Below are 276,963 nucleotides of genomic sequence, written 5' to 3' on the forward strand. Positions count from 1 at the left end.
CCAATAGTCTAAGAACGAAGGTAAGTATTCGTCGATGTTGAAAAAGTGGCGCGCTTAACTGATACAGGAATACACCAGCGATGATAATCTCAAAGGGCGCTGTATCAAAGATGATTAGAACTCGTCGAAAGGGACCGTTTGATGAAGCATACCGCCATATATGAAGTACAAGGCTGAAATTGTCATAGAAATCTATGAACAACATGAGATTGTGGTTTGCATCGAATAATGGTGGCCTACCCTATTGGCGTCCCCAGCCATAAGGTTGACTATTTTTCCAACATCAGCTCCGGCTTTGGGGTCATCAGCTTTAGCTGCTTTTTCCTTTTCTTCTTTCTTCTTCGCTTTTGATTTGCCTTCGAGGGCGCATCAGCATTATGACGAAAATCGTGTTGTAATTTATAGGAGACACACGTTTGGACTCTTTGGTCTCGACACCATTTGATGGGGATTCCTTAACTTCCTCCTCTTTTTTGTCTTTGTTGACGACGCCTGAGAAATCTTTGCGTTTCAATGCCTTGTCGTATATCGCCGCCATCAGCTCGGAGCGAATCCGCGTTGCTGCCCGTCGGCCAAACCATAGGTGCTGAACGTCAGCTTGTGCCTATAGAAATATCATGCCGGTGTCAACAAAGTTGATGGTGATTGGCCAAACCTTCAAAATGGAACATGTGAACGCGAGGAACGCATATATGTATGCTCGCGTGCGGCTTTCCGGCGTTGGCTCTTCCAAGTCAATTAAATCTAGGATCCGCCTTAAGATAAGTTAGAATTTTATTGGAGAATGCTAGACATGGCACATACTTTAGGAAAAAAGGACCTGCATAGTTAAACAACACGCTGACAAAAGTTAAGGAGAAATCCAAGCTAGATAGTCGTATGTGTGAGAATCTAACAATGCGAGCATATGCTCAACCAACTGACATGAGATCAAGGGAGTTGGCCGCCCATAGGCGACGGAGCAGGGTGGAACGTTTGATGGAGCTGAACTTGACAAAAATAGGCCTCGATTGCATTGTGGGACTCATATCCCATACGTCCTTTTCTTCAAGCGTAGTATTTGTTCCCTATTGTTCAGATGAGCTCCGAGTCAATAGAGAGAATATGGAATCAACGTACCCGTTTAACCAAGGGGTAAACCCACTTGAAAGTAATCCATCCCCACAGGTTAGTGTAGTCCTCCGGCGAGACAGAATGCCCCTATGGAAAGTTAGAGAAAGACACGCCTGCCACATATAAACCACGTACAATTTCCTTAGGATCAACGCGGTTGCTCGGGAGTGCCAAAGGTATTGTGACAACTACAGACAATAGGAGTATGAGGGAAAGTAAATTGGTGAGCATACCAAGCAGGGCAAGATTAGATGGAGGCGGGGCCCCTAAGACACGGTTATCGAATAAAGCTCCGCCAAATTGAAGGATTGAGGTGAATAGCAGGATTAAATACAATGTGAACATGTCGGCGGGGCCGGTCGCTGGCGGAATAACGATGGGTCGGACGACGGTGTACATCCAAGCAAAAGCTACAAGGAATGAAGCCACTCCTGCCCATATATCCGTTGTATCATTGTATATGAGGAATGAGCCATGTGCGACCCAGCAGAAACACTGCACGATTCCTACGAATACAAATACCACAGTGCGCCAAAGGGGGGCGATATGGGACACTTCCAACACAATCTCCGTGTCGTCTCCATCAAAACCTTTCTCTCCGGTGATATCAATGGCCTCCGCTTCATGTAACGTCAGGTAAGTCTTGAATGGCGCGCCTAGAAATCGTAGTATCCGTCGGGCAGGTTGTGGTAGGGGTATAGTCGATAAGCACAAAGCGAAAACGAAGACTGCTGGAAGAAATGCGCTCCATGATAGTCGTACGCATTGACTGCTAAAGTCTAATGGGCCATGGTCCTCACAAAGGCCCATATCGCGTCGAAAACCCAAAGATATAGCTGTGGTAGACGGTTGCGAAGGATGCAATCGAATTGGGTTAGGTTAGCTTGGCAACTTACTTAGTGAAAAGATAAAACTATTAATTAATTAATTAATTAATTACATAAGTATATAGCAGTATTGTTGAATCGGAGATCAAAACTGGAATGAACAGTTACACGAATGGAACACAACCTTCAAAAGTTGTTCAAAAGCTCAACCACGGAACCTAAAGTTCTTGATCTTAAACTGCTGCTCGTTATTTCTTCGTTGAAATTAGACTCTTATCTAAACATATCTACGCGAAACGTGAGTAATGAGTATGTAAGTAGTAAAATTTCAAGCCAATTTGCTGCTGATGCTCTTGAAGTTCCAGATTGAAATGGATTGTTCACACAAGTCACTTGCTCACAAATACCAACGTTGAATGCAACTAATTTCTGGTCACTGCCTCCTGTGGGTGTACCACAGCACCCCCTGCAACTTCGCCAGTGATCAACGGGAACCAGGAAGTCCAGTTATGGGATGGCATGTATTCCGGAAATTCACGTCGAGCTTTCTCAAAATCCACAACAAAATCTTCCTTGGCCTGGTTTCTAGAGCTCCACCAGCTCCCTGTTCCTCTCTGCTTCGCCAGGACATCCAGTTCCATCATCACAATGCCCTCGTATTGAACAACGGCTGCGATACAAAAGTGGGGAGGAATTCCCGTCATAGCGCTCGCGTTTTCTTCCACGCTCCATTCGGCTGAATCTTGACTGTGTCCACGGATGGACCCAGTGATGGTCATGGCATGTGCGAGTTGTTTCCTCACTTGCCACTCGGCGTTGACCTCTGGGCCCGTGTTAAATCCACCCACGCTGAACTGAGCTGGGATACTGAAACTATACTTCCTGTGGTGGCTTTCTTCGTTTTTTGCGCCTATGGCATATTTGGGCGCGACGTCAATCATCTTGGATGGATGTACTCCGCGGACAGATTTCAGTTTCCACTTGATCCGCAGAGCGTTGAATCGGCGGGAAGGAGATGGATGGCACTGGAACTGAAGAATCACCAAGCACCTGTGTGGCTCCAAAACCTGCACAGTCGATAACGATGCTGATAGATACGACGTCGATGACAACTCCTCGCTTATAATGACCGTTGGGGACCTGATTGGTTTTGGTCGATGCAACCCAGGCAAGAACCTCCAATGGTCCGAACTGTGCGTTTCCGTGGTCTCCGTCGCCTTGTCTTGCTGTTGCACAGCGTAACCTGGAGGCGGTCCCGGAGGCGGAGCGTATTGTGGTCCTCCAAATGTCGCAGGCTTGGACTCGTCAAACAAACCGGGATATCGATCTTGAACAATGCTAATCTGAGAGGTATTCAATTTTACTCCTTCTAAACGTCGTGCCGCTCACCTCGTTGACATACGCCGCATACCGACTCCTATGCTCCTTCCATTTCTGCTCGAGAGACGTCAGCTGAAGGTTAGTAAATGCCTGCATGAGCATCTTCTCCCTCCGTAATTGTGAACTCGTTTCCATCGCCATTTCGTTCCACCAGGCAGCAAACTTTGTTAATATAATGCTGAACTGCTCCAAGTCCTGTACGCCCTTGGAAAGCAGTGTTTGCATCTCGGTAATACCGCAATCCCTTGTGGAATCTTTTTCGGCCTTTATCTTATTCAGAAGCTGCCGTTCTCATGAGATCAGAAAGGCCGCCTTTCAGACAAATATTGTACTTGCCTCTTCCACCGTCGTACGAACGTGAATAAAACCCAACTTTGCCTCTACTGCCTTGTCGTATCCTTGCTGTGTCAAGTCCTTCACTCCTTTCAAAAACGCAATTCGGTCTTCGGGAGTTGAATGCGGAATGAATTTAATAAGCGCTAAAGCATCATCGCAGATCGTGAATCCAACATGAGCAGCATCGACACTGGAACGAATGGCTTTGGAATAAATGATGGCTTGGTTTTGCACATCTTTTACAATACCAAGTTGTGAGCTAAAGAAATAACATGTAATGTTGAGGTAACGATAGGTAATGAACCATGCTTACGGTTCCTTCATCTCGCACCATGGCATTATGATCTCTAAAGCCTTCTCCGTGCTTCGAGCTAGCGCCACGGTGTCGAAAAACTTGGCCGAATCGAGGAATGCGATGGCGGGGTCAGTCGAGTCTGTGCTCATCGTCGTAACGCTCGTTGTATGCTAGGAACGTTTGGGAGACAATTTGAGATCATATAAGAATCAAATGTTCAAATTCAAACGCCTCGCCTTCAGCATGAGGAATCCTCATGACGTTGGACATATCCATCTTATCTCAAGTCTTAATATATTCTCCAATCGATGGTAGATCAATATAAACCTATCGAGCCGTGGAGGAAAAGAAGTAAGCTATCAATAAAGAGTGCACGTAACTACAGAACTAAGGGTTCGATTTTCAAATGATAAATAAAATGTACGACTAGCTGACTATTTCGAATGAGAGAAAAACCGACAAATCTTCTTCCACCACGAATACAGGCCCTCATCGCTACGATTAGCCTTATCTGCACCAGCCGGATACGAGCGTCTGTCGTTCAACGGGAGTTTGCCGCCGTCAGCACGGGCCTGAGGGTATGTGTTCCTTCGCCTGGTCTTTCCGTTCGTCTGCACAATAGCTGGATCGATAGTCATAGCGTCTGCAGACTGTGCTATAGAGCTGCTGGCCTGCAAAAGGGCAGCCTGGTATTTGATCCAGATCTCGACCGTTGCCTTCGTTTCATCCCCAGGTGACGGAAAGTTACTTTGCCGATTCACGATCAGGGTAAGGAACGCGGCATGGTTCTCCCAGAACGCAAGAATGTCCCATAGAGAAGATCTCACATCCTCCAGTGCAGAGAATAGCGTCGTCACCGTGAGTTCCGGGTGCGCATCCTTCGGGGTTTGCTGTTGTTGTGAGTCGAGTGTCGATGATCGAGATTGACCTTTGTAAAGTTAGGAATAAGAAACACGACATTAAACGCACACACACAAAACGCAGGCCACTTACCACTTTTCTTGTTCTTCTCGGTCAGTTGGTCTTTCAAATCTTTCTCCTGAGTCCGAAAGCTCTGCAAATCTCTATCGTAAACTCTATTGACCTCTTGCAGATCTCGGAGAACACTCTTTCCTGACAGTTGACATCTTTTCGCAGAGATATGACGGTCATTTGGAGCACGTTGACATGAGGAAGTGAAGTCTACTGCGTGACGGTATCCACTCTGTAGAACCTGTCGAAGGCTCTCGCATTCAGTTCTAAACAGGTGTTTAGCCTCTTTGAATCGCTCGATCGTCCCTTTGTGTAGACCTTTGCGGGCTATAAGAGCCTTGTGGACATCGTAGAATGCTCCCATGACCTTTTGCACATTCTCCGCCAGCGAGGAAACAGGTCTTTCCAAACCTTGCAGCCTCTGCCCGAAAACGAGTCAAGGTAAGTCTTGTGGGTGTAAGAAAATAACGTACCACAATGGGTGGAGGGTCCTTGTTGACTACGACGAGAGCGGTCCCGATGGGTGGGCCCTGGCGTACGTTGAGAGTGGCCATTTTTTGTGAGTTCGTCTAGAGAGATGTGGTAAGATGCCTGAAATTTAGGACCTGAAAAACGACTATACTCACGTATTATGTAGTCCTCCGCCGACGTCTGGGCTGTAGACAGCGAGTTGAAGAAGGGGGAAAGAATGATCGCCTTGCACAGTCGCTGCGAGTAGGCATGCTGCAGGCAGGGAAACACGAGGATGATATATATAAAATTTATAGTGTTAATGGTCCTAATTCAACGTCATCGACACAAAGATAGCGTTTGGTACAAATCGTTTTCGAAATAGTGAAATCAGTAGAAACCATATTGGCTTATTGAGGAAGAAACAGCACTCTGAATCAGCCATAAGTTGTGATGAGAGCATTAAGAAGTCCCTGTTACTAGTCGCAGGTTGAAGCCCTTCGGCTCAAATGTAGTCCTTGAAACGACGTTTTCAACAACCGCTGCTCGTGTCACCTGGCCGAAAGAGGCCGTATCAGGTGTTAGGAATCATTTGCCAGTAGCCGCATGGTAAACCATGCCTTATATGAGTCTGGCAAGGCGGTAGTAACTCTGGCCGGGTGCTCTGTTAGAGCCAATAGTCTCAGCCGAAGATCATTCATGAGCAATATTGTTTGAAATGGATACTCACGTTGAAACTTGCAATCGCACTCCAAACCCCAGATACTACGCCACTGTGTCAAAGCCTCGTCTCAAACGTCCTTAGAGCCTAGTGCAATCGATAGGATCCCCATAGTCAACCCATTAAACCAGAAATCCAGCATGACGTCTTGAACTCAGAGATTCGGTAGCGTTGAACCGGCCATGCAAAAGCCAAAAGGTTTTGATCTCATACACCTTGCTGCCATTGAATCGAGTATGATTGCGGAGTGATGATGACGATAGAGCAAGCCGATGATGAGGGAGTAATAATATACGATCAGCTAGTCATCACAGCTCAGCGACGTAGATGAGGTTTAGATTGTGATACTCACAAGCACAGAAAGATATAACACCTATTTTGTTCGGCCGTCACCCCTACAATTTCAACGACGCCTGCGTGTTTGTACCCACACAACCGTTAACCACCATTCAAACGAGTTTCGTCAATGCCGACAATGAATAGATTCGTCGCTGGGAAGGGAACCTAGGGTTTGAATGCGACAACGCGGAGCTAAGTACTTGTGTCAGAGGGCGTCATTAAAGCACAGGGCGTGTGGCAACGCACAAATCGATGAGCATATGCCATATGGTCTCGCAGCTGCCTGAAGGCTGGCAGCGTCGTTAAAGACGACATGAGCGAGATTGTTGATGTTGTGGGGAACAAATGCGGCTCTTCACAGCACATGGTGGGCACTCTAGACGATCATGGCGGCCCCGATCTGGCATTGCTAGGGTGGATGGGGACCTAGTTGATGAACATCAAGCAGGACTGCTGCTGAAACAGATAGCCTGCTCACCATGGGAAGAATTACTCTCGACTTTTCGCATTGAGCATCCAATGGCCGCCCGTTCAAGAACCCTATCTCCTCGTCGCTGTCTGCGTTCCCATCAACCCCCCGGTCAGCGTTGAGCATGGGACCTCAACCCAGCCATCGGATATCCGAACATCGTGGGCCGTCGTCTCGGCAGACAAGGTAGTCGCAGTTGAACTGTTTAGACGTCGTATAAATAAGTCTGGAGGTGGATAACGCCCTTGGTGGCTACTCGCGTCAGGTGGCCATGGTGGATGCCGGCAAAGCTCGACGTGATGGGTGTTCGTGCGTGCGACACTGCCTCGAGCAACATAAAAAAGTATTGTCGGACATGTCAAACTGCAACGCAGCCCACTGCAGCGCCCGCTCAGCAAGCTTGAAAGGCAGATGAGTATCTGCAATAACAGAAGTGTTTTCGAGTTCAATGACCCGTGCATTCGTGCATCGTGGTCTGCATTACTCCCTTTCGGACTTGTCGGCCTGTTGTGTCTATCCAAACTTCCCAAACCACGACCAGTACAACGACTTTGTCGTTTTTTGCAATCACCTTTGCACAACTTCCTCACTCTTCGTGAAGCTGAAGCTCTTGACAACAAATCTGCAATAGGACGCGCCTTTGAGAATGACAATATCGAAGAGCTACCAAAATCCCACGTTCGTCGACACCATGTCGCGTTCGCCTTCATCGGTGCCGCAGAAGGACTCTGCTGGATAGTCAGTGGGTCTTTCCAACTTTACGATTCGCACAACAACGTAGACGGCATCCTTTGCTACGCTCTCGCGTTTTCATGGATCTATACCGCCATTCGCCCTTTGGTACCATCAACATCCAAGTCTGCCCCCTACGACGTCGTTGTCATCTACCTGCTTTTCTTCGTTGGTGCTATTGTAGATATCGGAGGGATTATCTACGATTACGCTGTCTTGCTTTCCCCTCTACCTTCGCAACTCTCCTTACTGTTGCGAAGTGTCAACCTTCTTGCGATCGTGTCTTCGTTGATCATCATCTTCAATATACCATCGGAATTACCCAGCGCGAAGGTCGATCCACAAGAAATTGTGAGTAAAAACATCAACCATCATCCTACGTCGCTGATTGATATAAGGGCCACACTCTAACCACGGAGGATTATGCTACCTTGTGGCAGTGGGTGTCCTTCTCCTGGATTTACCCTCTTATCCGATCAGTGAGTCCGATCCATTTATCTTTCCCTTGCTGGCTCACACGCACACTATAGGGTCGATATGCTACCCTCCATGAAAAGGACGTTTGGAATATCAGTCCAACCATGCAATCGCGCCCCCTGTTCGCAAAATTCAGTGCTTTGCGGTTTGTGTATACGTTATTAATGCTGTGTCGTGGCTTATGAAAACAAATTGATAGGCAAACGAGTTTATTTCGTCGCATATGGGCCGCGAATTCGCTGGATATCATGTATGGAACCGTGACTAAAATAATGGTTTTTGCTGATATTTGACCGTAGAATTGACCTTACTCTGACCATTGTGAGCGTGGTACTGCAATACACCGGCCCATATTTTTTGAAGTATGTGTCAACTTCAAGCCACGCGAAATACTTAGTTGGCTGATATTGTCCGTTTGGTCTTGTAGAAAAATCCTCGATACAATTGACGTTGAAGTAATTACCCCTGAAAAAAAGGTGGAGGCTTACACATATGGCTTTTTGGCATTCTTTTGCACTATACTGAAGGTTTGGGAATCACCATTACCTTGGTTGACAAATCAAATTGACATGCAATATGAATCAGACTCAATCCGACCTTCAACATCTCTGGTTCGCTCGTCGAGCATCAACCAGGATACGTTCGGAACTCATGACATCCATATATGCGAAAGCATTGAAAAGAAAGGATTTCTCCGCTATCGTCGACCAATCAAAGGTGACAGATTCCATGTCGCAAGCTCCTCCGACCTCCGGGCGTAAAGGTACGCCCATCTTATATTAAAAAAGTCGACATTCGGTCTAACTGTCTGAGAAGGAAAAGCGGGTAGCAAAGGAAAGTCCGACACTTCTGATGATCCCAAGCCAGGCGCCAGTACGGGTAAAATTGTTAATCTTATGTCCAGTGACTCTAACAGAGTAAGTCTTTTCTTTTCTAATGGCGGACATTTTATCCACTCCACCTCAGATATCAAGAATGGTCACAATCATATTCAACCTTTACGGAGGTATGTTGCACAAATCTTACGTTCTGAGAATAAAACTACCCCTGTCTTTCTGCAGCTCCTTTCGAGATCATCATTGCATGCACATTTCTCTACCAGTCAGTATGACGTTCTCAAGAGCAAAATCCTCGTCCCTAATATTTTTTTCAGACTTCTCGGCATTAGTGCATTCGCCGGTTTCTTGGTCCTGGTAGTAGGCTGGCCCCTGAACAATTTCCTCGCCCGTCGAAATGTCCGAATCAATAAAGGTATCATGAGTGCCCAAGATAAACGTATGGGTGTGCTAAACGAGTTGATCAGGGCCGTAAGTCCTCTAAACTTTGGTGTACACTAACACGCCTTCAATGCTCTTTGTTAGATCAAATTCATTAAACTTTTTGCGTGGGAGGAACGATGGATTGCGAGAGCAATGGAAGCAAGAGAATTGGAACTGAAGTGGATCAGAAAAGGTGAATAACATCTCAAGCGCATAGTAGCATTAGTTTAAAGGCCTTACCCATTTCAGCCCGGATCAACCAGATACTGTTCCATTTACTTACCAACAGTGCCCCGATACTGGTGTCTATCATATCGTTTTTTGCCTATGTGATGAGCGGTAACGAGTTGACTATAAGCACAGCGTTCACGGTAAGTTTCGACAAATTTCCTGTCACAAGTTTACTCATTCAGTCGAAAATTCGCCTCCAACAGGCGATTGCTTTGTTCAGCATGGTCAGGTATGGGACTCTAATATTTAGTTATTTTCTTTGGCACTGATCGTATGATGAATTTTTGGTAGAGCCCCTCTCAAAGTGCTTCCCACTTACTTGGTCCAGATTCTTCAGGTTCCTCATAGTCATCGTTCTTTGAGGAATAAAATACTAATCTCTAAGCAACTCAGGCCCAGGTTGCACTGGAACGGATTTCTGTCTACCTCGATGAAGAAGAAGTCACCGAACAGGTGTCAACGCTGAAGAGAAATTCTCAACCATCTAATGCAATCGTCGATGAAGGCTTGGGACTCAGCAACGCTACCCTGCGGTGGAACGAAGTGACTGTCGTTGAAAAGAAGGATAAAGCTAGGACTTCTTCAATAAGTCACCCTCCTGCTACTACAAGTGTTCCAGAGATCGCGGTTGTGGCAAACGAGGGAAGTTCATCTGACAGCACTACGTTGGAAAGTAACGAAGTACATAAGTTTGAGCTGAGCGACATATCTGTCAAGTTCCCGGAAGGCAAATTGACCGTCGTGACTGGACCAACTGCCTCGGGGAAAACTGCTCTTCTTGCAAGTGTCCTTTGTATGATTCAACGTTACGTGTACGCTAACATTCTTTTGGCTTAGATGGCGATATTAGGCGAAATGACCTTGGTTTCGGGAAGAATCCTGTTGTCTAAAGATCCAAATCGTGTCGACGAGAATGGCCTCATGTATTGCATCTCATACGCTGCTCAACTGCCGTGGTTGCTCCATAGATCTATCAAAGAGAACATTATTTTCGGGTATCCATTCGACGAGGAGAGATATAATGCGGTTGTCGAGTGCTGTGCTCTCCTTCCCGACCTCCAAATGCTAGAAGATGGGGATGCCACCGAAATTGGTGCCCGGTACGCCTTTGATTTACAATGAATAATGTCCTTCTTAACCACTTTACCGCATTTCTTCGGGTTGAAACAGTGGCGTCAACCTATCAGGAGGGCAAAAAGCAAGAGTCGCTCTCGCGCGAGCAGTCTATGCCCGGACAAAATTCGTACTTCTAGATGACCCCCTGAGCGCAGTAGATAGCCACACGGCCAGATTTCTCTTCGATCGACTACTCTGTGGTCCTCTGTTGGCAAACAGGACAGTCGTATGTATTTCCGCCCATTCCGAATTCTTCATTTACATATCGATATGTCTTAGGTTCTCGTGACACATCATGTAAACCTGGTACTTCCAGCCGCTCATTATCTTGTACGTATGCTGGACGGTCGTATTGACACTCAAGGTGGGGTTCACGAGTTGAGGGAGCAAGGTGTACTCAGCGATATTGTTGTTGAATCTTCAATCCGAGTGCATGAGGAGGTCAAAGTTGAGGTCGAGCAACCTGAAGCTAAGGCCGCTCTCGAAGACCAACTGGAGCCCAAGATAGAGGTCAAGAAACCTCGAAAATTGGTATCGGATGAATTTAGGGAGACAGGTGGTGTAAAGTGGTCCATCTACAACACCTACCTGAAGGCGTCGTATGTCCTAACGTTCCATCGCTTTCAGCAAATCTTAATCCTTTTTTTCAGTTCGTATCGAATCTGGTTTATCTTGGCTGTCATAGTATTTGTTAACCAATTTTTGGGCATCGCTGAGAAATTATGGATCAGGGTATGTTGAACTAATTCAACAATCTCTTTAGCTCGTAGCTGATCGACTACCTCTAGACATGGGGAGAAGCATATAGAAATGAGACCAGTAGTACACCGTATGGTGTACAATATCCGACTATTTTAACTATCAATTTGAATGCGGCCAACGACCAGACCAACTTCGGAATCCAGCAATTTGGACAGGCGGTAGGTCTTGACTCAAGAACCCCCGGTCCTTTTGGTATCGTTTGGCCTAGTGCCATGGAACATCCACTTTTGTACATTGGAATATACGCTGCCATCGGGATGATAACTACTTTGGTCAGTGTACTGTCCGTCACAGCACAATACACAGGCGCGCTGCGCGCCTCTCGCATTTTGTTCAAGTGTGTGATGTCCTGTCCATTTTTCTCTCTTTCCTTCTTATCAATGTCATAATAGGAGGCTCCTCGTGGCCATTGTTCACGCAACTTTCAGATTTCACGATATCACACCCCAGGGTAAGTGATATTTTATTTTTTATGTCATTCAAATAACATTTCGTTTCCCCTAAGGTCGCATTCTGAATCGTTTTGGAAAGGTTAGTTACAACCCACAGTAAGTGCGTGTTATGTAATAAATACTGACGGGCGAGAAGGATATGGACACCATCGATTCTTCCCTCGCTGGGACCCTCCAGGCCGTCAATTCAGCATTGGCGGGATTTCTTGTAGCCATTCTTACTGTTGCGTACGTCCACAACTAAAATATTGACATGGCGGTGTAGTAACTTTAATTTTCAAACAGCGTGGTTTTACCATACTTTTGCATACCGGCATTCTTCATTGGATTAATTTACCGCGAACTTGCTTTAGGGTATTTGAACACAGGCAGGGATCTCCGACGAATGGAGGCCACGACAAGATCACCGATTTACTCCCATTTTGGGGAAATGTTGGAGGGAATTGTGACAGTCAGAGCTTTTTGCGCTGAGAGACGCTTCCTTGATGGCCTCTATGTTAAGATCGACACTACTACAAAGGCAGCGTACTATTTTCCTTCTGTGTCTCCACGTTGAGCTTATTCTTTTATTTGGCTAGATGTGGTATATGTTCTGGATGACTAATCGCTGGTTACTGGTCAACTTTGATACCCTTGGGGCATTGATCGTTCTCCTAACCACATTGTTCTCCATCTCGATCCTCAAGAACGACGCCGGGCTGGCAGCCCTATGTATCACCAGCGCCATGGCATTTACGTTGTCAGGTATCTAGATATATTACACCTATGATGAAGTGTATCTAACGGTATGGGACCTACAGTCTATTGGACATGTAGATACTGGACAAGTACGCGGTTGATAGTTATGACGGCTTTACAATGCTAATGGAGTATGTTAGCACTGGAGCTGGACCTTAAGTATGTCAATTTTTGATCTGGAACAACATATTTGTACTCAATTTGCGAAGCTCTGTCGAGAGACTAATTGAGTAGTAAGCCTAGCTTATTCTCCTTGCTTAATATGATCAGAACTAACTAGACCACAGTCTCGATGTCCCGCAGGAACCTCCAGCGATTATAGAAACAAAAAGGGCTCCTGCATATTGGCCGTCGAGCTCCAGCAACACTGACCTACTTGTTGTAGAGAACTTAGAAGTCAAATATGCACCAGAGCTTCCCTCTGTGATTAATGATGTATCCTTCTCGTTGAAAGCCGGTGAACGTATTGGCTTGCTTGGGAGAACCGGTACGTTTTCAACAATCTTGATGTGTGTTCTGGTCTCACACTTGAATCAGGTAGTGGAAAGTCGACTTTGGCTACCAGCCTTATGAGATTTGTATGTTATGATGTACCTCTGGTCGTTCTTTGTTTGGTAATAACTACTATACTATACGAAGGTTGAACCTACTAATGGCAGGATTACAATCGACGGAATTGACATTTCGACTATTGGTGTCTACGATCTACGTTCCAAAATTGTCAGTGTAAACGCATTTAGTCCTTTTGTCTAAACCTGACTTGGTACTAGACCTTCATCCCACAAGTAGAGAATATACATTTTATTGATGGACAATATACTGACTGATTTATAGGACGCGACACTTTTCTCAGGGACCTTGAGAGAAAACCTTGATCCATTTGGTGCGTCGTGTGTGATGTGTGAGATCATCATGTCCTGACGCTCATATCTACTGCTAGGTGACCATAGTGACGGGGAATGTACAGAGGCACTGCGTCGTGTGCGCATGTTTGCCGACGACACACCTCCAACTCAAAGTATCAGACCGTCTCGTACCCCCTCCAGGGCATCTTCAATGCACAGCGAACACTTCTCCACCGCGACTACTAACATCGACAGCAAACCGAGCATCTCTCTTGACGCTCAGGTGTCGGCGGGAGGAACTAATTTCTCTCAGGGTCAAAGACAGCTAATTGCAATGGCCCGGGCACTTATTCGTCGAAGCCCAATCATCATCTTCGATGAGGCAACGAGCAGTATAGATTTTGAGACAGATTCGATCATACAAGCTACGATCAGAGAAGAGTTTTCGGGATCCCTTCTTCTCACAGGTATGGGCGCCTTCATACTCAGAGCAATGCGTCTAAGAGAACATTTGCTTTTCAGTTGCTCATCGCCTTCGGACAATCATAGATTACGACAGACTCATCATATTAGATAAGGGAAAGGTAGAGAAGCATGTAGCTTTCTAATCTTAATTGGACTGATGTCATGCTACCTTTCAGATCGTCGAATTCGACACTCCTTGGAATTTGATACAAAAGGAAGATGGCGTATTCAGAAGCATGTGCATGAAAACTGGTACTTTCTCTGAGCTAGAAGATGCTGCCAAGGCTGCCTCGCTAACTCAATCACTCCAAACTTGATTGTAACGTTTCGCGAATGTTCGAGGAAAATAGATGTTCTATACAGGTAACTTTATAGTCCTTCGAGTACAGCTACAGATATAAAGTGTGTGTGTGTGAGGTGTAGCTTCGTCAAAATGGTCAATCAATGTTGCTCAGACATGGACGGTATACTTTGATCTAGCCCGAAGTCTGCCACCGTACTTGTAGAAGATGAATAATCCGGGAATTAATGCAATTGAAAGTCCAGCTAACAGGGAGCACCCGCCCCCAATGGTGAGCTTGCGGTAAAGAACGGTCCCAAAGAGCCTGAGATATCGGATTAGTCAGGTTCAAGCAAGTATACAAATGACACAAACTGGAAACAACCGGCTACTGTGGATCGAAAGAGACTATTTCCAGCGAGTATAGATGCTGCGTATATTGGGTATGACGAAGGCAGGTAGACGAGAACGCTCTGGAATAGCAAGAACAAGCTGTTCAACAACTAAGGTTAGATCATTGGGTTGACTAATTGGCAAAGAGGCCTACCCTGGGATATACAAAGCTGCGCCTATAGTTGGGACAATCCAGTGCACATCCGGCCGGGAAGACCATCCTATTTGAAAAAGGTAAGTCTGGGATTTGTGTAGGACAAGATAAGATCAACTTTCCAAATATAAGGAGAGACGCTGGAACAAATCCAGAGGCAACAAGAGCCACTGCAAGGCGTGACTCTGGGACAATATATCCGGTTTTCCTGAATATGGGCTCAACATGGTAGTAGTTCCAACACACATAGACGGAACTGGCAAGGATACAGGTAACCAACAAACCCGTAAACGGAAGACCGGAGAGGCCGAGATTGAAGTGATAGATGTCGCCGTAGACCAGTGGGAAGGCTTCAAACCACACTATAAAAAGAGAGAGTCGTTAAGCAGCACATATAACTTGGTGGGAGTCATACTTACAGTAGAAGATAGCGTAGGTTAATCCGAGGTAAACATTGGCGTACAGGACAGCGGGCTCGATCATGAGCTGGAACGGGCGTAAGAGCGATTCGAACAACACTTCAGAAGGCTTTAGTTTCGATTGCTTGATCTCGCTCTTGCTGAACAGGTTGGGGTTTCCGGTCAGTTTTCGTAGGCGTTGGGCGCGCTTTAAGAGGATGGTCTCGGCGTTGGTCTCAGGCAGCCAGAATAGGAGGACAATGAAAGCAAACACGCCAATATAGAATAGTTCCCAGAGCGGCCATGTCCAGTTTCTGTTCTGTGCTGCAAATCCGCCGATTATAGGGCCGAGAATAGCTGAAGTGGAATGAACAATGCGATACCAGAAAATTAAAAGAGGAAGATTCCTTACGTCCACATGAAGCAGTAACACTCCAAACGATGAGTGCGTAAGGTAATTTGATAATTGGGAACCTAAAAAGACAGAGTAAAGTAAATTCCTCGATTTTATTAACAATTCCCTGACGAAACGTACATGTCCTGAATGGAAGCCCCGCCAGTTGCAAGGGCAGGTGAACCAAAGAATCCGGTGAAGAACCGCATTGCGAGTAGAGTTTGGATGTTTGGGGCATATATTATGGGAAGCTGCAGGAGTACAAAGATCAAGAGAGTTGCCATATACACGGGAGTCCTTCCAATTGAAGGAATTTCCGACAATGGACTGAATATTAGAGGACCAACACCATATCCAATAATATATAGCGATAGACCAAGTGTTGCGATCGTTCTTGACACGTTGAACTTTTCTATGATCCCGGGTATTGAGGGTGTACTAAGATTGACTCAGAAAAACCATACCCTCAAGCAACTAATTACTCACTAGATTGCAGAACCTATATAAACTCCGAATGTAAGAAGAGATACCAGCCCAAGGACGAATATGCGTTTTCCCAAGCTCCAATTTCTAAAACAAAGTCTATGAGCCTGGTCCTGGTCGAGATGAGGGTAGACGTACTGTGGATTTTCTTGATCATGTTCGTCATACCAATTTACAATCGTCTCTGACACTGTTTCATGAACGGGTTTCATGTTGAGGTCGACCTGTGCCTTTTCAATGGATGACAACGACTTGCGGTATGAGTTAATTGACGAATGAAATGCATTCGCAGACGTGCGATTGGATATCGTCTCTTCCAAATCATTTCTTGCCAACGTAGGCTGGAAGGATACCGATTCACTGGTTTCGTGTACTTTGGAATCGGGGGGTGAAGAAGCTGCCCTTGCGAGCTGAAGATTAGCAGGTAATTGCCATCCAAGCCGTTGTTCAGGGAAAGGAAGGAATCGACCATCCGAAATTGTGTTGATAAAAAGTCCAACGATTGAGTTTCTCAAGGTGTCTGTCATCGCTTATTAAGAAGAAAGGGTGGGGAATTCTGTGTTTTCCAATGCCCAGCTTCAGGTGCAATCGTCTTTTATACCTCTGTCATGTACCTTGCTCTCGTTCAGAATGGCTTATAAATTCATAGAGATAAACTAATTGACTAGTGGGGTGGATGAGGTAAATCTGAGGAGTATCCAACGCTGTCTACAACGCAGGCGCTTGCACATGCCACCCAAATTCTCACATCGTGCCCTGATTTGGAAGGGATTCCCAAAGCCAGGCTGTAGCAAAAATAGACTCATCCAGTTATACGGAAGCATAACCGATCCCTGTCACTGGAGCTCGTCCGTCATTGTAAATTAAAATGAAAGAAATATATTTTCTTCTTTGTGATTCAATTTTTTGTTAATGCCGCTCAGATGAGCATGGTCTACAAAGAACTCCAGGATAATTTTTCGTCTGAAAAAAAAATCAACAAAACTCCCTAGAATAATACACACACAACGAATTCCCAATCCACTTCATGGGCGCTAGCAGTGGTATCGTTCAAGGGTGTGCTAAAAATGGATTTCTGTTATCCGACGGATACTCAGCCGGTGCGCTATTAATAGATTCCCCAGAATGCTGCCGAACAGTTGACGCGTTCCACGGCCAGAATTTTTGAAAGGGAGAGAAAAAGAACAAAGCTTCTTTTACTGTCAGCCTAGGACACTAACTATTACTAGTATTGCAGAACTCATAATTTCTGCTTGACCTGCCGGACATTAACCGATATTTGAACAGCGAGGCCTATCACCGCCGTTGAACAACTAATAGGTCACAGCATGATGTCCTACAGTTTCTGAGTGATTGATTTTCAACTCCAGCATCACAAGCCTAATGGCTGTTCAGAACTTTAGAAGTTGGATAAACATCCTAGGTTCAGTGAAGACTTCCTTTATGGATTTCGAGTTTGTGTGGTGAAAGAAATATACGTGTTCATTTGATTTGTTTGATCTGCTTGACCTTCAGGCTGAATATTATAGTGTGTCCGCCACAAATATTATTATAAGATATTTGACATTTGCTCTACATAAAAATTGCTACCGCTACAGTATTGATTATCATGAAAATGAAAGGCGTGAGGTATAGCTTCATAATGTCATAAATTACCAGTTATCTATGATATATTCTATGTTGCTCAGAGATCAGAGGTGTACTTCGATCTAGCCCGAAGTTTACCACCGTATTTGTAGAGAATAAAAAGTCCGGGAATCAATGCAATGGAAAGACCGGCCAGTAGGGAGCACCCGCCGCCAATGGTGAGCCTGTGATAGAGAGGCGTACCGAAGAGACTGTGATGGTGGTTGTGTCAGATTAAAAAAACATGGGTTATCGGAGAACGGATACGTACGGGAAGCAGCCAGCTACTGTCGACCGGAAGAGATCATTTCCCGCGAGAATTGAAGCAGCGTATTTTGGGTATGATGAAGGGAGATAGACAAGAATGCTCTGGAAGAGGAGAAATAGTCTGTTTGACGAGCAGTTTAGATCGCATGTGTGATGAGTAAAAATTGTAAAAACATACCCTGGGAGGTACAGAGCGGCACCGATGGTAGGGACAATCCAGTGAACATCTGCACGAGAAGACCATCCTATTCAATGGGGAGTAAGTCCAGCAATTTAGTTGATGCACTCAAATCAACTTACCAAAGATGAGGAGAGAGGCTGGGATGAATCCAGACGCAACAAGAGCCACAGCAAGGCGTGACTCGGGGACGATGTACCCGGTTCGTTTGAATTCGGGTTCGACGCGATAATAGTTCCAGCACACATAAGCAAAGCTCGTGAAGAAACACGTAACCAAGAGACCCATGAACGGAAGACCAGAGAGGCCGAGGTTGAAGTGATAGATGTCGTTGTACACAAGCGGGAACGCTTCGAACCACACTGTAGGAGACAGAATTAGCCAGCATTCATAAGAAAAGGAGAGCCTTACGTACGATAGAAGATGGCGTAGGCCAATCCGAGGTAAACATTGGCGTACAGGACCGCGGGCTCAATCATGAGCTGGAAAGGACGTAAGAGTGCCTCAAACAATACATCGGAAGGCTTCATTTGCGACTGCTTAATTTCGCTTTCACTGAACAGGTTGGGGTTACCAGTCAACTTTCGTAGGCGGCGGGCGCGCTTCAAGAGAATGGTCTCGGCATTGGTCTCGGGGAGCCAGAGCATGAGGACAATGAAAGCAAACACGCCAATATAAAATAGCTCCCAAAGTGGCCATGTCCAGTTTCTGTTCTGCGCTGCGAATCCACCGATTGTGGGTCCGAGAACGGCTAAGGGAAATGAAATAAGATTCTAGCCAAGGACCACAAGGAAAGAATGCACGTACGTCCACACAAAGCGCCAACACTCCAAGCGATGAGAGCGTAAGGTAACTTGACAATCGGGAACCTAGAAAGAAATAATAAGTTCCTTGAATTATGTCCAACTGTCAGAGGAAGCGTACATGTCTTGGATAGAAGCTCCTCCTGTCGCAAGAGCTGGTGAGCCAAAGAATCCAGCAAAAAATCTCATCGCGAGCAGAGTCTGGATATTAGGGGCGTAGATCGTTGGAAGCTGAAGGACCACGAATATCAAGAGCGTCGCCATATACACAGGTGTCCTGCCAATAGAGGGAACTTCCGACAGTGGACTGAATATCAGAGGGCCGACACCGTATCCAATCACATATAACGATAGACCAAGTGTGGCTGTCGTTTTTGACACATTGAACTTTTCAATCACCCCTGGTATTGAGGGTGTGCTACAGAAGATATCAAAAAAAAAAAGTCATTTCTCCAGAGCGCAGCCACTTACTAGATAGCAGAACCTATGTATACACTAAATGTAAGGAGAGACACCAGCCCAAGGACAAATATCCGTTTCCTCAGACTCCAGTTCCTAAAAATAAATCGATGAACCTGGTTCCAACATGAGTTGTCATAATCATGTTGACTTACTGTGGGTTCTCCTGGTCATGCTCATCATACCAGTCCACAATCGTCCCCGATACAGGTTCTTGAATGGTGTCTTCTCTAAGCATGTCGACTCTCACATCAACCTGGCCCTTCTCAACGAACGACAACGACTTTTGCTCTGACTCGGATGACTGGAATGCATTGGTGGACGTGCGAGTAGAGTCCGTCACATCATTCAAATGATCCTTTGACGGTGAAGCTATGGAATCCCGCTTCTCAGAGACGATGGTATCGGACGACGAAGAAATCGCTTTCGAGAGCTGGAGGTTTGCTGGTAGTTGCCATCCCGGCCGTTGTTCTGGGAAAGGGAGGAATCGACCACCGGAAGCAGCGTTGATAAAAAGCCCTACAGTCGAATCTCGGAAGGTGTCAATCATCGCGTTTCGAATGGAGAGGTGGGGGAACTGGAGTGGAGGGGGGGATTTTTGAAATTTTGCAATGTGCACCCTCCAGGTGCACTGGACTTATATACCATGCTCATTAACCTCGTCCTCCTTGAAGATTGCTTATAAACATAGATACGAAACGATAGCCTCCAGTTGTGAGTCAGGTTAAGCTGAGAATTGCCCAATGCTGCCCCATCGCAGGCGCTTGCAAATCACTGGATCGGTCATACCACGATTTCTAAGCATCGAGGCTTGGCTTTGAAGGTTTGAAGCTTGGCTTGGTAAGGATTTCAAAACCCACGGTGTGCTAAAAATGGAATCAGGAGCTGCACCTGCGCACCTACCGGATCGATATATTCGATACGTGAATAGAGCCAAAGTAGAGCTGTGAGTATGAGGGTAGAAAGGCTAACTGAGTACGAGGGTTGAAGCTGAGTGTGAGGGTAGAAAGGCTAACTTTCGACTCACTTAGTGAGGGCTGGTATGCGAGGGTTCGTTAGCATAAAGTTTAAGTTATAACGTTGAACGTTGAGTATTCGCAGAGCCGTTGACACGAGTATAGTATCACAGTTTCAAGTTGCAACGCTTTGTTTCAACCCTTGTTGAAATGGAAAAGAAAAGGAGAGAGGGTTCAGGCAGTGGCATCATTGATGGCCGCGTGCATCCACGCCATGCATGGTGCCTGACGAGATTAATTGCGGACCCGATCGTTCAGATCACACATAGCGCATTACGTCAAGCTAGGCGCCTGTGCGTCGTCCTTTTTTGAGAAGCGTTGGGTTAACGTAGACAACTGCTGGGTGACGACAATCGATATATTTATGCCCTTATAATCAATAGAACAACGACAATGGTGAATATGATTTGAACCAATGTAACTACAGAGTTGGTGAAAGATTGGTACACAAACAACTGCAGTATGAAGAGTGGAAAGTCAGAGTTACGGTTCCTTCCCATCCTTCGCAACAAATTTGGGTTATGTATGAAAAAAATCAAAGGTTGAGATTGATCGGGGTGCAGCCAAGGGCAACAACGCCATCTACGAATTGGCTAAGTATTCGTCGCAAAACAAATAGTGAGGCAACTTACTGAACGAGTTGTTGGTGCAGCAAACGGGTTGAGCAGTGCTATTTAAGAGCAAATAAGCATATACTGAAAAACCCGGAGCAAACTTTGTGCTTACCAGGAGTCACCTCCAGCGCCGATGACGGTGATGGGGGTGCAGTTGACGCCGACGAGGGCGGTGACGTCTTGAACGACGATGCCCAAAAGGCCAAGGAGCTTGGAGATCGCTCCGTCGCTTGCGGTTCCGGTGCTGTTGCAGCACTGAAGGCTACCAGTGTCGCACTGGTTGGAGGGGGAACCTGTGGCAGCAGCAAGGGTAGCACCGAGTGCGAGGGTGGCGAGAACTTTGAATTGCATGTTTGAAGAGCTGGTTTACTGAACTGTTTGAGCCTGTTCGAGTGAAGAATATGAGATGAACATACCTAGCTTTTATACGCGTTCACGAATCTTTGCGCGTTGTGGTTGATTTTCTTGTTTTGTCAGAAGTTATGTTTTCGCAGCAGAAAGAACAAAAACTAGACAATACTTCCCATGTCAAGGTGGAGTTTTATGATTCTTGGTGGAGCATCAGTTTATCACTCCATACACAGTAGCTATTGAACTTGGGAGTGCTCATGCGCTGAAATGACAGGTCTGAGAAAACGTGGTCAACAATCAATACATGCATCGTCATAGGTTATCCAGAATAAGTTCGGAAGAATTACAATCGGACAGCCTGTCCACACATCAAAGTTTTTGACGTCGATTAGAGGTGTCCCGAGGCAGGTAAATGAACAACAGTAGTGAAGTGTTCTGATTATGAACTGATTCAATAAACGCCAATATAATGCCCGTTGGAGCGCCTAAATGTATGAGCAGGACGTGGAAGTCACATCTAAGGATATTCAACTTGATCAAGAGCGCTTGAGAGGCCAAGCGGGAGACGGGCAGTCTCACAGAACAAGACACAAAGATATAGTACAGGACAGGTCCAGGAGTATCATTATGGGCAAGAACAGGGAAGGGCCGCAGCATTGACAAAAATACCCTAAATCCAATACATGACGATGACGCAGATTGTTTTGAGAAACGTCTAACATATGTCAAAAGCCATGCAGACATCACCAAAATATGCCGTCCTCATTGCATTTCGGAGGAAGTAAACTATGGAAAGCCGGAAGAGCGAGGTGCCCAGACACAAACCAAACATCGTCCGGCAGAGATGCCGAGTGATCGCTAGGCAACTCACAATCCCGCTATGGCTGAACGACTTCCGACACCCTGCACCGAGTGCACTATACAAATATCTATATTCCATTGCATACTGTAGGTGTTACCTGCCCTGGTAGGTAATCTGGATACACATAATTATTACATGTAATCTAGTACACAATAGCAAACACAATTTTACTGGCATGGCAGGCAATTGCTGCGAAGCCGCCGTTTGAAGTTATTTTTCGCACTATTATTTACTAGTTATGGCCTGTAAGAAAGGGTTTTTGCATCAGTTACAAGTTTTTCTTGCCCCCGCTATGACGTAAGTAACAATATTGACACCGAGAGTAACAGCGGTTCCGTAGCCTTCATTTATATTGTAGAAATAAGGTGTTCAAAAGAAATAGACAAAGAAAGAGATAACAGGGTTAATTGAGAAATACATGAAGGTAGAGTATAAGTCAGTTTCAAGAAATAGGAAAATAGAGTAAAGAAAATGAGCTAAAGGACTGGGTGTGTCGGGTGGATGGAACAAAGGTGAAGTCCACAGAAAAGTAAATTAAAGATAAGATAAAAGGAAGATAATCGGCGGTGTGGGAAACAGTCAGTTTTCTACAGGCTCACATCAAGGCTCACATCTTCAGCTCAAGGTCTCAACGACGTCGAGCTTAGACCACTCACTGTGCTCTCAGCCTTAGCTGCTACTTGAAACCTTCATACCCTGGCAGTTGCCAGGTGTATGGTATATATCTACGGAGGCAACTGCCAGGTGCCACATTTGATGTGTTCACCTGTGCGGCACGCGGTTAGCCAGGGGTATGGACAATACGACCAAACAAAACGTCAACAACAGCGAGCGGGGCCCCCGCGGGCGCGAAAAATGCGTTGCTCGTCGTCCGGGCGGCCGATTTTGGCGGGAAAAAATTCGTCGGGACCGCCTCGACGAGCAGATTGCGTCGGCGTTGTTTGCGCGCGGGTACGGGCACTGGGCGGGATGGATTGGGCGGGTCGACTTTGGATGACGCCCAGCATTAATTCTGCGCGCCTTCCGTTTTAGGTACAGGGGTTGTCACGGATGTATTAGTTACACGCGTGCAAATTCATGGGCCGATCCAGGCCAATCCTTCATTGATGGGAATGATGATCAAAATGATCATCATGCCGCGTCGCGCGCGTCGCGCACCGATACCGCAGGACGCAGCCTGCACGCCCCCGCGCCTTCAAAACCAGGGGTTGCTCGTCGTCTGGTCGGCGAATTATGGCGGGAAAAAATGCGTCGGGATCGCCGCGACGAGCAGATTATGATGCCCTCCTTTGCGCCCTGGTACGGGCAGGGGGCGGGATGGATTGGGCGGGTCGAATCTGGATGACGTTCGCATTAATTTTGCGCATCTTCCGGATTAAATCGACGGATCATAGATGGCTGCACTATAATTAGATAAACGCGTGGCGTACACGGGTCCGTATGGCTGCACTATAATTAGATAAACGCGTGGCGTACACGGGTCCGTTCTCCGTTCATCCGATCAATACTGATGGGAATGATGCGTGAAAGCGCTTCCGCATGCTGCCCCGCCGCCTTCAATGTGGAGGGCTGATTGGTTTCTGGAGGGCCATGTTATGTCATGGAATACATGTTGAAGTCTCCTCGACGAGAGGTCCCAGAGTACTGGTATGGAATAGGCATGGAAAGGCATGGAACAGATTCAGTGCATAATTTAGAATTGATACACGGATTCCATAGCGGTCCATGAAGAATCTAATAGTTTACACACGCCGAATAATACATTTCATGTGTTTTTGATCACGCACATTGTATTTTGCGTCATTAAGCACCCGGTGCGTCATTCTGATCGAAAAATAGTGTCATATTTTTAGATAATCGTGTTGATGTTCTGCGTCTCCGAGTTGTATTAAACAATTGGACGTTATATACCATTGAAATCAATCGAATGAAACAAGTGGACCTTAGTAGACCTTAGTCCAGCGTAATGAAACACGAATTTCATTATAATTTCGACAAAATTTCACATTGGCAACAGCAAAAAAAATCTACAACATGAACTACACTGGCGCACTCCCTTCAACTCCTGTGACAATCTCGTTCCCAAAAGCATCAAGGCGCTCGGGCGGAATAATATTTCCCTTGGCATCAATACGACGTCCTTCCTTGTCGACGAGACGTCCAAATTCATCCTCGTAATGCCAGCTGCGAATAAAAAGTATAATTAGTCTGGTTTTAGGGAATATCAACCAATTCTTACGAATGCTTTGTTTTCTTTTTGGGAGGTGGAGCAACACCAGCAGAGGCTGAATCTGCTGTCGCGGCGGGAGCCTTTCGCTTTGGACGGTCCACTTTTGAAACGGTGGGCTTGGCCTTCTTCTTCCCTTTCTTGGCCTTGGTGACACCCTTTGCAGAAGAGGCGGCAGCGGTCAAGCTGCTTGGTGAATCCACGGGTGCGTTCAATGCCGACGAGGGCTGCTCCGAAGGGACTTGTGCAGCAGAGGGAGGTTGTTGTGGAGATGGTGATGGAGGTCTGCTGACAGGAAGTGAGAGAGCAGGTGATGGGCCACGCGAGTATGGCTCATTGTCACGAATGTCGCCCTCATCAGTGTCGGAAACAAGATCCACAGGAAATGGGTTGCCATTGGCGCAATCTACTGCCACCGACTGCGATGGTGCGGATACGAGTTCTTCGGCGACTACAGCTCCGGTACCGGATGCCTCTGAATTTTGATTCCCATCAGCAAGAGCGTGAACTGTCGCGTTTGCTTCGTCAAATTGAAGGTCTGCCATCGGGAGCAATCCTTCCTCCTCTGGAAGCGAACGGGATTGACACTCTTCTTTAGCTGAATATCGTGTAGCAAAAATAGTCAGATGAATAGAATAATAGATATATTTGTACAAACTCACAGTAGCACTTGTGGAGGAAGCTTCCAAAGATAGGAATGATATGTTTCTTGTAGCCTACACGTTCTGCCTGCCCAAAGTTCATTTTAACGTCCCCCGACGTCAACCCTGAATGCAAACTAGACACAGATATAAAAATAACTCGTGAGGAAAGGATTACAAGGAAACAAACAAAGATGAATTGCGTACCTAATAACACTCAAATGACCCCCTCTGGCAGGTTCTGGACCTCCAGCAATGAGCGTGGCTTTCCATCCAGTCGCGGCACATATGGCATCCAAAATGGGCTGAAGGATCTGAGGCAAGCTTTGAATTGATCTACAACGTAACGTGTACTATTAACGACTATGTTCACAAGGTACTGTATCAATACATACCTCTGGCAATCTCTTGGATCAGTTGAAGGGGGAGCACCCGACGATTCTGCTTTGAACTTCTCCATTGCAGCATCGTGCTCCTCTTGAGCTGCTTTCTTCCACTGGGCCTGCTCCTGAATTGAAAGGGCCTGAAACATAGTTCGGGCGATTCTATCACGATCAGCTGCCTTGTTTGCCTTTGCCCTAGTCTCTCCTTGCTCCTTAGCACGCGCGATCTCGTTCTCGTATGCCCTATCTATTGCTTCGCGCTGCGATTTTCGCCACACGTTCACAGGGGCTTTGAGTCGAGGACGTTGAGATTCCTTGGTCGGATTATAAATCCGTTGAAGAAGTCCCGCAAGGAGAGTGACGTTGGAGTTCATCTTGGGTCCATTCTCCCGAGCATACTGGTATGCAAACCATCGTCGTAATTGCTTCAAGATGAGCTTGTAATCAGAAATAATTTTTTATAAATTTAGAAAACCTTACTCCTTTACGGACAATGAGCACAGTCTGCCTTGCCTTGAAAGCGGCCATCTGCATATTATATTCGTCCTCTGAAAGTAAGTCCCGGTCCGGTTCTGCAACATCCTCATCAGGGTCATTGTCATTTACTGCAGCAAGAGCTTCTGGTGTTGGATCTTGGTTGAGAGGCATTTCGACGGGAAAGCGCTTGAAATATCGACGCTGAATGGCCATTAACGTCTCGGCGACGTGACCATTCTTCACAGCATCGGCGTATATTCCTTTTTGTGCGAGCAAGAATTCCTTGCAAGCACCTTTGAATATTCCAGGGTTTGGCATTAGAATAAATTTTTGAGACGTCGACAACGAATGGATTGGAAGTAAAGACTGTGAAAATGAGCCAATTGATACAAGCACGGCAGTAAAACCTCGACAAATCGATGCAAAACCTTTAAATTTTCTACGCAAGAATGCAACGACTGACATTGCTTCAACATCTACATACTCAAAACATGATTTCAACCCACCTCTTTGCTAAATTAGTCAAACTATCTATCAAATGTAGAATATGTTTGACAAATTTCCATATCGTCGTCCACAGGTACTGCTCAAAATTCAAGGTACTGCTCAAAATTCAGAAAAATAAGAGCCGAGTTTGCCAAGTTGAATGCAATCAAGGCGCACCGACAAGGCCGCTAGCAACCACATGTTTCAAATTTCAAAATACAGGAATACCGCATGTTGTTTGGTCTGCTTTTTTATAAAACACCTTGGAACGAGTTGAGAAGAGCCCTTTATGGATCTTCCCCCCCCCTCATTGCCGTCGAAGTCTCCAGAGGCGATGGGCGCCTCTGGAGATCAGCCTCAGCCCGCAAGTGGTTCAACATCCTTGCAGCCCTCGTCTCAGCTTCCTGTGTCGTCTACTTTGCCTGGTCCTTCTTCTTCATCGCAGCCTATCTCCTCCTCTCCACCGTCCAATGACTCTGGTACTGCTTCAAACACGGAGTCTACCCCAACAACGTCGGAAAATGTGTCTGGCACTCAAACTCCCGCGCCAGCGACTATGGTTGCCCCGCCTGTCCTGCCTTTCCGTGGAGTGAATTTTTCCTCCGTTCGTGTCCCTCGTCCCTTGGAGCTGGTATCACCGGCTATGATACTTCTTGTTATCACGGTTGGCCATATTGTCGGTATTTTTGATAGAGAAGAGTACGTTTTTATATTTTGTCTTATTTTACAATATCTAACTGTCCTTACACATAGTCAAATCGACATGGGTATCCTGTTTTTGGTTCCCGGATACGCTATTCGACAGTTTTTTTCATGGGCGGAGGCCATTGCCTATTACACGGAGCGTTTTAACGCAGGCAATGTCCGGATTGTTCAGCCCGTCCGATCAAACTCTGATCACACGGCTTTGTCATTGGCGCCCACTCCCACGGTTTCATCATCAGCGCCTATTCCTCCAGGCCACAATCCACGCACTGCTTCGACTTCATCCTCTTCCCCGCCCACTCTCCCCACAGCACCAACTTCTCGTTGTCATCCGACTTCTTCGAATTCCGCTGGTTCTGCGGCCTCTGCATCGTCACGGTCTACGGCTTCACAGAAGATTCAGGATTCAAACGCTCGATTTGGGACGGAACCAAACCCAATCCCAATTGGGTTTGGTGATGCACTCACTGCACGCGCCATCCGTTTGTCACGACAATACAGGAGCCCCACGCGTGGTTCATCGACTTCGCGAATTAGAGCTCCTGGTACTCTGGGTAGTCCCATTCGGCCTTCCAAGAGGCTCAGGATCATCAAGTCTCGCAAGAATACAGCGGCCACGAAGACTCCGTCTTGGGATGACTCGGATGAAGATGCACAGGTCGTCAAATCTCGGACAAATAAAGGTAAAGCGCCAGTTAGGAACGCCAACAACGACGTATTTTCGTCTAGCAGTGCCGCCGGTACAGGACCCCCCCCGCCATATTCCACTACAATCGCGGCATCCAGTTCGTCGAACCCACCCGCTCTGGATTCCAGCTCCTCCGCTACCGCCTCCGTCACACCTTCTTTGGCAGCACCACCGTCTCCCAACTGGGGCCAAGGCCCTTCGCGTCCAGCAACTCCCTATCCCCCTTACACTTCTGATGATTTCTATGCCGGTCGCTGGTCCTTCACAAGGGAGGATCGCGCTCTTTTTGAGCGCCTTGGAGAAGTTATACGGGATGAATTGGCTACAGCGGCGACTCCTTCGGATTGGCCAACTCTTTCTGATGAAGCACATGAACGTCGTCGAGATCTTCTCCGTGTAATTGGACAGCACCTTGTAGGATTGTATCCAAGATCGCCTCAGCCCACTTCGTCGTCATCGAATGCCCCAAATGTGCTCATCAATGGTATTTGTTACGTTCATACTCATTCATTATTTATTATACTCATTCACATAGGTGCAGGTTCTTCACAGAGTCAGGCAGGGTCTTCACAGAGCCAGGCAGGTTCTTCACAGAGTCAGGCAGGGGATTCCTTACCTGCGGATGTCATGGACACGTCATCGGATGGAAACACCTTGGATGATGGCTTGGAAAGACCGGATGAGCCGTGAGCGTGGGCGGTAGGGTACAAATTATGTCGATTACATGTGTTGTTGTGTATAGCCCCGTACCCAGAAATGATTTTTCGTGCCCTTTTTTCCTTCTTGCATTGCAACGAATTCCCAATTGTCTAAGATAATCAATCACAAGCATGATACACTACCAACTCGTCTAAATCTCCCGTGAAAAATTTAGTGAAACATACCAAAAATGAATGAAAATGGAACCAATACACATGTGGTCTGAAGGCATACTGGGTGGTTTGCTGTTTTACCGACTTACACCGCGTGCTAACAAGAGATACCCCTCTTGGGGTGATATCAGACCGGCCTTCCATGTTTCCGAAGCCATTCCTCCTCCGAAATCTCTTCGGCCATGGCACTCAATCGGATCCATTCAGCTTCCTCGTCGATTTCCTCCTCGCTCTCCTCACCCCTTTGCGCCTTCTCCGCCTTCATCTTACGGCGTCTGTTGCAAGTAGATTAGTAACTTGAGAATATTGTTGTTGTACAAAAAATACCTGTAATAGATCTTTGCTTTCGCATTGAGAATTGTGCGATTTTTTTCCCTATAACGGGCCTGTGCCTCTCTGTGCTTTTGACGGGCGGCTGCAAGCTCATCTTCAGGCAGGCTTTTGCGTCTGTAATAAAAAAAATTTACATGGTTGTTATTAATTGACTGCTAGTTTGCTCACCTACGCGACCTTTCTGCCGACTTGCGCTTTTCAACGTCTCGAAATCTACATTGCTATACTTCAACCTGCTGTCCAACTCTCATTTAGAAAATAATGAAATACGTACGCCTCGTAGTAAGCTTGTCGACGTCTAAGATACAGAGGCCGATTAATGTGTTTGAAAGCTTTGGAGGCAGCACGTCTGGCCATGGCTGTACACTGTGGAGGTTAACAACTAAGTCTGTCTATTTCTGCCGATATCTTAAAATAGAGCACTTCGGCGTCTTTATATTCTACTTTATGCAACGGAGTGGAAAGTGAATCGTTATAAAATATTCAATTGCGACATATTTTCATGTTCAAACATGCTATGTAAGAGTACCATAAATAATGTAAAATCGCAACTCATCTATTTGCAAGCAAAAAAAAAAAAATTTGGTTCAAAGGTGTGCTTCCTGGAAGAAAGGTCGACGTCAAATTACAGACAAACCGTAAAATGGCCCACAGAGATCACCCTTATAGATATTATCAGATAGCCCTTAAATTTAGTATTGGGAGATTTGTTATGAAAATGTGATCACGGTGGTACAATTTTTAACCAGGGGTGATCCCAATTCAGCTCTGAATATCACAAATACCTTCAAAATTGCGTCTCCGAGATCACCAAAGTGTGGTCCGTCACAAATATAATTCAATTTTTATGTACAAACTCCAAGATGCAACAATGACAAAACTAATTTATGATTATTCCTTTATGTTAGAGTCTTACAAGAGTGCTTACTCATCTACACACTGGTATTTCAGCGTGTCAGAGAGCAATGACATCCCAAATTTCCACCTGTTTGCGTTCCTCTCCGCGTCCTCTTCAATCTGAGTTTGCGATAGCGTCGATAAGTATTGTTCCCTAGATTGACAACCATTCTCCACCCATCTGAAAATACCCCCAGCAGTGTATTGTGCGAAAGAATATCGGCGTTCGTTCTTTGAGACGGGCACATTGGAATGTGTTAGCAATGCCGAAGGGATTAAGATGGTGCAACCGGGCGGGAACTCGATGACCAATTTGAGGTCCCAGAGTATCAAATGACCCCCTTTTGTGTAATCATAGTCCCCTAAAGCCGTTATTGCACACATTCCAAACGCGAGATTGGCAAAGTCCTTGTGGGGAAAGCACACTGTACGCGGACCTAAGTTGTAGGATACGGCGCTGAAGATACTCTGAGGAAAGATGCGATGAAGACGCGGGTACGCAAGATGCAGCTTGTCGAGGGTCGATGCGTAGTAGTGATACAGATCATTGAACCACGTATACATAACAGCTTTAACTCTGGTTAGAGAAGATAATGTGCTGCAATAGAAGGCGTACTCACAAGATGCAAAGCCTGCAAATCGTTTAAATGGCTCGAGACTATTGAGCTCTTCGAGTATTTTTGCATTGACTTTGTGATTCTTCAAATTTCCCGGTGCACGTTGGCCCCCTCCATGCGATACACCGGCTCGCAGCGTTGTGAATTTCCCTCGTCTGTGCGTACGCTCTTTAGCAGGAACATGACAACTCGATCGCTTGCTCTCCAGAGCATCCGCTGCCTGTTTTTGAAGCTCGGTCCATGAGTCATCCTTCGGGTGGTTCGCGATGACGCCGATGATATGATTCTGAGAGTCTAAGATCGGAATAGATGCTCTATATTTGATGTTAATCTGTACAAAGTTGAATAATACAAGGGGACGCACGATTGAGCCTTAACCAATGTGAATTTGAACTTGGAGCTTTCCCCAACCAACTCAGCAAGCCTGTAAACCCGACGACTTCCAAGGCCGCGATCCAAAGCAATGTATCCAGTTTGAACCACCGGGATATCGTTGGCGTCGAAATCCACGTATTGCGCTCTTGAGTCCAGTTTGTGTCGCGGATGCTCTCGTGGATTGTGATATGCGCGTTTAGCCTCGGCTCGCTTCCTTTTACGTCTGTTTTTAGCAGCGAGATTACGCTTTACTTTGCAATGGTCAGCAATGTCTTTACTGCCGTCGTGGTGGTCTATTTCCTCAGGGGTTGCGGGGGATTCCCTAAGCATTGCAGGGGTGGAATCAACATCTTCATAGTCTAAGTTATCGTCCTGTGTCGCTTCTTGCAAAATAAACGCGTTTAGAAGGCGTGTAGGAAGGTCAAACAGTGCCTGGAGCACCATCCTTTGTGGAACGCGTCTAAGGGGACAGAATTAGCTTGAAGGCGACATGCGATGGCATTAACACGAAAAAAAGAGAAATTACGAAGATATGAAGCGCGAGAGTCACAGTGTATGTCCAGGCGTGAACGTTCCTGTGTTTCTGCGCACAAAAGAGGATGGGAAGAATAAGGAAGGATATGTGCGAGACACAGTGTATGTCCAGGCGTGAACGTTCCTGTGTCTCACAACAAAGAGGGTATGGCTTGGAATATGAATACAGGGGCATACCTACAGCTTGATCTAAGCGAGTAAGCGAGAGCCGAGCAAAACCAGAAACCAGAAAGCGATTGATTACTGCCAGTGGTAAAGTCGAAATTCTTCCCACGCTTTGATCACGGGGAATGTAAATGGGCCATTGGACAGGGTTGTAAAATAACCTTTTGAACATAAAAACACTATCACTCATGTCAGCTAGATCTAGTCAAAACAAGCGCCATCGCGTGGGATCGTATTACCACGACGTCATACCTTCAGTTGATGGATTCGACCTCATACAGGCCAGCGAGGTTGCTATACGAAATGTCGGCGGTGCAGAACGCGCGACTCGGCGGGTTGATGTTTCTCCTGTGCGTGCGGCTCGGTCCTGGGACCAAATCACCGACTGGTCCCCGCCAGATGATGACGAATATGCGCTGAATCCTAGCGGTGAACATCACGATGCAGAAGTTGAGGCGGATATTGTCACGGAGGATCCACTGCCCAAAAAGAAAAGGAGTGTTGTATCGGTATGTCGTGTCAATCAATTTTGTTTTCTTTGTTTTATTAATAAAAAATTAGAAACGCCCTCACAAAGTTTGGAAGGAACTACACCGTCAGTGCTACTTAGAAGAAATTATTAGATGGGCTGGTCGCGGCGATTTTTGGAGCGCTACCGAGTGCCCGGATTGCAAGATTAGATCCATTCAGCCTCCAAGACCTGCAGAGTATCGGTGCCAGGAATGCTTCACCCCGGACTTGGTGTGTCAAAGTTGTTGTGTGCGGCGGCATAAGCAACACCCTTTTCATCGAATTGAGGTATGTTGAAGTTTTTGGATGGTGGCGGGATTCTAATCCAATTTCAAGAGGTGGACTGGGTCATCCTTCGCCTCAGTTTCCCTTCGATCTCTAGGAGCCAAGGTCCAGTTAAATCATGCGAGCGGCTATTGCAAAAACCCTGTTCAAAGTCACTCCAAAATGCTTATACTTCACATCAATGGCATACACTCTGTCGACGTGCAGTACTGTAACTGTACACGGGCCATTCCGCAACACCTTCAACTACTACGGCGAGGGTTATACCCCGCATCCCAGATTACTATCAAAACATGCGCCACATTCGAGTTGCTATCACTTCTTCACAAGCTTGCCTTGACGACAAAGGCATCCACGTACGACTTTTACAGATGTCTCGAGAAGATGACGTCCAATACGGGCATGAATACCCCTCCGTCTCGTTATCGTGCGCTCTTTCGCATGGTGCTGCAGTGGAGACATCTGCAGATGCTCAAGTGGGCTGGAAGAGGGCATGACCCTTCGGGTGCCGCAGGAACTGCTGATGGAGAACTCGCTATCAAGTGTCCGTCGTGTCCTCATCCCGAAATCAACCTTCCAGACAATTGGGAAAGCGCGCCGGATGATAGAAAGTGTGTTTGTTTTGCAACTGACCTATAACATTACTGACAATTTGAACAGGTTTTTGTATATGCTTATCGTGTGCATGGACGCCAACTTTCGACTTAAAAATCAACTTGTGTCAAACTATTCTCAAGACCCTGGCCTAGGAATTGGAATGGCATATATGCTGCCTAGGCATAGGTACGAACAATACGTGGCCAGTCGCGCCACTGATAAAGACGTAAGTTTGGATATCATTTTTACATTTTACAGCAACTCATGTATAGAATCTTTTAGATCAGCACATGTGTAGGATTTCAGGCATTGGCCAAAGCCAACACAAAGTTCTCCGTTGGTCTTCGATACACGGGCCTTGGAATGACAGTATGCGGGAGATCAGAAATGATCATGACTGTTGGAAATATGCACAAGGGAGAACGGTACGAGTATCTACATATTTGTGCATCTCAATGCTAATTTTATTATAAGATATGCGAACATGGACTACATATTTGCATGGTTTCTCCGCCTAGTTGCCGTGCGCCTTGTATTGGTGAGCTATGACATTGCTTGTCAATGGTTCATCAATCTTCTACGGCGGATGCAATCTGATTGGCCACAACACATTCAACCGCCCGCCAACATCACACTCTTACCGGCAATTCCAAAGTTGCATGAACCAATGCACAACCAGAGCAACCATCAAATGTATTCGCTCAACTTCATTCCTGGCGTTGGGCAAACCGATGGCGAGTGTCCTGAGCGCGTATGGGCGCCTCATAATTCCCTTGCCAACGCCACTAAAACTCAAGGCCCGGGCTCGCGTCAGGACACGCTCGACGACCATTTCGGGTTCTGGAACTGGCAAAAATATACATCTATGGGGACTACATTGCTCCGTAGGTACAGGGATGCAATTGCTCAGCGCAATATCCAGACAGAGGGGCATAAGGGGTTCTCGGAGTCAATAAAAGCGGTGAATTCGGAGCTGCTTGTGCGTTGGGAGAAGATGTGTGTGGACTGGGAAACGGAAGGTTTTCCAAAGACAAAGAAAAATCCATATGAAATGAAGGATACCAGTACGTTCCGATTGCCTCAAATAAATTCACCTGACTAACTTGTTTTTATAGGTATCACGGAGGCTCAAGTCAAAAAAATGCTTGCTGACTCTGAGGCCGCCTTTCTTGCATCAGGAGGGTCAATGCCACATAAAACCACCCCATCGGCATTCATTAGCATGGGTTTAGATCTGGAAGAAACACAGTACGTCTTTCAAGAATTTTAATATCTTATTGTCAAGTCTAACAACAATATCAGACGTCGACTACGCCGCATTGCGAAGAATACAGGTGCTGATCCGACTGTACGACAAGCAGGAAGTCTTACCGAACAAAGAAACGTGTTAATCACACGTATATGCGCGTGGGAGCAGCTACTCCCAATCTACTTGCCTGGGATTATTCAGTACCAAACAGACCACCCTGTTCATGCCGCATCAACTCATGCCGAGGATACTCACTTATGGCTACCATCGTCAATTCCGGAGCCTCATCGAACAAACATTTGCGCGCCTGGGGTGGCCAACATAGAACGGAAGCTTCGAGAAGCACAGCTGACCGACTCGCTAAATGCTATTCGCCAAATCCTGAAAGTCAAAGCACGAATGATTGCATTCAAAAACAAAAACATCCGGGGACAACGAGGAGGCACACGGTCGACCTCGGTTATTGATCGCGTACACGAAAGAGCGAGATTTGCTGCGGCAAAGTATCGTGCCGCACGCGTCGCCCATTTCGATCTTGTTGGCCCAGGAGAGTGGGAAAAAAACTTCCGCATCCTTGAAGATAAAGACATCCGAAGTTACCAAGATGTCGATCAGCTGCGGCCTTGTACTGGTCGGCGGGGTGTTTTGGAGGACCACCAAGTTGCTGCAGGAGAAGAAAACCCACCAGAGCAAGGCGATATGTTTTTATTCAATGAAGATCGCACGATTCGCCAAGGAAGCGGGCAAACACGTCGAACGCTATCGTGGATCTGGACGGTTGTGACCCCCGTCTCGTTAGGTGCGGACCCGGCATCTATAATCACCCCAGGCTCCGAGTTGTGGAATTCATTGAATGAAGATCGCGACGACATTCTCCGAGTGGAGTGGGCAAGGAGCCGGGCCAGGATGCAACGTGCGTCCGAAGAAGTTCTTCTGCTGAAAGAAGAAATGCGGCGGGTACTGGTTTATCTTAGATGGAGGGCTAATTGGTGGAGACAGCGTGAAAACGCTATTTCTACCACGAAGCGAGACATGCTTGAGGGCATCTCAGCTTATGCGCATTCACAGGCAACCTTACAAGATTCTCTAGCTGATCATTTTGCCTCTTTATGGATGTCAGCTTTAAATACAGCTACTACACTACCATCAACAATACCAATCCCAGGATCCACCACAACATCCTCAACCAGCACATCCGCCCCATTGAACAACCCAGGAAGCATGGTCAACGACGATGACGACGATGACGACGGTGACGACGATGATGACACTTTCATTGACGACGAGACTGTGGTTGCGGAGGAAGATGTGGCTGTGTTATCGGAGATGAAAGGTGATAAGGAAATTATATATGTCGAGGAAGCTGAAATGGACGAAATTCAAGAACTGGATTAGAACTATATTTAGTACCAGTTAATATATTCATTTAACATTGTCCTTACGATGCACTAATTAACTACAGTGAACTGCACTTTGATAGCAAAGCTAAGTGCATTGAATAGGAGAGCCAGACTGGGGAGTCGGGAGAGTAAACAGCGGCAGTGAACTGTGCAGCAACAGCCGCTGGCCCAATCCACCCCGCCCACTGCAACCCACTTTTCCTCGCTATTGAATTGATTCCCCATGCGCTATTAATTATTCGACGTGTGAAACGGGTGCCCAACGGCGAGAGGTGCGTAGAGTCGCATGGGCACGCGATGCAGACCGACGATCAATGATCCGTGATCCGTCGACCTAATCCGGAAGGTGCGCAGAACCAATGCGAACGTCATCCAGATTCGACCCGCCCAATCCATCCCGCCCCCTGCCCGTACCAGGGCGCAAAGGAGGGCATCATAATCTGCTCGTCGCGGCGATCCTGACGCATTTTTTCCCGCCATAATTCGCCGACCAGACGACGAGCAACCCCTGGTTTTGAAGGCGCGGGGGCGTGCAGGCTGCGTCCTGCGGTATCGGTGCGCGACGCGCGCGACGCGGCATGATGATCATTTTGATCATCATTCCCATCAATGAAGGATTGGCCTGGATCGGCCCATGAATTTGCACGCGTGTAACTAATACATCCGTGACAACCCCTGTACCTAAAACGGAAGGCGCGCAGAATTAATGCTGGGCGTCATCCAAAGTCGACCCGCCCAATCCATCCCGCCCAGTGCCCGTACCCGCGCGCAAACAACGCCGACGCAATCTGCTCGTCGAGGCGGTCCCGACGAATTTTTTCCCGCCAAAATCGGCCGCCCGGACGACGAGCAACGCATTTTTCGCGCCCGCGGGGGCCCCGCTCGCTGTTGTTGACGTTTTGTTTGGTCGTATTGTCCATACCCCTGGCTAACCGCGTGCCGCACAGGTGAACACATCAAATGTGGCACCTGGCAGTTGCCTCCGTAGATATATACCATACACCTGGCAACTGCCAGGGTATGAAGGTTTCAACGGGCCACTAGAGGTGGTGCTCTATCACCTGCCCTAGATCTCCTCTTTCTCCTCTCCTCTCATGTCCATTTCGTCCGTTGCCCATGAACAACCGTCCCGCCGTGCTGAGCGCATACCAAAGTTTGGTTTGGGTCTGATGGGTGAGTATAAGCACTCTGGATCTTTTTACAAGCAGTTTACCTGTCCTAGTACACTTCCTCTCATGTCATCAATGTGCTAGCCAAGGCCCAAACACCGCGGTCATTTTAGTCATGCAAAATATTGAATTTATTGCCTTTCTTACAGGCCATAACTAAATAATAGATGGCGAAAAATAACGTACCTAAAGTATGTGACGGAATATAGATATTTGTATAGTGCACTCGGTGCAGGGTGTCGGAAGTCGTTCAGCCATAGCGGGATTGTGAGTTGCCTAGCGATCACTCGGCATCTCTGCCGGACGATGTTTGGTTTGTGTCTGGGCACCTCGCTCTTCCGGCTTTCCATACTAAACATCAATGAGCTATAGTTAGGTCAGCCTGGAGTCCTTTTAGACAGGCCTGCCAATTCAAATGAACAAGAAAGGATAAATTATACAGATTCTCACCCAGTGACAGTTCAACCGCACTGAATAAGTGCAGTGCGGCCAAGTTGTGGTTTGATGCAGGAATATACGGTCGGATGGTAGGCAAAGTCGTGACGCAATACCGACTCAGAGACTTTGGTCTATTTCTGAAAAGTCCGCCTAGGAGAAAGTCAATAGGCCGACATCGCTCAAACAGATTCCAGCGAGATAAAGGGGAACGGATGGCAAAAAACAATATGTTTAGAAGACAATGAAAGAAAAATGTCAGAATATTTGTGGTGACACAACTCTTTGAATTTGATTCTTGTTGGAACGTTACCAGCTGTTGGCAAAGATATAGTCATCTGCCCGCTACCCACTTGGTTTTCAGGGGATTTGCGACACCGATTTTTGTAGGTTGAATAGTGAGGGGAAGGAGTCAAAGACGGTGAAGGACGAGAAACGAGAAACGAGGTTCATGCAACACGGTTTAAATAGAATGTATGTACATGTACACAAAAGAGTATACTAGAGAAATAAGAGAAGGTGATCTGAAGTGAGGCCTGACAAAAGGCAGGCACTTCAGTAGAAATTGAACATCATGAGCTGTGAGAAGATTTATGAAGCACTCAACTAGGAAAATCAAGTGCGTACACTCATCGTGGATTTTTTTTTTGGTGGAGCCCGCCAGCTTACTGGTGGCTTAATGAGAGAAGGAGACTTTCACTCCATCCGGTCTGTCACCACGGGATAATGTCTTAGCACACCTATTTCCAGGTAGTGTGGACTAAGGTGACACAAGTATCTGGATCAATCCACACCCACTAAAACCCGGGTTTGCCGAATCCAATCTTCCTGCAGCCCATCTCTGTCCGCAAGAATTTCCCACCAACCAATTCTTTCTTGAGGCTTAAGCGCCCGTATCGGACCTTGTTGGTTGCCAGGGTTTCCAGGCGCAGCCATCTGTTTATGGCCGATGTCTAACCCCGCCTTACATGGGGCGGGTTGGCTTTTTCGAGGGGTCTGGTTTGTCCGTTAATCACCAACATCTAGTCTTCCATATAAAGTGTGCAGTCTCCGTTAGAAGTATCGTAAGAAAGCGGGAGGCGCCTTGGAGGTGTCGCCCCTTGGTGTCCTTGACAGTCACCAGGTTTGCACCCAGGACCAACCCCAGGGTGGGTTGAGGCCAAGGCATGTTTCTCAGCACCTATAGCTCCGAAGCAATGTCCCAGGCGTGTTGTAGGCCCAACGTCTGACATTTGAAGAGTATGTGGGCCATGGTTTCAGGTATTTGACATTCAGCGCACAGGCCCCTTCCCCCCAACGTGGAAATTTGGTCCCAATAGTGGCCAACCTTATACGCGTCGTGCATCGTCTTCCACAGGAGCGCTCGGATACGGTGCGGGAAGACCTTGGTCTTGATCAGGCTACGCCATATGGCCTCGTCACTAAGTAGCCAGACTCATCGTGGAATTATCATCCTAGGCTCTTACCCAGCCGTTTCTGACTAATCACTTTTTCTAGAGTCCACGTCGTGACGGACCCGGCATAAGGCATTATAGATATGCCATCGTTCTCAATAACCAAGGAAGATCTGGCCTTGAGTACTTTGTCATGTGCGGCCATGTCGAGTTCGTGCAGGTTGATGAAAATTAAAATGGATGATTTCAAGTAGCATGGTGAGGGGAACATCTGGAAATGCTTCAGGCAAAGATTCACTAGTAGAAGAACTCCCTGATGAATTGCTAACAAATGCAGGAATCTGGGACACTGGATGAGACTTTGGTGTGGTAGTAGCGGCTGCCGTCTTGGGTGCACGAGGAGTAAGAAGCCTTGAATTGCTTGCTGGTTAGGTTAATACCAAACCCGGCAGATGATGGAGGTGGTGTGTCGCCTGACGATGATAACATGCTTAGTGATGAAAGGCAAGGTGATGGTGATGGTGGAAGAAAAGAGGTGGGAGAAAGACATAAACTCCCTAGGCCGGAAACTAGCTGGTCTTCGACTACTAAAGAATCTGAAAGCTCAGAATCCGATAGCGAGGAGTCGTCGTCACTCACGCTTTCAGGAGGTAGTGGATGAGGCGCGGAAATGAATCGGGGACGTTGGTTCATGGACCAATGATTGACACCTCAAGCACATTCATCCGCTCTGTCGATTGAAGAAAACACCTGGCAATGTGTTTGGTCGACTGCCGCTCACACGGTAATCCTGGCCCAGGGGTGATCCTTGTTGTTACCGAATGAGAGGCAGTCTTTCAAAATAAGCCCTGCTGAACAAGTAGTCGGTCGAGGTTGAGGCGCCCAACAGAATGTCACCATCCGAGTCGAGCTTGGTAGTGGCTAAGACGACGGTACCCAAAGCAGGTTTCCGGGGTCAGGTTGTGCCTCTGGATCAAACAAATAACCAACCCGGTGAATGGAGGTGCCCAGACACAAACCAAATATCGTCCGGCAGGTATGCCGAGTGATCGCTAGGGAACATTCGCCTCATGACAAACAAACCAATACAATCACCAAACAATCACAGCAATCCATCCTTGATGTTCCGACCAAATTTCGGGCGCGCAATAATGTCGTATCTATGACCGCTCGCCAAATTCAAAATGTCATTGAACTGGAGTCCCTTCCTCAATAATCTCAAAGACACTGAACAAAAACTTCATTCGAATATGCTATTGCTCTAAACTCATCCTCGATGTTCGGAATAATTCAACCATCCCAATAGGAATCAAATCGTGATCCACCACCTCCAGACCACCAAAACTATCGATGATGGCGCCTCCATACACGCTAAGAATCCATTTCTCGTACCAATCTATCGAATCCCATTCTGAGTCCCTGGAGTTGTCCCGCATGGCCTCCCTAATCTTTGGCATAAGGGTTATGCGTCTTGGATTAGGAGAGCATAGCATCTCCCTGTACGTCTCACCCCATCTGGATAACCAAGATTCCCTCAAAGACGTATACTCGTCAAATGACATAAATGCGACCTTTGTAGGACCGACCCTTGAGTCCCGCCTTTCTTTGCTAGCCTCGTATTCGCTCCTATCACCCTCAGCTTGTTTTTTGAACAAATCTTCGGGTAACGTGTTGGTCTTTCCGTTTGATGCCAGAGGTCGCCCAAACTTCTCCAAACCTAAGACATCCAGTGCCACGTTACGCAGCCCCAGTCCACCTCTCGCAATGGGGAAATAGAAATACCCATCAGGCATGTCTTTAATGTCAAAGCGGTCTTCAATGGTTTTCTTCAGATATCCAACCGCTCCTCCATCGGTACCCTCGTATTTTGGAAATAGTTCCGTCTGAATACGACCCATGGTTTCGATCAAATCGTTGATGTGCGCATCGGTAAAACAATTTGCAGGAATACCTCCAAAATTTCTCAAGAATGAGGCGACATATTTGTTGTAGGCATTGATCCAACCGAATACGGATTTCGAACCCGCAAGCTGGCGTTTCGTCTCGGCGATATGACGGTTAACATCCTCCTGATCGATAACAAATCGACCAGCATTTGGGTCAAATTTTAGGAAACCCCAGCGGACATCCCCTTCAGGTAGCCTAACGTGGTCATCCGTCAGTGTCCCCACGAAGGTGGAACCAGTTTTCTTCTTGTTGAATTTGAGCCCAGCAAGATCGGCATACGTGTTCATCTCTGCCCACCCGTCAGCCACCTTCTTCGCATCCGAATCCCATATCCAGAGGTCGTCGTGCATTCTGTACAGGTGCAGGCCTCCAGCCCTCTGAGTGACCGCCAAATCCATGACAAAAAGGACTGCCTCTCCAAAAACAACACTCATGGCATACGCAATTGGCGTACCGCGTTTGCGGATGCGAGACTGGGTATCTTCTGGAAATCGCAGCGGCGTGGCTAGGAAAGCACGGAAGAAATTGAGCCAGGGTGTAGGGAAGCCTAAGAACTCGAGCACGGTGAATATTGTGTCGTGCGGCAGAGAAGGTCCAAACCACTCCAAATCTGAACGGACCATACAGTGACTACCGTGCAGAGTTTTGTTCAAGTAGCAATCTGTGGTCATGACATGTAGTAGCTTGCGCTTAACTGTTGCAGGTGAGGCCATGTTTTCGCCTTCTTCATCACCTTCAGGTGCATCCACCAAGTCATCGTAGCTCGATGGGATGCTCACTTCGTCCTGCAACCGATTGAGGAAGAAGTATTGTCTCCGATTATCGTCCCTTGCGCTATTGATGGAAAACGACCCGTCCCCGTCCTGTAGTTGCATAGACCAACGTTTTGAATTCGCAGGTGTTGGTTGACCAGGACGCGCCCAAGCTTTACTGTCAAAGACATCGAATAATCGTATCTTCATCTCGACTTGCCATGCCACTGCTATATGCTGAAGGAACAGTGCGTCGATAATCTCTGGGTCAGTGAAACCCCTGACAAGATTGGTAAATATCAGATTTATGCATTTGCTTTTGGGAGTTACACTTACCGATATTTTCCATGAAGGTGACGGCGAAACTCAACGACCATCGGCTCCTTTGGCCAGCACCAGGAGCCTAGATTGCTCAGCCGCATGTTGAGGACGCTGGCCAACTCCTTCATCACTGTACCATTCCCCTTGAACGCCTTCAGCACGTCTCTATTTTCCTCGTCCATCAATCCAGATGACAACAAGCCTTGAATAGCATAGCCCACATCCGCGGTTGTGATGGGCTTTCTTTGCAGAGCGTATCCAAAATTGGCAAAATTGTTCCTCAACCTCTCCAATGCAGCTGCTCCCTCCGCCGAATCAAATAGCCCTTCCAAGTAATCATGCAATTTGTCGGTGTTGATGGGATAGTCTTCGAAAATGACAGACTCAAGTTTCTCCTTCTCTGCACGCAGATCCGTCCGCCCAACATCCACAAAGCTCATCGCATCCGAGTCAAAGGTCTCCTCTTCCACTCCGGATTGATAGGTCAAAGCAGCAGAGTCTCCGCTAGATATCCACTCATTAAACAGATTCCCAAACAGCTTCGCAGCGTTAAAACGTAGGGTGTTGTGGTGCATGTGTTCCTCGAGCGTTCGTGCCCAGCCTCGTGCAACGTCGAGATTGAAGCTAGGATCCCTCTCTGCCTGGTGGATCCAAAAATCAAGGTCTGAGAGCTGGAGCTTGCCGCCAATACTGTCAAGTCTGCTGACTGCACCGGATCCTGTCCAAGATTCAACGGCTTTGGCAAGAACCTTAACTTGACCAAGAATGTCCCCCTTTTCCGCCAACGCTTTTGAGTCGTCTATGACCTTGATATGCGCCTGGTATGCGAGACGTTGTTTCTCAAGCTCGGCGAGTTTGATGTCCGTTATGAAGCTTATTGTCCTTCCGAAGGATGATTTCCCGATGTTGGATGGTTTGGACATGTTGCGGCTACTGAGTCACGGGTAAGTCCCTCCGGAGGGCTTGTTTTTTTCATTTTGTTATTGTAGGCTGGTCTATTTATCTGAGGTTGCTTTGAAATTCTATGTCCTTCTATGGGATACGAGAACCTCCTTGTCGATGTTTTGAGCGCTCATTGCGTTGTCGAAATGACTCGTTTACTTCGGGCTTCTTGGCCGAACCGTTTTCGCTACGTGGAAGTACCGCATTTGTTACATTTGTGAACATGTGCATCTTTTTCTGACGTACTAACACTAGATTGAGAAAAATGCAGTGCAGAACTGTGCAGAAGGTAAAAGAACAATTTTGTGTCTTCTAAGTAGCAGTGTAGTATGTGCGTACCGCCTACTGAAGTTTCGAGTACGAAAGCTGTCGGTAATTGACTCCGGGTGCACTGGCCACCAACCGACTTGGTTTTTGTTCTTGCATGCGGGCCTCAAAATATGTATGCAAACATCCTGTTAACTTTCCGTATTGAAAGACAGTCAAGTCTCGACAAGGATCTACGAGACGACTTGCGACTGGCTGTCGCTGTCGGGAATGGTGGGAATTTGTACACTCATGTCAAATTTCTACCCGATTAAGGAGGACAACAGGGGGTTTACGGGTTCGCAGCTAACGATCATCATCAGTTGCTTGTCACATCCGTCATGGTGTTCGGGACTCTCGACAGTTAAAACCTTAACGGTGGTCTAGTTCTTGATCGCTGTAGCCTTACCAGCTCAACTTGATCTTGATTGATATAGTCAGAAATCAATTCACAATGGTAGGCTACACCGTCTGCTTCTCTTCACTGACTATTCTGAAATCTTGTACTAGGTTGAATGACAACAGTGAACAATATGTTTATTGACCTACACCAACATCAAGGCCCCTATCGGCGGAAAACGAGAACGAGAACTAAATGAAATTTATTCACGGATTGATGTATGATCCCTGCGTTCTCTGTCAGAAATCCTAAACTTGGCCACCGATGGTATACAAAAGGGGGCATCGTTAGAATGATGGTAGCCTCCTTATCCCTTCTCATGCCCTCTCAGACTCAGCCTCTTTATGCTTTCAATCTTCCGTTTGAAGTATGGCAGCACATCTCGTCGTTTCTTTCTGTGGATGAAGTATGGGTGCTACAAGGTTTGAACCGTATGTTGCGGGGTATTGCACTGGATACGCGATTTCGATGCATCAAAGTGAATCTTTCGCCGCAGCACCCTGCGAGCTACGCGAGGCGCTTTCGATTTTTAGGGTAAGTCTGAATACTGATTGGGATGCCACTATTTATCAATGCTCTTCAGGGAAGATCACATAGCAAAGCGTGTCAAAGAGATCCATTTTCTGCCCCATGTTCCTCAAGATCCCTTTGACGTGAAGGGACCTCGCCATAAAAGTGAGATGAGGACAAGTAGGTCTCAATTCAAGGGAATCTTCGAGGATGTCGTTTCGCCCGAGTCAAATTTCATTGTCACTACCATCGCACGTTTTAAGAAAGCGTCACTTTTGCGCATCGAAGCCAGCTACGACACACGCTTGCGTCCCCCGGTTCTCCAGCTTATACACGGAAGTCTTCGAATTTTGGCCAATACCATTCGTAATCTGACCCTCATGGTTTCTTTCGACATGATGTCTACCATCATTTTGCCAGATCTTGTTCTGACTCGACTGGAAGCTCTTGAAATCGTACCTTTGATACTGGAACGGCCCAATAATCAGAGCGAAATTTTGACCCTTTACTCCAACACATTGAAGGCGACACTATTACCCTTTGTCAATCGCCACCGTCTTACATTGAAATCTTTCAATTTTGTTCCTCAGAAAACCCAAATGCTCTGGATCTCCTCAAAGTCCAAATGCATGGCACATTTCAATATGTCTCTGCTATTCGAGGGCATAAACCATATTCCACACTTGGTATATTTATCTGTCAGTGTCCCCGCTACCACGTCTACCAACGATGCCACCCAGCGATTCTTTGCTCTACACTCTCAATCCCTCCGCCATCTACAGATTTCCATGGCTCACATGTCTGTTCCCAACTACTTGACCTTCCTGGAACGATTCGAAGTCCCCTTACCCCAACTCGAAGTTCTCACTCTTGATTGCGGCTTTCGGTCACGGAGTCTCATTGCTGATCCAGCTCTCCCAAAATTCCTCGGCCAATATGCTTCAAACTTAATCAGCCTCAAACTTTTAAAAAAACAACTGGGGAAGTGCGAGATTTTTTCCCTATTTGAAATACCGCATGGGTCGCCTGTGGTTTACAACAAGCTCCGACGGCTCGAGGTCTGCCTGTACTGCTTGACACCAGAAATCATAGACATGCTGGCGTGCTCATTGCCTGCGCTCGAAGAACTCGATATCGCCGTTCGCATTTTCAAAGGAGAAACCGCGTCAAACAATGGAAGGAACCAGGTACTGTTTGTTTATGATGCCACTCTACAAGCATTCATATCTTTTCATTATTATCTAGTTTTGCGTGGAAATGTGTGCTCGTAATTACAGTGGGTGGACGCTTCAACGACTGTCAGTAAAAAGCGTTGATTCGAAGCCGATATCACTCGCGAATGTTCATTGCATCTTTGCAATGATCGAAGCACTGCCTCACTTAGTATTTATCAACGAGGTCAGCCGAATTTCTTACTACGTGTCGTAGCCTTCCTGTTGCCTCCGCGTGTATATACTTGACACCAAGCATTGTTGTTGTTGATTTTGGTGGAAACTTCAGGATGTGACTGCCGCCCTGCGGCTCGTCACCCAGTTTCTAGAGTCTCTGCTCTGAGTCTCGCGTCTTCAGTGTTAATTCAGACATCTGATCCGTACCTCATAAAAGGGGATAATTTCAATTTGATTTCTTGTGAGGTGTGGGGAATTTTAGGGGTACCGCGTACCGGACAGTGCTGAACACGTGCCGCCTGCGCCGATGATGCATGCCCTCCATCCAGAAGCCCTTGAACCTTGAATATTGAATGCTTTGACAAACACCACGCCATCCTTCCAACCTCCGAACTTCAAGGTTAAGCCCAATGGCAACGTCTTCGTCCACGTCTATCTCAAAAGACACGCCCTTACGGAAGAGGATGCGTGTATTGGAACGGGCACAGTCGCTCACCAGCCTGAACAAGTTGGATGGCAAACCTTTGGACATAAATCTCAAGCACAACGATACTGCGGAAGATGTACCACACATATCCTACACTGATTATGAAACTATATCCAGCTCAAGCGATGACGAAGGCGGGGCTGAAAATCGAGAGGAAGCGTCAAATACAAGCAGAACGGAGCATGCTAAACCCCAGAGGCCCACATTGGACACCAAGGGCGCATACCACTATTCTCGCAATAGGTCAGAGAGATCAGAGAGTAGCCCAATGTCACCGAAATCACGGGCATGGTACGAGTTCGACCTAGCAGTGGTCGTTGCGTTAGTCTCGCCAATTGGGAACTGGCTTACTGGCGGGGACCATGTCAAGAATCTTCTCCTTATAGTTTTACTCATTTTCTATCTGCACCAAGTAATCGAAGGTCCGTTCATCCCTGCGTCAATTATCTCTAGCTAACGGACAGTTCAGTACCATGGAGATTGTACCACAAATGTCGGCCCCATAGACGAGCGGAGCACATCCCACCGTCAGGCGCGCTTGCAGATTCAACGTCGAAAGAGGCACAATACGCCCAACTCGCAGCCTCCGAGCTCCAGAAATTCGAATTTCTTTTCCTCTTCCTCACATTTCTCTCTCCGTTTCTTGGAGCCGCGCTTCTTCGCTATGCAACCGATGCTATACTGGGTCCAGACGCGGTCTCGTGGTTCAGCACCGGCTTATTCGTCCTCGCTACCGGCATGCGACCATGGATACATCTCGTCGAAAGGCTGAACGAACGCACCGATGAGCTGCATGATTTTGTCCATTATCCATCCCCTTCTCATTCTTCTTCTGAAGAACGACAAAAACTTCTCGAAGACCGCGTCGCCCAGTTAGAGAAATCGCTTCTTAAAATGAAGACCAAGGTTAACCATGCCACGGAAGATGTATACGACTACGTTGACGATGCCGTTGACGCTGTTGAGCATGCTATCCGGAAACAGGACCGACGATGGGATAAATTTGAAGGCAAGATTAAAGACGTTGAACGGGTCGTCGTTCAGTTATCTTCAAAAGCTTCGGCGCAGCCAAATCTCTTATCCAAAACGATTTCAATCGATCTGTGCAACATGAAAGCATATACTCGATATTTACTCGCGAAGCTGGTGCCCGACTGGATTATACATCCTCAAAAGATGATATATTCGTCTTACCCTGAGGATCCGACGGCCAACATTATGCTCACCAAGAAAGTGAAAAAGCGCTCAATATCTGGATCATCGTCTCCCTCCCCTTGCGTTACCCCTTTGGAGACCATTGTCGAGGAGAGCGCTGAATATGTCGAAGATCCCGTAGCTCGCAGCTCTCTCCTCGCCAGACCTTCCTATATCACATCGGCACTGATTTATCGCACCGGCTACATAATGACTGCGCCTCTACGCGCTGTTCTAAGGATGATCTTGAGAAAATATTGACCAACCGGGCCACCCCGCTACCTCTCATTGCTACACTGTTCTACCGTATTTATTCCCATCCACTGTACCGCAGCATCGCCATCTTTTTGTACTTGACTTTCCATCCAGTTGTATCATTACGTCTTCCACACTACGTCTTCCACCTAAATTGCCCTACAGACCTACAGCATTGCAAGTTCCTATCGCGCAACTTTCGACAAGTGATTCTTTCTATACTTAAAGATGCACTTTCAGGTCCTCTCAGTCACTACCTAGTTCTCTGCATTCAGGGGTTCAACGGACATTGATGCTGTTTGCCTTGACTGACAGATGATTTTGTAGCTGCGACGTGCGTATGCTTGTGAAATGATTGCTAAATTCCAGCGTGATAACGGTTTCACAAGACCTTCAGAAAACGATTTGGCTCTTTCCTCCACGACTTCGAAAAGAAATTCAAATTTTATTTAGAGTTATGTTCCCGAAGTTTTAGCGAAGGTGTTGTTTGACCACCTTCGCTAAAACCTCGGATTTTTAAACCCGGGCGCTAGGTGATATTTAATTAACTTTCCCCGCATTTTGTGCCAATTGCCTACCCTCCACGGACACTCACTTGCCCCCACATTCTCCTCCATAATGTCTACTTCTGTAAATCAAGACAAGCAGAATCCAAATGATCTCCCTGTGACTGCGATTCCTGCTCCTGATGTCCGCGTTTCTGGCACTCCCGTGCCACCACCACCTAAGAAGACCAATGCGTTCGGCTATCCTATTCCAGCACCTCAGATATTTCACCCTGCGGCGGCGACGGCAACGCACTTTTTTATCAGCGACAAGCAGTGGGACGAGATTTTAAAGCATGGTGAATTTGACGACATTATCGTTGGAAGTGGATTTTGCGCACTGGCGTATGTTACCGAGGCACTGGAAAGGGATCCGTATAGAAAAATTCTAATTCTTGAGCGTGGAGGTCAGAGACTTTGAAATGATTGTAATATGATTATAACTCACACATATCCTAAAGGCTTCTGGCTGGCGGATCACTATCAGGTATTAAGCGAAGTTGCAGTTCACAGGAGCAGTTCTGACACTGAATTTCTCAGAATTTACCACTCCCGTATAGAGTCATTTTGGGCGAGTCGACTGTTTCATTTCCGTGGCAATTATCTTCAAAGACCTATCAATCCAAGCTAAAGTGCACACGGCAAATTCTGTACCTTATTCCAAGATACTGATTTTCTTTGATGTGCTAGGTTGGTGGCCGGCTTCACACCGTTCTTCGGGGGGAGGTCGCCATTCTGGTAAGACTTTGAATCATTTTAAGGGGTTAAAATGGATTCTGAGGTGATATTGGTCAAGGTCTGGATGGTGCCCCGAGCCCACAAGGAATTATATGAGGGGGTGGCCCGAGTCGATGCTCAAGACTACCGAGGAACCCATATTTTGGGAGAAAGCCAGACGTTTGCTCCATGTTACGCGTGCAGACAAGATACAAGACGGCGTCTTTTCCACTCTTCAAACAAAAATTGATCACATACTTCAGAAAAACATATCCCAAATTCTTTCAGCTCAAAGTGCTGAGCCGGCTCCTTTGGCAGTCGGTAGGAGGACACCGACTTCCACGCTCCTGTTCAACAAATTCGCAGTTCAAGGCCCACTTCTCACCCTTCATAATAAGCAAAATCAGCTGGCAAACACCGGCAAGGGTAGCCCACTTCTTATTGCTACAAATGTCACCGTCGAACGCTTCTTCGCCGATGAGGAAAACGACAACGCGGTCAAGGTCCTGAAGACTTCTCGAGGAAATCTATGCTTCCCTGAAGGTAAAACGAACATCATCCTCGCAAACAGCGCTATACCAGCGGCTACGGTCCTCTTGAACTCTTTGGAACCGATGAAGGCTCGAGCAGGTCATCGCTTAAGCGGTCAGATCCTAGGCCAAACCATTGCGCGTTTCCCAATTGATCAAGAACGTTTCCCGGACCTCGGACGCTGCACCAAGGGAGATGCTTGCGACGGCGACTGTGGCTATAACTTGCAGATGACTGCAAACTACATCGCTGGAATGGACGATGCAACACAGCTTCAGTATCACATTCAGGTATCCGCCATCTATTCTCCTCATCCAAAATGGGATATCGTAGACGCTGCGCGGGAGAGCACAGATTATGCTGCATCTGTTACACCAGAGCAGCTAGAAGGTTCCGAAGACCATCTCATTCTTGGTAAGGGTGTGTCTCAAATGTTCAATAATGCTTATTGAGTAACATGCAGTTTGCACGAGCTTGGGCGAATATAACGAACAGAATCCGGAGGCATGGGTGAAATACAACCCGCAGGACAGAAATCCAATTACTAACGTCAAGGTCCAAGCCACGATGGATCCCAAGACGAAATCTCTGCAGAAAGTCATGGATCAAGCAACGTAAGTAATGATCGACTGAAATGCTTACCGTTGGCTTATCTCCTATGTCTCATCTACAGTTTCGACGCAATCGCTGTTATGGCGGGTCCGCAATCTCGAGAGCTTGAGTATTGGCATCACGAAGGTGGATGGAGTAATGTCAAACCCACTCCAGAAGAGGTCTGCATGCCTGGGCTTATTCACGACGCCTCGACGTTGTATATGGGACCTGAGTCGGATCCTCACGCCGCTATTGACCAAAACTACGCGGTCTATGGCTGCAAGAATGTTTATGTAACTGGTGCCGCCATTTTCCCTTCTGCTGGTATGTTACACGGCTCCATGGTGAAGGGTGAGACTGACGCCACTTTAAGGATCGTGGAATCCAACCTATACCATGGTTGCATTTGCCCAAGATCTCGCAAGAAAAATTGTCCCAGTTTCAACGAGGTAGCGGCAGTGACCTGGTAAAACGAGTACATTTCTAATAGTGTACTATCTTCCAAGATTTTTAGGCATCTAAGTTTCAACAAAATATACTCACATTCGCAGTCGCGTCGTGCTCATTTCGAATATCATGATATAGCTCTAACATGGTATATGCGTATTGGAACTCAGTATGGCGCAATTTACTTCCTCACAAGCTTCATAATGTAGGGTCCGAAGAACCTCGATACAATATTCCTTATGTGCCGTGATGTTATTTCGCTCGAAGCCATTGTTTGTATTTATCAACTGATACGCTCGGGATTCCATCAAGTTTAACCACACTATGGTCTCCTATTACGGTACGTTGAATTTAACAGGATAGTCATCGCCCATAGTGAAGGTACTTCTGGAACAGGAATCATTGGTGAGTCTTCTTATTCATATCCTGTCGACTACCCTCTCATCAGCATTCCCTCGACAATCGAAAATGAGTAGACTCGGGACAGACTGCATGATAATCTGCTACAAAATCGTGCTCCTGTGTCTCTGGGACAATGAACTGTATTGACAAAATATGAGGATCAGCCCGCTGAGCACTGCGCGTGTAACTCAGCACATTAGTTGACTTCAACAATGCATCGGCAGAGACACCTGAGGGAGGCATGAGCCGCATGACGAAAAAGTGACAAATCCGCATTTTTACTGGTGCAAGTGCTCCTTATCTTCTAGAGCGTTTTCTAAAGGCTTGCAGAGGCTGAGACGGTCTAAATAAAAGCCACAATTCGTATCATTGCTTTCAAGGATGGCAGCAAAATGGATTACTGATCGTACGTCAAGCTCCGAAAAGCTGATCATTGAATTAGGATTGCCTCAAACAGTTAAGTACTTGACGATTAATGTATCCTGTCCCGGGCAATGAGTTGAAAGGATATCTGGGGTTCAAGACGAGGACCTAGTCCGAGAAACTATAGCTAGTATAACCCGCAACACTAACCAAAAAGGTTCAATAATATCTATGCAGTTGACACACCATATGTACCATACTCCCGAAGATCTGGAACCGAGATTAAAGGAATCAGCATTCATACGAGGGCTCAAGCGCTCAGGAGCTGTTCAATTGTGAATATCAACGACATTTACTTATATATATATAATTGCTATTCTCTTCTGCCTACCTCGACATTATCATCGCGAAACCCAACTATGGTCGAGATCTCGCTGCAAATGCCTAGCCCCACCGCTATTCAGGGACTCTCTAGCCCGACCTTTAAGGCTCCTCCGTTCAGGGAGTCTTTTTTTACAGTTCCAGAGTTATACGATTGGCATTCCGTGCACAGCAAGGACCATCCATATTTCGTATACTTTGACGAAACTACGCAGACAAATATCACAATGCGCTGGTCCGACGCGGTGAGAGCCGTCCACTTCATTGCAAACCATGTAATGCGGACCGTCGGTGAACAAGAACATGGAGCTGCAAAGCCTTTGATTGGATTGTACTCTTCTGCAGGTTAGACGATATAGTCGTACATGACGTGCAGAAGTATTCACTTACCATTTGTGCTCAGATACCTTAACGTATATCCTTTCATTTGTCGGGATACTGCGAGCGGGATACCCAGTCTTTCTCATCTCAAAACGTTTAGCACCAGCTGCACTTGAACATCTGGTTACTAAGAGCGGAGTCAAGCACGTCTTTGTTGCCGAGCACGATAAGATCCTGAGCAATAATATTCAGGATATTCAATCCAAACTTTGCGCCAGAATCGGCGTGTCCCATATTCCATTTTGGCTCGATACGCTCTCTCCAGAATTTGTTGTACAGAAACCTCCAATGGGTCAATACAATCCTGAGGATATATGCCTTGTCCTTCACTCATCCGGTTGGTCCATACGATCTGAATCAGGTATAATGTTTTAGTACTGATGATATATTCGCATGCAAAGGTTCAACGGCTCTACCTCAGTTGAACGTATGGACTCACAAGATGTTACACCCTGCCGTATGGCAATTATGTATGGACTCAGCATCACTAGTCGCATTCTGGTAGCCATTGTATTCTTACTGATTCGGGCATCAGGGTACGGCGAACGAGACGTATGTGGCCAGATTATGTCCACACCGTCTATTCCAACGGCTGGGGCATCAGTTGTGATGGAATCCATTTACCCAGTGAGCAAGATTGAGCAAGAAGTTTTAGTACGCCCCGTCTAATATAGAGATACACAGGCCGCCTCTGGTTTGGTCCTCTCTGGCTTGAAACCGTCTTCCCCTCCAACCTCTATTGACGCTGAAAATGTCTGGAAGAGTATGGTTTCCACACAATCGACATTTGGTTTTGTTTTACAGTCATTTTTGGGAGTGAGCGACATTTTGTTTGATATCTTTGTGACGTTTTACTTGCTCACTACTGTGACAGCTTTGGTCGGAGGACCCTGAGAAGGTGAAAGTGTTGGCTAAATTAGAAGGAGTGGTAAGATACTGTACACCTTTCGGGGAGTGCACGTCACTGAGATCATATCTTTCTAGATGTTTGCTGGGGGACCTCTGGCGCGGGAGGTTGGGGATTTTCTCGCGAGAAATGGCGTAGAGATCTTCTCGATCTTCGGCTCGTGAGTCACGGAGCCCTCGATGGTTTATTCCTATATATTGATACACGGAACATGTAGGTCTGAGGCCGGAATGGTGTGCCGAGCATTCCCTAGTAGGACTCTCTTTGTCATCATGCTGAGAGATGCTAACGTCAATATCTAGGCAAGAAGGGTTTAGACTGGGAGTATTTCGCCTTGAATTACGTCTTAGACCCCGTATTCCGATCCCAGCCTGACGAAAAAATGGTTGAGCTGGTTCTTAAGGTTCGTTAGGTCATACAAGTTCGTTGATGTTCTGATCTATTCGGCTAGAGATGCCAAACACATACACCCACAAAAACAAACACGGAAGTAAATGGCGTTCCTGCGTGTGCGACCGGTGATTTATTGGAACCCCACCCAAAAAATCAAGGTCTCTGGAGATATGTGTGTCGCATTTCGGATCGGGAGACTATAGGACCCGGAGGAGCAAAGGTCCGTCATTCATCTTGATCGTTACAGTCTATTCTCCCTAGAGATCTGATTGAATGTAATCGTTTACTCGCAGGTCAATGTAGTGGCGTTGGGTATGCGCTTAATCTATCTATCAGTGTTAATGAGGAATTTAATGAAAATTCTAACACGGTACTCAAGCCCGGATCTTGATGGCGAACCCCCTCGTCGCTGGCGCTGTCATATTCAGCACATCAGACACATCTAGTACCGGAATCAACTGTGGAACAATTATTGAGCCTGTCGGGACATACACTGACCTCAGTGGCTCGGATGGTATTAACCGATATTTAGAACTTGTTTGGTATGTCTTTCCCCATTGGATAAATGTTGTCACCTCATTCCCTTGTATTTGCATAGGCCCTCCTTCGAAAAGTGCAATAGCATTTCCACAGATGCGGCGAGATTAACGCGCGAGGTAAATGAGAAGAGTTCATTTTGACAATCCGATGGCAACTAATATGGACTTGATCAATATTCACAGAAGATAATCATAACCTCAAGCACGAAACCATTCATATATGGTGAGAAGGGGATGCCTCGTCGAAAGGATGTCCTGTCCATGTACCAGGACGAGATAAGTAGTCTGCAATTTTGAAACTTGTTGGTGGAAGGTGGTCAAACCAACATGTGTATTGTTTAACGCGACCGTCGCAAATGTCAAGTTCTGAATCAATTAGAGAATCTGAAGAATATAAATGACGTTGACAATTGACTGTAAAAATATGAAGGACACTCACCTTGTCTTTCAATCGACTTTGAATTGTTTCCACGTACACGACCCATGGCACATATATGCGCCTGTGTAACAATTGACTGAACACACTTTGATAGTGTTGGCAGTAAGACTGGGTACAATACAAGCGCAAGAAGCTTATCAACCGGCGAAAGCACACCATAGAGATCAAATCGACCAGCTTAATGGTAGCCCTGTACATCTGCATGGGAAAATTAGTGGGGCGTCCCTATGGAAAGTGGGACTGTCAAACCTCGAAAGCCTTTGCCAAAAACACCCCGGGCGGACATGCTGGCCATTTGCTGTATGATACATGTGCACGTTGCGCTCAATGACATATTTTTTCCGCTCTAGCCTCCCGGTCAGTTTTTGTCTGTTTTTGTAACGTGTCTTTATTCAACATTTTGAATGCGCGGACGCAGAACCGAAGACGACATACCCATTTAGGGCGAGTAACTGGGAGTCACTGAGCAGAGGCCGTTGTGAGATGTGAGTGGTATCTGAGATCTTCCAAACTAACTGAGACCTAATACAAGCCTATGGTTCCAGCGATACCAGAAAGATGTGGCTTCAAAGCGTAGATCAAGGAGCGCTGGTGCCTACAGCGCCATATGTTGTCTTTGGTGCCTGCCCTAAGTCCCGTTTACGTCCGCTCGCTCATGTTGACGAATTGAAAGTCCGACCCGGCACGTCACGCTGCTGTTGAGGTTCCCGGTCCCTGACCCGCCGCCGACGTTCCTCCCAATTCCTCCCCTCGTCTCAACGACCAGCAGCAGTTTGCCGGTTTCGTGCTCGCCACCAACCACCCTTTATTTCCACGATACCTCCATCTCTTTCTAGCGGCGGACTAACACGCTGTTGGTTTCGAGCTTAGTTTTCACGAGCTTGGGAGCCTTCAAGCTTCAACTCTCCTGAGTCATTATGCCGTGAGGTTTTGGCGGTGCTTACTTCGCTCGAAGCCATTAGAGATATCAACTGATACATTCGGGACTTCCTCAAGTTTCGAAATTGCCCACCTTTCGTTCATTTCTACGCACGGCACGAATCATTCCATGGGAAAAACAAACCGCATTGCGGTTTGTTAAGCGTTAACAGGATAGTCATTGGTGATTATGAAGGTACTTCTGGAACGGGAATCACTGGTGAGTCTTCTCAATATCCGCTCCGCACTCTAGAGTAATAAGATAGATATAGTTGTATCCTACCGACTACCCTCTTGTCAACGATCCCTCGACTTTATTAACGCCATCCACTCAACGTTCTGGATACCAAACGGAAGTAGATCAACGCTCGACTTTGTGGCGCCCTGTATCAAACACAGTCTCTCTCCTATCCTGCTCGATGCTACGCAACTTCTTCAACCTTGAGCTCCTCGCACAGACACTGAAACAGGTTCAGACATTGTCGGTCAACGTAGCCGTATCGATTTTTATATTCGCCACCTCCTTGAAGGTTCGCAGTTTTCATCTCAACGCCGCAAGTCATATTAATTGACGATTCTTACGATTAAGGTGATTCCAATGCACCTTGAACCTTCCCCTTCTTCATGGTGGCTACAATTTACAATGCATTTGTCTACCTTATTGGGCTTCTCGCTCAGGCCCCCTCTAGCTCCCTCCGTCAGCGCAATGAAAACGGGTTTCAGGCTGCTTTTCTAATACCGGCGCATGTTTCTTGTCATCTAAATGATACCATTAAGTCGGCTTTATCTCTTGGCTCTGGTTCTCATTCTTTCTTAGACCCCTGTCCTTCGAAAGGGATGGATCTACGTCGTTAAGTTTAGATCACGTTGCACCTAGACTTTCCTGTCGGATCGGCATTATATCTTGGAACTCTCATGCGTACATCAACACGTTTATTTTATCTCTCTCGATAAGCCTCCCCTTGCCAGCTTTTCAAGAATTTTTACCTCGACGTCGCGCCAGCACAGCCACACAACACATGATTTCCACATTTGGCTTGGACATACACTCATCCATTTTGGGATATCCTATTTTCCCTTCTTACTTCCACTTTTGCCATTCCCCTTGTGCAGATGTCAAACATGAGTTCACGACTTTTAGAAAAGAAACGCTCCAATATATAAGCTGCCGGTCATGTCGACTCGCCGCCTTTGTTTCTAAAGCGGAATACCATTTATCGCTCATAACGAAGAAGGCGGATTTCGCACCGTGGACTCTCGGGGTACTTGATTCCCTTCAGTGAGTCAGGATAAACGAATTCCTTGTTCTCTGGGTTCTTAATCCAGAAGACCTGTCAAGCCCGAAATGCCCACTTTTTCTGTCTTTTCGTTCTTACGAGGTGGCTCTGCCTTGCCTCCAGCGACTCCATCCTGTCGTCGCCATACCCCGTAGCTGACCTCTGGCCAGGGATACGTAGAAAACTATGGCAGTAGCATTAGTCACTTTGTCGTTTATATGCGCAGGTCTGCTCGCGGTGTTCGTCCCAGTCAAGAGGGTTCGCACAAGTATACCTCATCTCGCAATCATTGTATGGCTCCTTGGGCACAATCTCATTCATGCGATTAACGCAGCCGTGTGGGCTGGAAATGTTGATATACACGTTCCAATATGGTGCGATATAGGTAAGTAATACGTTGGATCTATGCGGAGCACGAACACAGCTAATCAACATCCGGCAGTTACGAAGGTTCTCTTGGGCATCAAGGTCGCATTGCCTGGCGCGTTGGTGTGCATAGCATGTCAACTGGAGCTTTCTTCGTCGCAGAGGACAATCCTGAAGGATAGAAGAGTTTTACGAAACCGTATGATTTTTGAACTATTTCTTTGCTATGTTCTTCCTACATTATATATGCTATTGCGTGAGTGCTTTCTACCCTTTCTTCTCCCTGTTTCTAACTGATGGCTCTACCCTAGACCTCGTCATCCAAGATCGCAGGTTTGATCTTGTCAGAGACTATGGATGCTCAGCCTCTTCCCATCCTTCAACTTTCGCTTTTCTAATAACTTGGCTTCCACCTCTCGTTATATGTAGCATAGCCCTTATCATATCTGGTGAGTTCCGCCTCATTTGTGCAAATGTATGTTTTCTGACCCTAAGTACAGGTGTATCCATTCACAATTCTGGCCGCGTCGTCGGAATGAGTTTATCAAAGCATCTAGAAACGCGCTCGACGATGACTGCCTCGCAATTTAATCGCCAGCTTATCATCTGCATGACCATGGCCGGATCTCTTGTTCTGCTCAACCTATCAACCCTGTTTTCTATACACTCCTTCGAACCATGGACGTCCTGGAGTTCAGTCCACGCTTTCATGACGAAGATTGAAATCATCAAAAATTCATCGGACGTCAAGACGGTTCAGTTTTTGTGGTGGTCGATGTTTGCGATATCTGTTCTCTACATCATTCTGCTGTTTGCCATTGCTGAGGATGGACGTGATCTCTACCGGTGGATTAGGGAGCAGGCCACTCGCAAACGCAAGTTCCCTCGTCGCCTCGAGCTACCTCTCTAGTAAGTCCTACCATTCCATAGCTGTGTTATTATATACTTATACTTCGACAACAAGCCTCAAGAGAAAGCCATCTCTTCCTGCGCCCGAGATGATTTCACGCTCTCCATCTTTGACCAAATCTCATATGCGGCCTCTTACCATCGAACTCAAATCGGGCTGGGAGGATGACCTATTGGATGACAAGAAATCCAAGCGCAGAGGACCTCGAGAAGACGTGAAACCTCCATCGTTTTCCTCGAGGCCATCCGAGGGCGTTTTCCATGACGTGGAAGCTCAAAGTCTTTCAGAAGATAAGCCAAGACCCGATTCCCCTTTAATTTGTGCTAGTCCAACGATGAGTTGTCGTTCGATCTCAGAAGACGACCAAATGTTCATGGAATCGACGATATCGTATCTCAGCTCTCCCACGGCAAAGACGCTCGGTATTCTCCCTCCTCTGCAAATCCCACCTCCCGCGAAAGCCCCTCCCCCACCATTGGCAATAGAGATTCCGCAGAGAGCTGTCACGCCTCCGCCTGCGCTTAAGCCGAAGTCCATTCTCAAGGCATCCCGATGCCCACCTTCCAAACCAGTGCCAACGGACATCGACGAGCCTATCAACTCAGTCTTCGACGCGGCCTGGCCTGTTCCTCCCCTCTCCCCTGTCCCTACGATGGCCTTCTCCACGAAGCGCGCCCCCCGCCCGCGTTCTCGGTCACACTCGCCTGCTTCTGCTGCGCAGGAAGTTGGGTATCCTTTATGTCAAACGCCAACTCCTCCTCACAGAAGAGCCCGTCCCTTTGAAGGTTCGAGCATCTCGTCCGTCGACTCGGAAATCATCCCATCACCCCTATCACCAACTTCAAGGAAGGCAGCGCACAGACAAACAGGAGTATATGGGCTGCGTACAGTCTGGAGCAAGGAACGCCTTGGTCAGGGTTCTCCGGCCTCACAAGCTATCCATATGACTGTTGTAAAGGAGATTGCATAAACTCTGTCATCATACCTTCCCTATATTTCACCGTGCTAGGATACTTAGACTCTTCCCGCTCTGACGACCTCTTATGATGCGAATGGATTCTTCGCCGTTCAACCCCCTTCGCCTCTTCACACTCCCTTACCTTTTAACTTTAAACCCACACCCCCTACTTCCCTCTCCGATGTATTTATCATTCCTGTGTTTGTCGCCTTAGGCTTCGTGTAGCATAGATACCACTTTGTAGCTTAACCTTTGTTCGATAGCATGCATTTATATGCGATTTATGTTCGATTTACCGAGTTCCCGACATAGCTTTCAGAACACTGGGGCAAAGAAGCACGTAAGCGCGAGCACTGATTGGCTGACCTTGCACTCGGGAATAACCGGCGCTCTCGAGCACTGCCACCTTGCGAGTATTGTTCAGATTTTCACCACTTTCCTTCACATTGTTACACACCCTTCATCAAGTCATCAATCACAGGACGGACAGATTGCTATGCTTTACTGCTTCACAGTCTTCACAGATGTTTCTCATGGATGTCTTTCACGGTTGACATTACGCGATGCCCGACAATTTTCACGGGTTTTTGACGACAATACCTATATTCGATTTGGAACTGTCGCTGTTTGCATCTATCGATCATCACTTTCGCAAGCAAACTGCCTGAGACGCTGCCGATTTCCATTGGCATGCATTGCCTTGTGGATGACTTGAGTTTTGTCACTGGATGTCATCAAGTCTGCAGTTATGGGTGATTTTTCACTGTTGAATGTCTATTCTCCATCATGTTCTAATCAATCCATTAGGAAAGTTCCATCTAGGCTATGGTCATCATCTTAGAATAGCTTGCGCACTATGTTAAAAAGCACGACTTCAAGTTGTCATTCTCCATTGCGACAACCTCTATTCGAATGTCTCGATTTCCATACGAATTGTGGCTACTCATCATCTCTTATCTACTCGACCATGAAATATGGAATCTGTGTACTGTGAATAAGAGTATCCGTAACATTGCTATGAGCAGGCTTTACGAAAAAGTTGCCGTATCTATGAAGGATGTAGATGTAAAGAAATATCGTCATCAATTTTTACGGCTCAGGTGCGACTATTGATTCTTCAGTTCATTTCCAGAATAACAAGGATTATGTAGTGAAGACGGCATAGCGCCACACGTACGCTACCTTTCGTTTGATCCCTACGTGCGATCCTACTTCCCTCCAGCAATTCAAACTTCGCGAAGAACTGTGCTTATCAAGAAACTGTTCTCGAACCTCCTGAATAGAGACGATGTTGATATCATTCATGCCATTGATAGATTCATCAATCTCCGGCATATTGAAATCCAATATCAATCTGTTCGGCCAATACCACTTACAAAATGTGGACCCCTTATCCGTGCGAGTCTTTTGTCGCATTCCACTCGCCTACAAACACTTAAATTTTCCTTTCCATTCGAATCTTTGATGACCTTCATACCATCGGATCTGTACCTTCCTCTTCTAACATCATTTTCAGTCACCTTATTTACGCTAACAGGCAACTTATCGGATGTAAACGAACATTTCGCATACACCGCCACCAAAGTATTGGTGCCCTTCATCAATCGACACCGTTTATCACTAAGTATATTGGAGCTAACCCTGGCGCCGCTGCCGCCAACATGGGATATGTATTCATTGAGCTTGGATACAACATTTAACCTCTTCCCACTCCTTATATCTCTCGACCACATCCCTAACCTTCGGTATTTGACGATAGCCCTTTCGTCTTTTACATCAATCGACTCTACTTATCACTTTTTGGAGATGCATTCCTCTACTTTGAGACGGCTGAAGATCGATATGACACATATGGAGCTCACTACAACGCATGGAGTTCTGGATCAATTTAAAGTCCCGTTACCGCTGCTCGAAGAAATTGTAGTCCAATACTACTATGATACGAAGTCCTTGACAACCTCCCCGTACCAAGAACCAACCTTGGGCTTTATTCGACAACATTCCTCGACATTAACCTCCTTGAAATTGTTAAACAGCTTCCACACTGAAGCGCATTTTCACGCGGTCGTAGATCCCAAGGTTTCATATCATAGCCTTCGGCTTTTAAAGATGACGCTAGATGTTCTGACTCCCGGGATGCTTTCCATCTTGTCATCACGCCTTGAGAACCTTTATGAGCTCGACTTGCTGGTACGTCGGCTCAAAAGACGGCATACAAGCCCGGAAGAGATTAACGAAGAATACGAGGCAAGTCGACCATTTTGCCTGTGTCTGCCATTGAGTACTGACCTGATGTGTAGTTCTGCTCCGACATTCGTCATCACATCTATCAGCATTGGAAACTCAGGCATCTAAAATTGGAGGTAAAGAGTGGCGGTCGCCGTACACGAACAAGGTACGGGAATGGGATAGTCGCTGTTGCGGCAAGAATGCCTTTCCTGGAAACATTCAACGATATGCCGTTGGCAGAATATATGCGCGGAGCCAGACAGGCTGTGGATTTGATATTAGACATGGCGGTTGATTGTCAACCTGCATAGTTCAGACGATTCTCACATCGAATAGATATATTAAATTGTTTCTGCAGGTGTTACTTCACTCGTTTATTTTACTGGAGTTGAATGTGTTGCTTGAATAGATTGAAGGTCATACACATGCCTGGAAGAACTTTTCCTTGGCGACTTATTGACAGGTAATATTGTTGCGTATCCTTGACGTCGTTTCTCATTGCTCAATCATAGCCTTGGAGGTTGCAACGTCTAATAATAGGTCCTCTTTATCGATTATCCGTGGCCTGTGTAGTGCACAGTTGCCACACCTGTCAACAAGCCACGCATAGCTATCCTTGTACAGCTGTGCTAGGTCCGTTTGCAACGTCACTCGGACTGGTGCGACGGACGATAAAAAAGACCCCTCTATCCGAAAGTGTTGAAACTTTCTGTCGATCAACGACGCATACATGGGCAATCTTCCATACGAACTATGGCTGCATATCACCTCCTTTCTGAATGAGGAGGAAGTGTGGATGATGCGATCTCTTAACAGAACTGTGCGTGGAATCGTTTTGGACAGGCATTTCCGGAAGGTCTGCGTATCAATGCTAGATGTGTACTCCAGGGAATACCGCAGTCGATTTTCGCGGTTCAGGTGAGTTTCTTCGCCGTGCATTTATTTCGGTTTCAATAACTGATAATATTCAAGCAATAGGAATATATCGACACGTGTGCGCGAGCTACACGTTTGCAGCGTTGTGCCCGTTACCTCGAAAATTGCAAAGCCGGCATCGTCTCGAGAGAAGATACTTTCATTCCTCAGTCAATCACGGCGTAATATTATAAAGAGCGACAGGGACGCGGTTTCTGAAACCCTTCAGACCTTCACGGAACTCAGACACGTGGTGCTGAAATTTGACTTGATTCAAGCGATGGATCTCTCGAAGACCGCGCGCCTTTTGCAGAACTGCTTGCTTCCTTCAACAAATCATCTACATTCTCTCGAAATGTCGTTTCCTATCGAATTGACTGGGAAAAGCTGAGAGACTCTTCACCACAACGGCTACGACAACGCTGGTGCCATTCATTAACCGGCATCGCTTTACTTTGACCACTTTGAACCTATGGCTCTATCCCTTGGCCCCCTCTTTATATACGCTTCGACCAGTAACACCTACAAATTTCAATCTCTCGCCAATGTTTACATCACTAGGACATTTCCCGCACTTGGAAATATTGTCAATCAGCATTTCGGCATCTACAACCTTGGGATATATTTCTCGCCTGCTCAAAATGCACCTCACTACTTTAATACACCTAAGCGTCATCATTGATGATTCAAAAGCGACATCGACTCGAGGACTTTTAGACCAATTCGACGTGCCGATGCCAAAGCTTGAGGACTTTATTCTTCGATGTCAGTACGACACCTCTGCACTTGCATCTTCTTCATACCAGAAATCCACCTTGCAATCTACCCATCAGCAAGTGTCTTCATTGGTCTCCATGAAACTGCGCAACGTCTTGCATAACAGAGAAGACTTTCTCACCATTTTCGATCCAGCTGTGTCTTATCACAAACTTAAATATTTGCACATGTCACTTCAGATTCTTACTCCGGATATGTTGGACATTTTTGCTCTTCACTTGCACAATCTTCACGGGCTTTACGTCCTTGTCAGGTTTCTCAAATGTCGTCACAAAGGAAATTTGATCATCAATGAACAGGAAGAGAACGAAGTGAGTCGATGATGATTCGCCTTTGGCTGATCAAATGATTAACGAAGTTTGATTTTAGTTCTGTACCATGATAAAGCGGCATGACTACAGCAGCTGGAGACTCAAGCATCTGATATTGATAGTGGGAGATGACTCACGGACCAACTATATCTCTAACGGGGCGGCAGCTGTTGCAGAGGTCATGTCTTCTTTGGAAACTTTTAACGGCATGCCATGGGCAAGGTTTGTTCAGTATGCAAGACGAGATGCAGTACCGCAGTATCGCTATACAGTGCCCTGGCTAATATAATAGATAATTCAGCACATTCCGGAATTTTTGTGAATCCTATCCTAGCAATGCATCACCAACATACATCGTCCCATCACAATTTGCACGCTTGGCATGTTCTCTGCTGTCAGTGACATGAGTCCCAGCAGCTGCCGGACTTTGAGCCCATTTGCCTCAATTTTTACACATACTAATTACCTGCCGCGTCAATCTGTGATGCGGTGGAGGGAGGGGTGTGCGCGTGATCCAAAGCTTGATCTAAAAAACGACTCTTTTATTGTTGTATTGTCGACCTGCCAGTGTAACCTTGCTCCAACATTCGTCTTCACAACTAACAGCATTAGAGACTTTCAAAATACTGTATTATCATTGCTGGCAACATTCAACATTATGGACAAACTGTAGATTTCTGTTCTCGAACATGGCCGTTGAATATAGCCTGAAATGATGTAACACTGCATCTGCCAGTTGTGACCGCGTTTATTTGTTTTCCTGGAGATCAACACATCGTTTGACAGATTAGAGGTAGAGCCTGCGACGGCCAGCTAAGTTCGAACATTATTTTAGCAATAACCGTTCCTCGGCACGCTCAAGACTTGTAATATACAAACGAATATCCTTGGTGTCTGTCTGTGCGTGGGTCTGTGTGGGTATCGAGCTACCTTTCCAGTCCTCAAGTCATTGCCTTCAAGTTGATGTTGCAAGTGATCTAAAAATACTAGGCCCCTCTTTATCAATTTGTTCACAGCCTATGTATAGTACGACGGTTGAAGCACCTGTCAAACCTCCATGTACAATTGTACAAGGTATACCTGCAACATCAATCCACGGACTATATCATGGACTGGTGCCACAGCCCATCTATCCGCAACAACGTTGCAATATTCCGCCATCCACACCTACATGGTCAACCTTCCATACGAACTATGGCTCCATGTCAGCTCCTATCTGACTGAGGAGGAAATATGGGAGATACGAAATCTTAACAGGATTCTACGTAGCATTGCTTTTGATAGATGCGGTTTCGAAGTCTCTGTATCGATGCGAGATATATACTCTAGAAAATACCGCCATCGGTTTTCGTGGTTGAGGTGAGTGTTTTTGCCACGTATTCAAATTCGTTCCATGAATTAATTATACTCCACCGAAAGACCAAGAGCGCCATGCGTGTATAAACTAAAGCTTCTCGATATTGCCCCAAAAATCGCAAAAACGGCGTCATCTCGAGACAATGTACTTTCCATCCTCGGTAAATCCTGCCGAAACCTAGTGAAGAGCGACAGGGACGCTGTCTCCAATACCCTTTTGACCTTCACTGAAGTCAGAGATGCGGTGTTGGAATTCGGCTTTTTTCAGGATATATCTTTCAGCAAACTCGTGCGCCTTGTGCAAAACTGCTTACTTCCTTCAGCAAATTGTCTACAGTCGCTCGAGATATCATATCCTATGGATTTCATTGCACAAACTCTATCGCCGACTCTTTTTTTCCCTCAGCTGGAATCGTTTACTGTGACATTTTTCACTGGTTGCAAAGCTGTTCTAGCTGACAGCCTTAGCCTCTTCAATACGACGGTTGCACCAGCACTGTTTCATTCATTAATCGACATCGACTGACGTCGACCAATTTGAACATTTGCTTTCTATTATCCTTAGGCAATACAAATTTCAATGTGTCGCGGCTGTTTTCCTCACTAGAGCACATCCCGAAACTGATCACGCTGTCAATCAGCACTGCAGAACCTACCAATATGGAATGTATCATTCGCTTTTTCAAGATGCATTTTACAACACTCTTAAATCTGACCCTTTTCATGGGTCTTATAAATGTCAAGTCAAGAGAAGGACTTTTTCAGGTTGAATCCTTTCCCAAGCTCGAAGCCTATCAAAGATCCACCCCGGAATGTGAACACCAAAAAGTGTCTTCGTTGGTCTCCATCAGGCTAGACAACTCCGTACACACTGAAGAAGAATTTCTCACCATCTTCAATCCGGCAGCGTCTTATCACAAACTTAAAGACTTGCGGATGTCACTCGAAATTCTTACTCCGGATATATTGGATATTTTTTCTCTTCACCTTCCCAACCTTTACAGCCTTAAGCTCGAAGTTGAATTTCTTAGATCTCGGTTCAAACGATATGTGAAGATCGATGAACAGGAAGAAAACGAGGTGCGCTTATGATAATTTTCTTTTTGCTGATAGAATGATTGACGACGGTTGATTTAGTTTTGCGCAAGCATAAAACAACATGACTACAGCCGCTGGAGTCTCAAGCATATAACGTTGATATTAGAAACTGATTGGGGTGAGTATGTCTCTCACGGGACAGCAGCTGTCGCCGAGGTCATGTCTTCTTTGGAGACCTTTAACAACAAGCCATGGGCAATGTTTGTTTGGCATGCAAGACAAGTTTCAGGCCCGCAGTATAAACGTATCGTAGACTGGATAATGTAATACTTTGGTGCTATACCACTCTCCATTAAAGCAGACATATATCAAATTACTCTGCTACCTAAGGAATAGCGATACAGAACATCCCATAGTTTGAGCACTTTGTTTCCAGCTTGTAGCTATAGCACGCTACCACTTAGTTGAATCTTCACTGGGTCTACATTGCTGGCGCCTCTTATTATACAAATGTCAATAATAGAAAACACCTTCTTACTGCGTAGTAGGTGGGAATATTTTAGACAGACAAAACCTCTGTAGGCAGTCAACATACCTACAGTACAATGATGTGCAATAAACCTCTTTGTTGTCACCAAAATGCAGTGCAATCAACGTTTTAGAACATCTCGCTCATGAGAATTAATTAACCCGGACTGTCTAGCGAGCAATACAGGTTGGGAGGCTTGCGACTTGAATTTGACCACAGTGAGGACAGTCTGCACGGTATAAAGGATGGTCAAAGATCTCAATTTTCTATATAATACTTTTTTGTCTCCGAATCTTCTGCAAAAAAAAAGTGAAAGTAATTTTTAGCTGTAATTGAACTATTTAAATTTCAACTACACCAATCGCCCTACGCAATTTATTCCCACGACCTGAGGGGCGCGTTGGACGCGTTCACACTCGCCGATCACGCTCGAAATCCAAATCCAATTCAAATTGAATAAGCCTGGGCATGCCCAACACCGCATTGTTACAACAGTCCTCTTGCACACATCTTACTGTCTCTATTCGAATATCACTGATACTTGTCGGCTTCTGCCACAAGAAGAGAGTTATCTTATTGTTTTTTTTAAAGAACTTGATGGTGATATGCTTACATAACCGTGGGAACCCCCGATGTGGCGAAAAGACAATAAGGGATGGCTGGACGACATTCAATAAGAACAATAGCTACGGCTGGACAGAGCATTCCCCTCTTTTCTTCGACCTACTATGACTGGATAACGCACATTCGAATTTCAGAGGATGTCCTATGCGAAGAGGCCCATAACTTGACTTAGAAGCGAATCTAGGAGGATGGTCATGGAGCTCTGGGCGTTTTAGAGTTGAAAGGGACGGGTACGGGCATATGGTGCGTTAGATAGGCAACATTTCCTTGTTCTACTCTCAAAGGCTTTCTTGAGACAGGCTTTGGAGGCTTTGCCACTTGACTTGGGTTTCAAGCTAATTCGTTATCTTCCATCGACTGGGCCTCTTCACCATACTATCTACCGCAAATCAATTCATTTCCACCACCTATTTCTCTCAATGTCATTTCATCTGTTATCATAGCATACTTTTGCGATGCGCCTTTTGGATTTGTCCTTGTTCTCATTCCAGAAACCGCAACTTCCCCAGGACTAGAATTCACTTCACGTGATGATATCCACACTAGCTGGACATCCGCATTTGGGCGTTCCTTTGTGATACCCCGCTTCATACACCGTGTTCCTATGATTCGCGCCGCCGAACGACACATTCTCCCACCATCGCGCTCCGTCCGTGCTATTTCGGCCCCCTTGCTTGACATCGTGACGCTATGGAACAAAGCAACGTCCGAAAAGGGATGTCGCTTTTGCTTATGTGAGATGGCTCTTTTGGGTGAAGGGACAAGGTCACATCCATACTGGGACAAGAAAATGTGAAGCTTCGAAGGGACTCTCAGGACAAGGAACAACCCAAACGCGTACAGGGAGGGATGTCGAGAGCAATTGCTCTTATACTGGACGAGGTGTCATTTTTTATCACCGCCTCCAGTTGATCTACCTTCGTGTACTCGAACGTTGTCGTCTCGGGCGCCCCTCCGCACACACTCCCCGACAGCGATACCACCCCATCTGTAGATCAGTATGACTTACCCAAACGGCATCTTTTCCGCCTTCGCCTTTATTGGCTTCCTCATGTGCAGCATTCCCCTCCCATGGCATCTAGAAGGTACACACTCTTCTTCAATCTACTTTCGACGATCACCTTACTTATATCCATCGTTTTATTAGCCTGGAACACAGGAACCTGTCTGTACATGGTGTGGACTGGTCTGTCTTGCCTCAACCAGTTTGTCAACTCCGTCGTATGGAATGACAACGCAATCAATTGGTCTCCAACTTGGTGTGATATCTGTAAGTCCTCGAGGATTTTGTTTATCTTCGCATTGCTTATCACTGTACTGTAGCATCGCGGTTCATCGTCGGCAGCGCCGTCGCCATTCCCGCAGCATCGTTGTGCATCAATCGTCGCTTGTATCACATCTCTTCAGTGAGGTCTGTGACTATCTCTAAGGCTGAGAAACGCCGCGACGTCATGGTCGATCTTTCCATCGGCCTCGGTATCCCTCTGGTAGAGATGATTCTCCGTATGTTGTTTTACCAGTTCTCTATTTATTTGTTTCTAATCGACTCTACAGAATATATCGTTCAGGGTCATCGATTCAATATCTACGAAAACGTTGGTTGCTACCCCTTCACATATAACACTTGGCCTGCCTACGTTCTTGTCTACTGCCCACCCATTGTGATTGGCATCATTTCCGGTATATATGCCATCCTCAGCATCATTCAATTCAACAAAAGCCGATCCCAGTTCAACGACCTTCTCTCTGGCCACAGCAACCTGACCTCCAGCCGATACGTTCGTCTGATGTGTCTCGCCGGTGTCGAAGTTCTTTGCACTGTCCCCATCGGTGTATATGCTCTTTCTCTCAACATCAGAACTGGCATCCAACCATGGATCAGCTGGGCCGACACTCACTACGCCTTCTCTCGCGTCGATCAATTTCCCGCCGTCCTCTGGAGCTCTACCTCGGTCGGCGAGTCCTCGCTCGAGCTCTCCCGCTGGCTTGTCGTCGTCTGTGCTATTGTCTTCTTCGCCTTCTTTGGATTCGCCGACGAGGCTAAGAAGAACTACCGCTCCTACATGCAGTCTGTCGCCAAGCGCGTCGGTATCTCCACCGGCTCATTTGGCAGCAGCAGCGGCGCTTTCAGCTCGACCGGCTCGAAATCGAAAGTCATGGGTTCCAATGGCAAAGTCCGCCCTGTGCTCCCTACTTTTGTCCACCAGGACTTCCTCCGCCGCCACGACTCGATCGACTCATTCACAGACGTCTCATCAGCCTCGCTGCGCGACGTCAGCGGCCACCTCAACGAGAAGGGCGACCCGGAGAAACAGGAGGAGTTCAACCCTACCCTTTCCTATGGCGGCCTCACTCTCTCTGATGTCGGCGGGACACTCAACGACTGCTCCGCACCACCCTACTCTCCCGCCTCCTCCTCTGCATCCTCATTGACTGTGCCTGAGCCCGCACGCACTCGCTCCAATTCCAACGTCTCCACACCGTCTTCGCAGGTGCCCATCCTCTCAGATTCGAAATCAAAATCGAATACACCAGATATCGTCTGAGATGGATTCATGTGCCCTGCTTTATTCGTTCTTTCATACCCCACTGTATCATTATTAGTTAACTCTCAACACCACTGTAGCTATAGCGTCTTATCTTTCTCTCTCTTTTTCTTGGTTATTCTCCTCGCATTGGAAACCCTACTTCATATTTACAGGCTCGTTCGCATTTTAGTAATAGCGAGGTTCTTAGATGTATACTCTTATAGAAGAGTTTTACACCCACAAAATCAAATCACAGTTTAAACATTTATGTTTTGGCGTGAACATCATTAAGCCTTGGAACAATTGGATTAAAATAGACTTGGCCATTGACTGTTCTATTGTTGGTCGTTGAACTTTGTGGGTGACGGAGTTGTTTGGAGAGGCGGTATGGGTGCCATTGTGTCATTGTGCGATAGCCAATTCCTGGAAGTTCAAAGATTCGTCTTTTCCTGTTTGTGTACTGCTTGGTACCGTCTTCCATGTTTGTATCCCGGGTCACACCACACTTTGACCTACATCGCTATTGTAGTAGTGCCACTTTCAGTCCTGATAGCATAATAAGCCAGCTTCGACACACATATTCAGATGGATAAGTACACTATTTTCTTTCCTTGGGTAGGTATTATTGTGTTGTTTCCATGTCCATACGAGGAAATGGAATCCCAACGGAACTTGCAGAGTGGCGAGTCAAGCATGGAAAGGGTCGAGTGCCCACAGCCACTCGATCATTCGCCAGCCTTCCTTCTACACCGACTGAACCTAATTGTCTGGCATATTAATTCGTATCTAAGATATGATCACTATGACAGGAAAACCAAATATGAATGTGCCATTCCATTTTAATTGTTGGATGGTTCGTGAAAGTTCGAGGATGTGCTATCCATAGAGCTGAGTACATTCGAGTCATGGACGGAGGTAATAATGTGTTTCACTCGTACAAGAATTTGCTGACAATTCAACAGAGGAAATTTGAAGTACAATCAATTGTTTAAATTTGTGAGAATATTACAATTTTAATGATACAATTTAAATAATATAACCAGCCTCAGAGCTCAGAATGATGTGTGAGATGAGAGGCAGAAGAAGCATGGGAGAAATCGAGTCGCCCACAAGAACCAATAAGAACGAATGTGGTATAGTGCTTAGGCACGTATTTGAAGAATAATTAAAGATGCAGATGATATCTGAGTTGAAGACTTCGTGATGATTGATAGCTGACCTTTCACGTACAACATAAGCGCCCATGATCGTGTAGTTCCATAGCGTAAATAAACGTACCGAGTTACAGAGATTGTATTTGCGGCTCTATGCGACTGTGCAGAAGCCAGCGAAGCCAATTCGAGTGTCGGCGCTCGTCAACTCCTTCATCGAGTCGTCTGATTTGTTCCCATCCACGGTCGGTATGGTAAACGGTGGGGAGGTATATTCTTTGAATACGTCCATTTCACGGGAGATAAAAAACTGATTTGAGACTAAATTTTAGATTGGTTTACTGGAAGACTTTGCAGGAAATGAGGGGAAATTAAAGCATATGTCGATTGAGATTGTACCGTTGAAATAGCGCATCCCTTTCCCGATGTGGGTTGTGGACAGGCCTATGCGACAGGATAGCAATTCTGGCGCTAATTGTTTCATCGAGCGGTTATTTCGATGACTCGTTAGAGCGGAGTGGCGAGTAAAACTCCGATATGGGAGGTTTACCGTTCCTGGCTGGCTATTTCAGCCATGGGACAAAAAAGAACATACAGGTGTTTGGAATGCAGGGCCAACGTCTGTATGGTTTGCAAGTGCCGCGCTGCTCAAGAGCTGTTCTCCGGAGAGCTGGTTGTTCCGAATGATGACCACACTGGTCATTCAAGTTCAAGGCTTCAAGCCAGCTGGCTATCCTCAGGCAGGCGCCCCAGATCTAGGAGAGCAGAGGAACGGTATTTATCATGCACTTATCTGTCATGATCATAATAATGTTGCTTAAAAATGTCTTATATTACAAAATGTTTACAAGCATATTCAAAGGTCTGGATAATAAGAACGAATGAGGGATCCTAATGACTGGAATTAACGAAAGACGACACGGTATCATGCTGAGGTTGACAGTAGTTAAATTACAGGGTTTTCTTGAATGCTGAAGTAAATAGACATGAAATATTTCATCATGTTCTATTCGATGAATAAATTGTCAGCATCAAATTTTTTCATCCCGACCCGAGGCAGCTCTCACCCTGTGAAAGAGTTCCAGAGTATGACATAGTAATCGACTAGGCGATTACACAAAACCATGTTGGTCCACCTCCACTGGCTTTTATTCGGACCTCGTAGTCTGCAAAAGCCTGCCCCTCTTCCTCATGATTGGTTGAGAATTGGGGGGATATATCAGAGGGTGAAAAGGAGGTGAATGTATCCATGTTGGAGATTTCGTAGATGTTCGTATTTATTTGGATGTAAAGTTGTGGGTATATTGAGTTTGTGAAGTAAAACAACACCACTTTATGAAGTCCATGAGTACAATTACTGCTTTTTAATCTGATTTGCTGAGCTATTATAATTGTCCTGTCGTTGCGCAATCGAACCCGATGCACTGTTTCCAAGCTTGTGTTGGACTATTGTAATGAGTAGTTCATTATATTTGAGGCCATAGTTTTATTATCGTCGCTTTTCCAAAGTAAGAAATGACCACAGCTATCTAATTGAGCAGAGATTCTCAGTAGTAGGCCCGTGCAAGGTCCAAGCGAGATGCACCAGGATTACATATGAGCTTTCCTAACACGGATGAATCCTGGGATTTATTCAAGCTTTAATAACATTCCGACTAGGTAAGTTTAATGCCATAAACAGAACATAATCCGATCGCAAACGGACGCGCCAAGTACGCGCCGCAGGCTATTTGCTTCATCACGTGGTGGGAATTTCAGTTTCCTCACAACTTCACCTTTATCCATTGAACGTTCTTCAACGTCCAACGATCGATCAACGCATGAATCTTTTTCAGCATTTGCAGCTTTAGCTTGGATCAAATTTACCATGATGTTTATGAGCTTTACGAGCGCTCTCGCCTGGTATTATCATCTGTTAAATATAAATATCTACGAATGTCGCCGTCAAATTGATCACTAAGTTGTCTTCAACTCTCGCAACACTGACTATCATTCGCGAGTTACAATTATTCAAGAAAGTGTTGCCCTTATAGAAAAGGTTCCTGGATAATTGGATATCTTCACGCTGGGGTACGACAGAAATAAATGATTCCAGATCAATTTCATAAAGTTGTGTTACAGGTGTTATATACACTACTGTACATAAAATTCTGTGGGTAATGAGGTATCAATGTGTTGGAGATTGCTAATGATATAAGTCTGGTATGATGATAGAAGACGAATGAAAAAGATGAAAGAAACTGAGAGGATGTACGAAATGAGCGAAGTTGAGTGTGTTGGATGAAGGGACGCTAGTTGAATATAAAGCGATGCAGAAAGATAATGCGTTACTGATAGCTTGGTGAGAACAGACGTTTTATAACGCCTGGTAGGCTCGGCATCGCGTGTAAATGAGTGTAGAAGTCGTCCGCGTGAGAAGGGCAGAAGATGATGGATGATATGTTGCGCAGAGAGGAATGGCCGATGTCGTTGGTAAATGAACTTGGGAGAGGACATTTGACTGAGGGCGAATGATGGTGACAGGCGCAATGAGATGTGTGGAAGATAGAGAGTAGCGGTTGAGGGGAGGAAAGGTCGGAATGTGTAGACAGAGGGAGGGAGGGGAGTATGCGAGCTAATGCCAGCAAATAACTGAGTGATAAATACGAGCAAAACCACCGGTTCTAGAAACGATCGGATGGAACATTATGAGCCCATAATCTTAGAGGAAATAAACACTGAAACTCACGAGAGGAAGGGAGGTATCGCAGGCAAAGGCGACCTTGCCTTGGTAGACGACTTAGGCAATGACGCAGAATCCAGCAAAGCCAACACGAGTGTCAGAGTTCACTAGATCTTCCATGCAGTCATCAGGCTCAGCTCTTGCATCTGAGTCTAAGAAGGATGGGCGGGACACCGACGCAGAGTCGTTCTGGTCTTGATGACCGGCGCCGGTCTCAAGAAACTCGAAAGTGAAGTTTGTGAATGAGTCCATTGTAGAGGGTAGTATAAAGGATGTAGCTTGATAACGAAGAGTGTGAGGTATCTCTGGGAGGAGAAGGCAAAGGTAGTTCAGAAGAACGGAGAGGTAAAGTGCAGCGATTCTTCGTTACGGAAATGTCCCCTGAACTTTTACTTTTAACAAGTTGACCGTGGGAGTTCCCATTGATGGATAAATTTGGATAACAATCTTGGAACAATCAGCATTGTAATTAGGTTTGTTCTTCTGACTCGATTATGTTACCAAGATAATACATATCGGTCCACTCCCCGTTTCAGATTTATGGAGGCATACGTTCACCCTTGCAAAGCATTCCTCGGGATTGTAGATTCTGAAGCCGGCTATGTTGGTCCACCAAGGACGGTCGGCTAACGGTCGGTCATCCTATAAAGCACCCGCTCATATATACATTCAATACATTTTTAAGGTTTGGGGTACTGGTACCCCTTTCTGTAGTTCTTTCTTTTTTTCAGACGCATAGCTTCCATTATACAGAATCCCCTGATTTCAATTTTTTTTCAGGAGGTTGAAAAGATTTATATCAGCGAGTTGATATCGGACACAATCGATTGGGAGGATGCACATAAATACGACCAAATACGAAATATTAAGAACATTTTGTAAGTCACAAATGTCACAATGTCAACACGAATGGGGCGCCACGGGGGTGCAATAGCTGTAAAATGGGGGGTCGGTGCACCCCGTGCAAAGGGGGTGCAAATTGAAATGGGGTGTGTAAATAAATGCAAATGAGGCCACACAGTCACATTTGGATTCTGTGGCTGACATTCTGTTTCGGTCGGACTTCTCCATTTGTCAGACAATGGGGCACCAACAACAGAGAGGTTTCCAAAGTCCCAATTCCGAAAAAAAAAAAACACAGAGTCTGCGTTCGGATCCAATTATCTGCCTCTGAAATTTCGACTTGATTCTGGACGCCTGTAGAATGAGTCACAAAACTGAACTGAGTTTCGGATAGCTTCGTCAGCACAGTTTATCCATTTCCGAATGAAATGGAAGAGAACAACAGTTCAGCGCAGCCATTTGAAAGAAGACTTTCTGTAAATTATGTGCCAAGAACTCTGATCGAGCAGGTGGTGCACCGCCATATGTGCCCCTTTCCCGTCGAACATACGATAACGTATACATCGAGTCTGGAAGCAGCTACCTAGCACTGCAGAAGACAGCCTCGTCACCCGACAAAATCGCCTCTTCGACGACTTGGATTGAATTATCGAAAGTTTTAATCACGTAGTACATCATGTAGACTTGAACAAGGTAGATATTTGATTTATTGCACATGTAGCTATACATCTTTCAAGTTTGTAATATACATACAGTCCCTATTCGCGATTGTGAGAGGGAAGAAGATGGATGATGGAGAAAAACGAAAGGAGTGTGATATGAGAACCATAAGGTTCGATACACTGGCGGACAGTCAGGTGCGACTCTACGTGGTGAAGATCGATAGAACTCACAGTTTGAGAACGAGCATAGCGATAGCAATAACTTAGAAGAATGAATGTGGAAGCCGAAGGAACAGAAGAAATCGACAAGGAATATCGGGTAATGAAAGGAAAGTTGAAAGGATGATGGGTAATGCTGGGACGGCGGGATGCGCGAACGAAGGTGAACAGTGAGCCTAGTGCGTGCGTGGATGGTGTCAGAGAGATATTGAGATCAGATAATCGATGTCAGACTTACCTGTCGGCATCCTCCTAGGATACGACGCAGAAACCGCCAAAGGAGTATCCGGCCTGGCGGTCGGAATCGTTGAGGAACGATAAGTCTTCTTCAGAAGAGGCCGTCTCAGAAGACGAAGCTGGGTGATAGGCAGAAGCTCTCTCTTCGCCGGTTGAGGGAGCGAGGAGGGCAAGGAAGTCGGAGAAGGTATCCATTGATTGCTGAGTTGCAGTAGGTAAGGTTGTGTAGGTATGCGGTGAGATGCGCGCAATGGATAGGTCAAAGCCTGTACAACTGTGTGATGAAAGATTTCGCAGAGATGAGGGTTTCTGGTAAGCTGCTGAACACGGGGGTTGGTGCTTGTCTGGTATATATATACAGCGTGCGGACGGGAGCAATAGTTGAGTAGATGGCTTGCCTCCTTGTTCGGACAAAATATTTTCCCACAGAGAATGCACGACAAGTTATTATTAGTAATATATTATTTTCGGTATGCAATTTCCAATGGCTTCTGAACCGGTGTATAAGCCAAGCCATACTCAATGATATTAACCGGTTCTGACTCGACAAGAAGTGTCATAGCTTTTTACCAATAGACTTTTTTTTGCAGACCTGTACGACCTTCAGGTATCGTTCAAAACAGTTGGCACTATGTAGTTGTTGGTTATTCAATCTCCGCTTGATAGTGCATGCGCTTCGTTGGCCAAAGTTGACCATACGGATTACGTAACAAATGACAAAGCTTTGATTCTTCTCCTTGCCACGCTCACTGCTCATTGTGCATTGATTCTCATTGTGCGCATTGTTCCCTCAGTGCTAGACCACAAAGATACGCGTCGGATATACAAAGAGAACCTCTCTCAGGAAAATGTCTCTCTTATTCATTCCGCCACTGCTTGCCCGCCTTCAGAGCCTCCTTCATGGATCCAACTTACCCTCTGTTCCCTATATTCGCTTTCATTGGCTTTATACTCGTCCTCATACCTCTTCCATGGCATATTCGGGCGCTCAATGCGGGGACATGTCTCTTCATGATTTGGACCGCAATAGGTTGCCTTATCCAGTTCATCAACTCTATAGTTTGGCACGGGAATTTTCGCGATTCAGCGCCGTTGTGGTGTGACATATGTACGCCAACTTACTCTCTCCACTCATTATCTATCCTCATCATTCATAATTAGCTACCCGCCTGACCGTCGGAATAGCTGTCGCTATACCTGCTTCATCTCTATGCATTAATCGACGCCTTTACAAAATTGCAACGTGTCGCGCCGCCCACATAACATTCGCTAGTGTAAGTCAGTACTCAGTGCGTCTGGATAAAAAACTAATAGCTTCGACTTTAATCAGAGGAAAAGGGCAATCCTAGTTGATCTGTCGATAGGCTTAGGCATCCCATTTTTACAAATGGCCCTCCGTGCGTAACTTGATAACCATTTTCTGTCGTCATTCTGAATCCATAATGCAGAGTTTATCGTGCAAGGACATCGCTATGACCTCTACGAAGACATCGGTTGCCGCCCAACGACAGTGAACACTCCACCGGCATACCCTCTTTCGTATCTTTGGCCTAATGTGATCAGTCTGATATCCGGTTTCTACTGTAGTGAGTACACACGTCGTACTCGGTCATTTGACAATCGAGTTCTTATGGTTTACTTAGTCCTCACCCTCCGCGCCTTCATGTCTCGACGAGCTCAATTTGGCCAACTGTTATCTTCGAGCTCTTCTCTCACTGTCAGCCATTATTTCCGACTGATGTGCTTGGCAACCACCGAAATATTGTTCACCATTCCACTCTCCTCTTACGGTGTCTACCTCAATGCCGTATCCACGCCTATATATCCCTGGAAAAGCTGGTCCGACACCCATTTCGATTGGTACATTTTGGACATCTATCCAGCTGCCCTTTGGCGTACCAGTCGAATCTTCACAATCACCGTCGAACTAAACCGATGGCTCCTGATTCTTTGTGCCTTTGTTTTCTTCGCCTTCTTTGGATTTGCGGACGAAGCTCTCAAAAATTACCGCAGCGTCTATTCCTCTATAGTAGACCGAGTTTGCCGACCGACTCCTTCAGACTCGAAGGCTAAAAAAAGGTTAATCAGATTCCCTTTCTCAAGCTGGCTTTTATACTAATGCGCCATCTTTTAGTATCCAAAATCTTGTTCTACCCCTCCAACATTCGTCAACTAGTTCCCCAACGTCCATAAAACGCGACTTTGAAATGTCCAGTACTAGGCGAAACTCTTTCCAATCTTCTACTACTACAAATTATACGGAGACCCTGCACGGTTCTCCAGATATTGCCGAAATCAAGTTTGACAAATTCGACATGCCTCTTTTCCCATCCCGTAGTTCTAGGATGACAGTTTAACTTTGCTCCAAGTGTCTTTATTCGTTCTCTCAATTGTACCATCGTTTCTCTGCTGTGAATGTATAAATATATATATGCTATCACTGTCAATTTCGCTTTTTAGTAGTTTGGATGGATTCACTGTGAATCACATGAAGCACACTCTGTGCAGCTTTTCGAATGCTAACTAAAATCTTTCCTTGCCCTCAATTCAAGTTGTCAACTATGTAACAATAATAGTGCATGTGGCGCATAACTTTCAGAGCGAAGTACATTAGATGTGACTTAGAAAGCATCATTCGGACATATAATGGACATATAGTTCATAACGTAGTAGAAATACACAAATAGAAGCGAAGTTATATAATTACTAGTAATGAACGATGGAAAGGATACAAATGTAAAGAACGCAGAATCGAGAAAAAAACCTGGGAGGAGTGAACAGTAACAGTTAAGTTTTGAGCGCAATATGTTGCCAAAAAATGAATACATACAAAATTCATCAAGTTGGAGCTATGACATGGTCATCAACGCTTGCAACACTGGAATATACGTGTGGGGAGCTGTGTAAATTGAGGTAAGCAACAATTGGATATTACGAGCAATGGTCAGTAGACATACGAAGGTGTAGATCGGTTCAGGAAATGACACAGAAATAGTTTGGGCTGCCTGATCGATTGCGTTCAGAGTCGACCAAGGCCTCCACCTCCTCTACAGACCCGGACTCGATGCCCATGTATATGATTGGAGGTGAAGATAGAAGAGTTTCAGGAGAGAGTTCAAAGTTGATGGTCGTGAAGTTATCCATGGTGGTGGGTGGTATCGGTGAAGCAATGTGTTAAAGAGTTTGATTTCAACTGAGGTTTGGGTGATGGGGGTTGATTTCGACAGTCAAGGTCAATGTTATAAGACTTAGTACCGTGGGAGCACAATCATATCGGGACAATGTCATTGTTCGAATCAGTGCCCCATTTGATATACTTATGTGACAAGTGACAATCTTGGATCGCGCAGCTCCAATTTGTCTAGATGTAGAACTACTAGAAAGATCCAAGATCAATTTACTTGTGATTTATATCACCGACCCACGAGGTATATTCCAGACATTTTATTCCTAAGGATTTTTAAAAGTTTTACCACTGGCATGGCGGCAGAAAGTTCTCGGAAGAAATTTTGTATGGGATTTTTTTTACAGTATCATTTTGCGACTAACGACATTGTTGCCGCTGTAAATGCTTGAACTCAGCATTCACCTCAAATAAAGCGGAGTTTCAATTTTTATTTGCATTTGCCATTCACACACCTACGGTTCTCGTGTAGTTCAACTCCGCTTGTTCCCCTTTGTCCCTTCCTACGTCTTTGTTCTGTCCAAGCTGTAAAGTCGGGCGAATTTTACGCGATGAAAGAACTTCCTTTAATCTGGCTTACCTTGCACCCACACCTCTTATCACTTTCTCCGTGGTGAGGCTCTACACACATAATTGAGGTTCACAACTACAACGATGCACACATCGCTTGACCCTACATACCCTCTGTTTTCGATTTTCTCTTTTGTAGGCTTCGTAGTCGCTCTGGTTCCCCTTCCATGGCACCTTCAAGCTTGGAACTCGGGCACATGTGCCTTCATGCTTTGGACCTCTCTCGCTTGCCTGACGGAGTTTATCAACAGTATCATCTGGTCGGGGAACATTGATGATAATTTACCTGTCTGGTGTGACATATGTGCGTACATTCTAGTCTCACATAGATAAATGCGACTTAATTCCTCAATTAGCAACCAAATTCCTTCTTGGGGCTGGTGTCGGAATAACTGCATCCTCGTTATGCATTAGTCGTCGCTTGCACAACATTGCAACTACACAACGTACCACGATCTCACGCGCTGATGTTCGTATTCGAATCTTTTACCCTTTGGCATTCAGTACTTATTCTATGTCTCAGAAACGCCGTGCGATCACTATAGACTTGTTAATAGCTGTCGGAATTCCGGTTGTTGTAATGGCTTTACGTATGTATTTCTTCGTCGAAAACCGAATCTCTGACCCACTTTCGATGCAGATTATATTGTACAACCCCATCGCTATGATATACTGGAGGATATTGGGTGCCAGCCTGCGATTTACAACACCCTTCCAGCCTATTTTCTCGTTTTTATGTGGCCTATTCTTTTGGGGATCATATCCTTTGTCTTTTCAGGTAGGCTTCAGAAACCCCTATTCGCTGTGCCATAACTGAGCTGGCATGCAGCTCTCACTTTGCGCGCTTTCTGGATGCGCCGTCTCCAATTTTCTCAACTGATGACGTCCAATTCATCGCTCAGCGTCAGCCGGTACATTCGGCTCATGATGCTTGCAATCATCGACATGATGCTCACTGTACCTTTGGGTATATTCAGTGTCGTCTTCGGGACGCAGGGTGTAGGCCTTGCCCCTTGGATATCTTGGGAAGATACACATTTCAATTTCTCGCATGTTGTGCAAGTCCCCGCCCAGTTCTGGAGAAGTGACCCTTCTTACCGAATCAGCGTCGAACTTACAAGATGGCTGTTTGTTGGATCCGCTTTTATTTTCTTCGCACTTTTTGGGTTTACGGGCGAGGCCCAAAGGCAGTATAAATGCGCTTTCTGGAAATTGGTGAAGCCTTTTGGTTTATCACCGTCTACGTCGAAAATCTCTCCAGCTATATCCTTACCCAGGTTAGTTTATCAATCGACTCCTCGTCTGCAACTCAAAGCTAATTCTTGTATATTCTTCAGTTGGAAGAAGGCCTCCGATTCCACAGGTAGCGGTGACGTCGAGAAATTCGCCTTCGAAGGAGATCATTCAAAATCTCCCAACAAAAATTTGACAGTTTTCACGATTTCATCATCAAATAATTCTACTCTTTGCGCTGATACCGACAGCAAAACGTGTACTGAGCTGAATCAGACTGGGTCTACCGTTCACGATGTTTACATCTATCCTCCCATATCGTCGTCCTATTCTACTTCTCCTTCCTCGTGTACGTCGACATCGCCTTCTGACCCTCAGTGGCCAATACATCATTAAACGATTCATTATTTATCTTGCACGTACTGTTCAGAACAATGTGTACTCTAGTTGTAAATATAATTAGCATTTTCTGCAAAATCTTCTGAGGTGGATATTTGCGATTGTTGAGAACAACATTCTTCAAATATATTAGTCGGTCTGTCACGATGAAAAATTTAAAACTCTAAAGTATCTTGAAAATATCTTGACGGTTGACAATGACTCCAGTGCGAGGAACATGTACGTATATCCGAGTCCCCCGGCCAGGGGTATTCTGGTACGCAAAGGCTCCACTTTGTTCCTGGAAGAAAGGATGCTTCTTTTCGATCATCGAAATGACTGAGGCATAGCCAGCGAAGAAGGTGTTCTCTGAGGTACGGATGGAGCGCATAGCCGAATGACTGAAACTGAGAGCCTCAGGGTCAGGGGGTCTCTCTCGCTTGCTTGGGGGTCATTTAGATTACTAATGCTATTTACGAATTTAGTAGGCAAACAATAGTAAATATATCAAGCTCCCCAAATACAAATCAATCATTGTGAAAAAATGGATTTCTGCATTTCTTTCGCACGTTTGGAAAATTACAAGGGGCCAAGCCATATATTTGAGTCACGCTGCTGCGCAAATAAAATATTCTATTCCGACTTCTCAGAATACTTGTACGTTATTCTATTTGCTCACATCATCGTTGTGGAGTACCGTTAATGTTTGGGAAATGTTTCTACATTCCAGAAGATTATTTGCAACTCATAGGAGCCGTGAAGATTCTCCGGCAGATTCTCCGCATTCCGCATAAGGGGGTGAAGGACCGGCTGGAGTCTGGACCCAGCCATTGTGGTCGGGTTCCACCGGATTACAGTGCGACCGGCACGGGGATCTAGAAATGGCAAACGTAATCTGCTGACAAGTTGTAAACCTTCTTTTTATTTGGGCTTGGGACATTGAAGAAGAATAATCGATTCTTATTGATGGACCATGTTGGCTAACAATGGACATAGTGTGCTTCTTTAAAAGCAAGCGCCATACCCCAGACTAGCTTTCATATCTTCTTGTGATACCTCCACCATCGCCTCTTTGTTCTTTGTCCTCCCTTGGGCCATAACCTTTTCCCTGCCTCTAAGCACTCACCAAATGGATACATTCACACTCTCCATCGATCTATCATCTTCAGACGACGCCTCTGTTGCGTTTTCTGCAGGCAGCTCGTTCCACAAGGACTCCGTCGATGCCTCTTCAGATTCAACAGTTTTTGCTGACTCCGAGAGACCTGGCGCTGGAATCTTCACCGCTTTCTGCGTCATCGCTTGAGGTAACTACAGGTTCTATATCCCTCCCATTATTATCACTGATCTCTCTGCGCAGACGCATGCTACATCATCTCGCAGACTCTTGCAAGCAAGGAGTCGCGCATTTATATCATCAGTATGCACCGTTCCCTAGTTCGCCTGCTTCCACTAGCCTAACGGTTTGACGATAGTACTCAGCTCCCTCCCTTCCACATAACACACATCAAGCTTACTTGATTTCCCCCTCTCCTTCCACCCCACACATCATATGGGCATCTCTACGCCATCCACCTCATTCCAACCACGTCTTTCATTAACGATTACGAAGCATCAACAACCGTCCTTTGTAGCGATATCTTTTTCTTCCTCTGAAGTTCACTTTCATTTAACGCAAACTCTTTTTCCGAATATTGTTATAAATTTCGATTCATCTCTGTTACTTTTGTAAATATGTATCAAGCAATGAATTCTTGTTTACATCGTCTTATCGAATCTAGACAAAAGTTTTACACAGTTCAAGGAGGTGAAACGAGTCCCGACGGAAGGGAAGGGATTCGTTAATGGTTCCCATAAAACGGTTCGAAATTTGTTCGAGAGCACCGCTGTCATTTACGTTGTGATATCAAAGTCTGAAGTCTGGAAGACTACTACTCTCGGGAATGGACTCTTTGATGCACTGAGCTCGATAATTCGACGATTACCATTGATGATAGCCATCTGAACAAGGTCTCCGGCAGTAGGCGAATATTCCTTCTCCGCTTGTACATATTGCATGACGTCAAGTTGCTTACAATGGAAGGACAATGGGCTGAAGGCAGAGTTGGACTCCTGAAGTGGGGGAGACAATCCATTGTGATGATCAGTACAGATTAGAGGGCTTCTAGGCATCGCAAATTTTCAGGGCTGTCTTACACAGAGAAATTTCTCTGAATTGTTCCTCGGTTTTTCGAGGTTGGTTCTCAAGCATTGTAGTCACGTGATAACAATGCCTTGGAACAATCGATTGAAGCCTTGATGGAGTTTGTCGAATCAACTTGTCCTCGCCTTGCATCACCACGATTGTGCTCATTGTTCAGAGGAAGAAAGCCTCGAATCATGAAAGATATCAATATAATGCCCGAGTCAGCAGAAACGCGACATCTTTTGTCCTCCGCTTCGCTTTCATCCCTTCGTTCCCGTCGTCCGACTCGCTGTCGTCGCAATGCACCATCCTGAACTGCCCGTCTTCGCTTTCATCACTGCCTTCCTCGTCCTCACACCCCTCATCTGGCATTGGCGCTCTGGAAATGTCGCGGTCATCGCCATTTCCCTCTGGCTCTTCGTCGTTGATATTATTTATGGCGTCAACACCATCGTGTGGGCAGGAAATGTGAACGACCCAATGCCTGTGTGGTGCGATATCAGTACGTCTCATTCTCATTTCCTTCTAATTCGGTTATACTAATACTTTACAGCGTCCAAGATTGTTGTGGGCGCTTCTTTCGCTCTTCCCCTGGCCACCGTTTGCATATGCAAACACCTGGAAATGGTCTCGTCGTCCCGAAAGGTCTCCTACGACATTGCAGACCGTAAAAGACGCATGATATTCGAAGGCATCATGTGTTTCGGTATCCCTTTACTCTTCATGGCTCTTCGTTAGTAACCTGGTTTTACAAAGGTTTACTCGACTGCTAACGTTTCGCATTTCCCAGACTATATTGTCCAAGGCCATCGCTACGACGTGTTTGAGGACTTTGGCTGCCAAGCTACGGTCTACATCTCCATCCCAGCCATCTTCATCATCTGGTTCCCGCCTCTACTGTTCTCTGTTATTACGCTCATTTACGCCGCGCTCGCTCTCAACAACTTTATCCGCCGCCGCCTCACATTCGCAGCGCACCTGCAAAACTCGAACTCGGCACTCACAACGAACCGCTACCTCCGCCTCATCGCGATGTCCCTGACAGAGATGGCATGGGGAACCTCCCTCACCGCGTACAACCTCTGGAACAACGTATCGCCTGGACTGCGCCCATGGACGACCTGGGCGGATGTGCACAGCAACTTCTCCCGCGTCGACCCGTTCCCGCTGTCGGAAGTCCCGCCTTGGTTCACCAAAACTATGATGCTCTTCTGGTGGACGATGCCGGCCTCTAGTATCATATTCTTTGTTTTCTTCGGCTTTGGAGAGGAGGCTCTCAAGGAATACAGAAGAATCTGGGGGTGGATCAGGAGGAACGTGTTTAGGAGACCAGAGGTGGAGAAGACAAAGAAACCTTTCGGGATCTTGTCCCCTAATAGGTAACGGTTTTCCAACTCATGCTGCATCGTGTCGGAGCCTGACTTGGACCCTTTGCGCGCGTTGTAGCAGATCCCCTCGCCCATTGCACCTTCTGAAGCTCAGGTCTACATTGTCCACTTCGACTTCGTCGCCCCTTTCCCAGTCATTCAGCTCCCACCCACCGCACAGCGCCTTCTCCCACCTCTCCCAGTCAACCATCACACTTGCGCCGAGCCCGGGGCCCACGTCCTTCACCCACAAATCCAAATTCGAGGAAGCGACCAAGGACACGGAGTACACCCCCGACGCCGCACCGCCCTACTACGCGTCATACCCACCCACGCGCACACATATCGCCGTGCCCATCGATCCACTAAGGGATACACGGTCAATAATGGAGCCGCGCGCGTCGCTGGTGTCCAGTGCCCCAGATGAAACCGACACGTTCACCATCTCCACGTTCTCGTACTACGGCGCGCAGCCCGCCTCCCCTTCGTCGCCGACGTCGACGATTATGGTCCCTTCGTCTCCGGCGGTTGTGCCGCATAGTCTGCCGCCGCCGCCGAGGCGGTTCCCCAGACAGGCGCCGTCGTCGTCGAGTGTGCGGACGGCGGTCTCGAACGCGGCTCCGCGTGAAGAGGCTGATGAGGCGCAGTACGACGCGTCCCCTCGGCCTTCGTCGCTGGTATTGTGCCCTCCGAGTCCTGATGGCCTCGATGAGCGTCAGGAAATAGGTACTTTGGGGGTCCCTGGTGGTTCAATCTTGGTGACTGTCCACCGACAAGCATCGCTTGACCGTGGAGCGTAACTTGTTTACCGGACATCGTGATGTTCGATCCTCTCCTGCCTTCACACTGCTTTCGTTCATATTCCACCGAAACATGATCATGATCATGTCTGCGTGCCTCTTGCGCTGCCCATGTCGTCCCCGGATATCATGTCGAGTAACTATGGCCCACATGATCGCTCATCTCTCATCTCTCACTCTTTCTTCTTCCTCCCTCCCTTCGACCAAACTCAAGCGCTCCACCGCTAACGCTATATATCCCCTTGCCCACGCCTTCCTTCAAATACGCCGACTACGAAAACCAACAACCTCAATTTTCCACGATGACTTTATACTTTCTTTATATCAACTCCGTTCTTCTACCGTGTATTTATATCCAGACCGCCTTTCAGAGTCATCTCATGTATCATCATCACATCTGGTCTTGCCTTTATTAACCCTATACAACGCCCTCGGGCCTCACTCACATCAACGAGTGGCCCTATAAAAATAAACGGACTAGCGAGCCTAGTCACCAAATACCAACGAAAATCCGTTCAACGCTCTTACGTCCCTCTATCTGTGCTGTGTGTCTTTTTTTTTCTTGCTATTTTATCATATTGCTATCGTTACATCTTACTATTATATTGGTTTTCCATCTCTAAAATATCTTTGTAGACTATAGCTTCTAGTTAGGCTGTGTATTTAGGACGCTGTGTCGTCCTACAAAATAAAAACTATTGCGTTCCGAATGACCGAATGTCAACAATATTTTGAGTGTCGCTGAGGCTAATTGGTTTGGGTCCTGGACGCGCCACCACGTCGGTAGATTTGGTACAATGGTAAGTGTTCAAAGCTGACCCTGATGTTGCGAACCCTGCAGTCGTTCTCTGCGTCTTCCGCTGGCACTAACGGGTCAGAGGGCGATATGATGCTGCGCCGAAACTTGTATCTTGTTAACACGATGGTCCGCAGGGTACCCGACAATTTGTTAAAAGTTGCAGCAGCCCTCAAGTTAGCAGATCGTCAAGGAAGTCTTCCATCTCTTCCAGCTGTGTCTTCGGTTTTGCACCCTCCGGTAGCGGCAACGCAGGTGCTTCTTGTAGTTCTGGAGATATTCGTGATTTTAGAATAAAAATCATACATAAATCGGCATGCGATGGACATACCCTGTTTTCGCGTTCGAGCAGAGGTTGCTGCAGGAGCGATAGGCTTGCTGCGTAATTTCTCTGATTTGGCTCTAAATCGATTTTTCAACTCTACAGGGCAAAGAAAAAAAAACGAAATAGAGATCGTCAGCGTTGTATGTTCACGATAATGGCCAATGATAGATATCCAAAGAATACGCACCCCAATTCGCCTCCGCTGCGTTCTTCTCGCGCGTCATCTCATCCAGCTCGTCGTCCCAGACTATTTGCTCCACTTTCCCTTTCTTCGACGGTGCAGCAACAGCCCTTCGTGCGGGGTGAGATGATATATGAGCTAGCGACGTATCAACGTCGTCTTCATCATAGTCTTTCTTCTCCGCGACCTTTAGAATGACACTGGGCTCTTCTGATATCCGCTGTCGTTCGAGGAAGGAAGACAGATCGACCTCCGGTTCCAAAATCGGTTCTCCTACAAAAAAAAAAAAGCAAAACCAATCACACCAATTAGCACATCCCAACGCTAGCGCTCATCACCACCACCCCGACGCACCATCCGAATCCAACTCGACTTCCTCCTCCTTGTACCTATCCGCGTTGGACCCGAGCTGGCGCCGGCTGAACTTGGCCGCCGTCTCCCTCGCGAGCTCCGCAGCCTCTTCCTCCGTCAGATCCGCACCGCCTCCGCCCTCGCCCTCGAGCAAAAGCCGCGTGCCAAATTCCGCGGGACGACCGCCCCCCCGCCCGCGTCCGCGAGCGCGCAGGTATTTGCCGAGCCCACCGCGCGATTTGCCCCGGCCCCGGCCTCGTCCTCTGCTTGAGGGCCCTGTAGGTGCGTCTGTGGGTTCCGACATTTGTGTTCTTGGTAGTTCTGTGTTCTGTCCGCCGATTGGTGGACACCTGGTATATCGGGTTCGGAAAGCCTGAGATCGAGTGTGATCGATGAGATGAGGGCCTGCAGGTATCTCAGTCGCGCAGGGTAGAGAGAAGGTTCACTGGTTATCGAGGCCTTTCGGTCGGAGGAATGTTGCGTTACAAGTGATAAGCGCAATGGTACAGGGAAGAAACAGGGAAGCAAAAATACAATCTGCTGTTAATGAGCATTAGCTTAGTCAGCCTGATCAAGAAATAGGGGGTCGGGGCATGAGATTGAGGATTGAGAGCTGAATCTTCTTGAAAGCTATATATCCAGTAGCCCTGTTCCGTATGATACAGAGTTACCGTGAGATTTCATGGTACCAGAAGATTGTGTCTGGTGAGGCGACCGATGAGTGAACCATGGCGGTGTTTCTATCCAGATAGATTCAGTCAATGGCTACGGGTTATATACAAAAGTCTGTAGGAATAATGAATCACGAAAGTCATTAAACGCAGTAGTAAACTAGCTTGAGGTCGATAGAGGAGCTCATAGTGTATAGCGGAAGTCGGGATGACGGTCGCCGAGGTCTACCCACGCGCGGACACCACCATCAGGTTCACTTTCTGTGGCATAAGGAGCCAGGACCTCCTTCCTAGTACGCTCCTTGTTTTTGTTCTTGTACGCCAGAATAGACGCATTCGCGATAGCCAAGACAATCGTCATTATCATGCTAGATGTATACAGTCAGTACATAGGCACTAGAAAAAGCACGAGAACGACGCACAAAATAAGGTTCATTACAGTTGTTTTATGGAATCGAGGGCCTTCGCTGGTTGGGTATCTCCAGGTACTCAGAATTCCTCCCTATTATACTTTCAGCTTCTGAAGGCAACGACGGAGCTCCTGAACGTACCATGCTGGTGGCCATGAAGCCAACGGCGATACTGGTCGCCCTTGTATAGTATGGTTCTGAGTTGTTGGATATCCAGGCAGCGATGACAGGTACAGTTCCGTATATCCCACTAGCCATGAGATATATGGCTCCATATGCAGCATGCTTGTTGGTGGTTCCTTTTTGACTGTTAGTGTGAGACGTAGAAAGGCTGCAGACCGTACCCACCTAGGTACATAGCGTAACCAGCAATTCCAATAAGACAAACCGAGCATAATGGAATAGCTCGACTCTTCAGGCGATCAGACGTATACGCGACAACGAGCGTCACTGGACTATTGATTAGCTTAACGCAGATATCATGCTAATACCCCGGGCTTACCAACAAAAGCACAAGCAAAAGGACCAACACTCAGAAGCTGAGAGTGGTTCGGGCTGAAGCCCAACTGGTTGATGATGGACGGCGCGAAGAGTGCAAGACCGAAGAGGTTCGTTCCACCCATAAAGAAAGTGATGAACATCAGAATGACATGAGGAGACTTCAACGAGCTCAAAACATGTCTGATGCGGAATTCGTCGAGTGGGTTGACAAACGGTCTATCTTTCTCCAAGCGGCGCATGACAAGGCTTCAAGACAGCGAGGTAAGCTCAATGTGCCATAGGCTTGGCTTAGAAAAAGGCACTTACTCTTTTTGATTATCAGACAGGAATCGCGACTCTCTGGGTGTCGCTGGAACCATAAAGAATCCAAGAACACCCATTAGCACGCTAAAGATACCTTCCTGTCAAATAGGGCACTAGATCAGCAAGATAATCATCTAAGAGTCGGTATCCTCATACCAGGATAAAAATCCATGCCCATGCAGGCTTTCCTCCAAGGCCTTGCATGTTGTCGATGGCGGCTGCAAGAAGCCCAGAGAATGCACTGGAAAGCTACTTTGATAGTTAGTCAGGCCTTTTACAGTAAACAATAACACGGGTGCCCACAGATGCAGCGGAGAAGAAGAATGCAATGCTGTCAAAAGAATACTTTGAACACCCCGAGGAATAATTTTTTTTTGTCAAACTCACCGATACGATAGTTCGGCACGGGTATAGAATCCAGAAAGGTAAAGCACAATGCCAGGGAACATCGGTCCTTCCACAAGCCCCAAAAAGAATCGTGCAACGATGAGATCGTGGAATGACGATACGAAGCCTTGGAAAATAACGATGATGCCCCAAAGAGTTAGAATAACTGGCATCGCAATGTTGGGTCCGATTTTGCGCAATAGAAGGTTAGCTGGTACTTCGGCCATAATGTAGGGCCTGTTTGAAGCATTGAATCATGGTAGTGACATCACGTATGAAGGGAGAAAACGCGTACACGTAAGTGACCGTTACGCAAATTTGGTATTGTCGGTCAGTCATTTTGAGACCTTTTTGAAGACCCGCAACTCTTGCATTTCCTGAAATAATGGCACATGAACATCTGGGTACCTCCAAGGCCCCTAGCAGCACATACCGATATTAGCACGATCCTAAACTGAATTTAGCACATAGTAATTGCCAAAAATAATTGCGACCCACCAGGAATGACAGTAGGTAGAACATGGTCATCATAGGAAGGATAGTCCAATCCAATTTCCTCACTGCGCTTCGGATCTTTGCATGATCGACCTCATTGAAGCTGTCCTTCTCCAAGTCGGATTTGTGAACAGAGGACGAGGCGGGGCTGCTCGGTTTAGGCTCGGTATTCGGGTTGGTGGTCATTGTATACGTCGATGACAGCATGCGCAGAGCAATGACTCTAAGCGATCTGTGTTGCGGGTGGCGCTACCAAGCTCAAAGATCCTTTCTTCGTAAACGAACATGCCTATTAAATAGTAACTCGATTAGATCTGCAGGTGGCAAATCAGTATATTACACTGATTTTCCGCGCGTATTTGAATTGACAGCACCCACATTTAGATCCTAAAAAGACACTCAGCGGATACCCGGTTTGACAATGCTATTTTTTGCGCACCTTCGACCTCGAATTGGAAACGCAGCTCAGCAAGTAACTGCATATGCGCTACATATAGGGCTTCTGACAAGAATGTGTAGCTGCAAGAAAACACACTGTGAGAAGGCCGACCCAGTCGCCGAAGGAAAAAGAACACTGCGCCCTAAAGCAAATTGTACAACAATGATGTAAGCCTTGAGGACAGAGCGTTGAAACGTATCAAATTTTAACAACGTAACTCGCGTCTGAATGTTGTGGGGCTTATGTTCTGGACAAATGGGCTGGTAAGTTGAAAGGGTCGCATATAGCAGTTAAAAATGGTTTAAAGCTGGTACCTTGTTATAAATTTATTCGAACTCCCTAATATAAGCAACGCTTCCTGACAAGTTACATCACACTAGATAGAACGCCTGCCCTGCACCTGACTGCCCATAATCGAGAAGGTAGTTTAATTATGCACCGTTGTAGTACAGAAGTGACATTTGCAGGTAATGATAGTCGATTGTCAGACCATGTAAACGAGTCGAGGAGATATTGAACCATGGCTAATGTGAAGAATATTCCTAGAAAAAGGTACCTGCGAATGATCAAACAGTCAAAATACGTCATTTACCAAACAACAAAATTGCAGCTTACTCGCAACTTGATTGTAAGTATTAGCTTGGGACATCCGGTTACTGTGCCACAACATCGCGTGTTTGAATATCCAAATCGCTTGATCTATCGAGTTGTCTTCTGCATTCATCAGTTCATTGACGCTGATGACTTTATGGGCCAATGCCTTGAGTGTAGCCTACGGCAAGTGATTAATGAATGTTCCCAGAAACCGGATGAACCACGTTACCGAGAATGCATGATTTGCAAATGATAGGGTGGCCTTGGGTTCTTCGATGGAAAGCGATTGACCGAAAGGAAAACATAACACAAAAATGTAGAATGTAGGAGGTTGATGAGGCGACCTGTCTCTGAAAGTGAATGATTTGTATGTTGCTACACGTTGAGCGACATCGCGTTGACTTGAATAGCTTGTCCAGGAAGACGAATTCACCTAGAACCTTGTAGAGCAAAGCTTCAAATCTGTCAGTAAATGTTCAAGTGGTAAGTATAGGGAGTAGCGCCGACGAGGCCGTAAAACTGGTACTCTTGATGGTCGTAATCGCTCTAAAAATGTAATTATCAAAATAGAAATGGGCTTGGCTGCAAATCTCTATTTACAGCGAGAGATAAAGTGGCGTTAGCAGATTGTTACCTGCTATCAACGTTTTCAGAGATGAATGTATGGGAGGAACAGGATAAACATACTTTTTGCTATATTCCCTATCATGCATTTAATTAGAAATATAACAGGAGGCGAGAACCACGCCGGCCATGTGCAGAACGTTGAAAGGAAAGAAAAGAACATACTCTTCCACACAATTGTGCACGGAAAGACGAAATGATTTGAGCTGGCTGACCATAAATGAGGGCTGTGCGTGAATATCATCCTGGGGCCACTCTCCCAACTGCCGCAGAGATATTTCGTGTAAAATGGCATGATATTAGGCGATCCATACATCAATCAGAATAGTAAACTTCAACCTCGACCTGTCTCACATAGTTCGCCCATGCTGCAAACTAAAATAATATTGGTCAGATTCGGCTGAAAACAAAACAAGTTACTTCACCTTTGCCTTCGCGATTACAACAATCCTATCACTGGGCTGCAAACATCGAACGTATCCCATGCCTCTCCCAGCACCAGTCGAATCAATGAACTTCATCTCGTCCTCCTCTGCATAGTCGGGGACCTCATCAGACCACACAATTTGATGTATTGCATCTTCGCGGGAGGCACGTATGTTCCGTTGTAGATGCCAAGTGCTCGAATCTGTTTGACTAGGATTCGCGACCAAAGCAATCTTCATACCGTCTCCAACTGTGTCGTCCATTGCATCCATGAAGTCCCGGACGCGCGTAAGAATCAGACCTTCTTCTGTGCCAGGTTGTTCGCCAACTGAAGTCTTCTCGACTTCACGGATAATGCCCGCTTCAAACCATGTCCAGGACCCGAGATATTTGCCTGCGTAGATAACACTCATTAGCGCTGCAATCTACTAAAGGATGACTTTGTGACGTACTGGGGAAGTTGTTCTCGCTGCAGAACCCTTGGTCGTGACTGATGGTCCTAAACACGACTTTCTTGATTCTCACAAACTTTGTCGTCCCTATCAGCTCGGATAGTTTTGGAGTGACCAAAGAGCACTCGGGACCCCCGGTTTCAAAGACGCATGTCGGAACGTCGTCTGGTGGTCTCACACCAAAGTGGACTTTGGGCCAGTACTGGGCCTCATCGATGATGACGTTGGCCAACTCCACGGGAACCCAGAGCGTAAGGTAACCGCGTACAACGTCGACGTCGTCCGGTGTTGGTGTATAGTGGTGACCTTGCGCGGATTGTCCATCTTCATCCGAATCGGCCAATGTCGACATTAAGCTACCCATCCTATGTGCAACCCCTGGGTTGTGTGTTGATTGTCGGAAAAAGAGATGATATCAATGGGGTATACACTCCAAAGAAGTTGAAATGGAAAATCCCATGTGTTGTTTAAGCTGCAATGCACACTCTCGGATGCATTGAATGTTGGTGATGGTTGTTGGTGTGACTTGTCCATGCTTTGCCTGCCCAAGCTGGGCCGTGATCATGTTGTCGGTGCTTCCGGGATGTGCCGTATGCAAAGTAAAGTGTTCCGACAACCAACAAGTGGCTTTCTTTCCTCGACCATCATCCATACTCCCGCACGCATTCTTCTCAGCGCTTCTGGAAATAACAGAAGTATAAATCTACTCTGGCGACATGGAGCGCGATGACCGTCCCCTGGACCGCGGGAGGTAATCATGCTTCCGTCGGACGCCTGAAGGCCTCCCATCCACTTTCTCCTGGTGTACCTTCTCGGAGACACGACCACTGTGGACTCTCATCAAGGCGTTATCGATTCCCAAAGTCGTGTCAGAAACTGAAATGCCAACTCTGTTTCTCCCCAACGCCTTGTCCTCTACATGTCTCCTCACTTGGTACTCGGTCTTGAGGGATTTTTCACATCGAAGATTGACGCCCTGGCGGTCCTCCATGATTTTACAACGCGAACTTGTCCTCAGTACGGATAAATTCTCTTGAAATCGATGTTCATTCAAGCTTCGTATCTGGAATATGGAAATCCTTCGAATTTGGAAAGGACCTTTATATCTAAAGCGACTCACTAAATCAGATAAGCGTCAAATCGTTGGTCGTGTTCTCTTTCCTCTGAGCACTCGTTGCGGTCGTACTGCCTGCATACATCAGGAACGCAAATAGGGGTCCCTTATATGAAAGTTTTGGGGATCGGTCTCATCGCCGGCTGAACTACGCTACCTTTGAGTTGCGTCCTACGGTCATTCTTTGGAAGATGATCTTGAAGTAAATTTTTGATTGAAAGACTTACTCTCCGACACTCTCATTGTTATGGTTTAAGACCAACAAAACTTCCTTCGCCTATTCGTGGTCAACCAGCTTGAAAACCAATGGTTCAGTTCTATCCAAATGAAACTTCTCTATGTTGGTGGTGACGTCTCGGTTAACCCATCCATTGTCAAGGTTTAAATGCTGTAAACCCGAATCAGCACTCTGGGTGGTTAAATTGCCACTTCAACAGTCGTACCGTGTACGAATGATGGACTGTGAGAGAGAGGGCTATCAACTCCTACCAGTGTCGCAAACTGTCGTTTGTTGCGCAGGTATCCTTGTGCACTGGCCGATATTTCCTCAACTGCGAAATGGAAGCGTCCATTCAATATCAGGTTGGGCAGCCCAATCGTGTGTGGATGTTCTGTCTTTAATGCGAGTCACCATTTCTTGCCATGATCAACACAATCAATACCGACCTTATCTGCTTTCTTCATCGAAGCTCTGCTGTATTCCGGTCTTTGAGATTCCACAAATTCCAAACAAAGCCTAACTAACCCAGCATCGTTACTATCTCTTCAGTAAAGTAGATGAAAAACAAAAAACCCGCACATGTGGCATTTCGAAATGGCTTCCTTGGTGTGGCCAGGGGTTGAGTGGCCTGTGCCATTGTCGTGTTACAACACACCTAGTGACGCGTTTCCTCTTCATTGTTCATCGCAGGCCAGTCCCAAGAGACCCGCAACATCGTGTCGTGTCATTTCATGACGATTTTCTGGTCGCTTCCTTTGGCCTTTTCCCCTGGGATAAGTCGTACGTATCGTGGTCTATCTAGGAGAGATTAGGAATAAGTAGGAATCTCTGTGGAATGCACGAGAAGTTTATTGCTGAAATGAACCGTATCGGTGGCATCTGACGAGAAGAGTAGGGTATGAGGAAATCACACACAGAATACCAACTTCATTTCTTTAAAACATGAGAGGCACCAAGGCGATGTCAACACTCTTATATGGCATATTGATTGAGAGACGTACACAATGATCCCGGAATTGGGAAGTTCAATGGCGCCATAATACAATACAATGATGCAAGAGAAAGCCGACTCGGTGTCTTGATAAAATAATTAAAAGAAAGGACATAGATTCGATGTTGGAGTCCTGATTTAAAAGAACTGTGTCAACAAACAGTTCAATTTTTGTGGTTGGAAAAATTCGGGTACGGGGAATCGAACCCCGAGCTGCCGCGATCTGTATGAGAGGCGGCAATGTTAGCCGTTACACCATACCCGACATAATTTGTCTGCTAAAACATATAATTACATGGTCAAGGACTTGGCAATGAAAGTGGTTAAGTGATCGGAGTCGTGGGAATTGGAAATATTTCATATCGAAGTCCGAGTCAGACTGTCTTTCGTCTCTGTTTTACTCCATTTTCGCCTATAAAATTTCCTCTTTCATTATCGTCCAATGTTTTTCGAACCTCATCCTCTTGAGCGCATGCTTATGCCAGAACATGAGCACTATCAAAATTGAAAACGCTTCATCCCCGTTACCTTTAAAATTTTGAGGAAGACGTCAAACCGGTGTTGAAACGCGAATATGAGTTGAACTCGAACTCAATTGAGCAAGTGAAGGAAGAGTGTAAGTTGGTGAGTAATCCTCTATAACGAAGAAGCACAACCAAACTGTGATCTTGATAGGTATGCGAAAACGGCGAAGTAAAGGGTGATTACTCTACCAATACGACTACAATCACCAGAGTCAGCGATACTTCATCCGGTCAATGGTCCGCTCAGAGTACCCTGAACAAAAAGCCCAGGCTAGTCAAGAAATAGGATGCGGTACAATCGTCCAATCATGCCGAGAAAATGTCCTTGGATCGTTCTCGTGCGCGCTGTGATGATAGACAATTCCCAGCTATCCAAAGAGTTACGTGTACTGCGCAGAAGGTGAGCACCCGTCTTACCTATTCATGAATTAGGCTGATTTCATTCTGTCTAGATCAGCAAAACGAAAGTGGAGAAATGTTATATGTTGAAGGAGAAAGATTTGATCGGCCTTGAAAGAGAAACAAGGTATGTATCTGTGTACATACTCTATTTTCCTTGTTTGACACAGAAGTGTAAGGTTTTGGCAGCCACCAGACATTCCGCCAAATGTTTGGGCACCTATTTATTTTTATCGGGAGTACGAAATTGAACGTGTGGCTTGGAAAAAGTTTGGGGGTTAGCACGGATTTCTCAAAGCGTGAGCTGAAAGACCTTTCTGGTTCAATCTCATCCTGATCATATCATATCATAGTCTGTACAGGCGTGCTCGTAGAAAAAGGTCCCCCAGAGAAAAGAGATTGATCCCATTTCCACTGGCTTACTGTGAGCCATTCTTGCGTCTGTGGTGACAACGAATGGGATCAACACCCCTTTACGTTGATTTCGTTAAGACAGCAGTCGGGGATGGCTTTGGGCTGTATGAGTATGAAATACCCCAAGGCCATTTCACTACCAATGCTTATCGGTTCAAAACTTGGCCGTAGTCTCACATTATTGTTGGTAAGTATGCATCTTGATGTGCTGTGTTGACTGACAAACACAACTCCTATACAGTATACGTGAATGTAATATTACCGCATTGGAGTTTATGCATCAATATCATCTGTTTTTGACCTTTTTAACTGATTTGCTAGAAGCACGGAATGTGCTGGTACGGCACGCTTCAGCAATCGGATGCACAAAGGCGCACAAACTCGTAAACCTAGGATGCTGTATCAATCTCCCTACAAGTCTGTTTTTCTCGGAAAGTTGCATCGATTTACATGTCAACGCAAGTGTTCGGGTCCGAAACTTGCTGTGCACATGGCTACTTCAATTGCGCTAATATAGCAAAATATAATCAAAATATGTTAACTTATTCTCACCCTCATGGCAAGCTAATCGTACCTTTCTGGTGAGTCGGAATTATACTCGGTCTAACTTGCTGAAGCATCTTTGACCAGCTACGTTACCATCCTTACGTTAACCATTTCTTTGGTATTTCATCATAGGTATGATGGGAGAGTAGCCGCTTTCAACGGACGCGGTAAGTGGCGACGCGGTCATCATGGTACCAGGCTACCAGCCGCGGATGTCGTAAAAAACATCCTTGGGCATCGAGCTGGCTCGGATTGAGCTTGGACGGGGGTGAGCTTCAATTGACACTTGTGCTCCGAGTTCTGATATTGTTTATATAGACAGCACCAGCTGAAGCTGAATACCCCAGGTTTTTTCCTATGTGTTGCGATAGATTTTTTCTTGAAGAAGCTAGGGGTCAAGCGCTGCCTTCTATGCATTACAAATGGTCATACCATGTACGTTGTTGAAACTTGATGTGTGATTCAACGGTGGCTATTCAACCGAGGAAGCTCCCGTTCGACCTAATTAAATGGAACTTCTAACTTATTTCTGCATGGTGCGGGTGACTTTACTAATCTTTCGGAGTGCTCTCTGTTCAAATGCTCTGTCGACTGTTATATTCCGTTTTTTCGACTCTTCCATTTCCCCCGCGACTGATGGCGTCAATAGATGATTAACGAATAGTTCACTACTGCGTATCAACTTATACGCAAGTGTAATCGAACCGCGCTACCTTTGGTTACACACTCATCGTACGTCAAACTTAGTGTCCAAGGGGTTATTCCAAATGTGACTTGATTTATACGGCATATCAAATGAACCTGTATTATTGACCCTCGCTATTTGTTTTGTCAAACAACGTTTCTTTTTTGAAGCAAAGATCCTTTTCTTGACGCCATATCCTTAGCTCAAAGGTGCGCAGCATTTTATGACTCCGATCTAAAGGCTCAATCATCTTATAAAAGAAGACTCCAAATCCACGTTCATACTACTCAGAAAGAATGGTTTCTTCCTTCATTTCGGCAACTGGAGTATGGCTACTTCCACTGATCGTGTACCTTGGAAAGGTCATAGCTGCACCGCCTGATAATGTCTCGACCCCGATTGTTAAACTCGACTATGGGTCCTTTCAAGGAAGAGTAACCGGGAAGCTCGAGATGTTTCTTGGCATGCCGTTCGCAGCACCCCCGTATGCATCTCACCAGAGATTTTGTATAAAAATTTGGCTAACCTTTTGGTTTGCGCAGGATTGGAAACCTTCGCTTTGCACCGCCCGAGCCTCCAATTCCTTTTCAAGGCGTTCGCCAGGCAACGAATTTTGGTTCTGCATGCTTCCAGCAAATGCAGCCACCAAACAACCACTCTGCGTCTTCTAGCTCGCTTTCTGTATCAGAGGACTGTATGCAACTACTAGTTGTGCATCTATTGTTTGACAATTAACCTTGTCTTTGCCCCAGGTCTTTTTATCAATGTGGTTAAACCTGCACAGATCCCTCCCAACAAAGCACTGCCCGTTTTATTCGTGAGTATTTGACTTGAATCTTTGAATATTATAACATCAGGTTTAACGTTGATGCATCAGTGGATATACGGAGGTACATTGATTTCTTTTAAAAATTCGATGTATTCTATATGGATCAACACTACCAAATTAGGTGGATTTCAAGTTGGGGACACGTCGCTTCGTCCAGGGGATACTGTAGTCTCGCGTTCAATTGCCTTAGGCGAGCCAGTGATATATGTATCGGCAAATTACCGCCTCAGTGGTTAGAATTATTCTTCATAAGTGCCCTTTCTGCTTCATCTAACGGTTTCGAAATCACCTTTAGCCCTTGGCTGGCTGGCTGGGAGAGAAGTCAAGGAAGCTGGGATTGGAAATGCAGGGCTAAGAGATCGTCAGTTGACTTGTACAGATCCATATACTCTATCACTAATATATTCCAGAGCGCTTTGCCATGCAATGGGTACAGGATCACATAAAAGATTTCGGAGGTGACCCTAATAGGGTAACAATGTAACTTGTTTTTGTATGTCTTTGCCATATAGTTGATAACCTGGATATTGTGGAATTTTACAGTTGGGGTGAAAGCGCGGGTGCTATCTCTGTGGGCGCACACTTGGTTGTAAATGACGGTAATCCTGCCGGACTATTCCACGGAGCAGTAATGGTATGTTCCATGATTTGCTTTGATTCGGCTTCCGATTAATCCTATCATTTTATATAGCAATCGGGATCTCCACTTCCTACTGTGGACATGACTACCAAGCAACCCGTCTTTGAACAGCTTTTAGCTAACACCCGGTGTACAGGGTCCGCTAATCCAATTGCATGCCTGAGAGCAGTCCCATTCGACATGTTAGGGGAAGCTATGAATTTATCCGACAGTTTATCCTCATTTTCAAGCCTTATCATCCCGTGGCAACCCACCGTAGATGGCGATTTTATCAAGAGAGATCCACAAGTCTCTATTCAGAAAGGTTTATACGCAAAGGTGTGTGTATAAATTGATTTGGGTTTACGGAGCGTTCACACGGTTCTTCACATTGCTAGGTTCCATTTATTACAGGGGATTGTGACGACGAAGGAACGTGAGTATGATTTATTGTACAGGCATGCTTGAGTTTCGTTAATCTTCTGATGCCTTATCGAAGGCTATTCTCTCAGTCCAACACAAACATCACGTATGTATTCCTTATCTCTGGGTAGCATCAGCTCAAATAGGGAAAAACCGTTTAAAGTACCAACGAAGAATTCTTGTCTTATATGAAAAACATGTTTGTACATTCCGATTTTTCTTGACACGAATGAGACGCTAAGAATATGTGTAGCTATTTCCGAGGTCTGGTATCCGAGGAACAGTTGGCCGAAGTCGCCGCAGCATATCCTGAAGACATCACCTTGGTCAGTACGAATCAGTTGCTTTTAGACGGCCTTCATGCTAAACATGGTCGCTGGTTTGCTAGGGATCCCCATTCGATACTGGAACTGCCAACGCAATCACGTATTGTGTTTCTCCTGCCCATTTAAATAACTGACCTGAGAACTACTGATAGGCCAGAGTACAAGCGCCTGGCGTCAGTTTCAGGTGACCTGTTCTTCCAAGCTCCCCGCCGGTTCTTCTTGCAGGCCGCGTCAAAGACCCAGCCAACCTTTGCATTCTGTAAGCTCTTTTTTGCGAGATATTGGCTTTGATTGACCTCGCATGAGTATTCAAACGTGGAAAATCCACCCCCGATATAGGAGCGGCCCATGCAAGCGATCTTCCAGAGTTTTATGGAACAGGAACAGACCCCGACTTCATTGGCACAGATGGACTAGGTACTTGTTGTGACCATTTTTCGATAGCGCAAGGAAGGCTCACCTGATTCATAGTCAATTTCGCGAACACAGGGAACCCATCGCTTCCCAAAAACCCTATTAGCCTCCTCTCCGCCGTTGACTGGAAACCCTGGAGCTCCTCCCCGACCAATCCCCCAATTTTGACGTTCCTGGACCCGGCTCCTGCAATTTCGATTACATCCGATACATTCAGAGAAAAAGCGATGAATTTATTGTCGCAAATCTCTCTGGAACTCTACTCAAGCGCCGGACAATGAGAGCCAGTATACGTGTCCCCTTGACGAGTTGAAATCAAATCAATTTTTGTGTGTTTTATGACTTAAATTCAATATCCAACGTGAACAGTGAACTTCTGAAATTTCTGAGGAATTGTTCAGACAGGTGCTACTAGCGACTTGTGGTGACCAGTTTAATAAATTTTTTCTTGGCGAAATGATCCGATGGCTGCCATAGGTCTCCACCGTAATTCCATTCTTCTGCTAGTGTGTCCGACAATTTCTCTGGCGCAACACTTTCTAGTCCTAATTTGCAGCCCGCTACACGCTCTTTCTATTGTATTATCGCAATACACAAGATCCAAGCTCGAGCCTTCTTTCTTTGCCTGCAAAAGTACGGTCAACCGGCCAACAATACAAGCTCTGCCGATAAATCTATCCCTAAGCGCGGTCCTTGATACTCCAGTCCAACTCGGTCCCTTCTGTTACTTAACTTCCCCGTACCCAGCCAAATGTGTATCGTTGATTTTTTCAGATGCCCCGCTCCGTTGACTCTGAAACTGCGAGGGCTAATATTTGTTCTGAGAAGAGAGCAATAGTTGCAATCTCGACAGTAAGCATTACATTGTTGCCACACAATCGATCATTTAGGTCCGCCACATATCTACTCTACTCCAAAGCAACCGACACCTCCTCTTACTTCATAAACCACCATCATGGTCAACCCGGCAGTCAACGATAGTCAAACAGAATCATCGGATAGGGTGCGTATGATTTCATTCCCCTTGCTGTAATCCTTTTACAGTGCCCATCTGAATCAGAGGCGCAAGACCGTAACCTTTGCCGAGTACCTGGCGTCGATACGTGATGAATCCACTCAGAGCATTACGACCCCCACGTCGAGCAACCGAGCACTTCTGTTGCAAACCACCCTTCCATTTTCACAACAAACGCGCCCACAAAGTTCTCAAGCGCCCCATAACGCTCCCACCAAAAGGAAGGCTACAAGCCCTGGAGACGATCCCAAACAACGAAAGCTGTCTGAGTGGGCATTTTGTCAGCCCAAGAAGACTCACAGCATCGCCAAGGACTTAACAGCACCGTCCTCGTCCATTACACTATCTAAGAGTGCAAAGACAAAGAAGGATGTGATAGCCTTGAAGGCAGATGTCGTTGAACCAGTTTCTGACGATGAATGACAGAGAACAGAGTCATATATCATCGATCCAGATCAAATGGTTAGTGTGGAGTCGATATCAAGCCTCCAGACATGACTCAACGTGAGCAGATCAATAAGACTAACCTGACTCGCTGTTATCGCCTCAAAGGCCAATATCTTAAGGATGTTTCGTTAGTCAGAGTCAAGTATGTTCGGTATCATATAATGCTCATATTAGGCACTGACTCTCTCTTGTTAATTTTCAGATACGAAGACAGAAAGCTATCCAAGGACACGGTGATACAAGGAGCTAAAACAAATCTCTATCGGGAGAGGGATGCCGAATTTCAAGCTTGGAAAATGCATGGAGGGCGAAAGCAATTCGTCCAATAGTGAGTGCTGTCACATATCCGCGTTTCCCTTCATATATCTCATCGTATTATTTTCAGTTTGTTGGATGCATACCTCAAGTGGGAAACCAGAAATTCCATACGCAAGACTACCTTTCTGATTCCCGAATCATACTCGTCCGCCTTCCTACGTTTGTGGAAAAGGCAAAAGCCTTGCCCCAAGCAAGATCCTTACATATCTTTTGTTAAGGCTCATGTCGAGTCAACTTCAGATGCCAATTCCCAGAGTTCTACTTCTAGCATCAACAACCCCGAACCGTCGAAGCCACCAAAGCCTCGGAAGACCCCATGGCCAACCGTAACGAAAAGTTTGGCCTCAGAAAATGCCACATAATCCCGGAAACGGACTACCAAGTACCCTATTTTGTAGTGCAGAACTTACATTACTGAAATATATTCATCTAGCTTGGGTAGTATTCATAGTGTATATATCTGTGTGTGTTATTAGATTATATCTGCATCCAATATCTTTGACGCGTCATTGGGTAGACGCGTGTACCGCGCATGCTCGGCGTATCCGGAGGCTGGCAAGCAGTTGCCGTCTGAGCTTCAAAGGCATTGTGACTACTCACAGCTTTTCCATCGGCATATTAATAGCGGCGCTTGTAAATTGAACGCAAGCAATGCCGACACCACCGATGCTTTACCACTGACTGCTACCCACGCCATCGATTCTGTTGTCACAAAATCCAGCGGACGATGACGAGCAGGATCCTGCTTCGTATTATGAAAGCTGGCCTTGAACTCGCTGCTGTCCATAAGACAGCTCTCGTTCAGACAAGTATCTAAATCCCATTTAACGCCAGATATACCACTACTGCCACCCATTGAGGTCACAAATTTTCATTCAACACCCTCACGTTTATTCAAGTACGGTCGGCGAATGGGGTAGCTTGCAGCAGGAGCAGCAACGGTCTTCACTTTGGATAGGGTTTACAACGTGCTTTCTTTGTGTAACTCGGACACTGATGACGTTTACAACGGTGAGTGTCTACTTACCATATGGTTTCATACATGGTCTTCAACGCCTCTTTATTTCCAATAGAGTGCTGTGATTACTTGGGATTTCAAGTCCAATTTCACGCCAGGCGAGAGCGAGTAGATACCGGAGTTGTACAAGTGTGTTGGACAGGCCCGCGGTTTTTGACCTGAAAACGGCTAACAGGGATTTATGAATCAACTTTGGGTGCGTCTCTTAACATCCTCATACCAGTGACCCTCTCTGAGAGCAATGACAGGCGGATAATAGCTGCAAACGCAGCGGAGCTTCCAGAGCTGATTCAGAAACAGTTCGCCAGCCTGTTTGACGACGCACCTCAGGTTCCATACTCAACCATCCACCGTGTATTCGTAGGCGAGCTGGGGCAGCCCCCGAGCAGGCCCAACGGTGTTTTTGAAGTTTTTGAAGAAAGGGCTGTATCCAGCGCAAGCCTCGCACACCTTCACAAGGCGAAGCTCTGGCCCACGCACGACGAAAGTGGACTGTGATGGACGAGGGAAGGTGGGTTTCAGTGAAAGTACAAAAGCCTGACGTGGTAAAGCAAATGCTGTGGGACATCGCTGTGTTCATGTGGATGTTTGATCATTTGGTGTTCGACCTGCCCGTACACTTCGTCGTTGGTGTGTATTCTACACTTGATACATTGATATTACTCGTATCAATTTGCCTAACTCATTTCACGATTTTGTAGATTTTATTGCAGACCATCTGAGATACGAACTAGACTTCAGTCGGAATCTCCACTTTATTATCCCCCTTGACGGCGTTGTCGTTCTACTACCCAGGACACCCACACAAAGGCGGTGTCAAATCTCTCATTCAAACCTTGAATGAGCTGTTCTCCGCGCAGATGTTCTAGTTTGGACATGTGCACTGCGATCCAGGGTGAAATCGTTATCCGCACCCCGCCTAGAAACTTCACCCAGCTATAAGTCGTTCTGCTCGACCATGGGCTTTGTGTCCAGCTTCCTGAAGAATTCAAGATGGAGTAGGTGGAGCTGTGGCGCAAACATGCACCTCACATTCTCTGAGCCCACGCAGGAGTGGTACAACCGCACACGCTTCCAGCTCAGCATGTTCAGCATGGACTTCGCCATTTGGAAGGCATTAGTCGGGTTCTGGCTGCGCACACTTCCCCCTCAGATGCACGCTCGCATGTGTCGTGCTGCGCTGCCGCAGGACGACAAGAAGAAAAAAATGATAAAGGAGGAGATGGAGGCGCTAAGGGAGTTTATTGAGGATGCCATGGGCATTGATCTGCCGGATGCACTCCCTGACTTGGAGATGTGATCTGGAGTTTTGGGAGGATGTTAGTGAGGCTGGCAGAAGTCAAATTGTAACGCGTTGTATCAGTGGCCTGGCTTGCTTTTGAACATTTTATGATAAATATATCTGCTAATTTTGTGACGTAGCAATATCTCTGTACATGTACTACTGTATAGTCACCTGCACTCCACTCACTTCAATATTTATTGCATACCGGATCACGAATAAAACTACAATGTTCAAACTAATGAGATATGACATGAAGAATTTGTTGTTACATGAAATATATCCAAGCAAGTTACAATACTAAAGCTACTATCTATCTCTCTGTCACTTCTTTCTAGGTTGCTTAGCTTTGGTCCTGCCTTCGCTCTCGACCTCCCTCGCATCGACATGGTCTTCGTTGGATCGAGGACGCTTACGCTCTGGTTCTCCTACCGCAGATCCTTCTGCCACCGAATTCCTAATTTCCTTTACCAATAAAGAGATTTTGGACCAATGAGAGTCCCCATCATCGTCGTCAGGATCTTGAGCCTCAGAAGCCTTTGTGACCTCAATGTTGAGGAGTTCAAAGATGTCGAAAAAGATGTTATGGATTTTGGAGTACGACCCGATATCATCATATGTCCTCCACTTACCACGATCGACGTAGTGCTGGTAGAGATCATGCCTCAAGAGAAAGAGAGCACTGACAAGAGGGAAAAGCGATTCTGGTGCCTCGGCGACGATAGATTCTCCGATTGAGGGTTCGGTGATGCACCTCATTCTGGAATCAGTTGGCTTCATCTCATTCACGAAAATAGCCTTGCCAAAGTCCTGGAGGGATTGTGTCGAGTGCTCTGGGTGAAGACGGCAGCATATATTCCAGAGAAGAATCCACCATATCGATTCTAAATCGTGCTGAAAATTGTGCAGGACTCCAGTGGCCTTTTTGGCAGTTGTAGACATCTGAAGCTTTTGTTTGAATTGGGCGAGCCTCTCCACGTTTATACGTTTGTGTTCAGTTTTGACTGTATTTTTGGCAGGATCAAGTGGCGCTTCGATGATTGCATTGTTGAATTCGGCAGAAAAGAGGTAAGACGACATCATAACCTCCAGAGGCATAAAGTACGGTGTTCCCTATATACATATTCAGAAAACGGTTACGGTGTAAGGCAAGAAGGTACATACGGTTTTTGGATCTGCTGCGGGGGCTGAACCTTTTGGCATCGGAAATTTCTTGGCATATTCAAGGTCAGAGATTTTCGCCAGCCACGGGCCCTTGCTCTCTAAAGTCTTCTTGAAGGCAAGTATGTTTCCGGAACTGATGTCCCTATGGACCCATCCCGCACAGAACAAAAGCTGAAGGGCTAGAGAAAGAGAGGTCAGGTTTTACAATTTGAATGAAAAGAAAGCAAGCCGCATACGGGTGAGAGTTTGAAAGAGCACAGTGACAACATCTCCTATGGTTTCGAGCCGTCCAACGGTTTTACAAAGCTCTTTGAACAGGACGCGATACTGCCTCTTTGGTGAATATTCGCGTGGGACTACTGGACGCTTTGTTATTTTCGAAGCAATAGGATGTGTGTTGACAGATGCCTGATCGTTCTGCAACTGTGATTTTTGAGATTTAGCACCGGTTCGTGGGAGATGTGGTGCAGGGTCGGGCTCAGCGAGTAGATCTGTTGTTTGGATTCCATCCTTTGCTCGTAGTTTGGTTAACTGTCCACTGTGGTCAAGGACAATTTCGAGAAAGTACTTCTTGTAGCTTCCATCAAGAACAATCTGTTGGTGGGCCTTTTTGATTTCTTTGAGTTCCGTCGGTTCGTCCGTACTATTCCAAAATTGTTCAATATCGCCAAAAATGGTGTCCTGTATCTTCTTTTCGGTCTCGGCAGTGCTGTCGAGCCACACATCTTTCAGAACAAGGGGATCGCCAAACGCCTCACCGCTTTCGTTGACTTCGACCACTTTGTAGACACGCGCCATGCGGCCAGTGATGTTGTTCGAGCGATATAGCGATAAGGGCTCCAAAGTACGAAAGAGACGAAACTCTTTGCTGCCTGGTGATTCGGGAAGCTTGAACGTGTAATTCCCGTCTGCTTCGAGCGTCACCGTTGGATCGTAACCAAGCTCTTCCTCGGTTGCGAACGTAAACGCAATAAGGACTTGAATGAATAATTTGGGATTCTGTAGGAAATTCATCAGAATAAGACTACGAAGAATATTTTAAGGATAGGAAGAACTACAGACCTCTGTGAAGTCAAAGGTATGCGACGCGGCTGAATGTGATCGACCATGATACCACAGCGTGACATTACGCTGTTCGGTTGTGATCTACGTGGCAAATCGTTAACTCAGTTCGGTCCACAACAAGAAGGCCAGAAACCATACCCCAAAAGTAAACATACGACGGACGTCGTCGTTCATGATCTGAACATTCGCAGATACAGCTTGCAAAGCGTTCTATAGTGAATAAACGTCAGGCGAACCGCGCAAAAGAAGAGATGTTAAGTGGAAAATGGAACGGAACCCACTTGCCGTTTCTGCGACTCTGACAACTTGTGTTCCATTACAACTGCTATGTCGGTAGTCAGAAGCGGCTTGTTCTTTTCGAAAGCTGCGACAAATGCGGCATCGATCTTGTTGTTGGACCCGCGATTGGGAGAATCTATCGGCTTGTATGGCACGTTCACGTAGCTGAATTTGTTACGGTTTCGCTGTCCAGGGTAGTCGATATTCCCAATGGTTTCAGCGATCTTTTCCCAACCTTTAAAGACAGCAATTTCGTTGTCAGTGAGTACTGCCATTTTTTTCTTGGGCGGGTACGCCCGAAAAGCAAAATTTGTCTCATCGCCAGTTAAGACGGATGGTATCGGGTCTGTGTCACTGCGAAGAGCGTAAGGTCCTGCGCCACGTCCCGTTGGAATGTCTTCTAAGAGCTTCTTAACAAAGTATTGCGTCTCCTTCTCGGTTGGAACGAAAGGGAGATAGGTTTCCATGAAGCTCTCGACGGGGCAGGTTATGAATTCGCCATCCATTTCTCTCGCAATCTGATTCCGAAGCTGCACGATGCCAATATCCTGTCCGAAGGATTTCTGGCTACGTGGGGTGTCGGGGAATCTGTAAATGTCGAATGTTAGTTCGTAGTAGACGCGTGACAAAGGCTGCAAAAATGTATGGGAGAGGTTTGGTAGTCCTTTGGGTATAACCTTTAGCTTTTATTTTCTGACTGATATGATATAGCACTCACTTGGTTTTGTTTTCGTTCGTCATTGTGTGTAGGGGAAATGATGAATCACGAAGGATGCGCGTTGCATCTTAAGTATGTTTTGAGAGAGGCTTGGCGGTGCCCTTCGCGTCGCTGCAATCGGGTGCACGTGCTGTTCAATGATCTAGCCCATCATTTCTCACGGCCTACTCATTGTCTACCCAACCAGCCAACTTTGGCCCACAAGGGCCCACATCCGTTGTTCAATCAAACTGGCACCAACTTCCATTAGAGTCTGCGTTTTCTATTGTAAGTATGATATTTCGAAGGCCGAACAGGACAATCATGGTATGCAAATTTTCTAGGATAATATTAATTTTTGTTCTCAGTGGAATTTGGAAAGAATACTCGAGAGCTGGAACTACATAGCGTGGAAGACCTTACCTCGTTTCTCCTAAAATAATTGAGTGGCCGTATTTATTGGTGTTAGTACCCTGAGAAAAAATAGCAACAGTAATGGAGGATCAATAATCTGCCCAACGGATTCACTGACTTGGACCTGTGATCTAGAGTCTCGGGAGGATGTCAGTGAGGCTGGCAGACCTCAACCGCAACGCGTTGTATTAACGTGTGACTTTCCTTTGAGCATGCATTTTATAATATATATATTTGCTAATTTTCCAACGCCAAAGCTACTATTTATCTATATGTCACTTCTTTCTAGGTTGCTTGGGTTTGGGCCTGCCTGCGCTCTCGACCGCCCTCCCATCGACATAGTCTTCATTGGATCGAGGACGCTTACGCTCCGGCTCACCCACGATGGATCCATCTGTCGCCTTATTGCTATGATTCTTCACCAGCAAACGAAGCTCCGACCAATGCAAATCTCTACCGTCCCCGGCACCTGAATCAAGTGCCTCGGTGGCCTGTATGTTGAGCAGCTTAAACACGTAGAAGAATGTGTTGTGGATCTTGGCATATGACCCAACATCATTGTATGCGCCTTCGCGACCACGATCGACATATTCGCTGTAGAGATTCTTCCTCAAGAAGAAGAGTGAAGCAACAAAGGAATAGATTGACTTTGGAGCGCTAACCGTCATGGATTCTCCGAATGTGGCTTTGGTGATGCAGTGGATTCGAGCATCAGTCGGCCTGATCTCATTTAGGAAAATGGCCTTGCCAAAATTCTGCAGAGACGGTGTCGATTGTTCTGGGTCGAGGCGGCAGCATACGTTCCAAAGAAGAATCCACCATAATGATTCTAGATCGTGCTGAAGGTTATGAGCGACACCAGTCGGCGGCTCGGCCGTCGCCGTTTCGAAAGCCTTTCTTTCCAGATTCGCAATGCTTTCTGCCAGTAATTGAAATTCGTGAATCTCAAGTGTATTCTCCTCAAAAACAGGCGATGGGGGGCGATGTTCCTTCGCTGTTATCGTGTCATCGTAGTCGGAAGAAAAGAGATAAGTTGAGAGCATGACCTCCAGAGGCATAAAGTAAGGAGTTCCCTGTAAGCAATGTTCAGAAGAGAACTATTTCGCAGTAAGATGATGTACATACCGTCTTCGTATTTGCAGCACATGCTGAACCTTGTGGAACAGGGAATTTTGTGGCATATTCAAGGTCAGACAGTTTTGCGAGCCACGGCCCCTGGCTTTCGAAATCTTTCTTGAAAGCAAGTATATTTCCGGAACTGATGTCCCTATGGACCCATCCCGCACAAAACAAAAGTTGGAGCGCTAGATAGAACATGTAAAGCTTTGAAAATTAAAGGTGGGGAAAACAAATCGCTTACGGATGAGGGTTTGCGATAGCACATTGACCACTTCTCCAAGGGTTTCGAGCCGTCCAGAAGGTCTACAAATCTCCTTGAAAAGGATGCGATATTGCCTCTTCTGCTCGCTCGGAATAGCTGGAAGGGCTGGTGGTTGGGAAACAATTCGGTGTGTGTTTACAAACGTCTGATCGTTCAAAGACTGCGATTCTTGTGATTTGGTACCAGTCACCGGAGCATCCAGTGCGAGGTCTTGCTCAGCGTCGAAGAAACCTCTGACTTCGGTTCCTATCTCTACTCGTACTTTAGTTTTCTGTCCGCTGTAGTCCAGGACAATCTGAAGAAAGTACTGCTTATAGCTGCCATCACGAACAAGTTTCTTGTGAGCTTCTTTGAAGCTCTTTAACTCCAGCGGTTCGTCTGGGCTGTCCCAAAATTGTTCGATATCGGTAAAAATGGCGTTCTGTATCTCTTTTTCCGTCTTCGCAGAGCTGTCGAGCCACACGTCTTTCAAAACGAGCGGATCTCCAAACGCCTCGCCGCTTTCCCTGACTTCAACGACTTTGTAAACACGTGTCATTCGACCGGTGATGCCGTTCGAATGATAGAGCGACAGGCCCTCCACGGTGCGAAAGAACCGAAACTTGTCGCTGCCCGGTAAACTTGGAATCTTGAATGTGTAGTTTCGGTCTGGTTTAAGCTTTACCATTGAATCGTAGCCAAGCTCTTCTTCCGTTGCAAACAAAAATGCAATAAGAACTTGTATGAATAATTTAGGATTCTGTGTGAATTTTGTCAGAGAAATGTTCTAACAATGAGGAAAGCTACAGACCGTGGATAAGTTAAAGGGATACGACGCGGCTGAATGTGAACGATCATGATACCACAGGGTGACATTATGCCTTTCGGCTGTTATCTGTGTGGTATATCGTGGATGTCAGCTCGGTCAACAGCAAAATGTAGAAAAAGCGCACCCCAAAAATGAACATACGACGTACGTCTTCGTTCATGATCTGAACATTGGCAGAGACGGCATGTAACGCGTTCTAAAATGAGTAAACATTAGAAGATACGCGCGAAAGAATGGTCTTTAGCTGATCTATGGAATGGAACTCACTTGCCGATTGTGCGACGCAGCGACTTTGTGCCCAACTACAACAGCTATGTCGGTCGTCTGAAGCGGCTTGTGCGTATCGCAGGCTGCAACAAATGCGGCATCGATTTTGTTGTTGTAGCCTCGGTTGGAGGAAGCTATCCTTTTGTTCGGCACGTTTACGTAGCTGAATTTGTTGCGTTTTCGTTCCCCAGGATATTCAATATTTCCAATGGTCTGTGCAATCTTCTCCCATCCTCGAAAGACGGTGATTTTGCTGTTAGACTGCCGCCCCCGTTTGCTCTGGAGTGGGTAATCTCGAAAAGCAAAAGTTGTCTCGTTTCCCGTTAATACAGACAATACTGGCCGTGTAGCTACGTCGCTGGAATGAGAAGCATTACCAGCCCTGGACCCCGTTGAAGTGTCCTGTAAAAGTTGCTGAACAAAGTATTGCGTTTCATTGTCATTTGGGACGAAAGGCAGGTAGATGTTCATGAAGCTCTCGACAGAGCATCTAATGAACTTGAACTCGCTATCCATTTTCCTGATAATATGCTGCTGCTTCGGACGCTGCACGATACTAATATGACAATATTTATGTATACGCAGGCTTGTTTCGGGATAGTGTACGCGCAAAATTGGTGCTCCTTGGGTTGGTGTATGTTTGTAGTTGAGGAGATGGTAAATGATTGATCACGAAGAACGTGCAGGTTTACCTCAAGGGAATCAACACAGGCTTAGCGGTGCCCTTCGCGTCGCAGCGATTGGATGCACGTGTTGTCAAAAGAATGGTCTGGCCCATCAATTTCTCACGGGCCACCCGTTGTCCACCACTGTTGCCACATTCGTCGTCCAATGCGTATGATTACATCCCCTGAGTAGGCATTTTGTCAGCCCAAGAAGGCTCAGAGCATCATCAAGGACTCAACAGCACCGTCCTTGTCCATTACACTATCTAAAGGTGCAAATAATGACGCGATAGCCTTGAAGGCAGATGTCGCTAGACCAGTTTCTGACGATGAATTGCAAAGGACAGAGCGATATATTATCGATCCAGGCCAAATGGTCAGTGTCGAGTCGATATCAAGCCTCCAGTCATAACCTGACGCGCTGTTATCGCCTCAAAGGCCAACATCTCAAGGATGTTTCGTTAGTCAGAGTCATGCACGTTCGGTATCATGTAATGCTCATGTTAGGCACTGACTCTCTCTTGTTATTTTTCAGATACGAGGACAGAAAGCTATCCAAAGACACAGTGATACAAGGAGCTAAAACAAATCTCTATCGGGAAAGGGAGAGGGAGCCGAATTTCAGGCTTAAAAAATGCATGGAGCGCGAAAGAAATTCCTTCACTAGCGAGTGCTGTAGATCCGTCATATGTATGTGAATTATTTTTCACGGGACACATGTGTCAAACGGTCGTTCCGGTACGCGTACGAGGCTACCCCTATGCATCCGCCTTTAGCTGGAACAAAAAGCTCGTCATATCCACTGGCCAGCGCCGAGTGCTCATGCCTCACACTTTGAATTCTATTCCTTGCTGAACCTCTGGCACCTGGTGTACCTACCTATATCTGAAACTCAAATATTTCCCTTCGACCATGCAGCACAGCGAAGTCGACGGTTGTGTGTTAACCTGACACATGTCTGGATCACTTTAAAGTTTACTTCCGTTTGCAAATATTGTATGTGTTTCCTCATTTTGACTATACTGGTATTTTTATTATTCCTATTTTTATGGCAGGGGTTTGCTTATGGATCTCCACGGAGATCAAACTGCTGAGCAATCGTCTAATTTATGTACGGCAATTATGTGTGAGTCTATTCTTAGTCTCTGAATTCTAATCAGTCTTAGTATGCTGGAAAGAAGTTGGATTTGACAGTCTGGATGGATTATTCTCGCTCTTCTAAAACTTATTTTAGGGGTCGGATCACACAACAATCAAGATTGAAGTCGACAAAGCAGCCGCCTATTCCATTTTATTTCTTCTGTACATACATGATAGAAGCGACATATTTTCGATGCTTCTCAACTTCTCAATGTACGAGAAACCCGTTGATTCAAGGTTCTTTCATAGGGTTTTAACATAAGCTATTTGTTCAGGTACAGATAGATGTTTTACCATGCACGCCGCTTTTTTGGCATCCTTCAGGATTCTGGCGGACAGAATTCATGTAAATTGTTTGATCACTCAAATTTTCTCCGAATTTTTTGCTTTGTTAACATCTAAAGGTACCTGTCCGGACAATAGGTTCTGCCAACGGTTCTCGTTCGAAGTTCTGTGAGCTTGGACATCGAGTTCTTTTCCACATGAGCATGAACGTTCTTCTAACCCTCCAAAACATACTTTCGGGCACCTGATACGAACTGCAGCATGCCATATGCGGTGAGTATTAATCCATAATCTGCAATCAATCTATCCTGTAGATATAAAATGTTAGTCGCCTTCTTTTACGAGATATTTCTGTTCCTGTTAAGACAGAGTCTGATTAATTTTCTCAGGAATAACAATGCTAGCCAGACCTTTTGTGCTGTGCCTCGTGTCCTCTGCCATAACCTGTGTCATCGCCGCCCCAACCACCCCGACAGATGCTGATCCCTCTTCTTCAACAGATTCCGAATTTCCAGAGGTCATTCCAGGACCTGGCATGCCCTCCCTGGAGTCTCTTGGTTTGACTACCGCAGATCTCTACCGCAATAGCACCTTGAGTATGTAACGTCCATTTCAATTCGGTTAAGATTCCAGGAGTATTGAATATCTATCAGAAGCGTTGTCTGCCAACCATGTTGAACTTCTCATTACTTGTGAAAAAGGAGGGTTGACCGTCTCACAGAGCAGCGCGCAGGCATGTGTCAACTATTTGACCAGCCTCGGTACTACAGACTGCATGGTACCTGCAAACGGCCTAAGTCGCTTCTGTTCAAGTGGAAACGCAAACATTTGGGGTACAAATGTCTGGGGTAACGGTCAAGATGTGCACTCCTGGTGGTATGTATATTGCAATTGCCAACCATGGATAATTCACTAGAGTTGATATTGGACTCGTTACAGCTCGGATGTGGGCATAACCGCTCAGGATATTGTCAGCGGTTGCGTAATTACAAGTGGACAGGTAGAGGGTGAGCTGTGGTTATCACCATATACTCCGCACTTACTGATTTTCCCTTAGGCTATGGCCCAGCAGCCCAGAATTCCAATCTACAAGTCAGCGTTGAGGCATATGATACTGTCTGTTAAAACAAGAACAAATAAGAAATATCGGAAGTTGTGCTTGTATGTTTTGTATGTCCAGCTTGGGCAATATCATGTTTCGAATGGTTTTAGCATGTTAGGCGCGAGACCCAGAAGAACGGTTTATGATACCGAATAGAATATTATAGTACAAACTTATACTATGCCTCAACATTCCTATTTAGATTCTGTGTACCTTGGTGAAGAAAAAAAACAACCTATGAGAGCACATACAAGCTTGATACAAGCCCGAGAGTATAATGGCAAGCAGAACAGGCATTCCGAGCTCAAAGATATCCCAGCTGACATACAGCGCCAACCACCCTGGCCCAATTTTATAATCTCATCCTCATCCTTCCTTTCAATTAAAGTGAAAACCACAATGGTATGCCTTGTAGAGGAAACATACTAGACACATGTCCTGGACTTGGGGACCCAGTCACCCGCTGGAAATGATTATTAGGTAAGCTTAGTCACCCTCCATTCCGCCTCGCCCCGCCCTCGATTGCTCGCCGCTCGTCACTCTCAGGTCACAAGTATTTTGACCTCTGACGCCGCCCATTACCTCAATATACGGTGCCGCGCGACGTCTAAAACAAGCACAAACGCCGACTCCAGTCGCGACGCGCAACAGTGTCTGCTTCCTTCCCTTGTCGTGGTGTGCTGGGCTGTTTGTATTTCCCTCCCCCCGGCGCATCGTGATTGATTTTGGGGTAGGAAAAGAGGAAAAAGGTGGAGCATGGAATGTAGGTGCTGGTGGGCTGTTCATATTTCCCAGGTGAGATGAACTTGTTGTTTGTGACTCGATTTCTGAGTCGCGTCGTGCATCGTACGCGTTGTAATTGAGTGTGGGGTAGATGTTGTGATCAGAACGCACCCGGTCTCTCCCTCTGTTTTCGACGCATTGCCGTTCCCGCTACTGCGGGGTTGCGTTGCCTACCTTGTGCAGCAGGGGTTGGGTAGTTGGCTGTGCGTAGTAAAAAAGAAAATGAGCGCAGTCACTCATTTTCATGTTGGTGAAATATGTGTGCTCCCCCACTAGCCTGTATGGCGTCCCTTTGGTGTTGTTTTGAGGCGGCTGTAGGATGCGAAATTCAGAAGGCGAGTGCGCATGCCACATTTCATATCTGTTCCCGACGCCGTCCCCGACCAAATCCAATCCATTTGCAACACGGCGCCCACGACGTCCAAAAACAAGCACTAGTGGTGCCAATTCCAAACGCGACGCGCGACATGTTCGCGTCGCACTTCCTTCCCTTTTCGTGGTGTAGTGGGATGCTTCACGTCCCTCTTGGCGGTGGGGTGTTTTTTGGGGCTAAGGTGAGCAGAGCTTATTGTTTGTATTGTGGAGAAACTCAGCGTCTCGCCTCGCGTCGTACGCACCGCACGTTGTGTGGTAGATAAATATGGCCAGAAAGCACCCGGTTGCTCTCTGACGCCGTCCATTGCCTCATAGGTATCTCGGACGGCGTCCTTTAACCAAACTCGATCGGCTGGGGTTGGCAACACGATTGCGCATCGCGTCCGCATCGCACCATGTATGATAGATAATACGACCAACGCCCCCGCCGTTCATTGCCTCCATGCCACCCGTTGCCTCGATAGGTATCTCGAACGGCGCTCTTCGACCATATTTGATCCGCTAGAGTTCGCCATCGCGCGTCGCGTCCGCCACATTTGCAGCGGAGGGGGGGACCGTGACTGTGGGCAGTAACAAAGCTGACTTCGTGGTGATAACAACCGATGTGCACCACATTAATTCTCCTTGGGGGTGTGCACCTCCTCACACAACTCACAGCGGAGGTTCTGTGTACAGATTCTCGCCAGGCTCTCATGTGTTGTTGTGCTGTGCCCATGTTGGGTGTAATTATAAGTGGGGCGGGTAAGTGGGCTCATGTCGTTATCATTAAAACATTCAAACTATTCCGCGGTACTTATGTCTGTCTCTTTCACGTTGGATTCTATTCACACAGTGTGGGTGGGCGTGTATTGTGGCGGTGGTTGTTGGTAGTGTGCAACCAAAATAAGATGAGCACTGTTCGCTCTCTAGCATCCACACCGTGCCGGCCCAGAAATATTCAGGCATGGGAATACGCTGTGGCTGGTGAGGGATTATCTCTCTACTGTTATTATGCCCTGTTTTTGTACATTGCACATCTACTGGCGCAATGTGCACTGGCCTGGATGCCCTTTGGGTTAATAGTGGGTTTGGTTTAGACCTTTCAGTACTGGGAGCACACGGCCGTTTGTGAGTATTATTTTCTCTTTTCCTACTTCTGCTATTCTACCTGCCGGTGGCCTAGGAATCCCCAGGCATGGGCATATACTGGTGCCGGCAGATAGAATAGACAGTAAAGATGTGTATCCTTATTTCTATACCTCCTCTTTCCTTGATTTGCGACTTGCATGCCTTCAATTCAACTCGCATGTCTTTGTGTCAACTTGTGTGTACCTTTGATTTGACTCGCTGCCTTCGATTTGCACGCCTTTGATTCGACTCGCATGCATTTGACTTACGTATGTTCCAGCTACGTCGATTCGGCTTGCATGCCTTCGATTTGACTTGCTTCCTTCAATTTGCATACCTTTAATTCGACACGCATGCATTTGACTTACGTATGTTCAACTTACGTGCACACATGAGCTACCCCAGGAATTTTCAGGCATGGAAATACACTGGTGCTGCAAATGATGTTGCTCATACCCGACCTCCGGGATCTTTACGGGGCCAGTATCATGACAGTAGGCCCTGCTTTCTTTGGGCTTCTTCGTCCTGTCTACACAAACATCCCATGAGATACGTACGTGTGCTCGTGAGATGGGTTTTTCCAACATCATGTAATGTAGATTGGGTATACAGATGCACCTTCGGAGAAGTACAATTTCTCCGAATTTATGCTGATGATTCCGGAACCCAAATAACAACACCATGTGCAACATGTCAACTTCAGAGGGTTTCTTTTTCGGCAAGTCTTTGTTATGACTTTGGCTCAGAGCCGTTGACGAAATGGAATGGCTCATAGTTGATTTATTCAACATCTGACTACACTTAGCTCGTCGACAAGTGCATTCTTTGACCGCTGACCGCCCTTGATGGCCCCTTCATACTACGAGTCACTTTCAACGGAGGAGGATTCAGAGGAAAAACTCCTTGCCAACACCGAAGACCAGCGTTCAGCCACGCACACTGGCATTACCCGGGAATCATCTAACAAATTCAATTATTTGTCCTACATTCTCATTTTCCTGAGCATTGTTGCTTCAGGGATTAGTCTTAAAACTACGCTCACCGCCGTTCGCGCTTCCCGCGCCTATTTTGCGCCTACCGATACTCTGCCACGCCCCAACGTTTTTGTGGGGCTTCCGAAATACCCTCAAGTTTCAAAACACTCTGAAGTCGGATCGCACATGGATCACTCGCATTCTCGCAACTGACGGTAAGAAATTTGGTATGATGAGTGAAATTATTCTAATTTCTGGTATAGAGAACAAGAGAAGTGACGAATGAAGAGGACAAGTTGTTCTAGTAATTTCTTGCTTCGACACCATCCAATACGTTCTAAATCGAATTTAAGACCTTCAATCATGATTGCTATCAGGTTCTCTACTGCTGTGTTCTAATTGTCGTAGGTATCCTTATACTGCTCATAGTTACTTCCCATATATTCCCATAATTGCTCCCAGTCCGTGCAACGATGTGCAATATCGATTCCGGTGACTGTCTCTACTATCTTTCCATCTGGAGTCCGCTGTTTATGGCTGGCTGGTTCTAGCGTGAGATCGGCATTGCAGAGAAGTATCTGTCGAAGATAAATGAGACAGTGGTGGACGTGTCCGATATCAAGCATTGTGTAGCCGTCGTTTTGAGGGTTGGATACCATTGCCATCCTGAGGTAGCGATGAAATGACCGCAAACAGTGCAAACTATGGAAATGGGAGACGAGGTAATGCTTCTGGTCGTCTGGGTGGTATATGAATCCATCGCCCATCGGTAGTATTGACTCCCATTCCGATTCATTGGAATATAGACCAAATCTCTCGGCTTTTGAAATTGTCAATGTAGCTGGTTGTATCTGAATTGGGAGTACGGCTTCCGTCTTTGATACTGTTTATGCAATTAGGTCTCAACAAGCGAGGTTATACTAGCAAAAAAATGGGCGTACCGGGCTTGAATATTGCCCCAACGTTTAATGAAATGCTAAGTAAGTGCACCGAAAGCGATATAATGAGGGCGACTGAGGCAGATATCACTAGGAGCAGAGGGACCTTCACCGTGTGCTTCATAGCGTGGCTGGTCATCACTGCAGTCTGAGAAGAATTTTGATAATGAGCTCTCTATATTAATTATTCAACCTATCTTCGATCGCGAGCTTCCAAATTGATATGTGCCCGCTGACCTATCTATGGCTTTACATAACTGGAGAAGCTGTTGCCTTGAAAATTAAACAGAATTCATTATATTCACCCGTTTTCGCATGTAATCCGAGCTCTCCGTGGGTTATGTCCAGTGGATTACAAGATGTATATGACCTTCAAAGTACTTAAAAATAAACTCTCATTACTTACCACTTGGTACAAATGATAGAATCACCGCACCTTCCTCAGGTCATGTTCCCTACGTCCAAATTTGTATCAATCCTAGACACGCCGTGTTACATAGTGCAATATTGTGTGTCTTTTTTGGTCGACCGTTCTACCCGCAACCCTCCCCACGTTGACGCTGTACTCGAGTCCAGGTCTCTATATTTAGACGCCCATGATCCAGGACATGGCAAACGTCGGAGAAACCAGAGGAAGACATGGTCTATCGACCGATTTTTGACCGTATTCCCACTATCTAGAGCCTCGTAAAATGTAATTGATGGAAAAATTGTTCAATCATTGTACAGAATCGCAGTGCTTGCTTGCCTCAACCAGTGACAATGTGGAATAAACAAGCCCTCCTGCTGTCAATCTGCGTAGCCTTAAACATTATAAACGTATCGTACCTGGTATTTGCCTGGTTTGAATGGACCGTTGGAGAGAAAACCAAAGAATCCTACTGTCAGTCCACTTTATTACAATGTCCTCGCATATATCTATTGTCTGATTTTTTCATCGACCTTCAGCCTACCTCGGCCACGACTATCCTGAGAGTCTACCAATGGATGTCCAGAAGTCAATCATTGTGCCATACGAGGAGAGCGAGATTTATCGCTTTACGGGCATTGAGTCAGATTCTGAGTGGCTTTCGCTTGCTGGCCCAGAGCAAGGATTCGGATATTTGAGACTTGGACCAGATAATCGCATTTTTGCCGTTTCAATGTTCCACCAAATGCATTGTCTTCGTATCATCAACCTTGCGATGAGCAAAGAACCCATTGCAACCCCTTCTCACCTACATCACTGTTTTAATTATCTCCGACAAGCAGCACTTTGTGGGGCTGATTTATCACTCGAACCAGGAGACTTTGAAGAGAGAGACTTCAGTGACCAAAAGGTTAGTGGATGGCATAAATGCAAGGATTGGAGCCAAGCGTATTCCATCATGGAAAATAATTATGCCCAGTGGAAAGAAGCAGAGAATGTATGTCCATTCTACCGTTCATACCTGTTCCTTATAGACTGAGGGAGTTTGTAGGGTCACTTGAAATGAGTGAGAGTTGGGTACATACTGTAAGATGTTAATTGCTTTCGACAAAATGCATCATGGATTACTACTTCTAGCTACTTGTTGGAAATTCTCGTAATTACTCTCTGCAGCCCTGTACACAGCTTCCCAATCTAAACACACATGTGTCACTTCAGGTACTGTCAATCCATGCCCCTTAGACGCCCTCACAGTCTCCAGTCGTACGTCAGAGTTACATAAAACCATTTGCCTTATATTGTTTATGCAATGATTTGCAACCTGAAGGCGCCTCGTATCCGAAGTGGAATCCGTTAATTTGTCGGCATAGAGATTGTCAAGATATTCTCGAAGTATGCCTAGACATCGGACATGGTGTAAAACGCCTAAGGTGAAAGTCCTGTGATTTGGTCCCAGATGTACGAGTGCTCTTCCAGAAGGCAAGGTCGTGTTCCACTCAGCACGTCCTTGAGGGGTATCAAATGCATAGTGCACCGTATTCTCCAGAGACATATATACTGAATCAAGCGGCGAGATATCCCAGAACATAGGATAGTCATCGCCAACATATGCTGTGAGTACGTAATCAGCAAATAGAGTACATTGTAGATTCCAGGATGACGCACTGTATACAGTTTTTGATTTCTCAAAAACCTCATGTCCCGTTCGCCATCCTCCAACCATTTCAATTCTGCCGTAAAACCATAGTCCAAATCCCAACATCGGGATTAAAACAGTGGCAAAGAGTTTTCTGGCACCTAAGAATATAATCAATAAAAAACGCTACCACGTAATGATGGTTGATATACTTGAACTCTGAAAGCATGGCGGCGTACATGACGAGGGCATTCCAAGATACAGCAGAGGTTAGAAAATTCGACGTCTCCATTTATAAGTAATCCATTTATTTTTTTGGGAACAGTGTATAGGAGAATTGATAACGCGCTACTAATATACAGATGATTGGCCAATATGTGGACTATTGATGATCATTTTTGAAAGCCCATTTCTGTCACTCGTGTCCACCCCCATATTTCTCAAATCTGACCTTTCCAAAACATTCCACTCAGGATTAATCATATAAGGTATACAAATAACGTCCACACCATCTAGTAGCAAAGTGCTAGACGACGAGCTTCAATGTCTTCAGCATCACAGTCCACAATTTCCGCTGCGCAAAATAATTTTTAATTTCTGTGGGGAATATTGTAGACGGAAACATACTATGACCTGCCACAGGTGCAGAGTTTGCCATCATGGCGAATAACAAGGCAATGGATGCAAGTTTGCAAAAAATACGAACTGGATACATAACCACTAGTGTAATGTGCGCCGATAGTTGACGGCTTATTACTGCATTAAATAGATTCTAAAGTAGAAAGGTAGGAAGTACCAGTCATACATACATGGTATAATGATGCGATTCTGCTATCCAAAATATGCCGGAAAAACTGTGTTTACAACGGAACCTTGATCACCTTCTATGTAATGGTTTGCCACATGGAGTTTACAGGATTGAAAGAATGCGCTTCTAACAAGCTTCCCTAACGAAGAACGAAGCAGCAAGCTATGTCTCGGAAGTTTCTATTTACAGGATCTACCAGCCATGATACCTGGCCAATCATATTCTTGTTATATATTTTTGACTGAATGCAAGATCCGCACCCGTGGGCTGTAGAAGTCATAGTCACTCTAACTCTCTATTTCCACCGGACAACGGATAAACTTCATTAATAAAGATCTTTCCTACTAAATTGTTGTTATCAAAGGAATAGCTTGTCACTGCTCCTCCGATAAAAATCTCTTAAGTGTTTAGAACATCAGATGTACTCTAATCTGAGATAATGGTTGATCAAGAAAGGACGGTGACATCAGTCTGCATTTGGACAATGTAAATGCCTAATGTTTTGGGCCACTTTAATCCGGCATCATGTAGCACGAGAATGGTGTAACATTGATAACTCACCGGCCTTTGGCTCAGCACGTTGATCTTGCCAAAAGTCCACATGACATTCCGGGCTATCAGGCGAACATGCTAATTCAAAGGTGCTGAAGTGATTTGACTGACACAGAAATGGGACCAAGTCGCTTCCTCGGTGGTCGAGATGAATAATCCCAAATCGACTTCCTCGTAGTGGGGCGATTTTCCAACTCTCGCCAATGTAGCGAGATATTTCGTGTGACATATTGAGGGTCCAGATATCAATGACAGACCCGTTTCGAGCAATGGAAGAAGGGTCAAAAGATGTGGTAAGAGGTGGTATTGAGAACGATAGTGAACAATTTTCCATCCCAAAGTCAATATGGCGAAATTGAACAACTGTAGAGGTCTGAGTATACCAATATAGCAGTAAGAGTTTTCAATGTATAAAGAGAGTATGGAAGTATCTACCTCATTTGTGATGACAATGCGACGTGCATCGGGATAGACTGCACCAATCTTAGCTTTCCGGCTTCGTGTTGTATCTTCCGACATTTGTCGAAGTGGATCATTAGCGTGTAGCTGAAAGGACACCTGGGGAAAATTGAATATTGGTGGAAAAATGTATTCGGAATGCCTTAGAGCACTCTTAAGGTTGACATAGGTGCTCTGGCGACGTAGCGTCCTCCTGGGCTCTTCGGTTTCTGCTTCAGACCTCGCTTGATGAATCCTAAAGCGCGTTGAAGTAGAGAAGACAATGAGCGAAAGCAAGGATGACAGAAAAGTTATGATGTATATGTAATAAAATAGTGTGTCTGGTTTACAGATCAGTTAGCACTATTGTTTCATGCTCCAGTCTCACTATCAGTTTCTTTACCGTTCTTGGCTTTGTATCCACATGTGTGAGGTCTTTCGAAAGCGAATTGCATGCTGACGTTCCAGACTTTGGTGGTTAGGAGTAGTGAAGTGGTTTATAAAAAATGTTTGGAGAGGTATATTACGATCTTGTATTTCTCCGGGCCCCCTATCTAGAGACGCATACTCTATCAGATCTTTGGCTTTGTTATATTTTGGAGGCTTTTCAAACGTATGTTAAAACTTGAGTTCGATTCGGCGAAACGCAGCAACATGCTAGAGATAACAATATCTATTTATAGGCCGTCCAAGCTCACTGAAGTTCCTGAAGCGGAGCACCAAACAGACGTCAATGCAGACCATATGGGTAATATATGAGTATTATTTCTCCGTGAGTTCCATGCAGTTTATGGCTGTACAATTTGACCAATTCCAGATTCCTACTGGTATCTACTTGAACAGGTGTTTGGCCCTGATGGAGACCCCACGGTTGCGAGCGCGCCGTATGTACTCTTTGATACTTTCATATCCATCACTATCACTCAGTTAAATTTGAAAGAATCATGCAGAACGGGACTATTATCGGCCGATTACACCTCGTCCGAGTGCCAACCTTGGTGATCAACGCTAAAAAGGACATCTCGCAAGACTTCGTTGTTCAGCCATTCTTTGACAGAATCCAGAAGGTTAAAGGGGTCACTTTGGAGAACTCGGGCCATTCTCCGTTTATAGAGGAGACAGAAAGGTACATGAAACTCATTTCAATTTAATCACTCCAAACAAAAGACCAACCAAGAAAGTTTGTCAGGAGCGTTTTCAAGTTTGCAAAATACCCCTGTTGAAACATCGATCCAAGTGAGCCCAATTAGATATTACACTACTAGTGATTATACAGTCCTGATAATTGATTTTTGGCTGGTAGCCCAAGGTAGACCTACTCTGTTTGCCATCCACACTTGTCATATTACTTAGTCCGTCTCTTCGGCCCGAGGAAACTTATCAGTGATGGCTTTTACGAACCCAATCAACTTCGATCTATAATGACTTCGCCGTGTTGCCCATTCTGTTTCGCATTCGACGTATAAACAGAACTACATAATCATTGATCTCATTCGGTTTAATCGTCCTCAATCTGACTAGCTGACAGACTTCACGGATCATTACCGATTACAAGTTCATCATGGGTTTCTTCTTAATTTCTTCTTTGCAGTAAGAATGATCATTGATTGTGGTGAATCATCTCATGATCAAACATCTGTAGCGCTACCTGGTTTGCTTATCTGTGTTAGTAGGTTTTGTGACATTTGGTGAGTATACCAGTTTAAATTTAAATTGAACAGAGGTATGATTTGAGGTTTTTCTCTGCGAGTTTTGCCGTTCTGAGTCCGTACATCGCTAATAATCAATTATCTGTCGAGCTCAAACGAGAGAAGCATCTGCTTCCATGCAGGAGTCTACCTCTTTCTTCCCTCCGAAACTCCTTTGCATCATCTTCATCAAACAAATATGTGCAATGCTGCGGTTACATCTGCATCATCAAGCCCTGTAGGCCTGTGAATGAAAATTTGAATACCTGGCACAGTCTTTGTTGTCAAGACATAATTTACGTCTAAACCGCAAGTGAAGAAGTCATTACGCTCGGAACAATTGCCTTGAAAGCTCGGGAGAATCATCACAACTCTTGAAATATCAGGTGCCAAGTTCAAACGGGTTACATGGTGAGCGTGTAGTTGTTGATGAGCATATAACGTACCTATGAAGTCTAAAGCCACATAGGTCTCTTGCAACTTCAAGTCCTGTCAAAATTTCTCACTCAACATGAGCGGCAGCCTCCAGCAATTTATTACCCCTGAGCCCGCGGAGCTCCGTTGGTTTGAAAGGGCAAACTACATTGCCGTTAATCTAGGACTCATCGCCTATGGTAAAGTTCACGTATACTCTAATAAAGCTAATACTGATAAACCATCCTCTTCCAACATCAGGGGTGACCATAGTCACCATCTGCACATGCGCCTACTATCTTATTCACGAGAAGAACCTGAAGAAGAACGCAAAATGGCTAGCGTTCATTTTCGCTCTTTTCATCGGCAGCACGGTAAACATATCGATCAATATGACATTTAACGAATGGGCGTGGATCGACTTCAGAGCATACCCAGGAGGCCCATTGCAATTTTTATTAGAGCAGCAATCAAATGTTATCAATACATGGGGAAACTCTATCTCGACTGCCGTTCAGTTGCTCAGTGATGGCATGCTCGTAAGTCTTCTATATAAAAGTGGTGCTTTAATTGATGAGGTTTCAATGTGATGTTAGATCTATCGAGTTTATGTCCTATACCAGCACTGGTATGTTATCGTGGTTCCCGTTATGGCATGGATTGTTATGTTAAGTAAGGACACAAATTGTACTGAGTGCTTGAGACACACGCTCACCATGTCATTATTCCCCTAGTCCTAGGAGCTTTCTTCATCTTGCAAGCCGCACGTCCCGACTCGAGTCTGTGGTCCCACATTACACTCAATTTCTCTCTTCCATATTTTTCCCTCACGATGGCAACCAATATTCTGCTCACCTTGATGCTGGTTATTCGACTCCTTTACATGAGACACAAGGTCATGAAAATTATTGATAGATCCCACGGCAAAACCTACACGAATATCGTGACCATGCTCTTAGAATCAGCTGCTATCTATGGGGTCGTCTCGTTTATTTTCCTCGTTTTGTATATTAAAGGAAATACAGCTGCTCTTCTGTTCATACCGTTGCTAACCCAAGTACAGGTAAGCATTGTTACAATATTACCGGATTACAGAGAACTAAATATGTGTTCTAGTGTATTTCTCCTGTGCTTATAATTTTGCGAGTTACCCGAGGGAGAGCTTGGTCCGCCAAAACGATAACGAAACTTCAATTAAATAACAACGCCAGAATGAACATGGTCAATATCAACTCAAACACCTCAGTTGAACGAACGGACGACGTTTCCCTCAGCACACTCCAGGCGAGTCCTAATAAGTCGCATTTTAACTCTACAACGAGCAACATCATGTTCAGCGACAAAGTTTGATTGCTGCTTTTGTTCGTAAATTTTGGCGAAAGAACACACTCTTACATTGGCCCAAATATCGGCTTTTTCTTTTCTTCTCGAGCTAGCACAAGTTATTTATGTAAGCTATGAATAAATTATGCATTGGACAGTATCACGAGCTCTATTGAGGATACCAGAGGAATTGCCAAATTGCGTTTAAGGATCTTGGAGTTCAAATTCCTATTCGAATTCTCCGAATTGCTATATAGAAATGGAAATGACCACTACATGAGGAAACCGTAGCAATATATTTCCCCAAATTTTGTTTCGAGCAGAAGAGCCAAGTCGTCTTAACTGTGCAACAAAGCGGGAGATTTTGTTTGCTTGTGTCATTAGGAACTTCTGCAATTATTGACTATGTAGTCGCAGAAAGATGCCTCGATTGAATTGATGCAGAATGGCTGCTGCCAACGTGTAGCTGTGTTGGATCACGATCAACGCTACAGATTAGCAGACCAGAAGGTGAATAAATCTGACTGGTTGGTGATCCAGGAAAACACAGCTAGGTTGTTTGGATAGATGCATGAATGAGTGGAAACAATCAGTAAATTCAGGTCAGCGGGCGAGAGATTCACGGCGTTGACAGAAGTTGAAGTGAAGTGAGATAATTCAAATTGCGATTCGAAATGGCCAGTAACATTGGCCTTTTGGTTACGATTGCGTCAGGTAAGTCCAGAGTGTCGATACATGTCCAAAACCGAGGGAATATAGCAATAGACGCGCATATTGTAATCGCTCATTGAACTGGGCCATTCCTCGGGGTGAAAATGTGACACCGGTTAAGATGCAATGCAACCAAGTTTTATCAAAGACTCGCAGGAGGTAATGGGAAGAAGGATTAGATCTTCCCAGAAATGCGGTCTTCAATGAGCCGCGCAACATAGACACCGTCGACAGGGATATAGTTCCCTTGAAAACCGTTAGGGTAGTCCACATTTGGCTTATTAGGATACGTTCGGTATCTGTCAAAAAAAACACAAAACAATAGTATCAATACATGTTAGCAAGCGGTTCAGTATAAGCGGGAACACCCTAAGCCCAACCATACTCCAGGTATCAACCCACATACCTATCCTTCCACACTGCGAAATGTCTCATCCCGAGAGCGCGTGCGGTCCAGTAGTAGTCGTGTGCAAAGCCTCCCGGGTAGAAAATTTCGATGACGCTCGAATAGCGCGTTGGGCGCATGAACACAAGGTGTGTGAGGCCATTTCCGTGCACACCCAACATGATCTGCAAATAAACCGTTACTTTTGGTAACAATAGAGTTAAATTTGCTGACGTACCGTGGTGCGAGCGGCTGCACGAACCTGCTCGTCCTTTGACATGTACTCTGCGATGAGTTCGTCGAACTCCCATTCCAGCGGCACCGTTGTGCCCTCATTTCCACTCACACCAGCGAGGAATTCAGCACGTTCCTTATTTTTCCTCTCCACAAGCTCCCGGATTGCCTTCACCAAGCCATCATGGTCTTCCTGGATCAGCTTGCGATTCCGTGCGGATTGGCGGCTAATGTAGCTGATGACAATTTTATCAGGTAAGGGAAGCATCTTCTGGTGCTTGGAATCGACATTCACGATGTCATTTGGGTGCATAAACGTGTCCATACCCCTCACCTCTGCCTCTCGTGTCATGAAAGGCATTACGCCTCCCTCCTTCACCGGTGCCAAAGCCAACTGCTCTATCCCCTCCTCCGCGCCAGCAAACCGCCACACCGCCTCGCGCAGCGGCGCCCACCACCCGCCAACGTGCAACCCTCGCAATCTCACCTTTCTTCGCATATATTCCCATGCCTCCGCCGCCGTCCTTTGTGTCTGTGAGCCACACACCGTCCCGCGATGCGCTGCACTTCTATCGACCAAAAGCACGGTCGGGAAGTGCCACGCGCGCTCCCCTTCTTCCAATTTAAATGCCGTCGCCGCTATCCGGTCGTTCCAATCTTCAACATGTTCGACAATGAGCGAGGGCAGTGCCGCGCGCAGGAAGTATGCATTGAATCCTGGGCTGTCACGCCAGCCGTCTGCGTTGCTGTGTGCGAAGATTGCACGGTGCATGGGTGGTACAGGTGGGTGGGTGGTGGAAAAGTGCACACTGGTGGATGGGGAGGGATCGTCGAGCTCATTTGGAGTGATAGGCGGAGAGAATGCGCCATGCCAGAAGGCCTGTGCGCCAAAGAAAAGCTCGGCGACGAAGTGGTAGTAATGTCGCAGGAATTGTTTGGGGTCATTGAAGAGAAGCTGATGGGGAGAACGTTAGTGTCGGGATCAGGCGGTGGGGCAGATAATTCGACATGTGGGGCCATACTTATCACGCACCGTGTTGCCTTCAACAGTCCATACCCGATTCAACACCCGTCCCTTCGCATTTGTCGTCGACACCCATCGATCCTTGGCTTCTTCAGGCGATATAATTTGTATGTTGTCGTCTGTCGGCTCTCGCATCGCAATATTTTCTGGTGTATTCTCCGCTTCCAGCCCGGTGCTTGTCATCATCCTAATCTCCGGGAATTTTTCCCGAGCGTTATCATCTGCAACAATGTATAGCGTCCCATTTGACATGTACAGGTTTCGAAACAGCGTCCATCCAGGTGCGTGCGCGAGGAGCTCGGTGGAGGGGAGGCCGTCGAATGGGAGGAGTGGCCGCGAAGCTGTGGGCGTGGAGGTAGGTGACGCTGTAAGCACCACCGTCTCCGTTTTCGTCCGAAATTTTGTGCGAAATCGGTGGGCAACACCAGCCCTGTGGTTGGTGGTGATATGGTTGGGTTGATCCTTAAAGTAAGTGGTCGATGGGAGACCGATGCATGCTGACCAGAGGTGTATCGACAACGCACCGATTAGCAATAGGATTGCATCGCGGCGGGTGAACGCGCCGCTGCGAAAAAGCATCCTCTGACTGGGAATGAAGGTATCGTCAGTAGGAGGGTAGGGGGATCTGAGAGTGTGCACGAGGCATTGCAGGTGGGTTTATATTTTTTATCGGAGGAAAGGCTTGCGCTGCGCGACACAACAGTATCAAATGGTTACCCCAAGGAGAGCCGCGGCTGGGGTAACGCGGACATGACGCATCACCTCGAAGAGCTGACGGGGTAACAATGTGCGATGGTTGACAAGTACAGCCGCATTCGGCGTCTAATTATAATGCAATTGCGTCTGTAAATGCGAAGATGAGGTGAAGGAGATGAGGACGGCGTCAAAATGCTAGGGAAAAGGGCAACCGAAGAGTCCTTGGCATCAAAAATTCGTAATTTGCATGGCGTAAAAAGGTTTGCCGTTGAATCTCTTCCTGACCAACTGGACTTTTTATACTCTCGACCTAGCCTGGATGAACCTGAAAGCAAGCCAGTGACTTTGTCATAGAGAGGCGCTATCAATGTTCCTACAGATCAGTTTTTGCGGGATCCTGAAAACACCTGAGCGTTTCTGGCAGCACAGAAATTTTGATGAATATCTGTTCTTGTGCCGATATTGGCTTTGACCGCCCTTCTAGCGGGAACATGAACTCTGAAGTCTGTCGATTTCTGATCGGAACTCCAAGGCTGGTCATTTGTTTGATTTCTGTTGTGATATGCCACTGAAAATTTTGTCATGCTAACTGTGCGTATTACTCTGTACGAATTTGAAAACGAACCTGAGCTACATGTTCCAAGAGAAAAAAGGCGCCCAAAGCGCTTTTGACACGATTTCCCATTAAAAATGTGAACGTTAAGGAACACCTTCATACTCACCGGTTTGCGGCCACCGTGACTCTGAAGCTGAAGAACTTGAAGCAGAGGCAAGTTGGGAACGACGAAATTTAGGCACGTTGGTTTGTAGGATCGGATACAGAAGTTGAACCAGGGTAAGAGAATGACCACACCATTGAAAGCAAGATGTTCAACTCAAAATTTCAGTATTCACTGCGATCTATCTCGCTGGTAGACAATCAACGGGTGGGCCGTGAGAAATTGATGGGCCTGCTGCAAAGCGAGGGACGGCACCGCCAAGCCTCCGTTTAAACCTTGAGATGAACCCCGCGCGTTCTTGAAGATTAATTATTTACTATCTTCTCAACTAATACGAACATACACCAAACCAAGGAGAAAAAAGTCTCGCGCGTGAATATTTCTAGTGTTTTTGTGCCTACCATTGACTGATACTCAGTTTTCAATTATAGTGTCCCGAAACCCTGCGAAGCAATAAATATTCTGAATTAACAACTTGAACATATCGACATAGTGCAGCGTCAGCGGCATATTGTCAGGGAAATGGATAGCGAGTTCAATTTCATCAGATGCTCTGTCGAGAGCTTCATGAACACCTACCTGCCTTTCGTCCCAAATGACAAGGAAACGCAATATTTTGTCCAGCAACTTTTACAGGGCACTTTAACGGAGGCTGGTAATGATTGTCATTCCAGCGACGTGACTACACGGCCGGTATTGTCTGTATTAACGGGAAACGAGACAACTTTCGCTCTTCGAGATTACCCACTCCAGAGAAAGCGGGGGCGGCAGTCTAACAGCAAAATCACCGTCTTTCGGGGATGGGAGAAGATTGCACAGACCATTGGAAATATAGAATATCCTGGGGAACGAAAACGCAACAAATTCAGCTACGTAAACATGCCGAACAAGAGGATAGCGTCATCCAGCAGCGGCTACAACAACAAAATCGATGCCGCATTTATTGCAGCCTGCGATACGGACAAGCCGCTTCAGACGACCGACATAGCTGTTGTAGTCGGGCACAAAGTTGCTGCGTCGCACAATCGGCAAGTGAGTTCCATTCCATAGTTCAGCTAACGTCCATTCTTTCGCGCGTATCTTCTGACGTTTACTCATTTTAGAACGCTTTACATGCCATATCTGCCAATGTTCAGATCATGAACGAGGACGTACGTCGTATGTTCACTTTCGGGGTGCGCTTTCTGTACATTTTGTTGTTGACCGAGCTAACATCCACGATATGCCACACAGATAACAGCCGAAAGGCATAATGTCACGCTGTGGTATCATGATCGTTCACATTCAGCCGCGTCATATCCCTTTAACTTATCTACGGTCTGTAGCTTTCCCTATTCTTAGAATATTCTTCTGACAAAATCCACATAGAATCCTAAACTATTCATTCAAATCCTCATTGCATTTTCGTTTGCAACGGAAGAAGAGCTTGGCTACGATTCAATGGTAAAGCTTGAACCAGACCGAAACTACACATTCAAGATTCCAAGTTTACGGGGCAGCGACAAGTTTCGGCTCTTTCGCACCATGGAGGGCCTGTCGCTCTATCATTCGAACGTCATCACTGGTCGAATGACGCGTGTTTACAAAGTCGTTGAAGTCAGGGAAAACGGCGAAGCATTTGGAGATCCGCTCGTCTTGAAAGACGTGTGGCTCGACAGCTCTGCAAAGACGGAAAAAGAGATACAGAACGCCATTTTTACCGATATCAAACAATTTCGGGACTGCCCAGACGAACGGCCAGAATTACAAGGCTTCAAAGAAGCTCACAAAAATATTGTTGGCGATGACAGCTATAAGCAGTACTTTCTTCAGATTGTCCTGGACTACAGCGGACAGAAAACCAAAATACGAGTAGAAAGAGGAACTGAAGTCAGAGATTTTTTCGACGCGGAGGAAGACCTCGTACCAAATGCTCCGGTGACTGGTACCAAATCACAAGAATCGCAGTCTCAGAACGATCAGACGTTTGTAAACACACACCGAAATGCTTCCCAATCACCAGCTATTCCAACTATTCCACACGAACAGAAGAGGCAATATCGCATCATTTTCAAAGAGGTTTGTAGACCTTCTGGAAGTCTCAAAACCCTCGGAGAAGTTGTCAATGTGCTATCGCAAACCCTCATCCGTGAGCAATTTGCTTTACCCACCTTTAAATTTAAAGCCTTACGTGTTCTATCTAGCGCTCCAACTTTTGTTTTGCGCGGGATGGGTCCATAGAGACATAAGTTCTAAAAATATACTTGCTTTCAAGAAAGATTCAGAAAGCCAGGGGCCGTGGCTCGCAAAACTCTCTGACCTTGAATATGCCACAAAATTCCCTGTGCCAAAAGGTTCAGCATGTGCTTCAAATACGAAGACGGTATTTATGTTCTTTGATTTCAAAAAATTGTCTTTTGACCATTGCCTACAGGGGACAGCGTACTTTATGCCTCTGGAAATTATGCTGTCATCTTACTTGTTTTCTCCCAGCCACGACAATACAATGTCAGCGCAGAAAGAATTCGCAGTTGCAAGACAACTTTCTGTCAAAGAGAGACTTGCTGAATTGACACTACAGCTACAGAACCCTACAACTACTCCACCGCAGAAGGGAGTCGCTCACAATTTTCAACACGATTTAGAATCAATGTGGTGGATGCTTCTCTGGAACATATGCTGCCGCCTTGACCCAACGCAATCAACGAAGTCCCTTCAGGACTTTGGCAAGGCCATTTTCATCAACGATATAAAGCCGACTGATGCCAGAATTCACTGCATCACCGCACCATTCGGAAAAACTGTCACACCCAAGGCACCAAAGTCAATTCTCTCTGTCGTTACGTCTCTTTCCCTATTGAGTGGCGAACTTTACCAAAACTACGTTGATCGTGGTCGGAATGGCGCATATAATGATGTTGGCTCGTATGCTCAGATTCACAGCATCTTCTTCGAGACATTTAAAGCGCTCGACGAAGAGGTCACTGAAGCTTCGGAAGCCCAAGCTTCTGGCAGAAACGATGGTGGAGATCAGCATTGGTCCACGATACCTTTGCTGGTGAAGGCTTATAGCAATACCGTGGCACAAGGATCTGCGGTGGGCGAACCAGAGCGTAAGCGTCCTCGATCCAACGAAGACCATGTCGATGCGAGGGAGGTCGAGAGCGAAGGTAGGACCAAAGCTAAGCAACCTAGAAAGAAGTGAGAGAGAGATAGATAGTAGCTTTAGTATTGTGACTTGCTTGGATATATTTCATGTAACAACAAATTCTTCATGTCATATCTCATTAGTTTGAACATTGTAGTTTTATTCGTGATCCGGTATGCAATAAATATTAAAGTGAGTGGAGTGCAGGTAATTATACAGTAGTACATGTACAAAGATATTGCTACGTCACAAAATTAGCAGATATATATATCATAAAATGTTCAAAAGCAAGTCAGCCCACTGATACAACGCGTTGCAATTCGACTCCAGCCAGCCTCATTGACATGGTCCCGACACTCCAGATCACAGGTCCAAGTCAGGGAGTTCATCCGGCAGATCAATGCCCATGGCGTCGACAATAAACTCCCTTAGTGCCTCCTCCATCTCCTCCTTTGTCATCTTTTTCTTCTTGTTGTCGTCCTGCGGCAGCGCAGCACGACGCAGCCGAGCGTGCATCCGAGCGGGAAGTGTGCGCAGCCAGAACCCGACCAATGCCTTCCAAATGGCGAAGTCCATGCTGAACATGCTGAGCTGGAAACGTGTGTGGTTGTACCACTCCCGCGTGCGCTCGGAGAATGTGAGGTGAGTGTTTCGAGTGGGCTCCTTCGAAGCCCAGTAGCCTGTAATTTTGACGCCGTTGACGGGACTGCCGAATGACGCGTTGTTCCCTACAAAAGGAAAAGAAACATGATGAGCACACCAAAGCCAACCAAAATTGAAGACATAAAGTAAAGAGAGATCAGATAAGTGGTAGGGTGTATGTACCTTGCATTATCCGCATATTTCTGTTCAGAAACAGAATGACTTTGGGCATCCGATCCGTGTCCGCCAAAAATTCCTTCAGCCTCTGCTTCATCTTCAGACTGAGCTCGTACTCTGACATCCGTTCTCTCTTTTTCTCGTTATCTCTATCCTCGTTTTCTCCGTCTTTTCTCGTTTTCTCTGCCCCTGAATCAGTCTTCTTGACCTCTCTCCCCTTCCTCAAAATCGTCGGCCGCATCATCACAAAGCTCGCCACCAAATCAGGTAACGGGCCGAACCCCCATCGCTCCGCAACACTCTTCACTCCACTAAAATCACCCACCAGCATCGCCCGCCACAGCTCCGCCCACTCCCTCTTGAATTCTTCAGGAAGCTGCACACACAGCCCATGATCGAGCAGAACGACTTGCGGCTGGGTGCGGTTTGTAGGAGAGGGGCGTATGAGGATGTTACCCGGGTGGGGATCGCAGTGCACCTGTCCAAACTTGAACATCTGGGCGGAGAACAGCTCAGTGAGGGTTTCGATGAGAGATTTGACGCCGCCTTTGAGGGGGTGCGCTGGGTAGTGGAACGACGATACTGTCGAGGGGGTTAAAAAATCGGAGCTTTCGACTGCTGTGATATGGGTGTGTGTGGTCCCCTCCGGTACATGCTGTGCTTTCTTCGGCAGAGCTTCGCCCATGAGGCGATATACACCTTCCCTATCTGATAGACGCACCCCGTCAATCCACTCAGCCACCATGACCTTCTTTGTCGTGTATTCTTCGTAGATTTTAGGGATGTATACTTTATCCCGCAGGAGCGGTTCTTTTGCGATATAATCAGCTGTCTGCTGCGCGTTTCGTGCTTCATTTACAAAGTCCAGTTCTTGCCTTAGATGGTCTGCAATAAAATCTACAACATCGTGAAATGAAATAGGCACATTAACACAAGTAATATCAAGATATAAACGTAGAATACTCACCAACGACGAAATATACGGGCAGATCAAACGCCCAATGCTCAAACATCCACATAACAGAGCGGAACGCAGCAATGTCCCACTCCATTTGCTTTGCCACGTCAGGCTTCTGTACCTTTACTGCAACCCACTTTCCCTCGTCTACTACACGTCCACTCTCGTCGCGCGTGGGCCAGAGTTTCGCCTTGTGCACTTGCGCGATGCTTGCGCTGGCCACAGCCTTTTCTTCAAATACCTCAAATACACCGTTGGGCCCGCTCGGAGGCTGCCCCAACTCATTTACAAATACACGGTGGATGGTTGAGTAGGGAACCTGCGGTGCGTCGTCGAACAGGCTGGCGAACTGCTTCTGGATCGGCTCTGGGAGCGCCGCTGCGTTCGCAGCTATCGCTTGCCTTCCACTGACCTCAGAAAAGCGAAACAGTGTGGAGATGCTAAGGCACGCACCCAAATTTGATGTACAACCCTCCGTTGGTCGAAAGCAGGTCGAACACCCGCTGCCCGACGCGTTCGTGCAACTCCGGTATCTGCTCGCTCTTGCCCGGCGTGAAATTGGACTTGTAATCCCAGGTAATCAAGGCACTCTATTGGAAACAAAGAAGCATTGTAGAGCGTGTGTGAGGATGATTAGTAAATACCCACTGTTGTAAATGTCCTCAGTGTCCGCGTTAAAGAAGACGCGTTATAGACCCTGTCCACCGTGTATATCGTCGCTGCTCCCGCTGCAAAATACCCCATCCTCCGAGTATATTTCCATAGCCACGACGGTGTCTGATGATGTTCTGGGGTCAACTTGGGTGGAGATACACCTGCCGATGGGTGAGATTTAGATATATGTGTAAAGGAAAGTTGTCTTTTAGATAGCAGCGCGATGGAGTCCAGACGTAATTGACGCTGTGTTGTCCAGGCCAGATTTCCTATACGAAGCATGATCCTGGTCGTCATCGTCCACTGAACTTTCTGAAAACAGAGGTGAGGGGTAGACAGCTGCCCGTAGTAGAGAGATATATGGTTTGGACATGATGGATATTGGTGGTGGGATGTCGGCAATGGTTGCGTTCACTTTGCGGCTCGATTCAGACGAGTCAGGCCGGCGATACGCGGCATTTCAGGCCCTCAACGCAACGTGATCTCATTAGGTCATCAACATGGTCTGGAACATTGCCAGCCGGATTGCCCAGGCATTTTGCCTCACACATTCTCGCATAACGACTCACATGAAACAGCGAACGTCCTTGCAACACTCTTCCTCCAACTGCCTCCAACTCTACACTTCTCCTTTGGATACTCAATTTTAGTGTATGATGGGGTCGTCGAAAACCATTTTTCATAAGGTTTGCCTTGCAGTGACACTCAATTCGTTGTAGAATGATCTTTAGAGTGATTCAGGTATTCGGGAAACTCGTGCAATGGGCAAATGAAACTTCTGCGATTTTATAAAGGACTTTGAATAAGAGGTATGTGTATTCTGCAAGATAGCAAATCAAGCATTAATCATAATTGTTTTACTTCTATGATGACGAATATATTAGAACACCGTACTACGAGTTGCCAACGCTAGCAATCAAGTTATGAGCAAGCACAGTGCGGGTGCACTCACATACTCGCAATAAACACTCGCTGCTGAGGATAAGTGCTTTTTTGTGACCAAGCCGCCATGATCACCGTTGGGGCAGGGCAAATTTCTGTCGGCCAGTGAGAACATATTACTGCAGCCTTCTTGCGAAATCCGGAAGTCGGATATCTGACTTAGAACGGTATTTACTTCGTTCCTTGAGGTACTAATTCTCCCAACGAAGCCGATGACAGTAATGAGTATCGATTTCCTTTTGAAGTACCAACCTCAAAAGATAAAACAGTACGCTTTCAGTACTGTTTGGTTTGAAGACAGTATTCTTAAAATACGGAGATATAGATATCAAGATATATTTGTAATGCTGTTGTATTCTGGGGTAACGCGGATTGGCATGATCACCTCTGTAAATCGCCCTATTCCCCGTTTGAGTGTATACATTTCAACATAGTACTTAGGTAGTATGTAGACCAGCAGTTTAAACATTCTCCTGCCATACGGCTGGTTAAATATTTTCGAGCACATAGGATAGGACAGTCGCTGCCGTCGGCCTTAAAATTTAATTTTCCACACGATCCGCGCTGTTGTTTGTGGATGCAGTATCCGGACTCCTCTTCCACACTGTTTTTTGAAGGCTGCTCTCACCAATTATTCACCAAATCTCTTAAACATACAAGGCTGATACTGCGTCATAGACCGGTTGAAGCTCTGAACGGAACTGCCCGGGTGACGTCCCAAAAATCCTCTCAGGGAAATTCACATTTGGTTTGACACCGTGGTAGTATGGTGTACATCTGAGGTCAGTTTTAAAGACGTCAGTGCAAGGCCGACGTTCGACACGGTGGTGAGAACGACAGTTTATGATTCCGTACGTAATTCTATAATTGCGAACTTTGACTGCCATTTCTAAATCACGCCTCCTGCGTCTCGGCACTGGCCATGGTTTGTTCCTTCGTTAGTAACTTGATTCCACACGTAAAAATTCTGATGTCTGCACCCGAATTTCTGATTGTTTCTTTGTCTTTCCACCTCGGGCAGTACGTGTACAACTTAAGTGAGGCTATGTTTCCAGTTGAAATGTCCCTCAAAACCTACTTCTGGAGAATTCAGCATTTCGGGATCACCAATTACACGTATTTCCAGTAGGCCCTCCAAAAATCAATTCTGAGAAGATAATATGAACGCCCAAGTTTTGTCACTATAATTAGTCGGTACAGAAATAAAACAACGGAAACGGAGCAGAGTGAACAAAATAATCCATCATACTCATCGTTCGTCTACATGCTCCACACGCGGGAGAGAGACAGAATGCCTGCATTTATCAATGTCGCTGCAGAAAAGGGGCATTATTGATACATAGTCGCTTCTATCAAATTGCTTACACTTTCTCGAGCTCATGGCAAAGTTAGCTTCCCATTCAAACGCTTGACTTCTTGTTCGAAGTCGAAGCCTTCGAGTCGGTTTCAATCCGTCTTCCGTTGTCTCCGATTTCGCGGGTATAACATGTTCAAATGCCGGGTAATCGAATGTGCCTTGACGGCTTCTCATTGAATAAACCCCTGATTTCTCACAAGGTTCCTAAAGTTGTCTGAGTCCCACGATGCTCGCCCAAGTAATGGAACCCCTCAATCCCAACTCTCCGTTATCTTGCAGGTTTGCTGAGATCGCTGGGACGTAGTAAGCGACCTCTACGGTTCCCTCAGTTTCCACGCTTCATTATAGTGGGTGCTTGTCGATGGGTAATCTCAGAGCACGGCGGAGGGGACTTTGGCGGTAGGCAGCTGTAGATGATTCCGTACCTTTCTGGGGTCTGACGAAACGAGGACAACTCCTTACGTGTTGTCAGCTTCTGTTACCTATTTGTTTTTACTCAAGTCTGCAATAGCCGTATTCTGCCCTATTCTGCCGCGTCTGCCATTCGAGCGGGTTCCCAGGGTGTTGGGCTTGGCATAACTGTATTACCGACATTTCGCCTCTGGTCATTTCGTCTTTCTTCCAACTTGCTTCGAACACAGAACAAAACACCTAATTCATAAGTTAAAATGCGCTGATGAGTTCTGTAACATACAGAAATTATGTTACTTCTGTATGTTACATGTAGATATTATTCCTAATCTCGGATATCTTTTTCTCAGCAGGTCCCATGGTAAAACATTATCTTCAAGTTAATGTCCTATACTGGAATGACGCGGTCCTTGTTCCGAACTGCTGCATGAGACTTTCGATCGGTTAAAGTCTTTCAGATGGCAAGGCGTTTACCGGAGTGTTGCTACATCTAACACGATCAGTTTCCTATGACAGAAATACACGCCCTAGGGGGTTAAAACGGCGAAATCTTGTTATCATTTTAACCTGAAGCTGCAGGTTCAAGTCGTTTGCCATCCCTATGCACATGGCGTATAGCTAGCCGACCGACATTGAGAAAAGAACGATGATTTACCAAGTCCTTGGATGTACTGCACGTTGTTCATATTGTCTGACTTGGGGTCCTAATCAAATGGTTGATAAGTTGACAGTTTGAACAGCCTGAGTTTCTAATTACATCATAAACTGGCATTCCATCATAAATCTCTATCACTTTGTTTTAACTATGGAACTTTGTCTGTCATAGGAACCCTTTCGACGGCCAATAGGCATGGTAGACGGCCCAGAAATTGACATTGACGCGCTTTGATAAGGTTAGGTAGCGACATTGTACGATTTTGGCAAGGGATTAAGCCGTGATGGGTTTGTAGGTTAGAATTGGGATGGCGAGAGAACAGCCAATCAGAACTTCAATATTGCAAAGGTCCCGGGACCACATATGTCAGCATTTTACTTCTAACTGGATGCGTGTCTGATCATTTAATCCGGTAATATATACGAGCACATTTTGCAGTCACAGAGTACATGCATCGTTAACCTTTATGATAGGTATATCTTTTTACCTAGTTTCTCTGACCAAATCTAGACTATATTAACTTGCTGAGGGTAATCCAGAATTTTCTCGAATGAGAATGCCACACTTACCTTTGGAACATTGTTAATACAATAGATAAATGACATGATCATCTGTCTTATGGCTACCTCGACAACCGTATGTCATAGGAATACCGGGCTTTCCGGTGTGGGGGGAGCGCGCGGTATATTGCTGTAAGTTAGTAGTTGCGTGACACACCTACAAAATTTGGACGTAAATAATCAACTTAGAGCAGAGAAGAGCGAGAATATAAAATTTTCTTGAGAGCAGGTCGTGAATCCTACCAGGTCAATGCATAATTACACGATAACCAAGTTGGCAACGAATGCAAAACGAATGCAGAGGTTCACCTTTATCTCGAAGTCTGATCAGTTGGCCATATAACAGAAACACGGTACAAACGGAGAGCAATCTAAGAATACTTATGCTGTGCAATTTCTCTTTAATACTATTTTTCCAAGGGTTAGTCAAGTATTTTATTGCCAAACCTTGGTCACTATCAGTAACCCCTAACCGGCAACTCATTTTGGAAGGCGACATCACTGAGCACGTGATGTCGGAAAAAACAGCATCAGCACTGTGACACGACCCTCTTGTCACTGTTCGAAACAACACAAGCAGATGCACCCCAGTCAGATTTTGTTGAAGTCCGGGCGTTCAGCCTGGAAAGGTGAGTACATCTGGTGCACCATAATGGTCAACACGCTTATACATGCAAACTTTTAGGACCTTATTTTGTTCCATTCCATGACCTGCGAGAAGCTCTGACGAACCACATTCCAATCAAGACGCAGGCGCGTAATTGCACCATTCTACCTAACTTTGTTGGGTGAGTACTGGCCAATGGTCATATATATGCATTAATTGACGCGCTACATTCAAGTGTACGGTTTCTGGTTCATAATGGGAGAGACTACGAACCAGTATTGGTTACCCAGGACATGGTTGGTCACAAGCTTGGAGAGTTTTCCTTTACGAAGAAGAGATTTACATTTAGGTATGTCATTATGCCACTCCTCTTTGACATTCTCATAACTTGTTTCACCAGAGCAACCAAAAAGTAGCGCAAATGCATATTATACATCGTTAATCGGAACATCGCAGTTGAGATTCATTGGTCAAGGATAATGGTTTTCAAGGTTTCGTGCGCGATCCATTCTTATGTGCATGGCTTCTTGATGCTTGTTTTTTTGCCTCGCTTCCTGATGAGACAAGGGCAAATCCTCGGCGGTCAACATGTCTATGGCAATAAGAAGCTTCATCATATGTCCTCTCCAGTATACGATCGAAATGAAAACCAGAGGTGGATCCGAAGAAAATGCGTGCATTCCACCAATGTTTAAATCCACTGCAGCAGCCCCGAATACCACTTTCAGAGTTTTGCTCCCCCGGTTCATTTTCCAGCCATCCTTTGCTTGGATTTCTAGATTGATGTTTCTCTTCCCTCTTATGCCTGCCGCTGCTCAGTATATGCCCACCCTAGCTTATGGCCATCAGCTTGGCCAAAAGGCACACAAACAAGTCTCTGCTGCGGAACTATCGTTTATTCTCACAATTTCAATGGATTAGTGGAGAGCGCTCATGGTGAAGGGGGCGTTGCTATGTCAGCTATGGACGCGCAGCAGACGGTGTGAGAGAACGTTCGCTTACCTCCCAGTTAAATGCAATAGTATCTGCAAATCGCCCACAGAACTTTGACCCTCACTTTGCTAGCTTTTGTTGCACGGTACTGTGTCGAATAACCTGAGAGGATGTGATCGACGGTGCAATCTCCCGCATACTGATTGTTATTCGACCGCACACCATGGATGTCAAAGCATTGGCCAGCGTTGCAGAGCAGAAACGAATCTATCAGAGCTTGAAACAACCTGCGGTGACTCTGGGATCCATTTTTTATGCGGGCTCTATCACCGACCTCCTTGATCTTTTGTTCATATATCCTCTAGCGCCTACAAGAATCGCTGTGCACAATCTCGATATGTTACGCTGGAGGGGAAGTAGTCTGACTGGCGACTAATATTCATTCATTTGACCTGTCTCATAACACGCATCATGTCCTGGTCATTACAACCCGCTGCTCCTCTCACCGCCTGTCTGTTTACACGTACGTGCAGCAACTATCACAAATATCTGTCTATCAATTGTTACTATTACTCGGAAGTTGGGCTTTATATCTGATCGGATCTCATTTTTTCTATTGGGCATTTGCTATCAGACCTTCCTCAAATATTTGGATAAATAACGCTTTTGGGAGATTTTGAGGGTTTTCATTTACACATTTTGTGACTTTAGCCGTCAACAATTCAGTGATGCTCTGTCGGCAGAATATGGTATGTATCAACCTTTAATTTGACACTCGGCAGTTTATTTATAACTTTCAGTAACCACGCTTGTTTTCCTCGGGTCGATGATTCCATGCGAAACCCGTGACGGTCATTCCCGCTACCGGTTTCCCGAACATGGTCGTGGAAACCATACCTCGAGATGTGGCTATCCTCGACCAAATCCTCAGAATGTCTCCATCATCGCCTCCAGATGTCCCCAAACTTGGGTATACGGTCACCTCCCACCCCCATTAGCTGGCTTGCCGCCTTTCCATTCCATGGTCAAATTTTTTCCTGGGAAAACGGACTGGTGGTATGGGAAAGGTGTCTCTGCCGGTCCTCGACGTCCGTTCCGGGCAGTTCGAAAGTCATGTCAATGACGCGTTTCAAGTGGACTTGTTTACCAGGACAGCCAGCTACTCCTGAGACAGCGAGCGCGGCGGGTTGTGACTCTCAGAGGAGTATCGGCATGTGAGCGACTACTGCAACGGGCTGTCCATCTGCTGCCATCTAGTCCCGAAACCGTGGAAAGTACCTCAGGCTGTGGAAATGCAGATCACGGCCAACATTTCTGCATTACACACAGATTTTCAAGAGGTCTGGTAACTTTACAATTCCTTTGCATACCATCGCACGCTCACACCGGCCCAAATCTTTGGACCTACCTTCTGCAGTGGAGATATTTACGGAACATTTTACCATCTCGTCCATTCGCATTTGGAAAGCGACGCTCTCATGAAATCAAAATGACTTGTCCCTGGCTGGCACAATCCAGTATAAAAGACATTTGCTTTGTGCCTTCAAATCTTCAGGATACTCAAGTACTCCCCTCTTCACTCAGACAGCTCAACAGCTTTTACAGTCGATTTCTCAATGGCTTTCGCTCGTCTTCCCGCTATTGTTGCTATTGCTCTCGCAGCTGCTCAATCTGCGTACGCTGCCGCTGCTGCAAGACCAGTAACTTGCCCATCTGGCCACACTACTGCAAACGCCGCCTGCTGTGGTATGTAGATATACCCACTCACATACGAATAGTTTTACTCACTTGTGTATAAGCTCTCTTCCCCGTTGTTGACCTCCTCCAGGACCAACTCTTCGACGGCGCCGAGTGCGGTGAAGAGGCTCACTCCGCCCTTCGTCTGTCCTTCCACGACGCTATTGGTTTCTCCATCCACGGTGAGCTCCAAAATTGTTCGATTTGCATTTTCAACATCTGACATCAAAGGACGTATCAGGTGGAAAGGGAGGAGGCGCTGACGGTTCTATTCTCGCGTTCAACAAGACCGAAACCGCCTTCCACGCAAACGGAGGGTAAGAATCATCTCCTCCGCGTACCATTCGTACACACTTGACTGACAACGACTACTCATAATATCAGTATCGATGATATCACTGACGGTCAATTCCCCATCTGGCAGCAGACCTCTTTGAGCGCTGGTGACTTGTAAGTGTTGCTCTATATCTGGCCCAAGTTAGGGGGTAAGCGCGCACAAGCTTACATACTTCTCTTCATTTAGCGTCCACCTCGCTGCCGCTGTCGGTACCGCCAACTGCCCTGGTGCTCCTCGCCTAAAGTTCATGTTCGGCCGCCCAGCCCCCAAGGCCCCTGCCCCCGATCTCACCATCCCTGAGCCTACCGACAGCGTCACGAGCATCTTGGCTCGCTTTGCCGATGCCGGCTTCTCCCCCAAGGAGGCCATCGCCCTCCTCGCATCCCACACTGTCGCTGCAGCCGTATGTCCACCTTTTTTGTGCTTCCTTTGCGGCTAATCTGACCGCGATGACTATCTAGGATGTTGTCGATGTCACCATCCCCGGAACCCCCTTCGACTCGTGAGTTTCATTTGATATATTTCAAGTAACTCCTGTTTAATGTTTTTTGCAGCACCCCGTTCACTTTCGACTCGCAAGTCTTCCTTGAGGTTCTGCTCAAGGGCAAAGCCTTCCCCGGTAACGGCTCGCAACCCGGTGAAGTCCTTTCCCCCTTGGCCGGAGAGATGCGTCTCCAGAGTGACTTCGTCCTCTCTCAAGACCCCAGGACCGCCTGCTTCTGGCAAGAGATGATCGGTGAGCTTCTACCGGCTTCGATCATAGACGGAGGACAGAGTAGCTGATGTATCAATTTTTGTGATCTACAGACAACCAGGACTTCATGATGTCGCAGTTCAAGGATGCCATGGCTAAGCTCCAGGTTCTCGGCCAGGACACCCGCAAGCTCGTCGACTGCTCTGATGTATGCGCCCTCTTTTTCTTCTTTCAGGCGGGAATGTGTCTCATTTCTTTTTGCTTCTTCTTACAGGTCGTCCCCGTTCCCAAGCCCTTCACTCAGAAGATCAAGTTCCCCGCCTCCTTCTCCAAGAAGGACGTCCAGATCGCCTGCCACGCTCTTCCCTTCCCCAACATTGCCACTGTTGCCGGACCCGCCCCCACCATCCCCCCTGTGTAAGTTCTTTCCTATCATTCTCTGATATAAAGCACAAGTTCTCATCAACCTTTTCACCTTTTCTTAGCCCCGGCTCTTAAATATGAAGCCTCTAAGACGGCTTATTTATTAGCACTTAAATAGAATTTGTCTGAATTTTTCACTTCTTTTGTTGTATTTGCCAAAATATAGCTGTTGGTAACTCTTCAGCAAATAATACATATATATGGTTTTGGTACACATTGTGTGATATTCTCTTCTGAGGTTATCTTCGACTATAAGTTCCAGCAAGTATCTGATCAGTAGATTCATATATCGCAATCAAATACAGCAACGCAAAGGTATCGCTGACTCGGGGGTGCCAAATTGTTTGGTAGTTGGTATAATGTTGTTCATAACATAAATTACACGGACATTCGTCATTTGTTCTGTATGACTGTTGAACGGAACGGTTGGCTACAGACACATGGGTCAAATAGACTTAAGGTTTTCAATTTCCCATCCGTTCTCATCGCGTGCATCACAGAAGACATAGGTTAAATCATCTGTACATCCGAGCTTTGACATGCATGTCCGCATGGGTGTCATTCACACAGGTATATGTTTACAACCTTTATTAGACCTCCATTGCCGTATTCGACGGCGAGTTTCAGGGATTTCGATTGTAGAGCTATGCCTTGGTTACGAGTCCTATACGGAGTATAGACTCGTTCTTTTTCCCAGGCCTTTCTCAGGTGGCCAATGTCAGGTATGCGTTTCCGCGGGAATTTATTTCCCAAAATGAATGTTCTGCTTATGTATTCTGATCTTTTGTTCATTCGCTTATTGCCGAAATTTTTTCGCGAGCTGCTCGTTTATGCCGCACCGTGAGACTGTTTCCCCTTTTCTCTCTCTCTTCCTCATCCTCTATGTTAGTTGCCGTCTGTGCGCGTTGTCGTTATATTTGATTCCTTTCCTTTGTTTTCGCTACAGTACCATATTTTTATGTACTTGTCTGTACTTATTGTGCATAAGCTGCCTCAATATGCGTCTCTGTTAGGCCGTCTATTTCTCGTGGATATGTCTACTGCTTTATCTGCTTTATCGCGCTCTAAATGATGTTGATGTGAAGATTCCATCCTGATAGCCATGTAGTCTTTCAACTGTTTATGTCTTTCTGTCAGCGTAATGTGCAGTTATATACTAACAACTAATGTTTTTAATATAAGATATTCATTTCTCTTCTATTCTCTGTGTATGGTCATGTCCTCCATCTTTTGTCTTACTTCTCTATCTTCGTCATACACTCGACGGCGCTTCATGACGGGTATCTTCGCGATTTCTGCGTCATTCTCTATGAACTCTGCTGGGCCATTTCGTACGTCTTGCTGTTTGTGAGGTCAGTGTTATTCATTTTCCCTGAACATGCTTGCCTCACTAACCACATCATGTATGAGCGTAAGCGCTCTCAGAACTGTGGTCATCGCGACAGCTTTGTCTTTGTGCATCACTCCTATGAATGCTATGGTCGCTCGGACTATGTCTCCAACTTTGAACACGCTGGGAACCACACGCGATGTGCTGAGTCATTGATCGGATACTGTTAGTATGCCGCTGTGTATGAGATGTACCACAAAGCTCACCTTGTACCGTTATCGTTTTTGACTTCTCGCAAATAGTCGACCTTGTTGTCCATGGTGTGTATGAGATCGTCTCCTCTCATGTGCGCCAACACGCCGTCTGGATCTACACCCATATCGAACGCCAGTCCTGCTTCTGTCGGCGCATGCTTTCTAGGTGTGAAGTAACGCGTACTTGCGTCGACCGCCCAATGACCTTCGTACATGCTTAAGTTCCACGGCTTTACCTCTATGTCTTCCTTTTTGAGGTATGTCTTCATCATCTCGTGTACATGCTTTATACTAACCGCATCGTCGTTGAATCCGTTGCTCCGCAGTCCGGTAATTCTAACTCCCTGTCGAAGATATATCGCTTTCTTCTTCATAGACGGTGTTGCGTCACTACGATTGGGTCAGTTGGGTATGCATTTTGTATATATAGTTATATCATTTACCTTAATTTAATAGGCGGCAATTCGTTTCTGCATATTGCGCCGTACACGTAGAAGTTTTGTTCTTCAGTGGAATTCGTTCGTGTAATTCTCCACGAGCGAGGTTGTTCTACGTAGACCACTCTATGATCTTCGAGCTGTCAATCGTGTTTTTGGAATCGTCAGTATGTTCGTCCATCCATATGAATATGTAAAATACCTGAAAGTCTACCACCGGCATAGCATCGTGTATCGATTTTCGGGCGTCGCAGTACCCTTGGTCCATGAGGGCCTGCGCAGCGTATTGGTTATAGTTTGGGTCCATGCAATTGGTTGAGGGTGGGATTCTGTTTCACTTTTTTTTTTTTTTGGCCTTGTTTGACCGTTTGGTTTTATGATGTTTCTCGCTTTCCGACTCGTATTCGTGTGTCCCTCTTGTGTAATCTTTCCGTTTCTGTCCGAAATCTGCTACTGTTCCGTTCTCATCGTCGTGCTTGGTTCGTACTGGTTGTTAATGTTTTGTCTCCTCTCCGGTTGTTGTTACCACCGATCATTTTGTAAAATTTTCATATATTTTTCCTCCTTGCTTATTCGCTATCGGCGCCGTTTTGACCCTGTCTACTTCGCTCTCATATGTTCCTCTTCCCTGGTGTTCCTGTTCTCGACCGCGGCATTAGGTCGGTTGTTCATCTATGGTGTTGTCGTCTCCTCATATGACGCGCTTCATTAAATTGCATTTGTTCTTTAACTTGATTTGGTGTACCGAGTGCCTACTTTTCTCGTTTCATGGAGCTCCTCTTGCTTTGCTTGCTCTTTGCCTTTGCTCATCAACGTGTCGCTTCGCCTAGTTCACCTTTTTCGTGTTTTTATGCGTAGTGCGACCATCATCTGTCGGCTTTTTTTTTACATCAAATTTTGGTCCATCATTTTTTTTGGCGTCTTTAATCCCTTAAGGCAATCGCTCCTGTACAATGGTGTTTGCTCTTGGTACGCTCATCACGCGTAATATCTTATTCGTGCTGACTTGCTTGTCTCAGTGGCTTCGGGAGTGTGTATGGTATTCGCTAAAGGCGTTTCCACTCATCGCTTTCTATCGTACCGAGCGTTAGTCTTTGCATTTTTCTACTCCGTATCAACTCATGGATTTTATTATCCTTTTTCTCTGTTTTTCATGTTTCTCCAAGTAGTATTTATCATGTTGAATTCTTGTGATGCTGTCTCATAACCTTTTCTATAAAACCTTGGTTTTTTTTTGTTTAGTGCTTTCCATCTTCGACGCTCTACCTGCCTCGAGCTCTATCATCTACAGTATTCCTAAGTCTCTTTATCGTTTCAATCACATTATGGTTTCCATCAACTCTGCTTATGCTCCTGCTTCTCCCAAGCCTACATATGCCGATGTGGTTGCTGGTGATCGCTCGCCCTCTGCTGAATACAAGTAAGCCGTTCCATGTTATTCTATGTACAGTTTATGATTTTAAACGTTGTGCGTTGTAACAGACATCGTCCTGCAAAAGGCATTCGCAACGTCATAATCCACGTCAAACCCGACAACAAAGAAGATTCTTTTTCTGTTGCCACTGACTCTGATGACGGACCGTTAGACAGCGTCGCCTCTCGCATTGCTGCCGCAAAGGTCGTCAAACCGGGGAACAAGACTGTTGCGTACGTGTATCCCATACTATCTTACCCTGTGTCTTCAATCACGCACGTCGTTTACATGCGTTCCTTCCGTTTTCTTATCTCTGTATTGCAGCGGATCAGATGCGTTGGACAATTTTGTTAGGAAGACCAGGTCAACAAGTGGCTTGTATGATTTTAGCTGCACATTCCGCACTTTTTTTCTTTTGTTTTGACTACTTTATTGTCGTTATAGGAAACGCGATATCGAAGATGCTGCGCTCGTTTGTTCCGATGAGGAGTTGCCGTTAGTGAAATTGCAATCTGATAACCCTTATGTTATGCTGATATTTTGGTTTTGTTATATATTTACCTCAGAGCCCGAATTTCCCCTCCGAAGAAGAGTCGTACATCCGTCAGCGCGAACGTTGATGCGACTGTCAATCACGTATCTTACTCGAGTGATTCTTCGGTCGAAGTCATTCGAGTCGTCGATAATTCGTAAGTTTTACTGCTTGTATCAAATCTCGCCATTATTTCGTTCTGCTTAATACCGTTGGATACTCTGAACAGAGCCAACGCCCGATATCAGAAGGGTATTAGTGATGCCATATTAGTCGATGATTCATCCGCGGATGAAATGGTCTCTGTTCATCCTACCAGCGGGTATGTTTATCATTTACATCTTTTATGTTATTATGTCATACGTTCTCACATCCGCGTATTACAATTCGTGCTCCTGTCAGAGCAAAACCGAATAAACAGAAAGGCAAGAAGCCACAGAAGACAATGCCCCAAACGGTCCGTATCAAACAAGAGCCTGGCATTGTCATAAAGCAAGAAGCATCTGCTCGTCCCACGTCCGTATTGCCCTCTGAAGTTATGGTTAAGAAAGAGTCTGTCGATGTTCATATCCCTCTTGCACCGGATAACGTTGCGTCCACCCCCACAAAGAAAGACAAAGGAAAATCATCCGTTTCAAAGAAGGGCTCTGTTGGGATTCGTAGATCCGCTCGGCGTTCGGAAGCTGCGATCGAGCGAGTACCGTTCTCTTTTATTCCACATTGCGATTGACTGACGTCCTGCTCTTAGTCTGTCGGTGTCTCCGCTGAAGATTGGGTCTGAAATTTCTGGATCTGCTGTTTTGTCTCCACCCATTACTTTGCAGGGTGATGCTGATTCTGATATCAACCCCTTCTTGCCGTCACCTGAAGTCATTTTGGGCACCAAGTATGTGTATGCTCTAAAAGTCTACGTGAGCATCACTTAACTTGATTTACAGAATTCCAGGAAAAGGCAAATCCATTCGCATTGTTCTTCCCAGCGGTCCAATCGATCTTCACGAAGATGAAGCTATGATGTTTGCGTCAGTAATGTTCATTTGTGGTGTTTTTCTTTTATCACTTCTTAATCGGGTTTGATCAGGCACGCGGTCAGAGAGAGTCGAATGCATCAGACCACTTATCCATCTTCCAATGCTCTCCCCAGCGGTCCTTCCTCTAGCAAGTTGCTCAAAGCGCTCGATGATGCGTATGAAAAGTACAGTGAAGCAGATGCTCTTAAAACCGAACATTCGACTTTGGACCCCCCTGTTCAATTTAAGGCGTCTGTAATAAGGTAAATATCCGTCATGCCAATATATGTGATCGTCTTTATCTACCTTTATTCAACAGTGCCAAATCTATCGACGCGCATTCTGATGTGGTTATGGCCAGTCTTTCTGAACAGCCAAAAACTCGACAAGTGCAGTTTCAATCTTCTTTGACAGCTGTTCCAATCAATGCCGCTGTTGAAGCTCCCCCTACACCTGTCACTCCAGTTCGAGTTCCCCGCAAGTTCAAGGATGTTGTGCCTGCCGGTCCTGTGAACAAAACTCCCAGTCTTGGATTGAACGGGCCGGCTCTGATGGAGGATACCATGCGCTTCTCGGTCAAGTAAGTTAACGTACCCATATGTCATCTTCAATCTGTTGTCTGACTTGATTTGTGTCTGACCTTAAGACATCTGCCGAAGAAATGCGAAGTTACGAAGACAGATTTACAAGATAGTCTTTTAGAAAGCACTTACGTTGACCTTCCCAATCTTCAGTAAGTTTTTACCTTCTAAGATAATCGATGTTTTGTTTTGACTATTTCAAGGCATGGTATTCTCAAGCAATGGAACTCGCCTAATGTCATGGCACCAGTCGACTGTGTTTCTTTTTCTCTCTGCGGTGAGAATTTCCCTGAGATGAATTTTGAGTGAGTTTCGTAAAGCCTTTGCTATACTTTACTTAATGATGCGTATTGCTTACTCTCTCTACTATGTTATATAGAAACGCTTATGACGCTGTGACTTTTGTAAGGAACAAGAACTTTATCAATCCTTCGCGGGTTTCGCCTCTGGACGTCAGCATCCTGTATATGGGAAACGATCGTAAGCGTGCCACTTTGCAGTGCAACTCGGTGCCTGCTATCTGCCTGAGTGCAATTCTCACCCGCGATTCGTATCTATTGGAGCCGATATCCAAAGGACTGTGTAACAAATTTTTGTCTGGTCACATGATGCACCAGGAGTGGGAACGCTTCGCTGGATTTGCTTGCATGGCGTTCGGACATCAGGTTATGGTAGCCTCTATCCGTGATAAGGCAATCACCTTTGGCACTATGGGAGTTAAATGTCAGTGGGCACATATGCTTACTTTGTTTTTTTTTTCTTTTTGTACTCACTCAGACACTCACTCAAATAGCGGAGCGGGAATCAATCTCTCCTTCAAAACCTCCTAGGACACCCGGCATACTTTCTGGACAGAAAGATGCCAAACTCCAAGGAGGAAGCCGAAAAGCACTTAAATCAAGCACCAGGTTCAAGACCATGATGGATTCAACCGACACTAGTAAGTTATCAACATTGTATGTGCTTCAAACCACTGACAATGTCATATATTAGTTCCCATATATGATTCACGTAACCATGCCTTCAATTTCAACACTGACCTCGACCGGTTAGACGAATTGCTACCTAGATGGCGTCGCGGAGAGATTCCACCTAACTCCTTTGTTATGGTGGCGTACACTATGACTCAATACGAGAAGGAACGGTCATTTCATCTGTGTACCAACATACAGTATGCCGTTGTGAATCTGCTCTGATAAAATTAACAGATGGTCATGAATGTGGTATATGTTCCACTCATTTATATATCTTTGAGGCAATACCTAGTACAGTCAATTCAGAAGAGTCAATCATGCATAATCGTAACCAAAATGTTCTACATAAACGAGCATCTCGAGAACGTCAGAGGCAGGCAGGCGCAGAATCTGCTAATTCCGATGTTGACATGCTCAACGGTGATGCTTTTGTATCCACATCAGACTCTGACCACACTTCAAACGACCATGTGTTTCCGCCACAACCACCGTCAAAGCTTCTGATAGAGGAAATCATCAATGGATTTTGCGCTGATTCATCTGCATCTCTACTGGAGGAAGCAGGCTGCATGGTCTGCGGTCTGCTGCAGCCTTTGCATAATTTAACTCACTTGTCTATGTTTGATCATCCCCTTGACATACTCGCAGTTGAGGGAGCTACCCGTGTAGAGAGATTACATCCTGACGACCCGGTGAAGGACATCCCGGGCCCTGTGATCGATCCTGCATGTAACCATGTATGCGATACTTGCTCTGCTGCGTTGAAAAAAGGTCATGTGCCGAGACATTCGCTTGCAAATCATTTGTGGTTAGGTAAAATACCTTCTCAGCTGCAAGATCTTTCGTTTGCAGAGCGCATGATGATTGCTCGCATTCGGCATAATCGCTGTCTGGTCAGAGTTTCCTCTGGGCGGGCTAAAATGACAGCAAATGTCATCATGTACTCTAATCCAACGCTGAAAGTGTATCATGAATTACCTCCTTCAAAGCCAGAACTTGACGAGGTACTTGCCTTTATATTTACAGGACCAACCCAACCCACGGAAGAAGAGTTCAAGCGTAGTCCAATGCTAGTGCGTCGCAATAAGGTCGCAGATGCTCTGGAATGGTTGAAACTTAACCATAAGGATTATATTGATCTTGAAATATCCAAGAAAAATCTCCAGTCTTACCCGCTGATAGGTGTCCCCGTAGCTGTAGACTACAGACAGCGCAACGGTACTAATCGTATGGAGTCTACAATGAGTCTACACGACGAAGGCGAAGATGAAGGAACTGTAGACGGACCTTGTCCGTTTACTGTCCATGGCTTGAGTGGAACAGACTATGGCAATATGTCCATACAAGCTTTGAAGGCAAAAGCCTTGCAACACATAGAAAATGAAGGCAAAATGCTAGCTATTGGGCATGATCCAAAACCGCAGTCTATGTACGATAATCCTCAGGCCTATCCGCAGATGTTCCCTTGGCTATTTCCTTACGGTTATGGTGGAATAGGTCAGCATTGTCATAAGCGTAAACTTTCAGAGTCAGAACATAAGCGAATACTGCTTATGCACCATGATAAGCGTTTCCAGCGCGACCTTTATTTTCCTATTATTGCATTCAATCACGAGCAACTGAAAGGTGGCGTTACTGGTAGCTTTCTTGTTGCAAAACGCCGTAATTTTGATGCGATATCTAAAAGATTGCTCTCTATAGACAAAACGGTTCTTCAAGACATTTCCTCTCGTCTTGTAAATGGGGACCATGTATCACCTGAAACAGACAGTGAGAAAGACTGTTACAAACTTTTAGATGATCTTGACCACGTTGGAGGATATGTTAAAGGGTCAATCACGTCTAAAAAGTATATGCGCAATGAGATATGGTCTTTGCTTTCTTTCAAAGGTTGCCCAATATGGTTTATAACCTTGTCACCTGCCGATAACAGACATCCTATATCAATATATTATGCCAAAGAACAGCTGACCTTTACACCAGACATATTACCTTCTTCTGAAAGGAATAGACTGGTTGCACAGAATCCCGTATCGGCTGCCCGTTTTTTTCATCTCATAATTGAATTGTTTATTAAACACGTGCTAGGCGTCGGATCCAATATTCATCGAGGTTTGTATGGTAAAACTTCAGCGTACTATGGTACGGTAGAACAGCAGGGAAGACTCACCTTACATTTGCATATGTTACTATGGATTGAGAATTGCTTGTCTCCACAGCAAATCCGTGACCGTATTATGAACAACGACTCTGCATTTCAGGCGAGCCTTCTATCATATTTGGAAGGCTGTCATCAAGGCGAATTTCTTACAGGAAACATGCAGACTGTTAAAGACCGCGTGCCACATATTTACGACAAAGAAATTGATGGACTTCATTCAATTATACAAGAGGATGACGAGGCTGTAAATTCCAGTTACGCAGATCCGACTCTAACACTCCCTATACCGGTAGAACATGCTTGTCAAGATTCCAATGGTCCGGACCACTGCACATCATGCATTTCTAATGCTGAATGGTGGGACAATTACGAAACTACAGTCGATGATATCATATTGAAGTCCAATGTGCACAGATGCACTGTTTCATACGGTCAGCAAATTGATGACCCTGACGGATCAAAAGGTATAAAAAATATGCCTAAGGGCCCGAAAGGTTGCCTGGATTGGAATGGAAATTGTAAAGCACGATTTCCGCGAAGGCTGTACGAACAGTCTCAAGTCGATCACGTCGACGGTCACATATTTTTGAAAAAGTTGGAAGCGATGTTAAATACCTTTACTCTTCCGCTGTCGTACCTCACAAGAAGTAATACCGACGTGACATGTCTGTTGTCGGGTACTTCGATAAAAGCAATAATATATTATATATCAGACTATATTAGCAAACCCGCATTGAAAACGTATCAGATATTTACCTCTATGTATGACGTGTTTGAACGTGAAGAAAAAAAAGTTAAAGACGATGTCAAGATTGAAGGTAAAGACGCAGGCAGAAGGTTGATGCTTAAAATTGTCAACTCTCTGTCTTCTAAGATGGAGATAGGTTCTCCGATGGCCTCCTTGTATTTATTGGGCAACCCTGATCATTACACTGATCATACCTTTGTACCTTTTTGGTGGAGAAGTTTTGTAAGTGACGCAAGGAGCAGTCATAAATCCGGTATCACTGATGACCAAGCCGCCCACCTACCTACCGTAGAGGATCTAGAAAATGCTGAAGATGAAGAACAGAAAGTTATATTAGCTCGACATGACGGTCATTATGTAGGTTCTAGTAATGTAGATGATTATAAATACCGCCCAGTCACTCAAGAAGACATGTCTCTATTCGACTGGATTAGATCTTATGAGCGCCGTAAGCTCACTAAAAATGAAATGGAGCGTTTGCGTAGTGAAACACTCACCTTCGAAGATGATCATGCGTCCGACATACGTGAAGGCGGGGGGATGGAAGATTTCATTGATGCATGTCTTGGTATACCTGCAGATGATGATTCTGATCAACGTGTTAAATATGACGGTGTGCGAAAAAATATTAAAATAAACAAAAGAAGTTTTGAACGTTTCACTGAGGAGCACCCTCTTTATTCCACTCACGTAGTCAAATGTGACTCATCCCGAGCGCACAATATTGTCCCCAATTTTCTAGGCGGTCCCCTTCCACGGCGCGACAAAGGCGACAGAGAGTATTATTGTTGCAGTATGCTGACCTTGTTCAAACCTTGGAGGTCTGGGTTAGATTTGAAATCATTGCATCAGACTTGGGAACATGCATTCACCATTTACGCTTTTTCCGACCGACAGTTGAAACTAATGGATAACTTTAATCTGCGATATGAATGTTTAGACGACAGAGACGATTTTCACGCACAGTTAAGAAGGAAAGACGGAGAACAACAAGATGTTTACACGGATGAACTCTATCCTGATGGTTGCGGTCTCGACGATCAATACAACGACTTTGTCGGCCTTGAATTCGGTGAAGATCATTTAGATTATGAAGAGATTGGTGAGGCATACCGCAGAGAGGTGTTGTTAAAGCGAGAAGTAGATGGCATCATACAATCTGCAGGATTGTTTTCTAACGCCTCTAGCGATGTTACATGTCAAGAAGTCAGCATGTTCAGGCCTGCTGAATACAAGACGCATACGAGCTGGGCATCTCTAATAAAAGCTGAAAAAATTAGACTGTTTAAACAGAAGTTGTCCGGTTACGTGCCTTCAGATCCCTCAGATGATATAACAAACATTCATATTTCCAACGAAGAGTCTACTAATGACGTCAAAGTAGTTTCTTCGGATTATCTGCTCAGGTCGTACAAGGCAAAGCAAATGGAACATAATGTGTTAGTAGATTCTACAGTCGCCGATTTCACCTTGAATACGGAACAGGAAAGGGCTTTCCGTATTGTTGCCAATCACGCTAGTTTGCTGTCGCCTGGTCAGCTGAGGATGCATCTCGGTGGCATGGGCGGGTACTGGCAAAAGTCAAGTGATCAAATCTATCATTCATATGTTTGAGTCGAGAGGCGAATCTCACCGATTTGTGGTTCTCGCACCCACAGGTACCGCTGCTGCACTCCTCAACGGATCTACTTATCACAGTGTATTAGGAATACGGTCCAAGTCGGATCGTGGTCAAGACTTTTCAAAAAACGAAGTCGCAGTAATAAATGACGTACGAGCTCGATTAAAGGGTGTCAAGTATATCTTTATTGATGAAATATCTATGCTGTCGTCGAGGGATTTATATGCCATTAGTAGACGTCTGTCACAAGTGTTTAACGACGATACACTGTTCGGAGGTATATCAATGATCTTAGCTGGTGACTTCGCTCAGCTACCGCCGGTAGGTAATCTCCCCTTTTATAGTCCTTCCATTAAACATACGCAAGACGCTCGCATGAAGGTGTCCGAGCAAGAAGCTACTCTAGGCAAGATATTCTGGCACCAATTCACGACTGTCGTTATTCTAAAACAAAACATGAGACAAAAAACGCAGACTGAGGAAGACGCAAAGTTGCGCACTGCACTTGAAAACATGCGGTATGCCGCCTGTACAGACGCTGATATATCGTTCCTCAAGTCAAGGTTAGCTTCTAAACTGACGACTATTGAAGGTAAACCTATATTGACTGACCCTGCTTTTCGCAACGTATCTGTTATCACTGCGTGGAATAATCAAAAGGATAGGTTCAATGAGCAGGGCATCGCAAGATACGCTAAAGAGAGCGGACGTACATTGCATCATTTTTTCTCTGTCGATAGTCTGGGTACACAAGAAGGAGAAACTCGCAGGCCTCGCGGACGACCATCAGGATCGTCTAAAGCAACCAAACAGACAAAGATGTCCCAGCGTCTTCAGGAAGCCCTATGGGGTCGCAGCGCCTGTTCTAGCGAACAAGTGCCAGCAAAACTTTCTCTGTGCGTAGGTCTGCCAGTTATGATACGGCATAACGACGCCACAGAGTTGTGTATCACTAAAGGACAGGAGGCTGTCGTCGTAGGATGGGAATCTTCTGTTGGTGCGTTTGGTAGACCTGTACTTGATACGCTGTTCGTGGAATTAATCAGACCGCCGAACCCTGTATCATTAGCTGACTTGCCTGTTAATGTTGTTCCACTTACGCGAACGTCGTCTCGAGTAACATGTACTCTCAAGTCTGGCACAAAAATCAATGTAAACCGCCAGCAGGTATTAGTGCTGCCCAATTTTGCCATGACCGATTATTCGTCTCAAGGTAAGACGCGAGATTATAACTTGATACATTTAGATCATTGTAAGGATCATTCGTCTTATTACACCTGTGTATCTAGAAGTTCGAACGCCAGTGGTACCATCTTACTCGGTAGATTCGATGCGTCTAAGATTACAAAGGGTATTAGTGGGCACCTGCGCCAGGAATTCCGTGAACTCAATATATTAGATCATATCACCACCATGAAATACAATGGACAGCTTCCAGACGGCGTGTTGCATGGATTAAGGAATCCGACAATTCGGTCTTTCATGCTTCTCGACGTATCGCAATCCATTGGTACAGACTGGCATCCTACCTTGGCAGTCTCTTCATCAAAGCAGCTTATCAGAACTCCGGAAAAGGACGGCACCTGGTCTCTCAACAGTGTTAAGGCAATTGTCACCGACAGGGCAAAAGATAAGCGCAATAAGCGCCAACCAATTCGCTCAGACTGTATAGGACCGAGGAAACGAATGTTGCTAAGCACACCCTCCGAGTTTGCGGTCCTACCTGTAGGTACAAAGTGGGACGCGGACAACTACAGTTGCAGTTACGACTCCATCTTTACCGTGTTATATAACCTATGGATAAGTGCACCTGAGATGTGGACCAATAGATTCAGTGATTTGACACCGTTATTAGACAGACTCAGCGGACAATTCGCACTTGTGCAGAATGGATCAATTTCTCTAGAGAGCGCACGAAACGACGTCAGAAACGATATGCACTCACGCAGCCCGCTTGATTTTCCTATGGGTCCAAATATGACATACATTGACAGAGTTATGACCGCTGTGATGGGCCAGCGATCTTCTGGAATGTCTGTTCTCGTGTGCAGTAAATGCGGCTACAATGACCAAAGACCCGTAATGCGACTAGGCGAATATATAAGTGTGGCACGCACTGGCGTTTTCCACGACGACTCCCAGGAGGTGTCTTCTATTTCAGACAGTTTAGGTTTTAACCTGAGCGATGCTCAACGATTGAGTTCGAAGAATTGCCCTTCGTGTGCACAAAATCAGCATATCGTATATATGTCGCTATGCCATAAGGTTGAACGATTACCTTACATTATGACAGTGGATATATGCTCGCCACGGTTTGCTATAAACCCTGATATTATGTTCAAATCGGATAGTTTCAACGTAGAGTATAAGCTTACTGGGGTTGTCTACGGCGGGCAACATCATTTTGTTTCTCGGTATGTTGACCTGCAAGGGGACGTGTGGTTCCACGACGGCATTACTACTGGAAATAGATGCGTAAAGGAGGGTAATGTTCATGACCTTGTTAATGATGTATCTCAATGGCTACGCATTTCCGTAAATGGGGGAAACTTGAAACATGCATTGTATGCTATTTACGCGAGGGAATAAGATGAAAATTTATCCAAAGTGTTTTATGGTTATGGAGGCCTCAGTTGATACATGCTCAGATAACAACTGTTTATATTCATATCAGTATGGTATTTATCGTTCGATAGTGTCGCAGCGTATCAGTCTATTAGACTCAGCTGTATAATCTGAACCCATAGACTACATTGCATCGAGCATCGTGTGGTTGAAAGGACGATCCAAAAGCGTGGGAGAATGTCGTACATGTTCCTTTAATACCTTCGCATCAAAGGGATATCGGAACTTGCCGAAATTTCGTTCACCGCTCTGTTTAAGAACTGTGCCTATCCGACTTGAACACCTTTTTCGACGTTGTCATTTGCTGCCACATCGTACCAGTATTCGTATCTTCAAGGCTAATATACAATATTTGTTAGGCTGTAGGTTATATTACGATATATGATAGAAATATTGATGGTATTCTAAATGTGTTCAAATCGATAGTTCATTTTGAAGAACACCTTAAACCTGTCAGCGACTGCTTTGCAGAGTCGTTGCTTTAGTATGTCTATATCTACTCACGCAATGCTATACATATAAACGGCAAATTTTTAATTTTTTTTCTGCTTCTTTTTAGACTACCTATGGCTCCCAACCCATTCTTGGACTTAGAAGCGAATGTCGATCACGGAGATTCAGAGGATGGTTCAGCCGAATCTGACGAATTTGGTGCGCATAATATTTCGTTTTACTCAGTCTCATGTCATTCCAACATACGAGATAAACCAAATTTACTCGCAGAATGCTTCATCGACGACGGAACTCAATCCCATGAAGATTGTGACGGTTCATCATCTGTGGCAATGGACAAACCCATTCCTGTTACAAAGAGAGACCGACTGGCCCTCGTAATTCAACAAATTGAAGAGAGAACACGTGGTAGATCTCACTCACTGCCCGCCTCTGATATGTACCGGGGTGTGGAACCATTGTATTCAAACGCTGACAATCCTACTGTTTTGTCACCGCACGGAAACACTGATTCGGGCTTCGAAAATCTGCCCACGGACTATCCTACATGGAGGATTGGATGTAAAGTAAGTTTAATACCATCGAATTAAATTTGTGTGTTGCCAACCATATCGATGAACAATACGTAAGGTCGGATACGAAGAAATCGCGGTCGCTTCTTTACTCAAAAACTCGCGCCGAGAACATCATATTCGGTCCGCGTTTTCACGCAGTTCTGTACATGGATACATATACTTGGAATGTTTGATGGATCAGCCTATGATTGACCTTATCAAAAGATCGCCCGGCATCATCGTAAAAACTACGGACGTGCTCCTGAGTCCGATCGATAAGAATGAGGCTCAGCAACTGTTGTACATGGGAGGGGACATTACGAACCTATCGGTCGGAAAATGGCTCAAGGTTAAACGAGGTGTATACAAAGGCGATGTAGGCTTTGTCGTTTCGAAAGGATCGTGGGGGGTGTCAATGCTTATGATCCCCCGTTACGAGTACGTGTCCACCAAAACGAAGTCATCTCGTAAACGGAAGACATACACTGCGGTGCCCGCGCCTAAGCTATTCGATCCGACAGGCCTTCGTAACTCTCATTTATACATAGAATCAGGCAGAGCATCTGTCTATCGCGTAGGTGATCTGATCTTTGAGCATGGTTTGGCCCGGGTGGACTACGATCCCAGACACGTTGCCTCATGTCGTGAAGGTCTGAGTTACGTGACGTATACATCATTTTGTATGAGTGGGCATCCCGCACTCCATCACGCGCCGATACCAAAGCCAAAGGAATGGATCATGCGAACCATGGAATGGGTGGTAATGAGATCTACAGGTTGGCTCGGAGTCATTGCGCAAGCCGACGACGATAATATGGTCGATGTCGATATATACAACAAAGGCTGCGACCATGACGAAACTGGTCAACATTACAACGAAACTGAAATCCACAGAGTTGATACAACTACGACCCAGCTGTTGACAACAATACGCACCGTATGGAGTGACATCTTAAAACATTTCGAAATAGGGGATTACGTAGGGGTTGACGCTGGCGTTAATGCTGGACGATCGGGTTGGGTCGTGGACATCAAGGGAGATGAAATACAACTAATCGATAAGCAAGGCACTACAAAAGACCAGCAAATCAATACAGCCGACTCGATGTTGGAGGCAAGTATTTGTCATTTAACCGTATATATACTCTGGCTCATGCATACATCTCAGATTATATATATGCACAGGAATTTCGTTTCTCTGGGAGATGCGACGACATGTCAGCCTTCATCGCTCCTCGCGCTTATCCCAACATCACACACGACCCGATATCATCGTTGGAAAGGTGTAACTGTGATAGTGAGCAAGGTACATCATACGTTCAAAGGCTTAATCGGCATTGTCGCCGAGGTACTACAGTCCGTAAGCCCAAGAACAGGTCAACCTGAGTTGCGTTTAGTTGTAGAGCCGACTCGATATGATCCGTCGAATCCCTTCAAGAAAATTGTTTTGAACAGAGACGACGTACTGGAATACAGGTAAGCGTATTTCATTTACCGATTTGTACTCGCGCTCACGGCTTGTAGTACCTTTGAGCCTCTAAGCCTGTCGAAGACGTATGATTCGAACGCTGTCCACCAGTCTCGTAACTTCGCCAACCCATCGATCATAATAACCACAGGAACTGAAAGCGCTGACAGTGGCAGACATACACCATTGCCTGATACTATTGAGGACACCTCGCCTGCGTGGGATCCATCTGACCATTCAGAAGATTTAACAAGCATTAGCATAGGAACCGTCGTCGTAAATTCAAGCGACGGTACCAACGTTGCATCTTTAACCACTCCTTGTAATCTTTTGTTGAAACGAGAGCTGATTGGAGTTCCTTTGACGGTGGAAGAGGCAACCGTCGATGGACACGTTTCTCCGTTGTTTGTAATCGTTCAGGAGGACGTGGATGGGCAGCTGTGCATGATGCGATTTACACCCAATTCGAAGCGGACGTTACGGATTGAATCGACCCATATAAAGCCCAAACATCCTACCATCAAGCACGACTTTGGGTTATTAGCCATCATTGAAGGAGAACACGCGGGTAAATGCGTCAGACGTGTGCATTCTAGGAAGGATACCAATGGCGTGGTATTGGTGGTCAAACAAGTACTGCCCACTGATCGAGGAGCTGATCAAATAGTGGATGGCGAGCTATTGACGCCAACCGAAAATTGTTGTGTGGCCTATGAAACTCAAAAGAGAAAGAATGCTAATCGGAATCAGATGAGACACGAACACGATATTTACATTAGTACTCATTTGCCATAATTGTTTACTGTATGTCATATGTGTTGTATGCTCTACAATGTAACCAATACAGACATCCTCATCAACGAGTTATAAAATATATATATAGCATGCAACTATCTATATAACACTGAACATTCATGTATCGACTGCGCTAATTGTGTGGATTGATACCATGCACTGGCATACGGTTTACTAGTCGTCGAACAAACTTTCCACAGAATTATTGGGCGCCCTAAACTGTATGTCCTTGCCTGAATCTTTGTCACTGTATATCTTGGAAGCGTTGCGATCCACTGCCTCTGCTATATTTGCCAATGTTTCGTGATTTACCGCATCGGTCATCGGTTGGAGACGATTGTGTTGAATAACATCATGTCCTGCAGCGGTGGTTGGTTGGAGACGATTTAGTTGAATGACGTCTTGCCCCGCAACTGGAAGGCGGGTGCGACGACCTTTGTTGCTTGGAGGTCCCGTGATGACGGGCACATTGATGGCCAATAAGGACACGAGGGCCTGAGGCAGAATGAAGCAATGTTGTAGATGATGGTGTAGATAAAGAACTCACAGTAGCGCTTAATGCATACACAACTAACATTGGATATTGTTGAGCTAACTTGACGTAAATCCCGAACCACACGGCGCTGGACAGCATTATGAAAACGCTGCTGTTGTAACCTAACGCGACGGCACGCCAACGGTGCGTCAGTCTGAAAAAGGACACGCGGGTTTCTACTATTAGTATAGTCCAGCTTCGTCGAATAATCAAGATATCAGCAATGAGTTCAGCTATATAGCAGTCAGCAATGGGCAGTCGATTAGATGAAGTGTGACTTACCTATAAGAGAAAACAACAGCAGAATGTAAGGTGGTTGGCATGGACACACAGTATCCGACTTGCAATCGGTGTTGACCTTGCACACAAATATGGCGAAAGTGGAGAAGATAATGCCGATTGCGATGAATATGACAGCGTACAGCCAGCCCCATAATACACGGAGTTGTTTGGCCTTGTGCAGTCGATTCGGTGATAGCACTATACTGGCGCGGGAGACCCTGGACAGCGCATTCGTAGTAATAAGTGGCCATGCTTGTTGTGGAAAGTGACTACGCACCACAAAACTATAAAGAACGCAAATAGTTCGACTCGGTAGGAAACAGGAAGGGCGGTAGGTGTGTCGATGGCTATACATAGCAACCCCATGATATATGTCAATCAATGTAAAATAAAAAAAGACTGGCTACAAAAAGAAAAAAAAAAAAAAAAAAAGTATCACAACGCACCCAATTTAAACAATGTGAGGGCAATGACAAAGTCTGCAACCACAGCCACAGCCGCCAGCCCATCGTCGTACCAACACCGTTTGTCGCACCGCCTGATAATGAGCCTGAAGACGACCAAAAAAATGGCCAAGGCATGGCTGAAAGCCAATCCGTATGCTGCGACTGTAAAATAAAGAGGAAACAAATAAGTTCGTTAGTTTGTTGTTAGAAAAGGTTTACGAAGAATGCTGCCTTACCTATATTTACGTCCATTCTTTGTTCGCTGGTTTTGAGGGGCCGCAGATGCAGGTGATGGTAAGAAGTTGGCGGGATACAAATTACGTGGCAAATGGAAAATGGGAAGGCCACCATATATGGACTTTCGTCGCTGGTCACGGATTGTTCGGCATTCAGAGCGCGGGCTCCAAACGGAAATCGGACAAGCGAACATTGGCTGATAATGCTGTTTACGGGCTACTACAACATCGAATCAGCGACTCAGACGCTGTAGACCATGAGAAGCCATGATTGAATGAAAGCCGAGACAGATATCACGCCCTCTTGTAGGCGATGGTGAGTAAATTTCAAACATAATCAGGATATAAAAGCTTACGATGTCATACGCGCATGACTCTGGACATGATAAACTTTAACTTTACACCAGGCGACCTACCTGAGATGTTGTCCAATATACAACGGCATTCTGGTATATGGTGTCCGTTGCTAGGAGTTGAGATAAGTGTCATAATCGAGAGTATCGCCAGGTGTCGAAGACTCACCCGAATCGCCCAGGTCATCGATACGAAGGCCATCTTGATACCGACATGAACAGACTCAGACTCTGCATCGACCTCCAAACGAATATTTATCCGAACGAACCACTACAAGCCATATCAGTCACACTCGATGCGGTGCAGGTGCTACGGAAACGCTTTGTTTGATATAGGTCATCTTGAATACTCGTTCAGCTCGGATAGCCTGTTCGAAACAAACCTACGACGTAGGTATGGTTTATTCTTAAGCGCATTTATATGCTGGTGTATGGTTCATAGGTGTGGCATAATGATTTTGGTCCATTGAAGTGCCCTGTTGCGCGCAATTGTATTGCCTGACGTTACACCGCAGATACAAAGACCCCAATAAATGTCCATAGTCAAGAGGCGGACTATCATGTTGAAGTACTGACACAGAGGTAAGTCTTTTCACGTTATTTGTATCACCCTCTCTAGACTTACTTGGGATTCCTTCACGAACACGTAAAAAAAAAAAAACTGACAACGTACGAAGCCAACTAATAACATCTGCAGATTTTGCATTAAGCCACCGCATTTAGACATTTCAAATATGGGTACGTACCATGGAATACAACTTTGATCTAGGAATTTCAACTTCTCCAACATGCCGGGTCGTATCGTGTTGTATACACCTCTTATTGGAACTACCTATTATTGTGAGTGCGAAACTATACGGTGGATACACAGCAAGTCATACAGACTTTAGCGTTTAACAGTTGGCCAGACGCCGTCTTAATCCGTATCTCGCGTCCCATGCGTTGTAAATGTCTTGTGTTTTTTTGCTGAAGTTAGACGACCCATCCATTTTCAGCATGTCTCGGACGAAGGTCTATGAACACATTGAAACTCACGACAGTACGCTCGACGTGCCACATTGCAAACACCGACTCCCGTTTAAGCAGTTTTTTACGGAAACTGGATGGGTTGAAGAGTAGGCGGTGTACAAAGAAACTTTGATCCATCTCTGTTTGGGTGATTTGAGGTTGCACGGTTGCTGAATTCCAAACCAATACACGCGCTAACGTCCGTCGGACCGCATTTTCTATGCTATATGTCGGTGCGTCTATTGACGTTGTCCCAGTTAGGTGTGCACCGACAATGTATGAGTAAGTGTGTTGCGGACTGGTTGATCGAACCCGGATCTCTATTTGTATGTGAGTGCCATGCTATGTTGACAATATAGGGTGAAACTCACGAGCGCCTAGCAGACGGCAATTAATCTCACAGTCTCGCACCTATCCGTTCGTTTGTCGTAAAGACGTTGACCAAGGTGGATGGATGGTGCAAAGAGACACGAGCACTCAAATGAAAGTATATTTCAGAGGATACATTGACACTCACGGTAACACAGGCATCACGGTACATTCTTCCATCCTCTTCATACGGTTACGAGCTGTTGATCAACTATGGTTGGAGAAGTTGGAGGATGAGGGAGCGGGCGAATCTTTTGTGGTGAAGAGTATCATTGGATGGAGTGTACTGAAGGTGCGAGGTAGAAGGACTGCGTGCTGATGAGGGCACTGTTGCCTGTTGAAGACGCACATTCCTCTAGTGCACACAATTGTACGGCCATTAGCAAATGTGAAACAAAGGTAACACCTGTAAGCAGTTCTGAGTAACGGAAGTGGACAGTAGGTATTTTGGTAGATCACATGCCTGTTCAGTCCGCTTCCGGGGTTCTGTTGTGTGCATTGCGTACACTCCTCTATGTCTCCTATATTCCATTCACATCCTGCTATGATCTTCTTCCGTACACTCCGTGGTTTCTGACGCAATGCAACATGAAGTCGTTTAGTTTTATGCCAAAGTATTTGAGAGTCAACTGACTTATAAATGCAGTGTGATCAACAATTTTCAAAGTGCCCTCGACGGTCTGGGCGGTACGCCTCTCTATCAATACAAAAGAATCCTGACAGTAAGTAGCACCCAAACAACTTTCCCCCTCTTAGATTGTTGCGCCACTGATAACCTCAAGCAACTTTTAGGGTGGAAACCATGCGATACCAGTCACTTTTCTTCATTTCCGTCAACGGTCTACTGCGGTCAAACTTGTATCGAGTGGTATGAGACACTATAACATGACCGAATCCCCTCGATGCACTACTGAGAGAATACGGTACAACGGGTATAATCGATATTAGTTGTCTGGAATACATTGATTCAGGTGAGAGACCGATTGCACGGTGAAAGTCGATGTATACTCACACTCCTGACTGTAGACGAGCTTGGACTGAGATCGAACGAACGAAAATAAACGGACCCTCACCGAAGCCGGTTGACAGCACGTTGGCTGTCTATCCTTCAGAACATATACTGTACTACGAATTAACAGAAAGTTAATGAGTTGAACGGGCAACGGGAGGATTGTTGCACGCCTGAACGGAATGTGCGTTTGCATTCACTGAAGGCGTCAAAACGAAGTTTGTTCTACGTGCTAACCTCGGCCCATATAATATACAGCTTATCTCAACATCTGTTGACACAGGTCTGACAAAATCATGCTTTCGAACATCCACCCAGTTTAACAGATATGGGGAAAATATCGTGGCGAGGTGAATTGCTCCTCGCTGTCTTGTTGATTGAAACGCCTCCACGTTAACCTTGAAAAAAAAAAATTCAGGAGAACTGTCACTGCCTTACATCAACGGTATACCAAAACACGACCGCGCAAACTAACGACCGCTCCATAACATCGATTGTATGCACGCCCCATCGGTGCAGGCAACGATATCATCGCGTCGGACTTCAAAAGCCTACGTAGCACGTGCTTGCATATGTCAACGACCAAACATCTGGTTAGCGAAGTTCTACTTCTACATGGACGTCTTGCACGACAACGCTACGGAAAGTAGTTCCTACAAAAGAGCTATCGCAAGGCGTAACGCCCTACTGAGTGACCCCTTGGCAGCATCGGTCACTGAGAACTCAGTGGAGTGTAAAAGTTGCGGGAAGAGCATATTACTGTCGAAGAAATGGCCCTTCGACCCTCAACATTGGACAAAGCATCTCAAGAGATGCGATTTTACGAGACATTCGAATAACCACAAGGTGAGTGCGAACCATCATTAAGGACACTTTTAATTTTCGTTAACATACATTGTGTAGAGCCGTTCAAAAATTCAAATCAACAGACGGAAAAAGAGTAACTGCAACGGTCGGGCAAAGTCGTCAGCGAGGTCGATGACAGAATCAGTGCCTCCACGGCCAATAACCTCAAGCAACTCAATTCAAGAGACAGCCTCATCAACTTCACTATCGATGAAAGAGCCATTTCAACTACCGTCAACGAGGCTGATAGTAACTAGCAAAGGCAACTGTAGGTTTCCCAAACACGAATTCGTACTCTACACTGTCTAATTATAATGCAAATACAGATTTTCAGAATTTGATGGATCAGTATACTGTACGATGTCATCCTGACGTTATCACCAGGCCTCCTTCATGGGATCGCGAAAGATGGGATTGGAGTAATTTGAAGCAGCCTAGATTCGACGATTGAACTGGCGTTTACAGTACACGCAACTTAACATAAATATTTACGTAATGTTTATGATGTTCTTATTTATATTATACAATATGATGATATCAGTATCTAATCTTATCATAGGGTGAGGGAAATCAAGGACTCGTATCGCCGTGCGAAGCAACGGCCCTCAACTCAAGTTTGTGTGTAGAAGATCAAATTCTTTCATGTTGATTGCGGCTCTATGATTCCGAAACGCCAGTGGATTACAACATTTGTTACAGTGAAAATGCTTTTTCGCTTCCCCGCATTTTGTAAGTGACTGTGCACGCCAAGATCTTTCCTGCCTCCTAGGAAACGCGCATCCAACTCATTATGTCTGTTTTACTGGCAGTTAGAATCAGGACCGGGGTGGATGATGGAAGATCGTTGTTGTTATTTGTATCTGAAAGATGAATGGGTAGCATGTGCTGCAATCGGCACTGTTGTAATATGTAATAGTAACTTATCCTGAGAGACAGCCGGGAGGAAGCATTTCTGAGATCAGGACGCGATTTATCATCGAGGCGGTATGTGGGATCATCGGATATTCTGGGATGATGCGCCAGTGCACAGGAATAGGCAGATACAATTGAATGGTTAATGGGATCTCATGGTTAATGCAGAGAATTTGCCAGGTGGATTGAAGCTAGTAGACGATGTGCAGTATGAACACCGCTGTGTAAAGGCTGTTTGGACCCCTGCGCTGCGGTTGTGTTGCCAGGGAAGAGCTTCGAAATGGCCAATGTCACTTTGAATGAAGGAGCGATCAAGCGCATATACTGGGGTTTTCGGAAGATGATGTTGATGATGAAGTATTACTGATACATTAATATAGGCATAATTTGAGATACATATTTGACACTACGAGATATCAAGGATGGTCCCAGTTTTAATGTACATCAGAGATGATGAGAGAGAAGTCATAATTCTGAGTGAGGAGATATGGAAGTACAATAATATGTATGCGTTTCTTCTTCTTGGAGATGTAATGGATCCTTTATAGACCTCGGACAGGTCGGATATCCACTACAGTTTACCCATGTAGGTAGAATCAATGGTCGCCGTTATAGTTCATGATGATATATGTCCCACCTTGACGAGCTGGATAATTCCCTGAAGCGGACGATAATATAACCCAAGAACCAAAAAAAATCTTAAAACACTCGTTACTGGGCGCTGCCTGGATCGTCAGTCAACCGTCATTATTTCATGATCATTTTGCTCGACGTTGTGATTTATGAGGACTCCAGTTCGGTTGTCGAAGAGTGAACTACCTCAGCACTTCGCTTCGACGATATATCCTACGCTGAGTAGATAGATAGTCTTGAATTTTCGAGGCCAGGGGCCAGAGTGCCTACGTATTATATTCATGACTGTGGTCTACCGAGTACACTGGCTTTAGCGACTCAGCGCAGCATCGATTAGGGTCCGTCAACCGACTGCCCGCCCACACGTTTTTCGACTCTTACCCTGGAACTCCATTTGAACTATTGGTTACCCGAGCCTATATGCAGAGCTAGATCTCAACGTCTTTTTCGAATTTATATTTAATAGGGTGGAGTGTTGCGAGTCTCGACACGGTCTCCCACATGTAGCCTTCCCATCATCATTGTTTTCACATCAGTGAAATGGAACGGCGCTTGACCAGCTCTGTCCGACGTAATCAGCCAGCGGCGCTTTGATGACGGCGATTCGACTGCCGACGGCTTCTTCGAGTCGGTGGCTTTTAATTATAGGCGCCTACGACGACGAATGAGGATTCTTGTACACCTTTGCGCTCTTACTTATGGGTCGCTTACATATCCAACTTTTTTTGAAAAATCATATAGCTTGCGGTGATACTGGAGAATAAATAGGACTTGTCAGCCATGACGAAATCGAAGAGGAACGCAGCATACAGAGATCGCAGTCGGTTTGGCATAGATCGGCAATCCTATGAGGCAACGCCAGCACTCGTAGAAGCCACGCCACAGGAGGCGGGATAGCTACAAGGTCATTGAAAAAGCCATTCTGCTGGTCCTGCGTTGAAGAAATTGATTTTCCAGCCGGGTGACGGTCAAGTAATGGATGAAGTATTGTATCGGTAACTATCGTAATCATTGTACTCTCTGACAGGCGGTTACAGACGAGATTTTCCGTGCTCATATATGCGAACGGAGAAGGTGAAGATGTTTTGCTCGAAATTGAAGAAAGGGCACGGTGAACGGCCTCCGGTCACCAATTTAGAGGGCGCATTTGCGGTGTATTGAGAGGCAAAGAACAGAAAACAAGAACGATTACAGCGGTATGTGTTTCAACTTATTTTTGGCCAACCCACATGTTAAGCGCCCCGCATTCCCGTATACCCCTGTACGTATGCCCGTTAATTATTTGATTCCGGTGAGAGAGTGTTTGCTAGACGTACCGCAAAGGAAGTGGACGGTGCCGAACTCGGCAAGAACAACAGCAGGGTTTTGTACGTTTTACTTTCCCTTCGAAAGCTTCAAGAAGAACTCTGCTAGCTAGAAACGAAGGCCTGCTGGTCAGTGCAAAGGTGGTCCTCAATGGCGGTGTGTAGTGGTGCACTGTGGTTGGTTTGTGGTTTCCTTAGTGACAGGGGGATGGCCGGATAGATCCGGGGCAGTGGCAATGCTGTATGCAAACAAGGCCCATCCGAAGTCTGCTCTCCTCGCTGGTCTCAGACACCCAGCTTGTACATTCACAAAGTCCCTCGTCGCCATCGCCCACAACGACGACGCAGGTTCTCCGTGCTACACACCGCTCATCATAACGACTTTTGGCTTAGAGGCACATATACCCCTTTCACCCTCTCCTTATCCAGCCAACGATCGTTCGGTCTTTTCCCCCGATACCGACCTTGCATTGATCATCGACGCTCCATCCTCATATCACGACAAGCTCAGATATCGTTTTGCGTGACATATGGCGTATCAGGTTACACAGGCCTCTCTCACCCCATCACGACCGCCGCCGCAAGCCCCTCAACGACGCGGTACGGACAACTCGCAGGGTTACAGCAGCAACGCTTCTCTTGCTAACTCTGGTTACAACTCGTCGTTCACTTTCACGCCTTCGTCTCCGTCGAGTTCATCCTACAATTCGCCCTATTCAGGGATCGGAGGTTCTCCAAACCGTGGCCCTGACGATGCGTCTGGTTCGCAGGTGGTTAGAAGTGGCGCTGTCAGCATGAAGGAGGACGCCTTTGGCAACTGGATATTCCAGAGGAAGTGGCTGGTGCTCAGAGACCAGACACTCTCATTCCACAAAAGCGAGGTGAGTTGTTGATGTTGCCCAGTTTTCTTTCATTGTTTCGTCGGTATTGATGGCACTGCTAATCTGTAGTCATCACCTCAACAAATCGTCATATGGCTCCGTGACATTACAAATGTTGAGCGCATAGATATGAAGCCTTATTGTTTAGCTCTGGAGGCCAAAGATCGAAGATACTTTATTGCTTTGAAGAGCGACGAAGAGCTCTATGGGTGGTTGGACGACGTCTACTCGAGAAGTCCGCTCATGGGCGTTAGCAACCCCACCAACTTCGTCCATAAAGTTCACGTTGGGTTCGACCCTCTCTCGGGTGCTTTCACAGTGCGTATTCCGGCCACATCGCAATGTTGCCAATACTAAACATTCGTACTGCAGGGTATGCCTGAGCAGTGGACGAAATTATTGACGAAGTCAGCAATTACGAGGGAGGATTACGCAAAGGATCCTCAAGCCGTGCTGGATGTCTTGGAGTTTTACACGGATCATCAGAAAAGGGAACTCGAGGATATGTCGCTCGGTGAGTCCTTCTCTTTTTGGTCTAAGCCGAGCAGGCATTCTTAAATCCCTATCAGGTGCTCCTGCTCGCTTCAACGCCGGGACAGGCTTCGGCGGTGCGAGTAAATTGAACGACAACGGTCGGCCAGGCATCAAACGACAGGAATCGTCACCACCAGGCCTAGGGGGTGACACTGACAATCTTCCCAGTGCGGCCGCACGAGCTGCGGAGCTTGTGAATGGCTCTCATGTCGCCAGCGCGATATCCACCGTTCAGGGACCACGAGGCCCTCTCCCAAACCCACAGCCTCCTCAAGCGTCGCGCCCAGCGCCTCCTCGACCCCTTATGACAGGGACTCGGCCTGCACCCCCCACGCCCGGCCAATCAGGCAAAGTTGATTTGACGCCTAATGCTGCCGATCTGCGCGCTCGAGCGAAAGCGCAAGGACCGCCACCCAACGCTATACCAGCCAGGAATGACTCATTGCCCGCATTACCTGACCAGACGATCAAGCAGCAGCAGGAGCGTCAGGAACAGCTGTGGCAGCAGGAACAACAGCAGCGGCAGCAGGAATCACGGGTGGAGCAATGGCAGAAACAACAGCAGCAACAACAGGAGGAAGACAGGTATCAGCAGCAGCAACAGCAACAGAAGAATCTGGATTTGCCACGTCCTCAGATCGCTCCATCGAAATCTTCTCCTGCAACGACTTCCCCTGCATCCCAACCCGCGCCGGGCCCTGCTGGCTCTACCACCGGTCCACCGCCTGTCCTCCCCTTGCAGCCGTCGAAAAAAATACAAATCCAGGCTCAAGAGAAGCCGGCCAAGTTGGCGGCGAATGGTGGGGTTGCCGCTGCCGCTGCGGCCTTGGAGAAGCCTAAGGAGAAGGAGAAGAGGATCAGCACGATGACGGAGGTGCAGATCATGGAGAAGCTCCGCCAGGTTGTCAGCGACGACGATCCGAAGTTGCTGTACAGCAAGATTAAAAAAGTTGGTCAAGGGTAAGTTTTCTTGTTCTGTCTTTTATGGCCGCCCATTCCGCTCTGTCTTCTGTTCCCACTCCCCTTTCCCGTGGTGAGCGGTGCCGGAATGACAATCTTCGGGCGGCAGTCTTTCTGACTTGTGAATGATGCTGATGAAAATTTCCTTTCTTTTACCTATACTTTCGTAATACCCTCTCGTTATTCGGTCATCAGAGCATCTGGACACGTGTACGTTGCCAAAACCCTCTCCACAGGCAAAAAGGTCGCCATCAAGGAAATGGATTTGTCTCACCAACCGCGCAAGGAGCTCATCGTCAACGAAATTTTGGTGATGAAGGAATCCCAGCACCCAAATATTGTCAACTTCTTGGAGTCATATCTCGTTAAGAATAATGAGCTTTGGGTGGTCATGGAATACATGGAAGGTGGTGCTTTAACGGATATCATCGAGAATAACCAGTTGGAGGAGGATCAAATTTCGAGCATTTGTCTCGAGGTAGGATTGTGCTTTTTTATAAGATATGTGATGCTGATGCAGCGTTCGCGTTAATTTTAGACTTGCAAAGGACTTGGACATCTTCACAGTCAAAGTATCATCCATCGTGATATCAAATCCGATAATGTTCTGCTCGACGCTCAAGGCCGAGTTAAAATCAGTACGTTGTGCCCTATTTTCATACACCACCACCAACTGAACATTCCCTTTTCTGCGTTTCTCTAGCTGATTTCGGGTTCTGCGCTAAATTGACCGACCAAAAGTCAAAGCGCGCGACAATGGTTGGTACACCATACTGGATGGCACCTGAAGTCGTCAAGCAAAAGGAGTACGGTGCCAAGGTCGACATTTGGTCCCTCGGCATCATGGCTATCGAGATGATCGAAAATGAGCCTCCTTACCTAGACGAGGAACCGTTGAAGGCGTTGTATTTGATTGCGACGAACGGGACTCCAACTCTCAAGAAGCCCGAGGCTCTCAGCCGGGAATTAAAGGGATTTTTGGCGGTTTGTCTGTGTGTGGATGTCGGTAGTCGGGCGACTGCTAATGAATTGCTTGAGGTAAATATTATTATTTTAGTAAACCATCTTGAAATTGGAGGCTTACAAAATTTGACAGCACGAATTCTTGAAGAAGGCTTGTGCGCTATCAGGCCTTGCTCCTCTACTACGATTCAAGACCGGGAAGCAGGGTTCATGAACATGATCGCACCTCCCTTTACCTTTCAACTCACTCGGCCCACTATTGTCCTCCTATTCTTACTACTTACCAGCTTCCATCCCCGCGCGGTCCCTCGTTGCCTTCTGTTGTCCACGTCCTCGTGGTTTCCGCGGATATCTGCTTTATCACAGGTTCTATGATCAGTTCAGCTCATTACATGCGTCTGTTAGAAGAAATAATCCTCACCGGGCGTTTCTATATATGCGTTGTGGTGGCACTGTCGCGGCGGCTCTCAAAACATTGTATTTTCCTAACCTTTTCCTCTTTTTGTGCCCCATCACTTCGTCACATCGCCCTCATAAACAATTTTATCCTTCTGGTTGCTGCTTGATCCATCCATATCCATTTTTTCTCTGTGATTCAGTTCTTTTGTAGCCGTCTCTCGCCTTTTTTTGTGTGACTTGAATATTCTTCCCCCCTCAGTACTTCGGTGTTCAGCAAACAACTTTCGCTTCTCTTCCCGTTCTCTTCCCGCCACACCCACCTCCCTGTTCTCTCCTTTCTTCCTTTCTATCTCTCCTGGTGTCCTTGGGACCTGTTCGGATATCCTTCTTCAAAACCTATTTCCCCCTTCCTCGTACTTTTTTTTTGTTTCTGTAACTCTCTATATATCCTTTTGTCCCAGCCCTTTTCCTTCCTCTTTCTTTCAAACTGCAATGTCAATGTAATTTTTTTCTCTCTCAATTCTGGTTCTGGTCCTCGGCTCCGTTGCCCTGCGTTTGTGTTGCTTGGTTGGTGCTCTGAATCTTTATTTTTCGTCCCATTCTGTCGGTTGTTGGTGGTCAAACTCTCAATGTGCTGGAAGCTGTGGAATATACGTTCCCCCTGTGAGCGGGCAAGGCTCAAGACCACGTTGTTCAATTTGGGATCCTGGAATCCCCCAATTTCTGCAGGACGGCTCATGTTGAAGTTGATGGCTGGCCCCGAATCTGTAACGTCTGTTTCGCAGTATCTCTTTCTGGGCCGTCTTTACTGATCTGTATGATGCTAGATGCTGTTGTTGAAAACGGTTCTTGCAAGCAATCCTGACCACTGCCACTGAGCGAAATGATGTCTGGTGATATAGTTCACTGGTTTGAGTATTCCTTGGGATCTGGAAGCTCACTCTTTACCACTGAAAACTGATGTTATGAGTCTCATCTCTGGGATATCTGGACCGCCTCTACGGGAAGTTGTTCTAGCGGGAGATGCTACATGGTAGTTCACTGGCGACTGCTGCGAACCTCACAATTGGAAAGGCTGCTGCATCTTTTGAACAGGCTCTGATGACCTTGCTATTGAACAGTTTGAGGCATGTCATGCACCCTTACTTTACTCAAGTGGCGCTCGACACTCATCTATCCCAAATGTGCACCCAAAAAGCAGTTCGGGTGTCATATTGCCACCTTGAATGAGTCGATAACCGTCATAGCGGGATCGATGGCGGGGGCGGCAGAGGAGACAAGCACGCTACACATGTCCTGTCCGCCATCGTTGAGTCGGAAGCGGAGGGAGGCGGCACACAAGACTTATTGGCGAGTAAAGAGAGGCGGAACGGGCTGCAGGAAGCGACGGACAATTACAAGGTTTGGATGGGCAGTGGCATTACGAGCAGCCTTGTGCTGTTCGTTGGTTGGTCACTGAGTTGGATTCGTCACAGAGACCCACTAAGCACTCTCACATTCACCCGTTGTTGATCACCGCGACGTTCCAAGCAAACCCTTGGTTTCTCTACTTGGACGAACTTTGTTTACGGGTGCATTTCTTGTGACCTAACGTTAACCCATAAGTATACAACTTGGGTGCATTAGAGATTTTAGAACAGGAAAATCAGTGGCCGGAGTTCTATAGACAGACTATCGATGGTTTGATCAATGGTTTTCTTACCTAGGAACTAGGAGTGTTGAAGTTTGGAGTTCTAGCTGCACACCTTTCGTGGATTAGAGATTCTAGAACAGGAAAGCTGCAATCCCCGGAAGCTTATGGACAGACTATTTATGATTTTATAAATGTTGTCCCACTTGTGCCACTAGGAAAGTTGAAGTATGGAATGTTGGACTTAAACCTGCGGGCTCATTAGGACGGTATGGCCAAGTCCAGAAGTTTCTAAATATCTGTTAGCTTATACGAGAAATTTAGGTCGTCTCAGAGGCCACTTCAAGTTATAAAAGACACATTTAATCCATTCATCTAATATCCAGTATCTCCAAGCTTGATTTTACCGCCCTTACAGAAGGAACAACACATACAACACATCAAGCATGTTATTAAACACCGTCAAGTTGACAGGAGGACTCTCGTTCATATTGTGCTTCTCCTGGGTGAGCGCCGAATCTGGCCCTGGAACGTTAACAGTGCGTTATTCTGTTATGCGCGATATATAAATTGCCATTCATTTGTTTTAAGCCTTCTAGCAATGTAGAATGCGCAGACCCCAAGCTCACTACACGATACGTTACCCTATTTGACGCCAGTCGGACTACCCACCTGGTTGGTCGACACTGGCAAGTATTAAACAGCGATAAAAGTGGAGAATGGACCTTCCAAGGAGACACTTTTTGCGCTTGGGCATCCCCGCAGAACTCTACGAACGCAATGTATCTTTTTTACAACCGGCCCATCACGGACTACCAGTTTCTCCTCTCCTCGAGTGGCTCTGTCCCCGTTTCGAGTGGACTTGAGAATGAAGGTATCACATCATACGTGTACGCAAACGAAAGGCCAGAGTGCGGAACTGTCCCGTTGTACGCGCTTTCTGCACCAAGTGTTGGCGACCATGTGTACACTATTTTTGAGGACGAGAAAGATTTGCTGCTCGCGGGGGGACCTGGGTGGGTTGATGAAGGCATCATTGCTCATGTACTCCCTTTGAAACGTATGTCATTCGCATCTAATAAACATATATACTCACCAAGCTCACTGTTAAGACTGCGCATTCACGTATTGATAATGTCTGGTATTGTGGTCGAAACAAGAAGGGATTACTGTCTATACTGCGCTCGATAGCGTTGATGTGAACAATGTAGACCACAGACTTCATTCTAAGACTAATCTGCTACCCTGACAAGGAACCGGTGGTGACCAGGTGACAGATCGATGTGGCACATACCCCGGAGAGGTGCATGTTAACCAGTGAGAGTATATTTGGAGTGGTAATGAACTACGAAAGCAATGTCGATGAATATGTATGTAGTACATGTAGTTTAAATCGTTGATATCTGTGCTTCAAATTTACAAATGAATTTCGATGTCGATAGCGTGGCAGGTCGTGACATTGCGAGCATGGATTGAATCAGGAACGCTTTACTTTTCCTTCTTCTCCGCCAGCCAGTCTTTGAAAAATTCATCAAAGTCCGGAGGGCCATCTTCATCTTCCACCTCCTCAAACTTTTGGTTCACAGGGAAATCGGGTTCGTCGAGAGATATTTCCTTCATCGACGCATCAGCGTCATCTTGCGCGGTGGTCTCTTGTGCACCCTCATTCAATAGGATGTCCGAGTTGTTTGTGTCTTGCAGAGTGGTTTCGTCTACGCCTTTGGTGTCGGACGGGCAGATAGCTATATGTGGTACATAGTGATCGTGGGTGGCATGCCATGCAATCCACCTGTTGAAAAATGAAAGCTGAAGTTGTAGCGGAAAGGAAGTCACGTAAGCCAAAATATCTGGGCAAAATCCACTTGCACTTGATCCCTCACCCTGAACAGGTCCCCATTCCTAAGATACATCCGAATTGTTGTGCTTTTGAAAGCCATAAACGCCATTTGATTGGGGCTTTCTGTGCCGTCATCTGACTGAAGAAATAAGCGGTCAGGCATAGTCGTCGCGGCATAAGACGTCAAGATCTTACAGGACTATTGAGGGCATAATGCTGTTCAGACTTGGAGAAATCTTTGGACTCTTTGCTATTCATTTTTGTGGGCTTGTAATCGTTACATCAGGCTTCAGGTCGTATAAATTGAATCTTACAGTACCTCTAACGTGGATGCGAGTTATAGATCAGGGATGTGTATTATCAGAATCTTCTGGAACGCTGGTGCTGGTAATGAAAGTAAAAGAACCTGAGGGTTTGAAGGTCAACAAACTTTCGGTAGTTATAGTCGTATTTTGATTGGCTGCCCGGAATATTCGGCGGGTTTCTTGAGATTCAAATTGGGGATTCAAGTCCTACAAAACAAAGAATCATCGGTAACAAAGGGCACCGGGGCTGTGACAGCAAGGTCGTGTAGGGCAGGTCAGTTTAATATATTTACACATACAACCCATCGTCTCGTCACTGTTTACAGAATATGGATGACCTGTTGGCCGAGCCAAACTTTAACTTGAAGTATTATGTGCTGGTGCATGTATAGTGATTCGTCCCCTAATGCTTTCAATACTATCTAACCTGAATATCAGTGATGTTAGTGACCTAATAAAAATCCAGAATATAGACATCAAGGACGCATCGACATGTTCCTCCGTGACATTCGGCTATGTTGTGACCTCCATAATGATGTCGGAGCTAACAAGTTAATTTCCGCGGAAGGCCGGTTGTTCAACTAGAATCGGCCTTTGATTATTGATAATATAACATCTTCGAATGCAGCACTCAGAGCTTGACCTGTTCAACTCAAAAGGATCTAATGAGAGGGAAAGCCATGCAAATATATCCCCAGGCACTCAAGGGTATAAGAATGGGAGAAGCCGAATTTTGATGCAAGAAGCTTGCCGGTCCATGCCGGATTTGCAAATTGTCACACATGATGGCCGGTGACTCGGGACTTCTGTGGAACGACGGTTTAGGGCGTGAATGGTTCCTTTGTCGGTCGCAAGCTGTTGCCACTTCATTTCCAGATCACTATTCCTCCACACCACTATCTCGGACTTTATTTGGCACTTGGAGAACTACGTCTATCTTATTAGCATCAACTTCCAGTTATCAAATTTTTCAAATTGGCATTTGCAGAGCGCAATGATTCAGTGTGGATGTCGATCAACCCAAAGTGTTACATCTTGTCAGAATAAATGGATTGCAGGATAGATCTTCTAAGCATCCCACTCAAGCATTGGAAATCCAGGAAAGAACCAGCCATTAACCCCGATTTTCACAAACCGGACCAGATGTTAGACTTCAAATCAAATATCGGATCCCATGGCTGCTTTAGAGCGTACTCAGAGCATGGTGCGCTCTAAGAGTCCCTGGCCCAGCTAATACAAATTGTCGGCCTATGAGACCAATAAACATTACTCTAAAGATAAATTATGGTCTTTATTTCAAAGAGTCGCTACCAGGTATACCCTTACGTATAAATCTAGTCACTTTTGGAGCAATACATGCTTTCGTCATACAACTATCTAGAACAAAGATTGAAGCTCAAATGACCTGTCAACGGCATCCGGTGTTGGGAAGAATAAATCGCAGTCTTCCTCTGACTGGATCATCTTCCAGTCGCTGTGCACCTCTTCAGCCCCTCCTACATGAATCTGCAGGCAGAATTAGTCAAGTCACTGTGTGTGTAAATGAGATGAACTGACCGCTGATACGCTGGCGTGCGAGGCTTGAGATAATTTCTCGGAATTTTTTCCCGTAGGAGCAGAGGAATTTGCAGGCGAACCAGTGGCTGTTCTTGCAATTTCTCCGGCCTTCGATGCGCCTCGAGAGTGCCGCTTAGGCTTGGTCGACGTCGAGCTCTTCTTCATTACTGTTCGAATAAGCTGGTATGATGGATTGAAAAATAAGGAATCAGAATTGTGGGTTGAAATATGGTACATCGCATCCTTGCACTTACATCACAATGTGCGCATGATTTATGAAGTTGGGACTGATGCTCAGTACACCGTAAAAGTCCCCTTCGCCACAGGCTGCTGGCTAAGCTGCCATTTTCCTTGAAAGAGGACATAACGAAAAGGACTTTATGTAATTTGGTAGAGGAGGGAGAGAATGTAGTAAAGCACAGACTGTGGGCCACAGAGTCTGAGTGTTGATGAAGGGCGAGTTTAGTTAACCTTGCCTCCAGAGTACTGGCGATTTATAGACTAGTAGTCACTACACTACAATGCCACCAAAGAGATTTGAACATACGCGTGATATATACTCATTGAGGTGTCACTGCGAGCCATTTCTGGCCTCTTTTTTGAGGGCCAAAGCGTAACCTCGTCTGGATTGGCCCTTTTCCAAAAAAAGAAGTGCCTGTACCATATGCCCTTATGGAAATGAAATTCGATGAGCCGACTACTCAATCCGCATTGTTGCAGGATAAAAAAAAGATTCAAACCTAATAGGTCACTGAGCCTCGATTATTGGACCTAGTATTTTAATGATATAAAACATCATTATCAAAGGGATTGATGGCGAAAACTCAGGCTCTATATTTAGCTGTGATATTTCATCGGCCTTGGGCTGGCAATTGGAAGAATTTTCGTTGCGCTTTGATAAATGACAATGCGGAGAAGTTGTTATGCATTGTAAATGATGCATGACCTAAGGCATCAAGAATTATAACAGGCAATATATATTCTTTTCACTTGATATTACTTACCATTGAGCACGCCCTGCAATGGAATCCAGCACACCAGTCGTCAAAATTCTGCTCTCTGACAGTCATCAGATAGACAAATTATTATTTTCGACCTAGTGGGGATTGTATAACATGATGTAGTTTGTGAATTCCGAGAAGTTGCAGTTATGATGGCGTGTCTTGACGGTTTCATGTACGGAAGGTTATTGCCTTCGACGAGTCCAGGGGCTTTAATGGGCGGTCGCGCACGTCACATGGTCGCGTCGCGTTACCCCTATGTGGGCAGTCCGAGAATCTGAATCCCAGTGGACGGAGGGAGATTAAGTAAACGATTGGCAAGGGATGGCAAAGTAGGCATGGTTTAATTGAATAATATTTTTGCATGTTCATTTGGCAATAGAGACCGTCCTTCTCAATGGAAGGAGTGTTCAAATATCCATTTCAATTAATAGTAATAATCAAAACAGTGTACTACATAGGTTTACTACACGTCTATTGTACTCAACTACACATTTGATGCTTATGCACGCTTGCCAGTGTCGTGATGCGCTGCCGCAGGAAGACAACAAGACGAAAATGATGAGAAAGGAGGAGATGGAGGAGGCGCCAAGGGAGTTCATTGAGGATACTATGGACATTGATCTGCAGGAGATGGATTGCCTCGCCCTGTGACTATGTCCAATGGGTTTTCATCACAATGAGCGACTAACTTTGAGCATTTTATGCTTGTACATGGAATACTGTAACATCATCTCCACCACTGGAGCACGAATAAATTCCAATAATCAAATTATGTAGATAAAACATGAAGACATTGCCATTACAAAAACATCGAAGTCAATTGCAGCTTTACTGTTGCACCTGGCCTCGTCGATAACTCTATCCACCACTACTTCACTTTTTCCTAGGTTGCTTGGCTTTGGTTCTGACCTCGCTGGCTACCTCCCTCGAGTCGATATGGTCTTCATCGGATCGAGGACGCTTACGCTCCGGTTTGCCCACCGCAGATCCTTCTGCCACAAGGCTGCTAAAATTTTTCACCAATAAAGAAAGCTCCGACCAATGCAAGTCTCTTCCACTGCTGCCGACTAGGTCCTGAGCTGCGGTCGCCTGCTTGTTGAATATTTTAAACAAAAAGAGGAATCTGTCGTGGATTTTGGCATACGATCCGACATCATTGTATGCGCCTTCGCGACCACGCTCGATGTAGTCCTGGTAAAGATCCTCCCTCAAAACGAAGAGTAAAGAGACAAAGGAATAAATCGACTTCGGGGCATTAGCTATGATGGATTCTCCGAATGAGGTTTTGGTGATGCAATGGATTCGAGCATTAGAAGGCTTGATCTCGTTTATGAAAATGGCTTTGCCAAAATTCTGCAGAGATGGTGTCGATTGCTCTGGGTCAAGGCGGCAGCATATGTTCCAGAAAAGAATCCACCATATTGATTCTAAATCATGTTGGAAATTATGGGCGACACCGGTCTCTGCAATCGCAGGTGTTTCCTGAGCTTTCCTTTCCAGATTCGCACCTCTCTCCAAGTAGCGCGCTTCTTCAATGTCAAGTGAATTATGTGCAGGAAACGACGGTGTGCCATGCTCCATTGCAGTTATTCTCTTATCGTGGTCGGAAGAAAAGAGGTAAGACGACATCATCACCTCTAGAGGCATGAAGTACGGCGTCCCCTAAAAGCAAGGCTCAGCAGAGGATTATTTCGCAATAAAATAACGCGCATACCGTCTTTGGATTTCCAGCACGCTTTGAACCATTTGGCAGAGGAAATGTCTTGGCATATTCAAGGTCAGAGAGCTTCGCCAGCCACGGCCCCTTGCTCTCCAAATTTTCCTTGAAAGCAAGTATATTTCCAGAACTAATGTCCCTATGGACCCATCCCGCGCAAAACAAAAGCTGGAGCGCTAGATAAGATACGTAAGGCCTTGCAAATCAAAGATGGGGGAAAACAATTAGCTCACGGATGAGGGTTTGCGATAGCACATTGACCACTTCTCCAAGGGTTTCGAGCCGTCCAGAAGGTCTACAAATCTCCTTGAAAAGGATGCGATATTGCCTCTTCTGCTCGCTCGGAATAGCTGGAAGGGCTGGTGGTTGGGAAACAATTCGGTGTGTGTTTACAAACGTCTGATCATTCTGAGACTGCGATTCTTGTGATTTGGTACCAGTCACCGGAGCATCTGGTGCAAGGTCTTCCTCCGCGTCGAAAAAATCTCTGACTTCAGTTCCTCTTTCTACTCGTATTTTGGTTTTCTGTCCGCTGTAGTCCAGGACAATCTGAAGAAAGTACTGCTTATAGCTGTCATCGCTAACAATATTTTTGTGAGCTTCTTTGAAGCCTTTTAATTCCGGCGGTTCGTCCGGGCAATCCCAAAATTGTTCGATATCGGTAAAAATAGCGTCCTGTATCTCTTTTTCCGTCTTCGCAGAGCTGTCGAGCCACACGTCTTTCAAAACGAGAGGATCTCCAAACGCTTCGCCGTTTTCCCTGACTTCAACGACTTTATAAACACGTGTCATTTGACCAGTGATGATGTTCGAATGATAGACCGATAGGCCCTCTACGGTGCGAAAGAGCCGAAACTCGTCGCTTCCCGGTAAACGTGGAAGCTTGAATGTGTAGTTTCCGTCTGGTGCGAGCTTCACCATTGAATCGTAGCCAAGCTCTTCTTCCGTTGCAAACAAAAATGCAATGAGGATTTGAATGAATAGTTTAGGATTCTATGTGGATTTTGTCAGAAGAATATTCTAAGAATAGGGAAAGCTACAGACCGTGGATAAGTTAAAAGGATACGACGCGGCTGAATGTGAACGATCATGATACCACATCGTAACATTATGCCTTTCGGCTGTTATCTGCGTGGTATATCGTGGATGTCAGCTCGGCCATCAGAGAAATGTACAGAAAGCGCACCCCGAAAGTGAACATACGACGTACGTCTTCGTTCATGATCTGAACATTGGAAGAGACGACATGTAACGCGTTCTACAGTGAGAAAAGATCAGAAGATACACGCGAAAGAATGGTCTTTAGCTGAACTATGGAATGGAACTCACTTGCCGATTGTGCGACGCAGCGACTTTGTGCCCGACTACAACAGCTATGTCGGTCGTCTGAAGCGGCTTGTCCGTATCGCAGGCTGCAACAAATGCGGCATCGATTTTGTTGTTGTAGCCTCGGTTGGAGGAAGCTATCCTCTTGTTCGGAATGTTTACGTAGCTGAATTTGTTGCGTTTTCGTTCCCCAGGATATTCGAAATTGCCAATGGTCTGTGCAATCTTCTCCCATCCTCGAAAGACGGTGATTTTGCTGTTAGACTGCCGCCCCCGTTTGCTCTGGAGTGGGTAATCTCGAAAAGCGAAAGTTGTCTCGTTTCCCGTTAATACAGACAACACTGGCCGTGTAGTTACGTCGCTGGAATGAGAAGCATTAACAGCCCCCGTTAAAGTGCCCTGTAAAAGTTGCTGGACAAAATATTGCGTTTCCTTGTCATTTGGGACAAAAGGCAGGTAAGCTTTCATGAAGCTCTCGACAGGGCATCTGATGAACTTGAATTCGCTATCCATTTCCCTGACAATATGCTGCTGCCGACGCTGCACGATACCGATATGCTCAAGCTGTGCAGAATTTCTATAGCTTCGCAGGGTTTCGGGACTCTGTAAAACTGAGTATCAGTCAATGGTAGACCTAAAAAACACTGAAAATATGCACACACGAGACTTGTTTTTCCTTGGTTTGGTCTATATTCGTACTAGTTGAGAAGATGGTAGATGATTAATCTTCAAGAACGCGCGGGATTCATCTCAAGGTTTCAACAGAGGCTTGGCGGTGCCTTCCCTCGGCCCGGGGCTGTTGCATCAATTTCTCACGGCCCACCCCTTTTGAGTTATACACTTAGACCGTGTACTCACTTGCCCACAAGCTACGTGTGTTGTACTCGTGTTCCATTGGCGTACAAACAACTTATCAGAGACCTTTCGGTCAACAATTTCATGTGGTCTTGACCCCTCGTTTCCTTTGTCAAGACAACATTTGATTTTCATTAAGCTCCCCAAGGCAAATCTACCTCCTAAACGCGGCCAATACGAAAAGGCATGTAGTCTTTTTTCTCTTTTTGATCGGACACGTAAGCTTTTAATGAATATTATTCTGAGGAGAGAGCCTTCTGAATAGCCCATGCTCTCTAGATATTCAATTTTAACAGTCACTTACGGTGACTGGGACCATTCAGAAGTGGTCATGAGCGCTGCCCCAATCTGTTTATGTTAAACATTCATTATTACCTTTATATGTAGTCGACAGAGCATAAATTACATAGGCATGTCGTCTATTCCAATTTTATCTATCTATATATATTTACCAACAGGACCCCCTTCAGAAGCTTCTTGCCTTCTCCATTGTGCGAGACACCTGACATCTGATCAGTCAATTTTTTTCCGAAGTTGTTGCTTTCACAATGTTGAAAGGAAACCCGACGAACTGAGGTAAAGACCTCATTGGGATATTATTGTGGCTGTTCTGCTTACCTCCAAGGCATAATTGTTGGGAAACTTGATGTAAACTGCGCATATATATGTACTAATCGTCCTGCTACATATGAAGAATAACAGATCAATTTTGTCTGTAGACGTAGATTGTGAGTCGTCTTCTGTCCATTCCCTCTTAGTGACTTTAGTCTGAGTGTTTTCTCCTAGCTCCTTGCATATGGCTGCCCAAGTGGGGAAATATTCCCCGTAAACTTATTTAGGTATTTTTCTTACTGCGTGAATTTGTAAAAAATATGTTAGAGCACGGAAACATTTTTTGAGTGCGCAGATTGTTTTCTAGCTTAGCCGTAAATATATTTGATTGCGCGGAAACATATTTTGGACATATTTTGCTAGCGCACGTAAATTTTTACTGCCCTCAATTATATTTAATGCATAAATCCTATGCGCATAGAAACATTTTGAGCCCCAAACAAATCTTTCGATGCGCGGAAAACATTGTTCAGTTGCACTATTTCTAGCCTAAAGTGACCAGCCGTTATGCCGAGATTATGTAAAATGATCTAACATGGCACCTCGGCACACCAAAACAAGTTCAAGCTCCGACAATTGTATACACAATGCATGGTTATTCTATCTAGTACTGCCTTATAGGACAAAATAACAATTTCTGCAGTGCTTTACATGTAGCATTAGCAAACCCCCAGTGGTTCTGGGGTCTCCCCATTAGTGGTGCAGCTAGTACGCCATTTCAGACATCTCTAGCATTGTGTGAAATAACCTCATCTATCGTGGGAAAGACATCAATCAGTGCATTCTTGAGCGCATTTGTGCATTTGGAGAGTCGGGAATAGGAGAATAAGATTGAAAAGCATGGTAAGATATGTATTACATAGGTATCTACAAGAATATGTCAAAATATTACCCGCAACTACTGTGTACGAAGTAAAGTATTAGCAGTGGCCATCACAATTGCGCATTAGTGGCTGTGCAAGAAAGCGACACTTCACGTTCAAGCAACGTTCACGGCGATTTCAAGACGATTATCCCACATTACTTGATTAAAACAACATTAATATATTTCAAAAGAGCATAGATTAGATATACTAAGAAATTTGTAATTAAATGAATGTGGGTTAGCCTTGCAATACACAATCCTCAATATCACTGTCAGGTGGAGCTTGAACTCGTTTAGGTGTGCCGAAGTGCCATTTTAGATCATTTTACATAATCTCGGCATAACGGCTGGTCACTTTGGGCTAGAAATAGTACAACTGAACAATGTTTTCCGTGCATCGAAAAATTTGTTTGCGGCACAAAATGTATCTACGCGCACAGGGTTTATGCATTGAATATAATTGAGGGCAGTAGAAATTTATGTGCGCTGGAAAAATATGCCCAAAATATGTTTCCGCGCAGTCAAATATTTTTATGGCTAACCTAAAAAACAATCTGCGCACTCAAAAAATGTTTCCGCGCTCCAACATAGTTTTTATAGATTCACGCAATAAGAAAAAAACCTAAACAAGTTTACGGGGAATATTTCCCCACTTGGGCAGCCATACTTGCATGCAAGCGTGGCAAGCGTGGCTAGCTGTCTATTGTATTTTTATCTGTCTTAATTTTACTATTTACCCATGATGGTTAACAGCTTCATTATGAGAAGCTTCTTGGCTTCTTTGTTGTACGAGATACCCGTTGATCATTGCTTCTGCATAAAACTCTTAACATGAATAGTATGTTTAGGTACAGATGAAGCGTGTATTATGCATTTCGCTCTTGTTTTGGTACGCTTCCGAACCATTTCACCTCGATTTGCTTAATTCTTATCACTATTAAGCTTTCTGCGAACTAGTTGCTTCCTCACATCTGAAGTCACCTGGCGGCACAAAACCTTATGCTATCAAATCGCAGGCACGATCACTGAGGTAACGACTCGGTTTGCACATGCAAGAGTATTCTCCTAAATCTTCTGACACATACTTCTGGCCACCTGATGCACACCGTGGCATACAATGTGTACAAAACGTTCTGCCGCCAATTTCTCTGCGAAGGTATAAATTGTCGATGCACTTCACTTTAATGGAATATTCTGCTGTATTAAGATTCCCTGCAGCATAGGTAAAGTACAAGACATGTATGATCATAAATGACGGAATCTCATGAGCATATAAAGATAATGATGTTTTTCAGATCCCTCGCGCTCTGCTTTTTGGTGTCAGCCTTAACTTGCATCATCGCTGCCCCCGCCACCTCGGAAGATGCCAAACTTCCTCCAACCGACTCGGAATATCCAGAGGTCATTCCTGGTCCTGGATTACCCTCGTTAGAATCCCTCGGGTTGACCTCCGCCGATCTATACCGCAATCGCACCATGAGTACCTGACATGTCATTTTATTGAGTGTAAATGGAGAGACTAATGAATGAACTGCGTTTCTTAGATGCACTTTCAAGTCGCAATGAGGATGATTATATCATTTACTGCTTAACAGGAGGTGCGACCACCTCGGTGAGCACTGCGCAAGTGTGCATCAATTACTTGTCTAGCCTCGGCACCGGAGACTGCATGGTCCCAGCAAATCCCGATGTAATCACTTTTTGCTCATCAGGGCAGTCAGTAATCTGTGGTACAAACGTGTGGGGCAACGGACAAGCTGTACACTCCTGGTGGTTTGTAGAAAATGTTTTTTTTACCTTCTTATTCTACTAATATGAAATCCTTTTCAGCTCAGACGTAGCTGTAACTGCTCAGTCAATCGTCGATTTGTGCCAGACAAATGGGCAGGTCGACGGTACGCTTTATATGGGCCTCGTCGTGGAATCTGATCACTTACTATTTTCTAGGCTACGGTCAAGCAGCCGAGAATTCGAACATGCTGGTTAGTGTTGAATCAGTAATTACCTGTTAACCCGAGACATGTGAGGTGTATATTTGTAGACACATTTGAGAGATACCGAGCAGTTATTTACACTATCATGAAAGAGAAAAGTAGTGTGCCAGAGGTTGTAGCTTCCACTATAAGAATCAGCGCGACAGCGCAATCAACCGACATCTGACATGGCCGGGGAACGTCAAGTTTTCTTTAGTTGAGGGGATCTTATGGTAGGAGGTGACGCACAGGAGTTGATATACAGAGAAGTCGGGCACCTATTCAGGCTCCGTATCCTTTTAACAGCAAGATCTTGAACATGAGGAACATGCAGCCTTGGAACGCAAACAAGCAAGGTTAGGCCTAACAGAGTTTCAATGGATTGTTGATTGGGATTAACCTTGCATTCTATCTAAAGTGAGCATACAGATAAAGAAAATGACAATATACATAGATAAATATGAATATGTTAGATAGCAAGGAACAAGTAAATATTCAAAGTTTCCGACTAAAATCTGGTGAGTAGTTTAGATGGGTGATTGAATGAAAAGATACGGTGGATTCAGGTCAGCAGGTCGAGACGTATGGCGTCGAAGGCGTTGGGCGCATGAACGGTCCCAAAGCGGTAATGCGGACTCTCAAATGACTTTGCCCCTAGGTTTAGGGTTACGTTGCACTTGCCATCAACCACGACTACAAGCTCTATCCAATGTCGTTGACACCCAACCCAGCGACAGAGTTCTCATCTTCGACCATAGAAAACTTCAGTGCGCAAGCATCTGAGTTCACAGCGCCCATCCTCCGTGTGATACCATACATCACATTCGCTTCCTCCGTCGTTCGAACCACGTTCGCCTTCATATGGTCTCTATTTCACCCACTCCTACGTCTCTCGCCATTACCAATAATTCTCTATGTTCTGGGTCCGGCGATTGTCTTTGTGGATATCTTTACGACTGTATTCATACGCGCGCCGTACACCATCATTGTATACCTCATGGAGGCCCTGTACCCGCTGTATGTTTTCTGCGGCGTCGCATGCATTACTGGCGTAATTTTAGGCCTTTCTGCGCGTATTATATCTCGCTTGATAGTTGCCGCAATGTCGGCGGAGGAAGAGCCGCCACACATGGACGAGAATGAAGATGAACCAAGGCTGGATTCAGATCTTAAAGGAAAGGGCAGGCAGCGGGAACCGGAGAGAGTCAGAGTCAAGGTCAAGGTAGAATCGTGAGCGTGACGTAAAGTACTCGCCTTATTCCCTTCACCGACTTCCTTAATGAAATTGTCGAGGGCCAATGGTAGGTAACAATAAACTATGTTCCAATTTATTGCTTACATTTTTGCAATTTGCAGCGAATCAGCTATCTCTTCTGTTCGTATTGCCTGTCAAATGCCTCCAGGCATCCATACTTTATCGACACTCCTTTGTGGACTCGTCGCCACCATGAAGCATTACAAGCCTACATTCCTAATCCTCGAGAGCTACTTCGTGCAACGTGTCAACCACACGCCCATGGACAGATGATGCGGATCAAGCTCTTAATCCCATGATATCAACCGGGCCACGTAACCTCAAGGACGCTTAGGATCGACCAACATCCATAACACCGGTTAAGGACATCGCGGGATTGGGAGGCATCGTCGCTGTTGACGAAGCGTCGAAATTTTGCGAGAGCTTTACCCTATGACAATACCCGGCTATTCTAAATTCTGGAGGGTTCGGAGTTCATGGCGGTAACGATCACACAACTGGCCTCATTATAAAGCTGCTCGTTGAACCGACTAGCCTCCGACCTGCAATTGCAGGCGTACATTGCTACTATCCCCGTGGCCCAATAGCGAATGTGCTGGAAGGTTGATGAAATCTTTGCGCAGTGCGCATACATCCAGAAAATTGTCGACGTTGACGCCAATGCTCAGCATGTTCTGTAGTGTCAACGATGATTATGGTTTCACCAACCCAGCCATTAAGCCCCTAACTTCCGCTGAACCTCATATTCAACGTTATCACCAATATGGCATATACGGCTGTCGATATTCACTCCGTCATAAAGTCTAGGCCATCCATTGCGCTCGGAAATCGTCTTGGCGCATACATGCACAGAATCATTTGGGTCTTCTCTTGCCAAGGAGCAGTTCAAGTTTGGGAGGAAGATAATGAATAATGCCACCTGTTCCACGTACTTCGCTAGTCCGGTTCGAGTTGCGTGGATATCTCAAGCCATTCACTTCTCAAAATAAAGTCTCTGTACCATAATGTCGATTCTATAGTCTAACGACAAATAATGTTACAACAAACGTGGAGGATTATAATTTTGGAAATGCATATATTTTATGGTACAGAGAAGATACGACGCAGGGGTCAGATATCTCGGCGGAATCATCATAGCATCATGATAAGTTATAACGGTAGGCCCGAGTTGGAAAAAATGAAAAAATCAACGACAATCCAGGGAATGTAGAACCCACAACACAGAAATTCTCAAAGCGAATTCGAAAACAACGAGAAAAAATATGTACAGTGTAAAACAGAACAATCAATGTCGAAAATATGTAGACAGTAGAATAAGTCTAACTTGAAAGTCCAACATGAATGGGGGTATAGTAACGATGTTCATCAATGACGAGAAGCATGTCGGTTGACTGGAGGTCAGGCCCTGGTGGCTTCTAATGAAGAGGTATCGCTCGGCATTACCATCCATCGCCATCCATCACAGATCCAGCCGGATCAGATAAGAAAGAAAACGGACAGAAACAGAAACAGAACACGAAAAACCCAACAAGCGACGACACAGCGGGGAAAAAAAGAGGTATATGACATGGATACAAGAAACAAACAAACAGACAAAACAAATAATAAAAAAAGATGCAAGTAAAGAGAGAAGGTAAAAATGTTGCATAATAGGGATATACATACAGGGGTGGGTCGAGGAAAGCGAGTAGGAAAAGGTAGGGTAGGAATAAAGGGTATGAGGTAAGAGTTTGGTGAGAAGTGGAGGTTAAGGGCGAAGATGGGGAAAGATATAGAGTCCACTAGTTCAACACGAAAACACAGTCAGCATAAGAGAAAATAAAAACCACGATTCTCCTCGAAACGTGATTTTCTTTTCCGTCAATTGTTCATACCACGCCCTTCCTTCCTTCCTTCTTCCTTTTACAACACCGCCGCATCTCGCCCCAACCAACCCCATTCAACGCCCTAACTGTCCTAAACCAAACTCAACCCAAATCCGAGCTTAATACATGGAAAAACCTAACGCATAACTTGTAAGAGAGAGTGTCCTAAACAATCGAGTAACATTTTTTGTCTTGTTTTTTTGGTGTCTGTTGTACGGTTTCTTCATCTTCATAATTAGACAGAGACGATAATTTGAATAGTGGTGTATCAGATACGCGAGAGATAGCTGAGAGGGATCCATTGGACTGCGAAACTTGACCCCGACTGGCCATTGAGGTTGAATAACGATGAATGATGAGATAATCGAAAGTCGAATATCGCAGTCGATGGATGGTCCCGAAGATATAGATAATGCCCGTACACAGTATATTGCACAGGCCCAAACAGAAACAGAATTTAGGAGTAGGAGAACCGGAAAACCATGGAAGTTTTGACAGACGTGTGGCAGACAAAAGAAAGGCAGGGATGCAAGGCTTTAGAACCTGGATGTGGCGATGACGCGATAGAGATTGTTGGCTTCCTCGAAGCGGGCATTGCGCAGGCTAAAGTGTGCCATCTCAGTCGAGTCTGCGTCCGCAGTCGGATCGACAATGTTGAACTTGATGAGCGAGTTGTAGAACCGGCACAACTGAGACACAACAGGATTAGCATCATTATATTACGCGCCAACGACGTAAGAGACGGAAAAACTCACGTTCTGGACTCCTTTAGCAAATCGATCATCACTGATATTGCCCTCTCGTTCCTCACGCTCTGCGTGGTCCAGCCAGTTGATGCACTCGTGTACAAAGCGGGCCAAGACCTCAATCAACACGAGGTCAGCAACCGTGGAGTATCCCTGCACCGTGACCCTCGTTTGGTCGCGCAAAAGGCGGCCAAAGAGGTCGAAAGTTGCGAGTGTGGGAGGTAAGAACGGAATGACGTCCAAGAACGGCAGAGGATTGTTCTTCTCCGGGTTGGGGTTCGTGAGCAGGGCAACGAGGAGCGGGTGCGCAATGGTAGGATTATGTGCGATGATGGGGGCCAGATCGATGGAGGTGATGATATTAGTGTTGGCAAGGTCGGGGATGATCGGTACCAGCATCTGAATGAGAATAAGGGTCAATCATCAGACTTCATTTGAAAGACAAATGTACGTACTCGTTGCTCAGACAGACTGAGAACGCGATCGCGAGCTGCCAGCAAAAGTTTCATAGCATGGATGAGCCTTTCATTCTTTCTGTCCTCATCAAAGTTGACGGGCGAGCGAGATGGGGTGTCCGAGATTGCACGAGGAACAGGCGATCTCGAGTCGTGAATGTAGGTGTGCGTATGCGTAGAGTTGGTCGTGGATTCGTCAGTATCGGAGGAGGCCGATAGCCTGCGTTTGTTTACAAAATAATGATAAGTAGAATCGTCTCTGGGAAAAGAAATGAGATTAATCAGCATCTGAACCATCGAGCCGACCAACAGAGACGTACATGTCAGAAATACTATTATACAATTCTTCATCAAGGACCAGATTAATCGCTCTTAGTTTAGGTGGAAGTGGGCAGCGTGACAGCGTGCTCGGGGAATATGGGCCAATCTGGGCGGATTGGGTACGATTAGACAGAGCGTGGCGGGCAGAAGCAATGGTGACACTCACATCATTACCATCACCTTTCAGGATTTTCCACAAGACCCAAACAAACTGCTCATTGGGGCTAACTCCACCCTCATTTGCAATGCTGACGGCCTTTTCACGCTCCCTCACGTAAGCCACGAGGAGAGCCGATTTGAAGGGGTTGATGGTGACGGGATGGGGCGTATACAGCGAATACAGAATAAAAGAGACCAGAATCCGTTGAGCTAGCTGTAGAACGTGCACATCGATGGTGAGCCCCTGTTGCTGGCAGAAAAATGGAGCGAGAGAGATGACAATCAGATACTGACCTCAGCAGACGTGTTGGAATCAAGAATTGGCAACAACGCGTCAAGAGCCAGCTGAAATCGCGAGGTTGGCTGAACGAGCTGAGTAAAAGCCAACGCAGCTGTCGAGCAGGGGAGAGAAAACGCCCTTGCAAGCAGGTGGTTGACAGATGCTCTTATGGAATCGCCAGAAGTGAGCGTTTGGAGCTGGGTGGTCGTCGTTGTGGTCGCCGCCACCGCCGCCGCCGGAGCTTTCTTCAAGCTGGTCGAGGTCCCTGGTGGCGAAGAATGGGACTGCATTCCTAGGCCAGGAAGTACCGTAAAACAAGAGGCGGACGGGCCAAGTTGCGTTCACCCAACAAACCACAAGAAACACCCCAGAACAAGATAAATACTCCATTACCTAAGCACTCATCATGTGATCTTACACCCGATTGGCCCGCCTTGGCATGGGAATCACCTATCTTCCTGATCTTCCACTCGTTTCTCAGGTGTTCCGACAGCTAATTTCTACAACAGCTTTCTTCGTAACAATCTCCTACTTATCAATAGAGACATCATGCGACAATCTTTCATCAACTACCTATCTACGACAATTTTGGTGATGAACAGATTGATTTAGAAGATCTGTCATTGCCGGTACATTTTAAGTTCAGCGTCAGCGTAGCTAACGCCAAAGGTTTCAGGCACTTACAGAAGCATCCGAAAACTCAGAGCCGATTACGGCTGCAGCGTACGCAAGCCAGAATCGAGCACCCGCGGCAAACCTGAGGCAGAGTTCGTCAGTTCAATCATAATCATCCTAAATCAATACCTACCAAAAGATAATTTGGGAGCTCGAAATGACACTCTTCACATCGTCCGCCACCCGGCCGGTACTTCCAGGAATGTGAGGGAGTACAGTCATGGGTAACCCGCAAGTTAGCCGCCATATTCTGAACCTGTGCAAACCAGTCTGCTGTGCCCATGGTTCGCGCCACTCTCTCCCCAACCTGATTCTCCACCCTCCTCTCTGCTGTAGCGAGAAGCCTGGCCTCATCCCACTGGGGACACTCACAGTTCTTCCACGGCGCCGCGCACAAGTAGCAGAACTGGCTTTGACAACGGCACGTCATATGATAGCACCCCAGCTCGAGCTCGACCAGTACCTGGCACCCAGGGCACGTTTGCCAGCCCTCCCTTTCACCAAGCTCACGGAGCGCGACTGTCAAGGTATCGACGGGACACTCGTCTCTTCCATGATATGCTTGTTTGCACTTTGGGCATGTTGACGTCCAACAATCTGTGCACAATATCTCGTACATTGTATCCCCCTCACCCGACCCCAGAAATTTTGAACACGACGGAGTCACGCAATAGACCCGGTCTTTTGCTAATACGCTGTATTCTTGGTGTTTCGCGCGGAACGTTTTATTGAGAGAAGAGGAAATGAATGGCTCGACGAGGTTAATTGGAATGTGTTGCTGGCAGCACCGAAGTGGGAACAGGGACTCGTCGCGAATAAAATGTTCGACGAGAGATTTAATGCATGGTTGACAGTAATAATCATTACAGGGAGCGCGTAAAACGTTGTGCACCGGGAACGATTCCGTACAGATTGTACACTCAATCCTAAAAAGTCGCAAATTGTAATTTTATTCCCGAAAACAAAAGCAACACTCACGTTGGATGTCGCTTCTTGGTTGTTGAAGAAGAACTCGAAGCAGGTCCACCCACGCTTACTTTAGCGATGGACACCTGGGTGTGGTTGCTGTCATTTGTAGGCTTGATGAAAGGCGGAGTAACCAATGTCGATGGCGGTCCAACATTTTCTTCATCTGCTATATCGACAAGCTTTTCCCGTTGCTTTCCCATATTTACAGACGTCGCTGTAGAATTTGTGCTATTGCCCCTGCATCAATGTCCACAGAACTTCCCCAAGTGAAATTAAACGGACCTCGGTGGTTCAGGATGCATAACAAACGACCTATCCTCCATCCTCGCCTGCGCCTCGTTCTGCTCCGGCATCGGCTCTCCCCTCGCTAACATCTCCGCCGCACGTCGATCTGCCTCAGCTGCCTCCTCCGCCGCCATCAATGCAGCCACATACGCCTCATCCGCACTCACAGCGTCGCTAATACTCTTCGCCAACCGCTCATCGTCCGCTAGCGTAATTAACTGCTGGTAATGCAAACACTGCATCTCAAACGCGAGCTCCTCGTCCGTAGGCGGCGCGTCTGCCCGCGCTTTGCCTTTGCGCGCCGCGTAGACCTCGTTAAGATCTTCTAGCGCAAGTTTGGCGATCAGCGCAGAGGTCTCGGCGTCCATCTCGTATTCAGAAGGTGTCGAACGCGAAGGACCTGCCACATCCATCGATGGGGCTCGAGAGATTGGACTTAACAAAGACATGATGGGTATAGATCAAAGACAGTCGTATTTTTCAGCGTCGGCGCGAGTACACCCCCGTACAAGGGCCGAGGAAAGTGTCTTGCTCTTCAGATGGAATCACAATTCAGGGCTACTGTGTGTCGACTGGATGGTGGTGGATATCTGAAGAGCGAGACAGGTGCCCGTGGGAAAGCCGTTTGAGCGGTGAGGAGGCATTATACTATAAGCGCCCGTGGTTCTTATCGATTGATCCGAGGGATGGTCAGGTGAGTTGACCATGTTGCACACATTGTTGTGATTTTAATAGCCGCCTCGAGGGTAAATATCATCATGACAGTGATGCTTCGAAATATCGATGGGTATTATTTACCCTTTGGCCAGTCGCTTGAAGATGATCGATGGATAAATTGATGGATGTCCTTTGCACGGTCATACATTACATGTGGCAGTCATACGTGTGTAACTACTGCTAATACAAATTTTAGCTTTTACTTACTGCGGACACCCGCACGTTTTCCACTTCAACGCACAAATATAACAGAACTGAGTTCCGCATCGGCACGTAATATGATTACAGCCTTGATTTTTCTCAACGAGGCGGTTGCATCCCAGGCAGGTCTGCCAGCCCGACTTGACCGCAAGAACCTTGAGTTCGATATTCGCAGCATTGACAGCACAGCTCTCCTCGTCAGTGTGGGCTGCCTTCTTACACCTCGGGCACGTGCGCAACGTGCATGTCGGGCATACAACGTGGCTGACCTTGTTGTAGTCGGCGGACGAGCCGAGGAAGGTAGAGCAGCTCGCGCTAACGCAGTAGATTCTCTCCTGAATTGGGACGCTGAACTCGCTTTCCTTTTGCCTGTAGAGCTTGATCAACTCGTTTGATAGGAATGGGATGACGTCGGTGAAGGGGATTGGCTTCATGCCGCAGCATTTCAAGGGGAACATGCTCTCGTCTCGAGTTGTGTATTCCACCAGGGATGATATGCAGCTTTCACAGTAATAGTGATCGCATGGTGTCTTGACCGCGTTGATATATCTCACTTTCTCGGTGCAAACGAGACAAGCGACTCTATCAACCGTGAAAATACCAATCAGTTGTAAAATGTCGTAGCTATATGCGCGTTACTTACGTCCTATTTCGATTGACACTTGGGCCAGCAGTAGCGTTTGGCGATGGCGCTGCCTTTGGTCGCCCCTCCGTCACTCTAGCCTTACTTTCAGCCATCTTCCATTTGACGTATTTTTCCAGCTGCATTCTGTCAAATTCTCCAATGTAACTTTCTGTATCGGAGATATCATCATCGTAATCATTGACAGGAACTTCGTATGCTGGCTGAGGCATGGAATTCCTGAAATATGTACTACCAAATAGATTAACGCGTCTGAAAATTTAACGATGGAACTGATATACCTCTGGGATTCCGGATGCATAACAAAACCCCTGCTCTCGACACGAGCCTGCGCAGCAGTCGGCTTCGGAAGCCTCTCACCGCGACTAAGCAACTGCGCAGCCCTCCTATCCGCATTAGCCGCCTCCTCAGCAACCATAACCGCCTCCAAATACACCGCATCAGCGCACACAGCCGCATCAAGACTCCTCGCAAGCTTCGCATCCTCAGATTCAGCCAGAAGCCGCTGGAAGCTCTCGAGCTGGAGCTGATACGCCACCTCCTCGTCCGTCAAGCCTGCGCCGAAGCGCGATTTTCCTTTGCGGGATGAATAGGCCTGTTCGATGTCTTGTAGCGCGAGCTGCGCGATGAGTGCGGATGTCTCGTAGTCCATCTCATAGTCGTCGATCGCGCGGTAGGAAGGACCCGGATCGTGTGCTATCGATGGTCTGGATCGAGTGTGTATGGCAGACATGATTGCGATTCAATGTGGTGGTATAGACTGGACGTTGGCCGACTCTTCAGGTATATCGGGGCCAAAGGGAAGGTTGATGGTGGGGGTTACCTGAAGAGAGGTGACGGAAGTCCGTGGGGAAAAGTCCGTGCTGCAGGAAAGCTTTATAGAAGCATTAAGCGCCCAGAACGTGATGAATGGCTTCTTTATCGATCGTGAGTAAAGTCAACACGCGTCAACCACATGACCTTCTCGCAATTCTGCCGTTCACACAACTTCCTAAGCCCAAAAATGAAAGTCAATATAGCTCAATCATGGAGCAAGACCGATGCAGATAATGAGAGAACCAACATGTCAAAATTAGACAGTTGGCGTGATATGCTGTTCTAATCCAACCTTGCCACTGGCAGAGACAGTGTCGAAACATGATATTTATTGGATTCATTGACAATCGTTACTTCTGCATTCCTCAGCGTAGGTCTGTATTTAACTACTTTCAATATCTGTAACCATAGACAGCCTACTTGCCCGACGTTCAGTGAGACTCATACTCGGAGATCGTCGAGCACGCTTCTTGCCCCCCCAAGCGCCACTAGCCCTGGCAACCCTCCTCCTGATATGGTCCACAAGGAGGCCAACCTTTGGAGAAACCAACAGATGTCCCTGTTCCTTGCAAAGGGTACAAGTCCATTTTTTGCAATTTGTACATACCTCTGAGCTTTTATGCGGCGAAAGTTTCACCGCGCAGCCGAGAAAAGTGTGGCAAAAGTAGCAGTAGAGTCGGTCTTTCTCCAAGACCTGGGTTTCCTCTTGTTTATCGATTGTGCAATTTATGAGTGAGATTCCACACCCGTCGCAGATGAAAGGAAACGCTGGTTTGAGGTCGACTATATTGTGTTTGTATTTGCATTTACGGCTAGTGGAGGGTAAGAATTTAAATATGTGAAAAATGAAACGTATTTTGAAAAGATTAACCTTGGAGAATCGTCCTCTTGTTTTGGTAAAGGATTTAGAGCCTTATCTACAGTGTGATTGACATCCACCGCTTTTGAATTTGAACACTCTGCTCCATGTTTTGTATCTGGTGCTAAAGAATCGTCTACCGGAACACTGTAACACCTTAGCACAGCATAAAAATGAAGTAAAGCAAGGACATACCTGGGTATAACAGGCTCCATCCTAAAATCCGGGTCTGCAACGCGGGATTGAGCTTCAGTTCTCGCAGGAAGCCGTTCACCCTGAGCAAGCATCTCCGCCGCCCGTCTATCCGCACACGCAGCCTGCTCAACGACGCTAAACGCATCCAAGCACGCCGCATCAGCGGCCACAGCAGCATCTATACTTCGCGCGAGGACCGCGTCCTCCGAGAATACCACCGCTTGCTGGAAGATCTCCAGCTGCATTTGACAGGCGAGCTCAGCGTCGGTGAGGGGGGCGTTTTCGCGGGCTTTGCCTTTGCGCGTGCTTAGTACTTGTTCGATGTCCTCTTGAGCGAGTTGGGCGATGAGTATGGCGGTTTCAATGTCGAGGTCTTGGGTGTGGGTGTATTGCATTGCGGGGGGCTCGTCATTCCCCAGCATAGGCAATGAAGAAATGGGTTTGGAACAAAGTAACGCCATTATTATTTTAAAGTAGGTGGTTTGTGGAAGAACTAAAACTGGAGATTTGTCTTGTACTTCGGATGAAGCCACAGCGTAAGAGGTAGATGTTGCTGCTGTGGCAAGTATCCGAAGGGCGAGACACAATCCTGTGTAGTGTAGGATAGTGTCGAGCGACGATGGTGTTTTTATGTGTCATGCATAAGATTAAGCGCCCATAGATGGAGTCCAACTTGATCGCCGTCTTATCGATGTGGTCACCAGTTGGCTATTCAAACATGTGTGGGTAAACGGAAGACAGTAAACTGTTCTCGTGAGAGAGATTGTGGTTGATTAAGGTATGGTTTGGTTTTTGATACAGATTTGGACTAGCAAAAGGTATCTAGCCTTCTGGATGCGGAAAATTTCCCAGGATACTTTGAGTCTGCTTTGAGTCAAGTCAGGAACCTGCGCCACTACGCCTCCTTGTGACCTTTCTATTAGAACTGACCTAGCAGAGATAGAGGGCAAATAAAGATTACACCCCAGCTCTATGGATATCTAGAGACTATGTGGCGGATATGTTGTCAAGGGTTGGGCAAGGGCATGAAATAAGACGTGCCTAGAAGCATCTTATACGCAACTAGTCAGAAAAACTCTCGTTCATTCGAGGGGCTTCTATTTCTGGCGTTACGCTATGCAATAGATGCAGGAAAACAAGAGAACGGAGTCCCATCATCAAACGGAGACACGAGAGCAAGCGGAAGGGATAAAACATAACCCTAACCCAACCAACCACCCTCACCTCCCATCATTTACTTATTTAATTATTGTCCAAACCCCCCAAAACCAAACAACGCCGTCAATGGACCGTTCATTCCCGACAGCAGCCCGCACCTTTTCCATCGCCACAAAGTACCTACTTAAGTACACTCGTCCCCCCCTTCCCCTCCCTCCTTTTCCTCTTTCCCCTTCGGACTTTTAGAGCAATGTTCCGATATGCTTCTCGACTGGTAAGACGCCATTCCTATTGATTGACAAAAGATACAACACTGAATGTTGTCGCTGTATCTGTCTTTTCGAATCGAATAATTTGCATCTGCGCTGCACGACGACGACGATAATGATGATGTTGGTGCTGGTGTTGGTGATGAGTAGCCAAGAAGGGCCATTCTTTCTGCAACGGTCGCAGGAACGGCTGTCGGGATCCACGACCCTCAGAAGGTCAGTATCCTTCTCCCTAGATTTCTAACTGTCACTTTTCTACGAGCGTTCCGCTGAACCAACCCATCCTCATTCTCATTTTCATTTTCATTCTCATTCACATCGTCATCCCCATTGAACATACCTCAACGAAAACGGAATCACATCATACGCATGCACTCACGCACCCGCGCACATACATACACACCCACCCACCCACCCTCACACACGCACGCACGCATACACGCATAATGCACACAGCTATCGATATACCCCGCGCCCACACCCGACATCGTGCTAGTCGAATCGCCCTCCGCGCTCGAGCGCGAGATCGGCGTCGTCCGCCGGCACGCGATGCGCGCGTACGACGATGCGCACGCGCACGTCCAGGGATGGGTGTCTAAATGGATAGGCGTCGAGCACGCCGTCGAAAGTGCGTTTTTTCACTTTCACACCCTCCCAATTGAAGGCGTATAACGACACGACTAACCATGCATTTCATCACTCTAATTACACATTACACATTACACGTTACACGACATACCCACAGACCGCGTCAAGTCCATCATCTCCCCTGAAGAATCTATGACCCCCAACCTGCTCTACGTCGGCGTCGCCACACTCACCGGGTCAATCCTAGGCCGCAACCGCCTCCTCCCTACACGCCTCCTGTTACCCCCCCTCTTCCTCATGGCATCCGCAGACTACCTCCTCCCCAAAACGACGTCGAACCTGCGCGCGTACCTCGGCGGGCTGGAGGACGCGTATTTCCCGGCTGTAGCGGAGAAGCACGAGATTGCGAAGGCGCATGCGGGGATGACGTGGGAGCGGGTGAAAGGGGCGACGGAGGGTGCGAGGGAGGGGGTGAGGGAGGGTGCGAGGGGTGCGGTGGATTGGGTGCAGGAGGCTACGGGGCTTAAGTTGAGAGAGACGCTTGGATGGGGTGGGAGGGGTGTTGTTGAGCAGGTGAAGGAGGTTGGGGAGGGCAAGGTTGAGGAGGTTGTGAAGCCTGTTGAGAAGAAGGTTGATGAGGTTGAGAAGAAGGAGGATGTTAAGCGGTTGGTGTAAGGTTAAAACATGATTTTGTGAGGGATTAGGACAAATGATTATAGATTTCCGGTTGTTGAAGGATTCTCTTGCTTAACATAGAAAGTAGACCCAGTGACATTCAAAAGCGTCGATTAACTTCTACCCGCACGTCTATCGCAGATTAACAGTCCCGGCAGAGAAGTAAAAATACGTAAACTACTTGGAAAAAAGGAAAGTACAATGTCAATGCAGCAGACAAGTGAGAAAAAGAACCTATGAAATCCAAGAAAATGACCTTCCGAGTTAAATAAATTCGTAAGACATGATGGTGTCGTGGAAGTAAAGTGCCAGTGGGATGGGGAAACCTGAGAAGTAAGTCAAACAGTGTCGGTCCGATGAAGAATGAAGAATGAAAAAATGAAAAATGAAATGAAAGATGAGTCTAACTACTGGTAAGTCGTAAGTCTACTACTACTACTAACTACTACTACTACTACTACTACTACTAAAGTGTTTGAGTCTGGATCTAGCCTCTTGATGGTTATGTAAAACTAGAAAAAGAAAAAGTGTACGGATGCATGGAACGATGAAAACGATGAGCTATGAGCGATGCTGAGATGAATGATGATGGCGGAAAGAAAAGAAAAGAGAGGAAACGGAAATGAGGATGAAATGAGATGATCGATAACGATGGATATGCAGGTGTGTTGGGTGAGAGCGTGTCATTGAATGTATGATGTATGCTAAGAAAAGATGTGGTGGGTAGGAAAGAAAGAAAGAAAGAAGAGAAGAAAAAAAACGCTTCGCAGAGAAAGGGAAAACGATGTTAATGAGTGCTAATGTTGAGAGTAGGAAGGGAGGGAGGGAGGGAATAACGTGTCATTTCGAGATAGCAGAAGAAAGAAAGAGAAAAAGGTAGAAAAAAAAAATTTATAGAAGATGAGTGAAAAAAAAAGAAAACAAAAACATCATCGTCTAGCTACGCGCTTCCGATCCCGACCGTCTTCCTCCACGTCCATCGCTTCAGGGTTCATCTGGATAACGCTGATATTCGGATTATGCGGCTGCAGCTGCGTCAAATTCCTCGAGCTCCGTGTCCGTCGTCTGCTCAGGCTCGACGCGGTCGAACCCGTGTACGCATTATTGTTTCCGCCCATCATCATCCCCCCAGGGGAGGACACAGTGGACGAGGGACCGCCGATGGATATGGTCGTCGTGGGTGGATTCGTGTTGGCATCGAGCATGCGCATGACGGCATGTCGCCGCTTTGCGCCTGCACCGATAACATTGACGATGGGTGTCTCGGGGTATTGTATAGTGGACACGGACGATGGTGTTGTTGAAGGATCTGAGAGATGTGAGAGGTGAGAATGCGAGTGCGAGTGCGGGTGGGTGGAGGGGAAGTGGACGGGCAGCGTCGTTGATTGGCGGAATGATTCCTTTGTGGGTGTACCCCGTGATCGGGAAGAGCGCGTCGAGCTCCTCGGGAGCGTTGCTGATGGCGGTGGCGACGGCGATGATGGCTCTGAAGGTGGTTGTGTGCTCGAGTGCGACGCGGGAGAGTTCGGAGTCGGTAGAGATGTCATCTAGAATAACGACGCACACACAATAAAAAAAAGTCAGCAATCAGGAGCAACAAAGAAACACAAAAAAAAATCCGAAAAAAATACACTCACGTTCTCTTTGACACGACTGGATGAGGCTGAGGCTGTGGATGAGGAGGAGGGGTGGCCGGGTTTCTTGCCTTCTGATTTGGTAGGAACGGGTGGTGGCGCAGTGCGGGTGGCAGGCACCGCGGGCGCGGCCACGGCGACACGTTCCCTGTCCTCGTCCTCGTCCTCTTCCTCCTCTCTCGCCTTGATCGCATCCACCCTCGCCTCTGTCCAGTCCATCACCCTCCCGATCGTCATGCCACCGCCCTCGACGACGGCATGCGAAGAGCTCGCGGGCGAATGCCCTACGTCCGCCGAGACACCCTGCTGGATAAAGGTGAGGAGATCCTGGCACGCAGCTGCGTATCCGGCGTTGTACGCCCGCTTCGAGTTCTTCCTCGATGACCGGTAGAGCGTGGTGATGCTCAGTGCGGCGGCTGTGATGAAGAGATGCATGGGAGAAATTGAGAAATGGAGGTTATCATCCCCCCCGATGGTGTGGGCGCAACTAAGGGGACGGAGACGTACCTTTGAAATCGTTGAGGAGCTCCTTCTCTGCATTCTGCTGGGTGGTGGGAAGGGAATTGGCAAGGGTGTTGAGGTTGAGGGACTCCATTGGAGAACAGGCAACGGCGCTCTTTGACAGAGCTGTTGGTAAATGTGCAAAACCCTAAACGACCCAAAACAGCTCTCCAAACAATCTGCCATCGCTTATGTAACCACACCTCATCACTCGGATTCCGGTCTCTGCACTCTGCCGCACAGCGGTTGTTGTGCTGGTTGTCATTTATTACAGCGAGTATTGTCTTTTGTGAATTATGCTCTCAGTATCCGGTGCCATGTTTTCATGCCAGAGAGCAATAAAAGTGTCAATCACTGACTTGTTGTGGTGTGTTATGGCTAGAAGGTCCCGGCGGTAAGTGTAATGCCACGCATGACTCAAACCCGGATCCGATTTTCAACTTTGTTCTCACTTCCATTCAATAACACCACCCATCAAGACAACGTCAAAGACATTCGATGCTCAGAGAATGTATGCAAACTTTGCTTGCCTAGAGACTTTGTGGATGTTCAAGGATGTTCTGGAAAATACTTCGGGGGCACTCGGAATTTCTAATCGCTTGCCATCACTGCTCAGTTTGCTGGGCGACTCACGACACGACCGCTGTGCGGTCCGCTGTTCGTCGTTCTGCTCCCCAGTGACATCAATAACCATCCTAAGAGATGTTCTGTTGTCGTTTCTTCTTGACCTTCTGAACTGTGACCTATCTGCTGGCGTTCTGGTCTGATCATGGGACAGTCCACTCGGCCCGACATGCTATTCACTCTTGTATAAGTATGGCTCTCGAGGAGCCTCCTCTACGTGGACAAGTTGTGATGAGACTAGGCTCTTTTCTTCTGTTTGTCTTGCTTAGGCTCGAGTTGTCGTGTGCCAGTGCACCAAGTGGACCCTGGGATGCCTTCAACCTCGCCCCAGAGTCCAAGACGGTGTATCCAGCTGCAATCCACTCCTCGCACGGCTCTGTCAAAAACTCAAATCTACTCGTCAAAAACAAAGGAAAAGCATCTCTATCAACCAACGGCTCGTGGATTGCTCTAGATTTCGGTATCGAAGTGCGTCAACAACCATTTTTGCCACTCATCACTCAGCCAATCTGGTTGGTTGGTTACGTAAGGTTGGGGGCCTGATTTCTCTCAACTTGAACTCCAACCCATCTCCATCCTCGTTCTCCCTCTCGTTCACCGAGTCACCCACATTCATCCGCTCCTCCGCATCGGACGACTCGTCCTTTCCCTCCGCGAATACCACGTACGACGGTGTGCTGCAGGTGTCTGTACCCGCGCACGCAGGGTATTGGGTGCAACCTGCATCCTCTCTGCGTGGCGGGTTCAGGTACCTCACCGTCGTATCCAACTCGGAAAATGCTATTACACTGTCGAATGTATCCTGTGCTATCTCGTTCGTCCCGCACTTGGAGAATATGCGCGACTACGCGGGGTATTTCTACGCCAAGGATCCACAGTCAAAAGATGAAGATTTGTTAACGAAAAGTGCGCATATATTCGTTGTATTCGTTATCATTGTCCGTGGAATTATGCTCATATCCATGGTGCCGATCCTTTTGGTGGGGTGTATATAAAAAAGTTTGGTATGCTGGTGCGTACACGGTGCAGACTAACACCGTAGCTCTGAACAGCGGCCGGCACGTTCCCTTTTCCCCAGCAGGATGTAAGTCCCAACCATCTCTATCTCAATCTCCTATCCATTTACCTACCTCCCGCTTCCCCGCTGACAAAAATAATGATCTGCACATGACACTGACACTGACATTCCGGCCATCTACTGCTATTTTCTGACACGCGTGATGTTGGTGTTGGTGTTGGTTTTGGCGTGGTTGGTATCGTTCACCCCACGCACAGCCTGGGCGAATGACGCGACATTAGGCGTTGCAGGGCCAATCATCGTCGACGGAGCTAAACGCGACCGGTGAATATCTCAATTTTAACTTCTTTCCCTTTTTTCACGTAGATCGTTCGCTCGCTCATCTATTTCTATTCTGATCCATCGTTTACGCCCGATCCAAATCCGGTGTGTATGAAGTGCTGTGTGGCCTGGTGAGCATATTCTGTTGTTGCATTCATTGCACGGCGGACATCTCGTTTTTTTGGGCGATCAATCGGAATAGTGGTGTGATAGAACTTGGCGTGGGATGCGTCATGGTACTATTACACCACTATTTCCCTGATTTCCTTCAGATGTCCGCCGTGCATTATGGACTGATTCACAGGAGCTCAATAAGGGTCGTACGGCTTGCTTTTGCTTTTGCTTTGTGTTTGTGTTTTTGTAGGTGATATGGGTATCGCTGTGCCCACGCAGTTCGTCTCGACGAACGATCTGATTCCGACGCGCAATGCGCTGTCGACGATGTTTGCTGCTATCAACCCTAAAACGGGTGCGCTCCCTGAATCTGGTCCGCCGCTTAGCCAGCAGGGATCGGATACGTACCATGCATGGACGCTCATTGGGACGTGTGAGTGATGATTTTTTTTTGATTCATTGTCTCTGAGGTGGTGGTGGTGGTGGTATAGATAACTATGTTTTGTTTTCTGGGGATGTTGAGTGGTTGCAGGGTGTGTGGGCGAATTATACAAAGGCAGTAGCGTTTTTGGAGGGTAAAGTGGATGGGACGGGGTTGATGGATGTGACAGGTTTGAGAGATTGGGCGAGGCAGGGCGGGGGAGGGTATAACGCCGAAGGGAACGCAATTCTGTACAAGGTGCTCACCACCGCATCATCCCTCGCATCCACCATGTCCCTCCCCTCCCTCTCCTCCACCTACTTACAAAACGCAACCGCACTCAAATCGGCATTCAACAACGCGTTCTGGCTTCCTAGTAAAGGGATGTATCGTGATAATCAGACGACGACGCTGTGTCCGCAGGACGCGAATTCGTTTGCGATCTTGTTTAATTTGACGGAGAGGGAGGAGCAGAAGAGGATGGTTAGTGATGGGTTGGTGGGGAATTGGAATGGGATTGGGCCTGTTGCGCCTGAGTTGCCGGATACGATTAGTCCGTTTATAAGTGGTTTTGAGGTGCGTTTATTTTATTTTTTTGGTGTAAAGTTTGTGTCTGTTTTTGCGATTGAGGTGATATTGATGGTGGTTATCTTGATTTATTAGATACAAGCACATTTTGAGGCAGGGAACGACGCGCGGGCGATGGAGCTCATTCGCCGTACTTGGGGATACATGTTGACCACTGATCTGTCAGTGCAAAGCACATTGCTGGAGGGATTCACAGCGAATGGATCACTCGCGTATGTGTTTCTTTTACTTAAATATATAACTCGATCACTCATCGCCCGTAATCGTCGGTGCGAACACGATAGATATCGATACAACCACGGATACAACGATGATCCAGCATACACATCACACAGTCACGGATGGAGCTCGGGTCCCACTCCCGCGCTGACGTTCTATGTCCTGGGAATGACGCTCACGGAACTGCAAGGCAGGACTTGGGCGCTTGCACCCCATTTTGGAGGTGGGCTGTGCGCTGCGGAGGGTGGTTTCCAGACGGGACTAGGGTGGTTTGGTGTCAAGTGGTCGGCTGTGTTTGGGGAGCAAGGAGAGTTGGAAAGTTTGATGATGAGTATTGAGACACCGGAAGGGACGAATGGGGTGGTTATGCTTCCGAAAGGTATTAATGGAAGGATTGCGGTGGATGGGCCACGAGTAGAGAATCTGAATTTGCAGGATAGTCGGGCGGTTACCTTGAGATTGATAGGAGGCAAGCACGAAATCCAAGTACATCCCGTCTAATAATGTCCAGCGAATCCCATTCCCAAGAACATCAGTGATATTTAATACGAGAAGGAACCAATGTTGTAGGCATACTGTAATGTGACGTATCATGAGAAAACATAAGATACTTGATGAATTAAAGCACTCTGCTTTAGAATCCTTTCTTTTCATTATTCAACGCATCGCCTTCCCAATATTCTTCATCAATTTCCGTAGTCATGTCCACCTCACATATAGTCGCTCACTTCATTCTTTGCACCTCAGCCTTTCTTTCCTTTTGGCTGAGGTGAATTCATTCTTTGTTGCTCATTAGAAAGTAGCTAACATAGTTTACAGATTTATCGTAAACTTAGGTTGATAATATAGCCTTTCTTTCCTTTCGGCGGAGACACATTGTAAACTTAGTTTTCATCAGCCATCACGTCGATTCACAAATTTCGTGGGTAAGATTCACAATTTCAAACACTCGATTCAGATTTTGATTCACAAGATCGGTCAGTGGAATTTGGGATATGATAAAGTAGAAGCCAACTTCGCCAGGACCCGGGAAGCCCCCCTGTCCGCTTGTCACGGATTTTAGGGTGCTGCAGGCACACACCACATGCAGTGTTCAATAATTCATGGCAAAATATGGAAAACTTATTTACGTTTTGGCCAAATACATAAAGTAAATTGAAATAATGACTATATTTGGAGGGTACACGCAAATAAATTTCATATAAATCGCAACAAATTATTTGCGCATTTGAGGCCCAAAATTGGGGTTGACGCTGGACAACATCTTAGGGGAGCTCCTGGGTCCTACTTTGCCATTCCCCAAAATAGGGAGGGTTACCTGCGATACAGGATGTAATTCCATCTACCGGTGGATGTAGTCCCATGGAAGCTCGACGACCCCCCCCCCCCCCCCCCATCATTGCCCGCCCGCATCATTGCTGTCCCCCCCTGTTTTGGACACCTTTACAAGAACCTAATAGGAACGAACTCTGCTGACACTCTCAAATCTTACTCTCTACCTTCCCCTTGTTGCATCACTCTCAATACCAGATTTCAGATCTATTCAACTTTCGTGCTGCCGCTAAAGCAAGTTTTCAGCAGAAACACTGTATTTCAACTTCCCTACAGGACGTGTGGATGCCTCGTCAACGAGGCGTCCAAACTGTAAATCAGCTCAAAGGAAAGCTTGGCAAAGTTAAAAGTTTTGTATCCTTGTTCTTCTGCCAAATGGGAGCCAAATTGAGCAGCATTGTATGCAAAGTACACTGCCTTGGGATGCTTCATATCGCATATGACTATTTCATTCAAAGATACGGAGGGCCACCATCGAGCTCTTCCAGATCACCTACTGATAGAGGTGTGAGTATCAAGTATTTCATATTTATTGATATTCTATTAATTGATATCTATCTAGAATGTTAGTGTCCGGAGCGGGACAGGCTTGGAGAATGGGATGGTTTTAATGTGGAAGAGAATGTGTCTTCCTGGGTGTGCTGGTGTCCTCACGTAAGTGCCAACTTTTACTTTGCTAAACAGTGTGCTTGATCGCCGTGTGTATCCATTAGAACATCTTTTGGAATGTTTCAAATGTCTGGTGTCAGTACCAATATATACACGCGGACAGGGCATACAGAAATCAGCGTGGCTGCTCGAGTGCGTGCGTTTTTGCGTGTGCCTGCGTGACACGCATTTTTGCGCAACAACTGTGTTCTGCACGCATATTGATGTGTTGTGCACGCAATGTCACAGCTGTGTCACCCATAGGATTGTAATGTACAGTGCTCGTTAGTGTTCATTTATAATTATTTGGTGCGTAATAATGTATTTTTAGTACATATGCCCTTGTACTACCAATTTCATGTGCGGCCACCACCACAGATATCAAGCAGTTAGGATATAAATTATTACATGGTCCGTGCTGTATTTGAATTCATTAATATATATGCCTTTAAAAGTCTATAATACATGGTCAGATTAGCTGTTTGAGGCTCGGAACCAGCAGAACTTCAATGAACCAATTTGTTGTTACAGGGGCCATACAGACAATGAACTCGAGGGATGGCTTGGTATGCCGTGTCGTCGGCGTGTGCCTCACAACAATCTCCGACTCCGCAACCAAGTCTCGGCAAAGAAATCGGCAACGGTTTATGATCGGTAATATCCGATCAAACGGTGAACTTGGAGAAAAACGACAATTTTGTCTTTTCGACATGCAATTTATGGTTGTTGAACGGCCACCAGCGTGACACAACAGCACGCTAGGTGCACTCAATCGCACGCATTTGCCACGCAAGCAGCACGCGACCCACTTTCCCACGTGAACGCGATGGCACGCGATGGCACGCAATAGCACGCGACCCAATTAAGTGCGTGCAATTGACACGCAAACAGTTGTAATATGCACGCGATGAACCCGCAAGCAGTTTAATCTTGCACGCTAGTAGGAAATAATGTGTTTTAGAGTATTTTACTGCAAGAATATGTCTAATTTGTGTTGGCTTGACTCTTCCCTTGAAATACTGTTTATCTGCATGATGCACAATCCGGACGAGGTCTCCAGTGTATTCAATAATGTTCATCCATCCTCGTCACTCAACAAATTCTATATTATTATCAAGTCTAGACTTGAAATAGACGACAGTGTGGACGAAGCTTCAGTTACTGCAACTCTTGTCTTGCATCAAAATGTGTTTCATCAAACATTAAAGGACGCTGGAGCAATTACTGGACTCACATCACCGGAGTCTGTCATGATGAGTGCTTGTTTCACATTATACTGTTTTTTAAACACTCTGATGTATGAATGACTGTAGTGCTCGCTTTATCATATTGTTCAAAATGTGCGCAACCTTGAGGACTTCCTTCCAGCAGTGCCATACTTCAGCACCTGGTATGTTAACTTACAATTCTGTACTGGTTGCAATCATACTGGAGGAAGAGCCCTGCAAATTATCCAACCACGTCGCATTATACACTTGCAAGCCACTGGTCATCGTCACAGAGCTCCTCAGGGGAGCATTCACTTACTCTACCAGAATCATATTAGCATCAAGATGGCCTCTGTTGAGGCGTCAACTTGTTGGCGAGTCAAAGAAGGCAATCTTTTATGTACAGGTACACATGAATTGTAACAATCTGATTGGTTAAATTCCTTTGATTCTTATAATCGAAGCTGGTGACAACTCCAACTCCCAAGGTTTGGAACTTCAATCTTAGAACTTTCCAGCTGCTTTATATCAGGATACGAAAGTCCTTGGAAAGAACAACGGAGTTGTTTATGGTTTAATTCGGGAAACCACCAAGATAACTGGAAACCTTATTTATGCAGGGATTGGTTCATTGGTGACCGAGAGGTCAATGAATATGAGATGCTGGTATGTGTTCATTACAATCCCTTGATAGTATGCTCATAATTTGATATCTTTGTATGAATCCTGGTCCAAACTACATCGATCAACCCAAAAAGAAGGGAGAAGCTCAACCCAAGAGACCTCGTCCTAAGTCTTGGCCTATTCCAAAGAGAAGGAAGTGGGATGACCATTAATTATTCAGTACAACTGGATGCGTAGCATACTACATTCCTTGCAGAACATAGCTTAACATACGCTGCTCTTCATGTGAATCTCATACAGAATTTTGCACGCAAATCGCACGCTACCTCAACAAAGCTGCACGCGTTTACATATCATGCACACGCAACATGTAGCATTTCGCACGCAAAGTCATGTGAAAGACACGCAAATTTACTGATTTGCATTTATGCGTGGCACGCAAAAATAGGTCGCACGCGGGCTAACCACGCTGATTTCCTGGTGCCCACGCGGACAGTAGTGATTGCCGCCATTGTTTCTTCAACAATTGGTGTAATCGTGTCTGCCGCCTACTTGTTACTAGAGACGCCTGTGGTCGATTTCAATTCAATCAAGGAATCACCCGAAGTATGTCCACCTAATTTCAATATCGATGATTGTCTATTTACTATTGATTGGCGCTTTTCTTGTAGGCTTTCGAACCTCACAGTAGCGTGGAAGCCACCGATACCATGATGATACTGACATTGCCACTGTGCATGTTCGCTTGGTACAGTCCATATTAATCTAAATCTCTTTGGAAGTATGTCTAATAACTCCAAAGGTCCTCAATTTTCTGGATTCTAGCATTTTTCATGATCTTCTTTACCGATCCGAATCAACTTTACAGTCCCAACCAGACAAAAATTAATGTCTGTGCTGTTCTTCTATGCATATTGGTCATTTTTTATGTTGTACCACTTGTATCTTCTACAATCAGAATCAGGCGCCAGCAAAATAGTCACAGAATGGTGGAAGGCTCTCCAAGGCACCCTAACTATATACCATGATAGATAGAATTCTCGGTAGCCGTATTGGCTTTGATACATATCTTCCAAGAATGAGGCAGAGAAAACATATTCTAGTCACAGGCCGTGTATACTAGCACATTCCCACTTATTATCTATTGTCTTTCACCTTCATTAGCTCCTGGGTAATGTCAGTAATGTTGCCCCACACGAGGCAGACAAAGTGCATTTTCAATCAATGTTTTAATCGACGGCAATCTTTCATTTGATCGTTCACACAGCATTCGGAGATGTCGCACTTAGTTTGGATTTATTTATACCTCTGAGCTACGAGGGTGCCAATTTTATCGATGTTGATGCTTTCGCTATCGCGTCGCGCCTCCAGACAAGCCACGTGATGGGACTGAAGAACGCCCAGAACAAGTTTCTGTAAGAGCATGTGCACGTCTCCTCCGCGTAAATCAGAGTAGGAATCCTACGCAACATACGCCAGACTGCTCAGAAGGAAGAAAAAAAGCAGAGAAAAATCAATTCAGCAAAAACTCACAGAGCAGACACACAGAACCAGAACCAATATCAACCAGCCTCTCTGTGTACAAGAACTGGCGCACGTACCCATACAGCCGCCCATACTCAGAATGCCCCCAGCGTCCATCTGCGTCCCGCTCATTCTCCGCAGCCGCTTCGAACATCTCAAACGTCTGCCCACACTCGTCGTGTACTTCCCGCAGCGGTAGCAGTAGTTCGGCGTAGACCACAGTGTGATATATTGTTCCAGAATTCCTAAAATCCACTATGAGCTATAAAAGGTTGCTGATACATATTGAAGCATCTGATCGGACTTCACAACAGCATGGGAGGAGCTGGAAGGCGAGTACCCTACGTCCTCCGAGACACCCTATAGGATAAAGTTGAGGAGATCCTGGCATATAGCTGCATATCCGGCGCGGCGTTATACGCCCACTTCGAGGTCCTGCTAGATGAGCGGTAGAGCGTGGTGATGCTCAGAGCATCGGGTGTGAGGAGTTGCATGGGAGAAATGGAGGTTATCACCCTGATGGTGTGGGCGCAACTGAGGGGACGCCGACGTACCTTTGAATTGAAGTCGTTGAAGAGCTCCTTCTCTGCATTCTGCTGGGTGGTGGGATATAAATTGGCAAGGGTGTTGATGTCAAGGGACTCAATTGGGCAACGGCGCTCTTTGACAGAGCTGTTGGTAAATGTGCAAAATCCTAAACGACCCAAAAAGCTTTCAAAACAATCCTGCCAGCACTTATGTAAACACCTCGTCACTCAGGATTCCGGCCTCCATACTCTGCCGCACCTTTGTTCTCACTTCCATTCAATACGCCACCCATAAAGAAAACGTCAAGACATTCGATGCTCTGAGAGCAACATATGCAACTCTGCTTGCCTATAAACTTTGTGGATATTGAATGATGTTCTGGAAACTACTTCGGGGGCTCTCGGAATTTCTTCTAATTGGCTGCCATCACTCGCGTTCCACTGCTTTTGCTGGGCGACGCACGACACAACGTACAACGCAGCGCGGTCCGCTGTTCGTCGTTCTTCTCCCCAGTGACATAAGTCTCTAACATAAGAGATGTTCTGTCGACCTTTCTTCTTGACCTTCTGAACTGTAATCTATCTGCTGGCGTTTTATCATGGGAAAATCCATTCGGCCCGACATGCTACACACACATTCTATAACTATGGCTCTCAAGGAGCCTCCTCTACGTGGACAAGTTGTGATGAGACTAGGCTCTTTTCTTCCGTTTTTCTTGCTAGGGCTCGAGTTGTCGTATGCCAGCGCACCAAGTCGACCCTTCAACCTCGCTCCAGAGCCCAAGACGGGATATCCAGCTGCAATCCACTCCTCGCACGGCTGTCAAAAACACAAAGTCTGAATGCTGATATGCAAAAAACGTGTCCATCAACCTCAGTAATTTTGATGAATGGGTATCTTCATACCTCGGAGTGAACAAAGATACAGGCCTACCAAGATTTCTAACATGGGATATCATTAGTTTGGCTTGAAGTGTCTTGCTTCATTCTATTATCATTATGCCGACGTATCATGGTGATTGCCGAAGATACGAGGGGAACAGCATGAAAAATGACCAATAGGCACAAAAGAACAGCACAGACAGCTGTTTTCGTCTGGTCAGGAGTGTAGCGGTGATTTGGATCAGTAAAGATCATGATAAAGAGCGCTAGAATCCCAAAAAACATGGACCTAAGGATTAATCAGAAGAATTTTCAGAAATGTGGATCAAAAGGGACTAAACCATGCAAACATGCATAATGGCAATATCCATATAATGATAGTATTCCTTGAATCCATGCTAAGTTGGGGTTCAGTAGCCTGTGAAGTGACGCCAATTGACAGAAATTAGACAATCATCAACATTGATACATTGTGCACGTACCTCGCAAGATTGGTCAGTCAATTTGAAGTCAACCAAAGGCATATCTATGCATACGTAGACGGTGGACACGGCTGTACCAATAGTCGAGGAAATGATGGTGGCCATCTCTGCTGTCCGAGCATATATATTACCACTAACACCAGATATTTGAAACAATGCAAAGGATCCTCTAATGGGTAAACACGGTGTTTTAGCATACTAATAAATACATAAACCAGTAGGGACTTACGTGAGGAGACCACCACACCCAGGAAGACAAATATTTTTCCACATTAAGATCATCCATTTCTCCCATTTTTGGCCTCCCTCCCCACCCTCTTGCTAGACGGATTTATATAAATATGATATCAGTCAAGATCCAATTAATGGTCCTTGATACTAACAGGTCCATCGGCAGAAGATCTGCAAGGAATAGGCGGTGGACCTCTATTGGCTGAAATAAAACAGCCAGATGCGATTCCCAACAACCCAAAGCAGTGTACTTTGCACACAGTGATGTACATTTTTGCTCCAATGTGGGAAATAGAAGGGAGTGTCAGTGCACTCATGAAAGTATAACCTTGTGCCCTATCATAGTTCAGATATTTTATGTGCAATGCCATCTATTAGTGTCTTTGGGCACCTACGTACCTATTGTTGAGTATATCAGGCTCACTACTACGTTCAACGCGAGGAAGGATTGAGCAGTCAAAAGGTGACGTCATGGGCTGCCGTGTTTTTGATCAATGTGAATAGCGTTTCTTGGTAATCCGGGGGAAATAGGGAAGTAGGGTGCAGTGTTTTGTTCATTTATATAGTACCCCAAGATGTTGAAGAAGGCGATGTCTAGGCACACAACTAGCGACGTGTGCCCGGTTACTTTTTGTCACACCGAGTATACCCATCATATCATACATGCCGCTCTGCTCAGCATTGGCACCCCGGTGGCCTGGATTACAGATGGTGATTAAAACACATTTAGGAGGGAATCAGGCCTCAGGGGCTCATCTCACTAACAAATTGATCTATTACTCAAATTCTACAAATCTACATCTAACGAAAAGAAGAAGAAGAAAAAACAAGTGAAAAAAGCAAGATTTTACATTTTCCGCTCCTGTTACCAATGGATGAGAGGGAAAAAAAAAGGTTTGAAAGCTGGAAAATAAAACATTTTAAAAAAAGCCTGCATTCACATTGACATTCGGGGATACGAATCGAAAAGGGAGGGATAGCGATAGCGATGCGTGTATGGATGACGAAAAAGTCCATGTTTACCGGCAAAAGTGGGGTAGGGAAGGGAATCAGGAGTTAAAGGGTTCTATCGTCTAGAAGGGAGCTGACAAGAATAGAAACGAACCATATACACCGATCCTTGTCTTGAAACGAAGAGTTAAGATACACAAAAGAAATAGACATACAAACCATATACACCAATCCTTGTCTTTCATCTTCCTCACACCTCACACGACATAACCAAAAGAAAAAAAAAGTGAACAACCTCTCTGTGCCAGACGTCACCTGAAGCATGAGCCCAGAGGCAGGCGCTCCCCTAACAAACCCCATATCTATCATCCACCATCCACCTCTAAAACCCGCCTCCACCGCACACCTCCCAACCTACACACCCACAAAACTGCCCAACACCCTCCCACTCTCCTCACTCTCCAATCTCCACTTCGCATCCGTCCCCTTTCCACTCGTACTAACCGTCTCCGCGCCCTCAAACTCATTCAACCGCCTCAACAGCTTCTCATCCGAGCTCACAGCGAGCAGCATATCCACATCCACACCTCCGCCAGCACCATCGCCGCTGCCACTGGACGAGGATCCGTGCAAGGAGGACGTGGACGGGTCGAATGACGAAGCGTCGACAGTGGGGCTTGTTAGTGTTCCGTCGGAGTTGAACGCGGAGAGGTTGCTTAGTCCGAGGCTTGTGCTGATGTCCGACGCGGATGGGCTCATAGGGTGCCCGTGCCCATGTCCATGTCCGTGGCTCTGGCTCTGGCTATGATGACGGTGATGATGTCCTCCACCCCCATGCCCACCTCTAACCACACCCCCCGGATGCAAAATCGCACCCACCGCCGTCGATCGCGACACATTATTCGGCAACACCAAGAAACTATTTCTGCCAGGTATAATCCTCAGCCCATAGCGCTCCCCGAGCGAATCAAAGATATGGTTCTGCGCCTCGGCCGCTTGACGTTGTGCCCATTGGCGATCGGGGTTTTCGCCAGAGGTGGTGGTGGAGGGTCCCGACCAGTAGCGCCAGACCATGGAGGCTTGGCGTTCCTCGATGAACGAGCCCGGTGTACGCTCGGTGAACTGGTGTAATGAGAGATGAGTTGGTATTTTATGGTGGTTGAGGTGATAAAGGCGACGTACGTAGTTCAAAATTTCCAAACATGAACTCTTCCATGTAAGATTGAAGTTGGACACCATGTTAATCCACTCCCCACTTCCAAGTCCACCTCCCCTCGTCTTGATGAAACATCCATTCTCCGCACTACACACCATTGAGCCAACCATCAGTCCTACGCACTTGCAAAGAACCAAAAAAAAATCGAAAGAAAACACTCACACAATCCCAACCCTAGGCACCCTCCTCGCCACAGCCTCAAGCACACCCCTAACCTTGAGGCCACTCAACAACCACACCTCATTCCTCCTCGTATCCTCCGCCAACCGTCCCAGCACACTCACAGCCCTCTCCACCTCCTCCGGCAACGGCGCATCCTCCCCTTCATCCGCCAACACCGCCGCACGCGACAAATCCCGCCTCCAAAGCGTACCCTCAAAATCAACAAATATCATCCGCTTGCGCGAGTGTTTGAATTTACCCACGAGCACGCTTACGCTTGTTTCGTTTGGCCCGAAGGAGGATGGGGAGAGTGGGGGAGAGCCGGGGGAGGGTAAAGGGCGGAGGATGGTAGGTCCCGAACCGACGTCGTCGAGCAGCGAGGCGGTATGTTCCGTGTTGGCACGGATACACCTGTTAAGGAACGAGTTGACAAAGGTCTGTGCGGTCTGTGTCGTGACGTGGTTATGCAAATCCTAGAACGTAGATCATGTGTATACGTCAGATTCCCGAGTTCCACCATTATAGACGAGGATAGTGAGAGAGATACTGACCTCCCAGCGACTTCTGGCTTCCTCCCTGCCCATACTGAGTGCCTCCCATATCGCCCGGGCAGTCCCGCGCGCGTCCCATGGGTTCACAGCAATACAGCTGCGGAACCCACTGTAACTGTAACTCCCCGTGAACTCACTGAGGACGAGGACACCATGCCTGCCTCCCTCCACTTCTTTACGCTCCCCAGTCTCCGGATCAACAACTTCGACAACCTATACCACAAAAATGACCATCAGCACACGCACCACATACATATACACACCAAAAGAAGAAAAAAACTGGCGAAAAAGGTATTACAAGAAAACCACATACCTCCCGATCTTTCCCCTCCTGACACTCAACAAACTCATGCGTCCTCAACGCCATCCCCTCTCTCAAACTCGTCACCACAAACGCATCCGCAACCTCCAAGAGCGCCAAATACTGACTAAACGTCAAATCCTGCGTATGCAAAAACACAATCGGGGTATACGTCAGCGTCGAGAAGCGCGCGTTGATGCGGGAGATGATCTCTGTTATCCCGGACGATGTCGCGGCTTGCTCGTTGGGCGAGGAGGTTTGGAGTGCGATTTGGATGAGCACGACTTTGTTGATGTATTGTGGGTATTTTTCGAGGAATGTTTCAAAGGCTACGAGTTTGTGGCGTACGCCCTGTATCAGGTGAGTTGGAGTAGGCAGTACAAGGTAGATGTATGCATGATGTTAGATAGATATCACATTCGATCATGCGATCAGGTTGAATAGAGAGGGTAGAAGGGACATGTAAAGAGAAACTTATCAGAAACATTTCGTACAAGACAAAAACACTGCAAACGCACCTGAATCTCATCCAGTTTATCTCTCCCCACAACGAGCTTCATGCCCGCATAGCGCTGCTTGAGCACCTGAACCCACTCCGCAACTTCCGGTTCACGTCTTCATGGTGAGTGTTCATCACGACGCAGAGAACAATTGACGAGACCATAGCAAGAAAAGGAACACGGATAGAGAAAGGTCAGCGAGCTCATCAACAACCCAACCAACCACACGGAAAAAAATATAAAAAAACCAAAACCAGAAGATCAAAACATCAAACAACCCAACAATCAGGTATACCCCACACAAAACATAAAAAAGGGAAAAAACCCAAACCTAAACAACCAACCACATCATCACACCACCCGACCCAAAACAGCAACCCACGAAAAAGGCAAAAAAAAAAAATCCAAACAACCAAAAACACCCGATATAGCCAAATGAGGCAAACCAAAACAAGAAACCCACAAACAAAACAAGGCAAGATCGACAGCGTGACAATCTCACACTTTCCCAGATCCACATTCACAAAAACTCCCACGCAAACGCAAACAGCACCGCCATTACCACGCGACGCGGATATAACGATGGGGGGTTCGAGATTAGATCTGCCCCCCCTTAATTAAACCCCCCTTACCCCCCACACCATCCCAAAAATAACCACACCCCGAGAAAATCCATAAACCCACCAAAAATACCTTCATCCATCTACCATCCAGATTTGATCCATCAAACCATCCATTCATCCATCATAACTCCGGAAAATCCGCCAAAAAAAAGGATAGCCCAAAATAACAAAGAAAGCAAAGAAAGAAAGAAAGAAAACAAAAAAACACAAAAAAACCAATTAATCAAATAACTCACCTCCTAATATGCAACTGCCTCACATCAATTCCCATCGGGAACACACCCACATCGACAAAGCGTCCCCTCTCAACAACTCCATCTCTCACTCTTCCCTCTTTACTCTCGCCCTCGCCCTCACTCCTCTCCCTCCCACCCGCACCCGACCGTCCTCTCTGCACACTCTCCCCCTTCCTCTCCCCCCTACCCGCACCCGCACCAACACCAACGCCAACATCCAACTCACCCACCGCCATCCCCTCTCCCTCCGGCACCTGTATCCCCCTCGGCAACGCCTCAAAACTCAATATCCTACTAACAGTCTGCCTCCAATGCCTCGCATAACTCCCCGTCTGGAACCCAACCAGATCCGCTCCAAGCATACCCCTCAACAGGTCCTTGCGCACCGAGAGACACCTGAATATCTCCGACGAGGGGAACGCGACGTGCATGAAGAACCCGATGGGGGTTGAAGGCGGTATACTCGGTGTTCGGCGCTCTCCCTCGTTCCCATTCTCTGATGAGGTACGTGTGATGAGGAACGGGTTAAACGACGACGAGGAGGGTGGAAGACCGGATATATGGCTCGGTGCGCTTACGGATGAAGAGTGCGGGTTACCTGTAGCAGGTGGCGAGACGGAGGTGGGCATGCCAGGCGAGAGCGACATGCGCAAGAGGAGCGGGAGCAAGAGGAGGTGGTAGTCGTTCACCCAGATGATATCGCCCTCCTGGTGCGCGTGGATGATGACAGCTGCAAAGCGTTGGTTGACAGACAGATACTGCGCATACGACGCCGACTCGTAGAACTGCTTCGTCTTGGGCGCATCAGGCACCGCATAGTGTAAGCACGGCCAGAGGACCTACAAAAAAAAACCCAATCAATCTCAATCGTATGGTAAAGAAAAACCAAGCAAAACACACCTGATGACAAAATTCATCATAACAACTCTGAAATTCATCATCCGGGATCCACACGGGCAAACTCTGCCTCTGCGCCACCATCCGCGCATCAATATCCCTCCTCAGCTCCTCCCCAAACCCATCCGTCGGCGTGCCCAACGTGCCCACCCACAACTTCCTCTTCATCCTCTCTCCAACACTCTCCACCGCATTCTTCAACCCGCCATTACAATGCGGGTTCGGCTCCATATGCCATGCCGGGACACCACTCGCACCACCATACATCATGCTCCCGCCATTACTATCCACAGACGGCGACGTCGGCACAGACCCCGCGCGCGCAGAGGACGTCGCGCGCCGCGAAGTCGAACGCGACTTGTTCCGCCGCAACCGCGGGACAGAGGACGTGTCCGGGTGCGTCGTCTGGTGCTTCCGCGGGAGCGGGGATGTGATGGACGGTGTGTGTGCTGTGTCCTTGGCATCGCCGGCGGTGGTAGAGTCGGCTGCGAACCGCGTGAGCTTGGTGAATGGGTTCGTCGTCTCGTTCGTCGGCGAGCGTGCAGAGGGCGTCGCGAGCCGGCTCTGTTTGTGTTACGTCATACCAATCCCAATCGAATCGTATCAATCGACGATTGCAAGCAATCACCCATCGCAATGAGAATGAACGAGAAAAAACAACAAAAGAAACCCGTAAGCACCCGCCTTCTCTGTTACAAACCCCAAAGATACAAAAAAAAAACACCCACCTTATCTTTCAAATCATCCACAATACTTTTCAACGGGACATTCAAACTCGACTGCCTCGTATGCGTGTTCCCCGCCGTCTGACTCTGATTCTGGCCTGATGCGCCACCTGCACCCGCACTTGCACCCGACACCGCCGAGCCGCGGGTGACCAGCGCCGGTTTGAGCGGTTTCTTCGCTGTCGCTGCTCCCGCTCCAGCTGCAGTAGCAGTCGCTCCAGCAGCACTCGCCGCACCCCCCTCAACAGCACCAGCCCCCGCAGCACCAGCACCAGCACCAGCGACGGCCGCGAGCCGGGACGACACAGCGGGGATCGTATGCTCCGCATCGACCCTCGCCTGCACCTGCGCGAGCGTCTCGTGCTCGTGGTCAGGCGTCGGCGGGGAGGAGTAGGTGAGCACCGCGGTCGTGGGGAGGAAGAGCGAGGCGATGACGATGCGGTGGTTTCGGAAGGATGTCATTGTTGGGTTTTAGTTTTGATTTTTTGGATTGGATTGGATTGAGATTTTGGTTTGGATGGGGATGGGGATGTTGGAAGTGGGTGTTATCGCTCTAAGCGTTTTGATGTTGTTCGATGTATGCACGTATGCGTGCGCGCGTGTGTTGTGAGGAAAGGATGGAGGGATGGAGGGAGGAAAGAAGGAAAGAAGGAAGGGGGGGATGAATGAAGAAGATGGCAAGGAAGATATAAACGAAACACGGATTGCACCGATATATATCCAGCTGACCGCTGCTGTTGTTGATGACGCTGACCAGTGACCAGTGACGCCGACGATGCCGATGCCGATGCTAACGATGATGCCAACGATGATGATGATGTGGCAACAAGATCGAATCTACACCCCCGCTCAAGCTCGTTCAAGAATACCAATAACGATAACAATAGCAGCAACAGCAACCCAACACGGCGCGCCTGTACAAACGTGTCTGTAGAAGTCGAGGAGAGCTGAAGCAGGCAGAAGCAGAACTCGCTGAAAGCTTGGGATATGCTATGGGGGATGGGGGAGATGATGCGGGATTCACGATGAAGGACAAGGTTAATATAAGCCAAAACGACGTCACCCCATCGATGACGCCCCGCGCACCAATTGGGTCGTTGCGCCGGGACGTCGGCACTCGGGGGCGCCCGGCATCTCAAAATCTCAACAGTCCAAGGCTCGGCCCACCCGTCTGCTCAGATTATCAGATTCAGCACGGCAATACGAATATCATGCGCATTCGGGCTCACTCATGCATGCATGTATGATCCATCTCTTGGGGTATTCAGGAGTAGGTAAGAGACTAGAGTACGAGCACCACTGCGCACGTACGCACAACCCATCCAATCCAATCCAATCCATCCTAAAAACACCCTATCCCGACCTTTCCCGCACCTAACCCATCCCATCTCCTTCACGATCAATGACACAGAATCACCGATCGATGCACCGATCACATTCCGCTTTAAATTTCACCGAAGCTTCACCCCAAGCCAGCTCCGGCAAATCAGTAAACAGTGAATGTAAAGTAAACTCGGAGATGCAAAGTCAATGGTAAAATTGTAAACTTTGTGAACCAACGGTTTCGCGCACGTTCTTGTCTGATTTTCGAACTTGGTGTATTTTTAGTGCGTTTTTCAACTTTCTTTTTTTCTCTTTGCGTTGTACCGTGCGCACGGCTGGGCGGGCCCGTACCCGTACCCGTAACCACAACAAACCACCCGGCCGGCCCGTCGGTATTGTGTCGTGTTCGCTGGCGCCTGGCCCGTGCGCACAGAAAGTAAGAGCTCGCTGTGGGTAGACCCAGTATACAAGCAAAACCCGTTCGTACTGGACATTGAATACCAGATCCCGGTTGAATCGATCGTCAGATTGACTATACGCATATCATAGATTACATCTACGTAACAAGAACGTGTATCTGTATACGAGTTAGCACGATGAACGTTCACGCTAGGTTGAGCCGCATGCGCGATGATATGGCCTGTGAGGTGAGCTTTAGGACTGCTCAGTGGATAAATACAGTGCTAACTTTAGTTTGAGTAACGACGACCGCTGCTGCGTCGACTCCGAATGCCTCATTATTCCGAAACACATACGAGGGCAGGCAAGTACAAGCATCATATCATGAATACTGCCTGCCATTCGCCTAATATATAATACAGTCTTCCAAACCCCTTGGTACTATAATCGTTAATCGTGTAAACGATTCTTCTTAAGCACAAGAGGCGTTTGCCATCGGTCTATACAATATTGAGTTTTGTAAAATACAAAATATAGTTGCGTTCAACCCAGAACTTGCTACATTCTTCGTGGCATCAAGAAATGCAAAAGAGTGCGTGTTTATATAGCAAGTAGCAAATCGTCAATGTACACAGGCGCCTGTGGAGAGTTCTACTTACCAATGTCAGCTAGATGCACAATCACACGTACACGTCATCTGCAACCTCTCACGGGAGGCAAAGTCCAGCACGGTCAAAATTCAACCGTGCCCGTCACGGTTGAGATTTTGGGACCACGTAATCAAGCTGATGTCATTCCACAAGCACACTTTGCCAACGAAATTGTGTGTATTATATTTTCTAGATGTAGCAACAATGTACACCTTAATGTTATTGATGTAAATTTTAGTATAAATATGCTCTAAGAGTTTGATTTGAGTTTTAAAGCCCACAGTGCCAATGGATTGGTGATAGTGTTCCAATTAGCAGTGGCATATTATTGCTTCTGCATTTAAAAGTAATTAGGAGTGGATGTATCTCAGTAACCTCAATTCCAACTGTAGTACACCTTGAGAATATTCTAAAGACACTCTATATAATTATTTTACTGGCAAAAATACTGCTAGAGCAATTGATCCTCAATTGATTTTATTTTATCATATTCTTCAGTATAATTGTCGGTGCCAATTCAAAGCATAATAAAGTTCAAAATACATTTAAACTATGACACAAGCTGCCTAACTAATACCATATAGTTTCACAGGATATGATCAAGCTTTCGGCTCACAGATAGTTGTCGCAGAGCAGTATGTGTAGTTAAGGTAGTTATTGCTGAATAGGCCTCCAAATTAAGGTATCTACATACTAATAGGAAGCATGAGACAAACTTAAGTATATGTATTAGCTCCCTATTTATCTGTTAAGCTTTGGAGTTTTGCATAATATTCACCATGACTCTTTTGAACAACAAAATATGAGGTGAAGTCATGTCGAGAATAACAAGTCTTACGCTGATTAAATATTTAAATCTCCGACGGAAATCCGGCCCGCCTTTGTTCACTCGAATCTCAACCGCGACGGGCACGGTTGAAATTCTACCGTGCTGGACTTTGCCCCCCGTGTCTGCGTATAGACTACAACAAATCAACCTCCGCGTGATCGTGGTGCTCAAATCACAGTGGGTCACAGACGACCTGTGTGCTTAAAAAGCTAAGGAACCCCTCTTTGGTGTACAATATCCCCAAAGAAAAGGGTGGCCGGATAGCCTGCCAAGGACCACTGTTGTTCTAAATGCCCATATACCGGCATATTCTTATTTTAAGCTTCGTCTATCAGCAAGAATCCAAGCTGCAAAAATCTCACATTGATTACAGACTTTCCCACTCTCATGTCTTAAATTATAGCTCCGAGTCACTGGGTCCAATATAGCGACCGCTTGCGTAAAGGACAAAACTTGTATACAATCTGGCAAGAGGTTGTGATGGTCATACTGGTTATACCGGTCATAATACAGGCGACATTGGAAAAAAAAAAACCAAGTCAGAGACCCGTGAAGTTGGGATCTAAGTTTAGAATGCAAACCATCGTTCGTAGCGTGATTTAAATAATATACACCAGCTTGCGAAATCGGCCCACATTCACATTGGGAACCTCAGGCTCTAACCTGATAAACATTTGGGGATCAAAGTTTGGGACAAATTTGTATTATCGTGAATCCTCCTATACTATATAAAGTTCTCTCTTAACTATCAGAGAGTTATTCAGCCTTGCTACAGACCAAGTTCTTGACTCGCCAGGAACGCAATTGTGTATCCGTATAGTACTAGCACCGTGTCTACACAATGACTCTCGAACAGAATGACATTTCAATTCGTAGAAGGTAAAATCCTATATTAAAATCAACATTTGTATACGCTAAATCGCTCTTTATTGTTTTCCCTACACAGACTCGGGAAAGCCTTAGAACAGGCTGTCAAATTTCTTGTAGATAAGCTATCGAGGATCCATTCCATTGGCCTAATTGACATAACGCGCCACATCTACTCTGCTCCTCGAGAGGATGCGGAAAACACCAATATGAGTGAGGTGCGTAGTGGACTGATCTCTATTTGTTCTTCAATATACTAACTATTAAACTCAGCAAGTGACAATACTGGAGTCATGGACAACGTCTGTGACGCGGATGGTTTCAGTTTGGAAATACATGTGTTTGCCAGGATGTGGATTTTTCCTAACGTAAGTCGCTGATGACCGCTGCGCGGTGGACAGTAATATATAACCCCATATGTCAATCAACTAAACAATCATTCAATCACTTACCACAATTTCCTAGGACTTCCATTGGATTCTTTCAAATCTCGGGGATCAATGGAAACATCTATGCACGAACGGCTGTAACATCAACTATCATCTCCGCAGCGCTTGGCGTGGCAGTATCGTCTCTGTATGCGTACTTTCATGCACTGTTTCTCAATCCCACAGTTGCGCAATGCTGGTTGAAGGTAAGTAAATATACCACACGCACAACAACAACGGTATATCAACCCTAATACCGTCGACGCAGGCGTCCGAATGCATTTACACTCAACAATCAAACGCCTTTTTTGTCCTACTGACTCTTCCATTATCACTGCTTGCCTGGTAGGCTCTTTAATCCATTATCTCCAAATACCAATTTTCTAACGTACACCCATATCAGGTCGACCGCATTTGCCATAGCCACATTCTACACCTGCATATTCACCGACCCAAACGTAACCTACACACCAAACACATCCAAAACCATCGTCTCTGCAACCTACCTGTGCTCGCTGAGCATCTTTCACGCCGTCACAATTTTCAGTTCCGCGAGACACTTTTATCTTATCACTATTTAAGTTCTGCTTTGGCACAGATACTCCATTAGGTTTGCAAATGTAGACCTAAACCGTTTCTCTCGTACCCGACAATAAAGCAGGAAATTATTAGTAGACCTTGCTGTACTAAATCTAATCCAATCCCTTCTTTTCAGTTGTATCCTTGTATACTCCTCCATGATAGCACTGTTCTCGGAAAATTCTGTATAAATGTGTCCCATCTGTAATTTATTTCCACAAAACCATTTTCTACAGATCACAAGGGCGTTAGGGTTGTATCAGAAGTAGTCTTTGTTCCACCAGCTTTGAAAGTTGACGTGTTAACGTCCTACAGATTAGTTTTACCCTAGACAGTCAGGAGACAGGGTTGGATTTCTGTTTAGGTCAGACAAAACAGGTATTCTGATTATCATCATATTATAAATTTCAAAATTAAAACAACCCAACAAAAGGAGACACAAAGACCTTTTGATATCAGAAGCGTGTAAGATATCTGATGGAGCGGTACGGATATATGTTATGAAGTGATAAGAATACCATTCGGAACAAATCTTGCGCCCATCATCGGCGCTTGCCAAAATTCTTGCTAGAGGGGCGGTGCCTGGCCATTACCTCCCCTTCTATTTTTACCCTGTATATGATTCCAAATTCTGCTCTCCACCTCTTGCTCTCCACACTCCCCCTCGTTGCAACGTTCCCATTTTTGTATAACTCCCAACACCAACTTTCAGATATATTTAACTTTCGTGCTGCCGCTACAGCACGTTTTCGCAAAAACACCGAATTTCAACTTTCCTGCAGGACGTGTGGATACCTCGTCAACGAGGCGTGCAAACTGTAAATCAGCTCAAAGGAAAGCTTGGCAAAGTTAAAAGTTGTGTATCCCTGTTCCTTCAACACAATGTCTAATATTTAAAAGCAGCAACTATGACTCGGACAACGCCATCCACCGCCAGAGGTGCTGGAACTACATGCATTAATGCTACTCGCTTCTGCCAAATGGGAGCAAGATTGAGCAACATTGTATGCAAAGTACACTGCTTTGGGATGCTTCATTTCGCATATTACTATTTCATTCAAAGACACGGAGGGCCACCATCGAGCTCTTCCAGATCACCTACTGATAGAGCTGTGAGAATCATGTATTTCATATTTATTGATATTGTATTAATTGATATATTTCCAGAATATTAATGTAGGGAGCGGAACACGCTTGGAGAATCGGATGGTTTTATTATGGAAGAGAATGTGTCTTCCTGGGTGTGCTGGTATCCTCACGTAAGTGACTTTTACCTTGCTACGCTACAGTATGCTGGATTGACGTGTGTATCCATTAGAACATCTTTTGGAATGTTTCAAATGGCTGGTGTCAGTGCCAACATATACACGCGGACAGTAGTGATTTCCGCCATTGTTTCTTCAACAATTGGTGTAATCGTGTCTGCCGCCTACTTGTTACTAGAGACGCCTGTGGTCGATTTCAATTCAATCAAGGAATCACCCGAAGTATGTCCACCTAATTCCAATATCGATGATTGTCTATTCACTATTGATTGGCGCTTTTCTCATAGGCTCTCGAGCCTCACAGTAGCGTGGAAGCCACCGATACCATGATGATATTGACATTGCCGTTGTGCATGTTCGCTTGGTACAGTCCATATTTATTTAAATATCTTTGGAAGTATGTTTAATAACTCCATAGGTCCTCCATTTTCTGGATTCTAGGATTTTTCATCATCTTCTTTACCGATCCGAATCAACTTTACAGTCCCAACCAGACAAAAACTAATGTCTGTGCCGTTCTGCTATGCATATTGGTCATTTTTCATGTTGTTCCACTTGTATCTTCTGCAATCAGAATCAGGCGTCAGAAAAATAGTAACAGAATGGTGGAAGGCTCTCCAAGTCACCCTAACTATATACCATGATAGATAGAGTTCTCGGTAGCCGTACTTGCTCCAAGTTGAAAGACGGACAAAGAAATGTTTGGGCCTCGAGGCAGTGTAAACTCAGTCTGGTCGCAGTTTATGTACGCAATCACATTGCCGCTTATTATTTATTATCTTTCACCTTAATTAGTTCCTGGGTAATGTCAGTGATGTTGCCACGGACAAGAGACAGACGAAGCGCATTCTGAATCAACTTTTATTTGATCGTTCGCACAGAATTTAGACATGTATCACCAAGTTTGCATCGATGGATGCGTCTGAGCTACGAAGCTACCAGGGTACCATTCTGTAGACGTTTATGGCTCCTGTCGCGTCGCGTCACGTATGCTGGGCAAATCACGTGACACGACTGAAGAACGAAGATAAAACTTCTGTAAGCACATGTACACGTCCTCTCGGCGTAAATCAGAACAGCAGGGCTATACAAAATACGGCATATTGCTCTGAAGGAACAAAAAAGCAGAGAAAAATCAAGTCAGCGAAAACTCACAGAGTAGAAATTCACGGAACAATGATCTAATTGTAAAAACAAAAACACTCACCCCACCTCTCCGCGCACCAAACCCGCCACCCATACCCATTCCGCCACCCATACCTCCAAGTCCCCCAGCGCCCATCGCGTCTCGCTCGTTCTCTGCCGCCGCTTCGAACACCTCGAACGTCTGCCCGCCGTCATCGCGCACCGTCATAATCCCCGCCATGTTCCCGCAGCGGTAGCAGTAGTTCGGCGCAGACCATACGGTGACGAGCTGCTTGTCGAACATGTACTTGTACCCTTCTTGCACGAGCTGGTGCGCGCGCGCGATAAGAGAGAGCGCGTTCACGTGGTTGAACTGGTTTGTTTGATGTGTGTGTACATGTGGTGTTGAGGAGGTAGGATGTGCGTAGACGTCCCAGATCATGAAGGGTACCAGATATACGGAGGATGTGGAAACCATTAATGAGCGACCATGTATGGTGTGCGACGCGGATGGACGCGTTGGGCGATAAATCAAAGACGTACCTCTTTGACCACACTGCCACCAAAAAGCCACCCTGCCCCTCGCGGACTCACAGCCCAGTTCTCAATGTCGTCCGGATCTGACCACATCAGATCTATATATATGTGGTGTGGATAATTTGAATCAGTAATTAACGCGTCAGTTTTTCGTCATTTGCAAGGCAATGAAAGGAGAGAGAAGAAACGAATGAGAGACGATGTCGAGAACAGAAGCCAAATTGAATCCGGGATCTGCAGCATTAAATTACGGCGGCATGCCCCAGCATCAACTGATTCCCACCTGGTCCATCGCAAACTAGGCCCGATGACCAGTATAAAAGACACCAGAACTTCATATCCCATCCAAAATCCATGCCATCTTTGAAGAACGCATTGGCACTTGTCATTGCCCTCCAAAAACAGATCCAAACTCAAAAGAAAAACCCAGAAAAAAGGAAAACAGAGAAGAGAAGAAACCCTCATCACAGCAAAATCAAGAATGAAAACGTACCGCAAAAAGCACCTTCATGCGGAATCTCCTGCGCGCGCGAGAGCGTCCGGATCGAGTCAAGCGTTCGAATGTCGGGTGACAGGCCTCCGTGCACGCATAGTGTGTGCCCATCGATTATCTGGGAGGTGGTAGGAAACGGAGTGGAAGTTGGTGCAATGTAATAAGACACCGGGAGGAGTCAAGTGGAATGAATGTATTGTCCCAGAGTGTGGTGCATGTGGGCGATGTGAGATAGGTTGGTGTATCGACACAGAAAAGAGGTAGGAAGAGAAGATGGGTCGAAGTGACGTTGATCCAGAGATATAGGAGATGCGATAAATGAAGGTCAACGTTGATCCACGGAGGAAAAGCCAAAAATGTGGAAAAACAAGGTTGGTTCAAGGTGTGCATTGCGACGATATCGATAAAGAGAGGGAGCATTGAGAGAAGGTTGAATAAGGGAATATTGAAAGCAAAGGGACGAGTCAGTGCATACGATTCAGAGACATAAGCATGGTAATACACACGGCAGCAAGATTTAGGAAATCGAACACGCCACAACATGTCTTCCATACTGTCGCACTACCGTACTTCTGTTGGCACTCGTCTGTTCCGGATATTCGTTCGTAGTCGAAGTGGCCGTATTATAAGGGGTTTGGCAAAGATCGAGATGGGATGTTGAAATGAGAGATGAGAGTGTGTTAGCCGTTTCTTATCGCAATAGTGGATGTAATTGTGATGGATAGAAAACGAGGATGAGATACGAACAAGAAGAGAAAGGAACGGGTAGAGAAACAATGAATCATGAAAACTCGAAAACGAACCATAGAAACCGTATACCTGCGTAATCTGACGGCTTTCGTGGTTCCCGCGTAGGAGGGTTACTCGATCGGGATACCTGGGTTGGGGTAAGGGGAATGGATGAATCAGGTCGTTGCCGGCGAAGTCACAGAGTAGAGTAGGAATGCGATGTAGTCGGAAGATATAAGGCACGAAGAGGGAATTGGAAAAGCAGGGATAAGAAAGGTCGAGGCACGGACGCACCTCGCTTTTAACGCGAATAGAAGGGAAACTGTCTCTAGGCTGTAATGGCCTCTATCCACGAAGTCGCCCTATATCATCGATCCCAAGTAAAAATAATCAACAAGGCGTCAAACCCAACAGACTGTTTTTTCCCGTCGGGGGAACCGCGACCCACATCTCGAACCCACGTCAAACCAGAACCCAACCATCGAAACCAAGCATCATGTGGAAGCAGAAAGACAAGGAGAGAGAGTAGCACATACATACCATAAAGATGTAACTCGTCCCGGGGACATCCCCACCCTTCCTCAACAACTCTAAGAGATCCCAAAACTGGCCATGAATATCACCGCATATCGTGACGGGTGACGAGACGGGTTGGATATTGCTCTCTTCCAGTAGGATGTTCCGTACCATCGCGCAGAGTTTTTTCATGTCAGGTTCAGAGAGGTGTGTGCAAGTCTTTAGCTGGGCAATCCATCTGTCTGGGTCTGAAATGCTTGAAGATGAGGGCGAGGATGGGGATGAGGCGGATGTGGACATAGAGACAGAATAATCGAGCAGAAATGGGTGTATTGGTATACGAATCGATCAATAGGAACTTCTAGGCTATGGCTATGTGGGATAGATAGCAGATATGTTGGAGAGTTGAGTGAATTGGTGAGTGAGTGCAAGCATGACTGTCGGAACTGATTATGGCAAACCGAAGACCATGGCGTGGGAATATTTTATTCATTTTCGACTCCCGTTGACTTCTTTCAAGTATTTAAAGGGGTTTCTCTACATTCAGCACGAAATCGTATGCCATGACAGACTGCATCATTTTAAGCCCTCTATCGAAAGAAGTGTGGTTTTTTAACATGCCTAATTCATTGAACTTCCAATTGGGAACACTTGACAGCGGCGCAGAGGCAGTGTCGTCCGAGTACGGGTCTATTGGTTCGAGATACTTTAAAACCTTGAAAAAAGCAGAAGATGAATATCAAGACTTAAAATATGTAATAAATGTCATCCAATTTGTCTTCTTCAAAGGTTGACTAAGGATGCTAGCTACTAGCAGCACTTCAATCTCATGGAGAGCAGCAAATTCTTCGGTATCGATGTGTACAGTCCCAAGTCTGTTAATTCCCAAGCTTCTTATGTATTAAGCTGAACTATAATCAGCTTTTACTCTGTTGCTAACTCAAACAGTACTGATCTGCTTGTTTCTAAAATTCAATTGTTACTATTTAATTTCCCTTTATTTTTCCATCCGCTCCGGACTTTTTCCAATAAGTTGCTTGAGCACACGTATTTGGAGTATTTACCTGCCTCACGAGGTTGTATCTGTTATACTCTCAATGGTTTTACGTGGCATGCATAGATTGGGGCAGCAGTCCGCGCGATGTGCCAGGTTGGTGCCAGGTAGAAATCAAAAGCGTGAGAATATTCACAGGACGCGTTTGCAATACGATGATGTGTCCTGCTCGCTGCTGGTAACACGACGACAGCGCTTCCTCATTCCACCCACATTCTACGAACTAATCAACCTGCGCAAGGCTAGCACCGCAGGGTCCGCTCATATCCAAAATGCGGCTCTTGGCAGCCATCTCCCCCCTCATCACTCTTTCCGGTTTACTACAACTATCACACCTCACTCAGTCGGTTTATGCGCTACACGAATCGGACGTCGGCGTCGTTGACTGGCATAAACATCTTATCGGTGTACCTCATTCGAATGCACCTGTCACCGCACCTTCCTTTGTTGATGTCGACCTCGACGAGACGGAAACAGGCACTGCAATCAAGGCGAATGGAACGAAGACTGTAATCGTCACTACAACCGGAAATAATGTCCTTGCAGTGCTCGACCCGGAAGACGGCGCTGTCCGTGCGTACAATGTTTTTATAGTTAATCGATGCTACTGAGACATATATGCTTACTTTATTGTTCTGTGGACAGTATGGAGGCACATATTCGACGCGGAAGACCGGGTAGCGGGATACTACAAGAGCAGCACCAGTACGTTTCTTGCTCAATCTTTCTTCATAACTCGTATTCACGTATCATATCGCTCTTTCTTTATTCCCTTTAACCAATCTACTATAGCACTCGCGACACTATCTGGACCCGGTGGCTCAACATTGCGCACCTTCTCCCTACTCACCGGCTCTCTCCTCCTTGAAAAGAGGCTACACCACCCAGCCAATGGCGCGCTCTTGGAACCAGCACATCTCGGAAAACAGGTTGTGTTCAGTCGTGAAGGAAATGATTCTAATGGAAATCAGAAAGACGTATTGTACGTCCTCACCAATGGCTGCGAAGTACGAAAGCTCGACGCCCAGAGCGGGAAGGAGATGTGGGCATGGAAGTCGCCTGATCAGGGGTACGCACTGTTCCCTATTTGTTTTCCTTTATCTCATCTTCGCTCTCCTCGTTCCATACCTTCGTAACGTTCATTTGTAGATCCTTAACAATCTACTCCGACATCCTCATCTCCCCGTCCTCCCAGCATATACACTTGATAGGCCTCTCATCATCCACAGCCTCATTTACACTTCACACCACCGCCCTCTCAATCTCCTCCGGAGAAGTTATCGAGAACCTCAGCGGAGGCGTGCCAAGCTCAATATCAGACCCTCTCACTCAATTTTTCGTCGTCCGTGCCAGCGCAACATCCAAAGATACCGGGAAACCGGTGATTCTATGGTTATCGAAATCCACACTGTATTACCTCCCCCTCCCTTCAACCTCCTCCAGCAAGCAATTCAAACCCCGCCCACAGGCTCTCAAGAACTCGGGTTCTGCGGGATTGGAGAAACTTGTCGACGTCGGGTTAGGTAAAGAAGGTCATGTTGTGGTGGGTAGGAGTGATGGCAGCTCTTTGGTTCTGAGAGTCGCGGAACAGGGTGAAGAAGAAGTTGTTGCGGAAAGTGTATGGGAATTTGAGGGATCGGTGCGCCTGTTTTGCTAAACGCTCATCTCTGTAATTCTGGCTAACGCGTTTTCGCCCGTTCCTGCCTTTGTTTAATCCGACCCGCTGCATTGACATACATATTGCCAACCTCTCGCTCTTACGACACACCCGTTATCACTCTCGATCTAACCCATTTTCAATTCATCTTGATGGTTATTTCCTCGTTGAAATGGCGCATAGGCGACAACTCCAACACAAGCTGAGTCTATGTACGCAGGTGGTCTGGACGCGCGCGGTGCACCCGCTGTGGGAAGGGTGTGGTGGGATCATGCTGTTCAGGTGCGTCATTGGTTTCATTTCTTGACTTTCCGGTATTTTCGTATTTCTCCGCGTTATGCTTCGCTGGTTCCGTGCACACCATTTTACCCAGTATATGCACTTTTTCACTTCCGAGCGCGAGAACTTGCGTTTCTCCGAGCGTTTATGACATATTTCCATCTATGTCTATTCAATTCCCAGGATATTCCCTGGCTTTTAGATGACTGACGACATTCCCTCTCACAGAAAGCGTCAGCAGACGTATACACCGTCCAATCCGAGGCGTCCACACAGCAAGCGCCACGTCCTTTTGCGTTTGCGTTTGATACCCAATCCCATGGTGTATTGAGCCACGTAGGTGTTTTTCCTTTGAATCAACGTGATTTCGCGTTCTGATCCATATTCGAATACGCTCTAGGTCGCCCTCGACGGTCCGCGCGATGCATCGTCTACGCACGCCAGGATCCTCATTACCACCACCACTGGTGCCGTACAGCTTTGGTCTGCGCCCTCTTCTTTAGAATTGGAACCTGTGTTGCATTGGACGCGTGAGGAGGGCCTAGCTGCTACGGTCGTCGCTGAGTTTGTTGAGCTACCGGAGGGAGGAAAAGGCGCTGATATAATCGCGAGGGAGAGCGAGGAAGGGTTCCTAGGGAGGTTGAGTAGGCAGATTGTTGACGCGCAGGTGTGTTTTGGGTTTTTTTTTTGTGATTTTCTCGAGAAAGTTTGGATGAGCCGGCGGCTTACCATATCTACCTTTGATATCCACGTCCCAACTGACTAGCTGACTGACTGGGCCGATTAACTAGGGTTTCCCAAATTATGTTGCAAACTTCATCAAACGATTCACTTCCTCTCCAGCTCCAGCCGCTGCCACCGTCGTTATCGACTACCGCGCGCTCTCCAACGCCGCAACACCTCCATCAAACGATTCCACTACCACTTTAGCCCGCGACGCGTTTGGCCACCGGCAACTAATCATCACTGCCACCCTATTCGGAAAGGTATATGCTATCGATACTTCAACAGGCGCTATGGTTTGGAGCAGAGTGCTCGGGATGGGATGGGTCGGTCGAGCGGGTATGGGTGGGAGAGTGATTCCGGTGAAGTTGTTTGTGATCAGGGCTGTTGGAGATGAGGCTGTCACGAGTGAGGGCGACGCCGGAGATGTAAAGGGAGACCCGGAGGTTGTGCTTGTCGGGCAAAGGAGGGCAGATAATGTGAGTTTGAGGTTCAATTTTTCGCGAATTTTAGGGTTTAATCTCATGCTGGGATATAACTAGTCCCTTGTTGACACTGTTATATTTCACATAAATGCGCTCACAGGCGAAGATGCGCTCCCTTCCTCGAAGAAGAGTGCTTCGGATATCTTGGCTGAGCTTGGGGTCGAATCTGAAGGCGAAGGTGAAGAGGTCGAGAAAGAGAAAGAGAAGGAGGAGAAAAAAGACGATCAAGATAATGGAGGCATTCTTGAAGGACAGGATATCGTTGCTGGACCAGTGGTCGAAGTATACATACTGAATGCGGAGGGAAGAAAGATTATCGTACTATTGGACGAGTTTTTGCAGGTCCGTTTCACTCCACCTTCCTTCGATCTTCCCTTGATTTTATTTCAACGACCTGGTTACTCTCGTTTTTATAGGCATACATCTATCCCTCTAACCCAACCGCTGAGTCTGTGTTCGCTCGCGCCCTCCCAAGTCTATCTTTCCCACTTCGCGCACACGTCGAGTCGCGGCACCGTATCGTCGGTCACAAGCTCGGGCTTCCACCAAAAGACCAGTCCCACTTCAAGCCAACCGCATACCCAACATGGGCAATTTCTCTTCCAGCGGGCGAAGAGATTCAGGCGCTCCTCCCACAGGCACCGACGATGGGCCACGCCAAGGGCTCGGGCGTCGCAAGCGTAGGCAAAGTGTTAGGATCGCGCAAGACCCTGTACAAGTATTTGGACGAACGACTATTCGTGGTCAAAACTGTGGCGAGGAAGAACAAGGTTGACGAGGAAGGTAATGCGAAAACGGATGTCATGTGTGGCATATATGTCGTGGATAGTGCGAAGGGTACCATTGTGTACCATGCGGAAGTAAAAGCTTCGCCTCCCGTGCCATCGTCGGACGCACCGGGCACACCGGGTGCGGGCGCAGGCACTGTGAGAGGGGGAGGTTGTGATATCAAAACGAACCTCGTGGAGAATTGGCTGGTGTATCATTATTATGAGGCGGAGGTTGCTGGTGGGAGTGTGGGCGGAGCGAAAGGATATCGTATGGTCAGTGTGGAGTTCTATGAAGGACAAAAGGCGGATGATAAAATTATGAGGTGCGTTGTTATTTCTTTTGTTTTGTCTGATGGTGGTTAATTGACACATATACGCGCAGTTCGAGTATCTCGGCATATTCGAATGATACGCTCAACTACTCTGTGTATGAGCAGGCATATGTGTTCCCGTCCGCTATCACGGCTCTGGCCACAACTACGACCAAGTTTGGTATAACTAGCAAGGATCTCATCGGTAAGCTCCTCTAACCAATACAAATGGGTTACATATTATTCAAGTTTTTGCATGTTCTGTTTTTGCAGTTGCCACAGCGAACAGGAAGATCCAGTCATTCCCTAGGCGGATCTTTGATCCTCGGCGCCCATCGCGCAAGATGACAGCTGAAGATCAGGAAGAGCTCCTCATCCAGTACGACCCTCTGATCCCCAACGATCCGAAGAGGGCGCTATCCCATAACTACGACGTAAGTCATTATTTCTTACAGTCCAGGTCTGTTGTTAACTTCTGTTTTTGAATCTCTCGATGACCAGGTTGCAAACGTGCAAAAAATTATCACCGCTCCTGCTCTTCTCGAGTCGACTTCGCTCGTCTTCGCATACGGCCTCGACATGTTCCTCACGCGCGTGACACCGTCCAACACGTTCGACGTTTTGAGCGAGAGCTTTAACAAGGTGCAGCTTGTGCTTACAGTTACGGGTCTGTTGGTCGCGATCTTGGTGACGAGACCGATGGTGAAGAGGAAGAGCTTGAGGGAGAAATGGTATAATTAAATAATTTATGTAGGATGGATACTAAAAGAATGGATGGTTCTTTGGAATCTGACCATAGCAAACCCTCAGCCTTCAAGCGGGAAAATGGAATGAGATACGCGTTATTTGGTAAACAACCCCACCAGTACTGAGCGCTAGCCTTGACATGCTCATAAAGAAAGGACACAAATTTATGCATAGAAAAGCTAGATGAACGTTACGACTGCCGATGCAACATTGAGTAATATATACGTCGTCTACATCGAGTGTTAGATTTTTAGCTCTCCGGCTAGGATTACAGGAATATTTCGCGTGTTCGGGTTATTTGAACTCCGGAGGATTGTGCAAAGCTAAGAGCGCTGGGTTTTTGGGCTCGAGCAGTTACGCCCGCAACTTTGTCGGATGAGAGACAGCAGAACCGGACAATTTCCATTACGAATTTCTCGAGGGTGAGATAGGACGTAGGTTCAATTTCCTGAGGCATATTGTTAGGAAGGGCTGCAAAAGAGATACAAATGTACTACAAACCTTGCAAAGGCCCGAGACGATCTGCTTGTAATCGGGGGATTTCACCTGAGACAGTTCCGTGTTTTCGTGAAAGGTAATGTTAATAATAACGCGTTGCTTTTCTTCTCGTTCCGGAGGATTGACGCCGATAATGACTGGGAGGACGATATCGTTCACAGAAACATTCTTCGATGACATAAAATGAGGTGGGCCTTTGGCGATCGTTGTGTCTACAGAGAAGCCGCTGGCAAGGAGAATCATCTTCGGCACACCCAGAACCACCCTGACTTCGGAAGCTGCATCGCCAGCCAGATCGAACGCGCGCTCGCTGACAGCCTGTATCAGATCATCGGCATCTGCAAACCCGCTGCTTCTCTCCCCTGCCTCCTCTTCGGACGACCGTTCCTTGATGAGGGTGCTGATTGTCTTGGTGAGATGGCCGTAGTGCACAGAGTCGAGGACGTTGTCTGTTTTGCCTGAGGTTTGGAGGTAGGATTCTTCTAGGTGGAGGTATACTGTGATTTCAATGGGCTGTGCTCGTGCTTTGCCCCACCAGTCCCGGCCGATGTTGGCTGATACGCGGAGAGTATCGACAAACACGACGTCGGTGCTCGAAGGAAGATCAAGGGGTGCCATTTTCAAAGTGTAGCTTTTCGTTTGTACGAGGTATTACTTGGGTCGGCGAGAAGAAACGACGCAAAAATTGTGGTGGAAGTAGAATCTCCATCGTGAATTGTGTCGTTTGTCTGTACATGTGGAAAATGTCTGTTCTTGTTTTGTCGGGGCGGTGAATCGGCAGGCTGCGGCGCGGAGTTGTTTGTGTGTGTTATTAAGAAAAGATAGTTAGGGGCTATTGTGGTCACGACAAGGCGCAGCAAGGTGCATTGTGTCAATGGGATGGCCAGCTATCGATTGAAAAATATTATTCCGTAGAAAGAAGTGCCCCTCATCATCGATTCGTGTATACTTCAGTGGTAGTTTTTTAAAAACAATATTAACACAGGTTAGGGTTAAGCTTGCAAAAAGGGGCCATGACTGCTATTTCCATCTACGATCATCACCATTACATCGTTACCTCCAGCGTAGGACATCTCTTTCACCAATCATGCCAGACAACTAACCAGCGCGGATTATTAGACGGCACAATCAACCTTTGTAATGGCAGACAACATCAAAGTATTCATGCCTTTGTTGTGGTTCCTTGTACTGGCGAAACCCGACTGGCTGGGCCTTTACCCCAAAAAAGAAGCCTCTATGCTTTGACTTCAACCACGTCCATCGACAACCTACAACCAGCGTCTTTGCACAACATGGAATTTGGAGTCAAGCTCCCTCCCATGCTCGTCAGCATAGGGCAAGCCTGTTATCAATGTTTCAAGGAGAAGTCCAAAGTTCCTCTTCAACGATGCTCTGGCTGTCTTCATGTCTATTATTGTGGCTCCGGTGAGTTTTCCTCCTCTTTGAAGACCTTCCTCGAAACTTATGCACTTCCGACGATAGAATGTCAAAGGGTACGATATACGCACCTTTCACGTCCTATAAAAGCCTCACGTCGCTTTCAAAGACCAATTGGCCCAAGCACAAAGCACTTTGCAAGGCATTCAAAGCTGTCGAAACGAAGGACGCCAACAACTTACTCGCACCATACATGTTCATTGATGATGACGATGAGACCTACGTAGCTACCGACATTGACCAGGTGAACAAGTGCATTGGTGCTGTCATCCAAACTGAAATGCGAGCATTGGAACGAGAGTTGTTGAGGTCTCTGCGCATGGAGGAGCGAAATCTTATCGGATGGGAACCTCATTGTCTCGCCTGGTAAGCTCTTCACTACTTGGAGCTTCCCATTTCTCATTTTTATCGTGACAAATCTCGTTTTTCTCTTTACGCAGTGGACGCTCAGACGCGATCTTTCGGATCGAGGCATCGCTTAGGAAGCGAAAACCGTTATCACCCGGATTGAAACCCTGCCCCGATTGTCTCTTCACATCGTACTGCTGCGAAGAACACTGGGACGCTGTGAAGGAGAAACATAAAAGAGAACCGTGCCGCGATGGCCGCGATAACTTGTCCCAGTGTGATATGAACAAGCTGTACCTCGAAGACATCCGATTTGCCATGGTGATGTCTGGTGCGAACGAAGGAACTTTCAAATGGGCACCGGAGCGTACGTTGCGGACATGGAAATCCCTTCGAGGCATTGGTTGGAGTGATTATTCCGACGACATCGAACAAGATTTCGGGGGACTTCCTGGTGTTAGCGCGTTGTTGCCAAATCTGGCTCGAGCGGCAACAGACGGTCTCTCGATGCCTATGACGATTCTGTGGGCCCTCGAAAATCTGAACAACGATGATTCGTGGACAAAAAAGGATACTCTCAATATACATGTTGGTTATAATCTCAATCTGTGGTCTTCATTTTTGCTCATCAACAAACCCCAGATCCTTGGACCTGCTGAAAAAGAAATTCTAAATGCTAATGTTTTCGAAGAGATTCTTCATCGACTTCCTCTAGTAAAAAACCTGACGGTAACCCAATCTTTGTTTATGTTGTAACGAAAAAAGTACTCATTTTCACTGTTCGAAAGCTGACTTTGGTCGGCCCAGAATTAGCTGGTATTACAGGCCAAAAACAAACCTCAAATGTGATGAAAACTTGCCCGTAATTTGTTTCTCTTGACATTTGAACCCGATCTAATGCCTATTTTGTTCAACTATAAGGGCGTGTACGAGGAGCGGGCGGAAAAGAACGTTTATTTATTACCCAACGTCAGTACTCTCGTAGACTCTGATTGGTGTGATGAGTATTCAACGCGTTTGTATACAGAACATACCACCAATATGTGTCCGAAAGTGGAACCAATTTCGTAAATCCTGATCTCGCAGTCGCTTTCAACTCAGGCTGTTCACAAGAGTACACTGATCTGTGGAAAGAATCTTTAGTTGTCTTGATCAAACATCGCATCCCAGCAGTGTTTACGGTAAGCTATTCGCCCACTTTCTCCTCACTCTGCAGCTTCGTCTGATGGATGAAAATTATCAGGCCTTTAACCAGGAAGAAGCCGAAGCCGAAGCAAATATTTTCAGGGATGTGGGAGCGACTCTGCACCCACAACTGGGTCCTAGAGCTAACCCTTGGGGAAGTTGTCTTGCCATTCCAGAGCCCAATAAGGTCACGGGCTTTTATGCAGTCAATGGCTGGCTCGCGGGAGGATTCCGATAAAGCTATATCCATTGTCCAAAATTAACGCTTTAGGGACCTAGTTAGTCGCGTACGTTTCCATCTGTATCGTGAATATCAACCTAGATAAATTACCTGTCTATAGGTGACATGGTGATAAGTACGTCTGACACGATGTCCATGTATCGTTGGTTCTACTGTGATCTCGTTCTTGATGAACTATTATACATAAAATCGAGTCATATTCCAGAATGCAACCACCCGCTCGCATTGTCTTATTGCCACTCATCAACCCCAACGTCTAGAAGATGGATGTCTTCTTAGACATATCGAACCGACTTCCTGTTCTCCTGATGGCCATGAAAGGTCAGGCGTGCTGCAAATGTGGGAAGGAGAAGGTAGAGTTGGCAACTCCGCTCCAACGATGTGCAGGGTGTCTACGCATATATTATTGCAATTCAAGTATGTCTTGGTCTTTGGCATTTGAGAGCGACTGCTGACCGGCCTTCTAAGAGTGTCAAAAGGTTTAAATGCTTCATTCTTATATAATGTTCCCTAGAGATTAATGTTGTTTGGTTCTTCAAGGATGATTGGCCGAAGCACAAAAAACTTTGTAGAGCCGTCAGCACCGTCGAAGCGAAGGATGGCTTGCAGTTTTGTACTCCTCTAGACAATTTCCCCTACAAATCGCCCAAGACTCTCGCTGAAAATGCTGCCGATCTGAACTTGCTTCTGGACTCGATAGGTCAGCTAAAATTTGACGCTCTGAGGAGCGAGCTAGGAATATCGTTCGATAATCCCATTAAACAGACGGTGGGATGGGAACCTCGATGCCTCACATGGTATTTATATTATGGTTATTCATTCTTACGCGTACTGATAATGCTTCCCTGGCTTGCGTCGAATTTGCAGTGGCCGCTCAGATATGTCGTTTCGGGTTGAAGCAAGGCAGGCAGGAAGAGAGCCTATGCTTGGATCCGTACTGAAACCGTGCCCGCGATGCCGGCTCTCCTTCTACTGCTGCAAGAGCCACTGGAAAGCTGTAAAATCTAGACATCGGAAGGAACCCTCTACTGGCCCTTATTCTCTCCCTCAATGCGACGTCAATTTGCTCTCCGCTGCAGACATGCGAGTCGGCCAGCTTATACACGACATAAATTTGTTCAAAGGAGGATTCACCATGTGGACGCCTTCCCGGCGGTTTCCTAGTTGGAGGTCCTTGCGAGGGCTTGACTGGGAGAACTTTCGCCCTGACGTTGAGCGGGAATTCGGCCATCTCGTACCTCCGTACTTGATGGATGCGGCATTGCGTTGTGTCACCGAAGGACTTGCTGCCCCAATGACGATTCTGTGGGCATTGGAACTGTTTAATGAAGATGATTCGTGGACGAAGAAGGAAACACTGACCATTCATGTATGTCTGGGGGCTGGCTCGTCAATTGGTTGCACTGATCGCGTTATTTAGTTGATGGGAACAACCATTGATGAATTCGCTAGCACTAAAATTTTCTCGGAAATGTTGTCACGTCTTCCTTTAGTTAAGTATTTGACGGTAAATTGTCCCTATTCCGATATCTCTGCCAGTTTTGATGTCTCATACTCATTCAGATAGTGCTGTCCAGCCACCTTCTTGAGGATCACAGACCACCTGCTGTGCCACGCCTTGAACCATTTTCTCTCACTATATCATGCCTCTCGTACGATTCATGCACTAATGCCATAAATATCCGGATGCTAATTCACAGCGTAAAGAGGACAAAAGATAGAATATGACTGTCATCCTATGTGAGCATCGTCTTTATGATTTGATCGTGCCAAATTAAGTATTAAAAATTAACGATAAGGAACTATTACGAATACATTGCTCGGCAAGGAGAAAAGTATGTCAAACCTGACCTCGCTGTTGCGTTTGATGCCGGATGTTCAGAACCCGAAAACATCGAATCGTGGAGAAAAACTATGGCGCAGCTCGTCAAACTGAAAATTCCATGCGTGTTCACTGTAATCCATATTTTTAGTGCGTACCATGGAGGAGTCAAGACTGATGGAAATTGTTTTTTTTTTTTCGTATTTTACAGGCGTTTTGTCCAGAAGATTCAATCAAGGAAGCCAACATGCTGATAGACGCCGGAGCAGTTCTTCACAAAGAATTGACACCCACAAAGAGGAATCCTTGGGGTAGTCAGATGGCAACGATAGAAGCAATGAAAGTAACTGGATTTTATTCTAAGCGCGCGTGGTTGACAGGAAGTTTCTGTCAATCATTCCTCTAGTCCATTACAAGGTTGAAAACAAATTTCAATCAAATAGTATTATACACCGTGTCGATCCTGTTACTTCTCAGCGTTGAATTTGTGCCGACAGTCAGATGGAACTGAGGAACTCGAGACTCGCGAGAGCACCCATTACCATATCGCCCTACTCGGCCGATATTCCATTAACATGGACAAAGGGAGTCTCGCTCGAATTGCCCAATATACCCAGCCTTTGCAATGATCCTTGTAGCTTCGCTGCTTCCTTGATATCCTTCTTGTCTTTCATCTTAATCTTTCTTTCCTCTGCTCGAGCTGTTCTCTCCTCTTTCTCTTTTCTTTCTTCTTCGACCCATGTCTTGAGCTCAGCCACAGCTATCTCAGGCTCCTTCTTGCAAGATAAAAGATACCCTTGAAGCTCAGCAAGCGAGAATTCGTGTTCGGGAAAGTGAAGGGAGAATTCGGATGCGAGAGTTTTGAGTCTTGTTTCTTGGTCTGAAACTTGGATGATCACGGAAGTTGGCGATTTTTCGGTCTTGTCAGAATCTGTGGACGTTATACTTGAATCTGAAGCCTCAGATGCGGTGAGAGTATAGGAAGGAGGGTAGAAACGCAGGAAAAGAGCTTCCGCTTGTTCCTTCGTCGACAGCTTGTATTGGATTTTGCGATCAATACGCCCAGGGCGTAGAAGTGCGGGATCCAGTCTCTCTATGTAGTTTGTTGTGGCAAAGAACAGTTTTCCTTCCTCGCTTCCAACACCGTCAAGAACATTGAGCAACCCAGATAAAGTAACACCTGATTTTGTTGTTCTACTAACTCCCATCCCTGGAAAGGCAGGTAGTTCCTCTTCTTCTTCGTCTTCTCGGGATGTGAAGGCACAGTCGATATCTTCAATCAAGAGTATAGCAGTGTTTGGAATAGACGACACAGCTCGTTGAAGGAAGGAATCGTCGACACTGAAAATATTATAATTAGCCAAAGTGACGTTAAAAAGCAAAGGTGTACAGATTAGTCACTGACTGTCCAGATGCGAGTGAAAGAGAGTATATCTCAAGCCCAAGTTCTCCTGCCTGTTGGAAAATGTAATGAGATATTGGAACCTACTGCGCTGGTTGAAGAGTAGGTCACTCACAAGTGCGTAGATAGTAGATGCTATGAGTTGTATTTGTTGGTCAGGCATCGAATACATCCTTATCGAAACGAAACAAATTACGAACTTTTTCCTGTTCCTGGAGGGCCATGGAGCAAGTATCCCCTTCGATGAGGAATGGCGGCTGTTGAGTACCAGTCCACCATACTTAAAAATTCTTTGGCATCGTCAACTAACGACTGGACAATTCCGTTTGGAAGAATAATGCTGCTAATTGGTCGGCGAGCCTTGTTTTTTATGCTTAACCACGGATTTCCCATTATTTGACCGTGGAGGTAGGGACTGTTCTGTATTTTGATGTTACTTTGATTCATTGCGAGCCAAATCTCTAACTTGAGAAAACTTACCTGCTCTATTGTATGAACAATTACATGTGGCTGGCTCACTTCCTGATATAATTCCCTGGCGTCATCAACGAATGACGATAAGGCTGACATGCTACGTGTGTAAATTCTAATCGACCGGTTCATCTACATATCAGAAATTGCCAAAGGATAGAAATACTGATGCCTCACGTAAGAAAAAGTTTTCTCGATCCCGGAGCATGATCGCCTGGAGCGGAGTACACAGGACCTCCTCGATATTCGTGGAGAGTCCGTCTCGTTTCAGTCCAGTAACTATTCCATCGAAACAGTTGTGCCATATCGTATGTAGGAACATACTCTGCAGAGGTAAAGCTGCTACTCTGATGATGATTTGCATTACCATTCTGGCCCATACTAATTCCCCATCTCCGCCTACTGGATCTTGCGGTAACGTGAAATCGCCGAGATCTCTTCCATATCTTCTTTTCAGTCTATAAAATAGGATGAGTGACTGTGATATTCCCCCATACTCGATTCATCTCCATCTTACCAAAAAGAGGATTATCCAGTCGTACACTGGATCCCCTTCATCGAACTGCGCCGTTATAGAGTATTCTGATGCGAAAATGAGCAAAGGAATTAGTCCCACGATACAGTATTGAACAGATAGTATCGATTGAGGGTACTCACGGAAAAAATCGAACCTTTCATAGACCCAACGAAAGAACCTTCGTCCTGTTTCTACCAAAGATCCGAGGAGGAACAGTTTTATGCTGTTAAATGCGAGAGAATTGGCCTGAAATAAGGGTGCAAGAAAGGAGAGCCCCAAAAAATCTGCCACCCAATTCAGAAGTGACAACCAAGGGTTATCGTTTCCGGTTACGTAGGGGGTAGTAACCGGGGTTCCAGGAACAGATGGCCAACTCATGCAAAGGATATCGATAAACACGTAGGTAATAAGTTGTAGTCGTATTGGTAGGCGCCAGAGAGCACTGATAGTGTAGTGGAAATAAAAGACGGTAAGCGTGGTTGAGGTGTTTTATAGATATTGTCAAATGTGACTCATTGATGCCATGAGACATGGTTTGCTGAGGTACGCACATAGCATTACCGGGTACATAACAGATTCTTGGTCGAGTCGGCCATTGGAAACTGCATACGTGTTCTAAATATAGAGAAAGTGGTTATGGTTGACTCACTGTGAACGCATAGCTTTACGATAATTCGCAGTACATCACACGTTGAGTTGTCGGATCCGAAGCTTTATATGATAATAATGACATTTACGGAACATGCCAACTTTGCAAATAATAGACCTGAGCCAAGAACACAAAAGTGTTAGAGAGGAATTAGTACATCTATCAAATGCTGATCGGTGAAATATAAACCTGACAAGTTTGTACAGAACAAAATAGAAAAGGGAGTCCATTTGTAGTAATGTAGACATTTTTGCTGCAGGATACATGTAACATTAGGGTGAATAAAACCCTCAGAATCGGTACGTTTACTTTCGGTAGTTCTTCAAGATATGGTTACTGGGGGTTACGAGTGACTCTACAGCAAAGTCGAGCCGTTAGGGTCAACCACCTGAGATACTTTCGAAGTGGAAGCTTCAGCATGGTATTGATCCATAGCAGCTCCATTTGCATCAGGTTTATCATCAACTTTAGCACGATGTTGAGGGGTAACCGTTGAATTGAGGTAAGGCAGAGCTTCAAATTTTGGTTCTTGACCTCCAACAGAAACGCCGAGTCTCGCTAACCCGCCTCGCAAACGCTTGGTCTCATGGGCCTCCTTTTTTTCCTCCTTCTTTTCCTTCTCCTCGGCTTCTCTTTTTAAACGCTCCAACTTGTCCTTTTTCTCTCGTTCCACCCATGCACCGACTTCATCTGCTGCACGAAGGGGATCATTTTTGCAGGACAGAAGAAAACCCTGCAACTCGGCTGTGGAAAATTCATGCTGGGGAACAAAAGATGCAAAACGTTCTGCAAGTGCAGGTATGTCCAATGGCTTCGCAAAGTCAGGAAGAGATTTCTTTTCGATATCTAATCCTGCATCCACGGTAAGCTCGTCATCTGGGTAGAAGCGTACAAACAATGCAGCAGCTTGTTCCTGTGTTGCAAGCTGATATGGAATTTTCACGTCGATTCGTCCAGGACGTAAAAGAGCTTGATCCAGTCGTTCAACGTAGTTTGTCTATAAGCCGACAATTAGCATGGGATTTCTGTCAGACTTGATGTGCATAACATACCGTTGCAAAAAATAGTTTCCCTTCCTCACTTCCAACACCATCGAGAACGTTAAGGAGCCCCGAGAGAGTCACGGCGGATCCGGGTCTTGCCATGTTCATAGCGCGTCTATTCATCCCCATCATGTTCATTCCCATCATCATACCACGCATCGACGATTCCTCATTCTCCTGATCTTCGCGAGAAGGAAATGCGCAATCGATATCTTCAATAAGGATTATGGCTTGTTTTGGTATTGATGATACCAATCGTGCCAGCATTGCATCATCAAGCCTATCCACATCGATGAGGACAAGATAGGAGATAATGGAGAAAAAAGTCGAAGAAACTTACATGTTTGACGAAAGCGCAAGAGAATATATCTCGAGACCCAATTCTCCAGCCTGTAAAACTATTGTTAGACACTCACAAAACGCATCAACGACATTCCTACTGACGACCGCGTATATTGTTGATGCTAGAGATAGATCGAGGCTCGAATCAATGAATGCTGACCATCAGCAATGGTGGAGAAACCTTACTTTTTCCTGTTCCTGGGGGACCATATAGAAGATATCCTCTTCGATGAGGAATACCTGCCTTTATGTACCAAGCCTCCGATTTGATAAATTCCCGAGCGTCCTTAACAAGGGAACTTATAACACCTTCCTGCAGGATGATTGAACTGAGTGGTCTACGGTTCTTGCGTTTCGCGTTGCGCCATGCGCCGCCTCGATGATTAGATAGCATTGCCTTCGCGTCAAAGCGTAAGTACAACGTTAATGACATGAAGTTTGGAGAAAGTTGACCCTACCTGGTCAGCGCTATGCACAATGACATGTGGTCTACTAGTGGCCATATATTTCTTTCGCGCATCATCGACCAATGCAGACAACGCGCTCATATCGCGAGTATATAGCCTAAAGTTGCATATGAAGCGATTTCGGTTGCAATGTTGGCAATAGAATACGTACGTCAATGACAGCTTTCCCAAAGACCCACTTCCATCCATGATAAAAGCATTATAATTTGCTTGATTTTTTTGTGATCCACTCCTCCTGATTTCGGCCCAGTATCCCCTCCATCGAAACAGCTGTGGTTCGTCATATGTTGGGACGTACTCTGCGTGTTCATCGACGTGCCCACCCGGCTTGGGGTTAGACGCCAAGTTGACCGTCCATTGTCGAAGAGAAGATGCGGCATTGACTTGAAACTGTCTCGAGCGTGTCCACACTTTTTCCTCAGTCTACATTGAAGAAGGATGAGAATACGCGACGATGTTCGAGACAAGTATGATGCAACGCACCAGAAACAATATGATCCAGTCGTAGGCAGGGTCACCTTCGGAAAAATGTGCGGTAATTGAGTATTCTGTACAGTATATGAGGTATCAGTGAAGGAGCTATGTCAATGACGACATATTTTGAGACGCCACTCACGGAACGGTTTGAATCTTTCCATTGCCCATGAGAAAAACCTCCGACCACTTTCAATGATGGTTCCCAATAAGAACAATTTCATACTATTTCCAAAATACGAGTTTGATCCTCCTGCAGCATTTCCGATCGATTCCAGCTTTGTGCCCATCCCTTGAAGGAGCGATGCTATGAATGAAAAGCCAAAAATGCGAGTTAAACCCTGACCAGGGCCAAACCATGACTGTCCAGAGGTGTCGGCAACGTCGAAGGACATGAGTAGACAGTATCTTTCAGAGAGGTAGGAGGGGGGCGTGAAGTTTTGGTTTCTTCTTCCTTAACAATTTTGAATTGTAAGGATGGGTAGAAGTCTCCTTGCAGAATCCAGTTTGATAAGAGCGCAGCAGTGGGAAAGCTGACGCATCCGATGATGACTCACTTCAACTATTTCTCATGATAATCGATCAGGATCATGCGAAGTGAGATACATTGAAAATGAAGTAGTGCTTCAACACACCTATGGGCCGACAGTATCGAATCCAACCCCAACGAGTGTTACACACGCTCCTGCTTGCCAGATTTGTTTTCCAGTCGATGTGAAATAGCAGACTACAAGGTTTGTGTTCCCGCAGATCAATTTTTGACTGCGTTGAAGAATACAGAGTAAGGTGACGCAAAGTGGTGTACACAGCGTATATAGGGCGGCACATCGTCATTCATGTCTATATCTGGGTCAAAGCTGCGGGTATGAATCCATGATGGCTTCCTTAGTTATCGGGATTCGGGGCATACAGAAGCGCGTAAATGGCCAATGGCGCATACAGAGGCCCACTGCGAAGTTGTATCCTTCCACGTAGCAAGCAAATAGTCGATGATGCTGCTGAGTCAAGCCGAGCTGTTGTCGGGATGACATATGACGTAAACACTGTTACGTAACCCAACCTAGTTGGCTCCTGACGTAGAGAAAGGGGCCTGTACGCTGAGAAATTAGAAAGGTATGAGTTCTCGGACACACTGGCGAACTACATAGCCTGACGAACGATGTGTGTGCTTGGGGAGAAGTAGAAAAGGTAGATTCATGGAAAAGTATGCAACTTTAAGTTTTATGTATTGAAAAATTAGCAAATAAACAACTTCGTGAGTTGGGAGTGAGCCAAGATAAACGCTAGCGTAGACATCACTGGAATACTTGTTGGATTTACTCCAGCTAACCACTCGTAGTCTCGCCACTCAGCGAAACCTTTATATACCGTCATGTCCCAGAATAGTTTAAGTTATTCACATTGACAGCAGGACTTTCCGGCGCAGTTCTCGAGAAATGGTCACCGAACAAGTTGGTAGGCGGAGTGTCTGTTTCCCTACAAATGTTCCGGTGTGTGGAATGCAATGAGGTATAAAGTTAGAAGTCAGAAACTGAGAGAACACATGAGAGTAGCGTTAATTTTAAAAGACTCTACTAAAAGAAGAATCAGACATACTGTAATTATTCCATCTACGTCCATTTGTTCGCTCGACAAAAATAAACAATGTGAGAACCTGTGAAGATGCACCCTTTGATAGGTGTCTTCCACCTCTATTTTTGAGATAGCCATCTATACATCCAGTTATATGTCATACCTGTCATTGCTGCTTCAACCCCTGACATCGATCATATGCGCAGCAAGGGGTAATTTTTTGCCCGGCGCTCATTGCAACAGCGACCAAGTGCTTTAACGCTCACCCAAGAGTAAGAGAGAAACTTAATCTGTGTGTGTGTTTGTTGTAATTCATTATGTATACGCGAGTCTTATGCATTTGTTCTGATTTACTCTGAGAGTCAAAATCTAGACTAGATCATTGAGTCATGATTTTACCCAAGGTAAAACGACATTTTTATACATAGCTCTCTAAAAATGCGAAGATGGGAAGATGTCGCATTATCGACACCAGTATGCTCGGCTGATTGATTGACGTCGTCAGAGTAGCAGCCTCGGCTGATGGTATGTTGTTTCTGTTGTTATATGTAGCTTTGAGAGAAGAGAAGGAGGTTGCTCAACTAGATAAAAGTTACTGACACGTTGGGATATTCAGAATATGAAGTTCCCACGAAGTGGGTAATCGAACGTTACAAAATATTTGAAATATAATAAGGTTTTAAATGATGCAACACGCTTTAAATACAAAAGAAATACATATGTTAACTAAGATTGTAGTTACATGGCAACATCCAAATCTTTAAAGAATGTTGTGATAAATTTTATACATAAAGTACATTTCAAGAATGACTTGTATATTAAATCTGAATCATCCTCTTTGAGACCAAGATATTTTATATCAAAGTTGTCCTTGAAAGGAACTTTGTATTTTAAATCCATTGTAACTTTTGAATGCCTCGTGAATGTCGAAAAAAATTTAAAGTACAAAGGTCCTTTGTGGGCGCGCTTAGACATAGCATGTTTTGCACCATCTGTTGTTCATAGACATTTGAAATACAATACTCCCTTACATGCTGCCACATATATTGAGTTTGTTACTACTTACAAAGGTCCTTTATATTTTAAATATACAGGAACCTAATATCAGTACTTTGTATGTTATAACATATCTCAAATATGTTGTTCCAATATATTCTGCGCCCGCTCATTGCCCATTGAGTGCCCAACAGTCGCCCACTATAACAGCCACTGCGTGCCCACCTAGATCTCTTTTGCGGGCATTGAACATGCTTGTAGAATTGATGCCTGCAAAATGGTGTTCAATGCCAGATGTAGGTGGGCACGCAGTGGCTGTTATAGTGGGCGACTGTTGGGCACTCAATGGGCAATGAGCGGGCGCAGAATATATTGGAACAACATATTTGAGATATGTTATAACATACAAAGTACTGATATTAGGTTCCTGTATATTTAAAATATAAAGGACCTTTGTAAGTAGTAACAAACTCAATATATGTGGCAGCATGTAAGGGAGTATTGTATTTCAAATGTCTATGAACAACAGATGGTGCAAAACATGCTATGTCTAAGCGAGCCCACAAAGGACCTTTGTACTTTAAATTTTTTTCGACATTCAGGAGGCATTCAAAAGTTACAATGGATTTAAAATACAAAGTTCCTTTCAAGGACAACTTTGATATAAAATATCTTGGTCTCAAAGAGGATGATTCAGATTTAATATACAAGTCATTCTTGAAATGTACTTTATGTATAAAATTTATCACAACATTCTTTAAAGATTTGGATGTTGCCATGTAACTACAATCTTAGTTAACATATGTATTTCTTTTTTATTTAAAGCGTGTTGCATCATTTAAAACCTTATTATATTTCAAATATTTTGTAACGTTCGATTACCCACTTCGTGGGAACTTCATATTCTGAATATCCCGACGTGTGATATTGTACATTCGTCATGTCAATGGAACATAACATAATTGCGTCGGCAATTTATTTGGCACTCATAATCACACATGCGGAATTTAAATGCAGTATAATACTGCTTTGAAAGAGCATTTCATCTTCGGTAGGTCAGTATCCTTGGTATGTATCTTGCTTGTGATATATTCGATCGGGTCGGAGCGAGTCCTCACTTTGAAGATTGAATAGTATCTGTGTCATCGACTGTTGATTTAGTAATCAAGTATATATATTTCGTAGCTTGCTCTAAGAGGATACAAAATATAGGAAGTAATGAAAGAATTGAAAAAGCAGCTGAGGCTATATAGCCAACTTTTCTCTCGACACTTTTTGGGTGCAGGATGGTGCAGCTTAGTGTAATGCCGGGAAACGTTAACCGGCATGTCTGCGCGTTGGCTTGGTAATTGGTATAGCCACTTTGCCGAGCCGGCAAGACACTCCGGTTATCCAAACACGGGTGCATTCCCCCCGCGATAGCGTGGTGGTGGTTATGACTGACGCCTCCGTTGAATCTTTTGTTCTTCGGTTGTTGTCGTCTCCCTCTTGTCCCTCGACCCCCCATTCCTCTAAGCTTGAAGTTCAGGAGCTACATTACCAATAGGCACCTACGAGGAGCTGGTGTCTGATTGTGGCGCTTGGAGCACGCTTTGGCCATACCTTATACGCGACAGCCTGTGGACTGCGGGTCAAGTGGAGTGTAATTCTGGTGGATTAAACGCTCAGGTATGATAAGAGCTTTCTCTCTACCCTTTCTATGTAATTTGATATTCAGACATCACCTACAACTGTTTGTCGTCGTTTAAAAGCTGTTTTCTTGACCCTTGAGCCCATCCAACATCACACATCGTTCACTGCTTTCGATATCAAGATTGACCATCGCTAGATCATCATCACTCTAAGCAAGCTTCGCTAACAACCTTACGCCGCCGACACGTCCACGTTCACGATCACGAATACTAGCACAAAGCCTAATACAGATTCCGCTACGCAGTCATTGGAGCAATCCTTCTACAGAGCTCGCATCCAAATCTTCTACCTGCATAAAGATAGGATTACCTCCTTTACTCATATAGCTTTCCGCAGTCAACAATCAGCATTTTCGAGGCACAACGGAGGTCGAACGGCAATTCCGGATAATCGTCACAAATAGTCCGTCGGCACCCACGATATAAATATCGCCTCGAAACCTCTGAGAGGGCACTGCTTCGGATCCATTTACGGGCAAAATTCCTCCTTGAAATCAACTACAGTCCAGGGTGACAGACACGACATATTTTTAAGGCCACCAGTTAACCACGGTTTGGGCACGAGATCCCCACGCCTTAACTAGTGTGATCTTTTGTTTCCATCCCCCCGGCTCTCCGCTGCCCGTGTAGCTCCTTGTTTCTCTCCACCATTGCTTCTTTTTATTTTGTCTTAGGTCCCTACAAGGCGGATTCCCCTCTCATCTTTTCTGTCTTTTGCCTCATTGTATTGTGGGTAGAAGGTAGTGCCGCCAAGTCGCCCAATATACCAAGCTCTATAACGACATTATATCATTTTAATCGACAACATGTCGTCAAGTAACTCGACGGCTTCATCAGAGTCCCAATCCTTTTCGTCGACGTCTTTTTCTTCTTCGTTCTCAACTTCTTCAACTTTTTCCTCCTCTACCTCGACGCCCAGTCCATTTCCATCTTCTCATTCATCAGGACCCTCGACCGACAGTAACGCCACCAATGCGTCCATCGCAACCTCAGCTTCTCTATACTGTGCGTCTTTTCGTGGTACCCATCCCACGGAGAATCCTCTATTTTTCTGTTATTCATGATGCTTATTTTTATTAAAATCTAGTATACACATTCTTGGCGACACTCGTCCTCCTCCTCTCTGTATCTGCCGCTATCGTCATACGCTCTTTCGTGCTTCGTCGGAGGCATAGGCTCATGGTGGAAGAGGCTATCAGGAATGGGACATGGGTGCCTCCCGCACCCCCTACACGTCCTGTAAAAGTGGACTTGAGTAAGAAGCCGATGCTTTGGGAGGCATACATCGACGGGAAGGGCGATGTTGTCTCGTATGGTGCTCATGGGGCCGGAAGTCAAAGGATCAATGATACATGGAAAGCTGAGCATTCGAAGGAGTGGGATACCATCAAGCCTATCGCTGTCAGTTATCTATCGTCGACTACGCTGCCTACGTCATCGCCGTCGCCATCTGGTTTGGCTACGATCCCATCCGTTGGTAGCCTACACAGCACAGCCGCTCAACAGCCGTCTACGCCAGTTGGAATGCAACGGGATGTCGAGGCAAACGCAGGTACTCCTACTAACGCATCCTCCGCCGCTGTTGCTGTCCCAACCCCGCCGACCTCAGTTCGGACACCAACATCACGGCCTCGTGCAATCCTATCCCGTGTAGTGCGCATGCTTAACCCAACACCCAACCCAACTTCGCCCCTACCTGGCCCGCTTGCAGGATCAAATGCAGGCTCAAACGCCAACCTTCCAGGGCCTAACAGTGGTGACGCAACTGCGAATGAGAAGCTCGAACTAAAGGGACCACATACGATGCGTGTAGCTGTTCTGATTGCCATGCCTTCTCCGCCCTCGAGCAGCTTGTCAACCTCGAGTTCGGCAATTTTATCATCAGCATCAAGCTCAACAGGCGCTCCCGGAGCTTCCACATCTCCGTCTCCACCAATAATTTCTCATCCATTGTCAGTTATGGGCGACGACGACGAGCATCCATTGCCACATCTTGAGGTTGGCGTGGCCGATGTTGTAGTCATGCCGCCTGATTATGGTTCAGGCGTGGGAGATGCGCACGTGGGGAAGCGAAAAGCCGCGCAAAGAGGAAGTTTGGCAAGTATGGCGACGGGTAGCGAAGGGAGCGAGGTATAGTACGCCGCCTCGTATCCTTTCTCCTCTGTGTCTTTTGGATCTCTGTACTATTATCTTCTTTTGTGTGGCGTTTACTTTGCTCTTTTTTTGGCAGATAGAGGACCTGCCTCCGCTTTTCCTTCTGGTTTGGCAGTTTCTTGTGTTGTACTAACGGTGTTGTGCTTGTTGATGTACAGTATGCTCATTCTATCCCTTACTAAAAACCATCGTGTACTTTCTTGTACTTTCTTTTGCTTTGTATTGGTCATGAAATGATAGCGCAGGAGTATGCGATTTTACCCGACATTTTCCATCTCTGTTAGCATGTCGGCTCCACATCGGAAAGAAGCTTTTCTGGCTGACAAGCAAAGTAGATATATCTTTAGACTTCCTTGTTGAACTTGTAGATCATACGCCTTCTGTAGCTGTCGCAATTACGGACAGTACTATCAAATGACTAGGACGCGGTTAAATTTGAGAAAGATGCCCGGTAAGTATTTACAATTTAGTCCATTACTAACCTTTTATCTACCACTGCATGCTGGTTGAGCCAACATGCCAATCATGGATATGAGGCAGGTGACGACGGTAGCCTTCTCTCATATACTTTGTACGTGATGGAAGACAGGCGTATAAACAGCTTCGTTAGCTCTGTAGGACCCATGGGGTCACAGGGTCTCGTCCCAGACAAGTAGATTTACTATACGACGAAGCCCACCAAGGATGATCCCAATCTACTTGACATCACATAAGCAATGTTTCTAGGATGTGGACAAATTGCACAATACCATATCTTCACTTAGAATATTCAAATCGACAGTCTCAAGGCTTTTGGCCTCTAGGCTGTCGGAGATAGGGAATATTCACGTTTCAAAACGTTGATGTTGATTGATGATATTCTTATGCCAGATTTTATGTACGTGATGCTGTCCAGAGTTTACAATGCTTTGGAATGAGCACAAACTCTTGTTGAAATTTTTTGAAAAGGTATATAGCGGTATTGGCCCGGGATCACGCATGCATTGCTGAACAAGATATGCTTCTTTACCGCACATTTGAAAGCCGTGCGGCAGAGGACTGGCTATTGGTTACATTAAAAGTTTTAACATGAAATAATTTGGTTGCTAGCACTATACAAGGAGCGCTGTGTTTGAGGCCAATAGTGGAAATTGAATCGTCTTGGTTGATTTCGAACTGGAGATTGTTCCAAATATCCTACGAGTTCCTGTTGGGAACCTCACCTTGGGAGAAATCCATTTTATAAATGATTCGTCTTGCAGTGCAATTCAAAGATCTCGGATCAGGGGACCCAAAGTGACGGGTACATTTTCCTTGCCTCGTACTGTCTCGATAGAGGCAGACCATTCTTTCTCCTTCCCTTTCGATGCGCTTGAAGTAGTTATTAATTGCGGGCTCATAGATATTTCATTTTCAGTTGACTGATCCAGTCTTGCTTCGATGGGCAATGATTCTGCCTGTTCGGATGTCTCGGTAAGCGTAGTTTGGTGACCTGCGTGAGGTGCCACTCTCATGAATAGTGTTGGAGTGTTGACCGTTTTTCTGAACTATTGACAAAGATAGGCCAGTCAAAATTTGCAATTATAATGGTGAATATTATATATCCAGTGTAAGAATGACATGGTAAATACCTGGCAGTGAGCACAAGCATCATCGTACTCTGTTCCATGGTGGGGACAATTCAAAGCTTTTTTGAGCCCACCTATCGTTCTACAAATCCGCTTGATACTGGCAGACACAATGCTCGAGCTGGCAGGGGGGTCAAGCCTACATTCATTACCATTATCTGCTTCATAATCGACGGGCGTCAACGTATTCGAGGCTATTCCATCCATCATAGAGGGTACCTTATTTGGCGATGGATATTCTCCTGGACTTTCTTTAGTATGTCTAAAAGGCAACTGAGGCTGCAGTTTCGATGGACCTTGACCGTTAGAATGAGCTAACAATAAACAAGAACTCCGCGCCTGCCCAGCTGCAGCAGAAGTAACTTGGGCCTGGTTCGTAATCGCAGAGATACATAAGCCACTCTTTGGCTTTGACGATGAGCCGATACCATCTTCTGAGCCTCGCAGCTAACTATGCGTCAGAAATGCCATAATAGAGGCGGGATATGAATCACCATAAGGAGAGTGGCTTACTTTACAATTTGAACAACTAACATCAAACATCCACGCATGTTTTTGACATAAATTAGGTGTATTTGCTGCGGAAGGGGGGTACGATTCTCTTTTTGACCATGAATCTTTGCGTGATTGGGCAGTGTTAAACGTTTCGTGAGCATTGACTCTCGTCCAAGAAATGTTGCGTGTCTTCGGCATGAGAATAAAAAAGGTTCAATTTGGGGTATTTCTACGTTGGAAACCGATGTATCGATTCTTTAACACCTAGAAAAGATGCCAGATTGGAAGTTTACCCTAGTGGTGTCACAAAAATGGGGAATGAGGGGAATGAGCGCGCGTGAGTTGAGCAAGGGTCTTAACATGTCGTGACTCACAAGGATGTGTCAAATAAGAAGATCGTAAAAGCAGGGAGCTGTAACGACAGAAAGTAGAGGATGACGGGAAACCAGAATGAAGAACCAACTCAGCGATGGAAGATTAAAGAGAAGGGGCACACTCGTAACTTGTAAAACACAAAAGCAGGACAATGGCCCATCGCGGGACTTGTAGTCGCTGTTTCAAAATCAGAACCGCGCCCGTGTATTAGTCACATGACATATATGTGATCGTGTATACCGAGACGCGATCCGATGGAGAATTCAATAGTTCAGAGCCGCGGTCAAGTATGCGGCATTGCCCACAATCTGATAATTTACCTATAAAATATTCAATATCCTTTTGGCAAGCCTCTAAGCCATGGACGCTTTTTCAATTCCTTCGATTAATACAATGATGAGCAACCTAAACTGGTAATGATACAGGCATAGACGATCTGGTCTTAATGAAACTATGTAAATAACTAATCTCGTCCATTCATGTGTCTTTCAGAATGCCTAAGCAGCTGTATCTCCAGCAGAAATACTATCAGAGGGTGGCGCTGCAAGGATTTTATCAGATTCATGACAGCACAAGGACTTGAAGGTTGCACATACCTGCTACATGTTGATCTTCTCTCCGTAGATCTATGTTACCAGTGTCGTTTATAACCAGTCGGACGTTACAGCTATGGCGAACAAAAGTCAGCCCTGATAAAATTTTTTAATACTGAAGGTCTGTACTTCTTTTTGATATTTCCTCGAATTTGGGATTCAGCTATTACCTGGATCGCACATGATTTTACTTCATTTGACACGGAACGTGCCCCGTAGTTCTCATCATAGCCTTGAGCTAGCTTAGCAATAACTGCAGTTATAAAAGATTACTGAAAAATGAGTTTTACTGACTGGCAAAAAATTGGTACCTTCAGGTGTCCACGAGAGACGGATACCATGGTGCTCGTGAGCACGTTTTTTCCATTTATCCAGTTCAACTCTCACTATCTTCCGAATCTAAAATCGATCGAAACAGTCAATACTCCCCAAAAAATGGTATTTTTGCTCAGCCGACTAACCTCGTTCTCTGTAAACGGAAGAAATACCACCATCTGGTTGATTCGACCAAGGAATTCATCCCGCTTCAACGTCTTCTTGAGCACGGGGTACAGTGTTTTGTTGAAGTTGGCTATCCCATTGAGGTACTGTGTGTGCATGTCCACGGCCTCGGTGCGTTCAACCAGTTTGTGTAGACCAGGCGCGGCCTGGCGGATCTCTTCCGACCCTAGGTTAGACGTCATAATGAAGACAGCGTCAGGGCAGTGGATTGTACCATGCTGTACAAACACATGATAGATAGTATGTTAGCCATATGTGCATTAATACCTATAAGATCATGAAGCATACATACCTTTGGATCAGTAATTCGCGCGTCGTCGAAGAGCTGGAGGAACACGGTCAGCACATCCGGATGAGCTTTCTCGATCTCATCAAAGAGGACGACGGCCCGGGGATTTTTTCTTAGCTGGTTTGTTAGGTTGCCTCCACCTTCGTAACCCTGTCATGCATTGGAATAGGGACATGAAATTAGCGTGGAAAACGAGGAGAAAAGGACTGAGAGACTGGAACGTACGACATAGCCCTTGGGAGATCCTGTGAGTGACGCGGAATTTTATTTAATCAGAATTGGATCTGAGAGGGCATGAAACAAGGGAGGAGAGCTTACCTGTTAAGTTGGCCACTGTGTGGCTATGTTGGTACTCCGACATGTCAATGCGCACAAACGTTCCTGACTTCTCAATATCCCTAAGTGTGATCTTCCTCTCCTTCTTCCCCTCCTTCCCACCGTCTTTTGAAGCGTCTCTATTGTTGTTCCCATCTTCATCGCTATCATCACCACTCTCGGAATCATTATCCCTTGACGATCTACCATTAGCCTTATCCCTAACCGCTGTCTTCAATGCGTCGTTGTGCAGATATAGCGCAATGCGCTTTGCAATTTCCGTCTTGCCAATCCCTGAGCTCCCTAGAAACATCAGGACCAGCGGACGCTCGGGGTCGACCCACCCGTTCTCCCGCAATCGTAAGGCCGAAGCTATACTTCGGATGGGCCCCCGCTGTCCTACCACATTTGCACCTATAGATCTCTCTATCTCGACTAGAGAGAGGGATGAAGCGGTTTTACAATTTATTAGTCCGTGATAGGCACATATATATGGAGAGTCAATCTGCTTACGATGTCGCATGCGGTATTTGTCCTCCGCGATTTGCTTTCGCTTTTTTTCTTTCTCTGCCTTTGCTGGAAATAAGACGGGTTAATATTATGTGATAACCTCTGAATATGAGTATTGGAAACGCAAACATACCAGTCTTCTTCCGCTCAGCCTTGTTACAGCGTTTCTGAGCTTTGGAGGCACGCTCCGCGCGCTTCCTTGCCTTCTCATCTGACAGACCCTCCAAGTCCCGCTCTCTCTCATGTTGTAAATCATCCATAAGCTCTCCCATACACACCAAAGCCTCAAGCTGTTCGTCCAATTTTCTCTTTTCCTCTTTTTCTTTTGCCTCCTTTTCCTTCGCCTCCTCCGCCTTGCGCTGCTGCACCTTCTTGTCCCTTCTCTCCTTCTCCTCAGCACATAGCGCTCTAAACTCTTCCATGTGGACACTACCATGCACCTTCACGTATTCCTCGGGAAGCATGTTATTGTCGTCCTTTCTTTCCCAATCTCCGCCTGCCTGCAGGATCAGCTCAACAACGCTCATCTCGCCCACGAGACAAGCGAGGTGGAGAGGTTGGCTATCGTCATCGGAGTACGGATTGGCGGAGGTGATACTGTGTAGATCTATAGAGGCCGGTTTGAGGGACTTAATGATTGACGAGATTCGGCCGTATATGCCACGGCTCCTTGTAATGGCGAGACTCTTGTTTGAGTTGATAATCCTGAAGAAGAGGGTTCGTATAGAACGAAGCGCCGGTGAGATGCGTCGGTGGAGGGGTTTTGAAAGGCAACTCACTCTTTACAGTATTCTAAATCGCGCTCGCAAATTGCCCTGCAGAGCGCTGCGCTATCTACATATATCACGTATATTTGAGTCCTCGATCCAACTGAGAAAATCATGTCAAAATTGAGAAATCGTACCTTTTCTCTCAAGCGAGCGGTATCGCATCCTCCACTGGACGGTCGCCTCATGGTATGCTCTTACTACCTCTATATCAACCCTGGCCAAATCAAAATACTCCCTCGGGAGTCTCTTTTTCTCGTCCTGCCAATCAAACCCCTTAGAAATATCCGTTGTCGACCCAATATACAGATCGAGCACGGCAGCGTCCCCGCGCATGCATGCAAAGTGCAGCGCGCTCGCGCCGGTCGTGGACTCTGTACCGACAATCTTTGGGCATAATTCTTCTTTGCGGCACTGTATATCTGCGTCGGAGGACGAGGTGTTGAACGTTGATTGGTCTTTTACCGAGACGTCGAGCCCGGGGAGGGAGAGGATAAACGCGAGGAGCTCTGGGTCGCAGTTGAGCGTGGCAGTGTGGAGGGGTGCCCAGCCGAGTGGGTGGCGGGTGTTGATGAGGTCGGGTGATATCTCGAGCAATCTGTGTTAAATTATGTTGGATTTGATGTATATGTGCACTTGGAAGATATACTTACTGACGAACACGTTCGTGTTCATTTTCTACGAGAAGTTTACAGAGACTGCGGCCTCCAGAGACTGCCAATTGGGCATCAGGTGGGGTGACTTTCGACTCCATGGGTGCCAGTAGGAAGATGGGCGTTTTCTAGCAGAATGTAGGCACTTTTATATTTTCCGCGGTGCCTTCCTTGATGCCATTGTTCACTCATTGTCTGCGACAAATGGTAGTGCACACAACAGCACGTGTAGGCCCTCAGAGTCATAAGAACCCACAAGTAATTGGTTCCGATGTTGACTTGTAGGCGTCGTCTTCTGTAGAGTTGTCGTTGTAGGTCTTTGAAAATGAAAAAAATTAACCTTGGATTAGGGGTTTTAGACGACTGAGTCAGTTTGTGTAGACGGAAATGTACGGTGGGAGTGTACTTGACGTTATGCATTAGTAGACGATCGATGCCTTGATGATAGATTGTTCAAATCAAGTTTAAATTAAGCCACACATTTTCCCAGGCTTACGGTACAGCCACTTCAACTTTTAGTAAAAATTTCAATCCTCGCTGCTGCCTCGCGGCTATGTTTGCACACTATCGCAGCTCATAGGAACATATCTTTCCCAACACGTTGTTCATCTTCAGGGAACGAGTCCGGCTTTACATCATTCGAGTGGATGCTTTTACGCTGGATGGCCCCTTAATCACACCTCGTGGCATATATCTAACTCGGGTTTGTATTGTAGACTAGCTGTCTTCGATATAATTCTCGTAGTGTATTTTGATGTACGCGACCTACGGACATAAGAAGGGTGAGATCAGATGCTTTTCTTTAATTGGATAGGAAAATATATGATATTACGGTTGGCTAGATGGATGCGAAAAACATGTATTAAATAAGGTGAAGGGCCTAGATATGAAGGGTCTCAGATTTGAGGCTTTCTCAATCGCAGAACTCAGGTTGAGGTTGTGTTTCAGAACCCTGCCTCTACCACATTCAGAAACGTCTTTCAAACTATTTACCATGCGCGTTCCAAAGCTCCCCTGGTGGATGGGAAGGTTAATCAAATCGCGTGAGTAGGGATGGAGTACATGAACGTACATGCGAACCGGGGCACTCGCACTCTCGAACCTCGAGGTTTGTAGGGCGGAGATACCGCGTTGACGGGTACCTACTCAGACGAAATCCATTGCGGATTTCCCAGGCTATGCCTAACACCTCGGTATGATGGTCCGTACTTAAATTATCGTGTGTAAATGTGATTTGTGGCAGGGAGAAGCCGTTGAAGAGCATTTCTGGAAAATAAGTAATTGGTGACGAGGACAGTACAAGAAGGTTCTGTTAGGCATGGGGCGATAATAATCTCTCACTTCAAGGAATGCCACAAGCCGCATTACAACCTATTCAGGGACGTATATCAAAATGATTCTTTGCATTGTACTTCATTGATTTGATATTTCCTCTTCTCATATCGACAACTACAAAGCCTGAACCGAAAGTTACTACGCTCTTGCTGATCCACAGAATGTCCGTATACGAAACCAATAACTTGTACATATGCGGGTTGACTCTGAAGATTCAGAGTTGTGTCAATGGGCAGCCCAAGCTGACTGGACGGCAGCTAAACAGCAAGACGCTTGATTAGGAAGTCCAGATGTTGAGAGTAAGTATGCGTCGACTTACGAGCCGTATCCGTCCGTGGTGAATGGCCCGCAGCAGACATACGACACGGGGCCTAAAGAAAAGGGTGATTTAGTGTCAGAAATACTCTGGTACTCATGATAAAAAAATAGACTTACATCTAATGCTCTATATGAATGGTTGAAGTTCCGGAATGGTGAGGATCGTCAGCATCAGGGTAGTAGTACAAGTCAGAGAGAAGATATTCAGAAATGGATGCATACATTTGGACCTCCGCCTGAAACATGTAAATGCACCATGGTAGGCATTAAGCGGCATAATTAAAATACAAATACATAAATGGACATACACAGGATAAGCGCACTATCAGCGCTTGGAAGTGCCACCACTTGCGATACGGATGTAAGGACGCCGGCAACGAGAAAGAGTACAGTTTTCATGCTAAGTCTACAGATGGGGGGCATCAAGATGTGTAGTGAAGGATTATATACGGTTTTCTGATGTCAGGGTAATGTGTTCCTTGGTTTACAGAGTGACACGGCAGTCATGGACGACTCGGCTAAGTGACTGAAGTTTAACAAACAAAATGAATTCGTGCCTTGATATTGAGCATGATAAAAATAGTCCAATACAAGCGCTGGTTGGGGTATTACATTAAGTTTTGAAAAAGAACCCAGGCTGTTCACATGTGCAAACCACACGACTTGACCCACGCCTGATCCTTTAGAGAAAGAGAAGTAATAAATATACGTCAGGAACATAACGTACGAAGCATTCAGACTAACTTATATCTATTATCAGTGAACCGTCTGCACGCCAGCCCCTATCTCAAGTACGTGTTCCTGAATAATCGACATCACATGAGGATGCGCCAAGCGTAACGCGCCCACCCGTCGCGCTCAGTTGGCGCCGCTGACGCGGAGTTGTGTTATCAGACTTCGGTGAAAATACACATGGGACCGCTGGGACTGCGATTGGAGTCTGGATATGTCTACCTCCATTTGCGGTTTAGTTGTCTGGGGAAAGGACTCGGATGAGGGATGAGGGAATTATCCTTTTTCAATCAACTGTGTAGTACTACGTCAACTTCAAGGCGGTGCAGCACACAGTTTATAGGTAGGCGTGTACGTACATACCCGGGTCAACGTTACGTTCTTAATACACCCAATAAAAGAAGAAAAGAAGAACACAGGAAACAGCCTGATTGTACTTTTTCACTTTTTCCACATACAGTTAGAAGCGCTTGATGACTCGCTCGTCCTTACTATGAAAGGCATTCCGGAGTTCCTTCTTTTAGGTTGGTTGGTTACACAGCACAAGGGTGTATAACGATCGAAGTCGCCGGATATTCCAAATGAGGCTTTTTGAGTACTTTGTTTACTGAATTTGGGTAACCCGACGTGGTGTTTGTGTTTGTGTGTTTTGTGGGGTAGGGCGGTTTAAAAAGCTGATGATAGATGGATACGTTTTTCCAACTCGACACCAGCAGCGACACACAATATTTGATACTCGACACCTCGCATCGGACGTCTAACATTGGAAAAACTGGCTTTAGATTCAAAAAATGAACGATGATAATAAGCACTGCGATCCAGTCGTTCGGGGAGGTACCTCAATAACCAACCACATATTTCAATCCGGCACCGAGAGAGAGAGACCGATGAAATGAACATGAGCGAGGACACGTGCAATGGCTTAAGTACGCGAAGGGGAAAGGGAAAGGGAAAGGGAAAGGGAAAGGGAAAGGGAAAGGGAAAGGGAAAGGGAAAGGGAAAGGGAAAGGGAAAGGGAAAGGGAAAGGGAAAGGGAAAGGGAAAGGGAAAGGGAAAGGGAAAGGGAAAGGGAAAGGGAAAGGGAAAGGGAAAGGGATGGAAGCTAGAGGTAAACTGTAAATGTATGCGCGCAATGCAAACGCACACGCACACGCACACGAACTCAAGGTAAGAATTGCATATTACATACTGACTCCTTGGTGGCGCGCGGGAATGCCGCTGCGCATTAATGTACCTTATGGACTGTGCTTCTTTTTCATCTCAAGGAGACGGTATTCGATCCTAGTGGATGAATCATGAAGCGATGAACTTTTGAGGGCATTTTTCCATGTACATTAGTTTTTCATCGAAGGTTTTGGTAGATATCGATATTTTATTATAAGCTTGCCCGTTCTGCATTCGTCCGTCTCAATCGATGGAGAGGGACTTTGTGTGTGAATCATATGGATGCATGAAGTGTATTGGGTATATCGGATATCCGAGTCCGAGTCAAGTCTTCCAGCGGGAGGTACAGTGCTCACCGCTCTGAATACATAGATGAAAATTACGCAAACTTGATTTACGAGGGATCATACATGGTGAAGAATAATATTCATATTCAAGACAAACATATACACCCGGCACCGAGTGATTAGTAGATTGTGACTATCGACTATCGACGGCAGCACAAATACCACGATATAGTTCATGAAGAGTCCGACGGACCGGGCACACCGACGTCGACAGAATCGAAGTCTTCGAAAGCGACTACTTTTGTAAGTAAGATTGGGCTCATCAGGAACCAGCACCCCCTTAGGTAAGCAAAAGTTGGCTTACCTCCGAACCTTTTCAACCCTTCTGCACTCACACTATTCTACATTTTTGAACCACAGATATGTAGGTTATGCTTCTTTGAACACATCTGTGGTTTTTTTTTTCAAAAAAATTTTGATCTCAAGAAGTTATAAAGATTTTAATTTTTTTCCTTTTTTTTTAGTCTAACACGTCAGAAATGGTGTTTTCTCGAGTTTGGGAGATTTTCGAAAATTTGACAATGTTCTTTTGGCCGCTTATATAATGGTACACGTGACCACACGTGACAATAAGTCACGCCTAAGTAATACCTCTCAGACTCATTATGGACTTCCAGAGACTACAATTTGACCTCTGAGGTGTAATTCTATTATTGTGGGCATAAAGGCTAGTAGTAAGGATTGTATATGCACATTTATGAATTTTTTTTTTTTAAACTTTTTGTCTGAAACCATTTTCCGTCAACATAACTTTTGATTTTTTTTTCGAGCTGGATTTTGGCCGCTCTTGGCGCCAAGCCCATTGATTACGTAAGGGTGCTGGTTTCTGATGAGCCCAATCTTAAGTATTTCCTTGTGGTGACAGGATGCAGAAGCGCGTGTTCGCCGCGTGGATCGATGGGCTTTCAGTATGAGCATCCGATCCATATCCATGGCGCGCTCGGAACTCATATTTTGGGTGGTGAATGTGCGATCGCGGATACTGTATCTGCCTGCGTTAGTTGGAACGCGAACGTGCCGCTGGTGGGATGCGATGATGATTGAATTGATCGGCACACGACTCACACTGTCGAATTCGGAGTCGTCGGCACGACCTCATTGTCCGCGTCCTTCCGCGTCATCGTCCACGGTCATCTGCGGGCGGTGTTTGAATTCCTCCAGTTCGTCTTCGGCGCGGAAGCAGTCTGTAGGTTACCAAGAATCCAAGTCCAGGGTTGTGATACAAGTAGAGTCATCACGATAATAAATATATATATCCTACACACATACATACACATACCTCCCTACTTCAACATATCCCTTCAGTGCCCAAGGCACACCACAGCGACTCCCACCGCCCATCGGCTTGCGCAACTTTGACCCACCCAACAACAACAACAACAAGCCGGGCGATCACGCGACACGCGAACCGCTGAACAAGGGCACTAGTACCAGGGGTCCCGGCACGGAGCAGAGACCCCGAGCGTCCAAACGCACCTCAGACCGCAACCACCACGAGCCCCCCCGGCATCGATCAGACCCTCCCCACCCCACATTCACACAACACACACTTCACCACACCACTTTACCCATCTACCCTTCTCTACTCTACCCTACTCTACCCTACTCTACCCTACCTGCCTATCTTACCCTACCCTTTCCCTTTCCCTTTTCTATACACACGCTCTCTCCTGTCTGTCCCTCTCCAGCGCTAGCGCTAGTCAGGCACCCGTTCACTGTTCCCCCCACCGACAACGAAACGAAACGACGTTCGGAGAGTGTATACGCTCTTTGGATATCCCGCCTTTTTAGAGTTTATAGTTTTTGGTTTTTTTGGGAGGGTGGTTACTGGTAAGGGAGAATCAGTTTGTTTGGTCGAAAAATTCTCACTTGGGGTTTCTTGGCATTTGCACTCGCGCTGGTACTTGGACCTGGACGGGCATCTAGCTTCCAGGTTCGCTTCGCTTTGCATTGCATTGCATTGTATTGGATTGCATTACAGTGCGGCTGACTTTGATCGAGACGACGAGCCAACTTTCCGGCGCTAAGACATACCTACACGCGCGCGCAAGTGCAAGTGCGAAGTCTACCGGGACCTTTTAATCGTCATCGAGCTCGAGCTAGGGGCGAGGTATATTTAACCGGACAAGACGAGATTCTAGAGACGAGAAGAGAAGAGAAGAGAAGGGACTTGAGACGAGACGAGTAGGATTAGGATTATTGGAATTTGTTGATTGGTGATTGGTGATTTGGTGATTTTTGGTATGGGAAAGAAGGCAGCTAAGGGCGGGAAGGGCCCGCTTCCACATCGTGAGTTTCTTGCTCCCTCTCTTTAATCCAATCCAATCACTCCTCCGTTCCACTCTGTTGCGTTGTATTGCATCCCCCGTGTATTCCAACCACCTACCCCTGCCCTACCCTTTCCCCACCCCGCCCTTCATGCACACGGCACACACATTGCATGCAAATTTTTTTATCACACACGCATGCACGCATGCGCACCACGAGGCGGCGGCCGGGTTGTCGGGTGTCGGGTGATGGATGCGAGAGTGCGGCATTTAGATGTTTTACCCCGCACTTTCTTTATCCCGCTCCGGTGCCGGCATCGTGTTGTACCCCCTTCACTCCTTATTTCCTCATGTTGTGTCCGCCGTGTGCATCGCGCACGCGCATATATCTATCGCTACTGCGCGCGCGTGTGTTGTGTATTCAAGGAATGATTGTGCTCATTGGATGATGTGCTGATGTTTGCTTTTTATGTTGCAGTACGTCAACGGACGACACGGTCGTCTAGAGGGCGTGTACGTCTACTTTCTTTTTCTTTTTATATGCCGTGCGCTGATTATGGTCTATGTGCTGTCTTTTTGGTTATATTCTTCCGGTTCATTTACTATACGTCGTTCATCACACACCTTTTTCAACTCTACCACAGCTCCTACAACCCACGCCCTCCGCCTCGCTCCCCGACCAGCTGCGGCTGCTCGGGCTATACGCCGCGCCGACGATAGGCGACGGCAACTGCCTCTTCCGCGCGCTCGCGGACCAGGTGCACGGCTCGCCTGTGCGCCACGCCGAGGTGCGCCGGGACGTGTGCGATTGGATCGAGAAGTGGGGGGAGAGGTATGAGGGGTTTGTAGAGTTTGAAGGGAGCGAGGAGGATGAGGGGCGGGGGAAGAGTAAAGGGAAGGAGAAAGAAAAGGAGAAGGAGAAGGATAGCGGGGCAGGGGCAGGGGAGGATAAAGGTGAAGGCAGTAGTAACAGTGCGGGGAAAGGCCCGTCGCCGCGTCTTGCGGCGTATTTGAGGAATATGCGGCAGAATGGGACGTACGGTGGTCATATGGAGCTCTCGGCGTTTGCGCATATGACGAGGCGCGATGTGAAGGTTGTGCAGCCGGGCTTGGTGTATGTTATTGAGTGGCGCGCGGGGAGTGGGAGTGGGTCGGGGTCCAGTGCGGAGAGCCAGAGTCAGAGTCAGGAGAAGAAGGAAGAAGAGGTGAAGGATGCTGCTAAGCCTGTTTCTGTTTCTGCTTCTGCTTCGATAGCGACGAGCGCTACGCCGGTGTCGAATAGACGCGCGACGCGCTCTGCGAATGCACTGTCAGCTCCTCCGGCCAAGGTCCCGCCGAAAGACAGAGACGAGGGCAAGACGAAGGTGAAAACGGGGCGGCATGGATATTACGTGTTGGAGGAGGTGAGCAGCGATGAGGAAGATGATAAGCAGGCGTTGGGGTTGGGTTTGGGTAACCGTAGGGGTGCGAGTCGGGGTACGGCACCGGCGGCGTCGGCAGAGGTGAGTGAGAAAAAGGAAGAGAGGGAGGTGCAGCAGCAGCTCGTTGCACCTGAGCCGACGCCGTCACCGACGCCTGCGCCCGTGTCGGCGGAGGTAAAGCATGAGGAGGAGGAGCAGTCGGGAGGGCCGACGGTGTATGTCGCGTGAGTGTCTTTATTTTCTCGTGTTTGCTTTTGTCGGTGTCATGCCCATATATACTCCGCGATCTCGTTTGATCTCTCGGAGATTTGGCTGGTTATGGACATCTACTTTCTGTTTTTGGGGGTGTTTTGTCGTTTCCTTTTTTTGTGCTCGCCCTTGCTTTGGGTTTATGGCGTGTGCCTGGTTTTGATTGATCTATTTTGCGTTTGTTGCTAACTAAGGCCGGATGTATGCGCGTACAGGTACCATGACTGGGAACATTTCTCCTCCATCCGCAACCTGCGCGGTCCACATACAGGCCTACCCAACATCCAAGAAACACCCGCGCACTCGCATCCGGCATATGTGCCTCCAGCAGACACGGTCTCCGCGCCAGCGGCGCTGAGCAAGGAAGCGTTGAAAGAACGCGAGCGCGAGAAGAAGCGCGAAAGGAAGGAGAAGGAGCGTGAGAGGGAGAGGGAGCGTAGGGAGAAGGGCAAGGAGAAGATTGTTAGTGCGAGTGCTAGTGCTAGTGCGGGGTTGAAGGTCAAGTTGAAGTTGCCGGCGAGTAAGACGGGGACGCCTGCGCCTAGTGCGTCTGCGTCTGTGTCTGCGTCTGCGCCGGTGGTTTCTGCTGTGGCGGCACAGGCGCAGGCGCAGGACCCATTGGCGGTTCCGCTTCCAACGTCCCGTTCAGCGTCGCCGTTCCCTGTGTCGTCGTTGGCTTCGACTTCGACTTCAGCTTCTGGTTCGACTGGCTCGCGGTCTCCGCAACCGCAGTCACAAACCCAGCCACCGTCGTCTACATCAACTATCTCCTCCACCTCCACATCTACATCTACATCGTTATCAACTTCAACGCATACAGCTATCTCTCCTGGTGTAAATATCAACCTCAACCTCAACCTCCAAGCGCCGCATATGGCGCATCTGCACGCTAGCCCCCTCGCTCTCGCTCGACATCACGAGCAGCAGCAACAACACTCACACCTGCACCACCGCTCGCCGAAGCGCTCGTTTGACGAGTCGAGTGCGAGCGGTGGGGACGGGGAGAGTGCGAGTGGGAGTGAGAAGCGCAGTCGGAGGCGGGTGGGGAGTGTTAGTGTTGGTTCTGTGCCGGGGGATGTGAGGCTGAGAGCCTCGGTTGGTGGAGAGAATATGGATGTTGATGTTGATGTTGTTGAGGTCGAAGGCGAGGGACAAGGCGAAGGTGAAGGCGAAGGTGAAGGTGAAGCGGGCACACCAGGGCTATCAGCGCCCGGGTCGAGCTCGTCCGAGACGAGTTCGGAGGTTGTCTCTGAAGAGGAAGAGGGCGATGCCGACGAGGGTGGCGGTGATGCCCGTCACCCTCATCATATGGACGCTGTAGATGACGACGAGATGTCAGCGCTCTCGTCGGTCCCGCCAACACCCCCACCCGAGCCCGAGCTCGATCTGGACGTCGTCCAGGAAGAACACGATATGGACGATATGGATATCCCGCGCATTGTGAATGCGCGGTTGTCGCCTCCGCCTTCTTCTACAATGTCTTCCCTCTCCAACTCCCATTCTAATTCCAATTCCAAAAAGCCCAAGTCGCGTAAAGGCACACCCCTCTCCTCCACCTCCACCTCCACCTCCTCCTCGCAAAACACGTACACGGCACAGTTGGGCCCTAAAGAGCTGACACGACGTCAGCGCAAGGCGCTTGGGCTGCCGAAAGCGCGTCCTCGTCCGGCGGGGGGGATGAGTGCGGGCAAGATTGTTATTCCTGGAGGGAGGTGGACGGGGCGGGAGATGACGCCGCCTGGTGTGGGTGTGGGTGGAGGTAGGGATGGAGGAGGGGGGGATGGAGAGGAGGAGGAGGAGTGGAGGAGGAATGGGACGGGACGCTTGGATGTTCGTGGGTTTAGGGAGTTGAAGATTTAGATTTTTTGGGGGGTTTGGTGCTTTGAAGTTTGGGTTTTGGAATTTGGAGTTTGGGTGTTTGTTTTGGTTCCTTTGTGTGAAGGAGAAGGTGGGAGAGGTGGTGGAATGCGCTCTGACCCGCGCCCGTGCGTGTGGTGCCCCAGATGTTTGATAGACACCATCGCGATCTGCAATCTGCAATCTGCAGCCAACCTGACCCAACCCCCAACCCATAAGCGACGACCGATCTGCAGTTTCAATCCACCCTCTTCGTCCCGTGGATCTCCGAGATACACCAACCACTCACCTCCTCCTCCTATACCGAGGTCGGGTGCTGCGTACATTGTACAGTGTACAGTGTACAGTGTACAGTGTAAAAATCTGAAGAAGAACTTGTGCTCGTTGCGCCCGAGGTATCTCGCACCTTTGTAGCCCCGCTGTGGATAATGGTCGATCAGGGTCGATCCCTGGCCTGGGACTTGGACTAGGGATTCGAACGACTTTGGACATGGATGGCGTGGTCGTAGCTGGGATACTAAGCTCGCTCGATAAGCACGAGTGAAACCTATTCGCATTATGTGGCATGGTGATGGATTCCGTAGAGTTCGTCCCGTGCGACGGTCAATTATTGCGGATGCACTATGCTCCGCCTGTATGTGTCGTTTGGTGGGCGGCGATTGCTCGCACTCGGGCGTTGGTATACGGTGAAACGACGAAACGATGAAACAATGAACGAGCACGAACGAGTAGAGCGATGCGGTATGCAGTTGGGCGTGAGGCGCCTATATTCTCTCGTGGTCCCCCCCAAGGCCTGAACCTCGGCTCGATGATCAAAGTCAAAGATCAGCCTTGTGGAAAACAACATCGCTATCTCACGTATCGTCTTGCATAATGGTTCTTTCACTTTATTTCTCTCTCTCTCTCTCTTTCCTTTCTATCTTTTCTCCTCCCGTTTTTTTCTCTCGTTCGAAAGGCTTCTTCTTTCTTACATTTACATTTACATTGCCTGCGTCGTTATTTATTCAAAGGTTCCTCATTTCCTTTTTATTTTTTCTTTTTTTCCCCTCATTTCTCATTTTCTCGTTCTATTTTTTCATGTGTTTCAACTCTTGTATACGATGACGTTCGACGTCGACGCCTAAAACTACTGCTCTGCTGTAGTTGATGTCGTTTAGAATCGGGCGTTCGGCGTTTCGGCGTCTTCCTTTTGTACACCAAGTATTCATCGATCATCCTTTATTTATTTTATTCATACGAGTCAACTGGCTGGCTTGACCCTCCGATGTCCATGTTTGAAGTGGGCAATTTGCGTTTTTTCAAACCCTTTTGCACAAACATCTTTCAACTTTCACAACTTTTCAATTTTTTCAACTCTCAAACTTTCACCCTTCCCGACACACCGCATTGCATCGCTATTACATCTACATACAAGCACACACGGCATTCGCACAGACAATACTCGCACGGCAGAAGCATCATCGTCGGCCAATCGACTTTTCTTTTTTTTTTCTCATCTCCTTCCTTCCTGTCTGCACGTTTTCTCATACGCATACGCATACGCACTTGAATGCATACATACATATACGTCAACCCCGCATCACATCATACCACACCGCATACCACATCCATCCAATCATCCAATCATCCAACCATCCAACCATTGTCATCACTTCGACTTTCCTCGCACACAAATCACAACAACAACCTACAATCTCAGAATCTTCATTGAACTCTTATAGTCTCTGTTTTTTTATTTTTTTGCAAGCGACACGACACGACTTATTATGACATGACGTTCCAGATTTTCTTTTTTTTCTTTTTTTTACACTTCTCACTCTCGGTTGCGAGAGGGAATTTCTAAGTTCCAAGTTTCATCCTCCTTTTTTTCATATTTATTTCTTGGTTTGGGTTTTGGTCGTAGTAGTAGAAGTAAGTAAGTAGTATAGGCATAGGCATACGCATACGCATAGCACAGATAAATTGCAATTTGTAGATTCTGGTCTGATCGTTCTGGATGGGGTCAAGTGAGCTTTTGACGTTCAACCTCACTGTAGTCGTCGAAGATGGTAGATAACAGAGGGGACGTGATTTGAGTTTGAATCCCTGGAATTTGATTCTGCGCGTACGAGGATATAGTTTGTGGTAGTGGTTATTTTCTTTTCAATCTTGGAAATGGATAATGGATAAAAACGATGGAATTGGGATGCCGGGTGGCCACGAGAGCCTACATTACATTATCAACACGGTGGTATATAAGGGCCGAGGGTAGACTGCAGCTACTGGTACCGGTAAGATCTTGATATCTACTCTCACACCCTAATCGATGGTACACCTGCTCTTCTGACGCTACCCTCCACATGCATAGAGTTGAAGTATCTAGCTTTGCTCCGTTGTCAATTTTTCCGGCAATATTCTTTCTCCTGTCTTGGGGTCTCAGCCAGGTCTGGCTCTGACAGCATATTGTCGCTGTGCTATGGCTGATTTGACTGCCTGTCGCACGCCCAAGTATACGTGGACGTAAATCGATCAGCGGTCTGAGCATCTACCAGTTAGAGAGGGAACTCCTTCCATGATCAATCGTGAGACCGACACCCGCTATCTTTGATTGCTCTATGGATTCGGAGACACGCTGGTGTCCTGGAGCATGCAGCGGCAGTGTTCGTGTCCGCGGCTGACGGTGCACGCGGAAGTTGGGTGAATATCCTTCTCTATGTCGAGGCACAGTCGAGGCACAGTCGCTGATCGGATGGTTCGTCGGATTGAATGACGGGTGCATAGTGCTGGAATGACTGATAAGAAGTTCAAAGAGTAGGAGTGATGAGAACGCGATGCGAACTCTTGCATTACATGAGTTGGCGAAGTTCTCTCCCTTTCCATAATCTCCCAACAGATCGTCTTTCGGCGTTTGTGGGAGACACTTGTGGATTATAAGCACACTATCAAAAGTCATATGTTGCGCTTAGTTCTGAAGTCTATGCTCTCTTACCCTTCCGCCACTGCTGACAAAATCTCGATCATGGTTTTATCTAGTAGAAGGAGTGATAATGTAGTAGGAAGCCGTATGAATAGCTTGTCGATACTGTGCTGGCATGAATATATCCGAGGACAGATTTCTCTGTATGTTCTCCGGCGTATGGGTGCTCCTGTTCAGTGAACATCGTAGTCTCCTCAAATTCTAAGAAATGTCATTTTGATATTCTGCATTCTCAAACTGCCAAATCTCCAATGTAGGCCTAGATATTCCCACCACTGCCTCTTTTATCGATCAAACCACACACTCATGGCGCCACTCATCAAGGTGTATAGTGCAATTGTTCCGTCAAGTTTGTGTGTAATACCGTAGTCGCTTTTTGATATTCTCTGGATATGATTCTCTCAGAAGCCATACCAATAACGCATCTGCTGGTATTCTGTCAAGGAGGACTATTCTATGGTCCCAAAGTGTTATTGACCATGATCTATTTTTAGCTCATCACTGCACGCCTCGACACGCGCGCGTGACGCGTCGCGCTTGCGCACACGTGATCCAATATTTGTATCTTGATGGGCACGCACCACGCAAGATAGGGGCGATGGCAAGTTCAACCTCACAGTAACCTCTCAGGCGTCAGGCGCAATTGTAACAGATTGAAAGCATTAAATGATAAGAAAGTGCATAGACATAGATGTATTAATATTTAAGAAGGATTATAATGCCTCTGCGAGTATATTCAACCATAAAATCCGCCGGCCAGGATTCGTAGAGGCGTTTCTACGACTCGGACGTCATCCTCTTCAAGAGCTCGATGAACTCCTCGGTGCCACCAATAGACTTTATATAGTCGTTGTTCCTTTGCATTCTTACAACAACGCTTCGGTGGAACTATATAAGAGGAGGAAGAAATATCAGTAAGTAAATGGATGTGCGCGAAACCACAGTGCCTAGTACTGACCTCGCAATCTTCGCAGCCCTCCACAAAGGTGATGCCATGGGCAAAGCAGTCGGTCCAAGCGCCTGTTCTCTCCGCTGTAAACACAGGCTGCGTCCGAAGATTGCTGCTACCAGCCACCGGCGCTGAATGGTTGGACCTCGGCGCTGGCTGTGCGGGCTTGGGAGCAAGGCCAGCTTGTCGACTGAGTACGGTCTCGCGCAGGCTCCTCGAAGACTTTGACTTGCGGGCTTTAGGCATGATAGGTTGCGCTGTGGGGGCCCGGGATCTGATTAGTATGTTTCTTGTGCCACCACTAGTGTAGGGCACCGACCTTGGTGGGGATAGAGACAGATAAAGTAGGCGGTAGGGAGAGCGAGCGGGATATAACGCAATGCACAGCACTGGTTATCAACAAGGATGATGGGCGTCGAGGTATAGAGTTGGGGGAGAAAATTTGGGACGGGGCCGCGGTTTATATACCTCAAGGGTTCGTGTATTCCTAACTTGGACGTCAACGAAGGAGACCACATGGGATCCTTCCTAAATCGGAATTGTTGGGCCAACAATGCCAGGAGGCACCGACACTGCCGCCTGACTCTCTGGAAGACAATGGACCTTCGGCAAACCGGTTCCAGAAAGGGAAGTCGGGAAAGTTATCCCCATTCCTTGTTCAGTGACGAGCGAAAGGGTACTTATTGCTGGAGGACACCTCGCACAAGGTCCCCCTTGAGTACAGCCAAACCCCTAGCTGCACGTTCAATTGCGCCGTCCAGTTTAATTGACAGGAATACGTTCTCTTGGGGTCCTTTTCACCGCTCCCGTGGGAATAAAGGCGAACGTTGAACTTTGAAAAAAATCCAAATTTGCCAACGCCCGTGCCACTACGAGTCACTGTCCTGCCATGCCACACAAACCCTTGTATTACATGTGGTATAAGTTTACCGCACCCACAGGCACACAAACTTCCTCTTCTCACCTTACTACCATGAACACACCATACACCCTCCGCTTCATCTCCAGCCGGAACAGCACCTACAACGGCGAACACGACCTCGTCCTCCCGGCACACAAGCTCGAGCAGCTGCACGACGCCGTCGACGAGCTCAACACCGCGCAGTTGGAGCATAAAGTGGAGATGTACTTTGCACTCCCGATGGACGCGGACGCGGTGTGTGGCATGCTCGCTGAGCTCGCGAGCCTCCGCAAGATCGCGGCGTACGATAAATCGTTCGGGTTCATGCTCTCTGAGAAGAATATCGCGTGTCTCGTTCTGGAGCGGTGGGATGATGTGCCGTGTGAGCGCTCAGCGGCGTATTATGATCTCTTCCGTCCGCAATTGTCAGTGTTTTTTGTTTTTTGCGTTGTTTTGGGAAGATATTCTGATGCTAACTGTGACAATCTTTCAGCCGCACGTTTTTACAGAAGCTGGATGTCATCTACGAATCCGTTTTAGGAGACACGCAAGACATTAAACAGACGGTCAATATCAACGACTCCATGGATGACCTGTCCCAATCCTTTAAAGGCCTTTCACATCATGAGATCTAGTCCACATTCGCCAATGCAATACAGACCATCCGCAGATTACCAATCTCTCGAATGTGCAGAGATGCTCATCAACACCTGTTCGAAGGCCTTTCTCATCGTGAGATCTAGTCCACATTGGCCACATGCAATAGCAAAAGGTCATCTGCAGATTACCAACCTCTGGCCTCTGGAATTTGCAGAGAGGCACACTGTGAACACTTGTATTACTAAATTACCCCTCATCCCTTCCATTTCCATTCACTTAGCGAAAGTGTATATATCAATGTATAAATAAAATAAACACATCGCAATGTTAACTCAGCAGTCACTTTTCAATTTCAATTTCAATTTCAGTTCGTAACGCAATCGTATGTACACTTTGCGTTGGCGTTGGCGCGCAGGATAGATAATCGATAATCGAATCTCGATAAGCGCTAAGCGCCCTGTTTATCAATCTGAGTGCCTTATCAGGGGGCTAGCAAAAAGTTCTCAGAAATGATCCTCGTTCTGCGTCACCTTCTGTGGGCTAACCTCACAAATCCACACACCGGCAAGCTCAAAGTCAAAGCCAAACAATCAAACTTTGAATCTAGAAATATAATAGATAACATATATCACGGAAAGTACATAACCAGACCAATACCATTACGAAGGCATGTGTGCGTAAACCCTGTAACTGTAAGGTATAAACGTTTAAACCCGTAGCCTGCAGGTGTATAGTATAGTATAGTATAGTAATATATAACTCATTGATTCACAGCCCTACAATATAATAGAGAGAGAGAGAGAAACCAAAAAGAGAAAGAGGAGGTATACCATATGCAAGCAAACACAATATGTACATCTGAAAAGAAGAGAAAAGAAAAAAAAATGGAAAAAAATAGACAAAAAAGATGATGAGGATGATGATGATGATGATGATTGTTAATAATGCTTGACGATGCGAAAAAAAAAGGAATCGTAATGCGATAGACGATAATGTATGTACGTGTACGTGTATGTGTATGTGTATGTGGGATAGAAGTAAGGGTATGGGGTATAGGGTATGGGGTGGTTAGGACAGTCATAAATGCATAGGGGGTCATAAGCCATAGTGTGAGACCTGAGGGTCGAGGGCCGAGGGCCGAGAAGCCATGGTAAACAAGGTGCAACGATGCAACACGCGAATCAACGACAAAGGACAGAGGAGATCGAAACAAAGACAGCAAACAGCGAACAGCGATAGACAGTGCGGTGTAGATGTAGAGAAGAATAGGGATGTAGGGATGTAGGGATAGATGACGTTGAAGAGAGATAGAATATAAAGTGAAAAAAACCACAATAAAAGAAAAAAGCAAGAGCAATACGACACAAAAGATGATATAAAACCCAGAGTAAGAGTGAGATGCACACAAAAAAGGGGAAAAAAAAAACAGCATAACAAAGAGGACGAGCCGAAACGAGAGGAGACGAGAGGAGACGAGAGGGAGAGAGAAATCCTAACACAACACAACAACCCGAACGACACCCGACATCCAAATCAACTCACAAAGGCGTATACACCGCTGCTGCTGCTGCTGCACATACATCTACACACAAAAAAAAAAAAAACAAGATCAACACGCTAAAGAACACAAAAAACAACAATTACTCACCCTCCCTTTGGCCTTTGGATGATTCAGATTCAGATTCACATTCACAATTCGGACCTCAAGCTCAAGCCTCAAGCTCAAGTTCGGTTCGAATTCGCAGCTTGCAATGGTGGTGGTGCAGGTGGCGGCGGCGACGGCGCACTCGCACTCGTCCGTCCACTCCTACTCCCACTCCCACCTCTCACACTCCCCTGTGCACTCCCTCTCCCACTCGCACTTCTCCCACTCACACTGCCCCCCTCCCTCCCGCTCCGCCCACTCACACTCCCCCCCTCCCGCACACTTCCCCCACTCGCACTAGTCCTCCCACTGTGACTTAACCCACCCGTCCCACCAGCCCCCTCCCTCCGCTCCCTCTCCCTCTCCCTCCTTTCCCTCTCCCTCCGTTCCCTCAAAAGCCTCGCCTGCTTCTCCGCAACACGCCGGCCCTCAGCCGCCGGATCTTCATGCTGCCACCCGTCCGTAGGCGGGATGCTGATTTCTTGGAGGTGTGGTTGGATTTGGATTGGCTGGGGGTGGGGGTGGTGGTGGGTATGCGGGTTGGGTGGAGGAGAGGGTGGTGCTGGTGCTGGGTGCGGTGCGATGGCAATGGGCCGTGGGCGTTGGGTGGGTGGAGGGTGTACGTGTTGCGCGTGCGCGTGTGGATGTGGGTGTGGGTGTGGGTGTGGATGTGGGTGTGGGTGTGGATGTGGGTGTGAGTTTGGGTGTGGGTGTGGGTGTGGGTGTGCATGCGGGTGTGGGTGTGGGTGCGAATTTGCGTGCGGATGCGGGTGAGAATGCGTATGTGGGTGTGGGTGTGGTGGATGTGGGTTTGGAGAGATCCTCTTATGCTGAGGCTGAAGCGAGGAATAGTGATGCTGCTGATGCTGTTGATTCTGATGCTCGCGCTCGTGCTGATGCTGGTGCGCAGGCACAGGCACAGGCGGGGGCGGGGCATACCTCGAAACCGTCGGACCATGTCCATGTCCATGAGCTGAACCATGACTATGCCGAGACCCAGAACTATGACTATGCCGAGAACCAGAACTAGATCCAGAACCAGGACGCGACATCCCACCAGCATACAGCTCCTGTTCCTGTTCCCGCTGCTCCTGCTCCTGCTCGCGGCGCACGCGCCGCCTCTCGCGCTCGCGCTCATACGCATGTGCATACTCCCTCTCCCTCTCCCTCACCCGCTCGCTCTCCGCATGTGCATGCGCTGATGCTGATGCTGACGTTGCGTGTGCGTGTGGAGAAGGCGCTGTTGATCCTGGAGCTGAAGCCGGTACACGCGAAGCCGCAGAGGACGAAGGACGAGATTCCTCCCGCTGCTGCTGCTGCCGATCCGTCTCCATCTCCACATCCCCATCAACCTCCATCCCCTCCATCCCCTCCTCCTCCTCCTCCTCTTCCTCCTCGCCTTCGCCTTCAGAAGACATATCCCCATCCCACTGATCACCGCCGTCTATACCCTCCGCCTCCGAATGCGAGCCGTCACCATCCCCTTCCCCATGGTCATCACCATCACCATCGCCATCGCCATCGCCATCGCTCCCGGCACCAGACCCAGAGCGTTGGCCAGAACCAGAACCAGAACCAGAGCCGGACCCAGAGCCGGACCCAGAGCCGGATTGTCTATGCGCGCTCCGTTTTGCCTTTTTGCGACAGTACTTGTCCCAGTGCCGCTGTAGCGCGTCTTGTCTGTACCATATCCCAAAATACAACAAGTTATCACAAAGATGATACAAAAAAAAGCAAAAAGCAAGTCATCATCAGCAAACACATTTCAAACCACCAAAAAAAAAAAATCCAAAAAACCCAATGACAAAAACACAAAAAAAAAAAAACAAAAAAAAAACTCAAAACTCACCTAGTCAACACCCGTCCACAAAACCGACACCGCACACCGGCCCCTCCACCCGTATGCCGACTCTCCTTATGGCGTCTCACATCCCCCGAGCGCGTGAAAATCTGTCCACACACGTCGCACGGGTATCTCTTCATCTTGCGCGATGGGCGCGCGGGGGCTGCGAACGTGTTCGTTTCTGAGCCGCCCGGACCGGGGACCGCCGCGGAGGCGGAGGCGGGGGCGGGGGCGGGGGCGGGTGGGTACTCGGTTGTCGGGGAGTATGGATGAGATTGGTGTGCTCCTGGTGGTGCTCCTGGTGCTGGTGCTGGAGGGTACGGCGAGTAGTTGTATGAAGGAGGTGGACGCCCGGAGCTATGGTGCGTAGCCGGCGGATGATGCTGCCGATGCGGATGGTGTCGGTGTTGGTGTTGCGGAGGAGGAGGTTGAGGCGGTGGAATATCTTCTCTCGCGGGATAAAAATCCGCTGAAGGCGGTGGTGGGCCATGCGGATGTGCATGTAGATGGGGCGGATAATGCGCAACACCATGCACACCACCAGACACCGCGCGCCCAGCGGCGCTGCTCCTCATCTTCGCAGCACCACTTAGACTACTCGCATCTGCATTAGCGTCCACCGGACGAGGTGTAGATATCATCCGGTGCGATCCGTCGCTGGGAGATTGGGTCTGGGTCTGTGCTTGATCAGCTACGCGCTCGCGGGGCCGGATGATGACTACAGGAGGCAACGGCGGCGGATACCGATTCTGAGGGTTGATCGAATGCGACGCCCGCCTTTCTTGTTCTACATGCTGCTGATACGCGGCGTACCGCCGCCCTTCAAAATTATCATACTGATGATGATGTTGATGATGATGGTGGTGGTGACGCTGCTCCTGTGGCGAATGCGGTCGCGAGTGCGTATCAGAGCCCGCGCGCGACCCCGACCCCGCCCCTGACCCCGTGCGCGACCCCGCGGCTCTCCTCGCACGCAAATCAACATCCATATTCTCCTCGTCGCTACCCCTGCGCGACCGACTGCGCTCCTTCTCCTTTTCCCTATCCTTCTCCGCTGATCCACTCGCGCTATGCAGCGGCGACGGGTTGGCGACGCGTACGACTTCCATCATCTCGATGTCGCTGTCGCTGTCGATGACCACGATCTCCCGCTCCCGCTCCTTCTGCTTTTCCTTTTCCTTTTCCTTCTCTTTCTCGGCCTCCTTCTTCGCCGCTTCCTCTCTCGCTACGTCCGCCTCGTCCAATGCGGACCCCAACCCCGGACCAGGACTCACAACCGCGCTAACATCCACGTCCATCGCACCTCCACTCGTCCTGCGCTCATCAACAATAACAACCTCATCATCATCATCATCATCATCCCCGTCCATCCTCTCTCGCCGCTCACGCTCCTTTTCCTTTCCTTTCTCTTTCTCCTTCTCTTTTCCCCTCTCCCTCTCCTTTTTAGCGTCCATCCACCGCCTCCGCTCACGCTCCATCTCCACCTCCCTCTCCGCCCTTTCCCTCTCGCGCAGTTCTCGTCTCTCGCGCTCTCCAGGCGGCGGATCGATAATCACGACATCGCTATCCTCCGCAGCCTCCGCTTCTCTCTTCCTCCGTTCCTCAGCTTCCCTCTCCTTCTTTTTCTCTCTGTCTCTTTCCCTCTCTTTCCCTTTCTCCCGCTCACGACTACCCCGACCCACACTCTCATCACTCCCCTCCCTCGCCCTCTCTCCCACACCCGAACTACCCTTCCTGCCCCCCAACGCCTGCCCCTGCGCCCGCACCCTCTCCCTCTCCTCCTCCTCATAAACGCGCTGCTTCGTGCCCCTCGCCCCTCTCCTACCCTGAGCGCTATTCGCGCTGCTGCTGCTGCTGCGACTCAGCCCGCGCGCTACCTCCTCGTTATTACTCTGATTCTCCCGGTCGCCGTCGCGTTCGCGTTCCTGCTGCTGCTGCTGCCGCCGCGCGGTTGAAGTCGCGTGCGCGGACGCGCTATCCACCGCCATCGACACGTCCTGCTCCTGCTCCAGCTCGCGCTCGCGCTCGCGCGCGGCGTTCGCGTTCGCGTTAGCGTTCGCGGTGTTGGTGTTAGTGTTGGTGCTCTTCTTGCCCTCACCACCAGTCCCAGCCATCTCCGTCTCCGTCTCCTTCTCTTTTTCATTCTCCTTGCCTTTCCCCTTCTTCTCCTTTTCCTGTCCCGCATCCTCCATCTCCATCTCCATCTCCATCTCCGCATCTACATCTACAACAATCATTTCCTTTTCCTTTTCCTTTCCTTTATCCTGCTCTTTTCCTATATCCTTATCCGTCTCCATTCCTTTATCTTTATTATTCTCCTTCTCCTTTTCCTTCTCTTTCCCCTTTTCCTTTTCTTTCTCATTTTCTTTCCCCTTCTCTCTCTCCTTCCCTTTGCCCCCTTCCTTCTCTCTCTCCTTCTCCTTCTCTTTCTCCTGCCCCTGCCCACCCGCACCCCCACCCTGCCTCCAAACCCTCCTATACCCCCTCTCCCTCCCCGCCAACCGATCCTGCTCCTCCCGCGCCGCGCGATACGCCTCCCGCTCCGCCGGCGTGCGCTGCTCGTACACGATCAGCCCCTGGCTTTGGCCTAGTTCGTCTGGGGTGTTGTATTGCGCGCTGAGGTGCGAGAGCGTGTGTGAGGTTGAGTTTGGTTTGTGGTGGGAATGGGAATGAGAGTGCGAATGCGAGTGAGAGTGAGAAGAGTGCGAGTGAGAGTGTGAATGGTGTGAATGGGAATGAGAGTGCAAGTGTGAGTGCGAGTGAGAATGAGAATCAGAGTGATGCGTGTGTGGATGGAGATGGTACGGATCCGCAACGGGATCATGTCGCAGATGTCGCTGTGCGTGGTACTCTCCACCCACACCCGAACCCACACCCGAACTCGACCCCGACGCATGCCCCTGCCCACCCTCCTCCCCTCCACCAGCCAAAAGCTTCTTCCGAGCCCTTGGCGGCTTCGAAGGTTTAAGCACAAACTGTGCACCGCCTACATAATGCGGCGACGTCGGGTCCACTCCTCCTCCTCCTCCTCCTGTCCCAGCTGTATCCGTTCCACCCGCGCCAGCGCCACCTTCCACATCCGCTCGAGCACCAGCACCAGCACCAGACCCAGAACCAGCAAGCACAGCCCCACTCGAAGGCGGTATACCAAGCAACAAATGCTCCTGCGGTGCAAGCGCCGTCGCGGCTGGCGGCGTCGTCGCGAGATGGATCACGCTCGAGTGCGAGCGCACATGTGCGTGGGTTTGTGTGTGTACTTGTCCATGAGCGTGCGCGTGTGTGTGAGGATGAGGATGAGGATGTGAGGCCGACGCGGATGCAGACGCGTTCCGCGAGGCATGT

General features: G+C 46.5%; 70 protein-coding genes and 1 non-coding gene across 71 annotated transcripts in view; 33 read left to right on the top strand and 38 right to left on the bottom strand.

Annotated features, from left to right (window-relative positions):
- The window catches only part of JR316_0010491 (ABC transporter 7), a gene marked incomplete at both ends in the record, with an annotated part of 6,814 nt that extends 4,891 nt beyond the window's left edge, over positions 1–1,923 (bottom strand). Inside the window, 10 exons of the mRNA XM_047896159.1 lie at positions 1–8; positions 60–99; positions 153–192; positions 241–356; positions 415–604; positions 656–755; positions 805–867; positions 925–1,067; positions 1,120–1,200; positions 1,249–1,923. The exon at positions 1–8 is cut by the window's left edge and continues 146 nt beyond it. Of these exons, the coding sequence (XP_047744204.1) occupies positions 1–8; positions 60–99; positions 153–192; positions 241–356; positions 415–604; positions 656–755; positions 805–867; positions 925–1,067; positions 1,120–1,200; positions 1,249–1,923 (1,456 nt within the window). The remainder of the gene's footprint in view (positions 9–59; positions 100–152; positions 193–240; positions 357–414; positions 605–655; positions 756–804; positions 868–924; positions 1,068–1,119; positions 1,201–1,248) is intronic.
- Positions 1,924–2,362: 439 nt separating this feature from the next.
- Positions 2,363–4,100, bottom strand: JR316_0010492 (uncharacterized protein; the record flags this gene model as incomplete). The annotated part of the gene is made up of 4 exons (XM_047896160.1): positions 2,363–3,283; positions 3,330–3,602; positions 3,678–3,915; positions 3,970–4,100. 4 exons carry the CDS (start codon positions 4,098–4,100, stop codon positions 2,363–2,365), a joined length of 1,563 nt encoding a protein of 520 aa, XP_047744205.1.
- Positions 4,101–4,385: 285 nt separating this feature from the next.
- On the bottom strand, positions 4,386–5,477 carry JR316_0010493 (uncharacterized protein; the record flags this gene model as incomplete). Its single annotated transcript, XM_047896161.1, has 3 exons — positions 4,386–4,879; positions 4,945–5,344; positions 5,397–5,477. 3 exons carry the CDS (start codon positions 5,475–5,477, stop codon positions 4,386–4,388), a joined length of 975 nt encoding a protein of 324 aa, XP_047744206.1.
- A 1,836-nt stretch (positions 5,478–7,313) lies between these two features.
- On the top strand, positions 7,314–12,175 carry JR316_0010494 (ABC transporter 7; the record flags this gene model as incomplete). Its single annotated transcript, XM_047896162.1, has 20 exons — positions 7,314–7,985; positions 8,311–8,361; positions 8,697–8,874; positions 8,928–9,028; positions 9,078–9,117; positions 9,173–9,212; positions 9,265–9,418; positions 9,473–9,563; positions 9,620–9,741; positions 9,805–9,830; positions 9,893–9,938; positions 9,995–10,387; positions 10,439–10,701; positions 10,772–10,943; positions 10,997–11,316; positions 11,368–11,449; positions 11,506–11,816; positions 11,872–11,930; positions 11,985–12,010; positions 12,068–12,175. The coding sequence occupies 20 exons, from the start codon at positions 7,314–7,316 to the stop codon at positions 12,173–12,175; spliced, it is 3,255 nt and encodes a 1,084-aa protein (XP_047744207.1).
- Positions 12,176–12,656: 481 nt separating this feature from the next.
- JR316_0010495 (ATP-dependent bile acid permease) lies at positions 12,657–14,296 on the top strand (the record flags this gene model as incomplete). The annotated part of the gene is made up of 11 exons (XM_047896163.1): positions 12,657–12,675; positions 12,810–12,828; positions 12,879–12,902; positions 12,957–13,156; positions 13,207–13,247; positions 13,309–13,389; positions 13,440–13,454; positions 13,504–13,552; positions 13,610–13,981; positions 14,064–14,110; positions 14,156–14,296. 11 exons carry the CDS (start codon positions 12,657–12,659, stop codon positions 14,294–14,296), a joined length of 1,008 nt encoding a protein of 335 aa, XP_047744208.1.
- A 489-nt stretch (positions 14,297–14,785) lies between these two features.
- JR316_0010496 (Caffeine resistance protein 5) lies at positions 14,786–16,608 on the bottom strand (the record flags this gene model as incomplete). Its single annotated transcript, XM_047896164.1, has 6 exons — positions 14,786–15,168; positions 15,226–15,561; positions 15,617–15,678; positions 15,740–15,925; positions 16,085–16,168; positions 16,220–16,608. 6 exons carry the CDS (start codon positions 16,606–16,608, stop codon positions 14,786–14,788), a joined length of 1,440 nt encoding a protein of 479 aa, XP_047744209.1.
- Positions 16,609–17,765: 1,157 nt separating this feature from the next.
- On the bottom strand, positions 17,766–19,964 carry JR316_0010497 (Caffeine resistance protein 5; the record flags this gene model as incomplete). Its single annotated transcript, XM_047896165.1, has 9 exons — positions 17,766–17,919; positions 17,979–18,095; positions 18,153–18,219; positions 18,275–18,514; positions 18,568–18,903; positions 18,960–19,021; positions 19,077–19,373; positions 19,427–19,510; positions 19,570–19,964. 9 exons carry the CDS (start codon positions 19,962–19,964, stop codon positions 17,766–17,768), a joined length of 1,752 nt encoding a protein of 583 aa, XP_047744210.1.
- A 1,001-nt stretch (positions 19,965–20,965) lies between these two features.
- JR316_0010498 (Fruiting body protein SC3) lies at positions 20,966–21,395 on the bottom strand (the record flags this gene model as incomplete). The annotated part of the gene is made up of 3 exons (XM_047896166.1): positions 20,966–21,012; positions 21,063–21,100; positions 21,157–21,395. 3 exons carry the CDS (start codon positions 21,393–21,395, stop codon positions 20,966–20,968), a joined length of 324 nt encoding a protein of 107 aa, XP_047744211.1.
- A 2,901-nt stretch (positions 21,396–24,296) lies between these two features.
- Positions 24,297–26,303, bottom strand: JR316_0010499 (uncharacterized protein; the record flags this gene model as incomplete). Its single annotated transcript, XM_047896167.1, has 6 exons — positions 24,297–24,441; positions 24,497–25,082; positions 25,147–25,262; positions 25,333–25,461; positions 25,521–25,933; positions 25,989–26,303. The coding sequence occupies 6 exons, from the start codon at positions 26,301–26,303 to the stop codon at positions 24,297–24,299; spliced, it is 1,704 nt and encodes a 567-aa protein (XP_047744212.1).
- Positions 26,304–26,760: 457 nt separating this feature from the next.
- Positions 26,761–28,554, top strand: JR316_0010500 (uncharacterized protein; the record flags this gene model as incomplete). The annotated part of the gene is made up of 3 exons (XM_047896168.1): positions 26,761–27,170; positions 27,225–28,348; positions 28,400–28,554. 3 exons carry the CDS (start codon positions 26,761–26,763, stop codon positions 28,552–28,554), a joined length of 1,689 nt encoding a protein of 562 aa, XP_047744213.1.
- A 309-nt stretch (positions 28,555–28,863) lies between these two features.
- Positions 28,864–29,426, bottom strand: JR316_0010501 (uncharacterized protein; the record flags this gene model as incomplete). Its single annotated transcript, XM_047896169.1, has 4 exons — positions 28,864–29,011; positions 29,064–29,183; positions 29,238–29,282; positions 29,344–29,426. The coding sequence occupies 4 exons, from the start codon at positions 29,424–29,426 to the stop codon at positions 28,864–28,866; spliced, it is 396 nt and encodes a 131-aa protein (XP_047744214.1).
- A 567-nt stretch (positions 29,427–29,993) lies between these two features.
- On the bottom strand, positions 29,994–31,402 carry JR316_0010502 (uncharacterized protein; the record flags this gene model as incomplete). The annotated part of the gene is made up of 3 exons (XM_047896170.1): positions 29,994–30,535; positions 30,587–30,914; positions 30,962–31,402. 3 exons carry the CDS (start codon positions 31,400–31,402, stop codon positions 29,994–29,996), a joined length of 1,311 nt encoding a protein of 436 aa, XP_047744215.1.
- A 443-nt stretch (positions 31,403–31,845) lies between these two features.
- On the top strand, positions 31,846–35,693 carry JR316_0010503 (uncharacterized protein; the record flags this gene model as incomplete). The annotated part of the gene is made up of 9 exons (XM_047896171.1): positions 31,846–32,166; positions 32,219–32,398; positions 32,432–32,455; positions 32,660–33,063; positions 33,113–33,275; positions 33,332–33,474; positions 33,524–34,113; positions 34,165–34,297; positions 34,352–35,693. The coding sequence occupies 9 exons, from the start codon at positions 31,846–31,848 to the stop codon at positions 35,691–35,693; spliced, it is 3,300 nt and encodes a 1,099-aa protein (XP_047744216.1).
- Positions 35,694–39,949: 4,256 nt separating this feature from the next.
- On the bottom strand, positions 39,950–42,639 carry JR316_0010504 (uncharacterized protein; the record flags this gene model as incomplete). Its single annotated transcript, XM_047896172.1, has 2 exons — positions 39,950–41,675; positions 41,732–42,639. 2 exons carry the CDS (start codon positions 42,637–42,639, stop codon positions 39,950–39,952), a joined length of 2,634 nt encoding a protein of 877 aa, XP_047744217.1.
- Positions 42,640–43,683: 1,044 nt separating this feature from the next.
- On the top strand, positions 43,684–45,428 carry JR316_0010505 (uncharacterized protein; the record flags this gene model as incomplete). Its single annotated transcript, XM_047896173.1, has 4 exons — positions 43,684–43,898; positions 43,948–45,066; positions 45,120–45,150; positions 45,375–45,428. 4 exons carry the CDS (start codon positions 43,684–43,686, stop codon positions 45,426–45,428), a joined length of 1,419 nt encoding a protein of 472 aa, XP_047744218.1.
- A 244-nt stretch (positions 45,429–45,672) lies between these two features.
- JR316_0010506 (uncharacterized protein) lies at positions 45,673–47,204 on the top strand (the record flags this gene model as incomplete). The annotated part of the gene is made up of 2 exons (XM_047896174.1): positions 45,673–46,171; positions 46,219–47,204. 2 exons carry the CDS (start codon positions 45,673–45,675, stop codon positions 47,202–47,204), a joined length of 1,485 nt encoding a protein of 494 aa, XP_047744219.1.
- Positions 47,205–47,816: 612 nt separating this feature from the next.
- JR316_0010507 (uncharacterized protein) lies at positions 47,817–50,055 on the top strand (the record flags this gene model as incomplete). The annotated part of the gene is made up of 7 exons (XM_047896175.1): positions 47,817–48,150; positions 48,205–48,230; positions 48,284–48,375; positions 48,434–48,481; positions 48,540–49,405; positions 49,455–49,605; positions 49,665–50,055. 7 exons carry the CDS (start codon positions 47,817–47,819, stop codon positions 50,053–50,055), a joined length of 1,908 nt encoding a protein of 635 aa, XP_047744220.1.
- A 2,071-nt stretch (positions 50,056–52,126) lies between these two features.
- JR316_0010508 (uncharacterized protein) lies at positions 52,127–52,453 on the top strand (the record flags this gene model as incomplete). Its single annotated transcript, XM_047896176.1, has 2 exons — positions 52,127–52,186; positions 52,244–52,453. 2 exons carry the CDS (start codon positions 52,127–52,129, stop codon positions 52,451–52,453), a joined length of 270 nt encoding a protein of 89 aa, XP_047744221.1.
- Positions 52,454–56,218: 3,765 nt separating this feature from the next.
- On the top strand, positions 56,219–58,278 carry JR316_0010509 (Pheromone B beta 1 receptor; the record flags this gene model as incomplete). Its single annotated transcript, XM_047896177.1, has 5 exons — positions 56,219–56,417; positions 56,475–56,654; positions 56,710–56,847; positions 56,899–57,307; positions 57,363–58,278. The coding sequence occupies 5 exons, from the start codon at positions 56,219–56,221 to the stop codon at positions 58,276–58,278; spliced, it is 1,842 nt and encodes a 613-aa protein (XP_047744222.1).
- A 1,038-nt stretch (positions 58,279–59,316) lies between these two features.
- On the top strand, positions 59,317–60,806 carry JR316_0010510 (uncharacterized protein; the record flags this gene model as incomplete). Its single annotated transcript, XM_047896178.1, has 3 exons — positions 59,317–59,366; positions 59,418–60,513; positions 60,567–60,806. The coding sequence occupies 3 exons, from the start codon at positions 59,317–59,319 to the stop codon at positions 60,804–60,806; spliced, it is 1,386 nt and encodes a 461-aa protein (XP_047744223.1).
- A 3,708-nt stretch (positions 60,807–64,514) lies between these two features.
- On the top strand, positions 64,515–64,976 carry JR316_0010511 (uncharacterized protein; the record flags this gene model as incomplete). Its single annotated transcript, XM_047896179.1, has 2 exons — positions 64,515–64,934; positions 64,968–64,976. The coding sequence occupies 2 exons, from the start codon at positions 64,515–64,517 to the stop codon at positions 64,974–64,976; spliced, it is 429 nt and encodes a 142-aa protein (XP_047744224.1).
- A 2,297-nt stretch (positions 64,977–67,273) lies between these two features.
- JR316_0010512 (Pheromone B alpha 1 receptor) lies at positions 67,274–68,591 on the top strand (the record flags this gene model as incomplete). The annotated part of the gene is made up of 3 exons (XM_047896180.1): positions 67,274–67,304; positions 67,369–67,548; positions 67,600–68,591. 3 exons carry the CDS (start codon positions 67,274–67,276, stop codon positions 68,589–68,591), a joined length of 1,203 nt encoding a protein of 400 aa, XP_047744225.1.
- Positions 68,592–82,257: 13,666 nt separating this feature from the next.
- JR316_0010513 (Pheromone B beta 1 receptor) lies at positions 82,258–84,124 on the top strand (the record flags this gene model as incomplete). The annotated part of the gene is made up of 4 exons (XM_047896181.1): positions 82,258–82,459; positions 82,511–82,690; positions 82,748–83,336; positions 83,488–84,124. The coding sequence occupies 4 exons, from the start codon at positions 82,258–82,260 to the stop codon at positions 84,122–84,124; spliced, it is 1,608 nt and encodes a 535-aa protein (XP_047744226.1).
- A 968-nt stretch (positions 84,125–85,092) lies between these two features.
- On the bottom strand, positions 85,093–86,081 carry JR316_0010514 (uncharacterized protein; the record flags this gene model as incomplete). The annotated part of the gene is made up of 4 exons (XM_047896182.1): positions 85,093–85,190; positions 85,252–85,341; positions 85,433–85,699; positions 85,781–86,081. 4 exons carry the CDS (start codon positions 86,079–86,081, stop codon positions 85,093–85,095), a joined length of 756 nt encoding a protein of 251 aa, XP_047744227.1.
- Positions 86,082–86,632: 551 nt separating this feature from the next.
- On the bottom strand, positions 86,633–88,730 carry JR316_0010515 (putative transporter; the record flags this gene model as incomplete). Its single annotated transcript, XM_047896183.1, has 11 exons — positions 86,633–86,816; positions 86,871–86,950; positions 87,000–87,157; positions 87,207–87,308; positions 87,361–87,605; positions 87,666–87,760; positions 87,819–87,903; positions 88,050–88,286; positions 88,345–88,426; positions 88,483–88,498; positions 88,548–88,730. The coding sequence occupies 11 exons, from the start codon at positions 88,728–88,730 to the stop codon at positions 86,633–86,635; spliced, it is 1,467 nt and encodes a 488-aa protein (XP_047744228.1).
- A 1,786-nt stretch (positions 88,731–90,516) lies between these two features.
- JR316_0010516 (uncharacterized protein) lies at positions 90,517–91,443 on the bottom strand (the record flags this gene model as incomplete). Its single annotated transcript, XM_047896184.1, has 3 exons — positions 90,517–90,576; positions 90,627–91,021; positions 91,080–91,443. The coding sequence occupies 3 exons, from the start codon at positions 91,441–91,443 to the stop codon at positions 90,517–90,519; spliced, it is 819 nt and encodes a 272-aa protein (XP_047744229.1).
- Positions 91,444–93,590: 2,147 nt separating this feature from the next.
- Positions 93,591–93,669, bottom strand: JR316_0010517. Its single transcript has one exon. It is a non-coding gene; the product is annotated as a tRNA-Glu (tRNA).
- Positions 93,670–96,268: 2,599 nt separating this feature from the next.
- JR316_0010518 (Lipase 4) lies at positions 96,269–98,864 on the top strand (the record flags this gene model as incomplete). The annotated part of the gene is made up of 17 exons (XM_047896185.1): positions 96,269–96,456; positions 96,515–96,666; positions 96,725–96,789; positions 96,850–96,862; positions 96,923–97,033; positions 97,097–97,162; positions 97,212–97,259; positions 97,314–97,435; positions 97,493–97,759; positions 97,819–97,856; positions 97,920–97,949; positions 98,007–98,042; positions 98,097–98,169; positions 98,232–98,269; positions 98,322–98,428; positions 98,476–98,586; positions 98,641–98,864. The coding sequence occupies 17 exons, from the start codon at positions 96,269–96,271 to the stop codon at positions 98,862–98,864; spliced, it is 1,689 nt and encodes a 562-aa protein (XP_047744230.1).
- Positions 98,865–99,538: 674 nt separating this feature from the next.
- Positions 99,539–100,725, top strand: JR316_0010519 (uncharacterized protein; the record flags this gene model as incomplete). Its single annotated transcript, XM_047896186.1, has 6 exons — positions 99,539–99,586; positions 99,644–99,970; positions 100,025–100,060; positions 100,111–100,187; positions 100,248–100,373; positions 100,431–100,725. 6 exons carry the CDS (start codon positions 99,539–99,541, stop codon positions 100,723–100,725), a joined length of 909 nt encoding a protein of 302 aa, XP_047744231.1.
- A 1,677-nt stretch (positions 100,726–102,402) lies between these two features.
- On the top strand, positions 102,403–102,681 carry JR316_0010520 (uncharacterized protein; the record flags this gene model as incomplete). Its single annotated transcript, XM_047896187.1, has 1 exon — positions 102,403–102,681. The coding sequence occupies one exon, from the start codon at positions 102,403–102,405 to the stop codon at positions 102,679–102,681; it is 279 nt and encodes a 92-aa protein (XP_047744232.1).
- A 306-nt stretch (positions 102,682–102,987) lies between these two features.
- Positions 102,988–105,912, bottom strand: JR316_0010521 (uncharacterized protein; the record flags this gene model as incomplete). The annotated part of the gene is made up of 7 exons (XM_047896188.1): positions 102,988–103,776; positions 103,828–104,006; positions 104,064–104,826; positions 104,890–104,973; positions 105,031–105,102; positions 105,174–105,759; positions 105,890–105,912. The coding sequence occupies 7 exons, from the start codon at positions 105,910–105,912 to the stop codon at positions 102,988–102,990; spliced, it is 2,496 nt and encodes an 831-aa protein (XP_047744233.1).
- Positions 105,913–106,557: 645 nt separating this feature from the next.
- Positions 106,558–109,254, bottom strand: JR316_0010522 (uncharacterized protein; the record flags this gene model as incomplete). Its single annotated transcript, XM_047896189.1, has 6 exons — positions 106,558–107,355; positions 107,408–107,586; positions 107,643–108,402; positions 108,454–108,537; positions 108,596–108,667; positions 108,739–109,254. 6 exons carry the CDS (start codon positions 109,252–109,254, stop codon positions 106,558–106,560), a joined length of 2,409 nt encoding a protein of 802 aa, XP_047744234.1.
- Positions 109,255–111,225: 1,971 nt separating this feature from the next.
- Positions 111,226–111,953, top strand: JR316_0010523 (uncharacterized protein; the record flags this gene model as incomplete). The annotated part of the gene is made up of 4 exons (XM_047896190.1): positions 111,226–111,424; positions 111,482–111,704; positions 111,768–111,835; positions 111,886–111,953. The coding sequence occupies 4 exons, from the start codon at positions 111,226–111,228 to the stop codon at positions 111,951–111,953; spliced, it is 558 nt and encodes a 185-aa protein (XP_047744235.1).
- Positions 111,954–115,040: 3,087 nt separating this feature from the next.
- On the top strand, positions 115,041–115,382 carry JR316_0010524 (uncharacterized protein; the record flags this gene model as incomplete). The annotated part of the gene is made up of 1 exon (XM_047896191.1): positions 115,041–115,382. One exon carries the CDS (start codon positions 115,041–115,043, stop codon positions 115,380–115,382), a length of 342 nt encoding a protein of 113 aa, XP_047744236.1.
- A 182-nt stretch (positions 115,383–115,564) lies between these two features.
- JR316_0010525 (Oxidase ustYa) lies at positions 115,565–116,246 on the bottom strand (the record flags this gene model as incomplete). The annotated part of the gene is made up of 2 exons (XM_047896192.1): positions 115,565–116,052; positions 116,111–116,246. The coding sequence occupies 2 exons, from the start codon at positions 116,244–116,246 to the stop codon at positions 115,565–115,567; spliced, it is 624 nt and encodes a 207-aa protein (XP_047744237.1).
- Positions 116,247–124,261: 8,015 nt separating this feature from the next.
- Positions 124,262–126,308, bottom strand: JR316_0010526 (uncharacterized protein; the record flags this gene model as incomplete). Its single annotated transcript, XM_047896193.1, has 4 exons — positions 124,262–124,385; positions 124,493–124,656; positions 124,710–125,660; positions 125,739–126,308. 4 exons carry the CDS (start codon positions 126,306–126,308, stop codon positions 124,262–124,264), a joined length of 1,809 nt encoding a protein of 602 aa, XP_047744238.1.
- A 1,715-nt stretch (positions 126,309–128,023) lies between these two features.
- On the top strand, positions 128,024–130,328 carry JR316_0010527 (uncharacterized protein; the record flags this gene model as incomplete). The annotated part of the gene is made up of 5 exons (XM_047896194.1): positions 128,024–128,176; positions 128,248–128,295; positions 128,513–129,272; positions 129,403–129,506; positions 129,558–130,328. 5 exons carry the CDS (start codon positions 128,024–128,026, stop codon positions 130,326–130,328), a joined length of 1,836 nt encoding a protein of 611 aa, XP_047744239.1.
- A 306-nt stretch (positions 130,329–130,634) lies between these two features.
- JR316_0010528 (ABC1 family protein C10F6.14c) lies at positions 130,635–133,075 on the bottom strand (the record flags this gene model as incomplete). Its single annotated transcript, XM_047896195.1, has 6 exons — positions 130,635–130,999; positions 131,097–131,987; positions 132,058–132,449; positions 132,502–132,638; positions 132,697–132,863; positions 133,012–133,075. 6 exons carry the CDS (start codon positions 133,073–133,075, stop codon positions 130,635–130,637), a joined length of 2,016 nt encoding a protein of 671 aa, XP_047744240.1.
- A 4,132-nt stretch (positions 133,076–137,207) lies between these two features.
- On the top strand, positions 137,208–137,583 carry JR316_0010529 (37S ribosomal protein S19, mitochondrial; the record flags this gene model as incomplete). Its single annotated transcript, XM_047896196.1, has 3 exons — positions 137,208–137,256; positions 137,313–137,415; positions 137,470–137,583. Coding segments are annotated over 3 exons (266 nt in total), but the record flags the coding sequence as incomplete, so codon positions are not given.
- Positions 137,584–139,783: 2,200 nt separating this feature from the next.
- On the top strand, positions 139,784–141,356 carry JR316_0010530 (Versatile peroxidase VPL1; the record flags this gene model as incomplete). The annotated part of the gene is made up of 9 exons (XM_047896197.1): positions 139,784–139,913; positions 139,967–140,086; positions 140,146–140,221; positions 140,289–140,354; positions 140,428–140,644; positions 140,703–140,743; positions 140,796–140,977; positions 141,049–141,143; positions 141,210–141,356. The coding sequence occupies 9 exons, from the start codon at positions 139,784–139,786 to the stop codon at positions 141,354–141,356; spliced, it is 1,074 nt and encodes a 357-aa protein (XP_047744242.1).
- A 1,199-nt stretch (positions 141,357–142,555) lies between these two features.
- On the bottom strand, positions 142,556–143,686 carry JR316_0010531 (uncharacterized protein; the record flags this gene model as incomplete). The annotated part of the gene is made up of 5 exons (XM_047896198.1): positions 142,556–142,699; positions 142,754–142,892; positions 142,955–143,332; positions 143,386–143,519; positions 143,582–143,686. 5 exons carry the CDS (start codon positions 143,684–143,686, stop codon positions 142,556–142,558), a joined length of 900 nt encoding a protein of 299 aa, XP_047744243.1.
- An 11,925-nt stretch (positions 143,687–155,611) lies between these two features.
- JR316_0010532 (Transcription elongation factor SPT5) lies at positions 155,612–158,315 on the top strand (the record flags this gene model as incomplete). Its single annotated transcript, XM_047896199.1, has 5 exons — positions 155,612–155,696; positions 155,769–156,064; positions 156,129–157,170; positions 157,456–157,528; positions 157,577–158,315. The coding sequence occupies 5 exons, from the start codon at positions 155,612–155,614 to the stop codon at positions 158,313–158,315; spliced, it is 2,235 nt and encodes a 744-aa protein (XP_047744244.1).
- Positions 158,316–158,489: 174 nt separating this feature from the next.
- On the bottom strand, positions 158,490–159,383 carry JR316_0010533 (uncharacterized protein; the record flags this gene model as incomplete). Its single annotated transcript, XM_047896200.1, has 2 exons — positions 158,490–158,810; positions 159,273–159,383. The coding sequence occupies 2 exons, from the start codon at positions 159,381–159,383 to the stop codon at positions 158,490–158,492; spliced, it is 432 nt and encodes a 143-aa protein (XP_047744245.1).
- A 7,395-nt stretch (positions 159,384–166,778) lies between these two features.
- JR316_0010534 (Serine/threonine-protein kinase CLA4) lies at positions 166,779–169,800 on the top strand (the record flags this gene model as incomplete). Its single annotated transcript, XM_047896201.1, has 8 exons — positions 166,779–167,129; positions 167,199–167,447; positions 167,502–167,643; positions 167,699–168,623; positions 168,819–169,101; positions 169,162–169,261; positions 169,327–169,661; positions 169,720–169,800. 8 exons carry the CDS (start codon positions 166,779–166,781, stop codon positions 169,798–169,800), a joined length of 2,466 nt encoding a protein of 821 aa, XP_047744246.1.
- Positions 169,801–173,103: 3,303 nt separating this feature from the next.
- On the bottom strand, positions 173,104–173,710 carry JR316_0010535 (uncharacterized protein; the record flags this gene model as incomplete). The annotated part of the gene is made up of 3 exons (XM_047896202.1): positions 173,104–173,404; positions 173,449–173,591; positions 173,648–173,710. 3 exons carry the CDS (start codon positions 173,708–173,710, stop codon positions 173,104–173,106), a joined length of 507 nt encoding a protein of 168 aa, XP_047744247.1.
- Positions 173,711–175,134: 1,424 nt separating this feature from the next.
- On the bottom strand, positions 175,135–175,479 carry JR316_0010536 (uncharacterized protein; the record flags this gene model as incomplete). The annotated part of the gene is made up of 2 exons (XM_047896203.1): positions 175,135–175,263; positions 175,315–175,479. 2 exons carry the CDS (start codon positions 175,477–175,479, stop codon positions 175,135–175,137), a joined length of 294 nt encoding a protein of 97 aa, XP_047744248.1.
- A 1,712-nt stretch (positions 175,480–177,191) lies between these two features.
- Positions 177,192–180,535, bottom strand: JR316_0010537 (uncharacterized protein; the record flags this gene model as incomplete). Its single annotated transcript, XM_047896204.1, has 7 exons — positions 177,192–177,980; positions 178,033–178,211; positions 178,269–179,028; positions 179,080–179,108; positions 179,239–179,293; positions 179,365–179,964; positions 180,521–180,535. 7 exons carry the CDS (start codon positions 180,533–180,535, stop codon positions 177,192–177,194), a joined length of 2,427 nt encoding a protein of 808 aa, XP_047744249.1.
- A 1,989-nt stretch (positions 180,536–182,524) lies between these two features.
- On the top strand, positions 182,525–185,194 carry JR316_0010538 (uncharacterized protein; the record flags this gene model as incomplete). The annotated part of the gene is made up of 8 exons (XM_047896205.1): positions 182,525–182,531; positions 182,636–182,723; positions 182,989–183,173; positions 183,238–183,466; positions 183,524–183,588; positions 183,641–183,675; positions 184,331–184,896; positions 185,023–185,194. The coding sequence occupies 8 exons, from the start codon at positions 182,525–182,527 to the stop codon at positions 185,192–185,194; spliced, it is 1,347 nt and encodes a 448-aa protein (XP_047744250.1).
- A 2,128-nt stretch (positions 185,195–187,322) lies between these two features.
- On the bottom strand, positions 187,323–189,037 carry JR316_0010539 (uncharacterized protein; the record flags this gene model as incomplete). The annotated part of the gene is made up of 5 exons (XM_047896206.1): positions 187,323–187,475; positions 187,542–187,931; positions 187,988–188,246; positions 188,308–188,717; positions 188,762–189,037. 5 exons carry the CDS (start codon positions 189,035–189,037, stop codon positions 187,323–187,325), a joined length of 1,488 nt encoding a protein of 495 aa, XP_047744251.1.
- Positions 189,038–190,396: 1,359 nt separating this feature from the next.
- On the bottom strand, positions 190,397–191,125 carry JR316_0010540 (uncharacterized protein; the record flags this gene model as incomplete). Its single annotated transcript, XM_047896207.1, has 2 exons — positions 190,397–190,628; positions 190,674–191,125. The coding sequence occupies 2 exons, from the start codon at positions 191,123–191,125 to the stop codon at positions 190,397–190,399; spliced, it is 684 nt and encodes a 227-aa protein (XP_047744252.1).
- Positions 191,126–191,909: 784 nt separating this feature from the next.
- Positions 191,910–192,970, bottom strand: JR316_0010541 (uncharacterized protein; the record flags this gene model as incomplete). The annotated part of the gene is made up of 4 exons (XM_047896208.1): positions 191,910–192,095; positions 192,149–192,176; positions 192,238–192,456; positions 192,519–192,970. 4 exons carry the CDS (start codon positions 192,968–192,970, stop codon positions 191,910–191,912), a joined length of 885 nt encoding a protein of 294 aa, XP_047744253.1.
- A 716-nt stretch (positions 192,971–193,686) lies between these two features.
- On the bottom strand, positions 193,687–194,568 carry JR316_0010542 (uncharacterized protein; the record flags this gene model as incomplete). Its single annotated transcript, XM_047896209.1, has 3 exons — positions 193,687–193,747; positions 193,925–194,059; positions 194,108–194,568. 3 exons carry the CDS (start codon positions 194,566–194,568, stop codon positions 193,687–193,689), a joined length of 657 nt encoding a protein of 218 aa, XP_047744254.1.
- Positions 194,569–195,515: 947 nt separating this feature from the next.
- JR316_0010543 (uncharacterized protein) lies at positions 195,516–196,797 on the top strand (the record flags this gene model as incomplete). Its single annotated transcript, XM_047896210.1, has 3 exons — positions 195,516–195,539; positions 195,991–196,162; positions 196,280–196,797. The coding sequence occupies 3 exons, from the start codon at positions 195,516–195,518 to the stop codon at positions 196,795–196,797; spliced, it is 714 nt and encodes a 237-aa protein (XP_047744255.1).
- Positions 196,798–197,726: 929 nt separating this feature from the next.
- Positions 197,727–199,026, bottom strand: JR316_0010544 (uncharacterized protein; the record flags this gene model as incomplete). The annotated part of the gene is made up of 3 exons (XM_047896211.1): positions 197,727–198,344; positions 198,435–198,847; positions 198,939–199,026. 3 exons carry the CDS (start codon positions 199,024–199,026, stop codon positions 197,727–197,729), a joined length of 1,119 nt encoding a protein of 372 aa, XP_047744256.1.
- A 722-nt stretch (positions 199,027–199,748) lies between these two features.
- JR316_0010545 (uncharacterized protein) lies at positions 199,749–202,738 on the top strand (the record flags this gene model as incomplete). Its single annotated transcript, XM_047896212.1, has 9 exons — positions 199,749–200,024; positions 200,087–200,462; positions 200,557–200,640; positions 200,832–200,898; positions 201,013–201,026; positions 201,260–201,442; positions 201,501–202,006; positions 202,094–202,230; positions 202,303–202,738. The coding sequence occupies 9 exons, from the start codon at positions 199,749–199,751 to the stop codon at positions 202,736–202,738; spliced, it is 2,079 nt and encodes a 692-aa protein (XP_047744257.1).
- An 8,322-nt stretch (positions 202,739–211,060) lies between these two features.
- JR316_0010546 (Putative alpha,alpha-trehalose-phosphate synthase [UDP-forming] 106 kDa subunit) lies at positions 211,061–216,319 on the bottom strand (the record flags this gene model as incomplete). Its single annotated transcript, XM_047896213.1, has 9 exons — positions 211,061–211,768; positions 211,829–211,949; positions 212,025–212,497; positions 212,576–212,788; positions 212,889–213,227; positions 213,395–213,491; positions 214,236–215,074; positions 215,136–215,696; positions 215,861–216,319. The coding sequence occupies 9 exons, from the start codon at positions 216,317–216,319 to the stop codon at positions 211,061–211,063; spliced, it is 3,810 nt and encodes a 1,269-aa protein (XP_047744258.1).
- A 7,013-nt stretch (positions 216,320–223,332) lies between these two features.
- JR316_0010547 (Serine/threonine-protein phosphatase 6 catalytic subunit) lies at positions 223,333–225,897 on the bottom strand (the record flags this gene model as incomplete). Its single annotated transcript, XM_047896214.1, has 6 exons — positions 223,333–223,695; positions 223,866–223,957; positions 224,353–224,470; positions 225,172–225,229; positions 225,376–225,443; positions 225,622–225,897. The coding sequence occupies 6 exons, from the start codon at positions 225,895–225,897 to the stop codon at positions 223,333–223,335; spliced, it is 975 nt and encodes a 324-aa protein (XP_047744259.1).
- A 1,026-nt stretch (positions 225,898–226,923) lies between these two features.
- JR316_0010548 (ER membrane protein complex subunit 1) lies at positions 226,924–231,617 on the top strand (the record flags this gene model as incomplete). Its single annotated transcript, XM_047896215.1, has 13 exons — positions 226,924–227,224; positions 227,297–227,356; positions 227,444–227,720; positions 227,801–228,290; positions 228,492–228,590; positions 228,816–228,923; positions 228,988–229,254; positions 229,379–229,789; positions 229,853–230,137; positions 230,212–230,888; positions 230,948–231,081; positions 231,150–231,310; positions 231,378–231,617. The coding sequence occupies 13 exons, from the start codon at positions 226,924–226,926 to the stop codon at positions 231,615–231,617; spliced, it is 3,510 nt and encodes a 1,169-aa protein (XP_047744260.1).
- Positions 231,618–231,891: 274 nt separating this feature from the next.
- Positions 231,892–232,739, bottom strand: JR316_0010549 (Folic acid synthesis protein fol1; the record flags this gene model as incomplete). The annotated part of the gene is made up of 2 exons (XM_047896216.1): positions 231,892–232,071; positions 232,125–232,739. The coding sequence occupies 2 exons, from the start codon at positions 232,737–232,739 to the stop codon at positions 231,892–231,894; spliced, it is 795 nt and encodes a 264-aa protein (XP_047744261.1).
- A 786-nt stretch (positions 232,740–233,525) lies between these two features.
- On the top strand, positions 233,526–235,329 carry JR316_0010550 (uncharacterized protein; the record flags this gene model as incomplete). Its single annotated transcript, XM_047896217.1, has 8 exons — positions 233,526–233,546; positions 233,668–233,924; positions 233,999–234,494; positions 234,549–234,635; positions 234,695–234,768; positions 234,828–234,875; positions 234,934–235,087; positions 235,150–235,329. The coding sequence occupies 8 exons, from the start codon at positions 233,526–233,528 to the stop codon at positions 235,327–235,329; spliced, it is 1,317 nt and encodes a 438-aa protein (XP_047744262.1).
- Positions 235,330–236,413: 1,084 nt separating this feature from the next.
- Positions 236,414–237,560, top strand: JR316_0010551 (uncharacterized protein; the record flags this gene model as incomplete). The annotated part of the gene is made up of 3 exons (XM_047896218.1): positions 236,414–236,721; positions 237,132–237,288; positions 237,366–237,560. The coding sequence occupies 3 exons, from the start codon at positions 236,414–236,416 to the stop codon at positions 237,558–237,560; spliced, it is 660 nt and encodes a 219-aa protein (XP_047744263.1).
- Positions 237,561–237,705: 145 nt separating this feature from the next.
- JR316_0010552 (Mitochondrial chaperone BCS1) lies at positions 237,706–239,922 on the bottom strand (the record flags this gene model as incomplete). Its single annotated transcript, XM_047896219.1, has 8 exons — positions 237,706–238,495; positions 238,560–238,609; positions 238,672–238,691; positions 238,757–238,976; positions 239,037–239,142; positions 239,205–239,485; positions 239,545–239,609; positions 239,685–239,922. The coding sequence occupies 8 exons, from the start codon at positions 239,920–239,922 to the stop codon at positions 237,706–237,708; spliced, it is 1,770 nt and encodes a 589-aa protein (XP_047744264.1).
- Positions 239,923–240,548: 626 nt separating this feature from the next.
- JR316_0010553 (Mitochondrial chaperone BCS1) lies at positions 240,549–242,914 on the bottom strand (the record flags this gene model as incomplete). The annotated part of the gene is made up of 8 exons (XM_047896220.1): positions 240,549–241,190; positions 241,246–241,516; positions 241,577–241,700; positions 241,765–241,975; positions 242,037–242,142; positions 242,197–242,468; positions 242,529–242,593; positions 242,662–242,914. 8 exons carry the CDS (start codon positions 242,912–242,914, stop codon positions 240,549–240,551), a joined length of 1,944 nt encoding a protein of 647 aa, XP_047744265.1.
- A 4,670-nt stretch (positions 242,915–247,584) lies between these two features.
- JR316_0010554 (uncharacterized protein) lies at positions 247,585–248,914 on the top strand (the record flags this gene model as incomplete). Its single annotated transcript, XM_047896221.1, has 2 exons — positions 247,585–247,783; positions 247,866–248,914. The coding sequence occupies 2 exons, from the start codon at positions 247,585–247,587 to the stop codon at positions 248,912–248,914; spliced, it is 1,248 nt and encodes a 415-aa protein (XP_047744266.1).
- A 1,265-nt stretch (positions 248,915–250,179) lies between these two features.
- JR316_0010555 (uncharacterized protein) lies at positions 250,180–250,580 on the bottom strand (the record flags this gene model as incomplete). The annotated part of the gene is made up of 2 exons (XM_047896222.1): positions 250,180–250,453; positions 250,543–250,580. 2 exons carry the CDS (start codon positions 250,578–250,580, stop codon positions 250,180–250,182), a joined length of 312 nt encoding a protein of 103 aa, XP_047744267.1.
- A 1,326-nt stretch (positions 250,581–251,906) lies between these two features.
- JR316_0010556 (Caseinolytic peptidase B protein-like protein) lies at positions 251,907–255,138 on the bottom strand (the record flags this gene model as incomplete). Its single annotated transcript, XM_047896223.1, has 13 exons — positions 251,907–251,950; positions 252,006–252,076; positions 252,132–252,255; positions 252,314–252,401; positions 252,464–252,721; positions 252,796–252,942; positions 253,018–253,037; positions 253,111–253,542; positions 253,621–253,683; positions 253,751–254,322; positions 254,397–254,487; positions 254,522–254,982; positions 255,038–255,138. 13 exons carry the CDS (start codon positions 255,136–255,138, stop codon positions 251,907–251,909), a joined length of 2,472 nt encoding a protein of 823 aa, XP_047744268.1.
- Positions 255,139–258,314: 3,176 nt separating this feature from the next.
- JR316_0010557 (uncharacterized protein) lies at positions 258,315–258,714 on the top strand (the record flags this gene model as incomplete). Its single annotated transcript, XM_047896224.1, has 2 exons — positions 258,315–258,530; positions 258,688–258,714. The coding sequence occupies 2 exons, from the start codon at positions 258,315–258,317 to the stop codon at positions 258,712–258,714; spliced, it is 243 nt and encodes an 80-aa protein (XP_047744269.1).
- A 2,836-nt stretch (positions 258,715–261,550) lies between these two features.
- On the top strand, positions 261,551–264,730 carry JR316_0010558 (OTU domain-containing protein 3; the record flags this gene model as incomplete). Its single annotated transcript, XM_047896225.1, has 4 exons — positions 261,551–261,608; positions 261,679–261,713; positions 261,845–262,845; positions 263,086–264,730. 4 exons carry the CDS (start codon positions 261,551–261,553, stop codon positions 264,728–264,730), a joined length of 2,739 nt encoding a protein of 912 aa, XP_047744270.1.
- Positions 264,731–268,460: 3,730 nt separating this feature from the next.
- On the bottom strand, positions 268,461–268,878 carry JR316_0010559 (uncharacterized protein; the record flags this gene model as incomplete). Its single annotated transcript, XM_047896226.1, has 2 exons — positions 268,461–268,571; positions 268,642–268,878. The coding sequence occupies 2 exons, from the start codon at positions 268,876–268,878 to the stop codon at positions 268,461–268,463; spliced, it is 348 nt and encodes a 115-aa protein (XP_047744271.1).
- Positions 268,879–269,605: 727 nt separating this feature from the next.
- JR316_0010560 (uncharacterized protein) lies at positions 269,606–270,168 on the top strand (the record flags this gene model as incomplete). The annotated part of the gene is made up of 2 exons (XM_047896227.1): positions 269,606–269,958; positions 270,027–270,168. 2 exons carry the CDS (start codon positions 269,606–269,608, stop codon positions 270,166–270,168), a joined length of 495 nt encoding a protein of 164 aa, XP_047744272.1.
- A 1,687-nt stretch (positions 270,169–271,855) lies between these two features.
- JR316_0010561 (uncharacterized protein) overlaps positions 271,856–276,963 on the bottom strand; it is a gene marked incomplete at both ends in the record, with an annotated part of 11,090 nt that continues 5,982 nt past the window's right edge. Inside the window, 2 exons of the mRNA XM_047896228.1 lie at positions 271,856–273,458; positions 273,628–276,963. The exon at positions 273,628–276,963 is cut by the window's right edge and continues 5,788 nt beyond it. Of these exons, the coding sequence (XP_047744273.1) occupies positions 271,856–273,458; positions 273,628–276,963 (4,939 nt within the window). The remainder of the gene's footprint in view (positions 273,459–273,627) is intronic.

The sequence above is a fragment of the Psilocybe cubensis genome, chromosome 10 (genome assembly GCF_017499595.1).
Source record: "Psilocybe cubensis strain MGC-MH-2018 chromosome 10, whole genome shotgun sequence".
In the NCBI taxonomy this organism is placed as follows: domain Eukaryota; kingdom Fungi; phylum Basidiomycota; class Agaricomycetes; order Agaricales; family Agrocybaceae; genus Psilocybe; species Psilocybe cubensis.